General features: G+C 39.7%; 6 protein-coding genes and 1 long non-coding RNA gene across 16 annotated transcripts; 4 read left to right on the forward strand and 3 right to left on the reverse strand.

Moving 5' to 3' along the window:
* Positions 1-9,625: 9,625 nt before the first annotated feature.
* Positions 9,626-66,438, reverse strand: CIB2 (calcium and integrin binding family member 2). Of its 3 annotated transcripts, none has more exons than XM_052807550.1 (7): positions 65,959-66,438; positions 47,234-47,268; positions 30,307-30,418; positions 17,520-17,667; positions 17,228-17,423; positions 12,555-12,725; positions 9,626-10,749 (listed from the first exon to the last, which is right to left on the reverse strand). In XM_052807550.1, the coding sequence occupies exons 3-6, from the start codon at positions 30,394-30,396 to the stop codon at positions 12,662-12,664; spliced, it is 498 nt and encodes a 165-aa protein (XP_052663510.1). In that variant the 5' UTR covers positions 30,397-30,418; positions 47,234-47,268; positions 65,959-66,438; the 3' UTR covers positions 9,626-10,749; positions 12,555-12,661. The 3 variants fall into 3 exon arrangements, with proteins under 3 accessions (XP_052663510.1, XP_052663509.1, XP_052663511.1); XM_052807549.1 differs by lacking the exon at positions 65,959-66,438 and adding an exon at positions 57,743-58,208; XM_052807551.1 differs by lacking the exons at positions 47,234-47,268; positions 65,959-66,438 and adding an exon at positions 35,959-36,033.
* On the forward strand, positions 65,377-79,648 carry IDH3A (isocitrate dehydrogenase (NAD(+)) 3 catalytic subunit alpha). 3 transcript variants are annotated; one of them, XR_008238209.1, is made up of 12 exons: positions 65,377-65,499; positions 67,747-67,809; positions 69,613-69,696; positions 71,050-71,164; positions 71,711-71,898; positions 72,157-72,290; positions 72,967-73,069; positions 73,148-73,212; positions 75,376-75,460; positions 75,958-76,110; positions 77,007-77,125; positions 77,990-79,648. XR_008238209.1 is itself a non-coding variant. In XM_052807542.1 (11 exons), the coding sequence occupies exons 1-11, from the start codon at positions 65,473-65,475 to the stop codon at positions 78,071-78,073; spliced, it is 1,101 nt and encodes a 366-aa protein (XP_052663502.1). In that variant the 5' UTR covers positions 65,377-65,472; the 3' UTR covers positions 78,074-79,648. The 3 variants fall into 3 exon arrangements, 2 of the variants coding, with proteins under 2 accessions (XP_052663502.1, XP_052663503.1); XM_052807542.1 differs by lacking the exon at positions 77,007-77,125; XM_052807543.1 differs by lacking the exon at positions 77,007-77,125 and having other exon boundaries at positions 67,747-67,785.
* An 866-nt stretch (positions 79,649-80,514) lies between these two features.
* On the reverse strand, positions 80,515-132,372 carry ACSBG1 (acyl-CoA synthetase bubblegum family member 1). Of its 4 annotated transcripts, none has more exons than XM_052807529.1 (14): positions 132,273-132,372; positions 108,648-108,730; positions 99,100-99,317; positions 98,356-98,444; positions 96,839-96,959; positions 94,864-94,944; positions 91,881-92,030; positions 89,349-89,525; positions 88,652-88,833; positions 87,340-87,573; positions 86,548-86,765; positions 82,824-82,963; positions 81,560-81,806; positions 80,515-80,867 (listed from the first exon to the last, which is right to left on the reverse strand). In XM_052807529.1, exons 3-14 carry the CDS (start codon positions 99,229-99,231, stop codon positions 80,791-80,793), a joined length of 1,848 nt encoding a protein of 615 aa, XP_052663489.1. In that variant the 5' UTR covers positions 99,232-99,317; positions 108,648-108,730; positions 132,273-132,372; the 3' UTR covers positions 80,515-80,790. The 4 variants fall into 4 exon arrangements, with proteins under 4 accessions (XP_052663489.1, XP_052663486.1, XP_052663485.1 ...); XM_052807526.1 differs by lacking the exon at positions 132,273-132,372 and adding an exon at positions 124,976-125,418 and having other exon boundaries at positions 87,340-87,570; XM_052807525.1 differs by lacking the exon at positions 132,273-132,372 and adding an exon at positions 124,976-125,418.
* LOC128150859 (uncharacterized) lies at positions 115,220-121,827 on the forward strand. The gene is made up of 2 exons (XR_008238210.1): positions 115,220-116,005; positions 119,807-121,827. It is a non-coding gene; the product is annotated as an uncharacterized LOC128150859 (long non-coding RNA).
* Positions 132,373-133,189: 817 nt separating the features above from the next.
* Positions 133,190-139,141, forward strand: DNAJA4 (DnaJ heat shock protein family (Hsp40) member A4). 3 transcript variants are annotated; one of them, XM_052807538.1, is made up of 8 exons: positions 133,190-133,309; positions 133,436-133,573; positions 135,285-135,465; positions 136,396-136,500; positions 137,280-137,507; positions 137,587-137,817; positions 138,340-138,440; positions 138,532-139,141. In XM_052807538.1, exons 2-8 carry the CDS (start codon positions 133,442-133,444, stop codon positions 138,748-138,750), a joined length of 1,197 nt encoding a protein of 398 aa, XP_052663498.1. In that variant the 5' UTR covers positions 133,190-133,309; positions 133,436-133,441; the 3' UTR covers positions 138,751-139,141. The 3 variants fall into 3 exon arrangements, with proteins under 3 accessions (XP_052663498.1, XP_052663500.1, XP_052663499.1); XM_052807540.1 differs by lacking the exon at positions 135,285-135,465 and having other exon boundaries at positions 133,287-133,309; XM_052807539.1 differs by lacking the exons at positions 133,190-133,309; positions 133,436-133,573 and adding an exon at positions 133,709-134,294.
* Positions 139,142-140,044: 903 nt separating this feature from the next.
* Positions 140,045-147,852, reverse strand: SKIC8 (SKI8 subunit of superkiller complex). Its single transcript, XM_052807544.1, has 11 exons — positions 147,713-147,852; positions 147,547-147,590; positions 147,427-147,454; positions 146,970-147,075; positions 145,883-146,055; positions 144,591-144,739; positions 144,144-144,237; positions 143,258-143,351; positions 142,497-142,589; positions 141,766-141,844; positions 140,045-140,336 (listed from the first exon to the last, which is right to left on the reverse strand). Exons 2-11 carry the CDS (start codon positions 147,556-147,558, stop codon positions 140,247-140,249), a joined length of 918 nt encoding a protein of 305 aa, XP_052663504.1. The 5' UTR covers positions 147,559-147,590; positions 147,713-147,852; the 3' UTR covers positions 140,045-140,246.
* A 26,485-nt stretch (positions 147,853-174,337) lies between these two features.
* On the forward strand, positions 174,338-187,984 carry CRABP1 (cellular retinoic acid binding protein 1). The gene is made up of 4 exons (XM_052808706.1): positions 174,338-174,501; positions 175,056-175,234; positions 177,968-178,081; positions 187,656-187,984. Exons 1-4 carry the CDS (start codon positions 174,432-174,434, stop codon positions 187,704-187,706), a joined length of 414 nt encoding a protein of 137 aa, XP_052664666.1. The 5' UTR covers positions 174,338-174,431; the 3' UTR covers positions 187,707-187,984.
* Positions 187,985-211,709: the final 23,725 nt, after the last annotated feature.

The following is a 211,709-nucleotide window of genomic DNA, read 5'->3' on the forward strand; positions in this document are numbered from 1 at the left end:
AATTGGCTGCCTCAGCAGTCACAGAAGTGATTGAAGGTCCTACTTGGGGGCAGAATAAATCAGCAGATGACCAGGAAAGTGTCCTTGACTCTCTTCCCTTATGCATACACTTCTTCATTTCCCCCTTTTTTAGTGGGATATAAAAAGGAGATTAATTAGAATCAAAGGCCATGAAGAATCACATTTATTTGTAAATTATTAGATTTAATAGCAGTAGATTAGCTATTAATTGAAAAATTCCACCTGCTCTACATCTTAAGGTAACTAGGATACAGGAAGCTAGGAGGTTTTGTAGGTTTCAAAACCCAGGTGCCTCAATCAAGCTTCCTGGGTTTCATCACAGGATTCATAACCCCCTCAGTTTCATTTTACTGAGTCAAGATTTTTTTAGGCTCTTCTCGCATAATAGGCTTAATTTTCCCTGCAAACCCTACCTTTTCTCTGCACTGGTATTCTCAAGGTTAATACAACAGATGAACTGCAGAAATACTAAGTATTCTACCAGTCCTCTGCCGAAAATAAGCAAAAATTAAGAAATAATGAGAAAATACCATAAATAGGTCACTAATTGGTATGCTTCTCTAACAGAGCTATACTTCTCAATACAGTGAATGCAGTGGACTTCATTTCTACAGCTGTGTGATCAGAATAAGCCCCAAACTTCTTGGCAAACCTGAGGGACCTGAAGCCAAACCTACTGCACTGCATTAGTCCTCTGACTAACATGTAATACACAAGAGAGACTCCCGAGTGAACCTTCAAATGATACACTGACATTTTCTGAGGGATATAACAAATCTCAAGTTTCTTCCCAGGAGGAGTTTGGTTAAAATATGAAGATACTGTTTAAAATATTTACTCTGGCTTTACCAGAATTTGTTTTATCAAATGCTTACTCATAATGCCGAGGGCAGTGGTATTTAGTGGTTAAGCCTTCAGCCTCTTCATGTACACAATGTACTCATTTCAAGCAAGCAAATGAGAGGGAATGTTAGCCAAGTTCACTGTACAGTTTGACAGGAAATAACAATACAGTGTAAACTCAGATGCCTGTGTTCTTTATGAGACCTCAAATATTCTTTGTTTAGATCAGTAAAGCAAGAACCTTCAAACAAAACATGGAACGCACAGATGAAATGGCTAAGGAAGACTTTTTGCATTTTTCAGTAGTCTCAGATTAACTACTCATGTTTTAATAAACTCCCCAAAATCCAAGGGACATACTAGAGATAATGGTGCTGTTCAGCACAAGTAGTATGGTACTGGATCCACAGTTCGAAGAACTAGATGGTCTGGTGTCTGCCTCAAAACAGCAATTTAACCTGGCATGATTTAGCTAACTGCAGACTTAAAAGAGGAAGGTGAGGATATATAAAAACCTATACCTTTATTGAGAAATGAATCCACTTCATTTCTGATGCAGGGAGTGGATGAAGGCTGTTCCCCAAAGATGCACAAACATACCCATTCTTTGTTATCCCAAAGTGCCCCTTCTGCCTGCTGTTCTCTTGCCTCAGACAGGCACACTACTGGCGTCTGTTCACCATATGATGGAAAAGGTTCCTGTCTCTGTGCTCCACGATTTCTGCCTGTTTATTGGCTGAGTATATGAATGCAGGTCAGAAGGAAGAACTGTGGCCTGCAGTCCAGAGGTTTTGAGAAAGATGACGATTCAAAAATTCACTTCACAACCTATTAAAATGATATGCTTGAATTCATAGTTACACAAAGAATTACAGGAGGATTTCATAAAAAAAGATAGTTTCTTCTCCAGAAGGGAACACAATTAAGGCTGAACTGGTCATAAATAACAAACTCACATTAAATTTGAAATACCTAGTACAGCAGTCCTGCAGAACATGGCAAGAGTGAAGCTTAGTTTCACAAGCTGCTCAGAAATTCTTCCCTTCCCACTTTTTATTTTACATCTAAAGGCTTGTGGCTCACAAGATTTGCTTTGACTTTTTTTTCACCCACCAAGGTGCCCTGGGTCAAAGGGAACTTGATTAGAAATTGCTGAGTACCATTTAGACTCCAGCTGAACCTGAAAATTCCTGTCTGCAGGGGTGGAATCTGAGTCACAGAAGATTCAGCTTTGGCATTACACAGATATGGCCTGACTTGTGAACTTTTAATAGATTCTCAAATCCATTAAAAATTTTGCCAACTTGGAAAATGTTTGCTGATTACGCTGTTTGTTACATAGGTTTCCTTTAGTTCTCCTGGCCACTACTATCAAACATTGCCCTTAACTTACCTGTGATACGAAGCTAGAATATTTTCTTTCATTTTACATATTGTCTCATAAGGAATGAGACAATAAAAATACTTGGCAGTAAATCTGTTTTCTGTGTCTGATGGTGCCTGATTATTAGTATTTCTTCAGAAATTGAATAATGTATTATCTGCAGTCTTTGATTTGTTGTTTATGCATTCTATGTTTGAACAAAGTAAAATATTATTTAAGAACCTGATCTGATGCCTGCCTACTGAAGTGAGTAGGAGCCTTCCTGTTGTTGAGATCAGACCCTCAAGGATACCTGGCTACTACAGAATTATCGCAGTGAGAAAAAGAAACTCCTTTAAGCAAATCAGGCTGGACTTACTGCATTAATAGCCCAGTATTTAATTTGGTGAATTTCTTGGAATGAAAAGACATCAAAATGCTCAAATTTCTCTGGATGCCAATTATTCCCTCTGCTTTTTCAGCTACAGGAGATAACTGGAAATGGAAAAACATTGAGAATGAGTCATGTGGGATTAAGTCATTCTACCAGGAACATTTGTCAGCAAATTCTGCAGAAAGCCAAAGTTTAAAGACATGTAGTAAGAGTGACTTGTAAAACTGTAAATTCTAGTGCTACTGTCATTATTAGGATATGTGAAATTATAATAGAGAATTGACTTGTATTTCCTTATCATATTTGGTTGTATCATTAGAAGAACAGTAGTCACTAAAATCACCATACAAGAGATTAAAACTTTTAAACATATGAAAAGCCTCACTAAATTTCCTGGAATTTAATTTATTTATGCGAATACACACATTAACCTATTTATTTAGGCAGAGCAAATGTAGTCTTTCAGTTTCAAATTACTCCTAGAGGAAGCTTTCTCTGAACCTACAATGTTTTTTCTATGCAGAATCTTATATCTGCACAAAAAAAACTTGCATGACCATTTTCTGAAAACCAAAAAGATCATTGTGGTTAAAATCCCAATATACTTTTTCCTCTCAGGGTCTACTAGGCCATAATGACAAAGCTGACAGAAGACCATTTCCTCTTAACAGAGGGAAAAAATGTGGTGAATATCAATTTATTTCTAAGTGCCACTGAAGCAACCCTGAGTATTAGATTGCTAAAAAAAGATTACTAATGATCAGCATGAGTTCACTATCAGTACTGCCTCCGGGGTGACGTGAGGAGTAGCCCATAACCACGGGGATGAAAGGCCTATTAAAAAGCTGGATCCGACTTCCCTAGCAGGAACTGATCAGACGAATACTTTCTCAGACTGAACTGAGAACCATTTCCAGCAAGCCAACAGGGACACCTTGTACCTGCTTTCTCACAGAGCTTTACATGAGGGACCAGACCAAAGTCTTCAGTTATCACCCCTTCAACAATCAGCTACCATTTCATAGAGCTTGTTAGCATACAGAACAGATAGCAAGCTTTATGTGTGTTGAATTGCCCAAGTTGTGATTAAGCCCACAGCAATGAGTTGCTGTGCTCCTGGCAGGCTGCCACATCCACTGATTTCACTTGCAAAAAGTTACAGTAAAAACAGAGGAGGCTGGACTGGTGCCCATAATCCTCTTTAGCAGTTAAAACACTTCAGCCTACATTTTCAGGCACATACAGCCTCAACCTATATGCGCACAGAACCAGAAAAGAGTGTAAAAATCATGGTTTGTGTTGGAGGGCTTGTGAGCATGCGCTCAACAGCATCCATGCCAGATTAATCACTCATGTGCAAAATAGAACAAGTTGTGGATTTATGTATAAAAATATTTGGATTTGAGCAAATCTAAACCAAGAAAGAACAGAGGGAACGAGTAACCTACATTGTAACAGCAAAGCATATGAGGCTGACACACTTGGCTTGTCACTGGTCTTGCAAATGAGAGACAGTCAAAAGAACAGGGTAGTAGGGAATTTCATTCGGAGTTCGGGTTGTAAAAGGTCTTTTACAGACAAGACTGGCAGAACTTCCAGTTAAATAAAGGCACTTTCATCTGTAATGCTGATGCTCTTTTAATTCTACCAAGAACAGTCTCTTCCTTTTCCTTACCAAAGAGAATTTGATAGTTACTCGGTGTCATTAACATCTCTACAAGACACCAATAACTGCAGAATGATACAGAGAAAAAAGCAGAACATCTGTTCACTGTCCTTTATTTCTGTCTCAGACACACATCTTTCTAAGGACATGAACAATTATAATTTTATTATCTTTAATGTCTTCCTCATCAATTTTCATTCTACTGTCTGTCCCAGCTGAGATGTATTGTGCAAAAACATTATAAACTCTTTTAAATCCTGCTGTTATTTCAGCCCACATTGATTTATTGTGGATCCTGAGCTGACAAGTGTAATATTTCCCATTCCACAACAAAAACTCTGTCTCTAGCTTACTTTATATTCTGTTATTTCAGAATATAATCTGAATCTTTTCAGATCCCTAGAATATGAGTTTTATAGTTTCTGCAACAAAATCCCTATTTGTTTAGTTTTTAATGTACATTTCAATTTTCAGGGATTTTAATAAAAACCATTTTTATTAATATGCTGTTTTCATAAAAACAACAAACATCGGAACAGATTCCATCTCTGTAAGAAGAAAGATAATGTCATATATGGTGCCTTACCTCAGTTTGACCTTAATTCAAAGAAACACTTCTATTCAGAACAGTATGTTTGCCACATGTTGAACATTAGGCATATGCCTAAGCCCCACTGAAGATGAAATACATGAGTCGTTGGACACAGAGATGTTTCACAGCAATCAAACATAAAACTTGTTAATAGAAAACATTACGGTAGATAAACTTCAATGCATCGGATAATGCACATCTAAAATAATAAAAGTTGAATTAACCCATTCTTGTATTTTCTCATACCAAGAAAAAGATATAAATACCACAGACCATATAAAGACTTCAACTTAGTGTTTGTCACTGTTCTAAGGCAAACAAGCTAGCATAACTTAATAAAGGATAAGACAAAAAACACTATAAATCAATGGTTTCTATTACTCACAACAGCTGTGGCCACCATATTTCCAGAGAACATGACAGATGATATGAAATAATGATTTTTACAAACAAAAAACTATGAGGCACTACTATTGCATAATGAAAAAAATTAAACTAATATCTAATGATTCTGAAAGACAGGAAAACCGAACAGGTGGAATTAAAAGCATACTAACTCATGAAAGGGAAAAAAAATTATCCCATTATTCTGATCAAAATCAGATATTACCGAGGCCAACATCACACAAAAGGAAATGAGTAATTGTATGGAAAACCACAATATCTGCATTTGAGACAGGGTTGGAAATACTGTAAAGGAGTATTGTCATTATACTGGATCACAATCCAACTACTGTGTGTATCAAGAAAAAAATTCTCATGTACACAAATTATTCTATAAAGTCATTAAGTTTTCACATACCTGTTTCATACATATTTAGTTTTGCCCCTTGTAAGATTTAACTTCATGAATTTGATCAGACATGAAACTTTCTGTGTAATTATCTACAGTTTTAAAATCAGTAATTAACAACAGTTTTCATCCTTTTGTTTGTGGCATCATAGACTCTAGAGTATCCCAGATTTCAGGGAAATTTAGACAGTTGAATGAAGTCAAGACCTGATATGATGTTATGGTGCCACCTTGTGATGTTGCATCAGAAGTGCCTCTAACACGTACAAGGAGACAAAAATAGCCCTGGGGGAAAAAGGAAAGGAGACTGTTTCTATGCGACTGCGAAAAATTGCAAGAGATTCCAACACTGAGTCTGTTGACAGAGAGAAGCATGTGGTTATCGACTGACAAAACGGGCTGAGGCCAACTGTATGAAGTTTAACAAGGACAAGTGCCGGGTCCTGCACTTGGGCCACAGCAACCCCATGCAGCGCTACAGACTTGGGGAAGAGTGGCTGGAAAGCTGCCTGGCAGAGAAAGACCTGGGGGTGCTGGTTGACAGCCGGCTGAATATGAGCCAGCAGTGTGCCCAGGTGGCCAAGGCGGCCAACGGCATCCTGGCCTGCATCAGAAACAGTGTGGCCAGCAGGAGCAGGGAGGTGGTTGTTCCCCTGTACTCGGCACTGGTGAGGCCACACCCCAAGTGCTGTGTTCAGTTTTGGGCCCCTGTCGTGGTTTAACCCCAGCCAGCAACTAAACACCACTCACTCCCCCCAACTCAGTGGGTTGAGATAAGAACGGTTTAATAGAACAGAAAAGAAGAAACTAATAATGATAATGATAACACTAATAAAATGACAACAGCAATAATGAAAGGATTGGAATGTACAAATGATGCACAGTGCAATTGCTCACCACCCGCCGACCGACACCCAGCCAGTCCCCGAGCGGTGAATCCCTGCCCCCCCCCACTTCCCCGTTCCTAAACTGGATGGGACGTCACATGGTATGGAATACACCGTTGGCCAGTTTGGGTCAGGTGCCCTGGCTGTGTCCTGTGCCAACTTCTTGTGCCCCTCCAGCTTTCTCACTGGCTGGGCATGAGAAGCTGAAAAATCCTTGACATTAGTCTAAACACTACTGAGCAACAACTGAAAACATCAGTGTTATCAACATTCTTCACATACTGAACTCAAAACATAGCACTGTACCAGCTACTAGGAAGACAGTTAACTCTATCCCAGCTGAAACCAGGACAGCCCCTCACTACAGGAAAGACATGGAGGTGCTGGAGCGTGTCCAGAGAAGGGCAACCAAGTTGGTGAGGGGCCTGGAGCACAAGTCTTATGAGGAGCGGCTGAGGGAACTGGGGTTGTTTAGCCTGGAGAAAAGGAGGCTGAGGGGAGACCTGATCGCTCTCTGCAACTACCTGAAAGGGGGTTGTAGTGAGGAGGGTGTTGGTCTCTTCTGTCAGGTGTCTGGAGATAGGACGAGAGGAAATGGCCTCAAGTTGAGGCAAGGGAGATTTAGGTTTGATATTAGGAAAAATTTTTTTACTGAGAGGGTTGTCAGACATTGGAATGGGCTGCCCAGGGAAGTGGTTGAGTCACCATCCCTGGAGGTATTCAAAAAGCGAGTGGACGGGGTACTCCAGGGCATGGTTTAGGGGGCATGGTTAATGGTTGGACTCGATGATCTTGAAGGTCTTTTCCAACCGAAATGATTCTATGATTCTGTGATTCTATGATTTTAAGATTACATTAAAAGGGCATGAGAGAGCACAAAGAACTGCAGCAAAAAAACAACTGCTTTCCTCAACACAGATCCAATTCCAGACATATGAGTTAATTCCACTGAAGTCAGCAGAGTTACTGAAGATTAATATGGAAGTAATGAAGATCAGATTTTGGCCTGCAGGCTGTTATAAATCTGGCTTACGGTATTCCCTTAAAACAATGATAAACTGAAGTGTGTTAATAAATAACTTGGCTATTACTTGCTTTTCAACAGTGTTCTATTCATTTCCACCAGCTCCTTTTTGTCCCTAAGATGATGTGAGTGTACAAAAACTAGAGATAACACACACTTAGCTACTTTAATGGCAGCTTTAGATAATAGTTTTCCTTTTTCTTTGTCCATTTTTGAAGGCAAATATAGAAATGTCTGTTCATATTTAAGGCCTTTTTTGGAATACAAAATGTATGTCCTCTTGCTTTTAGGCCAAATCCAAAATTGTTTTAAATCTAAATCTCTTTTACTGTTTCAGTTTCTTTCTAAATTGCCTGATAGTTCCTTTTGAGCAAGCCTGGTTGAAGAAACACTTGTTAGTGAATTCATAAGATTCTGCCAATAATGCTATTGCAGAAATGCAGCTGGTTTTTTACCTCATAACATTATTGAAATTTGCAATCCATCATGCTGCACTCCTGTTCAATCAATACTCTTGCTATAATAAAAGTTTCAGTCATAAGACGTCCAACTACAGACAACTAAGAAACTGCAAATACAAAGCTTCTATAGAAATCCATCCCTTACCTTTCTTTGCCATCAGGTCATATAACAACTTAACTACTACTAGGTAGGATTATTTTGCTCCAGAAGCATTCAGAGTACATCTCTCTCTCAAACTCCAGGAACATACTATGTTGCTCAGGTTTTTGTTACAGGAGATGAACATAAGTCAAAGAAATAAAGGGAGTTAGGACAACTGCATACATTTGTATCTGCAGTATTCTGCAGGAATTCTCTAACTGTGGACAAGAATATTCCTTCACAGGGTGCTCCCGATTTCTTTTTGTTTCTCAGTTCAGATGGATGACTCCAGGGTTAAACATCTGACTGCAAGCCCAAGTGCCTCTTCAACTGTTTTGTGACTTTCAGGTCAGGGAGGACATAGGGAAACAACACACTTGAGCACATTCCAAGGCAACCAAGGTCTTCCTTTAAGTGGGGAGAATGATCTAACCGTGGAATGACACACAGTGTCAGGAAGGAAAGAATCTTAGCTAATAGAAATTTTAAAACATAGAAAAAGAACACTGATGTCAAAACAAACTGACCTATGTCATCAGCACCAGATCATTTTTGTCTGAATAATCTGATCCAGAATCTTGCAAACTTCTATTTTACAATACATACTAATTGTGACAGAAAAAACACATCTCACAAGGCTTTCAAGAGTAAATGTGTATCTTGAAAGAAATAAAAAACTATTAGGCTGATATTTCAATGAATAGGAAGTAAATTTAACGTAATCTCTCTTAATGCCAATGTCTTGCAAATTGTTTGAATCAACCAATGCATCTAACTTAATCTGCTTGAAATGAAAAAGATTGAGGCTTGAATCTCTTCTCACTCAATCGGAAGTGAGTATCAGGATTGATTTATGCTACTTTTAACTTGGGTAAACAAATCAGAGGGAATTCAGGCTCCAATTCCTTTATCTAATCAGAAACCAGTAGGAGGAAGCATTAAAATGCTATAAACATCACCGAATATGATCACTCTAAAAAATTTTTTTAAAATAAATGTTAGTAATAACATAAAAGTTTCATTTTCACTACACTATCTTAGACAAGGCTAAGATATAGACCTATATATATATACACCTATATATACCTATATACCTATATATAGGTATATACCTATATATACCTTGAATACCCAGAATTTCCATCAACACTTTTAATGTACAACCATACCGCTAGATAAATATTTCTTCTTGATGCATACTGTGTAAATTTGAACAGCAAGCTACATTGCAAGCTCACCATACATAAGAGGTTCTGAGGTAGATAAGCAGCATCATCCCTACGGAAATGGTAAAAAGATTAATTTCTCTACTTTAACAACTTTTTCAGTAAGAATAACACATTTCACCCTTTGAAAGACTTAACTTCACAGTAACTGGAATAATGACCAGAAAGGAAATTAGTATGTGCTTAGCCCAAAAATTCTCAAAGCACAACAGAATGCGTCAAAAGTTTTAATTGTGATGACTTTGATACAGAAGCCGTGTAAGTGACAGAGCCCTTCTATTGACTGTTAGAACAGTAATACACATATGATTGTCTTCAGGCCCCAGTACCTAAACAATACTGGAATTAAAAAAAACAATAATAAATCAATCTAGCTGATTTCCAGCTGGAGAGGGAAGAGAAATATAGAGCTGCATTCATGCATTTTATGGGAAAGATTGCATAGCTAGTTTAGAAAGAAAATGTCTTTTCATGTCCTTGGTAGTAGTTCTGTGCTTCTTTAACTTCTTCATGAGTTACAGATGATCATATTCTTCCATTCAACATTATCAGCCCATAGAATGAGTAAATGCAGGACCCCTTTTAGGAATAAGGACACACTTTTAACATTTATCTTGGGAAGAAATGAATCATGTATGTAGTTATCATATACAAAAGGCAATTATTTCAAGTTTCATAAGGACATGACGATCCATAAAGTATTGGTTGAAGGTAAGCACCAAACCCAGCAACTGCCATTTCAGTGACTGAAAGGCAAACCTGGGATGTGGTTGTCTTCAACACTGGGAGCTTGATCTTGACTGCAGTTCTTTCACCCAAGATAATTTCCATGCAAGATCCCCAGCTGTACAACACAGTGATAGAGGCATCTCATTATTTAAGGCCCATGCTTTCTTCCAAATACTCTCGGAAAAGTCACCAAAGCTAATCTTTCTGTCAATCATCTTTTTTTTTTTTGCGCTTTTAAAGAGCAGTATTAAATATTCATAAATATAAAAACTATGTGGAAATACCTTTAATAACTTTCTCATTCTGCCTGTTTAAAAAAAGAAGAAAAAAAAAGAAAAACCACAAGCCAACAACCAACCATCTCTGCCAGAGTGCTTGGCCAGCAGTGAAGATAAAAATGTGACTGTTCCAAATATCCTGTAGATCACATGATGCTTCTGTCTCCTTGTGGACCAGAACTATTGCAGTACTTTCTGCTGAGTTCTAAGAAGCCATAATTAGAGGACAAAAGCCCCCAAAGTGCCTGAGATTCAGAAAGGCTGGACTGGCAAGTAAGTTCTGTTAACACTGGCTCACAGAAACCTCTTCAGATTCTTATGTGGAAAGTACTGCAAAGGAAAGAAAAAGATTAAGAGATATAAACACATTTGTCATTACACACAACATTTTTCTTAAAGTACAAAAAGGAAGGCGCTGTGTAATGAATCAGAATCTCTTCTCTCATGCTCTCAGAAAGAATTAAACATTCTGGGAGAAATTTCCATCTTCTGAAAATGTTAGCTCAGGGGGCCAAGCTCAGCACTGGATTAAATCAAGTATAAATTGACCTGTTTATCGGATATAGAGCAGAGCTAAACGTTTCCCAATGGTACTTTTGCTATGGCACAGCATTTGGGTTCTTAAACAAGTCAAATTAAGCAGATAAATCTGTTGTTTCTCTTGCTAGGACCAAGAGATCCTGATTGTTATCTTCTTTCTGTTTGCATTATGATACAGGCAAGCAGCATGCCTTACTACTGCCATCGGTTTTCAGAAGAACTGCTGAGCATCTTAGCAGGACAGTAAAAGAGAATTTAAAGAGGGCATGTTGAAAGCTCACTTTCTCTAGGTAGTAATCTCTGTTCAATGTCACGACAGTATAAACCGTATATTTCTTTCTTTCTTGACTGAAATCAGAATTTTTGTATGTAAAAACTATAATTTTGATGTCTACACCGAAAGAAAATTTTAAAGGTTTGGAATATATGAGTCTGAAGAGTTACGGATGTACAGTTTTTGGATTTTGTTTTACAAAAAGAATGCTCTAACTTAATCACAGCTATTTGATTTGAATCAGGAATTCACTGAAGGAAGCTCTGTGGTATGTGTTTGGAGGAGATAAAATTTTATATTCACAGTGGTCCCTAGGAACTTTGTATCTAGGGGTTTATTCAACCCAGGTCACACTGAAAGATATGATGTATAGCAGTCTGGCATACTAGCCTAAGTATCATGAAAGAAAGCGTACAGTGATGCAAATTGCTTACCAGCACTAAGGTTTTAGAAAAAAAGAATTATAAACACCTTGTTCACAACTCAGGAAATGACTAGAGCCCCATACTAATCGAAACTCGTGAAAATTTAAGTCCCACATAGGAAATACCTAGGAACTAAAAATCCACAGCATTTTATGTGAAAACATTTTAGGCATGTCTTCTTAAAAAAAAACACATCCAAATCCACTTCACTGGAAAGATATTTATTGGAAATTTTTGTATTTCTATCAGAGTATCATTTTGGACTTCGGAGATTAAGCTTTTTACTAAGAGGCAGCTGAAATATTCTGTGAAAAATACTGACAAAAATTACGCCCTTCCACTGTTTTCTTGCTAAGCATCTCTTGCCCATTTGTCACTAGCTCTAATTTTGGTCCTTAAGAACTACATAATCTGCACGTTGGGACAGGTCTTATGAGATGCACATTTCCTATAAAAGAGCTTCTGTTACTTCAGCTTTAAGTAGGACTGGAGTCACAACATCAACTGTTAGATGGGTAAAGGCCCCCAAAAGTTTCAGAAATACTGCATTTCCAAAGACATATTTTTGTTTAATCTGTTGTTTCTCTGTCTAGTTCTGGCAGCATCCAGGTGTTACTTATGCCACATTCTTCTCAAACTCCATTTCAAATTGTTGTAGTATGTTTCACCCTCAGGCATTCAAATAAGCTTAAGCTTCCAGGATGATTTATAAAACGATTTCCTGTGGAAAACGTAACCAGTCTTGTAGAACAGAACGCTTAGCTAATGCCAGTTCAGACTGCTAATACTTCCATTAAACTACAAGCACCTTCTTAATGATAGCAATTTTGAGTGAAATAAACCTACTGGGATCAAATTTTCTGAACTAGCAACTGTCATTATCATTTACAGCTTACTCAAGCTTCTGGGATAACAGCCAAAAATGCATATCTTCTTCCCTGGTCAATGATTAGCAGTGTTTTCTTCTAGTCTTAAAAAAATTCCTCAACCACAGCAGTGCAAATCAAGCAACAGACTTTACTGCATCTTCATTTGCTTGACAGCAGTACAAAGCTTGCAAAGGCTGTCTGTAGGAGATTAAACCTACACAGGGTCATTAAGTAAAGGTTTGAGAAATGAGTGATGAGATAAGGAAAATCAGTCAACATACAGTGGACGAACTTTAGCTCATACTAGGTCAAAGCTGGATCATGGTGCCAAAATTAATGCCTGCTGTATATATTAAGTATGCATGATAGTATGACAGCTTAAAAAAACACAACATACTGAGCTGTGTGAAAAAAGCACTTCAAAAACAGAGTGTACATTGTTATAGGAATCTGGCCTTCAAAGGTTTCCACAAACAGGGTAAGAAAGGTATTCCTCCTCAGTAATTTCATACCTCATTTTAGTGATGATGAGATTTTACAGTTGGATAGTTCATATTATAAGAGTTCTCAATGTTTGTCAGAAGTCAGGTAAGCACTGGTCCCATGTAACAGAGCAGAGAGAACAAAACGATCTATGGCTTAGCAGACATCACCTGCTCAAGCAATGGCAGAGCCAGAGATAAAACCTAATTGCCTTGCATCCTAAGTTCCCTACTCTTACAATGTGAAGAAGTGGCTTTTGGTGGAAGGAAAAGGCAAAGAACAGAATAAGAAATCCTCTACTACAAATAAAAATCATCTGGGGTCTGGTAAGTTAGTCAACACTTTCAGAAAGGATCACATACGAGGTGCCAGTATGGTATTCTGGGATCAGATATTCAGAAGTGTTGACTGCCCATAGCTTCACAGCAAAGTCTCCAAAAACCGCAGTTACCTACCATCTCCAATTGCTCACTAGCAATCATTTACAAAAGTGGCTATTGCTTTGGTTCCTAGGTATTTAATTTTCACAGCTGCTGAGCAGTTGAAAGTATCAATCAATAGGCACTTAGGCTTCCTTAAATTTAAAGTCTGGAATGCATTTGGTTGGGCACAAAAAGTGGAGATATGCAAAACCAAATGAAATTATCACTGTCTCTGGACATTGATGGGTTGGTATTTCTTCCACGCATCTGCTGAAGATCTCAAAAAGGACAATTTTATTTAGATGAAAACATGTTTTCATATCTTTTTACAATATTAAGAAGATACTTCAGGCATAAGTTTACCACTGGCATATAGGGTTGTTAATCCACTACTAAGACAGTTCCTGTGCTTTGCATGTTCTGTATTATATCACATGGTCAAACTGCACAGCCCTGTCTTCAGTTTGGCTGCATGCAGCCTATGCTTATCACTTAAGAGGACCATTACGGCTGAAGACACAGAAGAGAAGAAAATGAGAGGCCATGAATTGAGCTGGAGATAAATTCAGAAAGACAAAAGAAAGCATTGTTTCATTCAGTGAATAGGTAATGTGTTGAAGACTGTTATGGTATAATTCAACTCAATGAATAGGAACTGGTTTTTTTGTGGTGAGAGATCAGCTACAGGAATTGCACTCTTGTTCCATGTCACACGTTCTGTCACATGCTAGCATGCATTGGCTACTATCAGAGAGCACTGGTTTAGATTCAGTCCCCAATCAGATCTTGGTGTACCTACTGTGGCATTAAAATTCAATGGATCCCATTCCAAAAATCAAATCACTGTCTCCCTTTAGAATGCAACGTTTACACAGTATTTAAAAAATGAGAGTAAGTGGCTCAGATCAGGAAGTTCAGTATTAAATATGTAAGTCTATGATGCAGTGCATACAGCAAAAATATGACTAAGAATGTCCTCGAAAAATAAAATACCTTTACAGGCAAAATGAACAGTAAACCATAATAAGGGAGAGGTATCAAGTCTTCTACAGATTGGTTTGGATAGAAATGGTCTCATGACCTTGTCACCTTTTCCTGCAGCTGTTAACTCTGGCTGAAACAGAAACCAAATCAGAGAAACTACACATTCTCTTCTTGGCTCTGAGACTTTTTCCATTTACACCCTCATTTTGCCATATAGCTTCAAAGGTTAAAAAAACATGTTGCTGAGTTAACAGTCAGAGGCTCTAAACCAGTGTTTCAGCTAGAAGGTGGAAGGAAACCCTTCTTTAGGTCATGTCACATCAGGAGCTCTTAAGCCTGAGGACTTCACAGCTGAATCCTGTGACCCACCTAATCTCCCGGACCTGAAAGGAGAGGGAAGTTACCATTTCCCTTGAAGCCAAGGATGGAAAAAAACTGCCTAAAATATACACATTGCCATCTTGAACATTTAGGAGACATCTTGATAACATGAGTTCACCATTTCACAAACACAGATCAAAGTATATGCGTTTAAACTGAGCAACTGGATGATCAGTCTTCCAATACTTGGTAGCCTTGTCCTTTGAGATTATCAGTGTTGTCAGTGATCCCTCCCTATTTTCTCTTTACCTAATCCCTAACAAGCTCTGTACTTTTCACTTCATCCCTTTTTACTCATTTTCTTGCCCTGTTGAGTACCCAGCACTCAGGTCTTTCCATTCACTTCCTCAGTTTCCCAAAACATCACAAACTTGGAAAAGAAAAATAATTATGACAGTCATTCCAATGGCTACAGTGGCAAATATTCCTCTCTGCTACCTTCTCAGGAAATGACTGGATTGCACAGCATCCTCAGCTTGGAAGTCTCAGTCAGCAGTTTGCGAGCCTCTACAACACAGCAGTAAAGTCAGTCATGGCACAGGAAACTTCTGAAACTACAGCTTCTGCTGAGTCTTCAGATCTGCCTTCAATTCTTCACGTTTGATCTCTGTTCTCTACCAGATTTGTAGGTACAGTACAGCCTTTTGATTGATTAAAGGAAACTCTCCCTGACCCCAGCAGCTTCTATATGGATAACAGTATAAAGAAAACATTTTCTTAGCTGGAAATATATGTAAACAAAATATTACAATACCTACTCAGCTCAGCCTCACCATAACAATGATATGTGTCTTGTTCGAAAAGAGTTTCCGCTGATACACTTGATTAGTCAAGGAATGTCCGATATGTTTCTACTGTATAAAAGACATTCACATTAACTTTGTAGCATATCCTCTCGAGATGCTGATGTTTCTCAGGGTTCACAGGAATCACGTCCTCATGCTTTATTGTAGAATCATTTTGTTATAATGTCTTTCCTCAGAAATTTCATTTATGAAAGAATTAAACTGTTCTGGGCTCTGCAGGAGACTTAGAGGTTCTTAAACACCATTAGCATTAAGATCACCAGTCCAAATTTTGACCTATCTTAATTCTATCCTAACCTTTATACTTATTTCCTGTGAAAATACAGTTTATTCAATCAGTCTGACTGTGAGCTTTGTTAATCTTCCTCAGTAACTTCTGAATCCTTTGGCAGAATTCAACAACATGTGACTGAAAGATGATTAAGTTTCTGCCAATTTCCTGCAAACAGGCAGCTGTGTAAAAAAGTGTCTCTAAGTGTTCCACTTCACAGAAAGATGCAAAATAATTCCGCACCCTTCCAGACATCAGAAAATCTACATAGATGAATCAGTCTTTGTGCCTTAACTGCAGCAAAAAATTGAAACTAAACTCCTTCTCAGTTATCAGCCAACTAATCAGGAGACACAAGTCTGCAGAAACTAGAATTTACTAATTCCAACATTCCCAAAACAATTTACAATCATACTGTATACCTTCTTGCAGTCCAGACAATTGTTGGATTATTTATCTTCCCAGACGTTAGAACTTAAGTGTTATTGTCAATTATCACCAGACAAACAGCAACACTACTAACTTAACAACAATATGTACAAACAAAGCTTATGAAAAAACTTTTTCAGGTTATCAAGCATTGACTATCAGACATAGTTAACCCAGACCACTGAAATTTGGGGAGAAATTAGACCTAGGTTTTAGCTTCAGCCTACTCTGCCAGTGGATTTAAGATTCAAATATGAACTCCTCCCAGTCTAGGAGTATCTTATTCTGCTGGCTGGTTCTCTGTCATTTCTTAAAGAAGGTCTATCCTTGTATTACTTAAGTAACAGCCTTAATTATAAGTTTAAGTAGAATGTTTTATTAATGTGTAAAAATAAAAAGTCATTGTCCTTTTCAAAAGATCTCTTTAGATATGAAGTGTGCAAGAAAAACTGTCTTAAGATAGCTGGGTTTTATCTACAGATTATTAGGAAGAAACAGCAACAAAAATAAAAAATATCAGTTATAATAAAACCCCTGATTAACAGTGGATCGAAGAAAGACTGCGGTAATTAATCATTTTAATTTACACACATTCCTATTCAGACAGCATGGATCCTTGCTATAGGCTTGAGAACAATATGAATTTGAGCTTATAACAGAGCAAAATATTTTCCTGAACAAACCACACAAACAGGGAAGAAAAAAAAAAAGGGAGATAAAAGTCACTGAGCTCTTAGTCTTCAGGTTAGGAGAGTACTGGAATATGCTCTAGAAAAATAAACTGAGTTAGGGTAAGAAGTCATCCTCTAGTCAGCTCTCTGGTAAAGTACTTATGTCTGACATTTCTTGTATTACACTACGCAGCAATATCTTAAAAAAATACCTGAAAATATGCAAGAGACTATCTTTTTCTTAAAACAATACCTGAGAAAGTCCGGTGCTTTGGAAATCATGTTTTCAAAATCTGCAAATCCTAGTTTCCCATCACCATCCATGTCAGCTTCTTCTATCACTTTCTCACAAACTAAAGTGATTTCTTCTGCTGTTAGCTCTTCTCGGGTCAGCTTATTGAGGGTTTTTTCCAAGTCTGATTTACAAATGAAGTTATCTGTGTTAAAATCTAAACAATAAAAGAACCAAAGAAAAGATCACCAACAACTCTCATACTCATTTACTCCAAACAAAAAAGGCATACAAAAGCATCCCAATACAGTACCATAGATCTTAAAGGCATAGATTGCTTTAAGCTCTCTGGGAGCCATTTCACTGAGCACAGAGAACATATCCACAAAATCATTGAAGCTGAGGGTTCCCTCTCCATCTTCTGAGAAAGATTCCACAATCCTTTCCTTGAAGGGATTCTCCTGTGAAAAACAGATACATTTTTTCTTTTTTTTTTCAGTATTTGGAAGACCAAAAAGCTGCAGACTCCCTGTTAATGAGTAATTAATTCCATGGTTGGCTCTTTGAAGACAGCTTTTCTCCTTCCAAAATGCATCTAAAAATTTACATTTGCATGCTTTAGCACAAAGTGTCAGCAGAACATGCTGCTGCATAGTACCACTTCTCGCCCAGATTTTCTCAGCTCCATTGTTACTCATTCTCTCTAAACTGGTGTTCATCTTGTTTCTCCTGTGTGGAACACATACTTTATAAAGTTAGGGTAAAGTTACTAAGAGTGTGAAGGTCATTTGCACATAACAGGTTCCTGACAGGGTGCCAGACTGACATGGTCAGGAGGGTTACAGCTCCTATATTAAGAAGCTAGCACACACAAACAGAGGATTATAGAAGGGGAAGGAAACAGGGAGACCAAGGTGGAAAGCCAATGAAACAAACAGGGTCTTTACGTCTTCTGGTGGCACCTAACTGAAGGCTGGATGAACAAATACTATCTATGAAACCACTTTAAAAAGGAAGTATTTGCATTCCACACCTGACTGATGTGGAACCATCAATCAGCCCTCAACCAAACCCTGTCTGTTCACTAAGGATGTCGAGTAACATCCCAGTAGAATCTTGCAGAAAAGTCGTTCATTTTCTCTCTGATACACGTCAGTGTCCAACCTCTGGTTGAACTGACTACAAATTCCAGAGTTTTAAATGAAATTTCATCTCTGCAGGAGATGACCCTGAAAGATCCTTTCCTAGCACCCTACCAACCCAGATGGTGTCAAGACTACTCTGAATAAGACAATATTCAAAAACCATAAATACACAAGCAAGCGTAAGAAAAGCTGCTTTACTACTCTGAAGTCTAAAACAATTGTTTTTAATGTAACAAAACAACATCTTTCTCACAGCTATATAAAAACCAAAGATGAATTTGTAGCTATGGCTATAAAACTGGGAAAATCAACTCAATTCAGCTGAAAGTGAGTAAAACACAAACATCATTTGGGCTTTGAGCAGCATCTCATCAAAGCTGTTCTACAGATCTTATCTGAAGTCAAGACACCAATTAACATTGATCTCCTATAAAAGTCATCAGCTTTGGTGGTGGCATATCATGTTCATTATTTTTAATATGCATGCAGCATTTTATTTGGCTTTAAAAGAAGCAGTATTGTGAAAGCTCGGAGCTCAATCATATATCCATTTAATGTCTTTTTATCTCCAAGTTTAATTAGGTAACAGGTATTCACAAACCATCCAATTATTTTAAATGAAATTTCATAAAACAGTTATATTTGAGAGGTAAATGACCAGAAAATGTTATTTTTCAGTTTACTTGAATTCTTTCTTGAACATCTAGAACAGATGCATCTATAGAACACATTTGCTGCATACCCGTGGAAACTAAAAAAAAATACAAGCAGCATGTACAAAGCAGAGTTACATGAACAGACTGATGATTTATATTTATGTAGTATCCTTCATCTTAAAGGAATGTAAAGTACCTTACAAGAATTGGGCTACTTACCACTAATATGCAGCTGCCTCAAGTGAAATTCAACAACTGTTAAATGGTGTGCAGCAGCTTACAACAAGAGCTGAAGATAAAGATGTTCAACTGAAATCACAGGGGCAACTTGGAAGCATAATGAAATTTGTCACCCACACAGACATAACATTTAAGATACATTTTGTTATAGCCTCAAATAATGAAAAAGTTTTAAGGATTCTTGCTAAAAGACAAGCATAACATACAAAAGCTTAATTTCTCTAAGAGAAACGTGAGGTGTGACTGTGCATGCGGATATTTCAAAGAACATCCAGTTCCTGGAGAGCAGCCTTCCTTTTTTCTTCAGGTGATCGGTCAACGTGTAGATTCACACTACGGGATGACCCTTTGCAGTGTCTAGTTCCGAGATGCAAGTACAGAGATGTGGTCAGACATTTGGGTACAAGGTGTGGATTGGTCAAGGCTATACCACACCTACATACATTTGTCAAGTCATGTCACCTGGCAAATTTAAGAACAAATTTCAGTAGCCATCCCAGCTGGAACTTTGAGATACTTTTTCACAGAAGCAATACCGGCCATTCACATCCTCAGAGAGCATACCTGGTTCTATCGGGAGGTTTCTATTTAATAGTTACAAAGCACTCAGGATACATCAACTATCTAATGAGATGTCTTTGGGTCTTGCGGTTTGCACTCTAGGACTACTTCCATGGTAGAAATTAGTTGGAGACTGCCAAAAGGCAAATATCCATCTAATGACAAATCAGTTAAAGTGTCAACCTTCCAAGGATGGGTGAGATCTGAGAAACAGACAATGGAAGTGTAATTCCCTGAGACAATCAAGATTCAAAATGCACCACTAAATGCCAAGATCTCTCCAGTCTTTCTGGCTAAGATAATGGCCAGGAATAAGGCTGTTTTAATGGATAGGTGAAATAGGGACCACAGAGCCGTAGGCTCAAATGACAGCCCATTAAAGTAGTCAATACTAAATTCAAATTCTCCTGCAGGGTTCAATGACTGAAGTAATTCCACAATAGGGAGCATGCCTACATATTTCAAAGGGCAGGAGATTGATGAGCTCACTGTGCTCTGAGCTGAACATGTAAGGCTGAGCTCACTGTTCAGATGAAGACAAAAGCAGGCCAAATAAAAATAAAAAAGAAATTAAATAGAGAGAAAAAGAGGGATTCCTGAAAATAAAAAGACAACAGCCTCAAAAAAGCAGCAGGGTCACATCTCTCAAGAATCTCAGAATGAAAAACAACACCCCAGAACTAGCCAGATGGCTGAAAGTCATTGTAAAGGGATACATAATGATCACTTGCATCATGTGCATGATGTGTAGAGGAGGTATAGCAGATGTGCATCTGTGGGTACTGCTAAGGCTAAAGTATCTGACTTGAGTGCTTGGAAATATGCCTGTCTGTGACACGAATATACGTACAGACACTCTGGAAAACAATTAATTCTATTGTTTCAAATTGTCAGTTTATTAATAAGCCAAAGTAAGATTCATTTGGGCTGAAAAAGGCCCACTTTCTTCCTAAAAGCACATAAAAAATTGGTTTATCTGTTAAATGTTTAATACTACAGAATGCTAAATATCAGAGTGGACAAGAAAACATGTTAGAAAAATTGTCTTTTTTATTTCTAGAATATTATATTGCTTTCTTTGGAACAAACCTCATCAGAAGTGTCATGGTAACAGTTGTAAACTGACATCTTAGAGGCAGCATTGGATAACAAACAGGGGACGCACAGATGCAAATATCCCTATCAGCAGGGAATATCAAACCCAGGACTTTCTGCATTAGAAATGCTAGGCATAATCCCTCTGGCTTAATAAGCATATTGCAGTTGCATAAGATGAATTATCTATTTGGCATGTTGGAGATCTCGAAAATACAGATGAATTAACGATGAATTAAATGGACCTAAGCATATTTTTAAGTAACTCTTTGCCAAATGGATCTCTAAAACCTAAATGAAAAATAAAATCTTTCCTCATATTGATTTCTTTCCTTTAACTTTCTCATATTATGTGTCTTCAGGCAGTATATCTGTAGCTTACACAATGGAAAGTATTAGTTTACCTTCACAGATACTTTTCACATCCTTTCTGTAATTTCATTACCTCTGCTCTAAAGAGCACAGATTAGGGTTCCATCATATTTAAAGGAAAAGCCATGGGGGAAGGGAGCAAAGGGGAAAATGATACTGTTCATTCCTAGACTGTTTTCCCTTAAGCACTAGTTGTTTAAAAAAGAATCCTTTTAAAACTAGAAACTCACACTTGTCTTGTTAAAAAGCTTTTTCTGTCCTCTCACAATAAAAATGAGAGGGGAGACAGAAACAATAATTATTACAGCTAAAACTCTGCTGTTTCGCAGATTGATGCTGCTGTAGTGGCTTGAAATAATCCTCCTAAACGTGCCATCCATCTTTTTAACAATCACTTTTTCTACTCAGATAATTGTGTTTCTATACATTTTTGAATGTCATGCAGCATCTATTCCAACATACAGACCTAGAATACCATACAATAAAACACAACCATTAGTTTTCTAAGAAACTATTACAGGGTTTATTCCTGAGACTGCAGCTAAATCTTACCAAATGACTTATGTTCCCCTATCATCCAGTTTCCATCACAGGCTTTAGGAAACCACTGCATTGTCCTTTTGCCCCATTCATTTTTGCAGCTTGATGAATTAATTTAAAGCACTGTGTCTTATTTTCACAAGCTGACTGCATTTTGGAAATAAGAAGTTGCAAGTAAAGTTGTAAGATATGTCAAGATAACTAAGCTGGAGATGCTGGACAGTCATAACAAAATATTTCTCAGTTTTATATCCACAGAAACATGATGGTCATTTTCTCTTTTTTGTTTGAACATAAGTCCCCACTGACATTAGGGAAAATATTTAAATGCAAAAAGCAGTCTGCAGACTACTGAAAGCCAGAATCCCTTTGGATACTTTAATCAGGACTTGTTCAGAACTGATCAGAAGCAAACCCTTCTCAAACTTCAGGAGTTATTCCTAAAAAAAAAGAAATTAACTCTTATCAGACAAACATCAATATAAAAATGGCTAGATTGTTCATTACCAGACCTCCATAGGAGAGGCTGGTGCTTTGGAAGGGAAGCATAGCAAGTGCAAAAGCAAACTGTCCTTGGAGCAGATAAAAGCACATTTGTTTGTTGGATTTTTTTTTTCCTTTTCTTCTTCCTCAAATCAGTAATTTTTTTTTTCATGTTTAGAACATTATATTCATGTCATCAAACTTCTCTGCAGTGCCTACAGGGTACCGATTAAGCAAACACTGCACAAACCAAGGCTAAGATACAGCTAAATTGATACATTTACATCTTAAAAAAAATGACCACCTCATTCTGTCAGTAAGCAGAAATGTTAAGACAGATCAGCAATGAGCTTACCTCTTTACTGAAGGCTGCACTATGGTCACAACAGCCAAATAACAAAAGATTCTGGTTGCATACAGAATTGTTTAAATATTACAGAACATAATAGTATATAATGGGAATATAAGGCATTTTAACAAAAAACGATTCACTAACTATAGCAGGAAACTGCAGACAATACTGGTAAAGACCATCAAGCAGGTACAGATCTGGAGTTCAAGGGAGAGAAAATGGCCCTCACTTATTACACTTGGAGGGCATACAGTCAAGACACACAGTTAAAAAGGGGCTTCAGAGAAACAAGAGTGGTCTGAAAGGGGTAAAACATCCCATCTTAACTAGAAACAACTAACAGGATGCGGAGTCAAGGAAGTTGGGATGCGCTGCAGGCAAAGATTGGCCACAGCAGGGGTCGGGCCTTGGGAAGAGTATCAACCTGTTCTCTCAGCTGTCATGGGCCATTACACGGAAAGCTTTGAAACTGAGGACTCACTGAAATGACTTCTAAAATTCCATCCTATTAAAATTGTAGGAAGTGTTTTCATTTTATTTTGAAGCAACTTGCATGCATTTATGTTTAAACTTGCCAAAATAGGGTGCTAACATTGGTTTTGAAATGTGTGATCGATTCCCTGTTCCCTGTGCGTCCTTTCTTTCCCTTGACTGATTGCTGTGTCTGCTGGTTATTGTTTCAGTGCTGTGTGGATTTATGAACTACCTTACTCACTGCTGCAGCTAATGACAAGGCCTGTGAGGATCAATGAAGTTACTGCGTGAGCCAAAAAAAGAAAGCAACAGACTGTAAAGCGAATGAAACCAAAATGGTTCCCCTCCAGGAAGTCCCTTTATGACCAACTCCTGACAGAAGGATTGCTCTACACTACAATGACCAGAGACAGGCCACACACCAATTTGCAGGTTCTGACAATTAGGGATGTATGTGTCACAAAGAAGATGGCCACCCACCCACTTCTACAGATCATACGTGGTCTCTGTCATCACGTTACATTCCCACATCTAGCTCTGTGGAAGGGACAGGGATAACATGAGTGAAATCAGTTTTATTTTGAATTAAGATCACTTTGGCTTTCTACATGGTCTCATATTGAACAGCCCATATTATTGCTATGATTTTGCAATAATAATTGCTGCAATCTCACAGGTGCCCATATGCCCTAAAGTTAATTTATTAGACTGCTGCCTGTGTGTAACCAAGATTGTCAAAATTAGAAAACAGAGACTGCAGTGAAACAGATGGAGTAAACCAGCTCTGTTAACTTCAGTGTAATGGTAGATGCAATCAATTTAAGTATCTGCCCCTTCTTTATTTATTTCTTGTCCTGACTGTCAACTTTTAAGAATCATGAGTTGGTCACTCACTTTAAATGACAGTGAATTATTCACTGTCAGCATTTTTTTTTCTTTGAAACACAAAAAACCTGGCTCAAAACATTAATGCGTGAGGTAAAGATCTTTCTTTATAGTAGCAGAATCTAATTTAGAAAAGTGCATTATTGATTCTCTCCGTTTGTCAGAATCTACAGTGGTATTAAGCTCAACATTGCCAGTAACTAGAAATGTAATGTGTATATGAAAAAAGCCAGGTGCATTGAAATTATCACTAATTTTATTAGAATTCAATAGACATTTAGTTCATTTATTTCTATTTTAAGATTTAAACGTTGGCTTCGTCTTCACCTTGGATGAAAATTTACTGAAGAAAGAAAACACCATAACGATTTATTTAGCAGTCTGCTCAAGTTGCAAAAATTAAAGATTTTTTTTTTCTTGGTGTATGAGCTGGAGTTACTACCTAGATTGCTTGGAAAATGAACTCTAGGGGAAAGACTCTCCCCCCTGCCCCCCACCTGCACAGGTAATTGCAAATGCTCCATGACCAAGATTGACCCTGATTTATAACTAAGATCCTAGGTAGCTTTTTAATATCTTTTAGCGTCAATGTTTTCAAAGAGTTATGGAGGAAGATCTACTCTCCTCTAACTAATATTTTACTGGAAACAAGCTCACTAGCTATTGAATGCACTTTCTCTATGAACTGCTAGAATTCCTGAAATAAAATGAGTGGTTTGACAGCAGTATTTCTGAGGTTATTCTACAGCCTTATGAGACTTGGGAGAGAATTATTATAAAATTTGACACAATTTTGTCCTGCTATTTTCATAAAATCAAGTTCCATTACCCTGGAGACATCTTCTAAAGTAGGGTCAGAAAGCCTCTCAGACTTGATATGGTACAAGAAGATAGATTATGACCCGCTTTACTTTCGGAAGTATATTAGGAAGTCTATTATCATTACCACCTAAGATTGCTAAGGAAGCGAGATGTGCTCCTGTATCTCAAAATCTAATCACGGTCCAGTATAAAATTTCTGGTTTATATCTCAGGTTAAGTACCAGGCTGTCTTGTAAATATAGTAGTCTCCCATTTCTAAAGTTTTCATAGAATGAGCTGTTCCTTAAGTGTTCAGTCCTGTATCACTGAAGCCAAAAAGAATGTCTGCAATTATCGTTTCTTGCTTTCTTTTCTGAACTTAGCCTTGATTTTTCACAAAGCAACTATCAGGATCTGGCAGTTAAACTCTTCAGAGTCATATAACTGAGCCAGAGAATTACATATTGCACTATCAAGATCCTAAAGATAATAACATAAAACTTAAGGAATACTGATTGTCCATACCAGAAGTGCTAGTACAAGCACCTAAGATGCTACAGTGATGAATGAGTTGCAGACATGTTAGAGAGATATAAAACTACTTGCAGTAATGGATGAATGAATCAAAAACCTTTGAGGATGATACATTTTATCACAGAGATAAGAATTCAATATTTATGCATAAACAAAAATAACAGATGGCTGAAAACAATCAGAATACTTCAAGATACTCCCATGCATTTAGACTTTGTGAAGCCCATGCCATTTCATCCTGCCAGCTACTAAAAATACTGATTAGTTTACTAATGGTCTTACCTATGTGAATATAAAACAATTTTTGTTGTATTGTATTCCATACAACACTAATTTGCACGTTTATATACAGATGTCCATCCAACATGACAGCACTTCAGGAAGTCAGGCAAATATTCCTATTTCAAGGTGAAGAATCTTCTTCCTTTTGTACTAGCTGGTAAGCTTCAAATGACTGGTTCCATGTAACTGCTAGAAGCAGGTCCTTTGATTAAATCATCTCAGACAAATCTCACTGGGGCATTAAGAATAAATCCAACAGATGTAGGAATTGCTTCTAAGGGGAAAAAAACCCCTATAATATGGGAACTGTCATAATTATCAGTCCATCCAGCCCACCAGCCTAACTCTAAGTGGAACCAGTTGCAGATAAGGCAAGAATTAAAAAAAAAGAGGGAGATACACACAGTGATCCTTACTATAGTATATTCTGAGATTAACGCAATGAGCATTTCAGGGACTTTTGGAATTAGATATTACATCCAGATCATAAAACTTAAGAGCAATCTGTGGAATTCTGCTCTATAAAAACTCTTCAATAATTTTTGAAGACTAATGCTGTCTTTGCCAAAATGTCTTGTGGCAATGAGTTCCTCAATATATTTACATGTTATGTCAGCTGTCTGTCTGTAATTTCACGCAATACTTCCTTGTCCTTGTGAAAAGTAGTGCATAATTGTTCTGTATTCACCTGTTGGTATCATTCATCTGATCCCATGATCTCGTAGGTAGGACAAAGAAGACTTAGAGCAACCATCCCAATTCCCAACTTTTAGCTTCACTGAGTAATTTAACACTATACTTCTGAATACAGCCTTAGGGCCTAATTAGGTCTGCTTGTGCTAGCAATTTCTCACAGGCTACTGATTTTGATCGTAGAATCATAGAATCATTTAGGTTGGAAAAGACCTTCAAGATCATCGAGTCCAACCATCATCCATGCCCACTAAACCATGTCCTGAAGTACCCCATCTACTCGCTTTTTGAATACCTCCAGGGATGGTGACTCAACCACTTCCCTGGGCAGCCCATTCCAATGTCTGACAACCCTCTCAGTAAAAAAATTTTTCCTAATATCTAACCTAAATCTCCCTTGCCTCAACTTGAGGCCATTTCCTCTCGTCCTATCTCCAGACACCTGACAGAAGAGACCAACACCCACCTCACTACAACCCCCTTTCAGGTAGTTGCAGAGAGTGATAAGGTCTCCCCTCAGCCTCCTTTTCTCCAGGCTAAACAACCCCAGTTCCCTCAGCCGCTCCTCATAAGACTTGTGCTCCAGGCCCCTCACCAACTTGGTTGCCCTTCTCTGGACACGCTCCAGCACCTCCATGTCTTTCCTGTAGTGAGGGGCCCAGAACTGAACACAGCACTCGGGGTGCTGCCTCACCAGTGCCGAGTACAGGGGAACAATCACTGCCCTGCTCCTGCTGGCCACGCTATTTCTAACACAGGCCAGGATGCCGTTGGCCACCTTGGCCACCTGGGCACACTGCTGGCTCATATTCAGCCGGCTGTCAACCAGCACGCCCAGGTCTTTTTCTGCTGGGCAGCTTTCCAGCCACTCTTCCCCAAGCCTGTAGTGCTGCATGGGGTTGCTGTGGCCCAAGTGCAGGACCTGGCACTTGTCCTTGTTGAACTTCATGCAATCGGCCTCAGCCCATCGATCCAGCCTGTCCAGATCTCTCTGTAGACCCTTCCTACCCTCAAAGCAGATCGACCCTGCCTCCCAACTTGGTGTCGTCTGCAAACTTGCTGAGGGTGCACTTGATCCCCTCATCCAAATCACTGATAAAGATATTAAACAGAACTGGCCCCAGTACTGAGCCCTGGGGAACACCACTTGTGACCCGCCGCCAACTGGATTTAACTCCATTCACCACAACCCTCTGGGCTCGTCCATCCAGCCAGTTTTTCACCCAGCGAAGAGTACACTTGTCCCAGCCACGAGACGCCAGCTTCTCAAGGAGTATGCCATGAGAGACAGTGTCAAAGGCCTTGCTGAAGTCAAGGAAGATAACACCCACAGCCTTTCCCTCATCCACTAGGCGGGTCACCTGGTCACAGAAGGAGATCAGGTTGGTCAAGCAGGACCTGCCTTTCGTAAACCCGTGCTGACTGGGCCTGATCCCCTGCTTGTCCTGGACTTGCCATGTGAGTGCTCTCAAGACAAACTGTTCCATAATCTTCCCTGGTACCAAGGTCAGGCTGACAGGCCTGTAGTTATGTCTTACGTCTAATTTTGGATAATCAAGCTTGAAATCTTTGTTGCTATTTCCAAAATGGACTCAATACAGGGCATTTTTGCAAAGTATTATTAATTTTGCCTGTTGCCTAATTTGTGCTATACAAAACTTATGTGAAATATTTATAAGATATCTGAATGGTTAACATATAGTAAGATATTTTATGCAATTGAATGAACTGAAAAGAACTTTTCAGCAAGATCTTTATACCCCCTATTTTAAAGTTCCACGAATACCTCTCTAAATGCACTTTTTTCATTATTAAGTATACAGACACATAATTTAAGCTCTTTCATAGACATTTCAATACATTTAAACACATAATATTGTTGAAAAACAATGTTTTCTTGAATGCTGCTGATACTAAAAGTTCATATATAAACAAACCTTGAACTACACTTCTTTTATATCCTGTTCCTACTTCACACTGTAATATAATGGGCAAAGATGAGAAGAATTTTTTTTAAACTACGGTACCTGCATGATTTATTAAATGTCATTCATTTTATTTAAGGTGAGCTAGGAAGGTCAACTTTGCAAGCTACAGAGGAGGGAATTACAGTTATACCCGTGGCAGCCAAGGACACGTACTTGTAATATGCACACAGCTGATATGAAACTAACCTGGAGCTAGATTCTAATTAGGGTTGGGTTATGCCACTTTAGGAGTTAAAAGGCTTAATAGCTTTCAATCAGATGACGAAAGAACTATTTTGTTAAGTTGTAGGAACAACTCATAACACATCACACATTGCAATTCTGTAACTATTTAAACAATAGTGAGGTATGTACTAATTTTATTCCTATGCTATGTAATATTGTTAAGGAAGGTCATTAGCAAAAGAGCCCTACCAAAATCCTTAACTATTAATATATTTAATAACTGAATGTAGATGTGCTATGTTGATGACAGTGGCATTTATGGCTTTTATAATAGAATTAAAGATGTCTAAAGTTTTCCTTGCATTTTTTTATTTACAAAATTTTAAAATTTATAATGTCTTTATTTTTTATGTGTAATTTTGGAATTAAAGCTAGCTACATCATCTTCATCTACTTTATTACAGGCAACTCATCATTAGAAAGAGTATAAACAGCTACTAGGATTTTGCTGAAGAATCCCATGCTTACTGTGAAAAAGAATCCTAAATTATTTCTCAGTTTCTTCAGAAACCAAAATTTCTAAGCTGTACATAGGTATCTGGTAAACCAGAGTCATAACTGAAGGATGAAAATTTTTAAAAGGCCTTCTATTGAATTAAATGGTCATATGTGTTTAATCTCTAATGTTTCCATTTATATGAAATATTGGTCAAATACTTTAACAAACATTCTTTAGAGTGAAATGTGCTTCTTGTTCAATAAATTGTATCGTCTCAGAATCAAACATGCAGTAAGTGTGGTACTAAAGGAACAAGGAGTTCTGTGAACTTCAACTTGAAATCCAATTCAAATGTCTTTCACTTTATGTTGACTTAACCTCCTCCCAAACTGAAGTTCTAAAGCACTGCTTATGCTTGTACTTTTTTTCCCAAATATTCGATATCTTACAACATTAAGGAAGAATTTCTAAATCATTAAAATGAAGTGGAAGGCCATCAATTACAAGTTTTTTATGGCATTGCTCTTAAAAATCTTAACAACACTTCATGCAACTATCACAGTGAACAAATAGCTGTCTGTACATGATAGTAATGTAAAGATGTCAACTAATTTGCATGCATGAAAAAGAAAACAGACCATGAGACCAAAGACAACATAATTCAATGAACTGTTTAAAAAATAAATGCTAAAAATCTGTATTTGTCCTGTTAAAACCATATTCAATTGCTGAACTGATAAAATAATAAAGACAAATACTATTTCAATTTTTTTTACAGTGATTGCTTTATGGCTACTGCTTCTCCCATATGTAGTTACATGGACTGTCTCTCCACTTCCTATCATGTAATGACTCCATGAAAAATGAAAACTCCTGATAATTAAGAAAAACAGTATTTATTGTGCTCCTGCAGCTGAGAAAAAAACCCAGGAAAATCTTTACTTTTGATCAGCAATGTTCTGCACACCTCTGACAAATTTCCGATCAACACACTGAGATAAGAACTTCTAATTTCTAACCAGCTGTTCCAGCTCTTCACACAGAGATCCCACTGGCTTCTAAGGGATCGATATATACAAAGTGGAAAGATTGCTAAATTCAATTTTATTTCCTACTCATGTCCTTTAACATCTATCCTAACTATCTCTGCAAGAAAGACATCCACCTAAATATTTTCCAGTTTCCGGGGCTGGTTTTGCCCTTGAACAGTAACAGGAAGGGGAAGACCTCAGCATGCCACGTTGCTTCAGGATATCAAACTCACTTGGCAAAACCTCTGGCAGATGAGCAACATAACTTAAGAAGATACAGTTTGTAAGCAGTCAGAAGTGATACCTTTAGTTCAGGCATGTTTATTATAAGCTGCATAGGTAGTTTAACATCTGGGTCCTTTGTATAGTCCATGGGCACAACATTTGGTGCCATTTCATGGTATCGGCCATGCAACCTGTAAACAAGCAGAAAAAACCAGCCAATAACCAATTTTAAATAACCAATTCCATTTATACAGTAACCAGACACAAATTTGTCTTGCAGCTCTAATTATTTTTTTTCAGTGCACAAGTCTGAGCCCACCAAATTCCCATCTTTTTGAAAAAAAGAGGGCTTTGATGCAGTATCCAGCATAGCTGCTACTAACACCCCCACGTAACTTGAGATGCATAACTAAGTAGTGTTTCGCACTACCTGTATATAACATTTAAGTATTGTATAGGTACATGCACAGAAGAATTAGGGCTGGACCAATGTACTAACACTGTGAGTATCATCCAGGGATCACATCTCAGTGCAGATTATTGGTTGATCTGCACTAGACAAGAAAAAGTTGTTTAACAGCTCAAAGAATTTAAAAGCCAAACAATATGCAACTATGATGCTACAGACAACAGTATCCTTAGGAGACCTTACTTCTGAATTAAAAAAAGCCCTTTTCCTATCTGTGCCTCACTAACATAGCACATTTAGCCTTACAATTCTAGCACTGGCTGACACCAACACACAGACCATTTCCACTTCATTCCATTTCACATACTTTTGTTTCATTCTTGGCACAGCTTATTCATCAAACTAGTATATTTTAAAGGCAATAAACAAGTGTTTTTCCTGAGAGATGCAAGTCAAACATTCATAAAACTAGTTTCACTCTCTAAAGCTTGCTTATCATGCTAACAGTATCATGTTATAATTTTGTAAGGGAGCTGGGAAAGGAAGAGTCGAAGGCCATGAAACACATCGATGTTTCTAAAGGTTTAGAAGCTAAATACCAGTAAATTATAAAAACTATCTCAGTCTCACACACAACCTGGGCAAAGACTGCACAAATGTTTCTACAGTGTTACTTCCAACTGTTAATTGAATTAATTTAACAAGTGTTAATCCCACCCTTTATTTGCTGTCTCCAAATATTCTAGCAAATGTGTGCAAAAGCATAGCCCAAAAGCCAAGAGAAAACAGCTATCTGCAAAGAAAACATTGAATTAAGTGGGATTTAAATTTTAAAACTATCTTAGCACATTTATTCTCACTGGGATGCTCACTCAAACTAGGAATAGGAACATTTCAAGTAAAATGGGTACCCAATTCAAACTCACCAATGGATCTCAAATTTTGAGCTCTCAAACAAACTACAGACAGAAATTGCCTGGTAAGTAAAACATTACCTGTCTAGAAGGAATTAATATATTGGAGAGATTAATTCTGATTCTAGTGATACCTCATTCTAGAGGACAAGTATCTAGCATCCAAGACTCTGTCAAATAACAGCACAAAAAGGTTGGAGAGGGAACACCTGTATCCCAGTGCTCAAAGATTAGTCAGAGATCAACATACTTAGCATGAATGTATGACCTGCCAGTTCTCTATGAAATACCATATATGTAAATAGAAGCAGAAGGAAGATTAGGTAGTTGCTGTTCACAGAAAACTTAGAAAATGTCACATACGATAAAATGTAATTTTTATCATATGTGAAAATTTCGTCTTACACCTAATACATGAACTGCTTAGGGCACAAAGTGGTCGTTTTGCCATGTCTTATGTACTAACACAAAGTATTCTGGTCTCTCATTAGGTCACATGTACTACTTTTATATATATATATTTAAAAGCTATACTTATTTTGTGGCTTATTTTCATTTTAACAAAAAAATTACTGCCTGCTTACCAGATTGTACTAACAATTACAAATAGAGATTAACATGTTTTAAACAGCAGAACATAAACAAACCAGTAATACAGGAAGTAATGCCTCACCAACGCCTTTATCTTTCCAGCTTTAGCTTCAGCAACCCCTCAGTCAGCCCCACAAGCAATGGAGCTATTTCAGATTAATGTGGGTAATTAATTTCAAAAAACTATGAGAAAATAATGTACCGGCATCTCTTTTCTCAGCATGTCTTTGGTCATGATTATGATATGTCAAAAAGAACACATGAAATGGAACATAGAAACATGTTTTGTCTGGACCTTACGAAACTAACTTCTTTATACTGTCCAGCGATATATTGTGCCATACAGGAAATTAAATATCCACTGACCTAAGCATATTTCAGCTGCTTACCACAGCTCACCCTGACATTTCATAAATACTGTGTAATTCAAGATGCAATAGCCATTTCCCACTCCAGCAGCTGATTTCTCTGTTGTAAACAGCAGCTGCAAAGATGCCCCTAAATACAACAGAAAAAACCAGCTTAAAAGCACTTAAAGGAAAGCAAACCTTTCAAATCAAATATCCATCTAAGGATTTTTTTTTTAAAGCTAGAATACTGAAATAGTGTTCTAGTCTTCATGAAAACAAAGCATTCATCATTGGAACGGCTTGACCACCGTGGGCAACATCTCAAAACACACTAGCTGGCAATGCCTACCTATTTTAACTGCCAAGATTTTCTTCTCTACTTTCTCTAGTATTAGACTTTTCTGTCTTTGCTCTGTCTCCTCCAACATGATTACGAATACAGACACTGAGTTGGGCATCCTAAAGGAGTTCTCCATAATGTCTTTCAGAAGACACAGAAGGGATTGGAATAAAGTGATCTGTGTTTCATAGTTTACTACACTTGTTATATTAATCTAAAATGCAAGGTATGGAATTTCTCTTAGTTTTCAATAAAGAACTCTTAACAAACCTCGTTTGTGAAAAAAAAAAGCTGGGTCAATTTCTACTGGGAACAAACATGTGACAAGTCTAAAAATGTGGGAAAGTATCTGTTACTGAAATACAAGCGTATCACAAGAATATCACCTGTTAATAGTAACAAAAGAAACAGCCACAACAGTGTGAATTTGAAGTTACTATAGTACTGGGAATAACAGTGCTACAATAGAGACTGAATACTAAGATGACAAATAAAAAGTACTCATTACAGGTACATACAGAAGCACTTCATTGTCACCACTGTGACTCTCAGTGATCTGGTACTCAGTACTATTTTTATAAAAATACTAAAGCTTCTTATGATGCTCACCAAATTAAGTAAGAAATTTTCAAACAGTATCTACAGAGCAAGCAATATTATTCTAACACAAGAAGTACCCTTGTAAGGCACATGACAGGTTGCAGTGCTGTGTCCCAGATGCCATTTGCTGTGAAGCAACAGTCTTATTTCAATGATGGAGCTTAGAGGGAGAGAGATCAAAGAGAGGACACAGCCACAGCTCTAACCAGCTGTTTACTGACATTCCTTTTCTCAGGACAAAGGCTTAGTCTCTTTATAATATGCAGTATCAGTGCAAAGCAAACCCATCATTTCTTGCCGACAGAATTCACCGTCTTGTCCACAGAAATTAAAAGAACCTATTTATACTGAAGTTAATCCAAACTCTCTAGTAGCTGAAATAAGGATCTGATTTTTCAACTGGAAGGTATTGTGGTGTTAATTGCAACGCACTCAACAGAGCAGTTAGGTTTTGTATTAGATCTTAGAACTGCCTTTCTTGTCCCACAAATACCAACTAATTTGTGTCTTCTAGTATAAGGCCAACAAAACCACTCCTATTTTACTGTGGACAAGGCATCTATGATGTGTCCACCTGATGGCACCGTGGCATTCTCTCTTATTGTGCTTTTCCTACTACTTCAGACATAGTTTTTGCAATTCCTTCAAGAAAAATGATACTACCATAGCACATTTACATGTCCATACAATGTAAATACACTAATTTCAGAAAGCATCTCTAAGAAAATATTCAATACATCCTTTAGAAGGGATTAGGTTTTACCTAAAAACATTGCCAAAGGACACAAAATAAAACCACATTCCTTTAGTTTGCTGCCACAGATTATAATGGAACTAATTCCTGTTTCCTTTCTGCAAGGAGTTACAGCCAGAAGCATTGAGTTGAACAACACACCTGCTGACAGAACTCAATTTTTAGAATCAGAAAGGGAAATGCATGCCCATGCACAGGAGGCGGGGAAAAAAAACCAAAGCAAGAAAAGAACTCCCCCTGCCAAACATCTTTACTGTAACATATATATGTCCCTACCTATACATGTTAATACATGCAGTTTCTACACCTGTGTTTTATTCAGAAACATCCACAATTCAGACAGTATTTATTTTTACAGAAATCTGTTAATATGTTCCCAGTCCATCCATTTAAAGTTAAGTCTTTCTTTTATCTCTGAAGCTGAGCAGAAAGGAGTTGCCAGGCACTAGTAACTAGATAGCCTTCCAGCACACTGCCTCAGGCTCAGCAGGACTCCGCTAGAATTAGCAGGAAGGCAGATGATGGACACAGAAATATGCAAGTAAGTAACAGCATATTTGAGGGCAGCTCTGATATCCTGTTCTCTTCCCACTAACTCTTCCACTAATTCACCATTCTCTCGAAGATCTGTAGGTATAAGAGCTTTCCACCTGAGTGGATTTCACACTAAAGCATCCAAAAGAGTCTGTAGGGAGTGGCTGTGATCCAACTCCTGCAAACTAAATTACAGCCATAAAATAGTCTTTCACACGCTTTTATCTGCAAGGATCCTGCAACTCTATTTGTGATAGCCTTATTACATGGCATGATTAGTTAATATCACAGTGAAAAAAGGCCATAAGAGTTCTCTAGCTTATTTTCTAAAACCAACATACAGTATGTTGCATAAACTCCATTATCCTTTATAATAAAACAAACAAACAAACCCAACCAACTGAACAACAACAACAAAATAGTAACACCTTTTCCCACTGAAAGTTCTTTATTCTGGAACATTCTTCAGGGACACCATGCACTGTTTTATGCCAAACTGTATTGCCCGTCTCTCAAATGACCAGATTTTGTAGAAAACAGGTTGAGAAAATAACAAAGCTGCCTCAGCCTCTTACAGGATTCTGAGAAAGCCACATATCACAGTGAAACACAGTTCCTTTTGCACAAGTTTCAGCAACACTTCTGTTTACTTGAGTAACCTACATTACACTGGGTGAGTACTTTTTGGCAAGGAAACTGAATGCATTTCTGATCAATTATTCTCATTCAATTATTTATAACACAACATAAACATCAGTAGACATAAGGGTTATTTACACCGATAACCATCCTGCCTTTATGCAATACATCACTGCATCAATTTGTCATACCACTGCCATACTTGGACCAAGTACTGTGAGTCAGACTCAATAATCATCTCCCAAATGCTGCACCAATTGGCACTGTTCTGACACATCTCTCAATTAACATTAATTACTAACTGTAAATAGAAAACAAACCTCTGTGGTAAAGGCTCTAGTACTTCTGTTTATAGAAGTGGAAGGCACTTCAGGTGACTTGAACATATCAGTAGCAGTTGTGACCTAGAGAGGAAAGGCGTTTTGCCCTTTTACTCAGCGTGCCCCTCAACAAGAAGCATATCTGAAAACAACCTAAAGCTGCTTTAGGTATCTGCCCTAGTCACAGAAACATTTATGTCTTGTCAGGAGAGCAATGTAAGGTTTTGCAGTGCTGTCTGAACACACAGATTTGGAAAGGCTGCCATTACCAAATACAGACCATTATGTATATCGAGAAGCCCAGGATCTACAACCAGGCTCACTGTCTTTGCAGTAGTGACTACAGATCCTGCAGTGATATTTGCTTCAAAAAATTCTTCTGGATGCATGCAGAAGCATTTTCCCATTCCTAGATGTACTCTCTCTGTTGCCAGGATCCCTTATTTACTCTGCATGGAACAAGGAGAGGAAAAGCTGGCAGTGTTTACTAGTGTCTTCCCTCCCACAGATGAGGGTGGGAGGGAATATAGTGACAAGTTTAATGACAAATTTAATTTACCAATGATGCCCTGTCCCCCCAGATTTTGGTATATGTTTAAGCTTAATGTACTATATCCAAGGATTAAGGCTGTGATTCAGTATCACTTTAATCCAGTCTAAAACCAAACTGCTGATCTGCCCTCACAGAAATTTCAAGCCCACCCACCCACTCACCTGCCTTGCACAAGCACCAACACTTAAGAAAATGCAGTGAGGTTCAGGGAACTGATGTGTTTGAAAATACAAGTTTTCAGTCAGCTCCTTGAGGTAACTGATGCAGTTTCAACAGCAGTACTGCCTGTGCAACTAAATGAGGGTACTTTTTCTATTGAATTAATCAATTAAGTAAGGGCAGAACAAGACCCCTGTAGGCAACAGAAGTTTTAACATCAACTCAGCTGCCCATTAGCCAGTGAAAAACCAGAAAAGCTGTGTTCAGAAAAAGCCCCACAATACAGCATTGCCTCCACAGCCTACTTTTTGTTTATGCTAACTTTCATTCTACCACTTGTGAGTACTTCACATGGCAAAAAAGGTAGGTCAGAGTCTGTCCCCATTTCTCTAGGGTGTAGCATCCTGGAGTCAGCAAGAGTGACACTGTGTGGCTGCATACTGCTTGACTGGGATGTCTCCAAACTCAGAACCTCCAGCTATACCTGTGTAGACCTGAAAAAAGAGATTTCCAAGCTTACACACTGGAGCGAATGTTTTAATTTCCTATTGAGCTTTGAGAGAAAGTCAGATTGTACCCAAGGTCACCAGTGGGTGTGTTAAAACAGAGAGCAGCTCTTCCTTGGCTTGATACACATAAATCACCACCATTAAACGTAGTGACAACACATTACAGCTGGCTGGGCTGCCTTTGTAATAAGAACTCTGCACTAAAGGAGTGCTGAAAACAAAAGATAAAAGCTTGTAATGGCTCATTGATTAGAAATAAGTAGAGGCTTTAAAGCGGCCTTTGGAACCTACCAAACATCTCACCAACTCTGGTCCTGCCTTCACAGTACCAATCACTTGATTTATGTTGTAAAGGGAAAACATTTTTATTCAGCAATATATATCCTATTTATTCCTAAATAACAGGAATGCATTCAAAGACTTTAACATTACAATCAAGACCATCCCAAAGAGTAAATACTAGATTGCTCTGCATATTCACAGAAAATAAACAGCAAAATGGCTTAACTGGAACAATGAAGCAAAGCAGTGAGTGCTGATGGACAGTCCCTCAAGGAGTCCCTAAGAGTCGTGACATGACCTGACCAGAGACTGACTGTACAAAATGGAATAAACTATGTCAGCAGCAGGTCCAGAGAACTGCTCTGTTGCTGTTCAGTTGCACTTTCAGTTATCCACCACAATCAAAGCTACAGGGTCTTGTCCAGTTGTCAGAGTTGAACAGAACAGCTGTAGAAGGACTTCTTGTAATATGCAGAGAAGAAGTCACCACTCCAGAGGCCAGCAGGAGCACTGACAAGTTCCTCCAGAGCCCTGGAAACAGACTGATGTGAGCAATCGGTCCTTCTGAGCCCCTGGAGACACAGATGGCTGGAAGCAAAGAAGCAACAGCATTCAAGATGGGATTGCACAGACTGCAGGAAAGAATGCATCGTGCTGATGCAAAGACACTGATAGGAACTGATTTACAACTGATGCTACAGAGGCAGAGCCCCCTACCAATGCAAATTGTTGAGGTGCACATACTCTTTTGTCCTATAGTGCTATTACAGCAGATGGGCAAATGTGCGATCACAGAGCTGGGGAGCAAGTCCAGACAGACCTGTATCTGTAAGTCTACCACACACAGAGAAAAAGTTGCCACAGCTGAAAGAGAAGGAGGTTCTTTAATCTGGTGCTGAGAAACTGAGGAAGGAGGGGCCTTCAGGGCTGCCTGCAACTGACAAGGAAAGTACTTCCAGGGTCTCAGATTTATGCCACACATTCACAAACTGCTTTTGCAACAACAGTTAAATGTTGCACATGGTAACTAAAGCATAAGTGTCTGTGCTGCAGCAATTCCTCAGCGAATTATTGCCTCCAATGATTGCAAGAGTTTAGAACAGTCTATTAGAGAAAGGGGTCTACCATATGAAGCTGAAACCAAAACGGTAAGAAACTTGGTGCCACACCTGAAGGCACCAGCCAGGGATGTCAGATAGACACTGGAACCACAACTCACTAAATTGCCACACTTTGACAAAAGGATACAGAACAAAGAATAATAAAGAACAAAGAATAGTGAGAAACACAAGCAAGAAGAGCTGAAAGGTGAAGGAATTTTGTTACATTTCTGTCACTGATATACCTTGTTCCTTCTATGCTTTCCAGTTGAAGTTATTTTTCATTATATCAATAAAATACAATAAATGGACACAGTAATCAGATTTTAAAAAACGCAGCATAAGAGGAAAAGGTGGATAGATGAGCCTTCTGCCCGCTTTTAGTTAACATGTCAAGCGTTCTTCCATCTCTGCAACACAAAATGAAGTAGTACAAATTAATTCAAGACAATACTAAATACATATCCTCCTAAACTATCTGTAGTAAAATTAAAAAGAAATTCTGCATGAGAAATGTTTTTGACAGATAATTTATAATAAATTTATTCTAAAAGATCTAGTCATACTTAGGAAAGCTCTGCCTTTCAATACATGTAACTCTGCTGTTCACAGAACTACATGATGCATAGTAAGTATAGATAAAAGCAGTTTATAGTATCTTTCCTTCCTTGAAGCACCACTGAAAAGCCTGCTCACAGGCCTCTTTTCTGCTGGTGATTCAAAGAATCACAGAATGATTTAAGGTTGCAAGGGACCTCCAGAGATCATCTGGTCCAACTCCCTGCCAAGCAGGGGCATTTACAGCAGGTTGTCCAGGACCATGTCCAAATGGCTTTTGAGTATCTCCAAGGATGGAGACTCCACAACCTCTCTGGGCAGCCTGTTCCACTGCTCTGTCACCCTCACAGAGGAAAAAAAAAGGAAAAAAAAAACCCAACAAAAAAAGTGCTTCCTTATATTCAGACAGAACCTCCTGTGTTTCAGTTTGTACCCATTGCCCCTTGTCCTGTCACTGGGCTCCATCTTCTCTGCACCCTCCAGATGCCAGCTCTCTCAGCCTTTCCTCATATAAGAGATTCTCCAGTCCCTTAACCATCTTAGTGGCCCTTTGCCAGACTATCCAGTAGCTTCATATCTATCCTGTACTGGGGAGCCCAGAACTGGACGGAGTACACCAGTACTCCAGATTCCATACAGATCAACACTGAGAATGACTTTGTCCTCACCTGAGCCTAGCAAAACAGGTGCAACCTGACTAAAATATAATAAAGGAAAGCTTTATGGTACAGGAGATGCAGGAACTGTCTCGAAGCCTTTTTTTTTTTTTCCTTCATTCATAGAGTATATAAAAACATTATTAACAACAAGAATAGAAATATAATTAACAAGAAGATCAATAGCAGCTTCAGGATATATGTTCTTCTTGTATGTAGTTTCTTGCACAAAATTCAGGAAGATTCCCAAGAGTATAGAGTTCCCCCAAACTTTATTCTCTTGGCAGACACGTTTTTTTCCCAAGGTTGACAATATGGGAATTTCCCCTTTCTACATACGAACCCCAAACTTTTCGAAAGATGAGATTTGTTAGAAAAACAGGAGCTGTGTTCTAACAACTCCTACCATTTGCACAGCAACTGGCTCCACAGGGAGATGCATCTCAAGAAGTTTGCTGCATTTGCTCCCTTATAAGGAAGGCTTTCCAGATGCTTGGAGGAAAACACTGCTATCTCCCCAGCTTAACTCTCAGGCAGGTTTTAGATTTAAAATACAGCATACAGCTGGACTGGCTAGAAGGGCTCCTCAGCACCTCACCTTTCACCCATCAAAAACATGCCAAGAAACAGGCAGAGGAGAGAATGCAACAGAATTACTAATTTTCTTCTACAAAAAGGTTCAAAGGTTTGTTGACTGTCCAGATGGTGCCCAGCTTGGTAATTTAGTGCCATATTCCCCCAGCAGTTGTCTAGCTAGGTTAAATCAGTCTCAAGCTACACAACTTTAATTTACAGATTTTGTGCTTTTTGGCTAGGACAGACATCCAAGAACACCTGTGTTTGAATGCTTGGGTATTTGCCAAATTGTACTAGTCTACAGGGAGAAATGGAAACAGATGGGCTGGCTAGCAGATAAGCATTATTACTGGAGTAAAAGCTTGTCTGCTAGAAAATCAGATTTACAAAACAGAGTAAGAGAAATACTGTCTTATAAGAGACAACTCAACCATTTGTTCCCATTTACAATCACAAGTGAAGCATGTTATATAAACAGATTCATTGCTACGAATAAAGTGTTTTTCCAACCTTTCTTCGTATGTCATTTTTTCCTCCTATTCTTGTTTCTCTTTACTGGACGTTTTCCAGTACAACAAATCTTTTTTGAACGGTGATGCCCAAAACTGAACAGTCTATTCCTACTGAGGTCCCAGCAACGCTGACTGGAATGGAATTCTCCCATTTTATATAAAATGCTGAGGTTAATGCATCCTATAACTACATTTCCCTTTTTTGCAAGAGCATTGGGGGTGTTGTGGGTTTTGTTTGTTTGTTAAAATTATGCTCACTTTGCTTAGATCAACTAACCCCCTGCCCCATTTTTTTTTTGTTACATTGCATTCTGCACTTGCAAATTTTTTCTCAGTTCTTAGTACTTGACTGTGAATCTCCTGTTGCTCATTTTGGATCTAATAATTTCACTAATACATTGAGCACTGTTGAAAAAGCTAATCTTGATCTTCATAGTGTCTGCAACCCTCTTCACCTCAATGTTTCTTACCATTCTTACAAATTTTCTAAGTAATGTTCAATAGTACCTTAGCCAACAGGTTAGCGCACTTATACAGGTAGAAAAGGACTAACACACAGAGGAATATATAAAAGACTTTGCCAAAATAGATATGTTGCATCTGTTTCTTTTCTCTTATCCACAAGAGCAGCCAGAGGAAGAGATTTGCTTTTAACAAACCCACAGTTGCTGCCTCTAAGCACGTATTATGTTCTAGGCACTTACGAACTGATTGTCTACCAGTGTGTTCTGGCATCTTTCCATACACCAAAGTTGTGTCCTGGAGTTACACACACTGGTCTAATTTCCACATTCTCCTTAAGAAAATGGGGCATGTTTTCAAAGCCCTAACACATACCTACCAACGAAATCATTAACAACTCTCAAAATTTGTCAGCTGTCCTGTAAGTATTTTAGATAATGTTTTGAGTCAGTGATAACATAAATATGTCTACATTACCCAGCATTCTTGAACACGTTCTTGCCCTGGGCCCATGAGTGAATCCTCTTAGTTGTGTTAAGCACTTATCAAAATTAACCATCTTTAATAAAGACTTAAGAGCATATTTAGGTTTTCTGGTGATAAATAGCTACCAAACACTGATAATGATCTATGGTTTCTATTTTTCTCTTTCACCAGACATGCTTGCCTCTGCTGCAGTCTAACTTACTTTTTTTTTCCTAGATCCATTTTCATTATTCTGTGTTCCTTTCTTCTTCACCTTAAATTCATAAATTCTACTCTTTCCTGATAATTTGCAAATTATGCACACTCAGATTATCAATCAAGAGAATGTGTCCTCAACCCCTTTGACCACAGCCTCCATTCATGTTGACTTAACTTGACACTGGTACCAAAGCCTTACACACTAAAGTTAGACTAAGCCCATCTAACACCTTACTGGTACTGAAATGCTAAGTCTTGGTCTCCTTTCCTTTCCTCATTTTCAGTTGCATTTGCTCGCTCCGGCTCTTGTGCCAGCTTTAGCACTCATCTGATCCCTCAGAGAGCTGATTCAGCTCATTAAACCAGCGGAAAATAGATTTGTGGTTGTTTGGGCTTTTTGATGGGCTACTTTTCTTGTAGGGACAGATAAAAACACTTAGCCCATTTCACCTAATTGCAATCTCATGCTGGTTTACATCAGTTCAAATCAATCTAAATTGGAGCTACCATATTCATCCCTTCATGCCCACCTACACAACTGTGCCCCTTCCCTTGTGTCCTCACTAACACTCATACAAATGGATGGTGAGCCAGCCAGGGTGGCTGACTTCAGCCAAAAAGCTATTAACTTTTTTTTTTTTTTTGGAAGGTTACTCCTTGCTGGATTGTCTCGCTGAATTTCGCAGCTGCACAAGAAATTCAGTTCAGCCTAAACAGAACTGGCCCTGCACTTCCTTCATATCGCATCTGAGCGCATTCTGGAGTGCATAAAGAAACACACAACAGTACGTACTTCCCTCTTAACTGAGGTAGGGGCATGCTAAATAAGTAAGTGCTAATTAACAAGGGGGTGATAACCCATTTTATTCCCACTCAGTAAAACTTCACCTCAGATGTGCAGAAGTACCTCTTAATTCTACTCTATTCCTTAGACAGTAATTTGTATTCAACAGTTTACATACAGTAAATAAAGGCTATTGATTGTATTAATATCTGCCATATCATACACTAACTATGTATAGAGGCTGCCAGTAAGCAGAAACATCACACTGTGAAGATAAGGCAGAAGAGGAAATACAATGATTCCAAGTAAATATCCTTTCTCCCATGATTTTAGGCCTTTACAGAACTAGTCCCCTGATTTTATTCTTCTAAGCATTTTACAATCAAACATTAATATTCAGCTCTGTACTTTTCGAACAGAGCATCTATTTTTCACCATCCATTAACCTAATCCCTTACCCCAAGAATATCTATTTTTCACAATCATATTCTAAGATTGCACTGTTTCTTGTAAGTATTTTTGGTTTTGCTGGTTTTGATACAGCTAAGGTACAAACTCCTGCAGGCAATGGCTCCTTTATCTCCCCCACACAGCCTATAAGCAGAAAAGTTTTCTTTAGCCTAACATAAATAATATAATTGAGTCTAAGCGTATGCTTTGTTCTCTTCTCAGGAAATTGTTTGTTTCCTTACAACTTCAGTTATGAAATACAAAATGTATTATTAGGCTTTCACAGTACTCAGGCTGAGGTCCATTACATGTTTCTTATTGGAAGAAGCTACATTTCTATTTCACAATAAATTACAACAATCGTGGGCATTATCACTGGCATCACTCGTGCCCTTTTACGTTACTGAAGAGAGAAAAGCAAACCAAAACAAAATTCTTTTTTTAGAGGAAACAGCACTTACTGAAAGTCTGTTGGGGTTGTTTTAACTTAAATACTATGTGCCACATTCAACACTTCACTGTTGTTTAATTGTTCTATTTAAATGACCAGGTCTACCAGGTGACAATAACACCTTTCAGAGACACCATAAGCTGCAAAAAAAGAAAATATTAAGAGCAGCTTTTTCACTACCATAAAATGTGAAAGCTACAACCAAGATCACTTTTAGCATGCTGCATGTAAAAATAGTTCAAATTATCCTTACCAGGCAGAGCTTGCAATCTAAACAGACAAGACAAAGGAAATATTATCCTCATACTTAAAAGGCACAAAAATATTAAGTGTAGGCAACACAGTCAAACTACAGTGGCAATTTGTCAAAGGTGCTCAGTTGCTTACATACACTAGTGACAGAGTAAGAAAGTAAATGGGAGCTTCCAATTCCCTGCTTCCTATCCCACCCATAGTCCCCATATCAAACTTTCTTGGATAGAAAAGCATCCGCTTGTTCTTGAATAGCAGGAGAATCTTTTCCACAATTCAATGCTGCTTCCTTTATCACCAAGGCCTATGAATTACAGTGACCTCCTCTATGTCACACTTCCCATGCAAGGAAAGATTACAAATCATCTGTCTGCAAATGTAGTTTCAAATGACACAGTTTTGAAAGACATACATGTAGCGTTCTGTTCAGCACTGTGGAATTTGTAGTACTGTGCAATCTGCCTAAATCAAAGAGGAAATAAAGATCCATTTCTACTCAGATAGTCCTTTATGCTGCCAACAGTCCTGCAGGACAATGGAGTGCTCTTACTGAAATAAATTATGACCTGTTTTTACCATTACTAAAGGTCCTGTGTGCAATAGAGTCTCAGGTTTTGGACATGGCATACACCAAAAAATCAACCCCAGAATACTGTTATATAAAAAATATTTGCAAATGCAGTTCATTTATTGTTGTGATTTTTAGAATGTTCTGAAACATTGTCTTCAGTGCCCTGATATCAAACTTCAACGTAAGTTTTATCTGTCTCGCATGCCAAGAAAAAAACAAAGAATGCATGTAAAAGTTTTATGACAACTCCGTACAGAAGCATCTCTTAACTTCAGCCAGTTTTTATCTGATTGTCAAAGCTGCACACTGCAAACTCATTCTCTACAAGTATTTTTTTATCCACTGCAACCCAGAAAAAGAGAACAGAACTTGCTGACTCTTCATTTCATAGCCAGATTTTGCAATACTGTAAATTCCTGTTTGCCTACCAATGACATTTTCTGACTTCATTACTTCATAATATCTTTTTTTGAAATCTGCAGTGTATTTTTCTAAGTACACTTTCTGTATTTTCTCAGTTGCACATGATGGTTCAAATTCACAGTTTGGAAACATTGTTTTCCAGATTAAAAAAAAAGTTTGCCTTTTCAGATTCAGCAGTTTCCTAATTACAGCTTCTGTGGAGATGTTTGATTCCTTATTTCCTTTCTTTCATCAGCATTTTACAGTTCTGAGTCCATTCGCCCCCCACCAATGTTAGTCTTGCTATAAAATTGGTCACATTTTATGTCATATTCTTTTAATTGGGCCTGTAATAGACATGTTTTAGGCTTCCTATTTGTCCACAGATTTTTCTCTAGATTTATTTTAAGTGTACAAATACCAAAATCCACTTTTCTTCTTGCAGTAGAAATCAAGGATTCTTTCAGGCTAATTACAATATTTCCTTAGAGATTATTCCAAAGGAGAAAAAGAAATTACTCCTTAGAGCAAGATGACATAGTATGACAGTTTACAAATCACTTCCCCTGGAAGAGTCCAAATTGTCCGATTAGATCAGGTATTCAAAGGGACAAAGAGAACCTTAACTTACGTAAAATGTAAAATCCTTAATTCATAATTATTTCCCTCGTAGGAACACAGTACAAATACAAGTAATTCACTGTTTATAAAGCTTTTAACAATTCTGAGTTTCAAGGGGACTTTAGAAATGTAAAGCAATTTTTTTTCAGTTTATCCAATCCAAACAAATTTATTTCAGAACTTGTGTATCAAGGTAGCCCTGTGAAACAGAACAGTATTTGTTGATTTTTAAAAGACTTAGAAGGTGGCTAAAGGTCTGTTTTATACAGGAAATTACACTAAACCTTTAGGGTTTTTTTCTTCTGGCTATATAATGCATCTATCTGAGATTGGGTGGCTACGCAGGGACATTTTTTATTCCATATCCAACTGCTGGAACTAATGATGGTACAGGAATATCACTGAATCACTTCAGGCTTCTAAACCACAAAGTCTCTGTTATTTTGGACTCACAGCTGCTTTTCTGAATGAATTGTGATAATAAATTCTGTTATTGCCAAAGTCAGTGTTCTCAGGCAGAACTAACTACATTGCAACCCTTACAGAACATATAACCATTCATTTTTAAGCTGCATGACTTTTTGTAGGGTACCACAAACACAGCATGACACCTCTGTATAGCTAACAATTATGCAGCATTCCTAGGGTTCGCAGCTGAGGAATGCTTAGCTAAAGAAGTTACATCCATGGTATGGTAATTCACTTCTGTGAAGCCTTGACTCGCTTTGAGGACACCAGTATCTCTGTTGGAGCCAACCTGCATTAAGCTTAGCTTATCTGTGGGCCAGCTATCACCCACTCACTGCACACATATTCTGACTCATTCAGTCACACCACTATGTATCATGAAAATGTACTTCAACAACGTGACTAAATTTTAAACCATAACAGTTATGTAAGAGGGACCTGGACCAAATTGAATCCTGGATTAGGTGGTGGTATTGCAATGTTCTTAGCACACAGTGGTCTCACAGATGTTGTGCACTGCTGAGGAGCGAGTACACCATTTCTCTGTGACTAATGAGAATAAGGCATGCAAGAAATTAACCATAATACCACCTCTATTTTTCCAGAAAAAAATAAAGCACCCCACTCAAAGCCATACCATTAGTTTTTGCCTTGACAGAGTCACTGAACACCAGTCTTACTGAGGTTTACAGCAACAGAGCAGAGGCAAAGAACCAGGAGACCACGTCTATTTTTTATCTCAAAGCAGTTCCCAATGTTTATGAAAACAAAGGCTTCTTATGTCTGAGAAGTTACTCAAATTTGAGAATCCTGAAGCATTATGCACTCCTAGGTCTAGATACATACCACAGATTTATTCTCACTCCGTAATGGGGCAAACATCCTCAGGAAAAACAACAGGTGTATTGACAGGAGAGGATCTATGTCACTTTTACAGATCCTTAATCTGAATGGTTAGAAGATCAAGAATCCATGGCAGGATCCAGGGTGAGAAGTCAGCGTATACACAGGCAGAAATTACTTCAGTTTGGCTCAATCCATCACTACAAAAAAACCCCAAGTCCCTTCTATTGCCAACAGTGATCCCAATCTTTGTGACTTTCTGTAGGGAGAGTCTGTACAGAAAAAAAACATTCTCGGCGCTCTGCAGTTTAAGTTCCACCAGTTTTCCCCACACTTAAGTCCATACCAAAACCCGTACTGACTGAAAGATGTGCCCTCATTGCTGTAACTGAGCAGAAAAGCAACAAATTCCTTTCATAAAATGTCACTGGCTCTCAACTGTTCAATGGCTTATCCCTAGAAAAGTCTATGATATTGACATTAAGCTAATCACCATCTGTTTCTTAATACACATTTACATATTATAAGTGTACCTTGAGTCCAATCCTACACTCATTCATTCATACAAAATAACTGGCTTTATTTGATTTCCTCGCAAATCAGAAAAAAGATTTAGTCCCCTCACACGAATCACAAAGGAAAATTTAATACAATTTACTTACCGAAGGATTTCCTTCCGAGTGAAGAATGTGCAATCCTGTTAAAAAAAACACAATATATGTTATAGTACTATAGAAATATTGAAAACTGCAAAGAATTATTTTTCAACCTTTTGGAAGGAAACTCAGATCTGGCAGAAAAACATTAAAGATGCCATTTGAGTACCATCTGCTTCTGACTCAGAGAGCAATATACGCTGTAAAATAACTGAAATATCCTAAGGACAGGGCTATCAATAAAAAAACCCCAGCTGTTAATGTGAAACTTCAGGAGAAAAAAACCCTAGCTTGCTGAAATACTTCTCCACTGTGGAGTGACCAGACCAGAAACAAAATTCAATGAAAAAAGTAAGGTGTAGGCCAAAAACATTCAATAAATGGATCTAGAAAGCTATAAATAACAAATAAATGAAGAAAACTATCTTCTAACTTGGAATATTCCTCTATTAGAGACAACTGATTTAATAATAAAAGTCATGCACTTATTAGTTATTAACTCTTTTTGCTAACAATTACTTTGCACTGTGGTCACTTCAGCAAAGACTGCAAAATCCTGTTGGTTAGGAACACGGATAAAAGGACAGCCCCTGCTCCAAACAGCAGGCAAACTATTCAGCTTCCCCTGTGGTATCACAGAATTCAAAATAACTTACTAGAATGCAAAGTAGAGCTGGCCGAACATGAAAGAAGAGCTTACAAGCATTCGCTTACATTCTAAATGGCTCTGTGGTGGGACTACATTTACACTGGTTTAATTCACTCTCTATGAACATCAGTGTTTTGCTAGAAGAATTCACATGCTTCACAAAAGAACCATAATGTGAGCAGTGAAACAGTTTGCATTTTGTGTATTTCTACATCAGTCACAAAACAAGTTGTATTTTCAGGTGCTGTGAGGAACCATAATAACCAGTCCCATCCCATTAACAAAAATAGCCCCTAATCCCCACTATCTTATCTAATGTATATTTAGGGCAAATTCCACCCTGCATCCAAAACTAGGAACACTGGTGGCAATGAAATATTGGATGATCAGTTTAGAACATTGTTCAGGTCACAAATTCAGAGAATATGCATCTTCTTGTCTCAGAGCTAGTGGCTGATGAGTGTGTACATATAGGGAACACCAACCAAACCACAAAATTCTTCCTGATTATTCACCTCTGTCACAGGCCCATGTGATGTGGCAAGGCATTTGCCTAAGAATTCAGCTCTTAGTAGTTTTCCTCCTTAATGTAAACATATTTAAAATAGGTAATATTTTTAAATCAGCTAGTGACAAGATAACAATATCAGACTTGGTAAGTCATACTTAAGAGTACATACAACTAGTATGTCTCCCCCAGTCCTGCTGTTCAGTCAACTAGTGAAAAAGCATTTCTTCCCTAAGCCGAGAATCATTCTGGCTAAATGCCTGCTTCTTCCAAGGAGGGGAAAAGCAAATGATCACTGCTAGCTGAAGCAGTCAAACAGCTTGTCTCAGGTATCGAGGTATGCTATCAGTCCTGCATGGTATCAATTATTGAGTTTGCTTGCTCTCCTCCATATAAAGTGGCAGGAGAAGCAGCTCTTCCCTTAGTGTATTGTGTAGCAGAATAGCGTTACAAGGCACAATAGGAAGCACCTTGTGAGCTGCTGTCACTGATGTCACATTGTCTGGAACTGCACAAAGTGAAATAGGAGCCAGCTGGTTAAGTCTTCATTAATTCCAGCACATTCAACACTTACAGTCAAACTGTCACTTAAGGATGCTTCATTTACTAATGAAAGGCAGGTGCAATCTCACAAATAATTGTAATGCCCTCAGCAGCAATCATGCCGTAATTATACAGGGTTGAGAAAATAGCAGGCACTGTTATTTAACTAGAAAGCTGACAGGGAATGGATATGCAAATGGAGATAAAGATGAAAAAGAAAAGTTACCCTTTACCTTCCAGAAATCATGCAAAAATGCCATTGGAAGACACATTAAGAGATCAGATAATAAACTTTTTTTGCTGAAGGTCCACATATTTTTTTTTTTTTAATCTGAGTCACCTCACATCTTTGACAACAAACACTACTGTCTGCTTTTTTTTTTTAATCAAACAAGAATTTTACTAATACAATCTAAAAACCACTGATATTGAAAACCTTTATAACGAAAGTACTTGCAAGCATCTGCCTGACCACTGTAACTGACTGCAGTATTCCAATTATGCCTGCCAATTACATGGAATTGTGTGTCAGGGATGACGGGTGTCAAAAAAATTTACAGTGGTTTCACATACCACTTGCAGAGATCTTAAAGCTCCTCAGGGCCAGAGCACCACAAATTGTGACCTGGCCTATACTTTTGATCCACGGCAAGATCATACACACCACTTAAGAAATGCTTTACCATTAAGAAGCGTGTCTGGTCTCACATGGCAAATGTAAAAGCCACGGCTCCAAGCTATCTCTGAAAGGGAAGTCCAGCCATCTGTCTTGCTCCTCCCAGCTTCTTATTTCTGCCTCTTCCTTTATGTGGACTTCACACCAAAATGAGTAGCATAACTGCATCAGAGAACTCTGAAGGAAGGAACTCGTGTTTGGAAACTAACCTAGCAAAAATTGATTCATTTCCAGCTTGGATCATTTCCTTTTAGTGGCTTAGAATATAGAGTTGGTAGTGCTGGTACAAGAGACGAAGCTAAAACAAGTATCTATTGATTCCAGGAAAGAGGTGCAGGACTGCCTTTTTTTTTTTTTTTTGAAAGCACACCCCTAAGTTGGATTAAAGTCATGATGGAACAGGGGTATCAAGAACATAATTACATTTCATAGTTGCTGGAACTCTAGCAATTTAACTCCAATATAAAGACTTTTGGCCAAAGAAACACGGAAGTGAATCATCCAATTTTCTTGTGGCTACTTCATTCATACAGAAAATACAAAATGATGGAAAATAAATAGTAAACTAACATGTTAAATTAACTCCCTCATAAGGAAAGGTGAAGTGGGTCCTGGAAAGCATCTGTTATTTATGCATACGATGACATTCATCTTCCTTCAAGCCAGAAATGTCATGGAACACATTTGCTATTATATGTACTGTATCTGAATTTATTATGAACTTAAAAAGCAACCTGTCTATTCTGTCTGGACACTAAAGCCACTGGGAGTCCTGCTAGAAAAGCACAGACTAAATACTGAACAAATAAATGTTACCAGAGTTTTCATAATTCTTATCAGTTAAAGAATTCTGGCAAGAATTTATCCTGAGAATCGTTGCTTTTATTTCTAATGCTATACAATGGCCTGAAAAATTTCTGCTAAGAGGCGGCCCCTTGTGGGTTTTATGTTATTTAGAATAGAGGCTTTGACTTGAAAGGTCACCTACTCCAGCCCCTGAGAAAATGCATGCTCCTTTTCTAAGATCAACTGTCCCACTCAGTCTGTCCTTGTGCCCTTAATAATCAAGTTAATTAGAAGTCTGACAAAGGATCACTGCTGGTTTTCTGAAGGCAAGATACCACTTAAACAAATCTGCAATTACCCACTTAACTTCCTTATGTCTAGCAAAGTGAATAAAATAAAGCAAACAGAAAATTTCCCATTGATTTCAATGAGATCATTACCTTATATAATGGGACCTGGTTCTCAAATTTGGCATTTAGGTGGCTTAACTGGTTCTTAAAATATTTTGCAGAGAAAAGAGTCAGATAGCTGGAGTATTTAGGTTCCATGGATGGCTTTGCTCTTGGCTGGTAGCGTGACTTTCTGCAAGTCACTCAACATTGCTTGTAAAGTAGGGTTAACGGTCTCTACTCTCAAAATTTACTTTATAAAAGAGCAGAATGTACAGGCTGTTAGAGTCTTATTCTTTGACTTCCTATGTCAGGTGAATGCAGGTTTAGGACAAAACAGGAACAGACTGGAATACGGTGGTCCACTACCTTTTCCACTAGTCTGTGAGGCTTTACTGCAAACTCCTAGATCGGTTCTGCTTTATGTTTAGTTCTACAGCAATTTGAACAAAAAAATAGGAATAGCGATAACTGTGCTGAGAATGCCGACACTTAACTTCATGTAAAGTGTACATACAGAGTGTAACATGAGGTATGGCTCCAGAATCAGATCACATGTCGTTTGTTCTGCTGGATATATTGCCAATACCAGAGCACAGCACACAGTTTATGAATGGCAGCAGAGTCCACTGAATGAAAGATTATCACTTACCACTTTTAGAAGCAGGTATCATTGTGCACAAAGCACAGTTTTCAAATAAAACTAATTTCACATAGGCAAAACACTTCTCTACAGAAAAGAGGAAAACTGGAGAAAGGAACAACAGAATGAAAGAATAGCAATGCTCAAGTATGCAAAGCTACTGTGAAATAGTATTTCTTAAACCCATTAAATGCATATTTCTCCTCTAAGACAATACATACATAATTCTGCCTTTTATATGTATAGTTGTATAAGGGCGGGTTTTTTCTGATCCTGCAACAGCTCCATTGGGAAGTTTTATAAGTAAGGAAATAATATAAAACTGTCTTAGCAATACAAAATTACTTGAAATTAGAAAAACAGTCTCAAACAAAAGCCAGCAAGCCACAGACAAAGTAAACTGATGACTAACAAGAATTTTTACAATATCCTCAAGGCGAGAGAGATCAGATCCGTATAGCTATCTTACTGAGCAGCTTTTAAGAAATGAGAAGTACTGAATGCTGCAGCATTTTAAATGTTAATATTTCAAACCAATTATTTCAGAGGTTTCATTTAAAAAAAATCACAAATGATATCTCGTACTGTGCCAACAGTAAGAACATTTAATCAAAACACCATAAAAACATCATCCTATGAAGTAATCAAAAAATCTAAGTTAAAAGGTGCTGGATAATAGAAGCAAATGAACTTTCATATAAGATCTATTATTAACTCTATTCTGGTAACATTTTACAAATGCAATACTTTTATTCTAGTTGCCATATAACTAATAGTGGTATAGAGTTGTGCAAGACTGAGTCAGCAAGATATTTATGTATTTTCATCACTGTAAATATATAAAGAGTTACTGGAAGTCAATGAGACTAGCGCCAGTCTTTAAGTTGCATAGCTGTGCAAGTACTTCAGCAAATCCAGACTTAAACACTAAAAAAATCCTGTCAGAGTTAGTATCTGCATTGATAATAGTATCAGTATATGGACTTTTTATATTAAAAAATGCCAGTTGCATCAGAATGTCAATGGAGATTTTAACATCCAGCCTATCTTTATTTGTAATCAGATATATATTTTAGAACAACAGCCAGAACAACTAAAACACCCACTGAGTTTCAGGAAGAAAAATCTGCAGCTGTAAGAACCAGTTTATGTATTCATACTGCAACATGGGAGTAAAAACACTTAGACACTAGCAAGGACTGAGGAAAAGGCAAACTGTCAACAAATGTAATTTTGCTCAATCTATATACGCACCAAGTGGTAACGTGAAACCAGAATCTGACTACAGTATAATTTCGCAAAAACCGTCTTCCACTATTATGCTACTTAAATTTGCACATTAACAGCGATAATCTATCAAACTGAAAAGTACTTTTAACAGAAGATCGTGGAGAATCTGTGATGAATACACTTTTTGTATCCTTGTAAAGGGTTCATTTTCATCAAAGATCCTGATTAAGTCAAGCACAGCTTTTTAAATCAAAAGACAGCTTGATGACCTAGTTTCACTTTATAAATGGCATTTCTTGACAGATCATAACTTAACTTGTTTCATCTGGTTTTGCATAATTCTCCTGAAATATAGTTGAATCCCATTTTGACTAGAATTTAAATAAAAGGAAAAAAGTTAGGTCTGTAATAGACAAATTCTTGTGTAAAAGAAGTAAGTCATTATTTCATATTACTATCTTTTTTTGCAACATTGCCTAGAAGACAGCCAGGATAAGCATCAGTTTGTTTTGAGGCTGCATTAAATAATGTAAATAATCCCATTAATGAACAAATGCAAAAACAAATGGCTTGCAATAAAACCAGTAATATCTGATGTAAAATATTTGTGCCCTATATTCTCTAGTTTCTGTCTATTAGGAAAAAAATTAGAACCAAATTTGTATCAAATTCAGACCACTTATTTGAGTAACCCCAGAAAAGGCAATGAGATTGATTGAACCATGGAGTAGTTTGTTCATACCCCAGGCACAGCTTCTATGCATTTCCTACTCAATCTAATTGTTTCTCAGCAAGAAATACAGTGCACTGAGGCCAATATACAGCTCTGATGTCGCTTTATCGTATACCTGTATTTTCTATTGCTTCAAGCATCTTTATACAGCATCACTCAAAAAACCCTAAAATTCTTGTTCATATTCTTTTCTCATTATGAGACTTGACCTCCAAAATCTGTAGACAACTTTTAACAGCTTAATTTTAAAACGTTCCTTCAACTGCAATTAAAGACACCTTTCTTGCGATTAATACGTACCTTTTCCCTAGCCAGACCTTTGTTAGATTTTGCATTTGATGTAAAAAAACCAACCAACCCACCCACAAAAAAAACCCAAAACAGTCAAGTACTCTAACAGCATAAGAATTGGAAATCCCCAGTAGAATTAATTTTCTTACAAGGCTAACTTTTTAAATGATGTGAATCTCAGTGAAGAAACCAATGCTTGCAAAAGCCTGATTTCCAAAATATCTCACTAAGCTTATGAAAATTTGAAGAGCTGCCAACTAGAACACTATCTTAATAACAGGTTATATGATCTTAATAACAAGTGATATGACAAGGTGTTAGAAGATACGCAGCCTCCCAGTCTTTCTTTAATTTGCCTCTACCTTTTTCGAATAAAAAGGTTGACAGGTTTAATATTATCAAGTCCTATCAGGCATCTCTCTTAAAAACAGTTTCACCTGGCCACCCATCACCAGCCTTAATGAAGAGTATTCAAAACACTCGCCTATTAAAAACATTGAGGTCATCTTGAGGGTGACCAGATTTACAATTATTTAATTTAAATGTAAGGGTTCTGCTAAAGAGTGATGCTTCAATATGACAGTTTATATGCAAAAAAGTTTACACATGGGCATTTCAGAAAATTTTACACAAATAAGGTTATTTTATTTCATTAATATCATATTAATGATCTGAGATTTATGTATGCTAGCTCTTCAAGCAGGTGATTTTTCTGCAGCTTAATCTACTCCTGAAAACCAAAGCCACTTGCATATGGTTTTACCATACTTTAAGCACAAGAACTTCTCACTTTTCCATCTCATAGTGTCTCCTATGGAACATGAGCTTAAAACATAATGGGTTTAAAAAAAAAAAAAAATTTCACTACTAAAGTAGTATTTAGGTACTATAAGCTCAGAGCAATTTGTGTTAAAGACAAAAATGGTGGAAGTTACAACCAGATACTATAATAGCCAGAAATATATTCAAAATAAAGAAATTATAAGTCTAACCATGAGGGGAGTTAGGTTTTGAACAGTCTTCTAATAGGACCTGTGGGGAAGTAAAAAAAAACCAAACAACTATTTTACAAAAAGGATTAAGCTGACTCTTTTGCTTCTGCCATACTGATACTATGGAAGCTGTAACCCTGGGTATTACTGTAAGGAGTACAGTACCAACTCACAGACGTACAAATTCACAAGAAGTTGCCTAGTTCTCATTTGGGAAAAAGAAAAAAAAAGATTAATCAATGATCCATTTAAAAAGCAATTTATACGTAGATGTCTGGCTGTACATCGGGGTACAGATGTGCACAACAGACTGTTGCAAAGAGGACCCTGGTACACAATGTTTTACTCTAGTCCAGTGTTCAGAGGACCTGGCAACCCAACTGCTGGTTCAAGAAATGAAAAACCTGCCTTTTAAGAATTATGGAACTATTACCCCATTCTCCCATTTTCTGTTCTGAAGGAATTCCACAAATGAGAAAAATGCAGGTAAGATGGCAAACTCCAAGTCAAACAGCTCCATTTGTGTTACAGCAACTGCATACTCCCCCAGAATGCAGTGGAGAGACAAGAGCTCTCTGTGTGGATGGTGTCCTGGTTTCAGCTGGGATAGAGTTAACTGTCTTCCTAGTAGTTGGTACAGTGCTATGTTTTGAGTTCAGTATGTGAAGAATGTTGATAACACTGATGTTTTCAGTTGTTGCTCAGTAGTGTTTAGACTAATGTCAAGGATTTTTCAGCTTCTCATGCCCAGCCAGTGAGAAAGCTGGAGGGGCACAAGAAGTTGGCACAGGACACAGCCAGGGCACCTGACCCAAAGTGGCCAACGGGGTATTCCATACCATGTGACGTCCCATCCAGTATAGGAACGGGGAAGTGGGGGGGCAGGGATTCGCCACTCGGGGACTGGCTGGGTGTCGGTCGGCGGGTGGTGAGCAATTGCACTGCGCATCATTTGTACATTCCAATCCTTTCATTATTGCTGTTGTCATTTTATTAGTGTTATCATTATTATTATTAGTTTCTTCTTTTCTGTTCTATTAAACCGTTCTTATCTCAACCCACGGGTTTTGCTTCTTTTCCCGATTTTCTCCCCCATCCCACTGGGTGGGGGGGAGTGAGTGAGCGGCTGCGTGGTGTTTAGTTGCTGGCTGGGGTTAAACCACGACAGATGGCTACAGCAGTAAGCCCAGGATTTCCATGTTTAAAAGATCCAGGAGGATCTTTCAACTAACAGAACAGACACAAATCACCATCAAAATAAGAACTTTATCTGTTTGTTCACAGCATGAGTCTAATATTCCTTCCTGACAAATCCTGGAGGTTAGTTATTGTCCTGAAACTTGTTATTTTATTGTACTTACCATATATAACAAGTGCTATTACTAGTCAAGAATTATCTAGCACTATACTAAGGAACTACAAGTGCGCCTGTAACAGAGAAATCCCACAGGCTGACTCAATCCACTGGGTCTAACTACTGCCAGGCTTTGAGATCAATTACCCAGCATTATCAAAGGCACGGGCTGCAAAAGCCATTAGAGAAAGGCAATTTCAACATGAAGAGTAGTGAATTAGGGATGACATTTCAGCTCTTGCATTTGCCAGTTTATGTCAAGAAGATAACATTAATTACATTTGGATTTTGTTTTGTTTCACTGCAGTTGGGCTCTGTTCTGTGTTCACTTTTATTGTTAGTAGGAAGACAGGCACTGACGTTTTACAGATCTTTGATCTCCCTCTTGCCCATCCAGCAGGGATGTAAAAAAGCCTTTTCGGCTCTTAGACTATTAAGTCTAAAACCACTAACTTAGACTAATATATTACAGTGACAGACTGCTGGTGAGGGTGAGATGTGTGACAAAGTGGAAATTAGAGAAGCTCCATTTTCACGTTTTCTACAATGACAAGAAAAAGGCTAGACATTTCATAAGAGCACTTAATTTATGCCTAATTTTCAGCATGGGATAAAATTTTGAAGCATTTTAAAGCATGTTAGCATATATCCCTAGCCTGAGTCTCTGTGGCTAAATATCTACAGCTGTGAAAAGTCCATGTTAGCAGTAACTCCAAAGAAAATTAGTATCTAAAATCATAGTTTCTACTTCAAAGGCTTGAGTCAAAGATCCTGAAGGTAAAAAGAAAGTTATTTACTTTTGCGTGCACTGGATCTGTCCCTTGATTATCACGAGATAAACTAAATCTTGATTTCCTGCACTGTTAATTCTATGTTTATCGCTTCATGTAGGAGAACAGAGCAATGCAGCCAGCCCTGTCTGCATCTCCTAAGTAGTCAGCTGCCTCTTTCTTCAGCACACTTCTATTCGATATATTTCCTCACTGTATTTTCAGAAACTTGTTCAAGATGCCCACTGTGCAGATAGCTTCCCGCAATCCATTTTAGTAAGACTTGCATTGTGCTGAAACATGACTGAAAACTGGGAATTTTTTTTTTTTACCCTATTAAAAACTCAGTTGATGCAATGTGAAGTAAATAAAGAAGTATCAATAAGCTGGACATAAAATGGGTATTTCTTCTGTTAAGGTTAGAAACTGCCATCCAGGAGCAGATGCAAGCATAAGGATACCTACGCTGGAATTACATTAAGCATATTTCTATTACTTATCCTTAAGAGAAGTGAAATTAGACAAGACCTTTTTTTCCCCTTTCCCCTCTATTGTCAGCAAAGGCATCAGGGAGAGAAAAAGAGGTTATTGCTACACTTTCTTCTCTACATTCCATAGAAAGATTCTACTAAAAACTCCCATTGTCAAGCTAGTCACAGTCTTTATCCTGCTTCCTAGTTCAGACATGGAAGATTTGACTCCTTTCCCTGTATACAGACAAAGGAATTAAACTGAGTATATTCAACAACCCAGCCTTAGAATACTATTACAAATGCTGGAAGGAACAATATAATATATGCATGCAGGCTACAAATTAAGTTTTTGTTTATGTTTGGGAAAAAACACTCCCCAAAACAAACAAACAAAAAAAACCCCCAACAAAACCAAACACCCCACAAACATGTGAAGATTACTTCTTTCCTTCCCCTAATGCAAACTATGATATCTTACCTGGTAGGCATCTAGCTGTTCATCAGTAAATATCGTTTGCTTATTACCCATCTTAAATGAGGAATTCTTCCTCTATGCAAATGCATCCCATTAGAAGTAGCTGGATTCCTCTGTACTGTAGGCATTTAGAGCACATATATGCCGCGAATGCGCTGAAAAAATCCCGAAGCCTGCATCGAACTGGTTTTGACTGTACCTGTCCAATGAGGAAGGACGCAGTATTGGGAATCTTGGCAAAGGCTTGACTTGAGTGTGCCAGGAAGGAAAGCGTTAAAATCACAGGCAGGTGTCGCCCAAAACCAGCGATGCCATCCTCCCCCTTTTTCAGATGCTTTCCTAAGAGGCATACAGAGCTTTTACAACACAAAAACCGGGTAGCGGCACCTTCGCGGTTCAGAGCAGCTTTGCGTCACCCGATGGCGCTCAGCAGCGCAGTCGTATTACAGAGGCACGGAGAGCAAACCTACGAACTAGAGAAACGGATTAGGAGAGCAAACGTTTCCGCAGCTGGCCTCCCCACAGATACAAGCACATCCCAGCCAGTGCTTGGATCTGACCTGCCCCATGCTGCCAATGTTCAATACAGCTGGACGGAGGCTCCAAGTGTCTGGAGCGTCCCCGCAACATCAGCGGGTGCCGCGGGGGCTCCGCAGTAAAGGTTGGTGTCTGCTCGGGGGCTATCACCAGCCCTGGCTATCAAGGATGCGAGTTCACTACCAGAGGTGCAAAACTCCCAGGTACACCTGTGAATGCAAGTCTTCCTTCTCACATTAAACAATTAAAAAAAACCCAAACACCCCAAACAGGAAGATTAAAGTAGTTTAAACAGACGTTGATCTGACTCCATCGTCGCAAGCGGGCACAGCTGGAAAGAAAAAAAAAATGCTCCCCCAGCCTAAAGCAAAGGTAGGAAGTACCACTAGAGGGCTCGCAGTGTATTTTAAAATACTACAACCCTATTTGCGTTTTCCCGGGAAAATAAATTTAAAAAATGAAATAAAAGAGTATGTAAGAGATGCAGACAGACAAAATGAATAAACTCAAACAAAATTATCTTATCTAACATATGCAGACGGATAAGCTCTTATAACAACAGTAAGAAGAAGGCTGAGCGAAAAAGGATGGGAACAGGGAGGAAAGACGTGTAATGATTAAGTTTCTTGGGACTGCTCACTTCCCATTTGTGCGCATAGGAACAGGAGACGGTTCTCTATACCTTCTCTATGTACAGGTCTGCCAATGGTCATTATTTGCTCAGCAAGTTAGCGTGCTTAATAAAAACACCTGGAGAATTATCTTGTGCTTTTTCCTACAGCTTCTAGTGATCCTGACCTGGTAACGGCATTGGGTAGTATGAGTTCAATTTACCTTAGCATATAACAACAAAGAACAAACATTTAACAATAATACTGAAAGTAAATATATTGTATACGTAGTAAAAAAATCCTATGAAGTGTGTTGGATATGTAGTAAAAACATTCTAAAGTGCTGAACCACAGACTGTTCAAAGAGACGACTTCGATTGCAACATTAAGAAATGCAGATTTGATTAGCTGCAAACCAGCACTGCCCTGAGCTACAAAACCACAAGGTATAACCATATATACAAAATAAATAGATTGGGATGAGAATGTATTCAACAAGGCTTATTAGTGATAAGCAAACATCAGAACTTTAAGTGAAGGAAATGGATTCTACCAATAGAATGTATCACAGTACAGTTTCAGAAGAAGGAGGAAGAACCCTGAACGGCCTACCATGAGATCAAGAGTGCAGCAAGCATCTATTCCAATATCAGACGGTTGAATCGACTGTTTGTTACATGGCCAAACTGACCTCTGTTTTTCTAGCCACCAGTGTTGTGGGTTTTTTTTCTTTTCCCCAAGGTACAGCGGCATTGGATTCTTGTTATGTTCCAAAAGATTCTCCACAAGTTAAGTCAGAAAGCAAAGAAGAAAAAAACCCCTATTTATTAAAAGTGCTCTTTTAACATGCTTTTCTTGAATCAGAAAACAACAATCCTTAAGGGCCTCTTGAGATTAAGAACTTGCACCGTTCTGAAAGTTCTTACACATCCTCAGCTCTGAATGAGCTTCATCAATGGCTTTAGTAGTTATGCATATAATTAAGCATGTTTCATATCTATGATCTGGTGCTACTGAAATAGAAGAGCTATCAGCTGTTCTCAGTCAGACCAGACCAATACTTAGTCAGGTGATTTGCATGAAATAGCACTCCATTCAGAGCCACCTAATTCAAGCTGCCTGTCTATGCAAATCAGATTAAATATAAATGGCCAAATTATCTTTAATGCCATTATACAGAAGTGAATTGACACCAGGGGTGGATTGGGCTGCGTATCTTTTAATCTTGTGGTTCTGTATACTTAACAGTATTCTTACAGTGAAAAGACTGACATCTCATTTCTTAATTTTTCACCTGCTTTTGTATTCCTGGCTGCCCGGTCCCCCTGTATCCTAGACGGCACACATATCAGCTAGTCTCTATCTTTAGAATCGAAACAATAACAATAAAAAGCAGAAGGGCTAAATGGAAAGCACCAACTAGGTAAGACTTACTTGTGGTTACAAAGTAGGCCAGAGGCAGAGATCCTGAGGTTCACAGACATATTCCTGTTTATTCCTTTGATCCTGGCTTTCCACTCTGCCACCTCCACTTTTCTCTTGCATATTAGAAATTCTTTGGGTTTATTCTAATGTAGAGAAATTACGCAGGAAAACTGCTATGGCTATAAGAGTTGATTGCTTTAAAAGAGTTAGAAGTTCTTGCTTTAAAAGAAAGACTCAGCTTTCCAAGGGAACAACACCCACTGAGTATATGGACAGAAAATAAACTGTTTCTTCAATTCTTGTTTCCATACTAGCAAGAGTATTTTTTTATTAGTAAATAAAATTAAAATGCACAGATTTTTAAAAAGAGGATTCAAATACTGATCGTTGAGGGGTCCACTGTACTAGCTAGCTCTTCTCAAGCATGCTATAGTCGTAACTGTATTTCACTGCATAATTATCTTGCTATACTAACTGGGTAAAATTTAAAGATGATATAATGCACAAACTCTTTTTCACTCCTATCTGTTTGTGTGCATCAAGATCAGATAATCTTCCAGTTTGCTCTTTCTTCACTTCTTCTATCTGTATTTATCAAAGATTAGTTTTATTTGCCAGCTGGGTGTTAACCAATACTTACTCCCAGCATAAGTTACTACAACAAATCAATAATTTTCTATGTGCACAGCAAGAGTTGACCTTAATGCTATCAGTACCAGCCTTCCATCACACTTTACTGTATTTCAACTTCTCTAACTGTTTGCCAAAGCAAGTGATTTTAAGCTATTAGCAACACATAGCATACGTCTTGCAATCAGTTGCAAATGAAGTTTACCAAGGAGGACAGTATATATACAATAGTCTTGCCATTACACAGTCCATTATACAAGAGAACATGGTTAAGTAGCCACTGTTCATCTGCTCTAAAAGTTTAATTAATGGAGCAGAAAATATACTATCAACCATGTACACCAGATTTAATATTTTATAGTCAGCTGCAGCAGCTTAACACCCACCTAAGGCTGCAGTCTGGCCCCAGCTGCAGGGACTTGTTTCCACAGCCCTAGCTCAGGCAGTGGGACAAATTATGCTAGCACTCCTGATGGCCTTCAGTGCAACATCTCCTGCTCTGAACTGTTGCTAGCCATGGCTGCTACACCAGGTGACTTTGCTCTGATTTATTAGTAGAGGTGTAAGTTTAATAACCTCCAACAGACAGGTCATGCTACCTTAAATTGCCTCTGTAAATTATGCAGTGAGAATTTGACTGTGGTTTAAGTATGAAAGCTCCTATTCCTCTTCAAAGGAAGATCAAGCTACTATGAACAGAGATCACTTTACCTGTTAATGAGAGGATCCACACAGAGTTTTAACAATCTACTGCCTTCGATGCTCAAGTTGGTTTGCTACAATTTTTAACTGGGGGGGAAAAAGAACCTGCAAGATTTCATGCCCATTACACCAAGTATTCCAATCATTTCTCTCCCACACAGATGTTTCCTTGCAGATTAGCTCTTCATAAAGATTCACTCTGTTAGCAAAAAGAACAGTTTTGATCTAGAAGGGTTGCCTGTACATTTATTTTGTTGCTGCTCTCTATGAGTCACTAAGGCCCCCTTCTACTGCAAGTGTAAGTACCAATGATCCCTACTGGCAATGATTACAAGGGAGAAGTTCTATCCTCCACTGATGCTGTGGAAATTCCCCCCGAGTCTTTGGGGCTTGTTTTATTTACTTGAAAGCTATTCACAATTCTCTTTGCTCACAGGCAAATGAGGAATAATAATGTTTACCACCAATAGGTGCTGTGGAGCTAAAATAATTAAAGCGCTTGTGAGTTACTTAAAGATGCTACAGAGCTACAAAACATCTCCTTTTTAATATGCTACACCAGCTGTCATAACTTGCCTCTTATTTAATAGTTATTGCAAACTGGAAATAAAAAATGAACTGTAAGTACACGGTTACAAAGTAAGAAATCTTAAAATAAGTGAAAATGACAGTTTGATTTTACTGCAGTGGATAGAAAAGTTGCTTTTCCAACACATGACCAACAGGAGGATGCTTAGACTCCACTAAATTTGTCTGGAAGTGCTAGCCTATAAGAAAATGCTTTATGGGACTGAGCCCCGTCGTATGAATGAATAAACAGAACTTGAGAAAGATGCAAAACTCACAGCCCTCAAACCGATGAAAGATGCTGACTATCTGACTAAATTGCATTTGTTATGATGAGCGGAAACTTTCTGTACAGAGTTTTTAATGCTAAAGAAAACAAACAGAAAGGAAAACCTTGTGCCAAATTTGTTTTTATTATCTTATCTATCTAGCTTAATAAAATACACTGTCTTAGAAGATGGAGGTTTCTGACTGCATTTCATTAAGCCTAATTTATGCATAATAAGTAAAAATTACTTTTTTTTAAAAGATGCTTTATACAAGACAATGCTTTGCCTCAGGGACAAAATAATAATAATAATAAAAAAGAAAGGTTTCCTAAGCAGACTAAATTTAATATAATTAATTTCCTCATAGGGAGTCTCAATAGAGTGATCACTAGCGGAAAGAAACTACTGCTGTCTCTATATAGGCATCTTTTTTCTAGGCAAAATAACTACTGGTGGTTTTATTACTGTGTTGTTTAGCCCTTCTGAGAACAGATCCAAACCAGCCACTGTCAATGGTTTATTACTGTAGTATTATTATGGTAGCACCTATAAGACACAGATCAGAAACCTGTTGCAACAGCTGTTGAAAATATATGTAAAAAAGAATTTCTCCCCTCCCCTCAATTTACAATCAAAGTGTAAACCCAGAAAGTACATGCAGATAAAGTCAGAAAACACAAGAAAACAATGTGAATATACTGATCAGCATAGCATAGCACAGCACATAATCAACGTTTATGGAGTCCTTTGGTAAACATCGTGGCAAAGAAACAAAAAATACAAAGAAAGGAGTAAAACAGATGTATACATCTCATGGGAAGCAGTACAGTAAAAACATTAAAAATTCAGCTAGTATGTCCTAGAATCATCATAGGTCAATCTGAGATGGGAGCAAGCCTCAATTTACAAAAGGGGAAGAAAAAAAAAAAAAAGAGAATAGCACATGTAAGCTGTGGAAAGTAAAGATGGCACAACAAAAGAGCCAAAATGTGGAAAGTATGATCAAGCTTTGAACGAAAAAAATTATTTTACAGAAACATTTAGAACAGATATCTGCAGGGCCAATTTGTATTTTAAAGACTGAAATTAAAAAAAAAATAGCAGTAGTTACCAGAAGAAAGTCAGGATCAAGAAAATTGTGCATGCTTACCATTACAGATAACGTCTGAGTGACTATTCTCAATCCAAAGCATTATCAAATATAAAATAAAACATACACTCAATAGGCTGTTTCAACAGAGGAAAAATTGTGAGTACCTCTGGTGCCCTGTAATGGAAAAGAAAAAAAAAAAAAAGAGAAAGTGACCCCCAGAAAATAAGGGCTACTAATGCTGTATATTGCTGAATGTAAAGTCTTAGAATTTCTGCTCTCATTTTCAAGACGAGAGCAAACCGAACACACAGTCTTAGTCCTTAGTTTTCAAGCACATACAGGACAGAGGTAAGTAAATGGGGAGGCTGCAAGTAATCTGATAACTCTATCACCAAAAACTGGCACAAAATTATACTGAGACAGAACCCAAATGTTTATGTTGCTAAAGTGTAAGACACCAAAGGTAGGGGTTTTTTTGTCTTTCGAGTTTAAACTTCCAGGATATATTAGACTCATATTTTATATCACTCTTTGCAATCACTTGATTTTAGAAATTCAGTCTTGATTTTGTATCAGAGCCGAGAGTCTAATCTATTCCTGTAATTGTTTGACTTGACAACAAAACAGTTGACATAAATTGACTGAACAACATTGCAAGCAACATCAACACTGTTACCTGGACAGCAGAGCCTACCATGATCTTGAGAGCCTCTGCATCACTGTCTGTCTAAGCAGATCATAGAGAAGGTGGAAGTATTATCACCATTTCACAGGTAGGAAAATCTTTTAAAAGTCAGATGAAGCGGTTATTCCCAGAGGTCTGAGCTCAAACCGCCTTAGTTGTAGCTTGGTACTTCACTCTCAAGAACGTCCCAAGCTACCTTACCGCCCTTAAGCACAGAGAAGAGTAAGCATTTCTTAGCCGGTTTAGGTGGGACTTCAAGATAGCTGCCTCAAATCATATTTATCATTGTAACGGCAGTGTTGTCTCCGTTGCCGTACGCTGCTCAGGCAGGGACTCTCCGCAACTTGGGGCCTCCCACTGCCACAGCCTAAGCAGACTCCCAGAACTGAGACACACGTGGTATCATCAACATTTTTAATATTAGTGAGACAAGTACCTCAACAATTAAGGCAAATACACATTTTGAACTGCACCTGTTCCAACTTTGGGTTTTGACACCTAAGAGTGCATGGATTTTTTCCCTGCTGCAACAAATACCTGACGCTTTTTTTTAACAACTATTTTTTCTCCTGTAAACGACCTAATTCTAGAGGCTGAGATTTTACAGAAGCATTCAAATGCTTCAAAACGGGAGGCCACTTGGAAAACTGGTTTTATTTGTCGCTGCGTAGATGCCATAACGGTACCTCCTCAGACACCGCACCCGGGGCTCCCCGCCGCACTCCGTCCTCCGGCGGCACCGGGCCGAGTCCACCTCAGCACCTCACGCACCGCTAAGAGCGACGGCTCTCCAGCAGCACCTCCGCCGGGTCGACCCCGGGGCGGCCAGGCGGGGCCTGGCCGGGCGGCTGGCACGCAGCTGACGGCTGCTCCCCGCGGTACCTCAGCGCGGCGCGGGAAGGGAGCGCACCGCCCTCGGCCGGGGCGGCGGCGAAGAGGGGAGAGTGCTTCCCGCCACAGAGGGCCGGGGCAGCGCCGCCGGGGCGCAGAGGGACGCGGGCATCCCTGACACCGCGGGCGGGCAGGCGGCTCAGCGCGGAGTAAGGGCGGGCGGGAGCTGACGGAGCGCTGCCGCAGCGGCGGTGGTCGCGGAGGGGGGGCGTGGCCTTGTGGCCGCGGGGGCGGGGCGTGCTGCTCTCCGCGCGCCGGTTCCGGTGTCGAGGCGGGCGCGGGTGTTCTCGGGCCTCGGTGAGCCCGCGGTGCCTGGGAGCATCATGGCTGCAGCCGCGTGGATGCCTACGGTAAGCGAGGGGGGACAAGCCCTTTCCCCGGGGCGCGCGCCTGTGTGACCTTGGCCTCGGTGGCGCCTGAGGCGATGCCGCCGCGGGAGGCTGCCCGCCCGCCCGCCCGCAAGGTCGCGGCCCTCCGCCGGGCCCTGGCAGCGCTCCCGAGGGGCGGAGGACCGCAGGGCTCGCGGCCCAGCGGCGGTGGGCTCTCTCCCCCCGGCCCCCCTCCCTGGGCCGGACCCCCGGGGCGGCGGCGGGAAGGGTCCGTGGCGGGCCGTTACTCAAACGGCCGGGCCGGGCCGGGGGGAGCGCCGCGCCATCCCTCTCGCCCGCGGCCCGGCGGCGGCCTGGCGGGGAGGTCGCGCCGTAGAGGTCAGCGCCTTGGCGGGGGCCAAGTCGGGCCGCGGAGGGGATCAGCCCCCGGGCATTCCCCCCCCCCACCCCCCCGCCCGGGACCGATCGTGCGCGGCTTACCGACAGCACCGGCTAAAAACGTCATTCCTGAAAAGAGCCTGCCGTGCCAGTCGTGACGGAGTCTGCCTGCGGAAACGAGAGCTGCCGTGCAACGTTCTGTCCAGTTCCTTTCGGGCCCACTACCTGTCCTTTGGGATTTGCTGGGTCTGATCTATGCCGAAACGCAGCCGTCATTCCTGGGGCTGTCACGGAGACGCTGCTGCTTTTTGCCTTGAGCAAATGAAATTTCTTTCGCGTCTTTAAGTAGCAGCCTGTTGGAGGCTAACTCATCGAGGAAGCCCCACTTCATGTATGTGCTAAAACATGGAAGAACTGTCAAGAGTTAATCTCACGACTCATGACTTTAAGGTCAGAATGGATCGCTTTTGTTTAGCCTGATTCTCTGCTAGTGTTACAGATGTTGAACTTCAGTATAACCTGCCAGGCCCATGATTTCTGGCAAGACAGACCGTTCCCTTTCCAGGGCTACTCTGGAGTGTGAATCCAGACTCAGTATGCAGGACCTGTATCATGAGGGCACTTACGCTAGTCAACTTCACGTTTTCATGTAATTGCTCCAGCTGCTGCTTCAAACATGTGGCTTGCTATGGTAAACGTTGCTTGCCTGCTGCAATGACCTTGTACATCTCATGTTGGGTTACAAGTAAAAATAAATTCTAGCTTAAATTACTCCTCCCACAGCATTCATTAGAACATACACAGGAATTGTATTGTTTCTAGTTGTTTCTATTAGTGCCAACATAGTTTGTCACTTTTGCCATACAGCTCCATTTAAGCATACATGTCAGTAAAGATCAGAGAGAACAAATACAAGTTGGACAAGAGAGGAATACAAATTGTCAAGTACATTCCTATCTAGCCTGATAGCTGCAGACAGACTAGATACGTGAGTATGGTAGAATTGAAGTAGTGCGAGTCTGTTTACACTTACAAGTCTTCTGACTCTTAAGTCGCAGAGGCATGAAAAATCCTAGAGAGGAGGGTAAGATTGGGAGGCTGCGATTTTTCTGCAGTTAAGTATCAATACTGATACAATTGGGGATTTTGTCCATGGTGCTCAGCTAGGCAAGAGCTAAAGCTGAGGTAATCATCCCAGTTTTGCAGCTTAATGCCAGTTTGTAATATTCAGATGTTAGAAAGCATAATTCTTTGACTATGCTGTGTAGAGTCGTTGCTATGGTGAATTTTGTCTTTAATGTGCATTTCGATTACGCTTTTTAAAAACTGTCAGGCACACAGAAGGCAACAGTACAAAACCTACAGATGTAAAAGGTGGAAGAACAAAATTCACCACAGTTTGAATGGAAGTGACACTAATGCAAAGTAGTTTTGGAAACATTACCTAAAATGTGTAAAGATACTCGCCACCCAACTGTAATGACAGTGTTTGATTTTTCACTTTGCTTTCCACGGATCTTAATCCTTAGCGTATCATCTGTTTAATTAGAGTTACTGCAACCTTATTTCAAATGTGTAGTATGTGAGGGCTCAGGTTATTGTGCGGTAACTTTCCCTTACCCCCAGGCAAGACAGGAGAGTACAGCGCACTGCAAAGTGGGGCTGTCCTGGGTTTACCTTGTGCTAAGAATACGCACATGAGGTGTCAGTGCACAGAATGTTGAGAGCAACTTGGCAAAGTGTTACTCTCTTGTTTCATTTGGATTTTTATATGAGTTTGAGATAGGAAATTTAAAGCAATATGATTTTAAAATACAGAGCAATATTGTTAATTTTTTTAAATCCCACTTGTGTAGTAAAATAGCTTCTTTTTGTTTTATATTCCTGCAGGTTTCTCGATTGCTAGGTGCTTTCAAAAACCAAAAACAGGTGACCAGAAGTTTTGGTAGTGCTGTGAGTATAATAGTACCTTCTTTTTCTTTTAAGAAGTTTCTCAAGAAAGGGGTTCAGAAATTTACTTTAATAAGATTGCTGTTGTTATTACTACAGTCTCAAAAAATAAGGCCTAAATAAGTGAACATATATGCTCTTAATGCCATGCTGGATTTCTATTGGTTAATTACTGTCTTTGGCAATTGCATATTAAAGTGTGATAACACAAAAGGCTCTATCAAAAGATAGAGGTGGCATGAAAACTTTTCACAAAATAAGCCAGTCTTCTGAAACTCATCTGGAAATGGGCAAATATTGGGCAAAGTAGAAAGTTTGTTGAGAAGCTTCTCATTTTCTTTATTTTGCAGACTTTCCTCCAAGCACTAGATTTACTTTACTGCTGCTTTTAGAATACCTTGCATCTAAAGTTCTGCCTTTTCAAGGCCCTCTTTAAAGTATTTTAGACACTGATTGTGTATTTCCTTGTAGATGTTTTACCTTCTTTACCTGTAGATGTGTTTGAAGTGCCCACGGGCCTTTTTTTTCAGTGAAGGCAGCCTTGAAAACTGCTCGGGCAGAAGCAGGGCTCAGCACCACTGCATGCACCCTTAAGCAGGTCTTAATTTTAAAGAGGAACTGTGGCTTTTAATTAAAAGTTTTGTAGAACAGCAGGTAGAAGAGCTAGAAAAGAAACTGAAGGGTCGCTCACATTTTATACGGTATACAAAGATTTAGAAGGTGAGGCACCTCCGGTTCTGTTTATACCACATTACTGTTGCAGATGGAGCGTTCTCTGGCTCAGGTGGAGTCCTGCTGTGCTGTGATGCAACAACGCAAGACAGCACAAAACTAATCATGAGGCATTCCATCAGTTATGCGCTTGCTCAACAGCAGTGTTCTTTTATCTGAAGCTCTGCTTCTTTTGTCATGCACAGTGAATTTCTTTGGCTCAAATTAGTTAAAGAATCAGTCAATATATATTGAAATCCTGAATATTTTGTGTGGAGAAGGATGAAACATACCTTGTGAGTTGATTCTAATTGGGGGTTTTGCAAATAATGCTGTATCTGAGCTGCCTTTTTGTAGGTAATAATGAGCCCTTACAAAACTGTTGGAAATCTTTAAATAAAACAAAAAGAGCTGGGGCACATACAGTTAGAATAGTGATCATAATTTTTTTTTTATCAAAGCAGAGTACTTTCTTCCTGTAACTCAGTGAGCATGGGCTGTGCAATTTATTTCATCTGTTTGACGATGATAAAAGAAACAAGACTGAGAACATTATGGGAGGAAAATAACTTGGTATTGTTAAAAATGGGTCTGAGATTTTTACAAAGTCACTTGAGAAGTTTAGATATGCATGACTTTTTTAAGGTGAATGTAGCTTTTCATAAATTTATGCTTTTCTAGCATGTGTCAGTATTATGCAGCATGTTGATAATATTGGAGACACATGGGTAGCAGAGCCATAACTAGGTAATATTATGTCCTCTCCAAATTTCAAGAAGAAAGCATGCTGAGATGATTCATTTCAAGGAGTGCTGAGCAGGAACCTGCCTTTCAGGTTAAATCTCTGTGTTTTGAAATACGAATAGATAGTAGGCAGATTTTTAAACAATTCTCTCAAAACTTTTGCACGCTCCCTTTGAAAGCAAGCTGGTCATTCTCACTCTGTCCAGTACTGCTATTCTTCACGGTGAATATTTGGTAACTGAAACTTTCTTTTCTTTTCTAGTAGTTACTTGGTTCCTACAACACATGAAAATGTTTTCTATGTAGAAGACAAGCATTCATTTGTTGTACTACTGATACTTCTTTACCTAGGTACAAACAGTAACTTTAATCCCAGGAGATGGCATAGGACCCGAGATTTCTGCTGCTGTCATGAAGATCTTTGATGCTGCCAAAGTAAGTCGTATTTGTCTTGCTGTAAGCGTTGTAAGTTTAACTACAACAACAAGTAGGCATATTTAAAATGTTTTCTCTAACTTCCAAAAGATCAAGTCATGTTTAAGCTATTAAACCTTCTTGACAATAGGAGTCTGAAGATTCAGCTAATAAAAGATAGGATTGTGATATCAAGGCAGGGCTTGAAACTGTTAGCTGGCAGAAGAGTAGAGAGTTGAGAGCAAACGCTGTGTTTAATTTTTGGAAATATCAACTCAATATATCATATGAAATCATGTTGTTGATGTAGCAATCCTGAGCAACTCATAGAAGATGTTCTTTCATGCATTGTGACTTCCAGCGCAGATGAAAGTGTCTGTGAAAGGACTGGCTTATTCTTAGAAACCAAACTGCTGCACTGCCAAACACATTCATTCACTAAGTATATCCAAGAACTGTTTTACTACCTATCTGAGGAACTTCGCCAGAATTTGTTGAGTTTCCTTGAAAGGAAATACAGCTCTTCAAGAAAGATGCCTGTTAAATCGTTCCACATTAGTAACAGTACCAAGGCATATTCCCTTTCTATTACGACTATCTGACTTAGATTTGGAAAAAGTGAAGTTCTCTTTAGTTATGTATGAAAACCTTACAATAGTTTTGGTTGTTTCTGGGGAGTCAAACAGGATGTGTGGAGGAATAAAACCTAAGTTTGTGTGTGAGTGCATGTTTGCAATACTTAATCAGATTTGTTTGTTTTAAAGAGGATTATCTAGTACGTTATGCTTAGATTGGTTCTGTTTGCTTATGAAAGCCCTCGTACCTTTTCCTTTATGGTCCTTCCTGATGAAATGAATGGGTGGCAGCCTGTCTCCACTTAGAAGATTCCTGTGGTGAATGCAAATTCAGAAAGCATTGTGGAACATTTGCAGATTTTCAGTTAGATAACATATATATGTATCTCTGTTTTATACTGTCTTCCAGGCAGTATGGATGATGAGTTCTCAATGAATTCAGTTTTCAAATGTCTTGTCCCTTGTATACAAGGAACTCAACAGCTTTAGGAGCTTGAAAGAAATAGCATGTATCTTGCAATTCTAATGATTTCCATGTATATGACACCTAGGGAGGCATTGAGTATTCAAGTTTATGATGATACGTTGCTCATACTATTAAATTTTCACTTACTTAATTACATTTTCTTTAAATTGTTTCTTTTTGAGTTCAAACATCTCATGCTTACTCTCGCTCACCAGAGAGAAATAGTTTAGGAAGGCCTGCACAAAATTCCTCATGCACCTTTTTGTGAAAGGGAAGTTAAAACTTTAAGCAAAAGCCATGATATATAAGTTAACATAGAGTAAATGTGTTTAGGCTCCTATTCAGTGGGAAGAGAGGAATGTTACAGCTATCCAAGGACCAGGAGGGAAGTGGATGATACCTCCAGATGCCAAAGAATCCATGGATAAAAACAAAATGGGATTAAAAGGTACTTTAGGGGTTAATACAAAGATACTAAATACTGTTGTTTTTATCGTGAGTCTGATTTAAAGTCGAAGTCCTTCATCTGTAGCACAATAAAATGGCTAATTATAGGGGACAGCCTATCAGGTAGTCTTCTGTAATCTTAAAACAGTCCTTAATTTCAAAGCCGTAACTCTCATAGATCTTCTAGGAAGTACATTAAAGGCGGGTATTACTACATACCAACCTTTGGACTTTATGCAGAATGCATTTCTAATGCAATTGATACAACTATATTCCTAATGAATAGTATCTTTTTATGTTGTTTTCAGTGAAGACCTTTTGTAAAAACTCCTATTCCATGTAAGGGTTGCAATTTGGCCTTTAAACAGCTGATTAATATCACTGTGTAGTACTGTACAGCACAGAGAATTCCTGTGGCATTTCAGCAAAAGGGTTAAATAGGAATTTGGAGATCCTCTGAAAGAGTACCACTTTACCTAGAGTTTCAACTCTAAAATTCACGGAGGGGTTTATCTTCTCATTCATTCTTTTTTTTTTTTTCCTTCAGGGCCTTTAAAGACCCCAATTGCTGCAGGGCATCCATCAATGAATCTTCTTCTGCGTAAAACCTTTGACCTTTATGCAAACGTACGTCCCTGTGTCTCAATTGAAGGGTATAAAACCCCATATACAGATGTGAATATTGTCACAATTCGAGAGAACACAGAAGGCGAATACAGTGGAATTGAGCATGTGGTATGTTGCTGGAAGTGTTGTGTTTCTGTCGGGTTTTTTGTGTTTCATGAATGATAATTTTGCCCATCTCAATGGCCTAGTACTAAGAGGTTGGGTGGTGTTTTTTAAGTTTGCTACCTATAAAAAAGTTACTTTATTGTGAAATGCATTGTTGAGACTGCCTCACTCAGAATTCTACTATTTTGTTCCAAACATTCATACTAGTGACTTGAAAAATGAGCTTACATTTTTACTATCAATGCAACTACTGTCTTTCAGATTGTTGAAGGTGTTGTGCAAAGTATCAAGCTAATCACAGAAGAAGCTAGCAAGCGTATTGCAGAATTTGCTTTTGAGTATGCCAGAAATAATCAGAGAAGCCATGTTACTGCTGTGCACAAGGCAAATATTATGTATGTTGACACTTCTTTTTGAGAAGAACAAGAAATAGTAATATGCATTTAATTATAAATAACTTTTTAAATTTTCCTCAATTGTATAATGTCTGTTGATGCTACTGGGAGTAAGTAAAATGGGAAATAAGTAAAGTAAATGCCTCCTAAGTAAAATAGGCTATACTTACCCAGTACTGATAGGACTGTAATAATTATGTGCTAATGTTTTTATTAGTAAGTTTGTAGTAATCCTATGACTTTCCTTGCAAAGCTCTTATTTTAAAAATAGTCTTAAATTAGGAAAATGAATTTAAAAACTGAGGATGAAAATGGCTAGTGTCTTTAACAGTTTCCAAGCCACTTTGTGCTGAACTGAGTCATAACATGTGTGATACTATGTGACACCACCTTTACAAACTCAGTAAGCCTTTAGTAAATGAATATGAGTCATTCTGAGAATTAAAGTATGCCTGTTAAACTACTGATACAAAAATTTTAAGAGGAAATTTAAAAGGCATAACTTCTCTGATAATATATATTTAAAATAATATTTATATTTAACATAAGGGATAATTAGTCACAAGTTTCTGCACTCTAATATTTTTGTTTAATACTCTGTTGCATGCAGTTTTCTTTATCTTCAGTATTGTTTACTTAAAATAACTGCAATATTCTCTTGTTTATTTAATTGCAGGAGAATGTCCGACGGGCTTTTCTTGAGAAAATGCAGGGAGGCAGCAGAAAACTGTAAAGATATTAAATTTAATGAAATGTATCTGGATACTGTGTGTCTGAATGTGAGTATTTATATGTTTTAATTGTGGATATTTTTTAATTTAAATTCTTAACCTTAATGAATATACACTTCTTTCTAGATGGTTCAAGATCCATCACAATTTGATGTGCTTGTTATGCCAAACTTGTATGGTGACATCCTCAGGTATGGAGATTTTAATTTAAACTAACCCAACATGTAAAATATTGTTACTTTCCAGACTGTTATTCAGGTTATATGCTAGCCAGATGGTGATGATTTTATGCATCCAGAGTTTAAAACTTTATAAATCAGACTTTAAATGGGAAAAAAGGATGGTATTATTACACTTCAATTATTAATATATTTTTGGGAGGCGCTATATGATAGCTTATGGAGGCTATGAATATTGTTCAGATGGGGCAGAAGAGAAATTTCTCCAAATGCGTGAAGGATTTAATGGCTTAAATTGTAATAAAGAATGCTTAGTTAGATATTGGGGAAAAAACTTTCTAATCTTAAGCACTAAAATAGGTGTAAAATAGATTGTATAAAATAACTGTGGGACGATGATGTTTACAGCAAGCTAGCCACACAGTTAAATGATTCTGCATAGTCACTGAAGAATGAAATGTATGGCCTCTTAATGTCTTACCAGCTCTTGTTTTATGTATTGTATTTTTCCCTTATCTTCAAATTAAATTTTGTATTTTAATAACATTAATATTAGAGGTATTTGATGTCTTGAAGGCAAAATCCGTCAGCACACATTTTCCATTCTGTAAAATGTTTAGGTAGAGTGTAAATTCAATTAAATACTGCATGTAAAATTAAGCATCTTAACCTGAACTTTTAAGTGTGTAACATAACATTGCTTCTCCTTGCATCTCTAAGGGGAGATTGAGAAAACAGCTTGAATCAGAATTTGTTTAAAAGTTCAACAGTGATTTACATCTTAGAATCCATCTCCTGTTTTTGTACAGATAATAAATGTAAAGGTAACTTACATATAAGAAGAAATGCTTGTTGAGCTTCTCTTAAAACTGCACTTTCTCTATGATAAGGCTGTTTGTCACCTTTAAGAAAAATCAGACTCCAACTAATTCTTCTTGCCTTAAGAATTGGTAGAGGAGTCCATAGGGCCCTCACAGCAGCTGTTACGCTGTTAACTAAAAGAGATCAAATCAGATGAGTCCCATCATCAGTACTATTTTAACTCACTTCACCTAGTTCTGTATCACCCATTTTAAAGTTCTCATAGAAATTCCATAAAGAATTTCATACTTCTAAAAATTTTCAATAAATTTGAGTCTGTTCTTGAAGAAGGGCACTCTGTCACTGGGGAAAGTCTCACCTGCAGTGATTTTTTAAAGCATGAACATAATGCCAAACAGGCTTCTTGGACTGAATAGGTACAGAAGGAGATCTCTTACCTTGAAGCATTAAATACCTACAGCAACAAATGTAGACTGTATCAATTTTTTTCCCCAGACTCTATACAACTAAAGCTAAAAGTGGTTTATTTTAGCTTAAACTTAAAATATTGTTCTGCAAGGTCATCCAAACTTTTCTGCTTATTAGTCCTTGGTTAGCTAAGTTGTAGGCAATAAAACAGTATGGTAAAATATCAAGAGTTTTAAGAGCCTTGTTTATCAGTATGTTCAGCTTTGAGGGTACAGTATAATGACTATAGGCACAGTTGGTTTGTCCTTCCCCATGTTAATTTTGGAGGAAACCAAATGCAGATTGGTTACATCTGATGATCTGCTCATGTCAGACTTGTGACTTATGGGCTGTTCAGTAAACAGAGGGGGAAAGCTAGTCTGGTGTCACTCAGAACATGTTCCTTAAGTTACATGCAATAAACTTTAAAACTACTATTCATTCACCTACCCAAGCAAAATTCTTCTAAGTTTTCTAGAAGGACTTTACGTATGAAAAGTAGTTCTGTGGCCTCTTCAGAGGAAATAAGACTTCTGGATAGTTACAGGGAACTGTACATTACAATTTTTGCTAGTTTTTGAGACTACTTCTGTGCTTTGAGTACCTTTTGCTGTGCCTGTGTGTTAATCAGCTTTATTCTAGTATTTGAAATTTCCTTTTAATTTTCCTTTATTAAATTGTCTCCTGCTAGTGGTCCTACAAATTTTCAAATGTTCAATGGAGTACAAGTGGCTAACAGCATCTATTCTTTCCCAATATTATTCACAGACTGTGTGGGTATATAAGCTAAGTTATTGTTGCAATAAAATGAGAAACAAAAAATATTTTCATACTTTTCAGAGAGGCAACTGTATATGGAAAAACTTGTGGGTTTTTCTGTTTCTTGGGTTTGGGGTTTTTTTTCAGTGACTTGTGTGCTGGACTGATTGGGGGTCTTGGAGTAACACCAAGTGGAAATATTGGTGCTAATGGAGTTGCAATTTTTGAATCGGTAAGTCTTCTTATGCAAGGTATAGTAGTAATAACTACTTTGTCTCAACTTGAGAATGTAAAACTTTTCCATGACATACAATGTGGCTGTCATTTAACTAAGTTCTCTGTAAAACTTTTTACTGTGAAGACGCTGAAGCATTACCCAGAGAGAGTATTTATAAAGTATGTATTACACAGAGTTTTTTGCATGTCCTTTTGCTGACACTTTGTTTTCCCTCTTTTTCATAAGATAAATACCCTCTGTGAAATAGAACTTGAGGGGCACAATTGGGAGATACTAGGTGACCTAGTTCCCCCTTTCTGATGCCTTTGAACTGAATTGTTCTGGTCTTTCCTATCTCCTTTCCACTAACTGTATCACAGTGAAGTAAGTCCTATTTTAACATGCTTGTGCTCGAGGACTATGTTTCAGGTTGCTTGCATACACTTGAATTGCCTAGGACATTTTAATCAGCATATTGACATCGTAACAGATAGGTTCACTTTTATTTCTAGGTTCATGGCACGGCACCAGACATTGCAGGAAAAGATTTGGCAAATCCAACTGCCCTTCTTCTGAGTGCTGTAATGATGTTGCGTCACATGGGACTACACAAACATGCCACAAAAATTGAGACAGCTTGCTTTGATACAATTAAAGATGGAAAGGTAATATGAGGGTGTGCAAATAAACGCAGTGAATTAAAATCATATTGTATCACAGCAAAAATTAACGTAGAACATTAACACCAGAACAGTGGATGACCTGCTGTGCTAGTGTGACACATGAGCAGTGTCGCTATCCTTCTCTGATAGTAATTATATTATCTTTGGTGGTACTAAATCTGCCTAGCTCAGTAATAAGGACAGGCTGTAGCATTCCTTGTGTCTCAGTAATGCTCATTGTGCATTTCCACAGCTTTGTTAACTCTAAAAGCTAGAGCTGGATGGCTGTTTTTCAAGGGGATTAGAGTTTTAAGTAACTACTGGTATTTCACTTGTGAAGTTTATAATGCATACAAAGCATATATATTTAAGTCTGGATCCCAAAGTGAAGGACACGCATTTGCCTTTCATAGGCTTAATCATCCACTTTATTTATAGCATTTCAGTCCTGACTGTAATACTTTTGCTCCTATTTTTTCAGGTCAATTATTTTCTTTTTTCCTCCTAACTGCTTTCACTCCTCTCTGGACTACAAAAGAACAGTTTTTATCCAGTATTTACTTTTTCCCTTAAGATTGTATGTGATTTCCCTTTGGGAGTAAGTGTCTCCAGATGCGAGACTCAAATGGGATATTATGGGATATTCTGGGGGGGGCTTATGCTCTGAAACCTGACTTGAATTTGTGCTCTTAACATTATTGGTTCACTCATCTACTTTGACATCCACCTTTTCAAAACATGGCTGGAAAGATCCTGAAGATTGCAGTTAAAGAGGATTAGCAGTTAGCCATGGTGGTTCAACTATCTCGGGCAGGAGCATAAGAAGCTGCTTTGTAATTAAAAGTAACAAGCATGCTTAAACAAAAGCTGTCATAATTTCATAAGTGGTCTATTTGCAGCTATCTTACTGTGTGTAGAAGCCAGTTAAAAAAAAAAAATCTAAACTTACAAGTGAATAAAGAGGTGCTCCTGTAAAGTTCCCATTTACTGCTCTGGAAATGAAATCCTCCATCTGCAGGTCAGTAATTCTATGGAAGATAACATAGTGCAAGTTTTGTGACATGGCTACTTGTTTACTAGTTACTTACAATGTTATGATTATATGCTCACAATGGAGAAAATCTTTTTAAATTGAAAAAAGCATAATGCAGTTAAAATGACAAGATCCTAAAATAGTAACCTTGATTGCCTCTCATGCTTGCTATTTCTCCCTTTCCTCCCTTCCCCCCAGCCATTTAATTAAGATCTGTGTGTGTGTCATGTAAGGGGAAAACTAATGATTTTAAATTATCTCCTAGACTGCTTTAATCTAGCTAGGTTGGACAAGCAATGTTGCCCACTTTTTTTTTGTTTTTTTAATTTTACTATCTTAATGCTGCCAGACAGGAGTTGTACTTGATGAAAAAGTTTCTTTTAACTCTGCATTTTTCCATCTCTTAACTAAACTAAGCAAACTTAAAGAACTGTTAACATGGCAGCATTAAGAGCTATGTGTGCTTTTTCTGTGTGGGTTTCCTTTTAAAACAAAACAAAACAAACAACAAGACCCAAAAACCTTACTGAATTACTCTCAATTTGTTGCCTTTGTGCTGAGCCTTCATATATGAATTTTACTTCGAAAGGACAAACTTCTTACTGAAAATGTAAATACTTAACAATCAATTACACTGTTATGTGGCCAGGGGACTTTGGAGAGGTTTGTCCAAAGTCTTCTCTACTTGCTTCAATCTGCAGAGTCCTTATTGATGGCTATAAGAAACTTGATGTATTCCTTCTGACCCCTATTTAGTATCCATACACAACATATAAGGTGAACATATAGAACTGTTCAAAGACTAGCCCTGTAAAACATTTTAGTATTACTGTTTTTTCTTTCTTTCAGGTCTTGACAAAAGACTTGGGAGGTAGCGCCAAGTGTTCGGAATTCACAGAGGAGATCTGCCGCAGAGTACAGGACACAGACTAAGCTTTTCTCATTCTAATAACTCCAGAAGGACACATCACACAAAGTACATTATATATAACCTGATATCCATATGCATATAGTTTGCTTGTCTCTTAAGAGAGCAAACTTTTTAGTTAGGGCTTCTCCATTAATAAATTTAGTCCAAATGGTTACAAATGATGCTTGTGCCTGCTTTCAGTGGACTTTTCTAAGTGCTTTGTGTTATTTATTTTTTTTCTATCTGGTGAACATTTTTATGTAAGTGAATTCTTTTATCGCCACTGTAACTGTCTACCATTTTTCATTTCAACTAGAGGTTTTTACTTTCCACAAAGAAAAATTATGCAAATAAACCAGTAACAGAATTAGTGAAATGTAAAAGCACCTTAATGGTTAAAACCTACTTTACTGATCTTACTGAAATTTAAAAGATAGGTTTTCAGCCTAACAATAGCACAAGATGACCTTCATGAACAGAAACGGGTATAAAATAACTTAAAATAGCAATTTCGTGTTAAAAGCAATGAAAAAAACCAGTTTAGATACTCTGGTGATTCATTAAATATAGCCTTGCCCTCCAAGGGCATGAATAAAGAAATACAATATTCTAGAGATTTAATCTAGTTGTGTATTTTAAAAAAAGCCCACAACCATTAACCAGAAAGGGGTGAGATTTAATGTTGAAGTAAAATTATTTTTCAAATCTATATACCAAAATAATTCTTACAAGCTTTCCTCTCTGAAACACACTTCACAACAGAGTTCTAATGAGAGTAAATTATACAAAATTACTTCTGCCCTATATTGTGAGGGGAAAGTACTAACTTTGCAAATTTATACTAAATATCTCATGACTTCTGCTAGAATGCTTTTTGTGTTGTAGTTTTATGCATAGTCTGTTCGGTGTGTCTTACTGTATTGACTATTAATTTTATTCTAGAAATTCTGAATGTAAGGGACTAGTCCTAAATGGATTAAGACAGATTGAAGGTTTGGTTCTGGTGCCTATGTTCCAGAAACACATTTCATCCCTATTCAAGGGGATCCAAGACTATTTTTTCCCTGCTTACTAAGCTTAATGGGCACAAAAGCAACTCTTTTCCCTCCCTTCTTCATCACATACAGATCACCATATGAGTCATTGTGATCTGTATGCCTTAAGGTATGCTTCCATTAGTACACCCTACAATAAAATGTATATTTTAAAACTCAGAACTATAGCACAGGATTATCCCTACTGCCAGAAACAGGCTTCTTAAAGCTTAATTCTATTAATAGATATTACTCTACTTAGCCACTTTCTATTAAGACTGTTTAGGCTGGTTGTTTCAGAATTAAAATCAATTTGGAGTAACAACTTCTAGTGTCACTCTATAAAGTAAGCATCCCAGCTTTTTTCATACAGTCTAACGACATGTTGGAGGAGGGACAATGAGCTTTATTCCTCGCGCACTCTGCTTTTGGTGAATAGGGCAACATTTCTTTCTGTGTTTTACAAGCTGCTGCTTCCTTGTTTCCTTTAGATCAATATTGTTAAAGAACTTCTGAATTACCATTGCGCACAAAATGGGGAAAAATAAACTTTTCAAAGTCCTATTGCTTGTTTTGTTTTTATAATCCTAGGCTGCTATCTCGTCTTACGTGTTGAGCTGATTATTGGTACTTGCAACAAATCTTAAGTCTGTAAGATGTGTTAAGACTGGTAATAGAGCTTTCCTGGAAACAATATCCTATTCTGCCTGATTTTTTTTTTTGGTCAAGAACAGTGGCTGTAGCTTGCCTGCTTGTGTTAGCTATTTTAACTCTACCAAAGATCACTAACAGCAAACCTTCAGACAACTTTGTCAAGTATGTCTGTCAGATAATAGGATTTACTTCTTATATGGGGAAGAAGAAATGCAGCTCACATTTGTCAGAATTAGTATAATGTGAATATTTAAACATGTAGATACACACTGACAAACATTGCTTCTAAACTCTTGCTTAAAAAAAAAAAAAGTGCTGTAAACAATTTAAAAGAAGTTTCTGTTTTAAATAGCGCTTTAATGTGAGAGCGCCTGTATTTGCTACTTTATGTCTTTCAGTCTTAGGGAGCTATTCCCCCAACTTTTTTGACTGTTTTTACGAAAAATAGTAATGCTTATTTCAACATGGATTTAAGAAATGATGAGCTGCTGTTTTCACAGGAGTCTGAATACTAGCCACAAAGAGTGTCTTTAGGTTCTGAAATGTTGTGTTAGTGAACAAAAAGAAACTCTGCTCTGCGAGGGAAAAAAACAGCCCTTTTGATTTTTTTTTAAATAATTATCACTGGAGTGGTATTACAGTTTCACTAAGCAGTGCTGCCAACTACTGATCTACCAAAATATATCATGAGCTACCAGCAACATCCGGGGGGGGGGAAATCACTGTATAAAAAATTTTTGTGTTTCAGTCTAGAGGAATTAATTAGTTATACCTGCTTTATACCACACAAGAGGATGTTTTTAATCTTAATCATTTAGGTCATAAAGTAGAAACAGTATTAGAAAATGGACACGCTGTGTAGATGCTTCTGTAAAAAGAGGACGAGCAATCAGGTGAGTATCAGGAACAACGAAATTGACACAGCAATTTTCTAGTGGTTCAGTTCAATAGACTACAAAATCAAAACAAGCATAAATCTTCATTAATGCTTTTGATTAGGAAATACTTTCTTTAGCTCACAGATCTTTTTTAATGCTTGGATGAAAGACTTCTTATTCTTCATAGAAGGAGTCTACTTCATTTCTGTATTTCTCAAGCACGGTATGCCGTTTTAACTTCATTGTTGGACCTTAAAAGAGGGAGTTAGTCACAATAGCAGAAACATAACAAAAATTCATACTCAGTTTGAGGTTGGTTCCTAAGATTTTCTATTTTAAGAGCCTGTTTGGAAGAACATCTCCCACTCTGTAAGTGCAGATGATACCTACTAAAAGTGAGAAGCAAGCGTGGTATGTAAGGTTGCCTCCACATAAGCATGAGGGCTTCAAAGGGAGCTGCAGATAAGAGGGTGATGACTGACTACTACTTTTTTAATTGAAAATAATTTAAAGGATAATGTTTTTGAAAGCTTTTAAACAATTCCCAGTTTATTCAAAGAGCCCAGTAATGTGCTTGGGACTGTTAACAGTCAGGCTTTCACTGTCTTGCTTCTCTCTTTTTTAACAAGAAATTTTCAGTATTATTACTGGAAGTTATTAGTACTGTAATGCATGAGGAATTAACCAGAATTGATTGTTTAATTGCCCAAAGCAATCTGAAATTTAACTATAGAGCTGTACTTGTAAATGAGCACAGATTGGTACATATGTACACAGTAAAAACTCAAAATTTCTGTGTTCTTTAAGACATACTGCGTAATGCTTTTTCCTTTCCCTCTAGTGGCTGTACCCAGAATTTGGCATACAAAACTGTATTTGAATACTCTTAGATCAGCAGCCTCTTTGCTGTGTGTATACCTCAATATAAATCAGTAAATCTTACCTAGTTCTCCCCCAGAAATCGAAAAATCTCTTGGCAGGACTATCCATTTTTTAATACAATGAACCCTATTAGCAGCCTTCATGTTGACTTTGTTGATTCCCTCCTGAATGGCCTGGTAGATCGCATGGTCTCTTGTAGCTACAATCTCTGATACTTTAGTGGCTTTACTACCAGTCTTCTGGCAGAAGTCTCTAGCTTGCTCAGTGAGAATGTCAGTGGGATCAGATGTATCCGGGTCCAGCACACTCTAAAATAACAAATGAAGTGAATCATCAAATGCTCACTCTTGCAAGGCATTAAATGTTTCTCTGATCAGGTCCCCGGCGACTAGTAGGAATCAAGAAGGCTCAGCATCAACACCCATTCTGTAAGCCTTAAAAAACAGAAATGCCTACAGATGATAGTGCTTTTCTTTCCACTTGGCTACCAAATGTGAGTATTTTTGGCTTATATGCAGATGACATGAACAGACTTAAAACGTGTCAATTAGGCAATAAAGTCCATCTATAGACCTTGAATTTCTACCATATTTTCCAAATTACTCCATTGTTACAGGGAATATTTAGCTCATCATTAAATTGAGTTACTGCAGTGTAATGTAAACAGCTTGAGATAGAAGCATTTTTTCAAGTTAGACTTCTTAAATTAGTCTTTCTATTGTACCTGTAGATAGGGAGTATCAGTCATAGAGGTAAATAACCTCAGGTAAAACTAAAGGGTCATTCACTATGTATGTACACAGAACATAAAGTGCAAATGTTTTAGAAAAAAATGATTTCTCAATTGAAACATATACCACAGCAAAACTATTAATTATTTTGTTCTACAGTCACCCTTATTGTGTTATGTGAAAAGAACAAATTGTAAAGAAATGTTTCTGTTGGAAAGTTTCTGTTAGAAAACTTTTTGCCCATAACAGAAACATTTGTTGGCTTTGCTCGTCTGTAAGAATAAAAGCTATTACTGTGCTCCATTACAGAGACTTCTCACTCTTTCAACATTTCTTAATTAAAAAATTGCATTTAAATAAAAAAATAGGCCTTATGATACATACAGGAGAAACAGCAGTAAACACGTAGATGTTTAGCAGATCACCTAACCATAAGAAGTTTAGACCATCAGGATTTGGTCTGTAGTTGCTATACATTTTTTTTCCACTAACGTCCTCCTATCTGATTTTGGGTCTTTACAAATAGTTCAAAGTTCATCTTTTGTTAGGTGTAGGTATATAGTTTCACTGAAATCAACAGTAAAACTGGCTTACCTTTAGGGTCAGCAACATAGACAAAAACTTCTTTTTATCTCCAATCACTATAGCATTACTAACAATTGGGAGTTCTTTTTTAACAGCATCTTCAATTGGAATTGGAGGCACGTTTTCACCTCCAGCTGTAATAATCAAATCTAGGCAAAAAAGAAAGGCTATTAGTTGAATTTAAATAAATTCTGAAGATCAGGTTAATGTCTGGATTGACCCACTTTTCTTATTCTGACATAAAGAATAAGAGATTTTTTTTTTCAAAGAGAACAAAGCCTATTAATTATCTTCAAAATAAAAATGCTAATATTTTTCAAATATGTGCTCAAGTTCTTAGTTCTCCCTCAGTATGACATAGTTGCTCCAGATAATTTTTATGTAATCCAGTAACAGGTTAGTTATTCTCAAGGCATTGTTGCATAATCAGGAATTCTTCTGTGAGCAATCATCTCTTCCAAATGAGCATAGGATTCACTCTCTGTTTTACTGTTGCTATCTCGCCAAAAAGCAAGTTCATTGTTAACATCATGATTAAAACTAGTTCTTAAAGCCACCAAGAGGGATCAAACAAAAATAAGTTACTCCTGCAGGAAGACTCCATAAAAGCAACATGGAAAGAAGGGATAAAAGAGTGTGAGGGAGAAGTCAAGAGAGGAAGTTTGCAGTGGAAGTAGTGAGTTCTGCCCTACTTTTGACATGAGGGAAATATAATGAAAGACTGGAATCTTAATATTTTTAAGGTTTGTAAACAATGGTAGTGATACCTTATTCTATTGATAAAGGAATGTGAATTTTTATTTGAATGCATTTGTTCTGAAGTATAATACATATAATCATTACAAATTTGAGTATTATCTAAGTAAATTCCAACTCTTTGCTTTCATTACACTAGTGACTTCTCACTGTCCTCAAATAATAGTCTTTGCAGCATTTCAGAACATGCTTCAACAAGTAATGCAGACAAATGGTATACCAGTCCTTTGTGTAATAATGCAACTGATTGTATGTATTAAGGATCGGGTTGGTACCCAATTCCCTGTCAGCAACAAAACTGAAGAATTTAGATGCAATCAAGGGTTGCAAGGGACCTTAAAGATCATTTAGTTCCAACCCGCCTGCCATGATCTTCCACTAGACCAGGCTGCTCAAAGCCCCATCCAGCCTGGCCTTGAACACTTCCAGGGATGGGGCAGCCACAACCTCTCTGGGCAACCTGTTCCAGTGCCTCACCACCATCACAGTGAAGAGCTCCTTCCTTACATCTAACCTAAATCTACCCTCTTTCACTTTATAGCCATTACCCCTTGTCCTATCACCACATGCCCTTGTAAAAAGTCCCTCTCCAGCTTTCCTGTAGGCCCCTTTAGGTACTGGAAGGCTGCTGTAAGGTCTCCCCGGAGCCTTCTCTTCTCCAGGCTGAACAACCCCAGCTCTCTCAGCCTCTCTTCATAGGAGAGGTGCTCCAGCCGCCCACTGGACTCGCTCCAACAGGTCCATGTCCTACTTATGCTGGGGGCCCCAGAGCTGAACGCAGTAATATAGCACCCTTTCAACATTCATAGGTTTGGGCCCTACCATCTCTACAGCTCCATGAGAACTATGATGAGAAATAACTTCCAGTCTATACTCAACCTTCTGGTATGGAATAGGCATTGACCGTGTCGTGGTTTAACCCCAGCCAGCAACTAAGCACCACGCAGCCGCTCACTCACTCCCCCACCACCCAGTGGGATGGGGGAGAAAATCGGGAAAAGAAATGAAACTCGTGGGTTGAGATAAGAATGGTTTAATAGAATATAAAAAGAAGAAACTAGTAATGATAATGATAACACTAATAAAATGACAACAGCAATAATGAAAGGATTGGAATATAGAAATGATGCACAGTGCAATTGCTCACCACCAGCCGATCGACACCCAGTTAGTCCCCGAGCAGTGATTCCCCTGCCCCCACTCCCCCCAGTTCCTATACTAGATGGGACGTCACACGGTATGGAATACCCCATTGGCCACTTTGGGTCAGCTGCCCTGGCTGTGTCCTGTGCCAACTTCTTGTGCCCCTCCAGCTTTCTCGCTGGCTGGGCATCAGAAGCTGAAAAATCCTTGACTTGAGACTAAACATTACTTAGCAACAACTGAAAACATCAGTGTTATCAACATTCTTTTCATACTGAACTCAAAACACAGCACTGTACCAGCTACTAGGAAGACAGTTAACTCTATCCCAGCTGAAACCAGGACAGATCCATAACTATAAAAGTTTTTTCTCTCCCTAGTAACCACACTTCACACACTTGAGGAAGCACAAGTAGTGTTTGTAGAATGAGAGACTTATGTCAAACCACAGATATATACCAAAGTTAGTTGTGTATCCAAACTTGTCTAGGTCTATTTTTTCCTTTCCTTCCACCCTCCTTTTGCCTTAGTCTTGTCTTTGTCTTATCTCCTCTACCAATCTCTTAGTTTTTCATTGTCTGTCAGCTTTTTCCCAGCTGATCCAGACAACTGTAATAATTGTAACAACTTTTTCCACACCTCTACAAATAATCCCCCTGTATGGACTTCTCTAGCTACATCTTTCTGCTTTGCAGCTAATGAGTCCTAAAACTCGTAAGACCCACAGAACCAAAGGAAGAAGTCCTGTTTCAGTCACTAGAAGAAAAGCTTCTTTTCTACCTTCTATTAGATTTTACCTTATTTGGACTTGGATTTAAAATTTTAATGAAACTGGGCAGAGAGTTATTTTATCCCAGATGGTCTACCTACTCTGTAATTTAGAGTAATCATTATTAGTTCAGCAATCAAGAAAGATGTAAGTGACACACAAATGTTATGACGGAATGAGACTAGGAGTTGCTAACTGCTGTGCTAAAGGAAAATGAATCAGACAAGAAAGCAAGTTAAAATCAAGATAGCTGCATTTGGTGCAGGCTATTAATAGCATCTGCTTAAGTCCTGATTCCTAACAGGGCACTATGTCACCCTATGACAAATTCACTCATCCATGTTATCTCCTTAGTGATTCATCATATATTCTAAGATGACAGTTACTCAATTTTAAAATCTTCTTCAGTTACATCTCAACTGTGACCAATCCCACACTCTGAATATGAACTGTGAAAAAAATCTTCCCAGTAAGCAAGTGACCAGGCTTACTCCTGTGAGACTTCAAGCTATGTACTGTAATAACACCTGGGTTTATTGCTTTAGCTTTAACTTTCCTTTCTGCTCTCAAGCTTCAACACTAGTCTCTGCAAACACATCACCTAAGGCATCAGAGGAACCTAGCTCTGACCTACAGCAACAACTTCTAAATAACAAAGGGTTGTCTCTGGTTACTGTCTAAATATTCTAATGTGCAATTAAGACAATTTAGCAAGATTCAAAGGGAGACTGGACAGCTTAATGGATCATTAGAATCACAGAAGACACATGAAACCTGCGTTGTTATTTTATATTACTAATTGTAATTAATACTGAATAAAGGTCTGGGAGATAAAAAGCTTCATTGTAGGAATTGAATCATCTGCACCTATTACAGACTAGAGGGAAACCTTTCCTGAACAGCGCACACCATAGTTTCCTCATAGGAAAGTTTATTTTACCTTCCTATTAGGTCAATGCTGCTAGCATTAGAGGAAAGGCACTTAATTAGGTGGGCCACATCTGACATGTGACTGAACAGTGATGAACAGTTACCATAAACATGGAGCAAGATTTTGCTTATTACCTTTAATTCTTCCAGTGACATAAAGAAAGCCATCCTTGTCTAGTTTTCCTAGATCTCCAGAATGCAGCCACCCATCCTCATCAAAGGCTTCTTTTGTTTTATCTTCCATATTTAAATAACCCATGAAAACAGTCCTTCCCCAGAAACAGATTTCTCCATTGCCTTCTGTATCTTCATCCACCAATTTCACTCTGCAGCCAGGTACTGGCTTACCACAGCTATCAGAGAAGAGCAGAAAAAAACCACAAGGAGCACAGAAATATTAAACATAATGCTGGTAAGACATCTAACATGCCAAATCCCCAAACCTATCAAAATATTAGTGACTGTAAATAACACCCTGCTGTAACTATTTGAAAGCTATAGAATATTAATTCCCTAGGGCAGGTATGGTAGAGTAAGTACTTTTCGTCTATCTTGCCCTGTGCTTCCTCGGTTTTTTCCCCCTCTGTATCTTCAGGCATAAAACCACTTTTGTATTTGAGGTGTTGCATTTGAAAGTTATCCTACCCTGGGCCAGGGCTGGGATATACATCAGATTTAGTAACTGCATTCTGCGTATAATGCTGTAGATCACTTTCAGTGCTCTTGGCGTGGCATGCTATGGAGGCAATGTGTTCAGCTTCTGACCTGGAAGTTATTTTGCCTCCCAAAGTCACAACAGATGGCAATGCATTGAGAGAAAATAAAATAAGTGGTAAGATCTTTGCTGAACTTAGTAAATATTCTTCTCAGATATAATGAAACATACCATATTAAAAAAAAAAAAAAAGAAAAGAAAAGTAAAATTACCTGTGCTGCCTGTAAATGTAAGGCCCAGATAGGCAATGTGGGCCTGTGGTCTCACTCATCCCATAGGCCTCATACAGGGTGATGTTCAGACCCAAGAAGAAATACAGTGTTTCTGTATTAAGAGGAGCAGCACCAGAAAAGTGCTTCTGACAGGAAGAAAAACCCAGTGCATTGCGTATTTTTGCAAGCACCAAGTAGTCTGCTAACCTTGTCCAGAACTGCTTTAAATCACTGCTGAGTACAAACACACAGGAGAAGAAGACAGTAAGATAGAGCAACCTATGGAATTTTCAAAACAAAATCAGACACAAATTTTGTTTAGAGATGCATTTGCCAGTTGGTTTTGGGTGCTGACAGAAGTTACATCAGTAAGAACAGGTTACATATTTGTCCTTTTTTCATTTATTCAGTGTTTTTCATTGCTAGCGAACTCCAACTCTTGAGGTGTCCAAATACTCCAAATACATAATCTATAAAAACACATCGTATAAAACAAAGTTCTTGTACTCCTGATTCTTTATCAGTTAAATGTGTCTCTGAGGACCTATACCACTAAAATCTGAAATTTGCAGGACCTATCTGAGAAGCTGAGTGATCAGACAAGCAAAGCGGTATCATTGCACAAACTTTTGGAATACCATTTTCTGTAAGCAATTTCACACTTCATTGTGTCACGCTTTAAAGAACTTTGGAACAGGAAAGAATTGTGAATTAATTTAATATTTGAATTTATACAACATTCTTTATCCAGGCAATCTTATGGAGGAAAACACCAATGTTATTCAGAACAGAGATAAGGTACTTAGAGCTCAGAGAATTCATGGGGGCTGTCCCTGAGTTTCTCTGCAGAGATGAGATGTTCTTACTCACATGGTGCATACCCTGAACTGTCATGAGCCAGTCTGCCTGGGCTGTCCCCCAAAATTTCCCCCCTCTCATACACCTCCTCCAAATTCATGCCCTTTCCTCACACCAGTAACTAGCACTTGCCTAGTCACATGGTGCCCTGCATCAGGGAACTCTCCCCACTGAAAACTAACCTGTTCAATTAACAGAAAACACAGAGTTGGGGGACATGTTAGTGGGAGTATGTTCTCAGGGAGGATGGAGGGACACTTTTAACAGTCACCTGTGTTTAACAGTCAGCCAACTGTAACTGATAACTACACCCTCCCTCTTGTATCATATTTGCTGTGTAGCCAGGCCAAATTTTACCCATTTACACTTAAGAGTCTCACTGATGCTTCATGGTTTATTACAAGCAGATAGCTACTTTCGGGTTGATGAAAATCTCACTCATTATAATACATACCTGCTTGAGCAGTTTAGGTTTCTCTCTAAGCTAAGTGACATAGCCCATGACAGCATTTTCTTCTTCATAAATCCTGACTGAGCAGAAGCATCCTTTAATTTCTCCATGATTTTCTCCCATACTCGGGGAACTCCCATGTGAGATGTTGGCTGCACTTCTTTTAGTGTGTTGATCAAGCTGCCCTGTTAAAATCACTAAATCATTTCAAAACATTGCAAAAGGTCCACAGCAGTGATAAAAAGGTTTGGTGACGCAGTCTGCATCTTGCAATACTAAGATGTAGAACATCACTAAACATGTAGGATATAAAGAAGGACTGCTGAACCTACTTCAGTCAGACATACACACTAACACATGCCACCTCTGACACACTGGGGGAGGTATGTATACAAGAAGGAAAATGCATGGGTGGTTTAGTTCCTTCTGCCTCCCTTTCCTCCAAAAATTTCTTATACTTCTTTTGCTTTAGATGCATACTCTTCCACCTTAGAAGAACCTTATGGATCTGGATTATATATTTTAATTGGAGTCTAGGGCACTCGATCACAAGTCTAATGGATATTATTTTTCCATAATTCTTACAATAACAGACTCAATCTTCATCCTCTCCACCTCTTCTAAGATCATATTGTCTCCTTGGGAAGTTTTCTAAGAGGAAGAAGTGCAAGCTTAATTAGGTGCAATACAAGACAGATACCTTCAGAGCATCTGGCTCAGCAAAGTAAACTTGCTCTCCCCATTTGATTCCAGTCCACAGGTCATATATCTGTGCAGCTATGTGGCTGAGTGGGAGATAACTGACTATAGACTCCTGTTGGACCTCTGCAGGCTGCATATCTCCTGCTCTGCTGCAATGTGCTGATGTCCAAGTTATCTGTTTAAATAAATAATAAAATGCATTAGATACGGTGAGGTTTTTTTTTCTTTTTTCCTTTTAACACAAACTAAGGATCCTCACGCTATGCTAATGTAACTGTGAAGAATCTGTGCTATGCTAATGTAATTGTGAAGAATCTGTGCTCACAGAAATTGCTGGAGACATTGCGATCTTTGACAACATACCAGACTGCCAATTCCCTGGGAGAAACTTGGTCAAAACCAAGATGAACTTAGCAGCAACATACTGTGCAGATAACATAAGTAAATGCAATCTTTCTGCTGCCTGACTGGGCTATGAACACTACCAACTCCCCATGCCCTAGTGACACGCTGAGCAGGGCAGCCATGGGCTGAATGGACAAGGAGTAAATTGATCTGCCCCTTCTTTTGCAACTCTCCTACTGGGCACACTTTCTATCAAGCGGGCACCTTTCACCAGTGTTGTATCTGTATGTTTACCTGAAAAATAAATACTCGGTGATCAGTGAGCTCAAAGGACAGTTTAGTATCAGCAAAAAGCTCACTGTCTTGTATTGATCGTCACCTGGCTAAGCGCTATTGAGGAAGATAGCAGCTGTATTCTGCTCCTCTGGAAGCCTCTGGGGTATTCACCACGGTGGTTCACAAGTGACACACACCCACACCCCCACCCTCCCCCCATGAGCAGCACTGCATACGTGACTATTTTTGAAGACGTGCTGCTTGACTTCTTAGTGAAACTGGATGATGTTTCCCCCACTTCTTCCTAACTCCCATTTCATCTCAGAAGATGCAGTTCAAGGATGCCAAATATGTATATCTTCATTCTCAGAATAAAGCATATGGAAGACTCGCAAATATAGGTGATGATATGAAGGGGGAGGGAAAAGATGTATGTGCACAGCAAGAAAAAACCAAACAAAAACTCCACCCCAAAAAAAGTTCTTTCTCAGAGGAGTCTGTAATCTAAAATGGGTAGGGCAGGACACAGAAATGAGATTATTCAAGATGGCAGGGAAGAGATACAAATCACATGCAATACCTGCTATCACAGTATGTTCCTGCCAGCTCCTTTTCTTTGTAATAAATTAGAAGGTATGAGTGTACGTTTGGTCTAAGGAAATAGAGATTCTCAAGAGAGGTTTTTAAGGAGCAGCATGCTATCAGGCCAGGCCACTCCAAGTTTAGATGGCAGCACTGGACAAGTGGCTATGGGAGACCTACACAGTAGGCAGAAAGGGATGTCTTTGAGATGTGGCTATATTGATTGCTTGTTCTCCTTATCCTTCAAGCCTTGCAGCACACAGGCACACTCACAGCAGATCTGTGTGGGTGCATATATGACTGACTCAGCACTGGTTTTGCACACGGACAGTGTCAAACATCTTTTGACTAAAGAAGGCAGCAGCACAGCTACAGGCAAGGCATGTTTTCCACTGTTCATCAACATAAAAATAGCCTGTTTGCGATCAGCAGCTAGGAATAGTTTGGCAGCTAACACGGAAATGACACCAGACTCCTTTGAGATGGAAGAGCATAGGATTTGCAACATCAGATCAGTCTTTTTGTCTACCAAGTCCATTATGTTCTGCTTCCAGATACTACTGTACTAATTCCCTACATTTGGGTGAATTGCTCCTCACAGTGTGCATGTCTGCAATAGTTTCTGCTTTAAGAGAGGCCACAACTTAGACCAGCCCTTTCACAGATTGTCTACGTGTTCAGAAAGGCTCCCTACCACTTTCCACTCCTGGTCAGCCACCTTAAAAAACAATTTAAATATATAAAAAACCCAAACTACTTCAGATCTTTGCTAGCAGACCTCTGTGGAAAAGTTCTTTTTGCAAATGACTTCGCTTTTCTCTATCACTGGAAAATTTTCTGTTCACAACAATGCAGGTAGGGCTATTGTGAGTACCAGCACTATACACAGGAGTTGTATTATCCTCCAGTGATAGATGTAGAAACCCAAGTCTAGGAATACAATAATGCCAAAGTAAAAAAACCCACACATCTACCCCCAATTTTAATAAAATTTGCAAAAACAGTCTATCAGGCTGTTTTGATAGTGGCTGGCTGATGTATATGATTTGTTTGTTTTAAGATGATCTGTGACATCACCTGAGAGACTTTATGGCAATCTGTGAATTATATTTACAAATATATACATTATCTATCACAAGAAAACCACTGAATAAAAAATCCATATTCATAACAAACTGTTCAACCTTGTGAAGTGCTAGTTTGAATGAAGTTTCATTCTTTACCCTGCTTATACTTTACCAGAAACAGCCGACTGTTTCAAAACACAGGAATAAATATCCTCATACTTCTCTATTTCTATTCTAAAGAAAGAGCCTAAAGTACATACATTGTCATGACTCAGCATGGCTCCTTTTGGCTTCCCAGTCGTTCCGGATGTGTATATTAGTACACAGCACTGATTCGGCTTTTGGGAGTTAATAATACCATCCAAAGTAGTATCAGGTATGTCATCTCCCAACTCCAGAAACTCTTCCATCTAGAACATGTAAGAGAAAATACATGATATCAAATGGCTTCTTACACGGGGGAAAGATGCAGTACCTTATCAGTCTCAAAAATGGTAGAAAATTTCAGAGCCTTGCTTGTTTCCGAGGCAAGTCTCCTCAGGTCTTGTCTATGTAAGAAATATGATAAGACTAGCTTAGAACTTTATGGGCAAATTGCAAATAGACTATCTAAAATTGTGCTGCCATGAGTGTCTAAGAAGGGAACAGTACTACTATTCCTCCCCCAAGACGGATACTATGGACAAGTCATAGAGGTTAAAATTTTGTTACTATCTCACACTGTTAGAATGATTTTGAGTCCTATTTAAAGGAATCTGGATGTACCGTTTTTAAGTAAGAGTACATTTGTGACATTCTAAATACAAATATATAAATATAAAGCAATTGGATGAAAGCTTCTTTGCAAAAGCATCATTATCTAGATGTGTGAATGTTTACCCATCATTATCTGCTGTTTTATAGCAAACAAAGCATATGATGCTGGTCACAACTTCCATTCAAATTTGGCTCAGTCTAGAATGAGCTAAACCTTTTATGATGCTGGACTTTTGTGCCACACAAATTGGCCCAGAAGAATGGTAAACCTGATCCTCTATATTATATTAGCTGCTCCCAGATACTTCTATTGTGTGCACCTGATATGCTGCTAAGTGTACCACTGATTTCAATGCTAATAGAAAACTAGGGTATAACAAATTTTTTTATGAAAGTCAATAACCAAACTGTCAGTTTCCCATTGGAATCAGATGATTCATACCATGCTACAGAACTGTGTTATTCAAATCAAGATGCAGCACCTCCATTCTTCAATGATTTCTTGGAGATATATCTAGGACCACATAGCAGTAAAGGGGATGATGCGAAGGACAGCAGAGATAAAAAACGAGAGTCTGTGCTTGAGGGGGAGTTCATTGTTTCCTTCAGACCTCTGCCATTGCCAGTGTGCTACTAAGGAAGGTTACAATAGTTAGCCTCTGTCGCACCTAGACTTCCTTTTCTTGGGTGGCAAGGCTGTCCTAAGGATTCTTCATCAGTTTTATACTTTCTTCCAACAAACCACATCTTTGAAGAGAGAGGCAGTACAATGCACAGCTCTGTAGCAAGTAGAGGCTTTGTCACATTCTATCCCTTCCCACATAATGTGGCTGCATCAATTTCACTAGGTCCTGGAAAGTCTGGAGGTGTCAAGGATATAATTGTTTCTATGTGACTTAGCAGTTGTTCCTGTTTTCCTGACCTTACTGTCTTCTCATACTAGAATCAGTTAATCACCATGAATCTGTTGCCTAGGCTTTGTTTACTGAGCAGTACCTGCAACTGACAGTGTTCTCATTCCACAGAGTGTGAAAGGTACAGTTACACACACTACTGACTTTGCATTTGCCTTCTGGAAACATGCACTGATCAGTGAACTGGGGCTCTGCTCTTACTGCAGCAATTGCTCGCTACATGTTAGCCACGAACTTGCAACACAAATCCCTTTTATCAAATGGCATGTGGTTTGGGTGGTTTGCTTTACATCTACCATAAAAACCAATCATTTCTGCCTTTTGTGATTTGATCTCTGATTTTTCCTTTAGACAACATAAACTATTGCAACTCTCAGACACTCTCACAGCTACCCTTCTCCATTGAGAAAATGTGTCCAACATGACACCTGAACAGGGGTGTTTTGAAATAGATCGATTCTCAGACATTCAGGTTTCAGCAACTGAATGTTGTTCCAGAATTAATTGCTATTCTTTTTACTAATTTTACTAATTGCTTATTCTTTTTACTAAGAAATATAAATAGCAAGATCATCTTTGTATCAATTTTTTTATTGTACTGAGATGCAAGGCATGCTCTATACCAGTACATACAGTATTGTAACAGCAAGTGTTTATTATTAAGTTATATGCTATTCAACATAGCAAAAGAAGATATGATTAAAACAAGTGCAGAAAACTTTTTTCTTGTATGCCTAGTAACCCCTCAGATTATCAAAACTGCAAATATTTTAAAATATTTCTACAGTGGTCACTCTTCATTAATATCTTTTTCTTTCCCCAGCTGAAGTTTTTCAGCCTAAAATCTGATAATCCGTAGTCCACTTAAAATGCTGGGTTTTGTATTCTTATTAATTAACTATTTTCAATTATAATTTCAAAATATATTGGAATAACATGTTTACAAAAATCTGTTCTGCTTCAAGTCCTCATATTTCTTAAATTAAAGGCTGGACTTCTACCACTCAGAAATTTCTGGTCCTGGCTTTGTGCTTTTTTCTGCTTTATTTTTACCGTGTGATAGGAAGATTCTACATATATTAAGAAAACGTGCTCTCCTCTGTGCAGTCTGTAGTTATTTCTCTTCACTTGTTGCCTATCACCAGAAACTTTTGGTGCCAACAAACTACAACTATCATCTGTAAAAGCACAAGCATTTTCATGTTCTTGGATCCAGTGTAACTAACCACAATTCAGTTTTCACTAGCACCTGTGGACAACTTTTATTTTTAAACGTTTGAGAGTACACATTCCCACCTGAAGTCTATGCGTGTTTTGTTAATCCAGTCAAGTAGAATGCTAGGAAGACACAAGACGGACAGTTAAGCAAGGTAGCTCTAATTTTAAATGTCAAGTATCAAACGTGAAGTTACAGGTAAATTAAACAGAAAAAGCTGATGAAGCTTTTGAATGCATTTGGCTGGAACACAGCAATGCATTCTAAAGGGTAGACATGCCACACATTAAACATAGTAGAAATTCATCAAATAAATAATAGCCCATGAATTATAACTCTGTTCTAGCATTCACATACCGTATATAAATTTGGATGTCTCTCTGGAATGGAGTCCTTATATAGCACAACAGCTTTCAAGCGTGGCAAGCGATTCCAGATCTGTTGGATTTTTTAAAACAAATTTATTATTTATTATTCATATCTTGTATGGAGTGTTTTCCACTAAAATACCACCAAAACTGTAATGGCTTGACAGTCACAAGAAACCTCCTGTTTCCCTCCACCCTCAAATATTCTCCCTTAAACTCACAACAAACTAGGTTAACAAGGCAGGGGGAAGGGGAAGAAGGAGGAGGGAAAAAAGGAGACACTACACAGTCTGCTCTAGAAAATCTGTTTTCAGTCAAAAGATTTTAAAAAAATACACCAGAAATGGCTCCTCAGCATCCTTTCTCATAATGCACCAAAAGGCACATCAAGGAACAGTCAGTCTAGGTCAAGCCAGAAGCTGGCCCTAGCTGCTGTGGTTACCAATAGAGATAGAGGAAGTCCCTCAGCAAAAACTGTTGTTAAAGTGCTAAAAGAATGTCGTACCTTCTTAAAGAAAAAAAGAAAAGGAAGCCATATGCACATTTTAAGGATAAATAAAAATATAAAGCTGCAGGCTTACAGGCATACAGCAATGGCTGCTGCCTGAGGTAGCTCTTTCTCTGCTTTGCATGGCCTGCAGAGAACATTCATTTCACTGAAATTTGTGGGACCCAGTGCCTCATAGATGCCTTTGAATTAATCACATTTTGAACTGACTTGATCAATCTGCGCTAATATAAAAGCAGTGGCTTGATGGTACACATATATTATTAGAAGGTTAACAATTGAAACATTATTATTTCAGTCATTATTTTCTTCCAGAAAAAAAAAAAGTTTCAAAAAACCCTCAGCTGGATAAAGCAGTGCTGGCCAGACCTGTCTTTTCTTTTTCTAGATAGAAATGTGTATGAATCAAATCCCTCGAATTCTTCAATTTATATTCTTCTCTCCACCTTCATGACAGTATACCCTTGTATTTAGTCAATGACACTGCAAGAAGGCTTGTCTGATAGTATGTTTTTCCAGAATACTTGTAAAAATCTCTCTTCCTCCAAATCACATATAAAACACAACTACAAAATACAAAGTAATTAATGTATAACTTATATGAAATACATTTGAAAAAAATCCATGGATATTTTCTCTCTGGCAGGTACATGTTTTTGGCAGAAAACTCCATCATGGAGGACCCCCCTGTTTCAGCAAACAGTGCAGTTTGGTGCAAGTTTGACAACTCATCTCGAGCCACAGACCTCCCTCAACATCTTACTGACAGAGAAGCCCTTCCCAGGGAGCTGCCCTGTGCTCTTCCTGCAAGTCATGCAATAGGGATCTTTCTGTCAAGTTGGTCTTTCAATCTGGCACCCTTGCAGAAACCCACTCAAAGCTGCCAAAGACTTTTGTCAAAATTGTGACCATTCACTTAAAGAGCGTCCTCCTTTCTCACTAAAGTCTATGTCACATCAACCATCATGCTATCTAAGCGCAGTAAACTCAACAGCCTTAATGGTTAATTTTACAAGCAGGAAAAGATTACATTTTGTAAAGAGGAAATTCTGAACACTAACATCCTTAATATTTAAATGGCTGGCCTTTACAAACTTGCATCATCCTAATCTCTTCCATTCAAGTGGTCTGTGCTTTTCCAAACAGAATCAAGTGGTCTCATTATAAACATGGGATCAAAATGTGGGTTTTTTTCCAGCACAGTTTGCAGTGAACCAGCCAGTGAGCTCTCTGCTGGAGAAAATCAGAACTGCTTAGATACAAGCCACAGACACTATAGAGAGAACAGAGCTGCAAGCTACGCAAGAGCTTAAACACCAGATACCAGATTTTCGAATAAGAACACTCCCATGAAAGGTTTCACAACACAGATAGTGAATATGGTATCTGGGACCCATAACAGCATCGAGAAATGGGAAAATTATGGCTTTTAAGTAACCATTCAGCCACCTTGTACCTGCATTATCTTGTCCAGTTGTTTCCGATTTTCCACAACCATGATATTGGTTTTGCTGTCATGAGCAATGTAGTGGCAGGCCTCTGGAGAATTGGTTGTATATATTCCTGTGACAATTCCTCTGTATCAAAAAAAAAAACCATATATATGTTTATACGTGTGTATATATATAAAAGAACATATATTTATATACATACACACACATACACATGTACTTAGTATCAAAAAAGAGAATAATAATCAAAGATCAGATGGAAGCTGAAAGAATATGAAGATGTGGAAGTAAACAGCAGCACAGCTGTCACGTTTGTTTCAAGTATTCAGATATACATTAATATCTCCGATATATGCACATTGCAAAAACTAATCTCTGAACTCTATTCAGTAGAAGATGCTGTATGTTAGGATTCAGCATTTTAAGCCACTTGAGGCTACACAAGAGTTAGCTCAGGAAGTGGTAAACAAAACCACTTATGTCCTGTTTCTGTTCAAGCTGCACACAGATACCAATTTGAATTTCACTGGGACAGAAAGAGCTTAAGAGGTAAGATCCATTTGTATGAGCAGGTATCAGGAGAGAAGGAATCAGGCTAGTTAGTATTTATCTGTCACTTCATCTACTTGCACGTATCTTGCTGTAGACAAGTATCATTAATATAAAACTGGGAGTCTCATCTGTTTCCCACATCTTCCAGTGCTAAGATACTGTACAATAGCTTCTGTGTGACTGTCACAGCTAAGCCCATAGCAAACAGGATCAATTTATGAGTGTCTGGACTATTTTGGATATACTGAAAGCTATGAGACTCCAGTAGGTCGCTGAACACACTAATCAGCTGCAGCGCAACTTCCAAGATATGACACCAAATACCAATTTGCTACTGTCCTGGTTTCGGCTGGGATAGAGTTAATTTTCTTCCTAGTAGCTGGTTATAGTGTTAAGTTTTGGATTTAGTATGAGAATAATGTTGATAACAGACTCATGTTTTCAGTTGTTGCTAAGTAGTGTTTAGACTAAGTCAAGGATTTTTCAGCTCTTATCCCCAGCCAGCAAGAAGGCTGGAGGGGCACAAGCTGTCCTGGGGACACAGCCAGGACAGCTGACCCAAACTGGCCAAAGGGATATTCCATACCGTGTGACGTCATGCCAAGTACATAAACTGGGGGGAGTTGGTCAGGATGGGCAGATCGCTGCTTGGGAACTAACTGGTCATCAGTTGGCAAGTGGTGAGCAACTGCATCATGCATCACTTGTTTTGTACGTTCCTATTATTATTATTATTTTCTTCCTTTCTGTCCTAATCAACTGTCTTTATCTCAACCCATGAGTTTTACTTCTTTCCAATTCTCTCCCCCATCCCACTGGGACGGGGCGGGGGGTGAGGTGGGGGGGGGAGTGAGCGAGCATCTTCATGGTGCTTAGTTGCTGGCTGGGGTTAACCACGACAGCTACATTTCCAGACCTAGCAAGACAGAAATCCCCAAATCCCCCACAAAATCAAACAAAAAAATCTTACCCAGCAAAAACAGCTCCAACAGCTGAGATGAACCATTCTGGAGAATTAAATCCAAGGATTGCCACACCGTGGAATCGTTCAAGACCAAGCTTAAAAATAATAAGCGTAAGTTTATATAATATAGGCACACTGGAGAGAAACATATGGCATGAAAACATACACACAAATATAAACCATGGAAAGTTTTGATTTATTTATTATTTCGGTATTGACAAGACATGTCCAGAACATCTCTGTGTTGACATCCACAGCAAAACCAGTATTTATCAGTAATTAACATGATCTAAACTTTCCACTACCTTCTCCTGTCTGGCTGAGCTCTGCTGTCCAGAAAGGCCCGAAAAACAGAACTTTTCAATATGAACAAGAGCATAATGAGTACTAATCTTACCCTATGTTTATAATGTTTTAAAATTTTGTCTTTATCTCACCAAATTCATGACAGTGCTGCTTTCACCTATTTTTCTTTTTTTAATCTTAAGGCCTTATGCTGAGCTTTGTACCCATGCCCCAGTGAGACAGTAACACAGCAGCTCTCCACTCACAGTCGATTTCCCTTCACAGTAGTGTCTTTGACCAAAACCAATTTTCATCGTTATTATTTCAATAAAGAATATGACTGCTGTTCTTCAATTAATGGGAAAAGCCTCTTATATTGTGTTTTTGGGGTGGTGTGGTTTTTTTTGTTTTGTTTTTAAGGAGACAAAGGGAGAAAGCCAAATTGGTTTTGTTTCCTGTACCTACCTTCAAGAAGCTCTTGGCTGCTTTCCTGGAGAGGCAATAATACTCTGAAAAAGTTATCTTCTCCCATTTTCCATTCTTTTTGCTGGCCAAAGCATTAAGGGATCCGTATTTTTCTAGGCTCTCTTTGAACATCTGATGAACTGTTATGGGAGTCTGCGGACATGAGTTATCTATTCTCAGTCTGACTCTGCCATCAGCAAAGGAAGTCCACAGAGACCCTGGAAAGTAAAGCATTATCATAAAGGTATTCTATCACTGAAAAATACAATGTGACTGTGTACCAAAAGACAAGACAATTGAAAAAAGACTGCAGGACTAAGCACAACTCTGGCACTTCTCACCTTTTGAGAGAAGGGCTTTCCAATTTTATAACTATCAAATATGCCACATAGAAAGAGAAATCTTTATTTCTTACACTTTATTCTGCATCTTGAATAAAAGTGCCACCGTACAGAATTATGCTGGTCTTCTGTGTGTTACAGGTACACCACCAATTCCAGAAGAATGTTTGCCCATGCTCAGCCCTGTACAACCCACTACTCCTTGAGCTGGTGAATAGGAAGGGTACAGAGATCCGAAAGACCCGAAACCTCTGTCCCTGTTCAGCATCCAAGCTCCTTTTCCTTGTCATAGCTCTTTCCTCCCTCCTTTCCCTCCAGCTATTCTCCTTCACCCTGCCCCTGTTCTCCACTACTTCCCACAGTTTTCTTCCTTGGTCATCTGCCCTGCGTCCTAGCACGTACATCCACTCCACTCACATCTGTCCTGCCCTATTTCCACATCATCTTTCACCTTCTTTTGCTCTTGCCTTCCTCACCCTGTCTTTCTACCATCCACTTTTTTCCCCCCTATATTTTTCCTCCCCTTGCTTGACAGGACACAGACATGGAGCACCAACTAATGTCACCTGGCTCTCCCCACTGGTGCCAAGGACAGGAGGCAGTCCCTGGCATTCACAAGAAATGACTGTCTGAAAGATTCTACTTGGCTCTTGCAAACCCAGCAAGGAGCAGGCTCAGTATAAATAAACTCCTTAGAGAATCTAGGGTTTAGTAAGTTGGCAAGATTTAGGTGAATTCTCACAAGGAAGACAAAAAAACCACTCACAACTCCCCTATCAAACAATTAGTTCCCATACTTCTGAACAAAATAGTACAAGAACATTTTAAGAACAACAGTTGTTCCCTTAGATTTACTTTCATAAATGAAGAAATATTTTTAGCATAAACATCAAAAAATATATATTCTACAGAGAGCTGGTGGAAAATTTCAGACCAAAGAGCTTAGGTTTGTCAGAATTAAAAGTTACAGAAAATACGACTTTTTGAAGTTTCTGATACAAGTTAATAAGCACGATTGTCTTTTACCACACTTACGGAAAGCAAAAACTGCAAAGAAAGCTCAGCTACTATCTATACTGTTTCCTGGTACCTCAGTGGCCAAAAAAAGCAGTAGTGGAGTGTTCAAAAGTACAACATGCTTTACATCCCTCTCAAATGCTATTCCTCTAATTGCTTCACAGAGGGCCTGGAAACTCTCTGAGCATTTCTTGCAATATATGAACACATCAACCATAGCTGGATCCACATGAGTGCTTTAGAACAGACTTGCAGCCTCCCTCAAGTCAGACTTGCAAACTGCACAGATAGCCAGAGGCACAGCAAGCTATTGTAACCTCACAAACATACATTAAAAAAAAACAACCAAAAAAAACCCCCAAAACAAAACCAACTTTCTCTTGCAGCAAAAGAAGTTTCATTACTTAGCTGTGTAGAAAAGCTCATTCATAATCAGCTGATGAAGTACAACTACTAAACTGAAAAATACCCAAACCAGTCTAGTTTGCTGCCAGTATTCCATGAAACTATTTCTGAAGATTTCACTGCCCCATGCTATATCCTGGCATGTGCAGAGCATTTGGGGGGGGGGGGGGGGGCAGAAATTCACCTTTCTGCCTCTTTCCAGGTAAGGAGATAAAAACCCTGGTGCAAAAAGTGAACTGAGCAGTCAAAGCTGTTATGTGTTTCAATCCAGGATTAATGTTCCTGACTCGCAGTCTTGCATTTGTTCTCTTGACAAACAGAAAGTAACAATGACAGCAGTAAATAAAAATAAAGCTGCTTAATCTCCACATGCCTTCATTTTTTCCATGTGTAAATTGCTGTCCTGGTTTTGGCTGAGTTGGGCCGGGGCATGGGGCGGATCACCACTCAGGAACTAACTAGGCATTGGTTGGCAAGTGGTGAGCAATTGCATTGTGCATCACTTGTTTTGTATATTCCAAACCTTTTATTATTATTATTGCCATTTTATTACTACTACTATTATTATTGTTGTTATTTTCTTCCTTTCTGTCCTATTAAACTGTCTTTATCTCAACCCACAAGTTTTACTCTTTTCCGATTCTCTTCTCCATCGCACTGGGGAGGGAGTGAGCGAGCATCTGCATGGTGCTTAGTTGCTGGCTGGGGTTAAACCACGACAGTCCTTTTTGGATATTCCACAGGTCGCTTGCAGTGCTAATATAATGATTTTCAAAACATAGGTGTGGAGTTTTGCTTAGGTCAGTGGAGGAAGGGCATCATAAATCCAGACAGTTTAGAAAACAAGTAGCTATGAAGGATTCTGGGTAATAGACGGACAAACTTTATGGGAGTGTAAACAGTGGCACCCAACAAATATTTTATGAGTAGTGAAGGCAAAGCAGGTGTTTCTGCACTTAACCCCAATCCTGGTGTGAAAAGGATAAGAGATAAGACCTGTCAGATACAGAAGCTAGCATTAATCCAAATGCTTATTTTCTGCAGTGACACACCAAAGCCCAGACAAAAAACTTTGTATAGATGTTCTGGCTTCTAAACCATCAAAGATAGCAGGGATTGCAGGTGTAGTTGGGCACAGGTGGGTAACTGCTCTGTTGAAAACAAAATCGTACCAGAGTTAAAATACAACATTCTAGTCCATGTATTATAAAAAATGCTCTTGAACAGAACATCTCTCTTCAAGGGAACTGAAAACATTAGCAACATTCCTACAATAACATTACAAAAGTAGCTTAATTACTACTTTTCACTGCAGACGTACAGTAGATAACATAATAGTTTCCACAGAGAAGAGTGAAAAATCAATCAAATCACTGCAATATCTATACACAGAAACCAAAAATGTACTTTGAAACTGGGTCTCCTTTTGCTTTTCCTTATGCAGTTTTTTCTGGTGTCAAAAAGGCATCTTTGATTCATACGAAAGACTAAGAACAGAATCAGTTTCACAGAGACTCAGTGAATCACCTTAATAATATACAATATATATCACAAAGGAATGTAAACTTGAACACCCATTCAGTGTCTGTTCTTGCATATATTTGCAGGTAGAACTTAAATCTAAAACCAGTTCCTAAATCTAGATAAGCCAAATAATTCTAAAGATCTAACTCTGCTATCCCATAGAATTTGTAAAAACAGTAGAACATGAACAATATATTCTGCTGTCAGTTTGCAGAGGGATTTTGAGCAGGGGGCTTGTTCTTCTCAGAAAGAGCCTGGGAAAGAACGCCTGGCTAATACTGAACGAATCGATTGTAAACTTTGGGAAAAGCAAAATAGGTGCTCTGCCTCACTAGCATCTGAAAGTTAAACTGCAATGTCAAGGCTGGAAATGAACTCAGTACCACCTAACGCCAAAGTGGAAATCAGAATAAAGATCCTTTAAATACACTATTAGCGTTGGTACATTATACACCCGTAGGTTTACAGACAGCAGAAGAAAAAATAAAACGGCATTCCAGCTCAAAGTACTTAATGCCACTGGAAGTCCCCTATATGCAAGCAAAGAAGAATATTTGTTCCTTTCCTCTTTCTTCCAGTAACTCCTGCTACCTGCATTATACTTTGTACCCAAAATGCTTTTTCATTCACTTATGTGTGAGCTTGGCTCATGTCCTTCATATGAATTCACTGAAGGTCAGAGATGGTGAGAAAAGATTTGCTCTTAAAGATGACTATTTTGTCAGATAAAAGAAAAAACAGCAGAGATCTTATTCAGATAGGTAGTCTTGACTGTCACTCTTTGAGCCTCTTCAAGTGTTTTTCTTTCCCCATATCATTCTCCTCCAAGACCAAATTACATGATGAGAGGAAGTTTTCGATGATTCACTGTCTTTGCTGCTGAAGTAAAGGATGGCTCAGAGTAGTCTCATAAATATAGTGTATAACAGGATGACTGTACTGCAGTTTGTCTTAGAAATTGCTCTAAGGACAGCTGATCTAAATATTTTGGATTTTAGGTGTGCAGTTTTCCCACTAAAGTGTAAATTTTCAACAAGAAACTTTACAGGAGAAAAAAACCCAGTTACTTAAAAAACACTTTGAAAGTTTTCAACTGATCTTTTACAATACAATTGTAGACTTGTGAACCATTTACATGTGAATACTGATTTATAAAAGTACATTTGTTATTCAAATATTTTCCACCAAGTCTGAAATAATACACAACATAAACACATTACAATTTTTGTATTTTTATCAGCCAATTGTTACTCCTTTCCACCATGTATGACTGAACAGTTGTGACATGGTACAGGATGTCTCTCCCAGCCCAGATACCAAAAATTATTTTAAACAGACAAACAAATAGCAAGTCCATGTATTTTTTTTGCATGAATAATCAGTCTGGCTGAAACTGCTGGACCTCTGGGATGTATGAAGGAGGCTGTGTACTCGTTTTAAAACAAATAAATGAAAAAGAAATAGACTAATCCTACAGTTTAAAGCTAATCTATGAATGAAACCTCTCTGTTCACTACCTGACCTGCAAGTATCCTGGTGACTGCCAGAATGAATTTGGGAATGTAAATGAATTCTGATGTTTATGGAAGAACAATTCTGAGAGCTATATAAAATGCAAAAGAACCAAGGTCACCTTTCAGACAGGTAAGCAAACAGACAGGCTGATTGTGGAATGGCCCTGCTGCATGACCTGAGTAACTCCAAGTGATACTCCCTAGTGTGCCCTGAGAAGCAGGAACTAAAACAATAATTTAACTTCTGCTTGAAACTGATTCAGATTTAACTCACAAAACAGTATCTTGATTATATGCCTGTTCCTGCAAAACATCACTCTGCTCTAATGAGGAGAGAAGGTATTCAGCTCTTTGCTGGAGGCATTTCTGACAGACAGTCATCATCCCAGATTCCACAGCTATGATGCCATCACTTTCTGCTGACAACACAAATACATCATTCCTCCTCTCACCCTTTATTTTTAATTTTCTTCAAGATATCTGTGGCCCTGAAAGCTTAACTTCTTTTTAGTAAAAGCTGGAGCTGAGTACGCGCAGGTTGGAGCCTGACAGCTTGGCATCTGTGTCAAACTTCCCCTTGTGCCAATGAACAGATTACACAGAAGTACAGAACTTCTGAGTTTCAAGCGAACCTGACTGTATTAGCCAGAATATATACATAGTGATTCTTTTAAAAAAAAACACAGTAACCAGCTTCCTGATGCTTGCCTTGCCACAGCTGGGAGAGGAGAAGAGTTTCCTGCTGTATTATCATTTTTCCCACAATAAACATGTAACTTTAAACTCTCAAACAGAAAAGACTGAATAAATAGCGGAAATCTTTTTAAATTAGCCAAAACACACACAAATATTTCAGTTCATGGAAACCTGTACCTTTTCCATTGGAGGAAAAGGGAACATTTATGAATTGCAATAAAATATACTGCTCTTCACATCAGTAAACTACTACCAAAGTGGATCAGAGAAATAAGATATCCTCCAAAGAATCCCTCTATAAACTGACGTGGAGGGAGTGGTACATCAGGACGAGTACAAAATAAGCTTCATAACAATACTGATGCTTCTAAGACTGATTACGATGCACCAAAATGGAAGCATATGGAGGGTGCAATCAGAAGGAAACATCACTACAGAAACATTGCCCAGGCATGCAGAATGCAAAGTCAAAACTCAGCTGGAATTGAAATTGGTGAGTGATGTGAACAGCCATGAGAAGGGCTTCTACAGGTACACTGGCAGCCAAAAGGAGAACCAAGGATATCGTGGGAACTTACTGACATAGAAAATGAAAAGGGCTCATCTACTCAGTGCCGCCTTCACCTTGGTCTTCACTGGCAAGATTAGGCTTCCTGGGTTTCTGTGCCTAGTGGCAGGCGAGAACTTTTACCTACAACAGCAGAGGAAGATCTAAGTAGGGACCACTTATGCAAACTGGACACATACAAAAAAGTCGATGGGCCCAGGTGGGGTGCTTCAGAGTGTATGTACACTGAGAGACCAGGCCAAAGTCATCGCAAGGCTTCTCTCCATCATGTTTGAAAAAGCATGGCAATCTGGTAAGGTCCCCATGACAAGAAAGGCAAATGTCACACCTGTTTTCAAAAAGGGGAAGAAAGAGGATTCAAATAACTAAAGGCCAATCAGACTCACCTCAGTCCATGGAAAGACTATAGAACAAACTCTCCTAGAAATCGTTTTGAGCTATAAAATGGTGACTGAGACCAGCCAGAATGGACAGACTTGATTTGGCCTTGGTAAATCCAACCCAACTGCCTTCCATGATGAGATGACTGGCTTTGAGATGGGGAGAGCAATGGCATGTTGTTTACTTTACCTTTAACAAGGTCTTTAACAAGGTCTTCTCCAGCATCCTTGGAAGGTTTGGACCGGATGGAGTTGGAGTAACAGGTGGATAAAAAATTGGCAGGATAATTAGGCTTCCAGAACAGTGGTCAACATTTCTAAGTCTAGCTAGCCATCAATTACAAGTGACATTCTTCAGGGGTTAGTCCTGAGAATGATACTGTTTAATGACTGCATTATTGTCTTGGGACAATAGAGTGCACCCTCACCAGCTTCAAAGATGACTTGGGGAATTGGCCAACACGCCAAAAGGCAGGGCTGCCATTCAGATGGACCTCAGCAAATTGGAAGAATGGGCTGACATAAACCTCAAAGCTCAACAAGGGTGAACATAAGTCTTGCACTCAGGGTACCATAACCCCATACAACAGCACAGACTGGATGCCAGCTGGCTTAGCAGAAAACACCCTGTGGTTCCTGGTGGACAAGTCGAATGGGAGTCAGTAGTACGTCCCAGTGGAGATAAAGGCTAACTACATCCTGAGCTGCATTAGGACGATCGTAGCCTGCAGATCAAGGAAAGTGATTATTTCCCCCTACTCAGTACTCATGAGGGTGCACCTGAAGCAGTGTGCAGCTTTGGAAGCCCCAGTGCAAGAGAGAGATCCTGACAAATTGCAGCAAGCCCAGAAGAGAGACTCCCAGATGGTCAGGGACCTGGAGTATACCATGTATGAGAAGCCCCTAAAAGAGCCAGTTTTTTTCAATGTAGAGAAGATAAAGAATGAATGTAACTCCAGTCTGCCACAGACTGAAGGGAGGTGCTATAAAGACAACAGATTTTTCTCAGAGGCACGCAGCAGAAGAACAAGCTGCAATGGACATGAGCTGCAGAAAGGAAAATTCTTGCTGGATAGAGAAAAATAATTTCACAATTCAGGTGACAGCCTAAGAAGAGGGACTTAGAGGCTGTGGAAGCTCCATCCTTGGAGGTTTTCAAAACTCAGCTGAACAAAGCCACGAGCCCTCCTATGAGCAGAAAGCTAGACTAGTTGCCTTCCAGTGGTCTTTTCCAACATAAATTGTTTCGCAATTCCATCAGTACAAAACCAGCATGAATGAGTTCTCTTTTAACTTAACACTAGTTTTAAGCCAATATAATGCTTGCTGCCAACGGTAAGGTTACTCTGCATTTACATATGCATTAGAAAAAACAATATCTGGCCTGGTTCCACAGAGATGAGCTTCTATAAATTGGTGGAAAAGAATGGGGAAAAAATTCCAGAACAATCCACCATCCTCATTAGACAAATTTACTCCTGAGGTTGGAGAATGTATCAACTATAAAATGAGAAAGACAGTTCTGCACAACTAGAAAACATCAGAATCTCCTTCTTCTCTCTTGATATACAAAGCAGACCCACCGCAACTAGACACTGAGCTTCCTTTTCCCAAAAGATTTTTTTGGGACAAGTTTTTGACATTCAGTCCTCACTTTACCACTCAGCATCTGCATAACTGTGTGATGTTTCCAAGTCAAACACTGCTTCTCATTTAAATGGATAACAAGTAGTGCCACAGATTCCCAAAGTAAAATAAAAGATGAAGGCTAGCTTAAATTGTAAGCTCCTGATTCATCAACTTAGAAACATATCTAAACACAAATAAAGGAACTGCTTAATTAAAATGGATAAGGTGTGACTTGTGTTTGCAGGAAAATTATGACAGAACAGCTGGAATGACTTCTACCCTCAGTTGTTCACCTCACCTTTCTTCCAGAGGCTGTGGTCACCTCTGCAGGAGTGGCTGAATGGCATGTGCATTCCTTCCTGAGCATTGTGGTTTACAGCCCAGCATATTACTCTAAACTGCAGCCAGCAGCAACCTCTGGGAGAGAAGCAGGGTAGATAGCTGACAGCAGTAACCAGCGTCCCAGATAAATTCTTAGAAAAATAGGTCAGAGCCTTCATGAGCACACAAGCAAGTACTCTGCACAGTCACAGCCTCAGTAATAATCTACGTATATAACATGTGTCTCAAATAGTTTGATAAAATACCCTGAAAATTTGAAAACAGAAGCTAGTTATCACCTTTATCCATCCAAATTTATTTCCTGCTTATTGAAAAAAAAAACCAAACAAATGGCTAGCAGTTCAATTCTTGGAAAGAAGCCTGTTGTGTATCAAAGAATTGCCTTTTTTAAAATAAATATATAGGCATACAGGTATATGCTTATGCATATACATATGTATAAAGTCTGCATGTGAGACTCCTACATAGATCTGTTATTTCTTCAAAATCCACTTGCAGTCATTGCTCCAATTGTCTCATAGAACAAATATTCCCTGTTTAAATGAGCAAATTCAGATGCCAGTAGCAGCCTCACCAAGGCAACAGGGAGCTCCCTCAGGGCTGCAAATCTTCCAAAGAACCTCAGAAAGTTCTGCTAGTAAACCTCCTTTAAGCCACAAGATAGCACAACTAGGTTAATTTACCACTGCAATTAGTTTAAAATTACAGTAGTATGCATATGCTACAATGCAACACAGAACTGACCAAAGCATAGATAATCCTTTACAGTCTCCAGTTATTACACAGTATGCCAAATCCTCAGTAGTTGACAGCCGGTAAGTAGGCTGTGATGCCAAAGGTAGCAAAAGAATTGGTATGCTTTTCCATGGGATCAGGCTATTTTTCACTTTTATCTAGTAATCACCTCAAATACAGAAAAAAAAATGGGAGAAACTATTGAATTCATGCAAGTTTACAAAAGCCTCCCGAAAATTTTTCAGTTGCCCTGATTCTCTTAAGTTTATTTTATTTCTGGCTGTCTCTCTTTATCCCAGCCCTGAAAAATTGTCAGTCATAACATGCTAGAATAGATACAAAAATTACATTTATAACAAGAGCTCAAATTTCCAAGGATCATCTTTTGCATGCTTACCTGTTGGCTCTATGCCTTCATCTTGGGTTTCCTCCAAATGAGGCAGCAAATCTCTGCAGACAGCCTGTGCATCTGTAATGGTTCTAAAGAAAATATACCTATAAAAAAGTTATCCAGGAGTGCTAGTAGGATCCACTACAATCAATATACAATATATCCAAGGGAAAACAAAAACACAGCTTGCAAACACTTAGAAATACAAACAGGAGAAAACAGAAAGCTCAGAGGAACAAAGAACATATTGCCTCTTTGTTGCAAATTCTACTACAATCAGGTTAAACTGGTAAATGCCTTCACTCTAAGGATGACATTCTTATTTCATACAGTGGACTTTTGGTTTCAACATCATGGAATATACCAGATGGAGACATGAATTTTGAATCTTGACAGAGGCCATGAACTGTGCAAGTATAAAGAATGAATTATCAATCTTAACCTCGATCATACTGCCACTGTACTAGTATCACAATACCTTGTAAATTGTTACTGTTGATACTTGTGAAACTCTGAGGTCAGGGGTTTTTTTTGTTGTTGTTTGGTTGGTTTTTTTAAGGCTAGGAAAAGAAGGAGATTTAGTTCCTAATAACAATAATAAAGTTCCTCAAAAACTTCACCAAAGCAACAAATTAACATTATCACATGGATGAAATTAACCTTTCTCGGCTTAAATTAACCAGACAAAGTTTAAAGCAAAGATAATACAAACTCAAAAACATAAAGTCTGTAAGGTAACAGACTGCAAAGGATTATATGAGCAAAACATCTAAACAATAACTAAGCATTTAGAAATGACTGATGACACAAAGCAATGCACTGCAGATTATTCATGAATAGCAGCATGCAGATTTTTTTAATTTAGCTGACTTCATTTAATAGAACAAGGGGTGGGAATCAGCAGCCTTTAGATGCCAAGAACAAATTAGGATTACCTTCATTCCCTCTTAACAGGTACAACAGAAGAGTCCCGAGTGAAGGTCAGGAGGTCCTTCCCCTCCATAGTGTAATAAATTAACTCAAAATGTAGAAAAAGAAAGTCCAAACAGTGCCCTTCCCAGCTTTCAAATAAATAGCAACCTCAAAAGCAGGGTTTTTTTACACAGAACTGTCAGGTAGCAAACAGTAGGACCAAACACTATGTCAGACATTATTTCCTATCTCATAACAACAACTACATTTTAGAGAATACCTATATGTGGGACACTCCTGGAATTTATTATTGTTATTCACAATGAAATCATACTTTAAGAAAGCCTTAACCAAGCTGGATCCCTTTTACAAGAATTCAGCTGATTTTGTAATTCTTCACCCATCAGAAGTGACAATCGCAGTTCATTTCCTCCCTTGCTACTACCGTGCTGCAGATCTCCGTGTCTCAGAGCAGAGGTATCACTCGCAAAAGCAGCTGAAGGAAAATGAGGAGTCATCGCTACTCTTGCCTGAGAGAGTATTTCCTCTCTTGTTAATGGCATAATGGGACAAAACATGAAAGGGTTTGTCTGATAAGCAGAGAGTTAGACTCTGAAAATAGTCACTGGCTTGATGAAGGCAGATGTTGATGAGAAACTGAGTAATTTAAATATAGCATGGGATTATACAGCATTTTGAAAGGTAAGCCTGTGTTCGATATATGGGAAAATGGTGACAACGAAGTGGGATTGCAAGGACAGAATGATGGACCAGTAAGACATATTTGGGAATAAAAGCAAAGCAAAACAAAACATAACATCTGAAATAATTTAAAAACATGTGTTTGTCTGCCATCTCAAAACACTTAATAGTTATTGAAATTTTTCATATTTTAAAGAAAAACTACACTTGTTGTTTAGAAATCTAGTGCAATCTTTTCCTTTAAATATCTTTTGAGTACTAAAGCTTTTTAAATTTTTATTATTTTACAGAACAAATAAAACAAAGCCTTAGGCAAAAGATAACTGAATGTTACTCTTGCCAAAAACGAATAGCAAAAAAGATCTCAGAAGAAAACAGATCTGATTAGTAATATAACAGAAGAGCCTCCTCTGAGGCTACTCAGAACTTTTAATACTCATCATTAATGACTTCTCCCAGATGAAAATCTTTTTAGTTTGCTTTATTCTGATCTGACTGTTACAGGATACTGGTTCAGTTTATATTATGTTCCCTTAATAGAAAAATAATCAACCCACAAGTCTGAACTTCTGGACTTGCTCTGGTAATGCTTCAACATGCAAATGTCACATGAGGAGCTCTATGCATCTAATACCTTCAGGAGTGTTAAAGTTAGCAACGCTGTGTGCAAAGTAGTTGTTACCTGCCTCTACGGACTAAGCAGTCAATTTGAGAGTTGGGGTTTTTTTGCCCTGAAAGTACAATTGAGAAATTTTCTCTCCCATCAACAATTCATGTGTATATTCAGAACTATCCCTTCTGAGTGAAAGAATATGTTTTTAATGTTGTTAGTTTTAGCTTTTGTTAGGAGTTACTCCTTTAAAAATTAAGTAAAGATCCAAGGATGGTTATGTAATCTGGAATTGTTCAAGTAAGACTCAATCAAGCAGAATTCAGTTGGATTGCTTGATCAAGGGCTTACTCAGCATACTGCTGCAAGGAGAAAACACACTGTGGAATTACAGTTTCATGGCGAGAAGCCCCAGCAAAACCAAAATGCTTTGGAAATCTGGACTTTGGCTGCTAAATTTGTTATTAAGGCTGAGGTTCTGCATAAATTATTTAATGTTATTAGTGCAAGGACAGCATGTTCCAAAATTCAACTACCAGTTTAAAAGTGGATTTTCTACATCCTATTTTTGCATTAAAAAAAAAGTTTATGATTCCAAACGTAATATGCAAAAACCTCTGCAAAGCACACACACAGGATTTAACAGTAGAGGTCACTTCAGCAAGCCAATTAGAACAAACTGAGTTCATGTTACACAACACTGAGCACCTAGAACTAAACAAAGCATACTTCTGTATAACTCCATTAGCAGGAGTAGGTTTTGAATGACAATATTTCCTGATGTAATTTGGGATTTAATTTCAAGGTACCATTCTATCTAACGTGACCTCATCTGCTGCCTGAATTCAATGCACACAGGCAAGCCCTTCACCCATGACAGAGGCTCAGGCTGACTGGCTTATCCAGAGGTTTGGGTCAAATCCTAACATAGCATGACTTGCTTGCAGCTACTACCGCTACTCTGTGCCACTTAGATGTTATATCATACTGAAGCTGTTCTCACACATCAGGCCAACCTAAAAAGCAAGAATTTGAACATTCTCTATATTGGATTAACAAAGGGAAAGTTTCCTTCCCTTTTTGTTTCCAAGATTGTAACAGCTTTAGTGAGATTTATCTTTGCAAGCCAGTGGAAGTAATGCATGAGCGACTGATATTATAGTGGTAAAATAATGACTCACATTAACTGACAGTCCTTACTGCTGGTGGTGATTCACCAGAAGCAAAGCATGTAATCTGAATTTGCTGGCATAGCAATTACTTCTTTTTAACTAAGTGTATTTGATGGAAACCAATGAATACAGTACCATTTCTTATTTAACTACAGAAACTAAATGAACAGCTAGATCTCTCCACTTTTATCATTATGAAATGGCAGTGTTCTTTTGCTGAAGTTACACATTAGAAAAACCATTTTTTCTGTTGCCATAATGACACCAAGTACCTGATTAACGGTATCACTGTGATACTAATTTCCATAATTTTTTAGTTTCAGGGGACTTTGGAATTGGCCTTTTCCTTCCACAGGCTCTATGTTTCCTTCTCTGGTAACCAGAATTTCTGCTTACATCTCATATTCTAGGTCAAATACAGTCAGATATTTGCTGTGCTCTAAATTCTCTCCTCACAGTAAAATCTTGTGAAAATACTAAGAATAAAACTGAAAAGAATCTATAAAGTCAGTCTTTAATATGATAATGAACCCATGATTTCTATGGAGAAAATGTTTTACAGAAATTCTCACTTTAGTAAGCCTCACAGAATACACTGATTGTCCTGTATAATTATATTAGAATCTTTTCCTCTCAAATTTAAAAACTATGAACTTTATGTTGTAGGGTTCAATATATTTTGGCCTTAATTCTGCAGAGTAATTTCTAAGATCGCAAACTGCACCAACAGAGTATGAACACTGTTATGCAGCAATCATATTATCATGAGATTTAAGGGGAAGCTATTTGTTAAACAGATTACATATAGTGACAAATAAAAAGACATTTCATATTCTTTCTGTATTCCTATTCCTTATCATTATTGTTCAACTCCTGTAGCTTTGTCACTGTTAAATTTTTACCAGTTGGCTCTCTACAGGGGTTATCAGAATTTTAAAAAAATACATCAGCTTTCTGTAAACTTGCAAAAATAAACAGTTTATCAAATAACTACATATGTATATTGTTAATACGTTATTCAGTACAAGGTATTCCTTTATACTTCGGGATATTTACTCATAACCCTTTATATATATATATAGAAAGTCAAAGTACTTGAAGCCTGGAAATCACATTCACAACTGCTCATGAAAAAGATTTAAAACATTTTCTTGCAATTAAAACAGTGAGTAGTTCAGACTATGCATTCATCCAGAGTCCATTATCTTATCTTCCAGACCTATGCTGTCTGGATTCATGATGAAGCTACCATCTCCTCCTCCCTTTCATCATATTTCTAATGCAGAGGCTTTTCCCATTACACAGCTTCTCCACTCTCACCTTGTTCCTGGATAATGTTGTACCATATGTGTGAGCTCACCATATAGTGAAAATATTTTTATTAATTAATTTTTTTCTGGTTTAATGTATGAGAAACGTTCACTGTTGAAGATACTGCATTCATAATATATATTATCAGATAAGTTGAGATTAATGTGTTGCCTAATTTTAGAGGAACAGTATGTTCAAGGTGCAAAGCTATGGCTATGGTCAACCACATTACTGCAGTTCCTGTCTGCTTAACTTCCAAAGCTTTATTATAAACTATTGCATGATTTTTGTTCTTTTGTTCATTCAAAATAAATTATCCTGCAGATTGCCTATAACAAAGAACACAGCCAATAATGAGGAAATGCTCAGTTACAGTGTCTGCTGAGTGCATACAATTTCTCTGTCACCTACATGCTTTTTCCAAAAAGCAATCCATTTAGCTTCTCCTGGGAATGCTCTCATAGCACTGCTTCCAGACTCAGTGGCTCTCAGGAAGGCTCACTTGTGTTTTGCCCACACCGTGATCATCCAAAACAGTGCAGCTCCTTCATCTGCTTCGCTGTTCCTCTGAGAGTATCATTTACAAGCTCACCCACCAGGCTACTTTCAAGTGGCAGTAAGCATGTTACTACGTAGTTCTTATAACACAGTCTCTACCTTATAATTAAACTCCTTTTTCTGCTTGCCTTTCCCAAAGAAATATTTTGTAATATGTAGGTATTTATCTTGGGGAGCAAGGTGAGCAAGGTGTGCAAATCCCCATTTGCACAAGTACTTTTTTGTCAAATACTTTTGTTGAATTGGCTTTCCTAACTATTAAATATGAATCTTATTTAATACACAAAAAATAGGCAGAACTGGAAAATATGCATTTTTTCCAAGGCAGAACTTCTTCATAAATTTTGTTTTAATCTTTCACTGCTTGCTTCTCCTGAGGATGACTTGGTGAATTTCATCTCTAAACTCCTACAGCTTGGTTGTTTGATTATTTAAGTAATCCATAATAAAGTAGATGAAAAAATCCTTCTTCCCATCAGTGTGCATCTTTTGCTGCTTCATTCTTTGTGACAAGTGCCCTAGAGTATTTATCTCTGTTCTAACAATGGGAAATTATTTTTTCTTCCTAAGTTTTTGTTACACATTCTCCAGGACAACCCAGCTATATATAGTCCACCAGCCTTAATCTACATTAGAGATGCTTTTGGTAGTACGTTTTGTGTCTACATCTGCACATTCCAAAGTACTTTAATTGGGTGTTAGGCATTTTCAACAGCTCACTGGGGCATTTGAATTCAAGATTGAATCATTAAGTAATCATCTGACAATTCTTCTGGCAGCAAAAAGCAATGGCTTAAACTACCTATGGGTACCTTTGAAAACTTTCATGATTCTGGCACTTCGCCTAGAAACTTCAGAAACTAAATATCTTCATCTGGATTCCATTCATGAGTAATCCTTTCCTGATTCACCATGCATCCTGCAAGTGCTGAATTGAATATTTTAATGCAGAGCTCTGGGGAGAGGTTGTAGAAGGGAGCGCAAGGCAATAAATTTAGAATTGCATATCTGTCCTAGAGTTCTAGACAAAGACAATAAAGTCACTGTGACTTAAATCAACATAGCAACATAGTACCAAAGCTTTGATAGTTCAGCAGCTAAATAGAAATCTGTGACCAGCACATAAATAGCCCAGTAGCAAATACTGTTATCTCCAGACTCTGAGGAGCTGTGAATTGTTACCCAAGACATTCTGAAGATGTTTTCTTGGGCATAAGGAAAATCACCCAGAATAATGACACACAACATTAGTTCTTTAAACTTTAATTTTCTATTACACGTAAAATTCTTCCTATATTGAAGAGGAAATAATGAGTCAGAAGAGGTCCTCATGGTCCTTTAACAGGGACATTGCTGTCTATTATGACTGGTCATCTTATTTACTAATTACTCCACTATTCAAATTAGGGCAGTATTATAATACATGCCTTGTTCGTTCTATTTAAAATTTCCCTTTGTTCTCAAAGAACAGGTTAGATTTAGGTTTTAATTGGTTTTCATGCCCTCATGAGACTTAAAAAGGGGGCCACAAATCAGCCCAGATATGTTCCTACTCTTAAAGAAGGGTCGGCTGATTCAACAATCGATTTGCTTTTCATAGACTTGTTTCTCGTGGGTATCTCTGAAACGAGTTTAGCTGCCTCAGCAAGTGAAGAACAACCCCCGGAAAGAGACACAATTATGCTTGTTGGAAGGAAACCATGGGAGCAAGAGATAAAACAGTAGAAGACAGAATAAGATGCCGCAACGTTGTAGTTTTGTGTACCCAGATGTCTGTTAGCAGTTAACCCCTGACTTTTTAGATAAGTTGCTAATCATGTGTAAGCTATTTTTGTGTAACAACAGAAAAGTACTGAAGCTTAACTATAGGCTGCTGTGTCAGCCACCTAGAGGGTATAAAAGCTTGCTTAGCTTTTAATAAAGTTGTCTTCGATTCACCACAGTCGGAGTCCATGCCTCTTAATACACCACAAATGGCACCCAACATGGGGCAATGAAACGACTAGCTGTCGATCCAGTGGCGTAGCTCAGCTGAACTTTGAGACGGACGCTGCAACGAAGCGTTACCAGCGCGCTCAATTACCTCTCGCAGGATGAAGGTAAGTGGCTGAGAACTATGGGGACTAACTTAACAAAAGAATGTTTTAGAAGTTTTTTGTAAGATTTTGAAGGAACATGGAAAGAAGTTGGATAATGAGAAGTTACAACGAATCCTTATTTGGGCTTCTAAAAATGATTCCTCTATAAACAGCCATAATATTTATGATCCTGAAATCTGGGACAAAGTTGGGGTCAGACTCTGGGACTGTGCCACTAGAAATGATAAAATCACGGCCGGTTTGTTACCCTCGTGGCGGATCATTTTCGAGACCTTAAAGGCGCATGTTGGTTCTCGGGCAGAAGAGGGAGAAGAAAAGCCCACACCACCGTCAGCGCCCCCACCGCTGACGCTCCCTCCTACAGACTGTGTTGTGAGACCGCGAGTAAATTCGCACAAGGGTGTTTCTGCGATTTTATCTCCTAATAATCCTGATGATGATCCGGATGATCCATTTGACCTGGGGCAAACTGACCCTGAAAAGGAGCCTGACTCGTATCCCCCAGACCCTCATGATAAATGGGCAGCAGTAAGAAAGCAGGCAAAGCAGGCGGGGGATGTGGATATCTTGAGAGCCTTCCCGGTAATATATGCTCCTGAACAAGAACCACGTTGGGAGGGTCTTTCTTATAACCTCATAAAAGACCTCAGGCGTACAGTAACTGATCATGGACTTGGCGCTCCGTATACCACCCATCTGATACAGTCTTTGTGATACTTCTGTTTTTACCCCACATGATTTCAAAACTATGTTTCGGCTTATTACGACTGACATGCAATACACTATGTGGGAATCAAAAATGAGACAGCTTGCTAGAACTCAAGCTGCAGAAAATCTGGCGCTGGGTCAGCAAAACCCTTTGCGAGGCGTTGATGTGAATATGTTAATGGGGGAGGGTGATCAAAGCACAACTGCAGCTCAAGCTAGAATTCCTCCCGAAGGTTTACAGCAGGTCAAACAACTTGCGCTCCGCGCTCTTAAAAGTGTTGCAGAAGCTGGAAAGCAAAGACAACCTTTTGTTTGTATAAAGCAAGAACCAGGGAAGACATTTATGAAATTTTTTTATAGACTTAATGATGCATTACAGAAACAAGTCGAGAATGAAGCTGCTCGGGACTATATTTTAAAGCAATTTACAATTGAAAATGCTAACCCAGACTGTCAAAAGGTTTTACGACCTTTGAAAAACCCTAGCATTGATGATATGATTTCTGCATGTATGAATATAAGCTCCAGACAGCATGAATTGTCTTTACTTGCTGAAGCATTTGCGGCAATGACAGTAAAGTCGCAACAATGCTATTCCTGTGGTCAATATGGGCATTTTCGAAAAAATTGCCCCAAAGCAAATACAAATAAGGGTGGAGCGCTGGGTATTTGTCCACGCTGTCATAAAGGACGACATTACGCCAATCAATGTCGATCCAAGTTTGACAAAAACGGTCAGCCGCTGACTTTGCCGGGAAAGCCCAGGCGGAGCACGAGGAAGGGTCGCACGATGACAAGTCACCCCTCGGAGTGTCCCCCTCAAGGAGCTGCCACCGCTTATGCACCAGCGCCGGAGTGGACTTGGCCACCTCAGCAGAAACAATAATTAGTGACACCTCAGTTGTGCTAATTCCCACTGGCACCTATGGACCTTTAGGTCACGGAATGGCGACATTATTAATCAGGCGATCTTCCACAACATTAAGAGGGCTTTTCGTATTACCCGGAATTATTGATGCCGATTACGAAGGCGAAATTAAAATAATGGCATGGACTCTGGTGCCACCGTGTACCATACCTGCGGGAAGTAAAATCGCGCAATTAGTTTATTTTTCGCCCCAGACACCAAATGCAAGCCAAGTTGTGCGAGGCACAGGCTGTTTTGGATCTACAGGGATGCCTGAAATTTATTGGACTCAACAATTGACAATGAGTCGACCGCAGTTATCATGTACTCTACAAGCAGGAGGAACGAGACTCGCCATACAAGGAATTATAGACAGTGGTGCAGATGTTACAGTCATCCCTGCATCTCTGTGGCCTGATATTTGGCCTCTAATGGACACTCACGCCTCCCCATCGGGAATCGGTGGGCAGACATCACCCAAACAAAGCCAACTACTCATTAATATCATTGGGCCAGAAGGCAGAACAGCCACGATAAGACCTTTTGTGTTGCCTGGATCTGTTACCCTTTGGGGAAGGGACTGTCTAAGCCAATGGGGCATGCAGCTAAGCATGGATTCTTCTTAGGGGCCACTGTTCAGCAGCAGCAGGTCCCACCAATGATTTGGAAAACTGATACACCAGTGTGGGTAGATCAGTGGCCCCTCCCGAAAGAAAAGCTGCTGCAACTGCACAAACTAGTAAATGAACAGCTGGAAGCTGGCCATATCACCCCTACCACAAGTCTGTGGAACACACCAGTTTTTGTGATCCGAAAGAAGAAAAATTCTTGGAGGTTATTACATGACCTGAGAAAAGTAAATGAAGTCATCGAAGACATGGGAGGCTTGCAGCCTGGACTCCCCTCCCCAACAATGATACCACAAACATGGTTTCTTATAGTGATTGACTTAAAGGACTGTTTTTTCACTATACCACTTGCATCTCAGGATGCACCACGATTTGCATTCTCAGTCCCGTCTGTCAACGCCGCAGAACCGCATAAAAGATACCACTGGACAGTGTTACCCCAAGGCATGAAAAATAGTCCCACACTATGTCAGCAATTTGTTGCGGCCATTTTAAGTCCAATAAGAAAGAATTTTGAGGGTGTTTTTATATATCACTACATGGATGATATTTTAATAGCGGCACAAACAAAAGAGCAGGCACAAGAAGTTCAGCAACGAATTATGCAAGCAGCCCTAAATGCAGGACTCAAAATTGCAAAAGACAAAATACAGGAAACACCACCTTGGCAGTATTTAGGCTGGAAAAGTTCAGATCAACTTGTTCAACCACAACGAATAACCTTACAAACAGACATTAAAACTTTGAATGATCTCCAGAAATTGTTGGGGACCATAAATTGGGTCCTTCCTCTTCCAGGAATTTCTACGGAAGAACTACACCCCCTTTTCAAACTTTTAGAAGGAGATACGGATTTAACATCTCCCAGGAAACTCACTCCCCCAGCAGAAGCTGCTCTTAAGAAAGCAGTAGAAAAATTGACCAATCAGGCCGCCAATAGGCGAAAACTAAATTATCCAATTAGTCTTTTTGTTTTTTACTCTACTTTTCAACCTTATGGCTTATTAACACAATGGATTCCACAGGATATAAATCCATTGATTGTTATAGAATGGATTTATCTACCCCCTAACTTTGGAAAGACAGTTACCACGGCTATTGAGATGATAGCCCTGGTCATTTAAAAGGGGAGGGAGCGTTTAATGACTTTGGACGGTACAGAACCGGACAAGATCTATTTACCCCTTGATACAAAACAATTGACCTTTTTAACTCACCAATCCTTTGCTTTTCAGTGTGCTTTGGCGGATTATACAGGACAGATAAGTATTCGCTTTCCAGGACACAAAACAATACAATCTTGAAACTCACTTTCACTATTGCCTACCTCACAACTGGCTATTATGCCCATAACTAATGCCCTTACTGTATTCACTGATGGGTCTGGAAAAACGGGACAAGCTGTGATTGTCTGGCGAAATGAAACAGGTCAATGGGATAGTGACATACATGTGGTCACGGGTTCACCACAAATCGTTGAACTGTTTGCGGTAGGCCGTGTCTTCAAAAAATGGCCTATTCCAATTAACATAATAACAGACTCTGCTTATGTTGCAGGTCTTGTTTCCAGACTTGAATACTCATTTTTAAAAGAAATATCAAATGAAAGGCTATTTGCACTTCTCTGGGAACTTAAATGGCTTCTTGATAGAAGAACACAGCCATACTTTATCCAACATGTTTGTTCACATACCTCTCTGCCAAGACCTATCAGTGAGGGAAATAATGAAGCAGACCGTCTTACAGGCGCTGCAGTATTACCAGATCATTTTGTGCAAACCCGTCTGTCTCATGACTTTTATTATCAAAATGCAAAAGCCTTGCAAAGGTCATTTCAATTAACACAAGACCAAGCTAGACAAATTGTGCAATCATGCCCTGATTGTCAGCATGTTTTACCTACACCCTCAGTTGGAATTAATTCACAAGGATTGTCCTCACTTGAAATTTGGCAGACAGACATTACTCAAATACCAGAATTTGGTAGATTTAAACACGTCCATGTGTCAATTGATAGCTTTTCTTCCTGCCTTTATGCCTCAGTACACACAGGCGAAAAATCTAAAGATATGTGTCGACACTTTGCAACCTTGGGAGTTCCAAAAACCATAAAAACAGATAATGGCCCAGGCTATATAGCACACAAAACAGAGATGTTTTTCCAGCAATGGGGAATAAAACATGTTACGGGCATTCCTCACTCAGGAATTGCACACAGGACAGGCAATTATTGAACGAACACATAGTACTCTTAAAACAAAGCTACAAAAACAAAAAAGGGGGAGCCAAGAGTTATCCCCACAAGAACGAGTAGCAAAAGCCCGTTATGTGTTGAATCTTTTAAATCGATGGACAGAGGATGGGCCTCCTATACAACGACATTTTAACTCACAAACCCATCCTGAAATCAATAATAAAGCTTTAGTGATGGTAAAAAATTTACAAACAAATCAATGGGAAGGACCTTTCCCTCTAATAACATGGGGTAGAGGATATGCTTGTGTCTCCACAGGTTCCAGCCCAAGATGGGTGCCTGCACGGTGATCAAGCCATCTGTGTCACAACCAGCATTATCCCCACCTGATGATAACTGCATCAGCAGTATGGATACCGCGTCAACCCAAGACAAACATTTGGGTGACCTTGGCAAAAAAAACAGGACAAGATACGCTGTGTTTGTCGACTGCTTCTCCAGAGAATCCTTTTACAACCTGTTTGGTGGGTCAACCCATAGAAGCGAATCAGTGACCCATCCCACAAGCTCAACAAAGTGCGATACCTTTTGATCAGACTGTGGTTGATAACTGGGATGGTTAGGCCTCATACCTGCCAGCTAGCGAACAAGAAGCACAAGAATTAGATTTGTTAGGTGCTGTAAAAATGGATTATTGTTTATATTTTAATTATACAGGAAAAAATCAATCAATGAGTCAATGACTAAATGCAACAATAGGAGCTTTTAGAAATGCTAGCTTATGGTGTAATTATACTAGTAGAAATGTATCAAGATCTAACAATCACCCACTCAAATTACCTCCAGGATTGTTTTTAATTTGTGGGGACCGTGCATGGCCTGGAATTCCGTCATATGCAAAAGGAGGGCCCTGTAACATAGATGGATTAAGCCTATTAACGCCTAATACATCCATGATCATTACTCACAAATTGAGGAACGTAAAACACCAAAAAAGAGCCACACATGCCTTTACTTCTGATTGTAAGGATGATACGGAATTTTGGAGTCCTAGTGAAATTACAGCAGCATCTGTGTTAACACCTGGAGTTCCTACAGCTCAGGCACTGTCTACTTTAAATTAACTTGGCTGTTGGTTAGCAAAACAAACTAATGCAACCTCCCTGGCTTTGAGTGGACTATCGTTAGATGTTGATTCAATTAGACATGCGATGCTTCAAAATAGAGCAACCATAGATTTTTTACTGCTAGCACAAGGTCATGGTTGTCAAGATTTTGACGGACTCTGTTGCATGAACTTGTCTGACCATTCAGAATCTATTCACAAGAGTACTGATGTTTTATGTGGTCAAGTACAGAAACTATGACAAAGTGATGGATTTAATATCTTTGAAAGTCTTTTTACAGGAATGTCAGCATGACTATGTGGACTGTTACAAGTGGCATTAGGATGTTTAATTATTTTTGTTTGCATTTTGATTTGTGTACCGTGTTTGTTAAGATGTGTACAAAGTTTGATAGATCGAGCTTTGAAACAAGCTTTTTTTATAAATACAGGAGGGGGAGATGTGGATATCTCTGAAACGAGTTTAGCTACCTCAGCAAGCGAGGAACGACCCCGGGAAAGAGACACAGTTATGCTTGTTGGAAGGAAACCATGGGAGCAAAACAGTAGAAGACAGGATAAGATGCCGCAACGTTGTAGTTTTGTGTACCCAGATGTCTGTTAGCAGTTAACCCCTGACCTTTTAGATAAGTTGCTAATCATGTGTAAGCTATTTTTGTGTAACAACAGAAAAGTACTGAAGCTTAACTATAGGCTGCTGTGTCAGCCACCTAGAGGGTATAAAAGCTTGCTTAGCTTTTAATAAAGTTGTCTTCGATTCACCACAGTCGGAGTCCATGCCTCTTAATGCGCCACAGTTTCTTGTGTGCCTTCTCAAATTACTCATACAACTTCTTCCCACACAAAGGTATATTTAAAAGCAACACAAACGCTTAATAAAGAACAAAGTAATAAAGTTAACAGCTGAGACCTATTTTGCCATATAACACAGTTGGCACATACCTTCTAGTAAAACCTATCTCTCTACTTGCAAAAAATTAAAGTTTTTTTTTCTTTTGTTAGGACTACATATCCTCAAAAATCAGGCCATTTATTTTGGTGAGCAGACCAGTTTTACAGATAGCTGAGAACTATGCCAGCAAATGGGAGAGAATGAACAATGTAACTATCCAGCCTTTTTTTATCCCTGCCCCCAGACCCCCCCCCCCCCGCTCTATTCAGCAGTTGGGAGTGCACTACAACCCTTCACTGACCTTGGTACAGTTTTTCTGGCTGTGTTCTCCCCTGCACAGCAAAAACCCAGACCTGAAGCTGAAATCTTCCAGTACCTGCCTCTGTATGGCTATTTGCAGGGAGCGCAGCAAACTTAGGTCACACAGAACTCATTATTTCAGCTCTTCCTCATTTTTTAGGTCACACTGATTTCAATTTCAGCCTTATAAGAAGTCTTGTTTTCCTCCTTCCATGTTGCTAGAATTTCATTTTCTTTGTGTAGTCCTTTCTACCTGGAATCCTACTTCCAGCATACAAAAAAGGTATATAAGTTTGCTACCTAACTTCAAACCACACGAGGTAAATAACACTAATAGGATAACATGCACTGACTTCTTCAAAAAACTAACAAAGAAGTATTTATGCCAAGGACCTTGAATGCATTAAAAGCATTTTGAGTTCTAGTCTCTGTGATATTCTTTCACTAGAAATTCAAAAACAAACTAAATGCTAAACATCTTTCTAATACAGGAAGCTTAAATTTCCTGTTTGCAGTAGATGCAGACCACTATGTATTTTTAAATTCTCTTTTAGCTTTTTTTTTAAATAAAGAAAACATGGAAACTTTTTTTTGCTTAAGCATATCACAAATAGAAGCATGTATGGACTACAATAGAGGCATTATTATTAATTTAGCAAAATCCTAATTTTCATGAGTCTGTGTACGTATACCTATGCTGATCACAAGTCAAATACTGTTTTATGATCTTTGGACAGATTAAACAAAAAAATTACAATTCTAGTGTTAACTGCTTTAGGACTCCAGCAGCAACAACAACAAAACAGTCAAAAGCTTTCAAAGGTTTCTTAAACTTTTTTCTTTTCCAAAAATGTTAACTCTACAGTCTGCTCCTAATTATGTTTACCCAGGATTACAAAGCCTGGGACAGAAGAAACCATTGTAATAAAAATGATCCCAACCAACTGTTTACCTGAAAGGGTCAAGCAAATCTTCCAAGTGACATAACATCCAAGTTGTTACCTAAACAGATGTGAAGTTAGATTTAACTTAACAGAAAAGTACGTCTCTACCTGATACAATAGTTCAGACTCTGGGAATGGATAATTAGTACTCAGCAATATTGACAAACTTGTAATAACCGGAAGTTAAAATATTTCCTGTGAGATGTGTTCTATTCTTAAAATAGGTATTTCCAAAAAACTCTAGAGATGGGGAGCTTTCTCTAACAGAAGATACCATTTCAGTGATGGAGCAACAGGAAAAAAGAAAGTATTTTTCCCTTTTGTGCTGCCTAGGACAGAAGATAGCAGCTAGTAGGGTTATCTTACATGTAAAAAGGTAATACAAACCCTAAAACAAACTCTTCTAAAATTCAGTTCCCCGCTCCCATCTCTAAGACGTGGGTTACCTCGTTAAGTTCTGCTGCCTTTGATGGGAAGAAGATGGTCAACCACAAAGGCCAATTATCATCTAAGGATTATTCCCCCACATTCAGAAGGGCAGAGAGACCTACTTCCATAGCTGCAGCTGGGGTATTTTTGGAAGTCCATTTAAAGTAGATTATATGCATTGTAATATGCACAGAACAACTGCTACTGAACTTCTAGAGTATTTAGTGCCACTCCTACCATCAGAGACACCTGAAAGGGTGGCATAGGAGCACCAAATTTTTTTTCTTGACTATCTGAACTTCGCTATATTCTGGTATTTGAGAATGCCTGTAATTTCACCACATGGTTGAAAAGCCATTAATCATTTAATATACTGAAGCATAAGAGTCTAGTAGTTTACCATTATTTTCAGCTAGCCTTCCATATTTTTGCTAAGCCATGAGCAGCTGAGCCACAGGAGCTAAACATGCAGTCTTGTAACTGCTATACATGAACTTCTGCTGAACCCACTTCTGGGGCTAAGAGACTCTGTGCTACAAAAATGAACGCTATACAACTAGATACATGCAAATAGGATAAAAGCAACATATTCCATACTGAATGATGCTATTAGGTTTAATGCCAAACTAGAAGTTAGCATAGAAGAATAAATCCATTTAGAATCTTCATTACAATTTTCTCTCATTCTAGCCTCAAAAGATACACCTTATTCTGCATTTGATAGCAGAGACACCATTAGGCAGACAAGGTTCTTGTGGATCTGCGTGGTAGTAGAAGACACACTTAAGTTTGGAAAAATTGATAAATCAGTTTGTTAAAATAAATGCTCAAGCTACTTTACCCATTTTCATAGCTTTCTGAAATATTCATTGCATTTTCATCTTGTAATTTTTTCGTAAGAGTCTCTCCACTGTTAGGCATGCTGACAAACCCTCTAAAGCTGGTCACAAATATGCTAAAGAACTGTGCGGGTCAGGGATAAATAAGCTACTTGGACAACTGAAGAAACCAACAGTAACTGGTTATTTGTTAAAAAAAAAACAACACGTAATACAAGAGGAGGAGACTACAGCTACAAAAGCTACTTCTTTCCGATTTTAACATGCTTGAAATGTCGCACTGCCTGTGAGCTGCTTACTGTTAAACTTTCCTTTTAATTCAGTTTTCTTTAATTATCCATGAGAAGAATTTTAATGAGTCTACAATGCTTTAAGATGCAAATCTTTTCTTTTCCAATGAATTCATTCATAGAAGTTGAAGCAATTCTAATTTTATTAACTCTAGTTTCAAAAAGGAACATTCAGTGAAGTTATTTTCTTAAAGGAAATGCAGATTAATTACATTAGGAAATGCCTTCAAGTCAATTATACCTATAAAACCCAGTACTTCAACAGCCAAGCACCTCCTCCAGCATCACAACTACACCAGCACTTCATCAGCTTCACCAAACTAGGCCTACCATATACTGTAGAAGTTTCTATACATGACTAAACAAATTACTTCCCAGGATGTAAGAAAGTCTCATTCAGCTACTTAGGTTACTTCTATACTAGTAAACAAAAAAAGATCCAGAGAATGGCTCAAGCCACCCACTGCGAGCACCTTCCATGGGATGGTTTTGGTCTGCACAAACTGGCATTTCCCTAACCCAGGGGATAACCCAGGGCAGGGGCTGTTATTGCGAGATGAAGTTAATGACTACCCTGTCTGGAGGAGGAAGAGAAGCTGTGCCAGGCCATTTGCCTTCAGAGCCAGAGAACATGATCTAGAATGTTTTATTTAGTGGTACAAAGCCATAGTGATTAGGAAAACATAAGACTAGTAAACATCTAACTTTACAGAAAGATATGACTTTTATTCCAGAGTATCTTGCACCACATCCAAATACCTAATTGTAGATAATGCAATTTGAAATGAAAGGAAAAGAAAGAAAACTTTGCATTGGGATTCTAAGGGGTCTATTCTCACACCAGAAACTTGCTTTGAAAATAACTGAACACAGAACAGGGGATATTTCGATGGTAAAAATGTGTCATCTTACACAGCGAAAATTCATTTTTTGTCAGGATTGATTTAGTTCCTTCATTTTAGGGTAACTCTCCAAAGTCCCACTTTGTTCTGATGATTCCTTGCAGAAAGCCACTAGGTATCTTCCACGGGCTTGCAACTAGCTTTCCAGAAATACCATAAAGAAAAAAGGATTAAACTCTGTTGCAAGAAATCTCATTCTTTTCTTCTTCTTCTGGTCATCTAAAACGTTTTACATGCTATGTTATATGCAGAAATTCAATTAGACAACCACTAATTACCTTGCTTGGATAGCATCTTGGGTTGAGTGGCTAGGTAACAGACTGGTCTCATGAAAGGAAAATGGCTGTTAATTCTCTAAAACTTGTACTTTCAGCAAATAAACAGAAAACCTCAAATATACATCTCTTCTATACATACTGTGTTTAGAAAGGATTTTTTTGTTCTGTTTTTCATATAATCTTCCTTAAACTAACTGATGGTTAGAAAATTATTTTGACACAATCAAGGATTCTCTGATGCTAAATCACTCCCCGGTAACAAAAGGACAATTTATCGGGGGGACTGGTGGAGAAGAGTTGCTTTTGGACTGTTTGACTGTAACAGAAAGCTCATGACGGATAAATTGTAGGTTTCCTGCAATTGTCAGCTACAAACAGTCCTGTCATTTTAACAATAGGTTTATGAACATCATGCTGTAAGAAATAGTTCTATGCAGCATCTGCCTTTGTAGTTTCAAGTAATAAATCCTAACAAATAGGGCTAGCAATGTACATAGAGTTGAGTAAGGAATGATCTTTACCTTTAAATGATTTCTACATGCTGCAGTTTACGTGGTGCTATGGTGTCCTGGTTTCAGCTGGGATAGAGTTAACTGTCTTCCTAGTAGCTGGTACAGTGCTATGTTTTGAGTTCAGAGCGAAGAATGTTGATAACACTGATGTCTTCAGTTGTTGCTCAGTAGTGTTTAGACTAATGTCAAGGATTTTTCAGCTTCTCATGCCCAGCCAGTGAGAAAGCTGGAGGGGCACAAGAAGTTGGCACAGGACACAGCCAGGGCACCTGACCCAAACTGGCCAACGGGGTATTCCATACCATGTGATGTCCCATCCAGTATAGGAATGGGGAAGTGGGGGGGCAGGGATTCGCCGCTCGGGGACTGGCTGGGTGTCGGTCGGCGGGTGGTGAGCAATTGCACTGCGCATCATTTGTACATTCCAATCCTTTCATTATTGCTGTTGTCATTTTATTAGTGTTATCATTATCATTATTAGTTTCTTCTTTTCTGTTCTATTAAACCGTTCTTATCTCAACCCACGGGTTTTGCTTCTTTTCCCGATTTTCTCCCCCATCCCACTGGGTGGGGGGGAGTGAGTGAGCGGCTGCGTGGTGTTTAGTTGCTGGCTGGGGTTAAACCACGACATATGGTCATTTTCTTTCATGCCTATATCTAGCCACATGCAACTTGCACAAGACTGCACTAGACTCACACTGAATTTTTGCAGTGGGATGGGCTGCTTTCTCCAGCTACAGGTTAAGATTTCTGGGTGTTGACAGGCTCACAAAGCTATGGAGGAAATTAAGAGGCAAATAAAGCTCACATACTGTTCACATCCTTTGCTCTGTAATTATGATAGGTATCTTTCTGGAATTAGTGACTGATAGTTAAAGTTTGTCACTACAAACTTGCACTGTCACAAGATCCCAAGCAGAAATATTACAGAGGCCAAAACAAAGCGATGTTGTTACTAAGGTCAGTAACCAACAGAACCACAATGTGCCCATCAGCCTCAGCGTGGGTGGAATGTACAGCACCCCTTCATGTTTGGGACAGGATGTTTCCTCCCCCATTTCTTTACTTGTAAGGCAAGAATGTTTATGTTTTGCCATAAAACTTGCATTTAAAACAAATGAAGGAGTATACTAATTCTGGATGCTCCTTGCTGTTCATCCCAATTAGTTTAAGCAGGTTGTTGATTCATGTAACAAAACAACTCTGTGCGATTGGCCTTTTTTTTTTTTAAATTGTGTAACAAACATCTTAGTGCAAAACAATGCTTTTTGGTACAAGCATTGGTTAAACTGGTAGGCCTATTGTTATTCCAGACTCTCAGCACTGAGTCTAAAACAAAAAAAAAACCCTCACCCCACAACAACCACCAGCAAAACATCTAATAACCTTTACAGTTTTTATTTCAAAGGCTTTGTTACATTTATTTACAAAACTGGCACCAATTCTAATCTTTTTTTCATTATTTCAAATCAGTCCTCTTCGAGCCTGGCAGTTTTTCAACTTGCTACTAATTGCAGCATGCTGTCTGCTATGTTCCTGGATGGCTGTTAACTGCATTTACTGTGATTATATACAGTTTTCACACACAATACATTCACAGATATTCCCCCCCCCCCCCCAGTTTCTCATAAAATTAAAGATTTAATTTTGGCCTCTAAAACATTTTAGCTAAAATAAAAACACAATCAACTCCACAGTTACTCTTAAACAAGAGTAAGTTTCAGAGTTTAAGCAAAATTCTAAATCCAAACGTATCTTCAAACATTACTGTGGCTAAGCCTCCATTAAGTCTTAGTAAACAAATAAGTCTCAACGCATACCTTAAAGATCAACAAATTTACGCTAGCTTGGGCCAAGGAGAAGATGCCGAGGGCAGATTCCATAATGAAAAGCCCCAGGCAAGCAACATCTTTTTAAACTCACATACACTTTTTATACTAATTCATTTCTAATGAAGGAATTCAGATTAGGAAAAGGACAACTTTTACCCCTAGCTGTGTCTCCCCATACTTGCAAAACTGAAGAGAATTTATCCATACTCAAATCAGCATCTGTAGGCAAAAACAACATGACTACCTCATGTACATTCGTCAGGTGAAGCAGTTTATCCCACAAAACACTTTGCTATCCAGAAGCATAACCAGCTGCATGTATTAATATTTCATGAAATTTCCAGTAGCAATCTCTCTGTAAAAATGTTTTCTCTCATTGACCATGCCACAGCAACAGGAATTTCATTTTGCCTTTCTGAACAATGCATTCTGCTTTCTAGGGAATTGTTCTACAACAATACAGAGAAAAAACACAGATTAATTTGTGCAAAGCTTCTGGAGTCTGAGTGCCAATAACGAAAGCATCTTAGATTTGCCTGTAACTATCAGTTTGTACTAATTAAGGAAGAGAATCATAAGGAAAAAAAAAAAGTAGCTGCAAATGCACATCTGGAAAAAGAGGCAGCTGTTTCTGAGCAACTGGGAAGAGGCAGAACATCCTGTCAGGTCAAGAAGACAGTTGGTCTGAGGACAGGCACATCTAGAAACAATTTTGCTGCTTCTTTCTAAGGAAAAGATTGGTTTAGAGTCAAATTAAATAGCTTGTGTTTTCACATTTACCTATAGGTGTTCATTTAACCCGTCATATTTGCAGTCAAATTTTCTACAGGCACAAACCACTTAGAGATGCCCAGCCTTTAACCAGTCAAAACTGTACTATGAAAACAGTTCTTACTCCTTCTGTATTACTAGGAATTAAAATTAGTTACTACAGATTGTTGCACATTTTAATTAAAACTTGCCTCAGAAAAATCCTCCAAAGATGCTAGTCACTCACTATACACTGTCCTATAATAGCTCAAAACAAATGCCATCATTTAAATTTTCTTGCAGATACGATCTTTACTTTCCATCACAGGCAAAAAGATTTTCCGAAGAGCTTGTTTCTGTACAAAACATCCTTTAGAGATATTAATTATGGGTAAAAAGTTCCAGTACCATTAAAGGTCCATTACATGAAACTGTTATACTTTAAATAGCCCTTTTAAAGTATATTTTAAGTAAAACTAAAAATCATAGGTTAAAAGTATTATTTAAAGGGTGTTTTCCTAACAGCTTTGTAGAAATCGTGGTACCTGTTCAGGTTTGGATGCTGAAAGAATCCAGCTCAACACCAAGGAGAGCCTGTTGTGATTCTGATTTTACCTTCCAGAAGGACTACTCAAGCTCTTTATGCATTATATTATATATGCACTATTATCTTTAGTGTGACTGAAAACAGACACAAGTTTCAAGCCCTCAGATTCCTGATTTTTTTTTTCAGGTGTTCATAATGGAAGCTATTCTTGGAACTTCTTTACAAAAATCAAGGGTGCTGCAAGAAACCGCAGCTGCAGTTCAGAAGATTGTACTCTTACCTGTGTCTGCAGGATGCTGTTTCCAACAACTGCTTCACAGTTTAGAAGGCATGATTAATGAGAAATGGTAACATGGCCAGATAAAAGACAGAAATGCAAACAAGGAGATTCCATGCGAATTTCATATAGCAGAGATTAAAAGATAAATGCATAATTCTTGTAGCATATAAAGATGCTGTATGCTCCCAAGGCCAGGTGTGAGGCAGTGTTTTGACTTGTTTTGTGCCAACAACGGGAATACCTATTTCAGAACCGAAGGCAGAGTCCTCTGGTGGTTAAATTAAACTGGCAGTAGGATCTAATTATTCCCCAAACCCAGTCCAGCCCTGCCTACTTGCAGAGAACGGAAATTCTCTGGTAGTTTTCCTGTTTACACCTACATGCAAATTTGATACTGTGCAAGTAAAAAATGACAAAGTCATTCATAATATTACGTGCAGCAGGAGAGAAAGTAAGGGAAAGAATAGTAAAAGAGATCAGCTGTTCATCTGAGAAATGTGTAAGCAACTACTGCTTAGGAACAACCACAGACTTAAGGAGGCAAGGTGTGTAGCAAAAGAAACAGAACTGAGCATATACACACTTGATCACCAGCTTTGTTGAGTGGAGGAACCACCACTGTAATTGGTGAGAAATATGTCTACAGGCTGTATTACATTTATTACTAATTATGACAAATTAGATGAGTAAAATCAGCTACTGAAGATTCCAACTTTGTTCCATAAATACAGTATTGATAAATAGGAAATGTTTTGCTTCAGACAGCTAGAGAAGTACTGTATTCCCCACAGGTACCAGGATGACTGCAGTTCCCAGACTAGAGCGATGCAGGAGATGCAGATGATGATGTGAAGAATACGGATGGACTGATCTCTCTCCTATTTTTGTAATCAAAACCACCAGCCCTTACTACTTTTCCCACTAATTCTTTGAATAAATAAGGAGCTTGGTTGTACCAACTGGAACCAAAGATGAAGAAAACAAATACTGACTATTAAAGATAAAGTAAATATAACCTGATAGCTCCCTCTAATAAAATGAAAGGAAAGTAAACAAAGCAGGAGGCTCAATCCTCTTAAGCAAAGATCCATACCAGCAAAGTTTTTGGCTCTTACTAGTAAGAAACCACCCACGAGTCTGAGTTCATATTATATTTACCAATATCTATGGATACCTATGTTAGGGTTTCTACTCACAGAAATTACATACTGTCCCTTTACAATGTACTATAAATTGATCTGTGACATTCATTATGTGCTTTGAAAGCCTGTCACCCGCTGAAGCATTCAGCTACGGCAAAGCTATTAACAGAGTTATCATTTCTTCTTAAACAGGAATATTATCTTCAGGACTATAGGATTATAGCTAATTTACCTTTAAGGTGAACACCATTACTAAAATAAACTGGGTTTTCCCCCTTAAAAAAGGGATACACAATTCTCAGCCTACAAGTTTACAGAGTAACTTACTATAGTTATTTTAGAAAATAATTTCTGTATTTATTTTTCAATATAAATTCACAATCGCAAAACACAGATTTACATGTTCAGCTGCTGATAATTATGCTTAAAAGAAAATAATAGTTACCAATGCTCATTTCTTTCTTGTGGTTTTGAACTGTTCCTTTCATTGATATTTTGGGTTATTTTCCTGTAGATTAGCTCCCCCTCCTTCAGTAAGTCTACATGCTCAATATAAGCAGGAGTATACAAAGAACAGATTGCATTAATTCAATCTTCTAATAGTATTTACGTGAAATACAGTAGAAAGTTCATTATAATGGCACTAGAGCTTTAAACCACCAAAAATTTTTATTCAAAATCCACACTGCCTTCTTTTTTTTTTTCCTTCGTTTTCCACTGTTAGGCAATGCAACGGGGTTCTTTTATGATCATCTTAACTTTTTACCTGTACTGCGGTTGTCAGAGCGCTGCAGCCTTTGGGTTATCATAACCAGAGGAGATGTTCTTGTTTTATAAAGCTGTTTCCAGGAATAAAGAACTGTTTCCTGGAATAAAAAGTAGTTGTAAGCATTTCTACTCGAGTTTGAACAAGATCTGTTTAGTTCATACAGCTTTTCTGTATTTTTCACTTGTCATTTTCAACCTTGATCTGTCGTCATCTATGAAAATATGCTTTTACTCAGCTCCCACAGCAGTACCAGTTACCTCCTTTCACCTGATCAGTAAATAATTAATTGGAGACCTTTGGTTGCTTGGAGACAGATGAAAACTCACTCAGCTTTCCAGCCCACTGTCGGCAGGCCGGCTTGAAGAAAGGGCGAGCAACAAATGAATGCAGAGCGGGGGGACACCTTTAGCTCAATTAATTTTAAAACGCCCAAAATACTGAGGAAAAAGGCGTCAGAAATCCAGTCTTATTAACTAACGAGATCAACTTCTAACGCGCAGCCAGCCCTCGCTTGCCAGGAGCGGGGAAGTTTGTACGAGGGTGCTCGTCGGACTCTCCGGAGGCCAGATGCGAATGAGTGCATTTCACGGGAGAGAAAGGAAGGAAAACTACCACCGATTAAGAAGGCTGACGTGAAATTGCACTTGAGCGACCAAAACCCGTGATACCTGACAGAAAGAAACCGCCCCTTGCAGAGCCTCCTCCTCCTCCTCCAGGAGGAAGGCGGGAAGTGACCTGCCCGGGCCGCTCCCGCCACAGCGCGGCGTCTCCCCGCTCCTCACAGCGGCCCGCCCGCGCCCCCCCCCCGCTCCTGAGGCGCCGGGCGCTGCCGGGCGGAAAAACACTCCCCCCTCCGCCCCCCCGGGAACGTACCGGCGGTGACGTCACGCGCGGGAATTCTAGACCGTTCCAAGGCCGTGACGTAGGGCGGCGTCATTCCAGAAGATTCGGCCGGTGCCCATATAAAACCCGCGGAAGAGGCGGGGCAACGGCGATCGGCGAGCGGGGCGGCAGGAGCGGGGCGTTCCGCGGCGGTGAGTGCGGCCCGGTGGGCCTCGGCGGGATGCCGGGCGGGGGTGGCCCGCTCTGGGCCGCGCGTCCCGGGCGGGGGCGTAATGGGGGGTAGCGGGGAGTAACTAACGTGGCGCGTCCTCCCGCAGGGCACCATGGTGAAGGAGACGGAGTACTACGACATCTTGCAGGTGAAACCCAATGCCTCCTCCGAGGAGATCAAGCGCGCCTATCGCAAGTTGGCGCTGAAGTACCACCCGGACAAGAACCCCAGCGAGGGCGAGCGGGTACGCGGGGGCCGGGGTCGGGCTGGGGGCTCGGTTTGGGACCGGGGCCGGTGGGCCGCCCGCGGTGAGGCGGCAGCGCTCCCGGCGGCACCTGCGGCGGGGTGGCGCGGGGCCGAGGCCGAGCCCGGGCCCGGGCCCTGCCTGCGCCGGCAGGGCTTACCGCAGGCGCCGCTGGGCCTCAAAATGGGCGAATCCGCCAGGAGAAGCCGGGGCTGTGGCGGAGCCGCCTGCGTGGGGCACCGCGCGTTTGCCACGTACCGGTCCCGGTTAAGGTACGCCGGCGGGAAGCGCGCCCGTAATTTTACCTGAAAATTGTGCTTTGCGCAAAGGACGGACGTAACGCCGTTCCCGCAGCATAGTGTGAGGAAATGAAGGGCTCCCCTTCTTAAGAGTCTGCGAAAGACATCTGAAACTGCTAGCAGGCCTGATGGCCCAGCTGTGGCAGGAGGGGGTGTGTTAGTTCCTCTTTTGGGGCGCAGTTCCTACCGGTCTCCCCGTAGTTGACAAGGGAGCTCATTCTTGCGGAGATGCTGGTTAAAACAGGCAAAGCTGAAAGGATTTCTAGTGCCCTAATGGCCATCGTGCTGTGTCAGATGTTGCAAAGGCCAGTGGTGGATCTAGCTGCCAGCACTGCTGTGCGTGCTGGCGTTGCCCTGGATGGATTTGTGTTCCTGAACAGGATGAGTTTTCTTCCGAGAAAATGCTAATGCAGATGTACAAGGTAACTATCCAGGGAAAATCATTGGGCTGCGCGCGGGTGGACTGTTTACAACATAACCATTTTACGTGCTATTAGCAGAGACCCGCTCAACTCCACATGTTGCCTAGGAGGATAAATGAGCACCACAATTGGAGAACTATGGAAAACTTGAATGATAGGATTATTTATCTAAAAGCTGGTCCGACAATCCCTTAATATTGGAATAGAAGCTCCATATTTGTGTATTTAATACACCAATTTACAAAACCCAACCTAGTTAAATAGTAACATAGTCAAAGGTAACCTTTTCTGCTTTTATTTTTGGCCTGCTTTTTTACTTGCACTGCTTTACCTGGTTATAAGTAAATCATGTTTAAAATGGAAGTAGTCGTTTTAGTAAGAGCAAATTGAGCTTAAAAATTGACTTAGTCATCTTAGTAATAGGAAACTCTTGATAGCTATTTCAAGAAATCCCTTAATTATTTTGATACAGTGGATGCTTTGATTTGTATCTAAGTCTTTCTATTTGCAATGAGTAAGCAACACCAGTGTCTGGTCACTTAAATCTCTGTTTAGTTCTAGCTGGATGTAGCAGCTCAGCAGGCATGAAGGATCCCTGTGTAGCTCTAGAATAACTAGCACTGCTGTGGCCATAGAGCATCTGGGGATCCCCAAGACTTTGGGGATAGTATCATATCCCTTTCTAAATGGATCTGTTAGAGGTGTATAATGGTTGCAACTACCACCATCATCAAAGCGTAGTTTGCATATGCTTGTGAATTGGATGAATTAAGCCCACTTGCAACATGGGAGGAGGGGGGGGAGAGGGAGAAGAGGGGTGGTTTTCCTGGACAAAAGCATACTATTATAGTCAATTACGCATTTGTTCAGGGAGTTTACTTTTGGAAAAAGACAAATGCTGTAGTGGCTCAATCTGAAGATGGAGTTGCATATGAGAGGGTTACTTTTCCTCTTGGTCATAGTTGTTCAGAGCTTCTTTTTTCTTTTTAGTTTAAACTCATATCCCAGGCATATGAAGTTCTGTCGGACCCAAAGAAAAGGGACCTCTATGACCAGGGTGGGGAGCAGGCTATTAAAGAAGGAGGCCTGAGTGGCGGCAGCTTCTCTTCACCCATGGACATCTTTGACATGTTCTTTGGTGGTGGAGGCCGAATGAATAGAGAGAGAAGAGGTACACAGTTCTAAACAAGTTCTAGAAATTCTAACCATGCACTTAAGCATAAAACACCTGTGCTATGGTACTGCTGTTCTGCTAAGTGTACATAGTGTGGATATTACTCGTTGCAACAGTAGATCAAGTAAATATGATTTTTTTTTTAGTTACTCTAGCATTAAGATTCTGATAAAGTAGATAACATGGCGTAGCCATAGCAGTCTTTCTGATGAGTTCTGTTTACTTTTTGTTAAAGTGGGTTTGGGTAATGTGTAGGGGAGGGGGAGACATTGGTAGGTTAGAGATGTTGAATTAGACCTGTTTTAAGTTGTCTTTTTTCTAGATCTGTGCCTTACTTGCTCATATGCTTTGGGCAACTTGCTTCAAAGGACACCATCAACTTAAACTTCAGTAATGTTAAATCTCATGGAAATATTTGGGGAAGTTATGTGAAACTGAGTACAGAGTGCTGCCAAAAGCACAGTATGATTTTTGTCTTTTTCCATGCCCAAAGTCTGTTGAAGGAGCAAGTAGTAACTTGCTGTAAAATCTTTGAAATTATGCTATGAAGTGGCACGGAAATTTATAGGTAGGCATAATAGCAACTTCTAAATTGACTAGATCTGAAGCTGGTAGTGTCCTTGCATCTTGCTGTTTCAGTTAAGCTTATAAAATTAGGGGTAGGAGCAGGGATAGGGTGGCTTTAATGATGCTTTGCTTAATTACAGCTAAACTTTATGTTCTGACATAAGTGGGTGCAGCTCAGTGGAAGCTGATGGAACTGTACATGCTTTTAAGGGGGCTGAGCTGTGTTCAAAGTTTGGAATGAACTTTACATTTCCTCAGTGAGACTGTGCATGTATGAACAAGCATAGAAGACTTTAAATAAACATTTGTCCTTACAACAGCCAAATCAGAATTAATCTTGCTCTTCTGTTTTTTTTAAAGGCAAAAATGTTGTGCACCAGTTAGGTGTATCTCTTGAAGACTTATATAATGGTATTACAAGGAAACTGGCACTGCAAAAGAATGTTATTTGTGGAAAGTGTGAAGGTAAAAAAAAAAAAAAGTAGTGGTTTCAAACCCCTCTTACTCCAAGGTTTTTTTTTTTGTTGTTTTTAAAGAACATTGGCAGGGTGGAGGGCTGGGAATAAAGTGTGTGTGGGGGGGTATTTTTATTTTTCTCCCCTGCACCCCCCAAGTCTGCCAGGGTATTTTGTTCTTATTTATGCTTATCCATAGTGGTATAAAGTTACTGTTCTAATGGCAGACTTAAACTCACTGAGAATTATAGTTAAGGGTACCTAAATTAAAAGTGTCTTAATCTGGAACTTTAATAAATGGGTGTTTCGTTAAACTTTCTTTTAATTGCTGTTGGTAGAAGTCTAGCTTGGATTACACAACTTATTTTACAGCTATTAAGTATCTGTAATGACTAGTCTTTGAGGTAAATCTTAATGAAGTCTTGTATCTTAGTACACTATTAAATATTTAGTAAGCAGATTCTTTCAAAAGTATTAATGGAATGTCTCGGTCTTGGAAGTTGGTATGCTGATAGTTCCTTGAAAACCAAGATGTATTGGGAGGTGGGGCAGAGGCTAATGAAATAAGCTGTGCATAGAAAACTTGACTTTATTTTGCATGCAGAAGCTTCTAACTCGTGGGGCATGTTTTGTGATGGAAACTAAATTCCAATTACATTGGAAATATATTACTGAACTACTATAAGTTGCCCTAAAAGTGCTCTTGAAGTCAATGAGTTCCAGCCTGACTACTGTCAAGTAACTTTTTTTTTTTCGAGACTGAGATCAGCTTTAACTTTTTTGTCAAAGGTTATGGTGGAAAGAGAGGGGCAATAGAAAAGTGCCCTGTGTGTAAAGGAAGAGGAATGCAAGTTCTAGTTCAGCAGATTGGACCTGGAATGGTGCAACAAATCCAAACTGTGTGTCCAGAATGCAAAGGCCAAGGTGAAAGAATAAATCCGAAGGACAGGTGTGACAACTGCAATGGCTGTAAGGTTGTAAGAGAGAAAAAAATCATAGAAGTTCATGTTGATAAAGGTAAGAAATGTGTATTTGTGCTATGTCCCTTACCGTAGTCTATAGTTCTGCAGAGAATAAATGGGTTTCTTTTCTCCAGGTATGAAAGATGGTCAGAAGATAGTATTTCATGGAGAAGGTGACCAGGAGCCTGATCTGGAGCCTGGTGATGTTATAATTGTGCTTGATCAAAAGGATCACAGTGTCTTTCAGAGGCGAGGGCATGACTTAATCACAAAAATGAGAATTCAACTCTCAGAGGCTTTATGTGGTTTCAGAAAGACCATTGAAACTCTGGATAACAGAGTTCTTGTCATATCGTCTAGGCCAGGTAGGTCTTAAAGAGTTCTGATGCTATATAAACTGCTTGCCTGTTTCATTGTGCCTGGACTGGGGTTTTGGGGGGGGTGATGTTTTCTTTTAAACCAGTTGATGCAACAGATTCAAACTATACTTGCGGTCATTTAATTTAGTTCATTCTTGTCACTCCGAAAACTTTACATGCAGAATTACGGCTAAAGCTGTCAAATGCTTCTTAATAAACTTCAGCCTTGGTGGGTAGATAGCCAGGAAAATATTCAAGAGGCCAGAAACTTAAACTCTACTAGATTATCTGTTAATTCAGCCTGAAAGCTGTGCTAAGCAAACCTGCTTCTCTTACAGTAGAGGAAATAGCCTAAATGGCCTTACTTCTGTATAGCTTGGTTTTAGTACTTTTCAGTCTGCAGCCTTTTTAATGAGCTGCTAACTCATTTCCCTCAGATGCTGTGGGAACACTGCTTCTGTATAACCCTGCTTTTCATGGTTATGAAATGCCACATAAGCTTACTTACAGCTCTTAATCTCCATGTAGGTGAAGTGATAAAACATGGTGACCTAAAGTGTATCTACAACGAAGGGATGCCTGTCTACAAATCTCCAATGGACAAAGGCAGCTTAATTATACAATTTTTGGTAAGTTGACTGCTTTTCTGTAGCAAAGGTATCAGTGTTGGCATCAGGAGTAACTATTCATTAAAAAACCCCACCATATATGAAATTGTAGGTCCAGTTCCCAGAGCACTACTGGCTTCCAAGAGAGAAACTATGTCTGCTAGAGGCTCTGCTTCCTCCACGAGAAGATGTTATGATTACAGATGAGATGGATCAGGTAGACCTTGAAGATTTTGATCCAAGTGAGCAAACCTACCGTAACAGTGGGGGAGAAGCATATGAAGAAGATGAGGAGGGTCCAAGAACAGGAGTACAATGTCAGACATCTTAAAGCAAGGTGGAATGGATGTCATCTAAAATGTAAATTTTCACAATGAAAACTGCATGGCTGTAATAGCCACTGCTTGTGGTTTTTGTGTTCAGCAAATTGAGTTGCTGCGCTGTCAGTATCACCTTTTTGTAACTAATTTATATTGTGTTCTTGTAGTCTTTATATATAAAGCAAATGTCACACAGCTGAGACCCAACTGAGTTGGTATACATTTTCCTTTGCTGTGAAGGTTCTCAATTTATTTCACCTATGCTATTTATATAAGACTTTGGCAATATTGATGGAGGCTAAGTGGAGTGTCTTATGTAAATACTTTCATACTGGAAAATTAATTTCATAGAATAAAACATAGCAGAAGTAACTTCTAATAAATAGAACTCTTCACATTTTATCATGCTTCTCTTGTACTTTCTAAGCCACTCTAGTACCCCTTTTAAGTTTCTGTAAGCTCAGACTCCTACCACCTAGTCTAGATTGTTCTCCATATTCATCTTTGTGTTAGCTGCAACACTAGTACCTGTCTCATTTTGTATGTCTGAAGCATTTTGTGCATGCCCCACTCCTTGCGTAATAGTGCTCTTCCCTGTGTTCTTTTGTTGTAATAGAGTAGCATTCCTTCAGTTACTTAGCTTTATGTAAGTGTAACTTAGAGTTATAAGATATCCTTCTAATGTGTATAGAGTGTACCCCACATACTTCTCACTTACATAAAGGCAAATATTTCCAAATAAAATTTTGATCTTTCAAAAGCTCAAGCTCTATATTTCACCCTTCCCTAGAAAGGGTTTTTACTTTCTCCTAGGTGTTGTTTACTTGAGCCTTAACTAAGATGGATAAACCAAAACCACATGTGTTGGGTATACTGCTGCTGTTTTGTAACATGAAAAGATACCACAGTAGAATAATCACATTAAAGCTTTTTTCCTTTTATCTGTTTTTCTAGTAGAGTTTGTATTAAGTCAGGGTTGGAAACAACTAGCACTCTTCAGTGAAGTTAAACCATGGTGAATGAGCTGTATATCACCATACAATTGCCAGAACAGGTGTTCAACTTGCATGACCCTATTGCATACATGGGGACAACATCCAGATGAGTGCAGGCTCTCCTTTCCCATGTGTACACCACCCAGCCTCAGTCACTTTTCCTTCTGCTAAAATAAGCTGCTGTGAGATGTGGTCAACACTTTCAGCTCCAGTCTATTTATGTATAAAGGCAGGGGAGATTAACTGTGCAGTTACTTCACCCATGACTACATATTTCCAAAAATACATTTTTCCAAGGATGAGACACAAGTTACTTGCATCTGTAGCTTTTATTTTAAAAAAAGTAAAGCTTTCTCTCATGCTAAACAAAATCAAAATTACATACAAACATATCTGATTTTGCAGATCAGCATTACTAAAATGCTTTTATAATACTAAAAAATGACACAGAAGGATGATAGTATTCCCAGATACTGCCACAAGAGTGAACGAGAGGGTCTGAGTTAAGACATTTAAACTGGACAGTCATAAATATGAATTTCTTGATCATCTCCAACAGATACAATTTTGGACCCACTTCCATTGTACTTCACTCCCCAAACCTGCAAATAGGTCATACGCAAGGTTAGTGACAGGAAATGAAAAAATGTCTTCATAGCAGTCATATTTACTGACTACAACAAGCAGAAGAGGGAAGATTATTTAAAATCACCTTATTAGAGCTGGCTCGATCATGGCTTCTGCTTTAACAGCAGATGAGGTTGATGCACCAGAGAAGGACACTGCCATCTAGTAGCCTGACAAGTTTGTACATTCCACTCCTACTGATGATGGATTACACAATCTAAAGACACTTGAAAAAGGCTGAAATGTACTTGCCCCACTTTGCGCAAATCAGACCTAACATTTTCACTCTTACCCATCCCATCTTTCCTTTCTGAAAAGAGTTATTTTACAGTACTTTCAGGAAAGCAAGAGAGGAAGTATTGTTCACACAGACTGACGGATCATGACAGCCTGAAGAATGATCCAGTTTATCCTTGGGCTAATTAAGTGAGCGAGCCATTTACTTATCAGTGCAAAACTCAGAAAAATTCAGGTCAGTCCTCTGACTTGACTTAACAACAGTTACACAAACTCTTAAGTGAGCCCCATCTCCATCAGGAAGAGTGAAGGCTACCCAGCATATTAACATGGGATTGCAGAATGGGTATATTGACAACAGCATGTTTTGTGGAATCTTGTATACCATTTTGCATTAAAATGAGCCTTCCCAAAAGCCGATACATCTCTACCTTCCTCAAACTTAGAAGGTTATAAACAACAGCTAAAACAACACTGGAAATCCAATTCTGCTTGGTACTTCAATACTAAAACCCCCATAGCTGTAGATAACTGAAAAGAAGGTTACTAGCAAAAAAGTACTATGGAAGAAAGAGCCCAAATAAAATCTGAAAGAATTTCCTTTGTTAAGTCTTCCTCTATGATCCATTAAAAAATAGCATCATTCTACTTAACACCTAGCATTTGGTAGATACCTGACTTCCGTCACAGGTAGCTATCACTGAGGGGGGGGGGGGGGGGGAAAAAGTAGGGTATTAACAGACATATGAGGAGGAAAAAGTCCCAAGTTTCAAGGGAGCTTTCAAGCACCTTTTTAGATAATTCCATCCTTTTAAGTAAGTATTTTCCCCTCTTACACATTCACACACTGTGTAAGTGATAGAAATAAGCAAGACCATAGACAAAAGATAAAAAATACATCCTGGTAAGAATCCTTTTGGCCACTCAGGATTGCCTTTATTTGGACCTGAAAAATGTAATTACTTAGAAGAGATCAACCTACACGCTTGGAGTATTAGTTCAATATTAAGTGCCAAATAATGATGAACAACTTCTAAGATTTTGTTACAGCAAGGCAAAGTGCAACCCCGAAGCTATAGCACCAAGTTGAAGCACAAATGTGCACAACTACATAACTGAAGTTCTCCGGTGAACACAGTGACCTAGATAAAGCAATAGTAGACATACCTGATCTTGGTGGTCCAAGAAAGTGTGAACACAGGTTCTCGTTCCAGCATCCCAAACTTTTACACTTTTATCAGATGAACTGAAAGAAAAATATTATTGATCAATGTTTAAATTAATAGATTAACTACAGTTTAGTGCAAAGCTTAAAAGATCTCATACAGTAGACATAAGAAACCCTCTTTCACCCATTAAGTACAGGGGTGAAGTAGCAAAGGAGTGCATCTTCTGCCAGGTTCCAGTTACCTTTAAAATACATGTATTGTTTCAATATCTACAACATGAAAACAAAGACTCCTATTTTAGCCAGAAAATTCTTTGAAGCAAGTTCTTTGGATAAAGACACTCCTGTTACATATACTTGGTCCCCCAACTGCCTAAGCTGTTCTAAGAGTTAACACTAAAGTTCAACTAGATGAATATACTACTACATGAGGTTGTACTTTTTAATTCAACAGCATTTTTTCAGTATTGAGATTCAAACTGCCCTTCTCTTAGGTTTAGATGTTCTTCACCTGTAGGGAACTACACTGCAGTGGGATGACTTGTACTAAAAAATACTATCCACTACAACTGTTATCACGTCACAGATTGGCTCGAGTCTTTAATTGTAATGTTATGTTATTCCATTATAGATTCCATTGCAATTTGTACACATTTACTTTTTATGATCCATCTCCCTTTATAAATATTTTTTTTTCAGTAAGCATAAACAAGTTAAAAATCCTCAATACCTGGAAACAAAATGGGTATCATCGGGACAGAATGCTACATTTAATACCCAGGATCCATGACCACTTAACGTGCCAGCCAAGTTTGCATGTTGCCTGTGGAAAGAACAAATTTTAACATTTGGGTTGTGAATTCCAGGGAAAAAGCAACAGGAATATACTCTAGCTAGTGCAGTCGGGAATGGTTCAGTGCAAGGTCATGGAAGGTGACTTCTGGACATTTGTTCATCCAAGCTGAAATGATGTTAGAACAGATTCTGTTTTTCCATTTCAAATGGTTAACATAAAAAGAAGTCACTAAGAAGATGCATTGGTGGACAAAACAGTTTCAGCATGAAGAAGGCAAAGTAGTGCAGGTTTAGGGGAGTGAAGATTACTACAGCAGTGCCTTTTCCTCCCAGGGTCTTCCAAGTTTTTGCACAATGCAACAGAAATAGGTCATAAATATAATTTCTTGGGGACAGAACAGATGTTTAAGATGGGTAAACACGAACACACAGGACAGATATACAAAACAATTAGCCTGTTGCCTACAGGGCAAATATGAGGGAAGTAATTTGTTTTCAAGTTAAGGTTGGCATCCACCTATGCATTTTTTAAAAACAATCTAAGTGCATAGTACTTTAAGATTATTTATTACATAAAGAAGTCACCAAAAGCTCAAGGGAATTATAGAGAGCAGAGGGCTTAATGTATTTTTTACAGTATCAGCCTTTCTGAACAGTTATTTTCCTGTTAGCATGTCTTGCAAAATAACAACTTACACATCGTAGATTTTGATATAGCCGTCATCTGAAGCAGTTACAAGTAACTGAGAATCTGGAGAAAATGTCAGTGAACGAATAGGCATCGCATGACCTGAAATTCAAAGTTATATATGGCTTAGAATGTAGCTATTCCTCTTACTAATGACAGTGCTTAAGAAGCTACACCAGAACAGCATTCCCTGTGAAAAGAAAGCAACCTCTGAAGAGTCTTTCTCTCTATGCCTCTACAGGCTTCTTCTCACAACATAAAATGGAAACTGACAGTAATTCTGAACTTTGAATGTTAAGGCATGTCCACTGCAACACAAAAGTATCTTATTTTTTCAGCTGTGGATCTTTATTAGAAATTAGGTCACATTTTCTAATATTGTTTCGTATTTTTTAAGTGGTTGGGGTTTTTAATTAACTCTACAACTGGACAGATACTGCATGAACATTAAAAGCCCGTTTATCTGTTAGAAAAATGCACATCTAAAACATAAAATGTTCGGTTATTTTTTAAAATGGGAATAAATTGCTGTAAAACTGATACCATAGTGAAAAGAAAAATCATACGCATGGCAGCACACATTTGGCTTAGCTTCATTCCCTTGTACTGCACTGCAATACAAGAAGAAACTGCAACTTAAGAATTTAATTAAGCATTACTGACTGTACCTTTTGAGACAGGCATTTATGATGCAAGCCTGAGTTTACAGTTTGCCTCTAATATTTTAAGTGGTTTAAGTAACAGCATACTAAATAACTAAATACTGCCTAATGGACAAAAACATCAACCATTTATGCCATGGCTGTTGTATCTTATTCTGACTTGCGTTACATCCTTTAATTTTGTTGAGGAATGAAGTCACAACTTGGATATTGCAAATACACAAACCATTACCTTCTAGCGTATGCAGAAGTTTTCCAGTTGCAATATCAAAAATATTGATAATGCCATCTATCGCTCCACTGGCTAAGTATTTTCCATCTGGACTCTGTAATAAAACACAAAAAGTATGCATTTAACAACTGTTTGCATTTATGCTATGTACCTCCCCGACATGCTCTTGGCAACTTTTCACAAATATGATCTATGCAAGATACCTGGGCCCAAAAATCCTGAAGACTTCAGCTAACTTATTCACTATACATGTATAAGCAAGATCAAAGTACATTTTTCATAGATGAAGGGGGGAATGTCATGCAGTTTATATTTGGAACTATCAAAGAATGGCTGTCATTTAGTATTACGTAGAGATAAACTGATAGATGGAAACAAAAATATCTGATTTATAACAATTAGAGCAACAGCAATTTCACATAAGAAATTATCAATTCTGCTTCTTACATATGCAATACTAAGGATGAACTTTCCTCTGGTGTCCAGAGAATATTCTTTCTTTCCGGTTTCAACACCAAAAATATTTACTTTTCCCACATGACTTCCTGTTGCAAGGTACTGGGAATCAGGTGAAAAAGCCAGGGACCAAGCATCAACTGTATTAAAAAGAAAAAAATTAGTTAGCTGAATGCTCTTTCTAGTTCTTATTCAACAATGTCAGTTCTGTATGCATCAGTTTAGACATTTGACCCCCTAACTGCTCTTCTTAATACTACCACTCTTAATACTCTAAACTCTACTACATACTCATAAGAAGAGTGTACAAGCTCACGAAAGGTAACATCCTTCTATGGAAGCACTTAATGGAGCATAGCTTGAGCCATTTATTTCCGTTTAGTGAAAGATTACATTTTCTAGTAAGACCTTGAGCTTGTTAGACCCTCCTGTAACAATAAATTTAGATTTTAAGACTGCATGAGTTAAGTCTAAATTCTTACTTTTCTCTTGGTACCAAAAGATATTAAACCAGTAAAAGAAAGCAGCACTAGTATCTAGCAAAGCAAAGAAGATGCAGAAGAAACGCAGATATATGAACATAACATAGATCAACATTCCTTGCAACAGAATTTAAAAAAACATACCTTTTTATAGCAGTACAATGTGTTTATCTGGCACAACATAATTCACAGTTTTTTTCTATAAGCTTAATATTAATTACCTAAAACACTGCAAGATTATTCTTAAATTAGGGAATGCCAGTGGACCAATGAAATATTTAGGATAAGATCTTAGGCCCTGAATTCCAATCTGGAGGATGTAACATTGATTCAGACTTCAGTTTTACTGTGTTTTGACTTGCTCACTCAGGATTGGATGTACTGCATAAACAAACATCACATATACAGCTCAAATTCAGTGCAGTGCAGTACTTACGAAAAAAGTTCAGGCTGTCTTTGTAAATCAATTTGAATAACCATTTGGATTATTTTTTAAAATATCGTTTTATCAATACATCTGTAAGAGCAAGCAGAATGGTTTCCATTCTTAGATGCTTTATGCATCTAGCAAAAAGTGTATCTAAATGTATCTGAGAAAGTGTAAGTCGTGTGAAAAAATAAATGTAAAGTTGTCTGATACTACTTCTATGTTGAGTTCATAAAATCACTAAGATTTTTGCAAAGAAAGATTTAAAAAAAACCCCTAGTCATCTCATATACCCTAATTATACACTGTACAGTATTTACTCTCTAGAGTAAGTATACTTCTTACGCAGAGACAGCTTAACACTGATATCTTACCAGGACCAGCATCTATTGACTTGATTTGTTTGCCAGTTTCTAAATCCCAAAGGCGAATATGGGCATCTAGGGAGCTGGATGCTGCAATGGAGCCTGTGTGGCTGATATCCACAGATACCACCCCCAGCTGGTGACCCTCCAAAGTCCACTGTAGATCCAATTTTTCATCATTCCTTTTGTTCAAGGGAAAGAAAACCCTAGTTATGAATAGCTGGGGGTACTTAACTGATCTCCAACCTCAGACAAAACAAACAAACAAACAAACAAGACAACCCACATTTCTCCATTTTGTTCAACAAAAGGGGAATCTAACTTCACCCATGAAATGTGAAGATAGCTACACACAAATTGCTCTCTGTACTTACGGGAAAGAACCAACAGATCAATCATTTACCGTATTTCTGCAAAGCATGTACTTCACCTTAAGTCTGTAAGTAGTCCCACGGAAATTTCCATTGCACATCAATACATGGGTACTTACACAGCAGACTGTTAATCTGTCAGCATAGCATGAAACGCAATGACCAATGTTTTTATAATCACCACAACAGAGCTACTCATGTCATTAAAGTGAAGCACATACTTAATACTGCTTTGGCTAAGAGACAGATCAATTTCTTTGCAAAACCACACTTCTGTGTCACTTGTATGAGGATTATGAGGATTTTTTTTTTTTAATTAAAAAGGAAGATGTCATTTCCTCTTTTACTCTATTCCCATTATTCCTTTCACAGTACCCATGCTCCCAGTGCATTGTCTCGTAAAAGCGTGCATTTCTAATTCTTTGGTTTAGAAATACATCAAGTTGTACTTTTCTCTGGCAGACAACATATAAAATTTGACACACATTTGCAAAAAGGTTCACGTTATTTGAAAATTAGAAGCATATCAGAATGCTACCACTCCAAGGGAAAGCACACATCAATGTGGATAAACTTGCTCAAGAGAACAGTTCTGTGTGCCAGGCTACCCCTTCCCTCATGTAACTTCTAACATCCCTGCAAACTATGGAAATTCAAGACTGCTGTATCTCCATACTGGCTACTTCCAAGGCGTAAAACTGGTTAATATGGAGCGCTTCACTTACCACTTCCAGACCTTCACTAGATCATCCAAAGAACCAGAGATCACTGTTTCAGAACCATCTTTTTTATTTTTTCCCCAGGCAACTGACCAAATGGCATCATCGTGAGCTAAAAGAGAATTTAAGCATAGAAATTAAAAATTAAGTGTTTCCTTTTGATGAAAGACAACTACCAGTTTTGGTAACGCTAAAACTGCTGATTGTAACGTTGGCAATAGACCTTGCTCTTCAGGTCTGTCGGTGCTCCCAGAGCCTTGTCACTGTTTTCATCGTTTGAAAACACATGATGCACTCTGTTCACCAAGGTCAGTGTTGAAAAGACCGCATAGCTATTTTTGAGTTATTCAGATTTATACTTAATAAACATAATCCAGGTCATCTCACGGGTATACCTGCCATTATCAATTTTACATCATCCAAGAAGACCAGTATTATTAAATACATGTCAGTGCTTTCTCACCTTGCTCTTGCTTGAAGAGAATACCGTACTAGAAAGAAAAAATAATTAATATTACGTATGAGCAGCCTAAAAAAATATCAAGGTACCGATTAGTTTGATTAGCGCTGCGTTTTTATTTACCTGTGTGGTCATGTCTTTATGGCAGCAATCTTAACAGGAATGCTCTGGAAGGAGAAAACCCACCCATTAGGCTCAGCAATAAGAGTCTGCCTCAGAGACACCGTTCGGGAAGGAGAAAACGCGGCAGGCACAGGATTTCCCGAGGGAAACCCGGCCTTTCTGTCACCCTCCGCTCGCACGGCGGGAAGCGCCCGCCACGCAAAGGCCCGGCACCCCCGCTGCGGCCTCCCTTCGGCCCGCCGCCGCCTTCGCCCTCCCTCGCGGTGCGGTGCGGTACCGTGCCGAGCCGAGCCGATCCGAGCCGGACACAGAGCCTTCCGCCCCCCGCCAACCGTCACCACCACAGCCGCCGTCGCGCTCCGACAACGTCTTCTAACCACCGAGAGCGCGGCGAGAGCGCCTCTCCCCAAAGCCCTTCTCTCCGCCGCAACAACAGAGAGGACCTCCGGCCTCGCCCTCTCTACTGCCCCCCTGCGGCCAAGGCCGCTCCGCTCCCTTCGCCCCAACGGCGGCGGCGGCAGCCCGCGCCCCGCGCGCGCCCGGCTCGCCCCGCCCCGCCCCGCCCCTCCCTCGCCGCCGCCGCCGCCGCCCTCCGCCGGCGGGAGCCGCCTCAGCGCCTCAGGTGTGCCCCGGGGGCGAAGGCAGCGGGCTTCGTGCCCTCCGGCCGTCGCGGCTCGCCCTCACCAACCCCTCTGGCGGCGGCAGGTCCTCGGGCAGCGCGTGTCCCACCCAGGCTGCCCGACACTGGCCTTCCCGCCGCCCGGCAGCGCAAAGGGCCAGAGCGTTGGCAGCCCAGCTCGCCGCCGCCGCCGCCACCTTCTTCAGGGGATGCCGGTGAGAGCCGTGGGACTGATGCTGTGGGCTCCGTGTTGAGCCGCTTGCTTCCCGCCGTACCCCTTCCCAGGCCTTCATGTCGTCGGGCTTGCTTAGACGACGAACCCCTTGGGCGAGGGACCAGTCACTGTAGTGGTAGCTGTCCGGAAGCAGTCGGCGTCTTTTGTGTATGACATAAATACCTATAAATAACACACCTCCGGTGTTGCGGTGGTAGTAATGACCTGAACTGTGGAAAGCACGAGGGACTGAGGAGTGCGTTCAAGCCTGCCGCCTCAGCAGTTGGAAGTTCCTGACTGAAAATTGCAGCTGGCTGCCTTTTGTCAAAGATGTGGAGGAGGAATGCCAACCAGTCAGGGGAGACTGAGCACAAAATTTACTTACCCTGAGCTGTTGGGTCACTTTATGAACAGCTGGCTCCCAGGATCCTGGAGCTGCAGTAAAAGTTGAGCAGTACTGCCCATTTCTCTAACCACAGCACAGAAGGCTTCTTTAACTGCATTGGAGAGGAAGTTTCCCTACTAATCATCTGTCTCAGAAAAAAAAAAAAAGGTATGCCTTTTTTGGAACCTGAGTTTTTTCAAGTTGTTGCCTCTACTTGAGTTAGAAGTGGAGAAAATGTCAGAATTAAAGTTCAGGAGAATAAATCAGATTCCCTGAGGCTTAAAATTAAAGACAAAGGATCAGTGGCCTTCCACAGCTTTTAATCAGTCTTTATGTGTACACAAAGCTCTTTGAGATCAATAGAGCTTGTCTGAGTAAGCAAAGTAACAACAAAAACAGGAATTCTGAATGTGTCTTAACACAGTTCTGCAGTCAAGAATGAAAATCTGGGTAAAACTCTTACATATAACTACAGAATGCTTAGTTCTCTGATTATTTAGATTGAGCTTTGAGAGGCTTTTAAGGCATACTGCTTTAATATATTGAATTTCAGAAATTCTCGTTTTCTTGTTAGTAGTGATGGTAATGGTAAGCATTTTCCAAAGGTAAGAGAAATTATTCTATTTCTTACCAGGATTCTCCTAAGAATTATTCCATTTAAATTTGTAGTTAAAATGTAATACTTTCACCTTATGTTCAAATGATCGGGATTTGGTTTTGCAATTCTGTATAGAATACTGCAGTACTGTAATATAATCTTCGACAGACAAAGTGTTTCTAATCCCTCCAGGGTTTTCACATCATGCAAAGTCCTTCTGTGCACTAGTATTTACTTTGTACGTGGAACACCTTAGACCTTCATGGGAAAAGATTGTTATTGTTCTCCTGCAAGTGCAGAGTGAGATTGTGGGTTATTTCCTACATCACGTATGACACAAATCTGTATTTGTTAGAGTGAAAGCAGATTAGATGCTGCTTTGGTGCATCAAGAGGATAATCTGAAGCAAAGTGTGCCACATGTTTGATTTATAGATAAACTGCCTCCTTGGAATGGTAACTGAGAGCATGTTTCTATATGTTTGTCCTTGTTCCGGAGCACTACCACACTTTGTATCTATATGGATATTTCAACCCTAATCAGACTAGTACTTTATGAGTGCATATGTGATTAAATGCCAGTTTTTTAAACAATGTTACAAGGGAAAACCCTGATGTATTTAAAAACACTATGGTCACCCTGATATTGTGCTAACACATAGAAGTGAATTAGTTCAAGACTTTGAGATGCCATTTAAACAATGCAAATGGCACTTCCCAGCCCAAAGCTCAGTTGCAGGGAACAAATTGAGAGCAAAAATAACAGGCTGAGTGCCACTGTAGCCAGCTACTGCAATCATAATTCAGATCAGCATTCACAGTTCAACATCTGCCAGCCTTACACAGAAGACAGGTGCCAAGTAAGCCTTGATTTATTAAGGTCTTGAAGACACATGAACCTCCATAAAACAGTAAGGCTAGATAATTTACTGGGAGCTTTAGCTCTGCAGGTACATGAACACTACAGCATTCAAATGTTGTCAGACATGTCAACTCCTCTCCCCCCTCCACACTAAATAATTCATTTACTAGTGGATTTGAGGAAAATGATAATGGTATTTGAAGTTATGTGTGGTGTGTGCCCAAGTGGGTAATACATGAATATGTATTCTTGTGGTTATCAAGATGGAACGACCTTGTCAGTTTAGGAAAAGGACTGTGTAACGCAACTGTACCTGCAGAGGGCTGGATTCAATTATAGGTCCCTTTCAGGGCTGATCCATCAATTTTGGGTTTGATTTTCCATCTTAGGATTCAGTGTGGGATGAGTCACAGAAACCCGCAGGCACCACAGAAACAAAGATTCTCACAGAGCTTGGAGTCTGCATGCAGATGTATACCATCTGCCTGTTGTGGGGCAGCAGCATCAAGATAATCTCCACCTCTTTCCAGTAGCAACGGGTTGGCATTCACAATGAAACATTAATCATTCCACGTCCTTCTGTGTCTGGGGACCGAACAGTTGTGGCAGGAGTGAAGAATCCTCTGCTTATGTTGCCTGATGTGCCTCTAGGAAACCATTAAGGGACTGTGTTCCTGGGAGTGAATTGGAATGGCATTTGCACTGTTTGCTCATTCATTTCAGATATCCATCCCCTCTGTCAAGTTCCAGGAAGACAGTTACACACAGTACATATACCTTTTTCTGGAAAGACAGTCTATAAGCATGTATAATGCACCCATCACCATTGTAGCACATTAGCATCAGGGTAGTTGAGGCAAAAGCAAGACCCACAGAAAATCAGATCCTAATACAGTCTACAGTTCCACTTTTGAAATGAATCCAGTTTCTTGCATGCAGATTTGATAAACTTTCAGCTTTTATTTCTTTTCATCTGCTCGCTTATTTCTTTGTTATTTTTTTTTCAGCTGCAGTCCCCTTTCTTCCCTTTTCTTGCACCTTCATATGCTTTTTCACTGACAGGTTTGTCTTTGATGGTCCCAAGCAGCTAAACTGGGATGTGGAGCCAAGTATAAACTTCCCTGAAGTTCACAGAGGTTCAAATCAAGGCTTTGCTTTAAAACAATCTCATCTTATTTTTCACAACATCCACTGTAAAGGCATCGCATGTTCCAGGTGATGGCACCACATGTTCCGGGTGATGGCACCACACCCAGCCATCAGACTTTTTAGGATATAGAGTTGGAACCACACTCACATCTTTAGTCCAAGTGCTGGCTGAAACAGGGAAATGATATAATGGAAAAGCTCTTCCTCAAGAATCTGAAACCAAGTCCAAATATTAACGACATTCTTGCCCTGTGAGTTAAGGAAGGATCATTATCCCATTTCACAGATGGGTGAAATCTGAAGCAAGGTGACGAATTTAGTCAACGGTAGATCGAAGAATGAAACCCTTTTCTCAACCTCTTGGTATGTGCTCTAACTCAGTGTGTACCTACACATCGACATTGCTTTAAATTTACACTTAAATTGCTTCTCTAGCAAGAAAGCAAGCCTTTCAATGTATTCAGTCGACAAGCAGTAAAAAGTTCTTGGGACAGACAAAAATGGAAAAGAAAATCAAAACTGCCAGAGACTGAGCCTAACAGGAATGAAAATAATACTTAGCACTTGCAGAAACAAATCTTTCTCTGACTGGCGCTGTGCAGTTCCACCCCAAGGTGCCTTGTGGGGTACTGGTCACAGGAAAGCTTGGCCTGAAGAGCACTTTCCTTCAGAATGGATGAGGTTCCTTCAGAAGGGATGAGGTGGGCACTGAGACTGGAGTGAATGAACAGCTGCTTCTAGGAAGAAAAGAAGAAAATAAAACAGTTAATTAAACAAATAAATCTAAAAGCTAGGCTCCGTACTCCATGGAATCAACCTCATCCCCACTGTCACCTGCAGAGAAGCCAGAATGGTTAGATGTAATTACAGGCCTTTTAATCTCCTGCTTATGGCATTTGTAGGTCAAAGGGAAGCTTTCAGAGCACAATTGTTTTGAAAGGAATAATAAAAAAAAAAAGGCAAAAAGCATTGTTCTTCATGAGACATTTTCTAACAGTTGGTCTGTACTTGATGATAACTGAACCCAGAGTTTTTCTCACCCTATCTTGTGTTTATCCTTGTGAAAAGACTTAACTTCTTCCTTCATTTATTTGCTGTATTTAATCAGAATTATTATATTCTATTCTTGATTTTGTCCTCTCTTGCAGCTTCTCTTTTTTTATGGGGTGAGAGGTGGGTCAGAGAGAGTTTCTAAGACCTTAACATGAGCCTAAAATGTTGAATGACTATATAAAATGCAAGTACAATAAAAGAAACATCTGGTGCTCATTTGTCAGGACTGAAATAAGGCCCTTTAAAACATCATGCATGTGGTTGGGACTTGCTTTTAGAAAGGACAAAGTTTCAACCCATACATAAAATCTAGCAGTAAAACTTTTCTCTCCAGTATGATGAATTTCACATGTTTTACCAAAATTAATGCATGTCCCTCACTATTGTGGCTTCAGACATACCTGACAGCTAGTGAGGACCTGATCTATGACCTTATGTACCAAAATTGAAGTACCTGAGCTCTAGGAAAACATTTTTGGCTGTCCGTCAATAGTTGGCTGCTTAGCTGTGAGCAACTAAATAATGATGACATAATCTAAGCCACTATTTTAAGCCTGATTCTGTACTTTTTACTTTGGTATCCATACCTATTGTGGTTTAACCCCAGCCAGCAACTAAGCCATGCAGCCGCTCACTCACTCCCCCCCCACCCAGTGGGATGGGGGAGAAAATCAGGAAAAGAAGTAAAACTCGTGGGTTGAGATAAGAATGGTTTAATAGAATATAAAAAGAAGAAACTAGTAATGATAATGATAACACTAATAAAGTGACAGCAGTAATGATAAAAGGATTGGAATATAGAAATGATGCACAATGCAATTGCTCACCACCTGCCGATCGACACCCAGTTAGTTCCCGAGCGGCGATCCCCCCACCCCCACTCCCCCCAGTTTATATACTAGATGTGACATCACATGGTATGGAATACCCCGTTGGCCACTTTGGATCAGCTGCCCTGGCTGTGTCCCCTCCCAACATCTTGTGTCCCTCCAGCTTTCTCGCTGGCTGGGCATGAGAAGCTGAAAAATCCTTGACTTGAGACTAAACATTACTTAGCAACAACTGAAAACACCAGTGTTATCAACATTCTTCTCATACTGAACTCAAAACATAGCACTGTACCAGCTACTAGGAAGACAGTTAACTCTATCCCAGCTGAAACCAGGACTATACCTGATGCTACAGAAGAAAAATACTGTAACACATGCATATTGGTACGCTTTTCTATGCCAAACATCACTCAAGTGATGTTCAGTTCTCAAGTGTGAATGAATGTCTGCAGTTACTACCTGTATAAAGCAATATATTATTCTCACAAAGCGAGAGTATGAAGGCATCAGGGATTCCATGCACTTTTTTTACCCAGAATGCTAGGTCTTCTACTTGCATCTGGGTCATGTGGAGTTATGAGGGGTGGTGGCAAAGAAGGCAAGAGAAAGCATCTTTTTTTTCTGATCCATGCAGACAAATGTTTGAATAGGTTGCTGAGCTGGGAGACGGGGAGGAGGGAAAGAGTTTCCTCCACCTGCTGTGGGACATTCTCTGCCTGACCAAGCTGCTCACAATTCACTAATGATGGAATGAAGGCATCATGGTTCCAGTCTCTGGATCTATTATTTGGTCCACTGTAAAATGTTATTAATTTTATGCTTCTTAGGGATTGTCTTTATAAATTACTTAGGGATTCTCTGTATAAATTACAATCCACTTAGCTGCTAAAATTGGCTTTTAGCTAGTTTTTTGCTGGAGTGGGGAGCCAGAAACTGACCTGGCAATGTGGCACCTTTGTAACTTCAAGAGTCTTTTCGATATGAAAAACTTTTACAGGATCAAATATAGAGGGCGCATCTCTGGCTTTTGAGAACAATTAGTAAGAAAACTCAGGAAGAAAACCCTTCATTCATTGGCAGTAGATGCAAAGAAGGTTTGTAATAATTAGCTCTGATACCCTCAGAAACCTCTAGCTGTATTTAGTAAGTGTTTGTTCCTATGTTTTTTTTGTGTCACCATCTAGAATATATTTACATAAATAGGCACTTAGATCTTCAATGCCTAGTATCCATTTGCATGGGTTGCTGGCAGGTGGACTCTATGGATACACTTGGCTCAACCAGCCAATTACTTTGCCACTTATCTTCATGTCACTGCCCCGCTTTGTTACTGCAGCCTTCAATGCCACTTCTGTCTTCATCAACACTGTCTCATTCATGCTGTTTGCTTTGATGACTTTGCTGGGCAACCTCTTTCGTGTTCTTGTCTCCTTGTGAGAGAGGCTTATTCTTCTTCAGTCTGCCTGTCTGGCTCACAAACCCTTGTGAATCGAATTGACGGTATTAACCTTACACAGAGGAGCTATGCTGGAGGATAAATGCCAGTGCTCTCCATGCCCTGGCTCCCATGGAAGTCAGTGGGAGGAGGACTAAGCATGGCACATCATGAAACATTACATTCAGCTACCTCTGGATGAGATGCTTGAATCAAACCATATAAGTTTGTTAAATCATTGTGTCAGTTGCTGGCCGTGAAAGCCCATTTTACAGTGGTGATTCAACATGCTATTTCTGCATAGGAAGAGCATGTGTTCATGTCTCATATATTTTAGTAGGTCCTGAGCACATGTTCAAGTATCTACTGAATCAGTTCCATAAATACCTCATATAACATGCTGTACACTTTCCCCTGCTATTGTGAGTTCCCATCATAAGTACTTCATTCACATTCGACATTGTACCAGTGATGGGTGTTTCATATAATGAAAAAAATTCCTGACTTCTAATGAGATGATTGTTTGACTGTTTTGGTCCATGTATGTTTCGTGATGTGTTACTGACATGAGCAGAAGCATGGCATGAGGAAATAATAGATTTTGTATGTGAAGTAATCGTCATCTAGGTCTCCAGCTTTCTAAGTCAAACATACAACCAAAAAAAAAAAAAGAGGAAAAACTCCTCCTGATCTCAGTGAATTTCAGATCAGTTGCTGTGACTGGAGGATTGTTGCTGGCAGCAAAAAACACTGTATTGGAATTCGGACACTGTGATCCCAAGCTAATCTTCAGTTCTGTGTGTTTTCCCTGACAAGAAAACCTCTCCTGTGAGAATTGTAACATTTGAGTTAGTTTAGAAGGTGTCACCTGGAACTCTGTGCTCTTCATAAGAGATTCTTGAATTTTGGTGGCTTGGAAATGCCATCTAAAATGCAAGTGTCCCTTCCAAATCGGACTTGCAAGTTCCCAAATCCATGGTGGGAAACTCCTGAGGAAAGGTTTTCTTGCAGAGATGGATGCATTGAAAATACTGAGAGTGCAATTTTCCCTGTGGTGTCTTGGCCCACAAGAGTAGACTTAGCGGTACTAAGGGTGAGGAGCCCCTAAATGTGCTCATCGTATGATGTTTGACAAGCGTTAGTGAAGTGGCTTTTGTACTGCACAGGAGTCAGTGCCTTTTGCATTCATCCGAAAGAGAACGACTAGTTTATGCAGCCGTACTGAGCTGTATTTGCATCTGTGACCCAGTTAGCTACAGCTCTTGATGCTGCCTAATGGAGGGAAGTCATGCACAACATTTCTGTAATGACACCTAGGCCAGAGCTGATCCTGCATAAAAACAATTACTCACTGACCCCAAAACTTCTGAGGTCAGGAACGAAGACAGTGATCTTTTAGGCCCTTGCAATGCACCATCAAATTTTGTGAAGTGCAGTCAGTAGCTGTCATTTACTAGTCTTAGTTCATACGTTGGTTAGTGGCAGAGATTTAGCAGTTTATTGTTTGAAGTGCTACAGTCACCATAAAAATGACTGGGATCTTTCAAATTTGAGTGCCATCGCTGGATATTACTGTGATATACAGTGTATCACAGTAATAGCATATGGGATTGGTACAAGTCCGTAACTGGCAGTTTAACATTAAAAGCTGTATCACAGAAATTTTACCACTGAGCAAAGTGGTAGTAAAAATACATGAGTGTTGGCCAGCACAGCATTCACCAGGCTAGTGCAAACAGCCAAACGCAGGTCCAGTTCTGGCCCACGTGAACAAAATCTTAGAAAGCAGAGAACTATAGTTTTGGCCCAGTAGCTCAGCATTGAATAAGAGAAGGGACAGCAGTGGTCCTGTCTGGACTGCCATTATAAACGGGGATTTTATGAGACTGCCTAGAAAGGGTTTGTCTGACTGTTTTGCACTGCAGAACTAAGTACATGGAAGCGTGCTCAGGTCCTGATCCAGCAGAGTATTTAAGCATACACTAAGTGTTTTAGAATTGATGTAAAAGTATTTTGAAGCATGATGCGTAAGCATTTGGCTGGTTCTGAGCCTTAGTAACAGGAGATGAAGATAATAAAAGCCCCCTCCCATCTCCTCAGTGAAGATTGTTGCCCAAATCCTAAAGAATCAATTTTAAGGAGATGTTTTAGACTGATGTTTTGCCTAGGTCAGATTCTTCAGTTCCTGACTTGGGGATGCTCCTGATAGAGTCTCCATGCATTTTGATAAAATGTGATTGTGTTTTGCGGCCCTCTGTGAGAAGAGTCACTTTTCAATATAAAAGGTGCTCTATCAAATATCAGAAGAGAGAATGGGAAATTCAGCTTCATAGCCGGGTGGTCTAAATATTGGCACATGATCCTCTGCAGCAGTTTTAGATTTTGAAAAGCAGCTTTTCCAGCACGTGTTTAGAATTGGAATAATTTACAATGTGAAGAAAAAACAAATTACAGATTTCCAGTGTAAGTATCAAGGACCAGTCATCTCCTGTTTCCATATACTGCTTCTTGTGCCAGGTTTCGGCTTCGCTTCTGAGGAACTGACCAATGCCCAGGAGAAGGCCTTTGCTGGGAGAGTAATGCACAAAAGCTAAAGGAGACTTAGTAATGTGAGCTGAAATCTGATACACTTTGGAGCCTTAAGTCCTGGATAGCTAGAATCTAGTCATCCTCCTCCTGACCCTTTAAGTGGAAGAGTAGTAAACCTGGCTGGCTGTTTATCCTCAACACAATGTCAGCCATGACCAGTTATGTTGCACGTGTATTCACCTCTCCTTCTGTGCAAATCACAGCAAGAACAGCTTCTTTTCCAGAGATTGGAAGTTCCTGGATTTATTACATGTGGTAACAGAAATATTTTATAGCAACTGCTGATAAGGTGCTGATTTAAAGAGGTGCAGACTGTAAGTGATGGGTTTCAGTGGACAGTTTTACCTTAGAAAGACTGAATAAAAGCAGAAACGTTTTTGATTGTCTTCAGTGATCAACATCTTGAATTTGAGGGCTAGATTTCCTCCAACAGCAAGTGGACAAAATTCAATTGTTAACAGAGTGAGTTTGTCTGTGAGGATTTTAGATTGTCTAGCGCCTTAAAGAAAATATCAGCTTGCTGACTAAACACAATCCCCTTTGCTTTGCCATCTTTGCACTGGTGTCTGCATAAATTCTTTTTGTTGTTGCCTGTCTGGGGTTTGGTGTTTTTTTTTTTTTTTTATGAATTGGGTCACTTTCCAGTCTCCTTGCATTAGAGCACTGTAACAAAATCCAATGTGACAGTTCCCGAAATGTTCCAATGTTTTCAAGAGGGAGGTGTGAGGCAGTAAAGAAAGGCTCTGCCCTTGAAGGAATTAAATCTCTTGGAAAACACAGTCTCAGGTCCTTCCAAGCGCTTCATTGACCGACTTTTCAGCAAATTGCTGAAAACCTAATTGGGCTATGATTTGATTGGTAAAACAGATCTGGGAGCCAGTCCATAAGCAAAGGGAAGGATGAGCAGGGAAATCTGAGATACACCCTGAGTTACTGTGGAAATGACCATCCTCTCAGGCTGATCTGAACCTTCTCAGACTGCTATGCTGTGCAAGAAGAAAAGAAACAGCCCCAAGCTACTGCTTCTTTCTTTACCTGCTTCTCTGTGGTGAAGTCTAGCTAGTGTAAGTCACACAGACCATTTTGCTGAGGCAAGAGGAGAGAAGCTGGGCAGTATGGGCAGATAGTGGGCTTCAGGGAAACAGAACTTCAACATGTTTAGTGGGGGAGAGGAGGGTTGGAGGGAAAGGCTGAGGGTGTGCTCTCTGCTATCCATAATATTGCTGCAGCTTGCTCTCCATGAACTGATGCTGCTGCATACACAGTGGCTAGGGATCATGATTACCCCTCTTTCCAGAGTTTCCTTCATCCTCTCCTCCTCTTTTAGGCACCTGCCTAAAAAAGAAGATGAGAAATCCTAAGGTTTGCTAGATGGTCCTGCCCTAACGGAATCCCGTCAAGACAACAAACTCCTTGCAAGAACAGCTATAACCTTTCCTTCTTGGAGTGGCTATATTTGGTTTTCACCTCTGATGAAACAAAAATCCGTGACCCATGTTCTGAAACATGCACCATATACTGAATTCTGATCAGAGACATGTTTATCTCAGGGTTAAGATGTTCAGAACGTTAATATCATTGCAGTGCATTCCACTGCAAACACACATGGTCAGATAAATTAAAACTGCAGGCATAATACTGTAGGTATGCTGTAGGTGCATATTTTCTTGAAAAATTCTTATAATTAAAAGCACTGATATCAGAGGTCCAGGAATGTAGAACTGGCATCCCTTTGCATCCTATATAAGGCTTGTGTGTGATAAAGGATTCATGTGGAGTGTAAATGAAGTTTGCACCATAAGACAATGAGCATTGCAGACAATCAGGCTCTAAACCTATAGCTGAAATAGAGAAGGAAGAACAAACTTGAGGATTCAGAACGAATCCAAGGACCCCATTCTAATAGGTGTTTGCAGATTTCTTCTGGAGATCCCCATCTCTGCGTAGAGGCAAATGTCCTCTTGACATTTCTGACCCCCCACTATTTCAAAGGAAATACATTCTGCATGTAGCTGTGGTCATTCAGTTGTACATGCAGGTGGAACTGACCTTGTAAAATAAGTGTAAAATTAGTAACAGCATATAATTATTAAAGTATATTTGTTGAAGTAAATCTCTTCTCTTTCTTGCTCATCTTACATTATCTCTGAGTAATGTCATTTCCCACTACAATTTCAATTGGAATCACTATACTCGTATCTCCTAGATCTACCTTTTTTCATTAAGGCCTCACAATCAGCTGAAGTTCAACCTAGCCAAAAAGAGTTCGTTATCTTCCTTATACCCTGTCTTCATTCTTTCTGCCTTAAGTCCATTTCTTTGTCTTTCCCAGTCACTGAGGAAAACATACTCATTCAGTGTATTTCTCAGGTCTGTTTCTCAGACTTGGACTTCACATTTGACTTGCCTCTTTTCTGTGTTACTACATGCCTGTCTCTAAAGCTTGTAGAGCCTTTCTCCATAATATCTCTAATAATGACAGCCACAGGGCTAAACTTTCATCCTGGGTCTTGAGTCTCTGCTGCTGTAATATTCTTTTCTCTGTCTTGGTGATTTGGATTGCTCTATCCAGAATGATTTTGCTATAACCATTCCAACTCAACTGCACAGACTCACTTGTTCTTGTATCTTTATCATGCTAAGCATAAGCTACTTGTCATCACTCTCGAGACCATTCATAGCTACGAACTCTGGCCCTTGTATCATCTGTCACTCAGTATAATAGGTTCTGCAATAATCATGGTAACAACAGTTGTGGGCTGGAGTCTGCTTCTCTTTTCCACATGCAACAGTATATTATTCCTGGAATAACCTCTTTGGTTTCAATGGGCATACTTGAGAGATTGCATACAACCCATTCTGAATAAGGGTAGGAAAATCTGCTCTGAATTATTATTATATAATAAATAATCTCCAGATGAAATCATTGGATCAATTTCAAAATCAGTATCCTTTGAAATAGTAAAGTAACAAGAACAGATGTATCATCATGTTAACATGCATTACAAATGAAGTAAATAGATGCCTGTGCATGAATGCCCTGACTGTTGTAATATCCATCAGCTCATGTTTTGTAACAACAGGAGTAAGAAAACTATGAATAATTAGCATAATTAAATAAAATTGTATACAATGAGAACCATAATACTGCACCATTAGCTAGTTTAGAAAGCTTTCAGAGACAGATATAGATAGATTTAAAATTGCACCGCTGAACCAATAAGCTGATTTATTAGTCTTTGATCTCCCTGTGCCCAGGGCTACCCTCTTTGGAGTAAATAGTAGTCATTCTTAGTAATGGTGAAACTGTTTAAAAATGAGCATTAATGGAGACTTAATTAACTATCATTAAATAAACTAGAAGTAGCTTTTGTGGCCACAGAGAATCATGCAATCATTGAGAGATGATTGGATTTAACAGTTTCACTGAACAAAACAGCTCCTTTCAAGTCCAAGATTTAGACTTTCCTAGTACAGCAGTTGAAATTCATTGCCATGATGAAGAATAGTACATCTCTGTTTGGTTTGTTTATTTGTATAGTGGGTAAAGATCTGTTTCTGTGTGTATTATGCTTTATCAGAAGGTTAGCACTAACTACTTTGGAGTAGATAATAACTAAAAACTTGGAGATTACTAAAGTTTATTTTTAAAATGGTGTAGGCTGAAAAACAATGGTTTGTGTAGACTCTCTGATGTAAAAAATACATCTTAAACTCTGAAAGTGGCACAAATAAGTAATTAGCTGCTTTTCGTTATCTTTTCCCTTTGAGTATATTCCCTCATTTTCAATTGCATTAAGAGTTCATTCATTCAAGAGTACCTTTTTAAGTTGGTGGGAAAACATTCTTCGTATATGAATGTGACATGCATTTAATGAAAGTGATAGCAAATTGCTCAATTTTCATGATGTTCCAGGTAATACACTGCCTTCTTATAAAAGCTTGCTTAACAGGGAAATCATTCTCATAGATAAAGTATTATACTCTAGCTGTAGGATTGCACTGTTCTGGTTATTAGGGAAAAAAGGTGAGGAGGTGCTATATACAAAAGCGTATGTATGTGAAAGACACTAATTTGGGTTTTCGGCAGGTGAAGTTCTTAGATATCAGAACAGTGACATCCATTCTGGTAGGAGTTAATCTTTGTAGAACTGATCCAAGTGGTAGAGAAATAATGATTTCCTAAAGCAGCAGACAATATTAGCATCTGCAATGGAAGTCTGTGTTTCTGCCACACTGCCGCTGCAGTGCTTTATACCACAGGGGTTCCTCTAGAAGCGTGCAAGTGCAGTAGTCTCTTCTTTTATTTTCTATTCTTGCCTGACCCAGAGGCTTATTCTGTCAATGTGCTTTCCTGTGAGGATGGGGATATAACAAAGATTTCTAAGACTTGATTTCCAATTTTTTTTCCTTATTAAATTCCAATTCTGGCATCTCACTTAAAAGTGTGAGTTTGCTTTCATGCTATTGCTGTAAATATGCACCCTGGTGAGATACAGCTGACAGAAAACCAAATCGATTTAAAGCAATGCATTTAAAACTGAAGTACGTGCTGCATGGAGTCATCCTGCAGGTCTGTGGCTTTGCTACCACTTCTCTTACTTTTTAAAATGTTTTTCTCTATACTGTTTATTTGGTAAAGATATAAAAGGGGATGTGGAACAACTAAATGCCAACTAAATACTACTGCATGCTCATAGATGACCATAGTGACCATGCATAGTCCTGGTTAAGATTCACTAGATTTCCCTCCCATTTCCAAACTGAAACTAGCCATATAGGGCAGAGCTGGCTCCAAAGAGAGTTTGAAGAAAACACCAGAATTTACTGGACCCTACATTTCACAGAGTACAGAAGTTGAAAAGAATATCAGAAGAATATTTTTTCTCCAATTCTTTACATTTACAGGAATTTGTAGAAAAATCACAAACAGATTTTATTTGTTTTCTTAGTTTGTGGCACCTTTAAATTATATCAGTTTTATGTAAACATAATATTCAGATAAATAGTATTAAAACATCAGATTCCTACAGTACTGTTCTTTTAAGTTGCAGGCTAAGGGAAGTGATTTTTCTTTATATTCTTCTGATAAAATTCCAAATATTAATTATTTCTTTTTGTCCCACAAGTGGAACAATTAGCCTGGGGGAGATGCCAAGAACTTAAAAACTGTTCCAATGTGTTGGCTTGTACGCCTGATGGCTTTGTAAAGTAAATGTTTCTAATACTCCCATCATCTTTCTACACATGCACACAGTGCTATCCTAATATTCTCATCTGCTACAACATTACATGGTGTCTAGAGATCACAAAGAGTCAATCAAGCAGAGCTACTCCAAAACAAGCAGTGATATCATGAATAAATGACCTCCTCTTTTCTATTGCTGTCAGTGCCCAAAGCCAGGAAATGAAAGGTTTTAATCTGTTCTGAAACCAGAGTGTTGATGTGCTGCTGTTGGGCTGTGACAAGCAGCAGTAAACAGTCTTCTAGATATAATAGTCAGGACTGTCATAAACTTAACTAGTGCTATATGAGCTCTACACACTTACGTACTATTTACATTCCACTTTTGATACACCATTTGGAATTGAGAGACTATGGTGCAGACCTTTTTCTTCCAGCTTACTAGTGGGTTTATTGGGAAGAGTTAAGGTCTCTGCCAAAAAAATCAAGTTACAGATCCTGCAAGGTACTGAGTGCTTTTAATTCTTGCTTCAGGAAGCATACCACCAGTACTGCTTCGATTAGAATCCCACATAGGTAGTCAGCTGTCTGTTTGTCTTTTCAGTGTGTCACTTATCCTTTCTACTCTTGTCTCGCTTTTCATTGCCATTGTGAGTCTGTTTCATATTTAGTGTGCTGGCCCACCTACTCCTCTTGTCGGATGTCATTAGTGTCACAGCATCCACAGGAAGGAATGACATTTGAGAGCTGGCTGCACAGACTGGTTCCCTCAGCAGGATCATACAGTATGGCTGGTCAAATACTTCACCTATTTTTTTGCTTAGCCTTTTCCAAGGTTGGGAACTCTGTCTGAAATGTGTGCCAGCTGAACTGGCTATGCGAGTCATTTCAGATGTGAGAGATAATGGCTTAAGCTAGTAATACTTTACATATATTTATGAGTTTTCTTCCTACCCGAAGTGACTAGTGATGTGGCATACTATATATAGTCAGTGTCATACTGCTCAATGCATGTGAGTATGGTGCAACCAAGCCCTTAGAATTGTCAGACAAAACAGAATTTGAGACATTTAGCCAGCAGCAAACTATGCTGTCACAGTCATTAGACTGAAAAACATAGGAAGTGCGTTAAAGATTGTTGTGAAAGTATATTCTGTCTAATCACAGCTACAGGCAGTGTCTTTCTGAAGCAAGAAATAAATCATCAGAATGAATGTCTGATTTAACAGCAGAAAGTCAGGAGGAGTTTATATGCTGTTTACCTTAAAAAGGATGGTGAACCTTGTTTTTTGTGTCTATAATTGTTCTAGTGAGTTAATGTAAATGTTTCCTTATTAAGTCCGTGATGCTTAGCCCATTTCCCAAAGGCAAATACTGTTTCTGGAACTGGGATATCTCAAAATCATAAGCAGCAAGGTGTTGTTCTTTTGCAGAGAGGTTTGTTGGTGTCACTTGAGAAGACCAGCAAACCTCTCACACAAATAACACTTCACAAAGATAATTGTAGCTGGTGTCACAATCTGTCCTTGTGCACCTTGCCAGCAGGGCACCATTCCCTTGTGACTGAAACAAAGTGCTGAATCCTAACCAGTTCTTAGTTCCCTCCATTGATCAATGCTCCTACCCCTCAGTTTCTCACTTTGCAGGTACAACTCCCATATCTGGCACCTGGAAGCAGAGGTATTTGGTATCCCCTAGGCTGATTGCCTAAGCATTATGCCACCGATGCCACACCTGTGCTACACCTATGCCACAGTCTACTGAAATCCATAGTGTATCAAGTCCTTAAAAGACAGTGAGTTCAGATTCCCAGAGCACAAGCAGCTCCTGAATAGTTGCCTTGATATTTGCCAACCTTTCCCTCTTGTTTTACATCATAGACAGCCTTCCCAGTAATCTTGCTTCTGATAGTGGAATATCTCTTTGTTCGGGAAAGTAGCCTCCATTACTAAACTCTCTCTCTCTCTAAGTTGGTTAGTCTAAGTCTTTTCTTTTCATCACTACTACTCTGGCAGTAGATCATGGAATTTCAGAAACAAAATAAAACAAAAAAACATTAGAGTCCATTCAAAGTCAGTGGTATTATGGGCAAAACCCCTCCTGTTCCAGAAAGGAAGATGGCATTCAGCTTAGTGGCTTTCTGTCATAGCTCATTAAGCAAAATCAAAATTAATCAATATATTACAATTTCTTCATTTCCAGCTGTGATAATCTGAAGTTATGTCTCTGACATATGGGCTCCATTTCTCTTTAGAAATTCTGCTTAGGCGTGTAGCCTTCATTTTAGCAGAGATTTCACAGCCTGGGTCCCAGATATATACATTGATTTGTTTGTGACAAGCAAATGTCATTCACAATTACTTATGAATGAAAAAATGTAGACAGAATTACATCTATAGCATCTGGCATAATGGGGACTTTAATCTTGGGAGGGCCTTTTTAATGCAATATTAAAAAAGAGTGCATAGTTGAAAAAGATTAGTGTCGTCTGTGTTCATAGGCCCTTTTATGATTTAGGTCTGCTGTTTACATGGAACTATTGAATATTTCTTTTGGGTGTAGACTTAGTATTGCTTTTAAAATGTGCACGTAATGACATTTCTGCTTTTATAAACTATCTGCCCAGACACAAATACTCTAAATAATAAAACAAACAATGCCATTCTTTTTTCCTTTCTTCCCCCCCCCCCCCCCCCTCTTATAAAGGGAGAATCTCTTGTATGGGTTGGAAAGCCATAGCCATCTGACACTCTGGTGGCAGAAATTGAATTCAGATGAGGAGAGTGCTCTTTATTCAGTGACCCACAGCAGTTAATGGTAAAAAGGAAGTGTTTAAGCTTTTTGCTCTAAAATCTGTGGTTTGGGATGGCTGTTTAGATTTCTGAAATGGAAAGATGTTGATGCTCTTTGCAAAATAAATGGATATTACATTAAAATAAAAATGTAAATATCCCTGCAGCTTCACTGTGGCCTCTTTTTCTGTCACCTCTGTTCTGAAAAGTAGAGAGATTACATCAGCAGAACCAAGTTTAAAGTTTAGCAATTCCCCTTTAATAGTGTACCTATATAATAAACTTTCTATTGTTTGTATGTCAGCTTTTATGAAAATACCCTTCTGAAATTCAGTCATAGTATTTCACCTAGCCTTACTTTGAGAGGTGATATCTTGAAATTACTTGACATAATATCCTGCCCTTCTCCCATGTTTTTCCTGTTAACATTATTGATGGAAGATGCTCTTAGGAAACTGCTCAAGTCTGAATGCATCTGGGATACAGATGGAAGAGCTACATGTGGGTACAGTGACATGAAGCATGCTCTGCACTAGGTGGTGCTGATGGGAGAAACTACAGCCTCCTTAGTACTCCAGTAAATTTACTGCCGTTATCTTTAAAATAAGAGGAGTTCAAAGATATTTTGAGATGTACAGAATGGATTTCTTAGATTCTTAGATTTTGAATGGGCTCTGTTGAGGAAGGGGCTCTTGAGAAAAATGAGACAAATTCTGTAGAAAGTGACTTATTTGTACTAATGGGTTGCATGAATGTAAAAATATGTCTGCGGTTCCTAAGGGACTGAAGCCCCTAGTAGTATACTACTGTATCTCGGCCAGAATTTCTGCTTTTCCAGGATGTATTATACGAAGAACCCTCAACCTGTACGACCATTCAGAACATCAGACTTTTTGTGTCTTACCTAAAGTAAAGGGAAAGAATTTTCAAAAATAGGTACTTTGCTCATAAGCACTTTTGAAAATGATGTGGATCCTAAACTATAAGTTTAGAAGCCTAAATACAGCATCTTCTTTTGAGAATTTTGTTCATACTTTCCAAATTTGATTGCTTTCAGCTATTCATCTAAGCATATAGTGAGGCACATAAGTAAAAATTTTGCAATTCATAAAGGTGCTGAGTACCCTTTCCTTTTACTCACATCAGTGGGAGTTCAAATTATTTTTAATTCTGAAGACTGACGTTCTTTTATTTAGATACTTCATCATATAGTTTGCTACAAATTTCAGCATCCAAGTTTGAAAATCGTGGCCATAATCACTTAGGTCCCTAGAGATGACCCCTCTAATCTTAATTGACGAGGAAGTGGCTTGAGTTATCTTGATGCTTTCCAGATAATGTTTAGACAAAGAATGTCTGCATTATTCCTTTTCAGTCTGAAATCTGCAGATCTAGTACTAGGAAGGAAGCCTGGAAAACAATGACCTCCTTGTCAGAGACTCTGGTTTCAGTTGGGAACGGTCACTTGGCCTGTTTAGTTAATAAGCCCCAGAAACCTTCTGAATTAGAAAGAGCAAAGGATGTTAGTTTAGAAGGTCAGAGGGTTAACAATGGAAGGAGCAGTTGTACTCAAGGTCATTTTCTGAGCAAAGTTTAGCAGGACAAAACAAAGATGGGAGAAGGATTGATAGGAGTTAGAACACCTACAGCTTACATATTTCTAGACCTCATCTTCTGATAGTATAAATTGTCGTATCTTCACTGGAACTGGTAGAATTATAGTTGTTTATATCGGTAAGGACTAACTCCAAACCCTTAGACTTATTATTGCTTTGAAATAGGCTGATGAAAAACCTTCCAAAAACATTTGGAATTTTAAATTGAATTAATGGATGAGATCCCTATTTCCTGGTTCTAATTTATGTGGAATGCTAAATACTCTGTTTTGTTAGGAAAAGGAAAATGAATTTTCTTCATCTTCTTTTTGTCTGCCAGATGTAGTGGAAAGCTTTTGAATTTAGCATATACGCAAAGGTCAGGGCACCAGAGTAAAACCTAGGGTTGTGCAAATGGCGTGGCCTCTATAGCTTCAGGACATGGCCCTGTTGGGGGTTCAGTCCAGACCTAAATGAGAATATATTCCTTTGAATTCACTCATTCTTCTTCTGGACATTTGGAAAAAATAACATGGTCCCCTACCCCTGGAGACAAAGATCCTTTAAGAGTCTCCAATGACCATGCATCAGCTTCGTCCATCTGCCTGAGTAAGTAATTCTTAATAGACCTGCGTTGTCTTCAGAGAAGAGCTGACACAGTTAGATTACTTTTATATTGACAGCTACGGCTTTATTAATGCCTTTTGTTCAAGCAAATGAGAATTGCAGAGTTCCTGAAAGCCTCTATGAAAATCACTGGTTTCTAGTGTCATGATAAACCCCTTCATGAAAAAGAAACAACTTTTCTATGTTAGTGATTACCGGGAGTGCTTCCAATTTAACAACCAAACTTCACCAGTGTCACAACCTGAAGTATCAAACCAAGGCTGTGTAACACGCAGAGCACCGCCCTCACTTTTCTAGCATTGTTCAGTTATTTGTTGTGACCACATAGGGAAACCACCAGACATAGTTCAAAGGAAAGGTTGGGTTTTAAGAGCTGCTCAACATCTCTACCCCTTGCCTGACTCAAGTGCACATTTGGAGATATCTATTAAATACATCATATGAGGTATTCGTTTAAAAGCCTCTGATAGGGGAACAGTAACTTTGTTCCTGACTGTTGGACATATCTATGAAAGCTTATTTGTCTTGGAGATGGCTTGATTTTGTTTCCTAGAGATTTATGCAGACCAGTGTGTCCCAACCTTGGGAGCCCAGGAAGCTCCTGCCTCAGATCTCTGCTCTCCTAGCCTAGTCCTTGTCTTAGGTTGCCTGTGAGCAAGTGTAAGTGACCTTGCTGCTTAAAGAGCTGTTCATTACCTTGTCTGAAGTGAAGGTATTAGGCTGAAGGGAAGCATCCCCAAAATTAGTTGAATCAGTCTGAATAGACTATTTCATTTAGCTTCCTTCAGTAAAGGATAAGCTGTGGAAAGAGAAAAGGAGGCTAGAATCTTATTTGGTAGTTTGTCAAAAATCTATTGGGATTCTCCAGGATCTTCATTCAGAGAGCCATCCTTGATTCACAGATCCACAAAAAAATCCATTAAAACATGCGTAAGACTCTTCACAGAGCATGACTTTCACCCACAGGCCTTTCTCAACTGTCATGGATTCTGAAATTCAATAAATTATTTTTTTCTTTTTCTTTCTGAAGGACATTATTTTACCCAATAAAACATAAAGCCCTGTTTAATCATGTGAATAGATTCTTTTCCTGTTCATACAAGACTGTATTTTAAACTTGGCAGATTGTTAATGTTGCTTCAAAACTGCTACTTTCTGCCATATTGCTTTATCTGAACCAAAGGGGCTTGGGGATTGATAACTCCCTTGCAGCTGCCAAGCCACATGCAGAATCTGACTTCTGGGAGACAGGAACTATTCAAGGCAGCTGGTGATAGCTGGACAGTTTGGACAGAAGTTAATGTCACTTATGTTCCTAACACTCTCAGTCAATGCTCAAATTCTGTGCATGTATGTTAAAAGGTCCAGCTACTAAAAATCTATATTGGATGTTGGTTATTCAGTATGACCATTCTGCACAACTATTTAGCAGTTTGTAAGTGGTTTTCCAAAGCAGTGATCTAAACTAATTTATATTACAGACAGAATATTAGTCTGAGACTGAGTGATCTTGATTTTCCTCTCCACTGATATTTGTGGGTTTATTCTGGCACTGGCCCAGGAAAACACACCCATGAGCACCTGTAAAACACAGTTCATAGTTATTGTGTTACTAGCATTGCTACTACGCATTGCTGGACCAGGATCAAATTGCTCAGCAGTCTGCAGAATTAATGCCCAAGTGAAAAGACAATCAACCTCCCTTTGTTTTCAGAGTAAGAGCAGCAAATTTTACTTTGGTTAAGAAAACAATTCTCAATTTCATTGTATTCTTGTAGCAGTTCAGAAAAGAAGATAGAAAGAGCAGGTGGCCAGCTTAAAGCCTGACTGAGGAAGAGAACGCAGATCAATTAGTTCCCTTTGAAAGTGAATATTATAGAGAAGGAATTAAGATTATAAAATTTATTTTTCTTAATGACCATAAAACTGGCAAACACTTTACTGTCCACCTCTAACAATGCAAGAATTCATTTACTCTCCTAACTAATAGTTAGGTCTCAAAAAACAGAAGGATAACTTAGGACTGGAAATCCCTCTAGCATTTTAGCTTTGGAATGGTGAGTGTTCTTTCAACTTAATGAGAGTGCAGTAGAAGATATAAGGCAACACTGCAGAAATGCTGTTTACTCTGTGTACATTCGTATTACATTTCACCTATTGTCATGCTAGAGGCCCATTGTAAATTAATTTGGCAGATAAATTTACGATGGCAATTTGCCTTCCAGTTGGATAATTTATTCATGTCAGAAATAATTTATTATATTCTCCCTTAAACCAATCTTTTTTTTCTAGGGTACCACCTTAGTAAATAAAATTTATTGTTTACACTGAGCCTTGTGTGACTTCACAGTGGTCAGTCAATAACCTCAAGGGGATAGTTTTGGTCACATTACTGGTCACTTATTTGGATGGATGATGGAGTGCCCTGGTCCCATCTGTACATATATTACTTTCTTTTGTCTTAGGGGCACTGTTGGAAAGATTAATTAGGTCCATCTGCAGGGAAGGATCAGCCTTAGGGGATTCAGGTAAATAAAATAAATGCCAAGGGGAAAAAATGCTGAGGGGGGTGTTTTGAAAATCAAACTGTTTTCCATAACATCAATGGGGAAATTACATACAGAAGGAGATTGAAAGAAAAGTAAAACTGCCTTTTAGTCTGGGTTATTTCAGCATGACCTGATAAACATCTCCTATTGCTGCTATGCTAAGATAAGGATCTATGAAGAGGGTTAAGTCCATGGGCAATATTCTCAGCTAATGTAAATCAGTATAGCTTTCTGATCTCAATAGAGCTACCTTCACTTTATAACAGTAAAGATTTGAGTCGTGTCTGCCATAGTGATATTATTTCTGTCCTTTGAGTGATCGGAGACATGCAGTAAACTGATCCTAATTCAAATTCTGTCCCCTCTTAATTTTTTTTATTATAACAGTGCTATATTCTTCATGGATCTTACATCCCACCTCTATTTTCCTTTCCTTTAAGCTTCTTTCCATATTTTCTTCCTTATCTTTTTATTTCCCTTTCCTCCAAAAAGTTCAGCATGCAAATGAATCTAATAGCATTGAGCTAACTGATATGATCACAGCTTGTAAAATAGAAACTCAGCTCTTAAGGACTTTTATGTCCTTATTATTATATGCATAATTAATTGGCATAACTAGTACATAAGCCATGTGAAATTTGGTGCCATTTAAGTTACATCTCACCCTGTTGCCTTATCAGGCTAAGTGGGGATTTATATTCCACAATGCAATGGGATTACAATCCACAATGTTTTCATAAAACGTGAAATGGAAAAACAAAAAGACCATTTTTCTCACTGAGCTCTAGCTTTCTTAAGGGACTGGAATACAAGCGTTGTTTTGCTTTTAAACTTTTGCTGGAGTGAAGATAGGTTCCTTATGAGTTTGGTGTTCAACTCCTGCTGACTTTTAAGTTAATTAGTGTCGTGGTTTAACCCCAGCCAGCAACTAAACACCACGCAGCCGCTCACTCACTCCCCCCCCCACCCAGCGGGATGGGGGAGAAAATCGGGAAAAGAAGCAAAACCCATGGGTTGAGATAAGAACGGTTTCATAGAACAGAAAAGAAGAAACTAATAATGATAATGATAACACTAATAAAATGACAACAGCAATAATGAAAGGATTGGAATGTACAAATGATGCGCAGTGCAATTGCTCACCACCCACCGATCGACACCCAGCCAGTCCCCCGAGCGGCAAATCCCTGCCCCCACTTCCCCATTCCTATACTAGATGGGACGTCACATGGTATGGAATACCCCGTTGGCCAGTTTGGGTCAGGTGCCCTGGCTGTGTCCTGTGCCAACTTCTTGTGCCCCTCCAGCTTTCTCGCTGGCTGGGCATGAGAAGCTGAAAAATCCTTGACATTAGTCTAAACACTACTGAGCAACAACTGAAGACATCAGTGTTATCAACATTCTTCGCTCTGAACTCAAAACATAGCACTGTACCAGCTACTTGGAAGACAGTTAACTCTATCCCAGCTGAAACCAGGACAATTAGTAAAGCCAGAGAAACGTGAGGACATATTTTTGAGATAGAGAGGGAAAACATAACTGATTTAAAAGGAAAGGGAAGAAGCATACAGGAAGGATACAAAGAAAAATGTAACTCAGAGGGCAAGGGGGGGATGGCTGTTGGTGATCAATTCAACTACTGTGTATACATGAAGAACTACTGGTGAGAGGGAAGACATTGGCTCTGGAAATGCACATGCCTGTCTCCTGCCTGTGCTAGCAACAGTGGCCTCTCAGTCTCAGAGAGGGACAATTCCTTCTGTGGTTGAACTTCGAGGTCTAATTCTAAACAGTTGGTGAGTCCACGGTATGCAGTGCTTGAAGAAAACTGCCTCTATGTATAAATATGGTGTGAATATGTACACCTTGCCAGACAGAGCCAATTAGACACCTTAGAGTGTATCTGGGGTTTTGTTTTAGAAACTGTACTGTACAGGTGGATCAGTACCTCATGGTCTTTAGATAAGAATATCATGTAAATAAAAATGTAATTTGATATCTATATATTTGGGATTAATAGCTCAATGTACTGCCACTGCAGAATAGAGCCTTTATTGCCGAAAGGCGCTTGTTCCTTCTTGCTTGCCGCACTTTCTAGATGAAGGGTATTCTGAAGGCTTTTTCCTGGTCTTCATGAAATAGGTCAATGGCCACAGTCGAACACCTAGAAAAGAAGTCCTACATCTTAGAAACACTCTCACAGCTAACATCTACTGGAATAGTTCTTGTTCATATCAGTGGTGCAGCAAATGAAATAATAGTTGTGGAACTTAGCTGGTTCTTTAAAGAATAAATTTCCCCCCCTTAAAATCTTCTGGGCCAATTTATTTTCTCAGGTAGAGATAGGTGGTTCCTATCTGGTTTATGCTGCACATACTTATTATCATACGTAGCTAAGGACTTTGTTGTGCAAGGAGTGAGCCATATCACTTCCACTGGGCTCCATGTATACATATTCTGCAGGATTCTGGGAGCAAGCCTGGATCATGGTAGTATGTTTTCAGTTGTGCAATTGGGAAGTTGAAACTGAGGGACCGAGCAGGGATTTTCTTCACTGTTTCATAGCAATACACAGACTTGGTATGGGTTTGTTGGGCCTGCAGCCTTTTATTTGTAAGACTTGAACCTACCTACAATAGGGAATTTATTTGTCTGTCTGGCTTTTTTTTTCCCCAAGTGGGTTTTTTGTTTGTTTGTTTTGGAGGTCTTTGAGGTGACTGGAAATCTTGAAACAAAGTATTTCAGATGGGGATTAATTCTTCTGTCATTTACTAAAAACTGAAAAATGCTTTGTGCTCTGGATTTTTTTGGTGGGTTTTTTTTTTTTTTTATGGGAGACCCTGTTATTGAAAACAGATATTCCTCACTGAAATTTTCATTTCCTGGAAAAAAACACGTTTTCCATCAAAATACTTCAGTTAAAGAACTATGCCAGGTCTCCAGGGTGTCCTTCTGAAAAGACAGAAAAAAAAAAATCAGCAGAAAAAGAGTGACTAGCAACAGACAAATATTTGGTTCTGCTCTATGGTTCTTACTCAGGTAAAATTCTTCCTGGGATAAGAAATGAGAGCAAATTTCAGCATATAGGAACTGGAGAATCCTGCCTAACATATGGCTAAAGTAACTCCCAGATCTATACATTTTCCAGGAGTGAACACATTTTATACATACCTCAAGTAACCAACTTGTTCATTTTACAGACTGAGTCTAACAAGTGAAGAATGGTTGTGAATGTACCATGAAGCTGGCTCAGCAAAGGTTTTCCTATAATTAAAATACATCTGGCTCTGTTCTGAGTGGGAAATCACAGACCTCTGAATGTTTTGAGTATTTCCTTATGCACAACAGCAGCAGAAAAACTCCATATGCCTTAACCTATCAAACTCGGTTCCCCTTAATCATGTGGATAAAGGGGATGCAATAAGGAACTTCAGTCTAGCCTGTTTGACATGAAACTGAGGGATTCAAAGCCAAGATGATAGAAATGGTCATGGAAAGTCTGAGAGGCACAGAGTGGCACTCAAATCTTTAGCATGCTGGTGTTAAATAAGTGCGAAATAGCTTGATGTGGTTCTCCGTAAAAGCTTGTGAGCACCACAGGCACTGCTCTTTCTGATGTAGTAGGAATACCTTCCGGTTCCGCAGCTATATCCTCCAATTGCCAAAAACACCACAGAGCAACGAGGGAGTGCGTGGCTGTGACTGTGGAACGGTATAGACATCGTGGATGTCTTTGTCCATCACCCTTCTCAAAGGGGCAGGCTCGGATCAGGGGGCAGTGACAGTTTCCTTACAACAGTCTCCTACCCCGGAAAGGGCTGTGCCCCCTGGCACCTTTTTGGCCCGGTGGTCGTCCAGATTAGCAGTGCTGGGGACAAGTTCGTTGGCGTGCTGGGGGGCCTGTGCGCGCAGGGAGCCCAGGGGCGAGGGTGTGATGTATTACTGTGCCTCGGCCCTGCTGTGGTGGGGGTCAATCCAGCGTGAGCCTGGAGAGGCTGCTCTTACTTGGGTTGCCCTCTCCCTTCCCTGCCTGCCTCTGGGGCCTTTCATCAAGTCCTCAATGTCCACCCCAGCTACGGGACAAGGGACTCGCTCCTTCCTGGGAAGCCCCAGGAGGCAGCTGGCGGGCTGCAAGGCAGGGAGTGATGGATGGAGAACTGGAAGGATGGATGAATGGATGGATGGATGGATGGATGGATGGATGGCGGGGCCATGGCTGGCGGGGGGGGGACGGCTGCCTGGCGGCGCGGTGCTGGCCCCGGGGGAAGGGGTGGGGGGCCGGGTGGGTGTGACCCGCTCTCCCAGCCGCCGCCGCCGCGGTCCGCCCCCGCTCACAAGGTGCCTGAGCCGGAGAGAGAGCAGCAGCGCCGCGTCCCCACCGCCGTCCGCAGCGCCCGCCCCGCCATGCCCAACTTCGCCGGCACTTGGAAGATGAGGAGCAGCGAGAATTTCGACGAGCTCCTCAAGGCGCTGGGTGAGGCGCGGGGGGAGCCCGGCAGCGGGCAGCCCGGGGCTGCGTCCCGCGGGAGGGGGGACGCGGCGGGGGCTGCAGCCGGAACCGCGCTCCGGTGCCCGCTGCCTCCAGGGCCGGGCACCCGGGAGAGCTCCGTGCGCCGACCGCGGGCCGGAGAGCCTCCCGCCGGCGCGGGGGAAAGCTGTGAGCCCTGCCCGGCGAGGGGCGACCGCAGGCACGGCACGGTCAGAGCCTCACCTGCGGACGCCGGTGGTTCTGCCGGGGGGGGATCCGGGCTGCCGCTGGCCCCGGCGGCTCCTGCCACGCTCCGCCACGGGGATCCTTGCAAGAGCCCGCGTTTGCCGCCGGTGCGGAGCCGGTCGGAGAGCCGCAGCTCCCTACCGCGGCGGGCCGCGCCGAGCTTTGCCGTAGGGCTACGCGCGGTGCCCCGGGGCCGCGCCGCCGCTGCGGTGGCCGCCGGCCTCTCGCCTCCCCCGACCGGCGTGGTGCTGGGCGAGCTCGGCCCGGGGCACGGCCGGCCGCTTCAAGCTCTGCTTCCTCCCCGCTTCGCCCAGGTGTCAATGCCATGCTCAGGAAGGTGGCGGTGGCCGCTGCCTCCAAACCCCACGTGGAGATCCGCCAGGACGGGGACCAGTTCTACATCAAAACTTCCACCACTGTCCGCACCACTGAGATCAACTTCAAAATCGGGGAGAGCTTTGAGGAGGAGACGGTGGATGGACGAAAGTGCAGGGTAGGAGGAGAGCTGAGGCATGTGTGTCTGTGTGTGCGTGTGTTACCAAGTTCTTTTCAGATGGGACAGACGCATCTGCTGCCAGTGTCCCCAGACAGTGGCATTACTGCCCTCCACCCTCTTCTTCCCAGAAACGCTCTTTGGGGGTTCTTGGTGGTCGCCGCTCCTCTTGTCCCTCGTCTGACATTCTCCCTCTTGCAGGGTAAAACTGAAATCTGAAGGCAACAGAGCATGGCAGGTCTCAAAGGCAGACTTGGAGTACCCGCTTGCCGGCTTCTTGGCCGGCAGGGTTTTTGTCCAGCTCTTTTTGCTTCCCTCTACCCTGGAGACCTCAGCTGCAATGAAAGCTCTCCCCAGCCTCTGTCCCTGACAGAAACACGGGGAACAGTGGAGAAAGAGAGATCTCAAGAGTCAGGATTTAGTGCACAAACCTGACGTAACTTTTGTCCTAAACTGAATCAGCTGAGTTCACAAGCAGGACTGCAGACTGTTGGTAGTTTGGGGCTGAAATCCTCTTTCATTCCCTTGCAAGTGCATGTCTCCAGTTTGCTGATCAGATAAGTCTTTAACAGTGTAAGGCAGACTTCCAGCGAGCGTTATACCAGCCATAATTACACCATCTCCTTGTGCAGAAGTGCATTAGAGGGCATTCACTGCAGTGTTTTGGGCTTGATTCTGTGTGTGAGCCCGTGCTCCTCTACCTTTGTAACCACTTCTGTGGCTGTGGAGAGGGCTTTAAGTCAGCAGCGTCTGACACCAGCCTCTCTCTGCTGTAGATACGTGGGGTCCGGGGTATTGGAGAACTGGGCTGTAATCATAGCTGTCTTTTGAAAAAAGTTGTCAAAGGCATGGGTTCGTTATCCTTTCCTCAGGCACTTTACTGTCACACTTAGAAGTATGTACAAAACACTTATAAAAGAAGTATGAATAAAGAGTATCAAGATGTAGTCCCAAATGAGAATACAGTTTTAAAAGTATCCTATGGTGGTGAAATAATCTACTTTCCAAAATATGATCTCTGCTAATTCTTGTGCCAGCTTCTGAGAGCATTTGCACCACTAAAAATTCAGAGCTTACTATCTCCAGTGCAATTGCTGTGAATTTAAATTTATGAAAAAGGGAGGCAGATTCTAGGAGTCAGTGAACATTTAGAACATCCACTTGATCTGTAGGATGAGTTATCATGTATTTAACAGTTTGTTCAGGAAATGTTGCTGGCTTTGTTAATTTATCTTGTTCGGCAAAAGTAGTATGTTAGCGTCTTCATGCATAATGCATATACAATAAATGTGACCCGCTTTCTAGAGAAGGATTTATTGCTGCAGATGGAAAAACAATAATTACGGCTGCAAGCTATGAAAGTTGGAAAAATCTGAAAGAAATGTGTTTTGTGAAGTAGTAAATTTTTTCCATGTGTTGTGAAATTATTTATAGTCTACTCTCAGGAATAAGTTGTACTGCAGTGTGTATATAACCAAGATGTGGCCACAGAGCAGAAACTGACAGATAATAAAATAATACTTCAGAATGTAATTTGGAATATCTGGCAAAATTGCTGACTGGCGATAGATTTTGATACACTTTATGGGGTGGAGGGTTTTGTTTTGCCAACTAACTTGATCCATTGTTTGTACAGACAAAGAGCGAGTCATATGTAGTTGCGCTGCAAGGCATAGCTTCTATAACTGCCATTTGAGATGGCTTGTTGGCTTAAAAACCTTATTGTTTTGAAAAAATATTTATGAAGTAAACAGCTAATTTTAAATCAAAGTCAAGTTTTTTTCCTTTGGAAAGTCTGGGAAGTGTTAACTTGAATTTATGCATGCATATGCACACACACATGTATATGTATATGATCACAGACTAATGAATATCTCCCATGAGCTAGTTATAAAGCGATTACTTGCACATTCATTACAGGGCATCCTTCTGCACAGCTGTTTCATTGCACTGTAGAATAATAGTTCAGTGCTAGAACAAAAAGCAACAGTCAGGGCTTGCTGTTTGTGAAAGCTAAACAAAATCCTATGGTTTTTTTTTTATTTTTCAGTGGTTTCATAGTCGTTATTGAAATGCTTTGAAAAATGCCCAAGGGTATTTCAATCTCCAGACCCACAACCTTAAAAAAGTAACACTAGAAACACCAGAATTCTCACAAAATTTCTTCAATTTAGTTGTGATTTATTCTACTTTGTTAGCACAGTAAGTGTTTAATATACAGTTAACTTGGCACGGTGCCATACAGCATGAAAGGTTGTAAGGGACAAATACTGCATTATTTATGACCACAACATGATACATATGATTCTTGATGCTTTTACACTAAGGAGACTCTGTAGTGATAAATAACATGTCAGATCAAACCACATGTGTACAAAGATGCTTGGGAATGTAGACACTACATTATCACATTTTTAAATTATACTTTTCAACATCAAGCATTTTATGAAAACTGGGTGGCTTTTTAATTTGGAAACAAATGCAGATTTACGCTGAAAAGACACATTTACAATTACTTTGTTATTAATATATACCTATTTCCAAAATGCCCCCTCACACCTTAATTTTGATTTCACGACTTTCCACTGATGTCTTTTTCCCTTTGCCTTTATCTATCTATGTGTTGCTCCTTTACTGCAGCAATTATTCTCACTACTGCTCATTGTTGTCTTTCTGCCTCATGCTGCTGGGGAATATAATTAATGTTATTCCTAATGGTTTTCTTGCCTGCAGAGTTTGGCCACTTGGGAGAATGAAAACAAGATCTATTGCAAACAAACTCTTATTGAGGGAGATGGCCCCAAAACATACTGGACTCGAGAATTAGCTAATGATGAGCTGATTTTGGTAAGAACCTTGCATCCACCCGGTACATGCACCATATTAACAGTTTTTTGTTAGTGTGTAGTATGACTTGCTATTTTTCCTTACTTAAATCCATCTGGAAAACTACCATTTCCATACTCCTCTACAGTACAATTCATACAACACTTTTTTTTCCCCTTTCTTTTTAAATGTTTTTTTTAAGCACAAATGAAGATATATGCAGGTTCTCACTTGCATTTTATTGCTCGAACTTTTGCCATACTTTTACTGGTAGAATAATCACAAGTGGGCCACTTCTGCTCTGTAAGTTCACAACACCACCAAAGAATTTGCTTGATTTATTGCAGGTTTTCTCTGGTGAAAGTGAGATCAAGGCATTTGACCTCATTTCTGGGGAGCCTTCTTTTTTAGGCCTGTGCATAATATGTTGCCTCTTATCCATAATCACACGGTATATAGCAGAAAAGATGGGGCATGTTGTTAGCATGCTCTAATCTCATTCTGGTTTTGAAGAACATATAATTCCTCCCCCATGTCTGCCACCTTCCCCAATTCCTTGATAATCTCTGAATCCAGTTCAGAATCGCCTTCATGAGTTTCTGAGAAATACACCGATTTGCACATTTGCTGTCAGCCAACATCCCCTCACTCCTATGTGACCTTCCATATGGCAGCAGGGTTACTGTAGGCATTCTGAGCAGCACCTCTGCAACTGCCTCACCATTTATGTTGTGAATCATGTGCAGTTTATTTATTTATATTGTACTTATTTCTGTTAGATTTGAGTTTTCTTCACTGAATCTTTCCTCAGTAGTCCCTCTACATTAATGAAACAATATCCAGAACTAGATAAAAACATAGTTTCTCTGAGTTACAAGTAGCGCAAGTTAGCTTGAGTTCAGAATCATTTTATTGCGTGTTCTTACTAGTGAATTCCAGATAAATAGTTGATTAGACTGCTACGCCTCATCAGTCTGGGCACGGAAGACAGGCTGCTGGAGTGACGGGTAAGAAAACATCAAAGCAGGGAGGTTTTATTTCAAACTATCACACTAACTAAACCTCTGCACTTTAAAAAACAAACAGCCTCCCCAATGTTTCTCTAAAGCAGTTGGAGCTCTGTTTTTAAAATTGCATCTGAAACAAAAACAGGACCCAAGCCTAACCAAGTATAAACAAAAAGCTTTTAAGGTGTTAATATTATTCCAGACATCTTGGAACTGTTCACCCACCCCTTATGAGGAGGTGTATGCTGTTAGTGAAATCACACTGGTTTCTATTGAATGAATGCTCCAATTCTGGATAATTTCTTTTGACTCAACCACTGGAATTCTTTATATTATCAAAGAACTTCAGAAGGCAAAGTACTTTGATCTCTGCTTCACATCTTTTATATATAATGCAGCGGACAAAATATATTCTCAACTATAAATTTTCCAGCTTTCTAACAATACATTTCTGTAGTTTATTATTTAAGCAACAAACTAGTGAGGCAGCTGTTAAACAAAGTGAACTGCTCCAAGCAAAGCAAGAAATCCAGTCATAATACAATTGCCTCCTGCAATCAGCAATGTGAACTTACCCTTCTGGGGGAGAAGAATGAGGTTGGTTAAGAAACCAGAGCGATTCAAAGATTGTAAAGCCATCTAACCTTTTTTCTTGTATAATACAGTCTGTTGAGCTTTTCTGAATTAATTATTTTTCAAATTAGGATATAAATTAGAAAAGCTATTAAAATATTTCCATTTATAGGAACTCAATCACAACTTTTGGTAAGTTGTTTTACTGGTTAATTTCCTTGCCATTAAAATATACACATTATTTCTAACCTGGATATGTCTAGGTTCAACTTCCACTCATTACATATCATGTATAAAAGAACCTAAAAAATTTGTCTAAAGTTTGTTATTGCAAATACTTCTCTTAACAACACTGATCAAGCCACCTCTTGGAAGAACATTCTTGTTGTTAAGCTAAACCATTGGAACACCCTGAGCCCTTCAATATAAAGCAAGCTTTCCTTGAATCGTTCTTTCAGTGCTTCTATAACCCCCTCCGATTTATCAATTTCCTTTCTAAACTATGAACACCAGAACCACACATACTGTTTTGGTAGCAATCACCCTAGCACCTGATATCATGGTGACTTCATCTCCCTACTCTCATCAGAAATTATTCTGATTTATATGCAAAGACTTTGATAACTCTTCTTTGGGAACTCATGCTGAGCTGATCATGATCCCAAGTAATTTTCCTGGTTTCTGATTCCCCAGACTGGTCGCCTTCCCCTCTCCTGCAAGTTGGGACTATGTTCATTGGTTGCAATGCATGATTTTACCATGGCCATTATGAAGACAGAGTGTTTGCTTCCAAGTGATCCAGATCATTCTCTCGGTCTTTTACTATTTAATACGATATACAGTTCCATTCTCCTACCTCCTTTCTGGAGCATAATGGCCTCTTTTGCTTTATTAAATATTAGGACATTACTTGGTCCTCAGGACAAAGATTTTCAAGCCTCTCATGACATTTGATGGGACTGAATGTACAAATCTTTTAAATACATGGGTCAACATGTTCAAAATCTTCTGACATTCAACTTAGAATATTTTATCTTATGCTTGGAAGTTTTCCTTGGATCTGAGTCTGCAAGCCCCCACTTACATCTTCTTCAAAACTAAGATCACAGTGAGAAGAAGAGATCTTTCTTTGTCTTCTCCTTTCTTTCTTCTTCCATCCTCCTAGCTTTGTTAGGGTTCTTTAGGACCTGAAATTCATTCTCATTCATTTTTGCTGCCCATATCACTTCAAACATTTAACAATTCCCATCATCACACTTCTCAAACCTCCCTACTTACCTAAGAAATATTTTCTGGTCCTTTACTCTTTCTGATGTGCTTTGGTAAGCTTTCCCTATTTCCATTCTGGCAGAGCACCTTAAGTAAGCAGAGGGAAACCACATTCTTGTGAACTTCTAGATGTCTGCAGCTGGGAAGCTGTCTTTATGGGGCAGAGCCTGTGATGTAGCAGTTTAGGAACTCTGTAAGGCTGATACTTATTCTCGCAGTCTCTGCTCCTGTTTCTCTGTCCAAAGAAATCTTTCAAGAAATCTTGAGTCTCCTTCTTAGCTATTACATGCATTTGCAGAAGAAATCAAGAAAACTCATACCACATTTGGAAAAAGTTGCAAAAAGGAATCTAAACTGTGTTAGACTGAGGCATGAATGGAAAAAAGGCTTGGGGCAACAGGCAGGGGGTAAGGAATGAGTTTTATTCTGCTAATACTGGCTGCATAAATGTTGGACCCTTGCCACACAATTTTGATCTAATATACTGCATTGCTTAGGGGGTCCATCTGATTATGACATTTTCCTAGTGGAAGGATGTATTTTTCTCCCCAACACAGCATGTTAAATAAAATGCGTTTATTATCACATATAATTAAAAAAAAAAAATCAGTGTTGAATTGTCATGACTACCACAGAGCTATAATAGAAACCATATTACTGTATAATTATCAATCTTTCTTGCATCCTGGCAGAAGAATTCCTTATGTTCTTCAAAGATATTCCCTTGGAACAATATGATGATCTTCCATGTCACATCATGTCCTCTGGTACACGGATACCGGGAACAAACTATTTAGTTAGCAAAGGTTTTCTTTACCTTCAGGTGCAAGTTAAGTTTGCCTTTAGTTCTCCTTGGCTCCTTGCAGTATGGAGAATGAGATTACTCTTATTAGTAGTATAAATAATATTTGGCTCGTACAATGGCAGATGTAGGTCTAAAGTCCTGTTAGAAAAAGAATGCTTCCAGCTGAGTAAGAGAAGAAGGACCAAACTCTTCTTTATAAAAAAGGTGCTGTGAATGTGTTAGAACATTGCAACTACTTTCATCAGTGCTGTTTATTCTAATCTCATCTGATGCACTTGCTGTGATTTCAGTGCTGCATTTTTACATGGAATATGCAAGCAAGGGAGGGTGAAAAGGATAGATTCCCATCAAAGTCCACATTTGTTTGTCTTGACTGTATCTTTAGATTATATTGTATTGTACTTTAAGACTGTAATGCATACAGAGTCAGAATATCTCTATTTACAACTCCACATTCATAAACTATACTTAGATTAGCACTTGAGTAATCAAGATCAGAATATAACATAAAAATATATATTTCCTTTACTTGTCTGAAAATTAAGATCTGGGATTAGGTCTATTCAAATATTCTTTTTTCTTCCTTTTATACTCTATAATGTTTTTGCTGTTGCTGTGTGTTTTTGTCAGGGACATTAATGAGCTATCAATCACTTGTGTAAGTCAGAAGAACAAAGGGTCTGCTCTTTACAAAGTTAAAGGATGCTGCTTCCAAACATTAGCTCTTCAAATGAGAAACATTTTTACTCAAACTTCATCTGCATTGCTGCTTTCATGGCTGCTCATGCCTCTATCGATTTTAGTTTAATCTGTAACACACAAACGTTTTAAAGTGGATGATTACTGAAGAGGGGCTTTAAAAACAGCCTCAGACCACATTTTACACAGTTCACGTATCACACAGGGGTTCTCAGAATCAATTATAGCAAGGGTCAAAGATCAGAACATTAGGGGGGTTTCAAGCATGGTTTCTATTCTACATTCCCTCCCCAGAAAAATCATGCTGTAGTTGATTAAAACTGGTCAACTGTGGACCCTAGATGAGTGAGTGAACATTTTTTAAATTATATTGCTGGCTTCTAAAATTAAACTTAGTAGGTGAGAAGGGTCAATAGAGATTTGGAAGATACTTTGCAGCCGAATGCTGAGATTTGTGATGTGCCTAAGCCTTGTATTGAACAATGTTGAACTACCTAAGTGTTTAACTTTTCTATAGTTTCTGGAGAGTGATCTTAAATCAAATCAGTTATCAAAAGCAGGGTCTACTCATACTGTGGTCAGTGGGGGGTTTCGCTGCTGACCTCATTAAAGCAGCCTTGATAAAAGTTCAGAAGCATGTAATAATGCATACGTATGTGTTGCATGGACCTAATGCTTTAATTCGCTATTTCTCACAAGCAGATTTACAAGGGGGCTTAGGGATCTGCAGCCCTTGCTCACTAGTACAGCCTGGTCTGGGTCACATCCCAAACATATCAGCAGAGAAAGAAGCCAAAGCCAAAGCATCTTGGATGCATCTCAGCCTGTATACGGCCTCTTATAATATCCGTTGTAGCTTAGATCTTTGCTGTGTACTGGCTTGCAAGACTACTACTGGGAAATACCATTGTCTCATGTCATGTCATGACTCTGAGGAAACTGTATAATATAGCCGTTCTCAAACACAAATACCAACATTTAGGTACCTCGATAAATGACCTGATTTTGCATGGTCCTGTTGATTGATATCCTGCAGAAAGTGAGGTTGTATATTGGGTGATTTGCTATTAATATCCAAGTTTGAAAATGGGGGCTGCACCTTCTGTGACTATGGCCCCATAAAGATCAACCTCTTTCATAAAACATTACAGGAGTCAGGAGGAGAAAGGAAATATGCAATATGCCTTTATTGTGAAGATTTGTATCTTTATTCTGGATAACATGGAAGTTTCAACGTGGACAAAGCCTTTTCTGAGGATTCATTTAAGTAATACCTTCTCTTCTCCGTTTGCTGATGTATTCTGTCTTCCTTTTGCAAGTTGCCTTTGCAGGTTGGTCAGTCATGAGCAGATAACAGGGGATTTTTGCATACACTGGCAGAAGTGATCTTCCCCAGGTGATTGTTTCAATGACAGTCTTCCTAATTACACTGTGTGCTCCACTTATCACAAAGGCTCCTCAGCAAATGTTGGTAAAGAAGGCCTTCAAAAAGCAGATTTACTCATACAGTAATATATTACCACCCTGTAATTCTCTGTTAATCTCTAGTGATGTCAGTGGTCATCAGATTTTGAGTGAACTGAAAGAGGTCAATTTATTGGATTATCCCCCTGTGCAGGGCTTTGTTTGCAGTGTGCTTTTGGACTCTTAGCTACAGATTATGACAAGCTAAGCGAAGAAAACAACTCTGTAATTTGCAGTCATTGCACATTTAAAATCCTATTTTAGATTTAGATAGAAGCCTTGCGTTGTAGCATTTTGTAAGATAAGTGGGACCTTTGCAAGCTGATGAGAAGGTGGTGTTTGAAAATCCTGCATCTTCTCATTAGATTTCAATTGCAGTTTGGTAGTGTTGCGCTTTTTTTTAGTTGGTCTGGTGAAACTTCACCACCAAATAGCCAGGATTGCTTGCACTCTTTCTTTTTATTAGGAAGTTCTACTCCTTTGGGTCATGGAAATCTTTAAATTATGCTTGTTCTGACAGGAACTATCACTTCTTTCCAATCTAGAATTAGAACCATAGACACTAAACTGCTTTATCCTACCCTTGAATACAAGGATTTAAGTGTGAAGGATAGAGGCGTAACAGCCTTTTGATTTGGATCTTCCCCTGAGCTTGGGCCCATCTGTACATTAGATGTTTCTGTGAGCAACCCCAAGAAAAGGAATACAGCAAGTTTGACCAAGTTCCTCTTCACTTTGTTTTGCAACATGTAGTGGAGTTTTAGCAGCAATGCTACTAAGTTACAATGATAGGGAAACACCTTTTAAATAAGTCCGCATTTAAACCACGTACATAACCATGACAATCAAAGCCATTTATTTATGTGCTTCAGTATGGAATTAGGTTTTTAATCATCTGAAGGGGTATAAGGTATAAAATCTAAGTGCTAAAAAATGCAGCTTGTTCCTGAAACAGGTCAGAGGCCACATAACCTCAGCTGGGTCTTCAAGGAAAGAATGCCTGGCTGTTTGAGAAGTGCCCAGTGGCTACATGGTACTCCACAGTAGTTGTAATTGGGCTTTGCATGAAGTTTATCTCTTTACAATCTAGATTTAAAGATATGATTGTGTTAAATTATAGTGGTTTTCCAGACTGTGAGACTGGTGTGTTGCAGAGAATGACAATCCTTGTGTATAGCAACTGATTAAGACTACTATGTAGTTGGGTTCCCCAGGCATGCCCATGTTTTCTGCACTTAATTTTTATCCTGACAGAGCAATTTGAATGCAGTCCTTTGCCTGAGATTTTCAAGAGTCCAGAAGTCCAGCTGGAGCTGGATGTTGGAAGTACAAAACGAACAGCCATTGCGCTTTGTCGCAAGCATGTCAAGTTGTGACTCTCTGAGTGCACAACAGTCAGTCTGTGTGTATATACAGTGGACTTGCTGCCTCTGCAATGCATTCTGGATGCACCCATACTACTGAGCTTTCCCAGAATGTTACTATTTCTTTTTTCTTCCTCCACAAATCTTTATCTTTATTTTCACACTCCCTCCTGTGGGTCTTGCAAGGAAGCTGCCAGTCAGACTACACTGATGTCTTAGGAGCAAGCTCTGCCCAGGAGTGCAGTCTCAGAACTGGACACTAGAATTTCAGACACTCAGACCTACAGTGGCACCCTAGGACAGACTTGTAGTATGGATCACATCTATTTCAATCTGCTCTTCCATGCAGTGTTCCCTCTCCATACAACTGCTGACCTGTTGTGAGAATAACTGCTGTTGCACAGGTTTAGGGGAAGGAGTTTGTCTCTTAATTTCCCCAAAAGAATAGACATAAATTTACTAGGTAGGTTACAAGAGTTTTGGCAAACTGCTGCTGCTGCAACCTTTCTCATTACAACTGGCTGATGTGGCACCCACTCGCATCACAAGATGTGGCTGCATAGCTGTGCAGCTCCAACTGTCAGACTGGGGCCATGCCAGCTCTTGAAGAACACTACACAAAGACCGTTTTACTATTGTTTATGATTTGTGTTGAAATAGCAGGGGGGACCCAAATTTCACTGGGCTTAGCAGTGCCTGAATGTACCATAGAAAGACAATCACTGTGACAGTGACCCTCTAGTCTCCACAGACAACCTCAAGCCCTGGATGGTCTTGACTCTGACTTACTTTCTCTGGCAAAGCTCCTGCCGAAATAATTTCGCCTTTGTGTATAGTTTTGGAAATGTTGAAGGAAGCCATAGTAAGGGTATTCGCAGCTGGTGCTGTGGGCAATAGAGAACTATCTGCATCCTTTAACGTTCATTGTCAGACATTTTCATGTGTAAGCTAAAAATGTATATGAAGATTGATATGATAAGCTTTTTATATGCATAAAAACAAAGCCTGTATCTCCAAAATACTAACAGACTTTTCTCCTCAATAAAGTGAACAAAATATAAGCCAGAGTCAGTTTTAAAGCCAAGTCCTTTCAAAGAAGTGTTGGCCAAAACAGGTGTAGAAAGCATTAAAACAAATAAAGTCCAGCTGAATTTTCATAACACACTGGGGTAGGTCTTAATTACATTTTTCAGTGAGACCTTGGCAGTTATTACAGCCAAACTTCCCACCTCACAACTTGTTAGTGGTGAGCTTGAAACTGTCTGTCAATGTAGCTGAACATGAAGGTTTTTTGCAGTTAGTATTTCCTCACTCTTGCACCCATTATTTCCTTCGTGTTTAATTGCTTGCTTAGATTTCAGCCTGCCAGACCTGAAATTACATACAAACACTTTGCGGTTTTGGTGCCTTTCTCAGACAGCTGCCACAGTCACTGTCCTGCCTAAGTGTCCTGATAATCTGTACTGCAATATTGCTGTGGTAGAATTGCCTTTTAAGTGCACAACTACAGAATGATTTAAAAAAACTCAGGCTTTCAGATGCATATCTGAAAACTCTGTTTCAATAGTGTAACACCATAAAACACCAACTCTAAGTATCTAGAAAATCAAGGTACTGTGAAGTACTGAATCTGGTATAAGAAATGGGATGATAATGGGACATAGTCTGTAGTAAGTCAGTGACTTTCAGATGTGTGGTGACCAAACGTTTGTGAGATCTCATAGATGTTTAGTTATGTGAAATGAGTTTGATCTCCACTACGTTTTCCTCTGTTATGTGCCCCCATTTCAGACCCTTACCATAGTTAACAAATTCACCGGTTAAGGTCACAGTATCCTGAAAGAAGGTTGTGATTGACACTGCCCACATTACAGCTTGGGAGAGAGGGTTTTGGTATCTTAGCGTGTTGTGTCAACATCTTGCAGCAGTATTATGTTTACAGGTTATAAGTATACATTCTCCTCGTCTTCAGCATTGCTCCACTGACTTCATTTGGACTACTCTGATTTATACCTGCAAATATCAAAGAATACCTTTTGAACATGCCATCTGAATTCCACCCTCAGCATTTCCAGTTCAAAGTGCTGCAACTGTTTCTAAATATAACAACAGTACATTCCAAATTCTCTTTCTTTTCTCATGTTTATTTATAAATGCATGCCAAGAAGCTACAGAAAAAGGGAATTTCTGCATCATTTATCATTCTGACAAAATTCATGATGCCTTGGAAAAAAGGTCACTTACATTGCATTCCTCTCCCAAAATGACTCCTTTCTTTACTCTCATCTGTCAAAAGACATAGGAAAATGTACTTCTGCTGTAGAACTAGCTACTATAGTAAAAATAACATATTAAAATGGTGTTAAATGTTTGCTCGTTCTATCTCTTCTGATTGATTTGTATTTCTTTTCCAGACCTTTGGTGCTGATGATGTTGTGTGCACAAGAATTTATGTAAGAGAGTAAAAACATCAATTTACTTGTCATCTGGGATGAAGTGGAGAACTGTGAAAATCCCCAGTATAATGAGTATCTGTGTGTGCTGTTACTAATGCGGTGTTGTATGTGACCGTGTGTGTTATATCTGAACCCATATCCTCTGTTAAGTGTATTTTGCTTTCATTTTTCATTGCAGACACTATCCCTTCCCACTTTTATGCCATCATTTTTCGTGTCTGCTTTGTATTTTGTAGTTGTCACTTGCTATGGTTTCATCAATTATTAAACTTATTGGGCATAACTCACAGCTGTTTTGGGGTGTTTTTAATAGAAAACCCAGCAGTGCTTTGGTTAGGACTGAAACACTTTTTACTTTCTGTTGAAGTCAGTGTGGAGTTTCAATGCTGTTGGCTAGCACTATGCTGTCAGGGAACACCTCCTAGGGCAACATAAAATGCAGGAGAAAAAGTGAATTGCAAGGCCTTTCACGGAGCTGCAGGCTGCTCTCTCAAACCCAGAGCTCTGCTTCTTTCCTTCTTTCTGTCCTGTCTCCTTGGGAGAGTTGTTGAGGAACAGTTTCTGTATCCTGTGATTGCTGGGACTGTGATTCAGCAGAACCAGACAAGACAAGGAGAGATCTTTACCCTCTTTCCTGATGTGTCTCTGAAGAATGCCCAAACTTTCCCTGTTGAGATGCTCATTATCCAAGTACAAAACCCAGCTGTATCTACAGGACACATAACATTGTGATCATGGCTAATACTTATTGTCATCACACCCAAGCACCTCAGGCCTGATCAGAGAGCCAGCAGAATCTGACAGACTTTACTTGTTTGGGCCTTAAAAAGATAAAGCTGAGGAAAGCTGCTTTTCTCTTACCTTCTCATTAAGGAAATCTTAATGGCTCAGGACCAGGCTATTCCCATGTGCCGCAAGTCAAACCGCCGAGGAAAACAACCGGCCTGGCTGAATGGGGAGCTTTTGCTAGGACTTAAGAAAAAAAGGAGAGTTTATAATCTCTGGAGGAAAGGGCGGGCAACTTGGGAGGAGTACAGGGATCTTGTTAGATCATACAGAGAGAAAATTAGAAAGGCGAAAGCTCAGCTAGAACTAAATCTGGCCACTATCGTAAGGGACAACAAAAAATGTTTTTACAAATATGTTAACAGTAAAAAGAATCCCAAGGAGAATATCTATCCTTTAATGGATACAGAAGGGAACGTAGCAACCAGTGATGAGGAAAAGGCCGAGGTACTTAATGCCTTCTTTGCCTCAGTCTTTAATAGTGAGTCCAATCATCCTCAGGGTACTCCACCTCATGAGCTGGAAGGTAAGGATGAAGAGCATAACATACCCCCCTTAATCCAGGAGGAATTAGTTAGGGATCTGTTACGCCATCTGGACACTCACAAATCTATGGGACCTGATGGGATCCATCCAAGAGTACTGAGGGAACTGGCAGAGGTCCTTGCCAAGCCACTCTCTATCATCTATCAGCGTTCCTGGTCAACAGGGGAGGTCCCAGAGGACTGGAGGCTTGCCAATGTGACTCCCATTTATAAGAAGGGTCGGAGGGAGGATCCGGGGAACTACAGGCCTGTCAGCCTGACCTCGGTACCGGGGAAGATTATGGAACGGTTTGTCTTGAGAGCACTCACATGGCAGCTCCAGGATAAGAGGGGGATCAGGCCCAGTCAGCATGGGTTTACGAAAGGCAGGTCCTGCTTGACCAACCTGATCTCCTTCTGTGACCAGGTGACCCGCCTAGTGGATGAGGGAAAGGCTGTCGATGTTATTTTCCTAGACTTCAGCAAGGCCTTTGACACTGTCTCTCATGGCATACTCCTTGAGAAGCTGGCGTCTTGTGGCCTGGATAAGTGCACTATTCACTGGGTGAAAAACTGGCTGGATGGCCGAGCCCAGAGGGTCGTGGTGAATGGGGTGAAATCCAGTTGGCGGCGGGTCACGAGTGGTGTTCCCCAGGGCTCGGTGTTGGGCCCTGTTCTGTTTAATATCTTTATTGATGATTTGGATGAGGGGATTGAGTGCACCCTCAGGAAGTTTGCAGACGACACCAAGTTGGGAGGCAGGGTCGATCTGCTTGAGGGTAGGGAGGCTCTACAAAGAGATCTGGACAGGCTGGATCGATGGGCTGAGGCCAATTGTATGAAGTTTAACACGGCCAAGTGCCGGGTCCTGCACTTCGGTCATGGCAACCCCATGCAGCGCTACAGGCTTGGGGAAGAGTGGCTGGAAAGCTGCCCAGCAGAGAAAGACCTGGGGGTGCTGGTTGACGGCCGGCTGGATATGAGCCAGCAGTGTGCCCAGGTGGCCAAGAAGGCCAATCGCATCCTAGCCTGTATCAGAAACAGTGCGGCCAGCAGGAGCAGGGCAGTGATCGTTCCCCTGTACTCGGCACTGGTGAGGCCGCACCTCGAGTACTGTGTTCAGTTTTGGGCCCCTCACTACAGGAAAGACATTGAGCTGCTTGAGCGTGTCCAGAGAAGGGCAACCAAGTTGGTGAGGGCCCTTGAGCACAAGTCTTATGAGGAGCGGCTGAGGGATCTGGGGTTGTTCAGTCTAGAAAAGAGGAGGCTGAGGGGAGACCTTATCGCTCTCTACAACTACCTGAAAGGGGGTTGTAGTGAGGTGGGTGTTGGTCTCTTCTGTCAGGTGTCTGGAGATAGGACAAGAGGAAATGGCCTCAAGTTGAGGCAAGGGAGATTTAGGTTAGATATTAGGAAAAATTTTTTTACTGAGAGGGTTGTCAAACATTGGAATGGGCTGCCCAGGGAAGTGGTTGAGTCACCATCCCTGGAGGTATTCAAAAAGCGAGTGGACAGGGTACTCCAGGGCATGGTTTAGGGGGCATGGTTAATGGTTGGACTTGATGATCTTGAAGGTCTTTTCCAACCGAAATGATTCTATGATTCTATGATTCTATGATTCTCACCTGGGACAGAGAAAAATTCCAATGGCTCAGTGTTACAGCTCTCACTTTTGGTGACTCGGTATTTCATTCTTTGAACAACTAAGTATTTCACAAACCAGGGCCATAGTTCAAGAATGAAGGAAACACCAAACTTAATGTATTTATTCTGGCTCAGAGTTCTGGCCACAGCACTATCAAGTATTAGATTCAAGCTGAATAGATACTCCTTTAATGAACCAGAAACTCTTCTGTTCTTCAGCCTTGGAAATACCTGGAGATTGAGACTAGAAGCACTAATTTCAGCACAATATCCAAGCTTGTCTGACCAACTTTCAGCTTTGCAAGAGTAATTTATCTGCTTCATGTCACTCAATCATAGAAGATTTTTAAGAGGTTCAGTGTTAGCAGAATATATGCCCTGTTCACTGGACTGTGCTCAATATTCAGAATGGGAAAATAGGTCCAAATCTTGATTGTCTTGGGACATCCATGGGAAACAAATTACTTTGTCTCTTCATCGCTCGCATAGCTATGCAGAGAAATCCCCTTTGATAGGATTGTCAAACTGCTATGGAGAAATCACCCACCTGTTCTATATATTGCAGTGCGAGGTACAGCAGCGCAAGAGGAGAGAAACGTACGATGTTTTCTGTCTCTTCTGCTCTGACAGGTCACACTTTCTTTCTCTGCCATCAGCACTCAAGATACAATATTACAGTTGAAAAGGGGGATCTTTTCCTTCCACACTCTAACGTTAGGCCAAACCCTGCTTCCAAGACCTTCGTTCAGTTGGTACCAATTAAATACACTGCATGATAGCTCACATTGAAGCATGGGCTGAAATTAGTTCGTTGTGGTTTGGATGCAGCTGAAGCTACCCCCCAGTAAGAATGAAACCATGAGGGGGAATGACAGTGATCTATCTTTATTTTCTATCTTCTTTTAAGATTAAAATGAAAATAGTTGGGTGTTTTCTTCCAAACAAATTCCATTTCAGGAGTATCTGGACCTGGCTGTAGAATCAGCTGTGCCAAAGGGACTCCATAAAAAGTGCGAGGCTGAGCTAGCTCAAAGCTTCTCAGTGATGCAGACAAAACTGTGTCTTGCCACATCAAGGCTGAGAAGTAAATAGCACTGTGTTGCAGGACATGCTGGCACATGCTATATCCTACAGCAACAGGAGCCCACCAACACTGTAGAGTGCTTTGCCTCCACCTCCCAGAAGGTGGGTGGTGGATGTGGGGGCTGGTACAAGCTGATGAGGCAAGTAGTAAAGCCAAAGCCAGTAAGTAGCAGGGCTGGTTTGCCATTTCAGAAAAATGCTACTCTTAGCAACTATCTTTTATACCTGTGTCTAAAGTAGTCCTGATGCACAGTTTGTGAGAGTTCAGCAAAGTATCGATATGAACCTCACATTGGCTAGAGCAAGTGAGTGCATTTAATGGAAGCAGTGATTTCTATGTTTTATTTCTAGGAAGGTTGATGCTAAGCTGTTGTGCTACTCAAGCAAATATCCTTCAGAAAGCTTTCCCATCAACTGGAAAATACCAAGTCAGGTTTCCATCCAGTTGGCAACTACTATCCAAGTAGTCAAGCATGAGGTGTGTAACTGTGTTGTAGAGGTTATGATTAAAAACAGGCTCTTGAGATATAAGCTACCCTGCATAACTGGGAACTTTCTTCTTCCAGCATTGAAACTGTTCCCCTAAGCTTCATTTGCAGTCTGGCATGACAGAAGTTCCTTTCTTTAGCAATTTCATTGTGGAAGCTTCACCACTTGATTGACTTTCATGGAGTTACATTAGAGTTACTGGTCCATGGGTAAATTCATATGAACAGAGACTAGAACTGGTCCAGGGTGTTAGTTTTATGGCTCATTGTTGAAACGGTGCAAAGGCCAAATTGCATTTTGTGAGTCCTCCTGGATTTAAAAGCTCTTAAAATGTAGGCACAAAAGGATTTGGAATGATTTTACTGGCCAAAAGCCTTGCAGTTGTCTCCTGCCTTTCTTTTCTTTGCTGAGATTAAGCTCCTTTGGGAACATGGAAGTTGAACAATGCCAGGGTAGCCAACAGAGACAGTTTTATCCACTTTTTGTGTAAAAAATCATGAATTCACCCCTCCCCAGATAAGGTGATGGAAGCAGAGTAGTGTTACTGTAGCTGGTATCCACAAAAACTTAGTCTCACAATGTCTGAGTGTTAAACAGTTGTGTAGCAGAATAGGATCCTGAAAGCTTCAGGCGGCCACTCTCTGCACATAGGAGGGAGGGATTTTTATATGCGAAGGTGCCAGGACAATGGAGCACCTAAGGGTTACATAAATGGTTTGTTGATTACTTGATAGCATGTGGATATCGGAAAAGGGCCCCAGGGATTTTACGGATATTGCCTTCCAGATTCAAATCAAAGAGATGCTCTCTGCATCACTAGGTCTTTTAATCAGGCCTGTGATGGAACAAGCAGGAGAGCCAGGGGCAGAGCCTGGCTCACAGTTATGTGTATCAGTGAGCAAGCAGAAACTTCCTTCCCCTCACGCTGCTGTGTTCTAATTAGCACTTTGTCACTTGACCTGGAAGCACTCAGTGGTTGCAAGCATAGATTGGTGACAAACATAGCTCACCTCTGTCTGGATGGCAGCTGACTGACCGCTGTATGCGTAACCACCCACTGCATGCTTGCTGTCTTGCAAGTCTCTGTGCCCAAGAAGCTAGACTTCTGAGGTCTGCCAGTGCTTAATGGTGATGGCCAAACGACTTTCAGGCTTTGTGCCTAAAAACTTTCTGACCATATAAGTGAATGCATCAGGGAACTCTTCCCTGTGAGTTTATTACATACTACTACTTATGTTTGAGAGTATTTCTCCACACAAGGCCAGCAGAGTACAGATAGCTAAGAAGGTGAGAAGTCTTCCTCCCTGAAATCTAAAGGCTTTGTCTTGCAGTTGCCTAAAGAGTCGTGCTGGTTGAATGGATACAGTACAAGTGAGTATTTAGTTGCCTAAACATAGGTGTCTACAGCTATTTTAGACATCCTGTGTATCCAAGAGATCTGCACAAAGCTGGCATATAACACAGGCTGCATGAGATCTGTGCCTTTTTTTGAAGAGGCAGCAGCAGTCCAAGGACAAAACCTGAGGGCATCGCAACATAGATGGCTGTGATTAGGCAACTGCCGCCCAACCTATGTGCCTCCAGGCTTGGGACCATGCTGTGCATTGCATTCACCACACTGATAACTAACTGCTGCAGCAAGACAAAGAAAGGGTTATACAGATCTGCAGCAACTTGGCACTGTGTGTAACATTTCACAAAAACAAAACTTCCCCACATGAGTGGAACGCTAGGATACAGCAGCCATATTCTCTGCCCTAGGGCAAGAGGAGTTCATTTTAGGATTTTCCTTTGATTTTCCATACTTTGTTCTTATGCTGCTTTCATAAAACATTTATTGTTTTTCTTTTCTCCAGGAAAAATAAACATCCTAACCAGTAAACACATCAGGCAGTAAAGATCTTTGGATCCAAAATAATCCGCTGTGGGAAATCCAAAATATGAAAAAAAAAATCTCAGCCAGAAATGTGATATTGCATTGAATTGTTCAGTTCACATGCATCTTATCATCAGCTACTATTGTGTGTGAACAGAGCTGTCCCACTGCATGCACTGTATGCCCTGGAGAGCTAGTGCTGCTTTAGCTCAAGTGATCACTTTTGGCACTCAGAGCGCAAAGAGATCTATTTCTGCTGACAGGAAGCTACAAATCCCACATGGCTGCAGAATCCAGAGTCTTTGAATCCTGTTAAAATGTGTGCTGTCTGAATACTGCCATGTGAGAAGTGGAACAACCTAAGGTGTTCTCTTTGATATTACAGATGGCTGGCTGGCTGGCTAAGGAGACCGATGAAAAAAATGCTGTTATTAACAGTGGAGGAATAGGTGGGAATAGACGGCATAGGGCTTTCTGCTAATTTCTTAATTTTCAACAGTCCCTACATTGCCTCCCAGAACATGAGGCCAGTTTCAATCAGAAGCAAAAAAACCCCAGGATTCTTGAAATTTTAGTTCACTCTTACTTGACTCTTGCTGCACTCCGCTAAATCAGAGTGAAGTTCTGAAACCCAGGGATTTTGCCTTGTATCTCTCACTGTTTCCACCTGAGGGCCTGCCAGTGATGCTCCACTGACACAATCTGTGGCAGGCACTCAGTTTTTTTGCCATGTTCCCAGAACAAAGAGGAATCTGGCAGCTAATCTGTTTTACAAGCTTGAGTACGTTCTGCAGTTAGAATTTGCTCTATGGTCACACGCTGCAACTAGAGCGGACAGTGGTGAGGCTTGAAATGGTTTCTGCAGCAGGCAATACCAGTCTTCTACTAGACACTGCTATCTCCCACACAAACCAGCTGCTCACTGAGAGAGGCAGTTCAGTTGCTGAAGCAGAAAGGCGGTGACAGTCTAGGTGACTGACTGAACTACAGATTTCTTAAAAGCCCGGTAGATATGTGTCTGAATGTTAATCTTCGCAAGATGTTCAGGTGGAGCTGGTGGACTGATTTAATCATAGGTCCGGTGAGTTCACAGAAAGTCTTCAAAGGGCTGAAGCTTTCATGTCTAAGTAGCTCCACTGCTGGGAGATAAAGGTGCAATTGGAAATCAAGTGATCTTACAGAAACTGTGGATAGGAAAAGCTATAGTGGGTCAGTGCAAAGGTCCTCTCTCCTCCAGTATCTGGTGCCTAAGACTCTTCCCTGAGACCCCTGTGAGCCTGTATATCCCTTTAGCAGGCTGAAAGACATACAGCTAGTCCGCCTCCAAACCATGCCTTGGAAACCAAGCCTCTATGTGCTTGTGTCCCATTCACTTCAATTTCCTCACCTTTGTGTTCCGCAGACACAAAAAAAATGGCAGGTCTTTTTACCGCCATCAAGGAGGCAAAGGGACCTGTCACCTTTTTAAATGCATTGAGAATTTTTGGCATCTCAGGTTGGGCTGAGACAGAAAGCATCACTGAAATATACAGCAGTTTTGATGACCAAGGACTTAGGGATTCTACCCACTGTGAGTAAAAGAAAAAGTTTGCTATCCTTTTGTGTTTAGCTTCTGTTCTGCCCTATGACACAAACGCAGAAAATACACCACAAGATGAGAGTTTATCTTAGTATCTCTGGAGAAAGATCAGTGATTTAAAACAATCTTGATGGAAAGCAATGTTACCGATGTTACTCAGAGAGACCTCTTGAGCACTAATCTATTGTCCATGTCAATGCTGAGATTCTGATGCTATTAAGAGGTTGCTGATTGCTGAAGCTATGTCTTTCCATTTCTCTTGCTGCAGTTGGGAGATTTTTAAAATGTTCCATATGTGGAAGTTTATGTAAAATTGACACTCTGCCATAACGATGCATAGTGAGTCTGGAACATCTAAATAAAGATATTAATTTGCATATGATCCTCTGTAGGGTGTGCCAGGACATCAGCAATGACTGCAGTGAGAAATCTGTGTCTGAAGTAAGCACCTAATAACTCTTTCTACAGGAGTTTTTAACACTGAGCTTATGCAGTCTGTGGCAAGGCTACAGACTGAGAACATATTGCAGTTATTACAGAGCTTGAAGTCCAAGTTCCTTTTAAGACACGTCACCAGCAATGTGTTTTAATCAGAAATAAATACTTTAGTGAAGTAAATTGGAATCATCTGGACCTGACTGGCATCATATTCTCTCAAGTGTAATTTATTTCCTAATTCCTTTAATGAACTTGATATCCATACTTTGTGATGAACATGAAGAACAGACAGTAAGGATCTGTAATGTTTCCCATTAGCAGAGGTTATACAGAAATGTTGCAGTTGTTGGCTTTGTTGCAGCAACAAAGAGAATCTTCAAAACAGGTCACAGGGCTGCTATGGGAATGGTCAGAATGCTGTAAAAGAACCATTTTCAGGGACGGAGCTTTCTTCCTTGCTATTATTTAAGTAACAGGAGAATGAATTAATTCACTGATTTATCGCCGACATTTCATCCTGCTGGAAAAATATCTAAGAAGATACTCCAGGGCTTGGGGTGGAGGACATCTTGCAATGTTTCTCCTAACCCCATAGCCAGGGTCCCAAGAAGGATGGACACAAAATCACATTTTCAAGAAAGGGAAGAAGGAGGAAAGAAAGGTGTAGCGTGTGTTTGTGTGTGAAATAGCCATCATGTCAGAGTACCTAGTTTTCACACAGCTCTAGTAGTCATAGCTAAAGAGGAACACAGTGCTCTCTTGCCTTTCTTTCAGCTTATTAGAAAGTGACCTGTTTTGTTCAAAAGTTATTCACTTCTATCTGACTGAAAGATAGACAGATGGCATGACTGAAAGACCTCACTCCAATCTTGGGAAACCAGGCTCAACTACAATGAGAGATGTACAGCTGACAGTTTTAGTGACAGAAGGGAATACTGTACGCTCCTGCAGGTAGGGTGAACAGTGCTATGAAATGTCCCATTTCATTATTTTCCCAAAGCTTTTTAATTTTACTGTGTGGATTGACACTGTGGCACGCAAGATTTTCTGTACAAAACTCAAACAGCTTTTTCCCCTCTCATCACAGATAGTATTCTGTGTGTTATGTCAGTGGGGAACACTCTCCATTGTAGATAAAAGTTAAAAAAAAAATCTCAAGTATAATACTTGGAACCATAGCAGTATCTCAGAATAAAGCCCTGAGTCAGTTCCAAGGTAGGGAGGAGGAGAGAGAGGGAATTTATAATTTTCTACCATTTTTTTTCTTCTTGATTTTGGCTGAGAAACAGAATTTAAGGAAGAGTTTGAACACTCTGCCATAATTAAAAGCTTGGCAAGAGCTTCTTTGTACACTTTTTAACTTACATGCATTTGAACAAATTGCTGTATAGCTCCCTAAACTGTTGGACATTTGCTCTTGTTAGGGTAAATTGTGGTTACATCTACTTTTGACCCTGATATCTTGTGAAAGAGTAAGTTGCTCTCTACTAAGTTTAAACAATTGCGTGTGCTAAATGCTTGTAATAAGTGCAGTGGCCTGTTAAATTAAGCTTGAATTTATTCAGGATATGTTAATTTTATGAATACTTTTGAATAAGTAATTATCATTGTGCCTGAAGCCTGTCATTTGGATGCTGCAATACTTAGGGTGCCCATTAGCCAGATTTTATCATCAAATAACACAAAGCAAATACAGAAGGAAATTGCTGGGTGAGGAGAAAAAGTTTGTATCTTGAAGAAGATATTAGGACAAGAATTTAAGAGACATGTCTCTATAAGCAAGACAGGAGTTAAATAAGTTTTTGGAGCTGATTCAACAGTGACATGGTTAGAGAGTTCCTCTCGCAGATAGCAGCCATCATGTGACTGGAGGCAGAAGCAGGCGACGGCCCATGGGGCTGGTTGGGGGCGGCTGAACTTTGTGTTGAGTAGAGCATAAGAATCTGGTGGCAGCCCACTAACGTGCATCTGGTAGAGACAGTTCACATAAGCTGGTCGTAAACAGATGAGATCAGTCTTAAGAAAATGATGAGAACCTACAAACATCCTGGTGTTCACTGGCTGGGAATGGCATGAATCTCCCCCTCAGTTACCCAGTCCTGGGAGGTGTATAATCACTCTGTTACACTGCAGTCTGGGCAGCAATTTTTAGCTCATTCCTACGAAATTGCATTATTGCCTTGCAAGGATTTTACTACCATAGTTACCCGCATATATGTTAATGTGCTTTTTAAAATAAACTCTTCTCTCTGTAGTTTGGGCATATGTTCCCAGTGGACTCCACTGAGTTCCTGCACTGTCCAGAGTTTAGTATTGCTGCACAGAAGACGGAAGGAACTCGCTGGCTTTGGAGGGTTATCCATGGAGATAAGACGTGAGAAGACGTATGCCTCACACAACTGTGAGACATCATGGAGCAACAGGGTAGAGAAGGCTAATACACAGAGCCAGTGCCAATCAGCAGACCAAAACGACTTGCCTTTGGTCAAGGAAGCAACTCTTGTTCCTCCTCTGCCCCTGCTTGGCCAGAGTCAGGATAAGCCTTTCTGGGTGAGTCTAGGAATAAGGTACAGGAATGTAGGAAACGACAGGAAGGTGGATGGTCAGGGATTGCAGCCATGATTTACTAAAATGGAAGACATTTGTGTTGGACAGACTTTTATCCCTTGAAAACAGATACAAGAGTGTCCTTATATTTAAGGATTTCTTACACAGCTCTTTCACTCCACCTAGTTAAGGCCTCAGTCCTGCAATCAGTATATCGAATGCTGCTCACTTGAAAGCAATATGGTTACTTGCTCAAAGGCTGCTTAGCATGTGTTGTCCATGCACACACACACTTCTGCACTGGGAGATCTTGGTGCAAGGCTGTTGGGGGAAACTACTGGTGTGGGCATAAGGAATTTCTTTTAAGGTTCATCTGTAAAGTGCCAGCTGCATTTCTGACTATAAAAACAGCAACAGTGCCCTTTGTATATATGACTTTAAGGGCATAATTTGTCTTATATTGGTGTAATAACTACTGCCTTCTCATGCTTAGCATTGCAAGAATAGCCAGAAGGCATTCAGCCTGCATGAAGCTTACACCAGAGATGTTGTATTCTCCATAATATGTGGTAAACTCTTCTATTGTTTCTGGAAATCTTTGAATGCATTATTTGGCTGTCTCATCATCTGTGTGCATGATAAACTGGGTACTTTTGACTATTGTTTCATAAAACTGTGGCTATGAAAATGAAATGGCCTTTTATTTTATTTGGGCAATAAAGTGATTTATGAAAAGACACATCCATTTCCCTGCTGGGAAGTTCATGTGTGCTTTAAGCCCCAGAGCTGACTGTGGGCTAAGACTCCGCCTTTGCCGTAGTTATTCACCATTTATATTACTGGAGTGCACAGGAGGACTGAGCTGCTCTACTGCCGCAGGCTCTACTGTGCTAGGTGCTGTACAAAGATGGTTTGAGGACCTCTCAAGCCTCAGTCTCTGTAAATGCCCTGGGGCAATAGTCCTGGGGACAAAAAGACACACTCCTCTTCCCCATGGGCTTCAAATGGTCCACATACAGGTTGTTGTCTCTTGTATTTCAGTGGTGAGCTGGAGGGACAGGAGGAAGATTAGAGCAACACAGAAAATAAATCACTCACATAGCCTTGCTTCAGTGCCTTCCCTCTCAGCCCTCTCCACGGCAAGTCCTTCCTCCAGAGCCACACCATTTTCACTTCACTGGGTTCTTGGCTCAATCTGGGCCTGGGAAACACTGCCCCATCTGTTGGGGGCAGGGGGGTGTGTCTCAGGACAACCCTCACTTGTGTGAAATGAAGCTGTGCTCAGCTTTAATCTGGAGTTACAGCTGGGTGCATGGAGCTTGGTTTGGGCAGCCATGATAGCTGGCTGAGGCCACTTGGCTTCATCTGGTGAAGGGTAAATGACTGAAAGGATGAAAACAGGGTTTTTAATTGCCAAGCCACTTGAATCAATAGGGAACTCTTGCATGCTACTACGTGTGGTCTCCATGGACCCCATATGAAAGATGAAGGCAGCTGTGACCTCGCTTCACCACCCTTGCCTCAATCAATAGCTACCAGCTTTTAAAGTCCCAAAAGGTGTGATTAAGCCTCTGCTGCATGAAGTTAGCATTTCCTAGCATACAGCCCATTGTCCTGACTGAAAGGACCTAAAAGCCCTTATTCTGTGAGGGTTAATGACCAGATGTCCCTGGAAGGAAGCCCATCAGCCCTGGCCCTCACTGCCAGGAATTACTACAGCTGATTTCATTCCCCTTTGCATCCACGTCTTAGCTTCAGTGGGCAGCGTGGAGCACTCCACTTGAGTAAACAAGTATATGCGTGCAGGAATAATCCCAGTGATGTCCTGGGAGGGGCCTGGAAAGAGCGTTATTCATTACTGTTGTGTGGAGGATGCTCTTAGTCTATGGGAGGAAGCATCAGAGGGATGCAGACTCAAACCTTTCCATATCTGGCAGTATGACAGTGCATGGTTTCAAGTCCATATATCCAGCACTTTCTCTGGAGCAGTCCCTCTTATGTAGTAAGTGCTTGCATAAATGTGATAGTGCCAGCAAGGCTTACACCAGACCGTCCCCTTGTAATAGCAAAGCTTTAATAATGCGTGAACAGGACAATTGCATTCTCTGTATGAAAACAGTAAGGACAGGTTTATGGTTTGCGACAGCAGATGCTTCAGCACCTTTAACAGGAAGGGAATGGGCAGTATAGTTTGGAGAAATAAATGAACAAAGCAAAAGTTGCCTCATATATGATGTATGTAAGCTGCACATCCAGCAGTGCTAATCATAATGCTACATCATTGTCTAAGGGCCATTTCAATGTCACCATTTTCATGCAGAAATCCAACAGTACATACATCAACTTAAAAGGGTTCTTTGGGCAGCTGGCTTGCTTGCTTGCATTTTTCTTTCGCTCTGTCTCATTATTGATCCCAGAGCTCAAGAGGCTGTGAGGACGTCGCACTCCAAGGAAAACACTAATACTGGTATCTTGCTCTCCACATGGTACGTTATTGACTGTATGTTACTCCAATCAGGCAGCACAATTGGACAGGGAATTTGGTTAGCACTGTATAACCAGGGTATGTGGTGATTACTGCGGTGTCATTATCAGTCTTACAACATGTTTTTGCAGTTGTTAATTAAGGCTTTTATTTTCCTTTGTATGTAAAAATTTGAAAAACTTTGAACAGTATTTGTAAATCTCTAGTCCCTATAGCCAGCAGCAGCTTTGCTTTTGGAGAAAGAAAAGGCCTGTAAGTCTTTTTTCCATAGGTTGTGCCTTGCAGGTGAGTCTGTGTGTAAGGACAGGTCATTAAGGATTTGCTGCTCAAGGATGGAGGCAGAAATAAACTTACGCATGCACAGAATATGGAGCACAGATGAATCCAGTCATGATTCAGTTTGAGTGCAAGATTAGTCTCCTTTGAAATGCCATCAGAAAGCATTTGCTCACAATCTAGGTCACAGCAACAAAGGCTATGGGAGGGATTGACTGAAGGCAAAAGGAGTGAAGCTGAAATTACCTATGTTCAACAGCTGTCTAAGTCTAAGCCAGATGTTTGCAATGTTAAATATTCTGTGGGAACAGAGGCCTGTACCCATGTAGACCCTGTAGTGGTAAGAAACTGGATTGTACATTTATGTTAAGTCCACATAATGACCTCGCAACTGTCTTACCTGTGCTATTGCTAAAAGTCTCTGCTTCTCTTAATGCTGAAAGCATGCTGAACGCTCATTTTCACAGCTAGCTCATACTATGTTTTTTTCTACTGCTTCACTTCCTTCCCCTGAATAAAATAATTGTTCTTTGAGCTCAGTACTGTGAACCAAACATTGATACAGATTAACATGACCAGCAGATGATGGGAAACAAAATCCAGCTATATTCATTCAGCATAAACAAATATTTTGAGGTGCATTGCTCAGGCAGTGATTAGTTTGCCAGCTGTAGGCAGAGCTACAGAGGAAATTAAAAAGATGGAGTGTGCTGAAAACTGCAGAAGGAAAGAAACTACATCAGGGTACACTGATTCATAATGCAGCAGGGAAAGAGTAGGGTTTAGACTAGGATCTGCTGTATTTTAAGATTCTTGCCTCTTTGAGAGTCAGTCCATCTGTGAGACGCTTTCTATACTGTCACGCCAGCAGTGGAGCAGAAACTTTTTTTTTTTTTAACAGGCAGGAGGAGAGGGGAAAGCCCTGCATAAAAGACAAGCTCTCATAAGAGGAAAATATTGCAGGTACCTTTTCAAAATCCTTCAGGATGCAGCTGCAGATAATGAAGACAAATGATTCCTTCAAAATGCCAATAAAGATAATAATGGAAACAAGCTATGCCTAGAATTCACCTCAGCTTTAGATTCTGATGGCAACAAAGATAATAGCATAATGGAGCCTATTGCAGTAGGAGGCAGAAATAGACAAAAGCTAGAAGGATGAAGAGTTATTTAAAATCTCAAAGTGATATGTACAAAAGAGCCTGAGGCAGGAAATCATCGCTGAGATCATGAAAACATGAACAGTACATGCTGAATAATGGAAGTACATTATGGCCTCACTACCTTTACTTGCAGATAGTACAAATAGCATCTCTAGTGCCCTCTCTAAAATGAGGTATCTCAGTAAACAGCATTAAGTGGAAAATAATCAGGATGTTTTCAGAAATACAGTTCTTTTTGTCAAGAAACATCAAACAGTCAGGCCCTAGACCTCTCCTGTCAGCGATGGAACATTAGCCAGGAAAATTCAGTAGGTTTAGGGTAGGATTTCTACTGAAAAAGCAGCCACTTATAGAAAACATCCCAATAATATTGGCACTCAACGGTATTACAAGAGACATGGGAAAGCTAGTTCCAAGTTCCTCTTCCTGTTTTATATGATGCTGTGAGCTTCAGTCTGATGATATGGAAGAAGCCTGCTTATGGTAAGAGCTTTTTGGCAGCCTGGAGATTCTCCTAATCCCTGGAAATGATGAAAAGATCTGAGAGAAAGAAATCCAAACTATATGCATTTCTAAACCAGAATACTAGTCACCTTATCACTTCACACTTAATGCTATCTGATAATGTGGCAAGGCTGGAGTGTCTTTTTGTGTCACTTCCTTTGATTTTTAAGAAAATTTGGGATATAAATTAAATTAAACGGAATAGAAAAAAACCCATATTTTGAGCTGGAAGTTCTGGAGAGGGAACTGAGAAGATTCAAGGATGGGACGAAACAGATGGGGAAGCAGAAAGCCTGGTTCATTTCTGCAAAACTCATCACAGGATTTCTGGATGATAATGCAGGCACTGCCTGAGCCCTCGTGAACCCTGAGCAACAGGGTAGGCCTGTTCTATGTACAACAAAATATGACGTTGTCATTAAGGTCTGTTGAGAACATGGCTGTAAGTGTAAGGGACACGCACACCATTGGAATAGCTGTACTTACAGATCAGTGCTGAAAGTACAGCTGGCAGCCTATATTAATAAGGTTTAATCCGTTACCCAAGGAAACCATATATGTACCATGGGAGTCTGTGACCTCCCACAGGGAGACTGACTACTAACTGCACTAGGATGGTTTAGAAAGGATCTTGTAGCCCTTCAAGGCCTCTCCTCTGCTGATTTATCATGTCATCATATGCTTTTGGGAATCTATCTCACACCTGTCCTTGAAACCTCAGCCTGCTCCTTTTTAAACTTTCCCTGGTAACTCTCTCAGACTTTCACACATTTGTGAAAATCCCCAGAGCCACAATATCATCCTTCCTCAGAAAATCCACCTGTGTCAAGGAATCTCTGACACACAGGACAGTGGTGTGGTAGCAGAAGGGCTGTGCCACTGCTCCTGATGGTCACTGGTACTCTGGGCTTCCCCAGCCGTCTCTCATCTCTCAGATGCTAAAGCTCTTGTAGCAGGAGCAGTCTCTGTTACATATGCACAGTCCATATTACAGTGGAGCCGCTGATTGGAGGCAGCAGTATATTACTTCTAAATAGAAAAATACCGCTACTAAGAGAACAAAGACTTTCAACTGAGATTAACATTTTATTGCCTGGGCGGTAGGTATCAAAGGGCTTTATGGCTCTTCTGGAGGCACTTCAGTCCAGTTGGATTAAAATCAGCACAGCTGTTCCCCAACTGGTTTTAAAAATGCTTCCAGCAAATGCCACTTCCTGCTGTTGCCGTCCTTCTTCTGGAAGCTGCACCATCCTGCTCAGCCTAGCTCAAAGACTTGCTCTTCCACTTCCTCCTCCTCCTCCTCCCCTGTGAGTTTGCTTCAGGCCTAGCAGTCTCCATCCCTGCATCCTCTCTGCACTTCCCAGCCACAACCTTCAGCACAAAACTGATGACTAGAGCATGGTGGGGGTTACCAGTAAGCAAATGAAATTGCACACACAAACAAGTGAGGCTGTGAGTATGGGAGATGTCAGGTTCCTCTTGCTCTGCTCTCCCCTCTACGGTGGGCTTGGGCACCAGGAGTGTATAGCTCTAACTGGTTCTTCCTGCACTGATGGGAGAAGGTATGCTCTGCTGTAGCCAGCCAACTCCTCATGCACCTTGGGGCTGCTCAGCAGAGGCAGTAGGAGAGGTATTTCCTTGTACAGGCCATGCGGAGGTGAAACTTTCAGTTGGTGAGGACTGCACAACCAGCAATAACCATTAATTGTTTCTGCCTCTGCTGTGGCTGATGGGGTGCAGAAAACTTTTGTAGCAATGCAGGGATGAAGAGGGGCTGTAAGACTCCGGCCTCTAACTGCACTTAGAAGTGAGCAATAGCGTACATTTAAAAGAAAATAGTTGAAAGTGCATGTGCTGAAGAAGCCAGGACAGCAGGACCAGAGCAGCAACTCTTCTGCTAAAGAGCTGCAGATGGGTGATGCTGGCGGGAAGCTGAACAGCAGAGTGACAGAAGCAGGGTTCAGAGTTTGTCTAAGCTCCTTTGATTGCTCTCCAATGCACTGCATCGGGTAAGACTCTTGCTGTGCTCTAGCCTAGATTTCACTCCATCCCTAGGATGCAGATGCCATCTGCAGGAGCCACTCGATCTAGCCTCCTGCAAGCTACAATAGCTGTGAAGGGAAGATTTAATTCTAGTAGTCAAAGAGGTGTCAGAAAAGAGACTCTGCTTGTGTCCCTGCCTGTACTCCGAGAAGGAAGCACAACCCTTTTTTGTGGAGGGAGCTGCAATGGTGGGTGGCAGCAAAACTGCCTCTCTCAGCCAGGGTCCAGGAGCAGGGGAGACTGGCTGGCTCAGGCACCCCTCCTATTTCAGGCTGTAGATTGAAGGTCTCTCCTTGTAGAGCTGGGGACTTCCCACCTCCAGCAAAAGTGTGTTTGACAGTATTTAGATAGAAAGACTGGAGTTGTCTGCTCCCATCGCTGACTTCTTCCCCAATATGCCTCTTGGGTTCTCCTAAATATAGAGGTCTGTGGGACTCTTACCAAGTTCTGACTGGAGGACCATTTTCTCAGAGAGATGATACAGTGTTCTTATCTCAGACTGTTACTGGTTTCTAAGATGGATGGGTATGGTTTTGAATGGTCGTTGACTTCATGAGTTGGGTCTTATCTTGCTAAAAGCCTCATTCAGTGCAATCTATTAAGAAGTCCTGAGCACAACCCCAACATCTCTCTCTGTCCTTTGGGTCACAGTGCAGGTAATGACATATCAAGACTGAGCTGAAAACAGAACTTGCTGTGAGCCAAGTCCCAACTCACCAGAAAACAAAATGCAGAAAGTGTCTTGTCCTGCTGTGGAGGTTTCCACAGATGACTGAAGATTGTCAGGTGTGGATAAGCTGTCATCATATTAGAAGCATTTAATAGCAATCAGCAGTTAAAAAGAGCTTTAATACCATCCATACTACCCTTGTGCACTAGGGAATTGCAGTGCATGGTGCTGAAGGGTGTAACTTTATGATCATTCTTGCCAACTGTTTCACTAAATCCCCAAATTTCTTTCTTGTGGATGTATGGAATGTGTTCCCTGCTGCCATCCCTCTCTGAAGGCATGGAGCCCTGGGCTCTCTGCAGCTGGGATGTGCCCAACAGTGGTGCCCAGCACTCAGCTCTCCTCACTTTCCTCCCTCCAGATGGGAGAAATGCACATAGTGGTACTTGCTAAATTAAGCATTCTCCTGCAGTGAGAGAGGAGAGCAAGTGATTTGGCTCTCCAGAGCATGTGTGAGCAGATGGCAGGTGAGGTCTACCTTCCTGAGAGGGATAACACTTGTTCCCAGAGGTTTAGGGGTGAAAGCTTGGCCAGCAGTGCCTGGGCTTGCAAAAAATCCTGAGGTAAGAAAGCTGAACTGTGCCTCCCCCCTCAGTTTCCAGCAGTGTTTAGGAAAGAAGGCAACAGATGCCATCCATTTAAAACAAGCACGCCAGTAACAACCACAGCCTGAACCAAAACAGATGTCATCTCTATGGCTGTTAAGCCTGATATTTCACAGACTGCTGTAAGCGCTGGACAGTGTAGCTTGAGGTTCCCCAGTCGCTTATTGTACTTCCTTCACGCTCACAACTCAGCATCCAGTTAATCTGCCATCAGCACAAAATAGTCCTTCTACTTCCTGACATCGCTGGGAAAGACTTAGTATACACCTAGACTCTGCTGAGTAACTAGAAAAGGAAAATTTTCAAGATCCCTAACAATACAGGAGGACCAACGGTACTGCAACCTGAAAATAGGTGCCTGTTTTCAGAATAGTAAAAGTTTGCCATCCTATTCTTTTATTATATGATCTATTTGGAAGTAAGCACATTTACTGAATTTCCCTTTTGGTACTAACAAACTCTTCACAGCAAGGTTGTTCTCCCAAACACAATTTGGGCAGGATCCCATATACTAGCACTTCTCTCACAAGTAAAAATCATCTTAAACACCTCTTTTCTTCATCTGGAGAAGTAAAATGTACCAAGCCCCAGAAATAAGTTTTGAAAAGCCGCTTCCATGATACTTGAGCCTCTCCTTATACTCAACCTGAACTTTAGAACAGTTCATGTGCTATCTCTAGATAGTTGCAAGGCTGCATTATCATCTGATTTACTGAGAGTCTGCTGAATGCTTGGGAGGGACTTTTAGAGGGGTTTTAGGGTTGTGTAAATCTGTATAAACAGCAGCTCTTGTAAGAGATTAAAACAAACTTTTGGACTTCCTGAGCACCAGCATTTTAGAGGAAAAATTATCATGGCAACTTGAATTGCTATCAGTGAATCAACTAATAAACATCAGTCTGAGGTAATTAATATCCCAGGGGATGAGAAATCCAGGGAGTGTTTTTTCTCACTGGAGCCCTAGCATGGTGTCGTGGTTTAACCCCAGCCAGCAACTAAGCACCACGCAGCCACTCACTCACCCCCCCCACCCAGTGGGAAGGGGGAGAAAATCGGGAAAAGAAGCAAAACCCGCGGGTTGAGATAAAAACGGTTTAATAGAACAGAAAAGAAGAAACTAATAATGGTAATGATAACACTAATAAAATGACAACAGCAATAATGAAAGGATTGGAATGTACAAATGATGTGCAGTCCAATTGCTCACCACCCGCCGACCGACACCCAGCCAGTCCCCGAGCAGCGACTCCCCTGCCCCCCCTTCCCCGTTCCTATACTAGATGAGACGTCCCATGGTATGGAATACCCCGTTGGCCAGTTTGGGTCAGGTGCCCTGGCTGTGTCCTGTGCCAACTTCTTGTGCCCCTCCAGCTTTCTCGCTGGCTGGGCATGAGAAGCTGAAAAATCCTTGACATTAGTCTAAACACTACTGAGCAACAACTGAAAACATCAGTGTTATCAACATTCTTCACATGCTGAACTCAAAAACACAGCACCGTACCAGCTACTAGGAAGACAGTTAACTCTATCCGAGCTGAAACTAGGACACATGGGTAAGGAGTTTGACTTTCAGTGTCTTCCATGACACTGGCTCATGCAGCACAGACTCCTTGCCATACAGCTAGTGTTAGGAATAAGTGCTTTCTCCTCTGGCAGTTATTAATCTACTTATTTTGATATTAGCAATTTTGTGTAGTGATTATAAGCTATATACAATCAAAAGTGAAGCTTAAATTCATATTCTTGAAGATTACATGGTGGCACTGAGGATACTGTAGTACAAAAAAAAAAAATTGCAAAAGCAAAGATTGTATCTCAAACCATGTGGTATCAAAACTAAATATTCAGTCACGTTCTTACTGAAATATCCAACCTGCCATGTTCTTAGTTTACAGCTTACCTAATTCCTGTGGCTTTGCTGCTGTGGCACAGACATAGGGGAATGCAACTATTTGGTTTTTTTCTTACAAATTGTCCAACATGTATTTTACAAACCCTTTTTTCAGTTTGTTACTGAAAAGATGCCGATGTCAAAATGTCTTTGTGATCTTTTTAATTAGCTGCCCCAAGTAGCTCCAACTTTGAAATAGGCTATGCATAGATTACTATGTGTCTTACCCACCTCTGTAGATTCACTTGCGGATCTTAGACTCGATTGATAGGACTGACCTAAACTTCTTAAGTAAATATTCTACAGAGGTTTCCCAAGTTTTCATTCTTAATCTCCTAAACTCACTCACATGGAAAAAAAACCCTTCAGTTGCTGTGTATTTTTTTCATCTGTAGCTAAGTATGAAAATTTTTACTCTCCTCCTCTAAAGATCTCTCACCACCTTAGAACCGTGTAAGATTGACTGCATTTGAGCTCTAAGTACAAGTCATATGGTAGTCTGTGTGTAGCCAGGATTAGAAGCGATTTGATTCAAAGGCTTGTACTTCAAACTGTTGGACCAACCTGCTTCTCCTGTAGAGGGACGTATAGTCTGGGTGCCATCTGGTTGTTCCTGCTATTGTCTTTCATCCATCTTTATAGAAAAAGGGAGGAAGACAAAAGAAAGGCACAACTAGAAAAGTGTTTTGCATTACATTGGGTTCTCTCTTTCTGTCTTGGTATGGTCTCTGTTTTATATTAAACTGCTGTGGAATACAGGCCTGAGAGCATTATTTAGCTCAGCTTTTTCCACAACAAAACTGCTTTCTCTAAAGGCTGAAATATGGTGAACAACAAAACTGAAATTCTCTCTGTGTAGTGACTGTCTTTCGCAGAAGTAGCACAAAGTAATTCCTTCTATTCACATTCTCTTCTTCACTAAGACACTCCCATTTAGCCTGCTTCTGTCAGCTCTAATTACAAACCAGCAATACCTATCTCCGTTTTTCTGCTGGATAAGGTCTCCCTTGAATTTTACTTATTTCAGGATGTTGGATCCCAGCTGGGAAATGGAGAAAACATTCTGGAAACTGCAAAAACATCTTTCTTCCTAGATGGTTACACAACACCTTAAAGGGCTCCATGATTCTAAAAGAATCACACATAAAAAAACTAGTATGCAGAACAATGGGGTAGCCCTGCTGCTAATAAGCAAAGAGAAAGAAAATTTTGAGTATAAATTAAAAGCCTAACGTCAAATGGCTAAACATTTTGTTAAAACCAAATATACATGGGATTTGCTTTCCAGAAATCTGTCTGATATGGAAGAAGGGCACAAAACCCTAAACATCTAGTGCTAAAGGATTCAGCATGTGAACAAGAAATACTCCCTAAAATTCCTTTCCTTGGATGTACCTGACCCACCGAAGTTAGCCTTCAGCCAACAGTGGAAGATAACCAGCAGTCATTTTGTCACCGGCATCCTGTGAACTCAGCCCTGTGAGACTAGGGGTTTCTTTGACAAAGGAAGACAAGTGGTCAGTCAGGGCGCAGAATGTCCCTGGAGATGCATCTTATCTAAATTTGTCAAGAGACGAAGATACCATCATTTGACTGCCAACACTTCATCTGCTCGTCACTGCACCTCCCAGCACTGACCCCAGAAACTCCTGCCAAAGTCCTCTGGGAGCAAACGCGTGGCCAGCATGTGTGAGGCAGCCACGTGTGCTGGGGAGCAGAGGGTAAACCCACCCTTTGCGCCAAGGTATTAGGCTGCAGCCCCCACTGTTTGTCTGAGCTTTGAATGAAAAATGACTGCACTGATCCAACAAGGGTAAAAGCTATAAACAAGATGCCACGGATAAATAATCTGTTCAAAGGAACAGACAGCTTTTGGCATCCTGAACATGCTTTACACAACTAAATTGGGGGAGCTCCTCTAGACACGTCTCGGCTACATCCTCCACCACCTTCCTTCCCACTGATCTAGTTCCTTCTGCCTGCAGTCTCTCAAAGATATGCCAGACATCACTGCAGCCTAGAACAGGTAAAAAGATGCCAGAATTACGGTTGCTCATGCAGTTTTGAGTATAACTTTTGCAATCGGTGTGTCAAATCATTCTGTCATGGTTCAGGAAGGCAATGGCAGTTTAGGTCAAAACAGATGCAGGCAAAAGGGAAAATGGATCAATTAAAGGCCAAGTCACAGGCACCTTCTTGGTAATCTTCCTGGCTGCCTGAGCCTGCTGCTAAGTTCTGGCTGCATTAGCATCTAAACCCTAGGTATTATCTATGTCTTATAGCCTGGAGAAACTAGTATCACTTGACTTGGTCACCACTGTGAGTATGACCTCATGTACTGCAACCATTGCACTGCAGATCAAGACAAAAATAAAATTCCATCATCCAGCGAAGAAAAAAGATCATCATTTGAAAGCAAGAAAAGAAAAAAATATATGAAATGAAAAAACCTCCCAAAGAAACCTAGCATCACAGACTAAGAACAGAGCAAGGTTAAGCCTGGCTGCATGACAGAATGACACGGCCACATCTTTCCACCCTTTTGTGTGGACTATGGTAGCATTACTGCTCTGCATCAGGAATCAGCTCATGGAGGGGGCTTTAATGCTCTACCCTGGGAAAGGTTTGCTAGTACAGGTTTCTATCCTTAAAGGCCATCCTATGCCATCTTAGCAGTGGAAGGCAAGAACACGATGAATTGCAGCCAAGAGCAACTTCACAGGACTTCTGGAGCACTGCTGCAGTGGTCCCACGTGTCTGCAAGGCACTCTGGTAAATACTGCTGAGAGAAACGGATCTCCTTAAAGCAGTTTCAGCCTAACGACGTTACTCTTGTGAAAAGCGTTAAGAGCCTCGTTACAACGCTCTACTTTAATCTACTGCGAGCCTCAGATGCCTCTGGAAGAACCCCCCAGCCAGGGCTGCAGCCTGCTCCAGCTCGGGCGGCCGCCTGCTGCCATCGGGAGGGAAGGGTTGTGTGGCTGAGGAAAAGGGCACGACCACCCACAGGCCCGGCGGGCCTGCTCTTGAAAACCCTCGGCGGCTGACGTGAGGCACCGTCGCCCGGAGCCCATCGAGCCCCTACGAGCCCACAGCGCTGCGGGGCCGAGCCCAGGGGCTGCGGACAGGCGTCCCGGCCTCAAGTTGGGGCGGGTGGATGAGGCCCGGCGAGGCCCCGGCGGCGACCGCCGCCCCACGGACCGTTAGGCCGGGGCGGGGGCGGTGAAGCCGAGCTGCGCCCCGTCACGTGGGGCCGCACGTCCCCCGCGGCGGCGACCAATAGGCGGCACCCGCGCGAGGGTGGCCGCCTCCTCCCCCGACTCCGAGCGCTTCCCCGGAGGGTAGCTCC

This window comes from Harpia harpyja, chromosome 14 (genome assembly GCF_026419915.1).
Source record: "Harpia harpyja isolate bHarHar1 chromosome 14, bHarHar1 primary haplotype, whole genome shotgun sequence".
NCBI lineage: Eukaryota > Metazoa > Chordata > Aves > Accipitriformes > Accipitridae > Harpia > Harpia harpyja.

Bases quoted from the DNA above. Each gene is read 5' to 3' on its own strand.
- CIB2 (XM_052807549.1), bottom strand. From the start codon at position 57,793: ATGGGTAATAAGCAAACGATATTTACTGATGAACAGCTAGATGCCTAC. The intron at 47,269-57,742 runs GTAAGATATCAT...TTTTTTTAACAG, and splicing joins AACAGCTAGATGCCTACCAG to GATTGCACATTCTTCACTCG. The intron at 17,668-30,306 runs GTATCACTTCTG...TGTTTTTCACAG, and splicing joins TAAACATGCCTGAACTAAAG to GAGAATCCCTTCAAGGAAAG.
- IDH3A (XM_052807542.1), top strand. From the start codon at position 65,473: ATGGCTGCAGCCGCGTGGATGCCTACG. The intron at 71,165-71,710 runs GTACTTTAGGGG...TTTTTCCTTCAG, and splicing joins AAACAAAATGGGATTAAAAG to GGCCTTTAAAGACCCCAATT. The intron at 76,111-77,989 runs GTAATATGAGGG...TCTTTCTTTCAG, and splicing joins ATACAATTAAAGATGGAAAG to GTCTTGACAAAAGACTTGGG.
- ACSBG1 (XM_052807525.1), bottom strand. From the start codon at position 125,055: ATGCCTAACAGTGGAGAGACTCTTACGAAAAAATTACAAGATGAAAAT. The intron at 98,445-99,099 runs GTAGGTACAGGA...ATTATTTTTAAG, and splicing joins CAGCCAAGAGCTTCTTGAAG to CTTGGTCTTGAACGATTCCA. The intron at 89,526-91,880 runs GTATGTACTTTA...TTATTTAAACAG, and splicing joins CCATGCTGAGTCATGACAAT to ATAACTTGGACATCAGCACA.
- DNAJA4 (XM_052807538.1), top strand. From the start codon at position 133,442: ATGGTGAAGGAGACGGAGTACTACGACATCTTGCAGGTGAAACCCAAT. The intron at 133,574-135,284 runs GTACGCGGGGGC...TTTTCTTTTTAG, and splicing joins ACCCCAGCGAGGGCGAGCGG to TTTAAACTCATATCCCAGGC. The intron at 136,501-137,279 runs GTAAAAAAAAAA...TTTTTGTCAAAG, and splicing joins TATTTGTGGAAAGTGTGAAG to GTTATGGTGGAAAGAGAGGG.
- SKIC8 (XM_052807544.1), bottom strand. The intron at 143,352-144,143 runs GTAATGGTTTGT...TTTGAATTTCAG, and splicing joins ACTTCTGCATACGCTAGAAG to GTCATGCGATGCCTATTCGT. The intron at 141,845-142,496 runs GTATTGAGGATT...TTTTTCTTTCAG, and splicing joins GATACCCATTTTGTTTCCAG to TTCATCTGATAAAAGTGTAA.
- CRABP1 (XM_052808706.1), top strand. From the start codon at position 174,432: ATGCCCAACTTCGCCGGCACTTGGAAGATGAGGAGCAGCGAGAATTTC. The intron at 174,502-175,055 runs GTGAGGCGCGGG...CGCTTCGCCCAG, and splicing joins CGAGCTCCTCAAGGCGCTGG to GTGTCAATGCCATGCTCAGG. The intron at 175,235-177,967 runs GTAGGAGGAGAG...TCTTGCCTGCAG, and splicing joins TGGATGGACGAAAGTGCAGG to AGTTTGGCCACTTGGGAGAA.